The 288,358-nt window shown below is 38.1% G+C and overlaps 1 protein-coding gene across 1 annotated transcript; it reads left to right on the top strand.

Moving 5' to 3' along the window:
• The first annotated feature begins 19,210 nt into the window (after positions 1-19,210).
• On the top strand, positions 19,211-219,109 carry SPON1 (spondin 1). The gene is made up of 16 exons (XM_080405852.1): positions 19,211-19,635; positions 26,369-26,475; positions 58,375-58,508; positions 82,410-82,483; positions 83,158-83,280; positions 88,263-88,411; positions 184,048-184,112; positions 208,650-208,851; positions 209,920-210,060; positions 210,379-210,454; positions 210,896-211,078; positions 211,417-211,587; positions 211,700-211,867; positions 212,738-212,902; positions 214,197-214,460; positions 215,345-219,109. The coding sequence occupies exons 1-16, from the start codon at positions 19,413-19,415 to the stop codon at positions 215,506-215,508; spliced, it is 2,409 nt and encodes an 802-aa protein (XP_080261978.1). The 5' UTR covers positions 19,211-19,412; the 3' UTR covers positions 215,509-219,109.
• Positions 219,110-288,358: the final 69,249 nt, after the last annotated feature.

A 288,358-nucleotide genomic window follows, 5' to 3' on the forward strand; every position in this document is an offset into this window, starting at 1 on the left:
TCCCTTCTTAGCCTACCTATGTACACTGTTTCTAGTCTGTAGTTTAGTGTAAATATTTTTATTAGTCTCTTGCACATACTTTTTGGAACAAAAATATCTCATCCTTTCCAAAATCCTCTTGACTTACTGTTTCTGCAACATTCAATATTGAATATTTCACAGTCAGTATACATTAAACATTCAGTGTGCACTTCAAGTTCTCTTTGCAATAAGACTAGTCATTTTAAGAACTAATTTATGTAATGTAGCACTTGCCTACCATTATAATCCAAAATAAAGCTTCATCCACATTTGGCAGAACATGTTTTTTGTGGGAGGGACAATGGCAAAAACCTAAAGAAATCTAAACATCGAAACAAGAGGTAAAACAAAGAAATGCAATTCGTTAATAAGAAACCACTTGGGGCATCAGTTAGTCTAATTCCCTTCTGCTTTAGACAGTTGTAATCCCAGAGGAAGCTTTCCCTGGCTGCATTTTAGCGGAAGGCTCTTATTTTCACTATGAGGAAGTGGTCTTTAAAAATATCCTTAATTAGGTCAGGACTGACTGAGGTTTCTTTAACACAGACTACAAATGTCTGGTTTTTTTATACTTTTTTATTATTGTCAATCTGTTTATTGAAATCAGTTACATAAAACCTGGTGATTTGGAGATTGGTCTCTTACTCTACCAACTCTACTAAGTCATAGTTGTTTTGTCCCCTTTAGCTTTCACCTTTTCTGAAAGAAATTTTCCTTAGCTTTGGGAATTGTCAGTATATCAGTAACAATCAGCAGCATAAGGTATCTTTTGTAGCTCAGAAATATGCAATTCTGCAGCAGCCAAAACATCATGATCTTTTTAAAAGTGAAGATGGCATTTCTACTGGAGTTACTTTGATTCCCAGGACTTTTGTTTGCAGACTACTTAGATTCAAGTACAATTCTGTGTTTGCAAATACAAATGCTTATAATTTTGCAAGTAAAAGGTTTTAAGTCTTCTTCCAGAAAGTAAGGAGTAAACAACAACCAGGACATTTTTGAGCAAAAAGGGGGAGTGGTAGTGTGTAAATTCTCTTGCAAATCATTCCTTAGCTTCCACTTCTCCACAAACCCAAGCTCCTAAATACAGTTCCTTAAAATGTCCCCAAGTACATTTTGCTTGATGCAGATTTGCTGCCTTTTGTGGACATGAGGTAAACTGACAACAGGGGTGTCTTACTGTGTTTCCATTGCTAGACGAGCTTCCTGGTCAAACGAAACACTTACGAAAAAGCTTAAAATCAGTCTTTAATTTACAAGAATGGAATGAGTTATCCTGTATTCGTATGAAGACAGTTCGGCCATAATCTTTGGAATCATTTTTGGCTGCTTCACTTCCCACCTTGGGACATATCACAGCTGGAGTTCTGGCACTCCTAAAGGTACTCTTTCTCCATGCTTTTCAGACTATTTAATGCTTCTATTCTTTCTCTGCGGAGTGTAGCAGTTCTGATACCACAATGACCTAAACGTTATCATAAAGTAACTCCGATACCAGTGACAGCTCTGGCACACACTTTCCTGAGAGACTTTTATATCCATACCTCTGATAGCTAGATCTTGTATTTCTTTTGACTCTGGAGCAAGCTGGATTTTTGTTATGATAATGTCTTCCTTTATTTTGTATCTGAACAAAAAAACTATCAGAAACACACAGATACTGCAAATGAGTCCTAGAACTAAATAGTCAGGGCTACAATACTTTTTTGTGGTTGGTTTACCTTGTCATTGGCTCCTCTTCTGTTCAATCTGCACTTCATTTGGCTTTGGCAAAGACTTCATAAATCAGTTATAAATATGTTGCATCAAGCTCGACCTCTGTTTACCAGGTTTCTTCAGAAGTTGTATGAGACTTAAATAGAGAAACCATAGTGACAAGTCACTGCTTAGCGAACATATTTGCCCAACTCCTAAGGGTTTCTAGTTTTTTCTAGAGTATTTCCTGGTGTTTTTTTATTTTTTTAATTTTAAACTGTTTAATTTGCAGTGGCAGTAGTACCACCCTTTGTTAATTAACATGTTGTTTGTTGGTAAAATTATACAGTATGTGACATTTATTTCTGCCTCTAGGAAAAAACTGAAATGACAAAACAAGCATTCAGATTACTTCTAAATGCTAAATTGAGTCATTGGTAATTAAATAAATGCTTAGACATTAGCGATCAGCTAATCTGATGTCCTGCATTTGCTGTAGTAAATGCTGATGTCTTTCCAAAGGGAATGTAAAAATCTGCTGTGTACCTTCACAAAAGTGCTAAGATTTTGTGGGTATAAGAGTACATAATTTAGGATTTGTATCAAACTGCACAAAGAAAATGCTGAAGAATGGGATCAGGAAAAAACAAAAACAACCAAACGCCAAACTCACAGCTAGGTTCTTAATTCTTTCAGGAGATCCTGCTGATGTATTTGCAGCTTTAGGCACGCAAGTCTTACCCTGTTACCTTTCACAACTATGCTACTGTGGACAGTCTGTGTAAGAATCTGGTTTTCCATTAACTTTTTGGTTTTTTTAGGTTCTACCTCCTTAAGTATCATCTGTAATTGAGCTTGGAAAAGCTGTAACTCTTTTAAAATGGAATGTTAAAGTTATTTTTGAACCCTAGTTCACTTATGGCCACAAACTCCTGGTAGACAGATGTGAGTTAGTTATTCTTAGTTTTCAGTTACTTCTTTTTGATTGGCTGTTCCTCTAGAAACTGAAGTTCTGATTTTCTCTGATTCTGGAAAAATCTACTTGTATTTGACTTTTCCTCAGTATGTTTCAATAGTTGTAATTCATCAGCCAATTTTCTAAGTGTTTCCTATGTGCCCTCATACGTTGCATAAATTACCTAAATTGCAAGGACTTGTATGTGATCATAAATTCCTGCAATCAGTACAGCAAAGGAATATTTTAAGGAACTTCCACTCCAGGCTATAATTTTATGTCTGAATTTCTTACAGAAAAACATTTATAGCTGACCCGTTTAGTCTCCAGCTGTTGCCCATAATACAAGATACCTAGATTTACAAAATGCCTTGTAGATGATATCTTTGAAAGGTTTTTTAAATTATCCACAATCATTTTTCAAAAATGTCATCCCTCATCAAATATTACTCATTTCTCCTGTGCAAAATATATTTCTGCTTCAATAACATGTCACCTTTTTAAAGACAGCTTTCCTGTTAGTGGGAGAATACACAAGATGCAGGAGTGTCGTCATACTTTCATTTAGGATAGAACAGGCCCAATCAATCAGATCACAAGGTCTTTTTGTCAGTCTTTTTGCTTCCCAGTATGGATGAAGAAGCTCAAATTGAATTTGCATAGTACATGTGGCTCTGACCCCTCATCTGAAATATGAAGAACGTAGAACTGAGTGCTTGGAAAGCTAAGTCAGAAAGCATTTTGTCTCCCAGAAGGCTCTCCCATAGGACAGCCTTTGCAGCATGTAGTTTTTGCTTTGGAGTTTTTTCCGACTCTGAGTCTTTTTACTTTGCTGGGGGTTGGTTATGGATAGACTCCATGTATGGTAACACTTGCTCTTTGATGAAATGTCCAGGTACTAAAAAAAATAATAAATCTTCAAGCTAACAAGACAGTTTATTTCATTAGAGGATTATTTTCCCCTTAATTTCAATGAGATCAGGTTATGGCCTTTTTAAAAAGCATGCCATTTCCATAGTTGCAAGTTTAAATCACATTTGATGCCATTACCTTTGTGTATGCATCTACAAAAATATCTTGATTTTTTTTTTTAGACAGTTTCAAATAGTATCCGAGGGCAAGCTAAAAATATTTTATTTTCCAAAATAACAGTTCTCAAAAGCTGTCTTTCTTCTCTTGACTGTCTGTCTAGAATTTATATTCTTGAACCAGACTATTTTTTTTTTTCCCTTATCAAAGAGCAGAAGGCAATAATGTAGCACTAAACTGGTTGGGATTTAGTTAGTGACAAACCAACAGAGGTACTTCTGTCCTTGTCATTATATACCTGAACACTTTGGGGGGGAAAAAAATGTTGAAAGTTTTATGGGCTGCATAGTGCATTCTTTGCTATAAAGTTTCATAGGATTGTTGCAGTGATTAAATCACAGTCATAAAAAGCACGTTTGTCAATAGTTGTATTGTGACTAATTTTTCATAAATGGGGTCCACTGTGGAACTGTGAGCAGTAACATGCTGTATTTCACTAAGTGAAAGAACATAAAGACTTCCTTGTTACAAAATACTAAAAGCTTCGCTTTACAACTACCAGATTAAAGTTGCAAGTCATTCATAGTGTACGTAAGAAGCAGAGTATAATTAAGAGGTTTTTAATGGTGGATCTAACAAATTTAAGCAGACATGCAAATAGGCAGACATGTGTTTATGTACCTCTAGGTACTGTTAAAAGATAACAAACTAAACTCTTCAGTATTAATTTCTTCCCACACATTTTACTAATAAAATCTTTTACCTGTAGACTTACTCCCTACAATAATATCGTAGTTTGCTGAACCTTCAGGTTAAAAACGTCAGTTCAGGATTTTTCAAGGCCTTTATTCAAATAATTTGGACAAGTGTTATTTTATTAAGTTTATGTTAGTACAAATTAACTTGATTTGTAAGTTTGGATCAGATTCTTAACCATTTTAGACTATGAAGTGCAGTCTCTATAATTACTGTTTTGGGCCTGTTTCCATTAAGTTTCTTCTGATTAAAATTCTAAAATGAGTAAATTGATCAGAACCTGTTATTTTTAGCCTTACTGCAGTCGTGCTGAAAACACTCATGAGGATCTGTTTCTTGGTGGACAGAAGTCTGTTTTATAATGACATTTTTGAAGATATTGCAATGCACTAATAATGTCAAACCATTTCTTAATAAAAAAGTCTGTTCTGCAGGTCTCTACTAAAGTGAATAGGGTATAAATTAATAATTAGTATTTTCCACTGATGGTGCTTTTCAGAAGTTATTCCACAGTCCTCTCACAAAGAACACTTTCTTCATAATTGCCAAGTAGAGTTTTCAAGAAATAGTATTGTTTTGGTTTTGATCAACAGTGGTCCAAGAATAATGTATTCAATTGAAATGTTTGGCCTATTTGAATTGCTTTGAAAGTGATAGCACTAAATGAAAGACAAGTTGTAGGTGAAGGTGGATTTAAAACTGAATAGGAATTGAGACTCCTGTACAGGAAAACACAGTTCCAGTCTGATACGAATTTTATATGGAGATAAGTATGTCTCTGTGCATACATGCACACCTAGGTTTATATTATTTTCTGTTATTTATAGATAAAATATACAGAATGTAATTACAATAGACCAAGTTTATGTAAATATTATGTACTCTATTAGTATGATAACGCATGATCGATCTTTGGATATTTTTTTATTTTCATGCATAATGCTATTTCCATATATTACAAGTTTTTCACAGCCAGAATAGGACATTTGTCTTTTTCTTTTTTTAAGTTTGTGTTGAGTCAACTGAAATAGAAGTATTTTGGACTGCTGAGCTTGTTCTGATAAGCTTAGTTCCATGATTTAATTACCTAATAGGCATGAGAGTAATTGACTACTTATTTCTCATAGACCCTTTCATCATAACCTTCTCGTGGAATTCTTTTACTGTAAGAAACCCTTGACTTAAAATAAATAAATAAATAAATCTCATTTGTTCATAAGGAAGAATAAAATGCTTATGAGGTATATCCATTGACAACATGTATCAACAGTCCTGGCTAACCAGGGAGGTCCCAGCTGTCTGGAAGTCAGCAAATGTGACACCCATCTACAAGAAGGGCAGGAAGGAGGATGCAGGAAACTACAGGCCTGTCAGCCTGACTTTGGTGTTGGGGAAGGTTATGGATCACCCTGACTGCCATCATATGGCACATGCAGGACAACCAGGGAATCAGGCCATATCAGCATGGGTTTAGGAAAGTCAAGTCCTACTTGATGAACCTGATCTTCTATGACAAGATGACCTGCCTTGCAGAAAGAGGGCAAAAAAGAGGGAAAGGCTTGTGGGTCTTGTCTACCTGGACCTTAGTGAGGTCTTTTGACACCATCTCCCATAGCATCCTCCCAGAGAAACTGGCTGCTCATGGCTGGGACAGGTGTAGTCTACGCTGGGTTGAAAGCTGGCTGGACTGTCGAGCCAAAGAGTGGTGGTGGATGGAGTCACATCCGGCTGGTGACTGGTCAGTGGTGTTCCCCAGGGACCAGGCCTGGCGCCGCTTCTGTTCAATATCTTTATCGGTAATCTTGACGGGGGGATTGAGTGCAGCCTCGGTTTGCAGATGACACCCAGCTGGGAGGGAGTGTTGATGTGCTTGAGGGTAGGAAGGGCCCACAGAGGGTTCTGGATATGCTGGACTGATGGGCTGAGGCCAGTTGTACATTTTCTTTAGGAAACTTGTGTTGATGTGTGACAAAGCCAATACTGGGTAGAAACTCAAATGTCTCATGTTAAACTCCCAGGCTTGGTATAGAAATATAGTATGTCAGGAGAGCTAAATGCCTCAAAATAAATTTTGAATAAGATAACAGAAAACAAAATAAATGCCCTTTAATAAAATATGAATACAATCATAGAAGTACAGAAAAGAACCCAGGTTCTCAGCTAGGCTTATTGATCCCAGGATTTAGTTATTTCCAGACGAGAAGCAGGGTGGTGAGAGGAAGCGTGTTGAAGTCACCGTCTGTGAGGGCTAGATAGAAGAAGGCAGTAATTTTGCCAGCCATCCCAATGTAAACTGGTCTGCTGTTCAGGCCTAAATTCATTCTCTCTGTCAATGTTCATTCTGTTGCAGTTTGGGTAGTTCAGCTATTTTATGACGCTTCTATAGCAGTTCAAGCAATCTGATTAATCTCCTTGTGCTTCTTATACATACAGCTTTCATAATAATATGCAGTACTTTATAAACTGAACTTTTTGGACTCAAGTTTTTGGAAGATGTAAATGAAATTTTGATTTAAAGTTTTTTTTAGTGCATTTTGCCTACTTGGTCAATATATTAAACTCTTTAATACAAACTTACTCATTTTGGCCATTGATGTTTTTGACACAGACAATTTAGATTTTTATTTACTGTGGGGTTTTCTTTTATTTCTAGTCATCATGATTCCATGGTTCCTTAAAGACTCTGAAAGGACTGAACGTGTTCTGAGTGACTAGCTGCAGCAGTACTAGCTGCAGGTACTACAATGAGGTCATATGTTTATTTTTAATGTTAATATAAAGTCTGTTACCTCAGAAATTCTGTGTATGAACTTCTGTACTTTCTTTTCTTGTGTTATGGAGACATAAGATAACCTTGGCACAAACGTTTCTCAATTTTACAGTCCTTTACTCTGTTGTGGTTTTTATATTCCATTGCTTTCTATCCCAGTACAAGACTATCGACTGGAGTTCTTTTGAGTCAGCATTATGGTCTTCAAGAATAGCTATTAATTGCTTTTACAATAACATCTAAAATGACAATCTTACACTTTTTAGAGGTAAGTGTAAGAGAAGTGCAAAGTAAAACTTGTATCTATAAATTTATATTATTCAAATAAATTGGAGGAATAATATGAAGTAAGTAGAATGTAAGGCTGAATGGAGCATGCAACAGATGGGAAGAATCAACTGTATGAGTACAAGATGGGAAATGACTAGCAAGGCTGCGGTAGTGTTGAAGGAGGATAAAATGGGTACAATGAACATAAATACGAACGTAAGCCAAAAATTTAACTATTTCCAAAATAGCAGACACTCTCCTGTATATAAGGATATGAATTGGTCAGGAATAGTTTTGAAAATTATGATCCTGCTTTGGTACACCTCAAAGATCCTTTCAGGTTTATTTTCCATTTTTCAAAAGTTTTATTTTAAAAATGTCACAAAGCAACACAAACTCTTCTTTGCACTACAAACACACTTTCATAAAGTACCCGTTGCGTGAGTGCTACAGGTCAGCAAACCAAACTGTTCCTTCTTACCCCATAGCCTTGCTATTTGTGCTACAGTGATTTCAAATGGCATGTTCATCTTAAACTAAAGCTTCTCAAACTTATTATGGTTGTCTCTGTTATGAATTAAATTGATGAAAAATTTTTGATCAGGAAGAAATATGCTCCAGGTCAAATCAACAGGAACTGTAGGGTACAATACTTTTAAGGTTTCTCTAAAAATATTGGAGAATGTTGGTTTGGTGGTTGGTTTTTTTTTTTTACTTCTGATGTTATAGAATGTCTTTAGCTGTTTGGGACTAAAAGCATCTATTGCCTCTTTGCCTAAAACTAGAGGGGACTGAACTTAATGATCAAGTAATTCTCCTCTCTAGTTATATGTCCTTCTTCTGGCACAGCTCATCAAGTTTATGGCTTTGCATTATTCACAGTCTGTGTCATTAATTATTTTTTGTCAAAGAAATGAAGACTGATTTCCTCAAGTATTACTGAAGTTCTTGAGCGCATAGGCAATTTAAAAGCTTAATCAGTCATGTTTTGAGTTTTTTGTGGGGACTGGAACTTTTCCAAGAATACGCTACTGTCTCCAGATACCTTTGTGTTCCCATGGTTTCTCCAGCTTATGCATTGCAGTCATCAAGGCTGCTTCTTCTGAGTTTTTTCTATCCTGGATTTATGAAAATGATCACTAAACTCTTTCTATAGTATTAGTCTTTTGAGATCACTATGGCATATATAGCACATTCTGCTGTTCTTACTTGCAGAACCTAGAACTATCCTTTCTGGAGTTCTTCAAGTCTTTCTCTGCTTAATCTCATAGTCATATTCACATTCACCTACATCTTCGTTATAGCCATATTTTGGTTCCTTTCTTATGATTGTGGTTTCTAGTTATACAATTCTCAAGTTTTCTAGTGCTCTAAAAATACCTTAAAAGACAACTATCATCCCAAATGCATTGGGGAATATTGAGAACACATGTGTGAATGCCTTCTAGCTTAGATCCCAAAGGCAACTAGGCTGAAGAAATATCTCATTTCCACTAGCTGTGCTCAGGTCTAGGTGCAGAGCCCCATGATCTTTGTGAGGATCTGTTCAGTCTTGGCAAAACTGATGCAGTATCTGAGCCTGTCACGGGACTCAATTAAAGAACCTCTACAGGAGGCTTTAAAAAGCCCAGCCAAGCAGGCTATCTAGGAAGGCAATTGTGACTGTGGAAATATAAGCTTCCCGGAAGTTCTGTCAGAGATGAGTAAGACTTTCATTAAACTACACTACTATGAACATGCCTGTATCACTGATTTCATTATGATTACAAGAAATTCCCAGAATATCAGAACCATGTTTAGGAATTGTTAGGGGTGGATTTACATGACAGTCACATTAAAAAACAAATCAAACAAAAAAAAATTAAAAACCAACAACAACCAAACCCAACAAATCTACAAACCTCTGTACAGTGTTATCTTCCTGTCATGCTAAAATATGAGATATGTATCTTTCACGGTTTCTTAGAAATGCTCTATAATATATAGTTATTCTGGACTGAAAGAAATATATTCATGTTAGGAGGGTGAAAAACAGTTTAGCTCTATGTGTTATGGGCATACAAGCAATATAAGTTGAAAAAATAATGAATTTGTCAATGTTTGCCCCCAAAGAAATGAATCGAAACCCAGGAATGTTATTTATAGTTACATTTCTTTTTGTATTATGATTGCTAAGTATGTCTATATAAATATATATGTATATATTTTTATCGGGAGGTTTAGATTGAATATTAGGAAAAAATTCTTCACTGAAAGGGTGGTCAGGCATTGCAACAGGCTACCCAGGGAGCCGTGCTTAGTGACATGATGGACTTGGCAGTGCTGGGTTAATGGTTGGACTTAATGATCTTAAAGGTCTTTTCCAACCTAAATGATTCTATGATTCTGTGACTGTTGTTAGCATAAGAGTGACTGATATGGTACTTAATCAGTTGTCTAAGAATTACTGGATATAAATAATTATCATATCTAAGCTCCACCCACTTAACTTCTTCACTTTTTCTGTGCCTTCATACAGCCTGGGCTGTGATATATATCAGAAAGGATGATTTAATCAGCTAAAACCCACTAGTACTGCCTGCCTTTTGTTGTATTTGTCTCAAGAATTTTGGTACTTTTCCATGAGTGACTGTGGAAATGCTACACATAATCTAAAGGTCTTTGTTAACTTGAAGTCAGTATTGCAAGTAATTTTTAGCAACACTGAATAATGTTTTGTTGTTGTTTGTTTTTGTTTTTTTTTTTTTTTTTTAAAAAAGGATATTTTACTAACAGCAGAAACTTTGTTGTGTACATAGAGAAAAGGTATCAGTATAAAATCATTATTTTTGGTCAGTTGTGATCTACACTTGATTTTCATGTTGACGCATGAATGATGCAAAAATCATACTGACTTAAGGGGATTGATCAAATATGGTTATTACATGATTTTTTTGTTCTGGACAGGAGAAGGTGGGACACAGGGTAGTTCAGGAATTCCATTCCACTTCACTGTTCCTGTGATTTAATTAAAAAACACACAGGCATATATTTCATAAAGGTGCTGGATTCTAGGCTTTTCGAGGGTGGGGTTAGAGTAGCGTACATATTTCTGTGTCCAGAATTTCTTTTCATAATTCTTCTGATTCATCTAGAAACATTCCAAATGAATTTCTATCAGTTTATAGAACTGAGGTTTGGAGGCTGTCAGACTTCATTGTCTGCTCAGGCAAAAAATGTGACCTGAGAAACTGGTACTAAGCCCCCTGCCCCCAACAAACTAATTTGTTGGTAAATTGCCAGCCATTGTTGTGCGTGCAGTTACTAATGCATTAAATCTCAAAGGAAGTGACATTCTCTTCCAGTACACCAAGTGAACCTCTTCAGGAAGATCTATAAAGAACAAGGCACCCGCTTGCTGTTTCCAAACACTTCCCCTAAAACTGTCTCTGTCTCTAATATCTCTGTTCTTAAAATCAAGATAACCTTGCAAAATACTTTCCAAAGTTGAGTCTGCAAACTAAAATGCGAGCACAATAAGGAACACCAAAATCCAGGAGCTCAGTAGAGATGTTGGTTTATGGCACGCCCTGGTATTCCTCTCCCACACTAACTTCTGTTTATTCTGTAGGCTATAAAATAACTTTTTCACCTACTGATCACCCTCCTCCTCTCTTACTGGCACCACCTTTCTTCGTTCCCTTTAACATTCTCTTTACTTCATCAGTACCAATTACCTTTCTTCACAGAGATAGTCTAATGAACATGTAGCTAACTAAACTTGGAAGAATTGTTTTGAACATAGATTTAGTTCTTTCAGATGTACAGAAGTGCTGGTGTCTTTGAAAGTTGTCCATTATTTTTTCAGCTATATCAGCTGGTCTGGAAAAAGATATTTCCTCCTCCCGCAAACACTGTTATTGCATTACCAACTTGCAATTTTAATCTCATAAGCTGATGACATTTAAAATAAGATGACATGTCCACAGAACTCACAATGAGGTACATTGTTAGCATAGTACCCTTGCCTATTTGATCTTCCATCTGTTTGCCAAGCAAGAAACACTAACTTTTAACGTGTGATTTTTTTTTCCATGTGTTGAATATACAAATCTGAAAGTTTTTCATATATACATATTTTTTACTCATTTGCTGTCAGATAGTTTAGGTTCTTTTCTAAATTGCAGACACAGAACTTTCTTTGATATGAAAAAGAAATGGATCTGTAAATCTTTGAAAGATTTCCCAAAGCTCCTTTGATATTTGAACTGGAAATCTGAGATTTAAGAAACTTTGTTGGAACATTTGGGGGTTTTCCTGATATCCCCAACTGCAGAATCTCTCTGCAGAGATTCTGTGAATCGCAGTTGTCTGTTCTTCATCTGTGCTCCTAGTGACCCACATGTGTATCTAGCAATACTTGGCATAACTGAATTGCACAAATACACTGAAAGAGAACTTGATAAAAATCTTTGAGTGCCCAAAACCTGCTTTGGATCCATGTTGTAATGCTTGCAAAGCTTTAACCGTTGCATGCAGTAAGAATACATAGGTATTAGCTATTCTTAGGTTATGTTTTTTATCTGTAGATCTCAGTGCTTTACAAAGATATTCTGCTACCCTGTCTGATAAGGAACCGAGCTACAGAGAGATATCATGAGCTCAGATTCAGCCCAGCTGTGCAGTGGCAGAATGAATTCTGAAATGCAAGTCTCTTAGTCCTGTACTCTAAACTTGGCCGTGCTCTCTCCTTGGTAGCGTGTTGCCAATGTCCAATGAACACACACCCCCTTAGAATTCATTGTACTTCCAAATATTTAATTTGCATTGGGTTGAAGATATAAGTAGCTGATTTAGATTTCCAGAGACAATGGGTCTTGTAATGGAAGCGTCAACAGTCTGTAAACTAGAGAAGAGCTGCAGTTGATAGTCTGTGGTTCAAGTAAACCTGCCATATAATATATGTATTTTTTCATGAAATATATATTATATATGATATATGAAAATAAGATTAATAGGTCTAACATGTTATAGTAAATAGTTTTTTTTAAAGGAAGAAGGGCTACTGAATCCAACAGGAGAGCATAGACAAAAGAAATTCATAACACATAGCAGGAGGTGGTTGGAAAAAGCTTGCTTTGGGAGATGATTCTATTCTGTGAACATCAGTGTGTTTGAGTTATGCGTTGGGGAGTTCACTGGTGGCATCACCTTATATTTATGTTTTCCTCTGCCTTGATTTCATGGTCAGCACCAGAAATGCTAAAGAATTTTTCATCACCCACTCATCTGTTTGGTTCGGGCTTTTTGTTGTTGTTTTTGGGTTGGGGTGGTGGTGTGGGAATTCGTCTTTCAGGATGATGTAATTTCTGGCTTTGGATCTTTTGTGTCAATAGGATGTGTTACATCACAGGAGCATTTTCTTTCAATGTTTATGATTTTATTGCTACTGTTATCTGGGCAAGTATTTATGTAATTAAATCCTATTCTTACCAATGTTGATTGAAGTTTTAATTACTATATTGCTATTAAAATGCTTTTTTAAAAGAGGATGGAATGATTGAATAAATAATAGGTGTTTTTAAAGCTTGGTGAATGTTTTCATAAATGATTTGTCCAGATATAAACAATTTCTTTTACTTCAGAAGTTGCCTTTTGTGTTCTTCCTGGAAAAATGTCCAGCCTGGGAACCGGTAAAAAAAGGAGCTCTGCATGCAAAATTGATTTTCTATTAATGTTTGCCCTGAATTTTTATCCTGGCCATTCTTGAAAGCTCCTTACAACTTTCAGAGTTCAGCTACTGAAAACACAGGAGCTTTATCACATGTCTTAGAGGAATAAAAATGCAGGGTGAGCAAGTCAAAGCAACAGCCAATCTACAGGTGTTAAACAATTAAAGAACTAAGATATGCTCATAAGAAAATGCTGAATAGCTAACTAAATAGCGAAGATGCTGAAAAGATGAATTCAGTTTGATTATTGTTCATTAATATTTTAGCCATATTTGGTCAAGTTAGAGGCAGGTCAAGGCAGGTGCAAGAGAGTCAGCAAATGTAGAATCGGTGAGAGGTGACTGAATAAATTACCAAGATGCTGAAATGTGGGTTGGGATCAAGGTTTTAAATTAAGACAAACCCTTGAAAAGAGATTGTTTTGTGAGTTTGGAAGGAGCGTAGAAGAACCTGTGCAGTTTTTTTTGGGGGGGTTGGTGTTTGTGGTTTGGGGTTTTGTTTTTGTTTCTTTGGGGGGGGGGGGGGCAGTGTGTTGGGGGCATGCGGGCTTTTAGTTTTGGTTTGTTTTTGGTTTTTTTAGAGCTGAACTTTTACTCTGTGATAAAAGGTTACAGCCACGGTGACCATGGGCACAGTGGTGGTGGGACCACAGCAAGGCAAAGTGGTGGGTACTGGGGTAAGGTGCAACTAGTGGGGCTGGCACAAGCACTAGAGGGGAGCACCAGGGAACATGTCCCCTCCTCCCCTGCCATGGAAATTTGGAAGTTCTTGAAGGCAGGGGCTGGTGAGGGAGACAGTCAGGTGTAACTGCAGGAGATGTGACCTAGAAATTGCTGGTGCTCCCAGTTTGCAGCAGTGATTTTCCTTATGGGTAAATGAAGCCTCATGCTGGGCTTGATGAAACTGGTTCTCTTTAATCTACTCTTGGGAGTTTTCAGGGATTCCCAAGATAGCTCTTGAGTCATGTGGGATAAAGGGAGAGCTTTTTTAAGAACATATTTACTCTCCAGTATTGGAAGGAATCCTGAGTTTAAATATTTCAAGAAGCTTGGGTCTTTCCTTAGCAAACCTCCTCCCCAAAATAGACCGAGCGTGGAAGATGAGTTTCTGTCAACATTTGATCCTGAAAGATCCATTCAAGAGCAGCCTAAGTTTAAAACCTGTTCTGCCTGTGTTACCCAGGGTGCTGGCAATACTCTTCTAGATTTTTTTTCTTTTTGTAGCCTCTGTGCTGTTCTACACATACATCTTGTCCCATGATTTTCCAGCTTCAGTTTTTGCCTCAGTTAAGCCCCCAAGAAACCTTAACAGAGCTTCTCTCTCTCCCTCTGTTTCTCTCAGCATTGCAGTGTTTCTTTCATAGTATGTAAGATGATAGTCTCATCATGTCAAGAACCAAATATTTCTATGGTTCTTGAAATGTATTGGAAATGAAAACTTTCTGTACTGTCAGTGTAAAAATATGCTGAAGACAAGCATGACTGAACAGGCAAATGTAATTGAGCTACTTGGAAGTTTAATATTGGAGATGCATTGTATTGACTGACAGTAGTATGAATGGTGAACAGACCTCTGCAAACATCTACTGTCATTACTCTTCACTACTTCCTAAGAGAAAGGAAGTTGAGAACAGTGCTGCAGAACCATAAAAAATCATCTTAAAAGAGTCTCGCAAGCTCTTTCCTTTGTCTAATAGGACAACAATTATCTCCAGATCTTTTTCTAAACAGGCTTCAAAGACAGCATGGACCAATCTGTGTTTGAAAAGCCTTATTCTTACTGTAGGTAGAGTGGAATTATTGTTGCAATGGAATTATTCCATTCAAATAGATAGAGAAAGTTTCTATTTTGTTTAAGGAAAAACTGACTGTGACTATGGGAGGGTGGGTGGGAAAGGAGATAGATATGCAAAATTGACTAATAGCTGGATCTATAGTAAGACAAAGGTCTAAAAATGGGATAGATATATTTGAAAGTGCAACTCTCAAATTCTCTGTTTACCCTCCCAGCCACCAAAGGTTTTATTGCAGATTGTTTTGCAACGTTATTTGCTAGGCATCTGAGGCACTCTGCCTTTGCCTGAACAGCAGCGTCCTCTGTCTTGGCAGTGAAGAACAACTAAATATTTAGCTTATGAGGAAAAGATCTTTAGAGACTTTCGTCAATCTTTTAATTGGTAGTGGTATCCAGAAGGTATTTAATGCAAACTTCCAGTGTTAGGTGATCACCTGAACCTTGAAGAGCTATTGATCTCAATACAATTAATGTCTTCCTCAGAAGAAAGGGCACCCTAGATCTCTGTCTCCAGCAAATGCATCGTAATTGATAGATCACCCTCCCTTCCCTTTCTCTCTGCTTATTCTTTGTGCTTCAGCTCAACTTTAGAAGCCCAATGTTTCCAGGAGGGACTGAGGGTGCCTCCAGAAGACATAGAGCTTCCTGGTTAGAAGCTTCCTGAGAAGTGAGGGATGAGGATTTGAATACTTGCAAACCAAGCAAGGAATTGAAACCAACATCTCTCTGACATCCTAAACAAATACTTAAATTGCAAGCTCTTGTGTAAAAGGGTAGGCATCATTCTTGCCAGTCATCTTTTGAAAGAGATGTATTCCCCTGTTACTGCATTTATATAATACATTAAAAATGGATTTAAGCTTCCAGCTCCTGTGTTTGGGAAGGTGAATCCTATAGCCCAATAAAGTTATCAAGCGCCTGATGACCATGAGATTCTGGGCACGTCACCTTGATGTTTCTTATTGGCTAGTTTTGTTGGCCTCTGCTCTGTGAGCAGACTCTTCTAAGGGGTCTAATAATCTTGTAAATCAGATTAGACGCGTACTTGAGGCACTGACTTACTATGTGGGCTGGGACCTTAAAATCAGGTGTTGCATAGCCAAACATTGCATTGCACATGTCACCTTATAGATAATTCCCAAGACTTCAAATAGCTTCATAGAAGCAGAAGGAAAGAAAAATTTTAAAATGCCACCTACAATATCTTCCAGTGAGCATGAGGATATTCTGCAGTACTTAATGCAGTCTTCTAAACTGCCATTTTAAAATGAGCTCCTTATTGGAAAAGCGAAAAGAAAGAGTCTGCAGATCTTGTGAAATTCTTTTGTTTGTTAGGAAAGCCCACTCAGGGTGGGGGGTGGAGGGGAGTGGGAGGGAAGAGATTTTCCTCCAGCCATTACAGCTCCATCAAATGCAATATTACACCAGTAATGATTGTTATGCCTAATAGTCACGGACAGCAACTTTATTCATCCCAGAAAGTACACAAAGAAACGCAGCACTGCAGTCCTTAAGATACGAAGCTTTCTCTGTTAAATTTGCCATGGATGGTTGGATTCATCAGTTTGCATGAGTCTTTGACTGATAGATCATGCTTGATGCTTTAGGCAAACACACACTAATTAGTAGAACAAATAGAAAACCCTGAGGATGCCCATGCTTAATGACATTGTCCATATTCTAAACTGTCTCTACAACAAATTATTCATTTCACGGCTGTAGGCAGTGCAAGTTAATTTATCTGTATCAGTGCTAAGTTGAAGCATTCACTTTTAACAAGGCACACTGTATTATACCTTTTTAGGAAACTTTCCAACACTTCAGCTTTTAAACAAAAAAGAAACTGGAAGTAAGAGGCCAGGCTAATTCAAGGATAAAAAAGCAAGAGGTATAGAATCTATTATAAGTTTAAAGAGTCAATAGATGCTGATGAATTGGTTAACTTTTAATTAGTTTGGTACCAACCAAAAAATTGTGAAGATGACTTAAAATTAAATCCTTGGAGGAGCATTGAGTTAGAACCCAGAACTCTGGCTCAGAACAAAGACAGGTTGTGCAGAAGTGCATGTGTGATTCCTGCTATGAATGCTGCAGTCAGGTAATTGCTTTTCAATCAATCTCAGCAAAAGAAATGAGAAGTCAGATATGGAGAAAGAAGCAAACTCACAGGCACCTTATACCAGTATGGTTATAGTTGTCACTTTCAGCTGAGTATTGGTTTGCTTCACTCATATATTTGACTTCAGAACCTTGATAAAGTGAACCTTATTTTCATAAAATGAGTGAGGTGAACATAGTGAGTGGTCAAATGATACCCAAGAGTCTATGATGTAGCTGAACTTAGTTTTAAGAAAGCTGAACTTAGAATTAAGTAGTCATTTAATGAACATGGGTCTTCGGAAGCATGAAAGTAAATATCCAAGCCAATTCAAAGCTTCAGTAGCAAAAGCAGACAATATTATTGCCTGCATGCTGGCAGGTTGGAGGTGAGCGATGTGGATTGAGTGGAGGCAGATGACCTGGCAGATTACGCTGGAAAGCTAAGGATTGCTCTTTCTGCCACGTTCAGCAGGAGAGGAATAAAAAAAGCAACTTGTGTTGGAAAGACCATTTATACTTGCATAGTTGAACACTTTTCTCAGCAGTGGAAGTCTCTACAGTCAGGCAGGCTCTCCAGGTGGTCTGGCAGAAGCAGCATAGATGGTACCACGGCCACTGTTGCAGGTGCCTGAGCAGGCATGTACTTAAGGATTGGATGCTACTGTTCAGTGTGGTTATAAAAGCTTTGACTGCAACCTCTTCACAAGCATATGGATGGACACTGTCAATAACTCCATGTCTGCAAAAAACCTCATCCACCTGTTAATGCTATCTTTACTGAACGTATATTTTGACGATGTGATGGTTTACATTCTTTACAAACATGTAACAGACTAAAATATAGACAAGTTTACAGTAGCAAAGCTCTTGGCAAGGAACATTCCAGAAAGTAAAACGTTCAGCATCCTCACAGAGACCTTGAAGAAACACCTTTGTTTGGCACACAACACTGCTAAATGACTTCCAAAGCTAAGTTTGGAACCCAAAAATTTGCAAACCTGATACTAGCAAATGCCTAGGTAGGTACCAGAAGAGTTTCAAGGTACTGGTTGTTTCCCATATTTCCTTGGAAGCTGTGCTTAGATGCAGTTGTATTCATCAATCTACTATTCTTGCTCCAGAAAAAGTGGTTGGAAAGGATTTGTGCCGTCTTGCACATTTGGCATCTTGAAAGTGTTCAGGTCCTGATCGAGGACATACCTTTCCAACTTTTCCCTCCACTTACAAAGCAGTGGAGGGAGAGAGAGAAGAGCAGCATTTAGGGGTCAAAACTGGAGTTAGGGAGCTTGTGGGTCTGGGTTCACTTTTTTCCCCCACTGCTGTAAACTTCTTTTATGGATTTAGACAAGACATTTAGTGTTATTGTGCCTTAGCGTGCTTTATAGAACTGTGAAATAACTAGACCTGTGCTCTCCTTGCTTTCTCCTGTTTGTATCTGCTCGGAATTTTCCAAGTGTGGGAGCAGACCTCCTGTGTTCGCTCAGGTGAACTGTGCTCTCAGCTGTCGTGTGTGCAGGGTGTGCTCGCATGTGCGTGTACGTAGCCTCCATCGCTGAGACGCACAGTTGCAGGCTGATGTAGAAATGAATCTCGCGTTTCCAGCACATCCACCTCTCCGCATCTCTCTCTGTGGTACCCGAGAAGCTGCAGCCGATGCTCCTTGCTTGTCAAGTGTGCGGAGAGCAAGAGGTTGTCTTGGTCAGTTTGTGCTGATTTAGTTGATATTGTTTATTATGCGTGCTGGTTTGGAGAAAGACAGGGGGTGGGGTGGGGGTGGCGCGGCAAATTCTTTGCGCCCTGTTATCCCTACAGTAACTATAGACTTCGGCAGGAATGCGGGTGATTAATTTCAGGTCTGCGGGCTCAGCCCGAGCGGCAGCAGCCCTCCCCGCCGCTGCGCTGGATGGCTGGGAGACAGCCGCGTCCCCCCTGCTCCGCTCCGCCAAACCCCGCGAATTCAGCTCGGCTAAGTAAACACCGCCGAGCCGCTAATCACCCGCTCTGAAACAAAACAGCACTTCACTTCGGGAGCTGGGCAAGACCAGACTTCCCTCCCTCCCTCCTCCCCTCCCTCCTCTCCCGCCCTCTCCCTGCGTTTCCCCTCCCTCTCCCCGGCAGCCGCCGAGCCGGTCCCTCCGACCCGGCAGCCTCATGCTGGGGGCCGCCGCCGGCCGGGGCTGACCGAGGCCGCCCGCCCGCGCTGCCCGCCCCTGCCCGGCCCGGCCCCGCTCCGCTCGCCGCCGGGCACCGCCGCCGGGCTCCCGGGCACCGCCGCCGCCCCGACCATAAAAAGTTGTGCGGAGCGCCGAGGATGGGAGCGCATCTGCAGCCGCTGGCCCTGCGGCTTCTGGCGTTGACTTTCCCCTTGGTGGCGAAGGGTTTTTCTGACGAAACCTTGGAGAAAGCCGCGAAATCCGAGGGATATTGCAGCCGGATCCTGCGAGCCCAAGGCACCAGGAGGGAAGGGTACAATGAATTTAGTCTCAGGGTGGAGGGCGATCCAGAATTTTACAAGCCTGGAAACAGTTACCGGGGTAAGTTGGCCATCCTAACGCATCCCATGCTAACGATAATGGTCAGGACAAGTGTCTCTGAAACTGGAACGTGTCTCTGCCTGTCATCTCCTGTATCCCTTTTGGCGTGTGTGTGTGTGTGACTGCGTGGGTTAAGGCAGGGTAATATACTCCCACGCATTACTTTATTGGGGATGCTTTCATGACAAGTGAGAGGGAGTTGGATTTCACAGTATCACTTTACTCCCAAACACTAACTCGGTATTAAGAGGAATTTCCTTTCTTTTATGATGCCTCTCTACCAGCTCAGCGCTAGCACAAGATCACAAGTTGATGTGATACAAAACACACTCTACCCCCGTTCACCTACTTCTATAGGATTTCTTCCTATCCCTTTAAATATAACAGAGTGAATAGGAGATGCTTTAACATTCAGCAGGAAGGAGAGGAAACTCGGAGCTAATTGTTCTTGCCCTGAAATATGAATGCTAATATAATGAGTTAGCATATGGGCAAACAGTGATGCAGCACGCTGCCAACTTCCCACATTTTCCACTTATGTTTATCCCACCCCCCCTATTTTTTTCTGGGGAAATGAACAGATGGTTCAAGCAGGAAAGAGGCAGAGGTGGTGCTGGTGACCACTATAAATAAGAGATGGAGGCATTTGCTCTTTGCTGAGCATTTCACATACAATCCTTGAAATTAACTTCCAAAGCTCATTTCAGTGTATTTGTCTAATTAATAGACAAAGACAGTTTTTGGTCACTTTTCCTGCCTCACCTTATAATGCCTTTGAAAACAAATCTTCTTGGAGTATATTGTTGACTTTGTATTTTAAAAGCACTTGAAAACAATTTAGACCTTTTTGGGTACTGTAACTAATGTACTTTATAGACATCACTTTGGGAAACAAATTTTGAGTTCCTTCTGAGTGTTTCTTCTGACCTTCCTTAGATTCAGTGTAAAGAGCAATGTTTTCCCATTGTATGAACATAGGAATCTTAGTATAGATAGGGAGAAAAAAGTGTTCACATAGCATAGTCATGTTCTCTTAAAAGTTGAAAAAATACATCGACAGCAGTGATTAACCAGCTTTGAGCACCAGCCTGTAACTTTGCATGATTTTTGATTATTTTTTTTCCCCAAGAATTGATTTATTTCAATGTGATATGAGGAAAATGTTTCCCACAAATTGCTTAACTGTTCCAGACATTAGGATTAGTACCTTGAGTCTGAAAGCTTTCATGTTGCATGTCAGTTTGATGCATCTACTAAGCAGGATAAAGATAAGTGCTACGATCTTTGAGAGTGACAAATGTGAGTGTTCTTAAAGTGTTGGAATTTACTTCTGTTAAAGCATTATTGGATGTTTCAGTCACCTATCAAAGAAGTTTCTCTTGCATGGAAATGTAGAGGGAAAGAAACTCCCAGATGAATTAGCAGAACTAATTTTCTGCAGATATTAGGTCTCGGCATTAGGAATTCTATTAATAAAATCAAATTAGTATATTGTAACTTCTTGGAAGTGAGAAAATTACAGCTAATAGTGAAAAGTTAAAAGGTAGACCAAAATATGTGCCCAGGTTTTTGGTACTTAAGACTGAAGTATTCAGGTGGCATATAAGCTTGTCTAGATAGTCCCTTAAGGACGCGTCCTGAATGGTTGGAAGAACATTAGCAAATGTTGCTGTAGCATATACATTATCTATGGCAATAGTTAAAAATAACAGCATTACAGAAAGTTTCAAGAGCTCATTTTCAAGGGAATTTCTGCAGTACAACTGGAACTTTATTACTGTTTTATACAAAGGCTAGAAAATCCAACTAATGATAAAAAAATGCATGATTATGACAGGTCTGTAGGGGGTTTTGTCTGTAAGTTACTAGATGTAGAACACCACAGAAGATCTGCACAACCTTCATTGCATTGGAGCCAAATGTGCCTGTTTCCATGGCCCCTGCTTGATTTAATGCAATCTGGATCCTTGGCACATTCCCTGCTGGGCTCCTGGAATAAACTAGTATTTATGCAATGTGGATAACACAGGAATTAACTGTCCATACAAATGCTGTACTCTACCAAATCGATGGTATAGAGGCATCCGTTTATGTTTGTGACTCTTGATCATCGGTTGATGTGATGGCCACATAAGACCCTCAAGCTGCAATGCCTGGAGGAAACATTGCAGCACTCTAACCTTGTGGGAATTGGAAGACCACAGTTCACAGCTGCCCCTTGTGTTTGGGAAAATTTTTATGGCTTTCCTGAAGTTACCTTTGTATCAGACAGGGATCTGTTTGCCCTAAGGGCAAATCCTGGGTGAATTTGTGTGTATGGAAGCCTTGGTTTTCCACCTCTCTGGAGCTGTGAGAGAGGAGAATGGCCCTGAGCACCAAATAATGTGTTTGAATTGACCTCCTCCAGTCTGCAAACACTGTCAGCAGTAAGGAAGGATGCATTTTCCTGTCTTAGACAATTAAAAATGAGGTAGCAGCAGGGCTGAGGAGCCATCCTCCTTTCCTCCCTCATGTCTAACAAAGCAACTATGGTTATGGGCTTTGTGGTGCCCCAGGGGCAGGTGACATGACTGATTTCTAGTATCTTATTTGTGAGCTCCGATCCTGAAGCCTGCAAGTAGCCTTTATCTGCCTGGTCGTTCAGGCTGCAGTATTGTTGCCTCTCCTGTTACGGAGCAGGCAGCCAAATGCATGTGGGGCAGCTCTTCCCGTAGCACCAGGTCTGTAGGCACACCATCCTGGGGTTGAGGTCCTCTCCTACCTGCTGGTTAACTTAGACCTTGATGTAGTTGCTCTTGCTTCCACTGAAGGTCAAAGTTCCCATTGCATTCAAAGGGCACAAATGAGTCTTATGTTTAGGTGGTGTTCTGGGGTAATGATCCTTGAAAGTACTCAGCCTAGCTTTATTGATCTTTACAGTTAGATTAATGATTGCATTAACGAGGTAAGTTTCATCCTATTAAAAATATAAATGGAATTGCTTTAAAAAAGCAATAGTATGTCCATTTCACGTGCTAATGGACACAGTTGCCTCCATAACATCATGAAATTGTTATTCTCATGAAGAAAATGAAGATTTGATTAGTATAGTCCATAGATTAACCTTCTGTGTGGATGCTTTTTCCATTTTTAATGGAACTTCTACTTGTAGGTCTGTTTACATTCTCAGTTTTCAAGGAAAAGCTCATTTAATATTACACACTCCATTGCATTGGTTTGGGGACTTGTTCTCTAAGGAATGTTGAATCTTTTGCTTTCCATTTCTTTCTTTCCCCCAACATGCAAACACTCTTTTCTATACTTCAGAAACCAACCCTCATTCTGTAAGTATTTTAGCGATTCTTATGCTTCACACTTTATGGAAAAAAGTAGATATTAAAAGTGTATTTGTTGGTACTTGTGCAGTGTACAACACAGGATGTGCTGTAGTGTAGGATGAGGAAAGTCAGATTTCCTGCCTGAAACCAAAGAAGCAATTGCTTTGATCGCCCCACCTTTAGCTGGGTATACTGGGGAAGGAGGAGTGCGCTGGCGGTGTGTGCCAAAGTGCGACTTGTGAGGTAATCACAGAGTTGCTGGAGGGGATGGAAACAGGCAAAAGTGACTGTTGATATGTAATCTTCCTTTTAAAGTAAAATCCCTAACTTTGAGGCTTGCACTGAGACATAAGTGATCTTTACAAGAAATTCATATTGTTCAGTGAGCGTTAATTAATGCGAAGGCATTGTGCGCGGTACTCAGCTGTTCTTTAAAAAGGCAGAGTTTTAACACAAGGAAGAGAACTCTCAACTCTTATTATGCAATGAGGAGCTGCTCTCTTGTGAAAACCAGATGTAGTCCCACAGCTTCCCAGTGCTGCCCATGCAACACTGACACACATCAGCCCAGAGCCAGTGACTGCAGAACCATTGCCATCACAGGGCTGTGCATTTAGGAGTGCTTCAAATAAAATAAAGCCTGGCACTGCAGTGTTACTGTAGCACACTGGATGGTTCAGGGAACTGACAGACAGCTTTGCAGCTCAGGTATTTGTTCTGGCCTAGCTCAGGGGTGACCAAACACACATTCCTCTTGGTATCCTTGAGCTGAGGTTGCATGGGCACAGAAATCCCCCAAGCATGGTCTGCTCCTGTGGGTCATCACCCTCCCGGCCCCTCACTTGCATCGGGGTGTCCCCGCCACGGGCAGAAGTGCTCCTGGGGCTGCACAGTGCAGCTGCTCAGGGACTGGACCCAGCTGAACTATCCGGTTGGGTTTTTTTTGTTTGTTTTGTTTTACTTTTCAGCTGGATGTGTTCCCTTGTTCAATTGAGTGCACAGCTGTGTGGATACGGCTGCTCTAGGAGCAGTGCAGGGTGGGGGAGGCCAGGATCACTCCTGTTGGAGGAAGCATGGATTTATGCTGGGTTAAAATGACTCTGCAACCACAGCATGAGTATTGCTAACCCCAGGCATTCAAAAACTGTAAGTCAGGCTTTGGAATTACCATCCTCTTTATTTTTTCTTTTTCTCCCCGCCTTCTCTGATGACTTTTTTAGCATTTCAGATGTTCTCTATTTTATAGGTAGGTGTTTGTTTATAAGTTTGAAAACTGTTTTCATCTGTAAATTTGTAGGAAAACGATGAAAACTGTTGAGTCAATTCACAGCTGGATTCTCCATTTGCTTGTATATCTGGTGTAACCTTTTGCTCAGTGATTCAGAGTTTTGAATTAAGTACAATATATGGAAAAATTTGTTGCATGCAAAAACTTTATGGCAGTTAGTTTCTAAGAATCAGCGTTCATATAATGTGTTCACCCTGGTTGAGTCCAGCAGCATGCTGTTCTAAATTACTGCAACTGAGAGGTTGGCTATGGATTTTCATTTAGATAGAGCTGCAAGAGCTTGCAAAATTGGACTAATAATCCGAATTATTGGGCAGATAACGAGTTAATGAATGGGAACAATACTTAAAACTGTAACCAGAAATTTTAACCTTATTAAGCTACTCCTCAGTTCCTGTATATAAAATGTGAACATTTTTCTCCCTCAAAATTATAAGGTTTAGCTTCACAGTAGAGTTCCATGGAATGAAGAGCATGGGAAATCTTAAAACTTGGGGGACTTGCTATTATGCCAATCCCTGTTCTAGATTTGCACTGGTGTTTGCAGGTATCTAGGTCTAAACATGGAACTTCCAATTTTTAACTTTTTGTGTATCTCTCCTATTCTCCTTTTTCACGTACAGTCATAAAAGTTATGTATTTGCACAAACACCACAGGTTTTAGACCCAAATATGGCTGCATAATGCTAGAAGTCTTCAAATATCTTATTTTGTGGTTTTCCACTACTGAATTTCTAGATAAAAGGCCTCTCCCTATGTTCCAAATTAACTCTGGGCATATTTTGAAATCCATATCTTTTAAGGGCCATCTGTAATTTTTAGTAATGTTATGCAACCCCTCACGGCCTGTATGGGTAAGATGAAGTCTCTTGTGAACACTCTCCATGAAGCAGCATTGATAGGTGCAGTTTGCTCAGGAAAACTCTGCGTGGTCTTCAGTTTTTATTGTGCCCGTCAGGGTTTGAGAGTGTGACAATGGTGTATTACAAGCAGTGCTGACTGCATTATGCTTAAAGTAAAAGCTACTTAACAGTATTATGCTTAAAGTAAAAAACCCATTATGCTTAAAGTAAAAGCTACTTAACAGATTTCTGTCTCTTTTAATTAAAGGAAAAATATTTTTTATTGAAAATTTACCTCTATTACAGAAAAGGATTCTTATAAGGTGTTGAAAAGGGTTCAGCTATTTTAAACCTCCCTCAAAAGTCATGTCTCAAAGCTCTGCATCATTCCATCTTTCTGATAGTGTTCAAAAGAGCCATAGCTGGTGGAAATCAAGTGTTGCTGGGTGGTGCTTAGCTATGGATGATGGTAAATAGAAAAATCATACAAAAGTATTTTGCACTTGCAGAAAATGAGGGATGTGATCTTGATACTGAGCATGGTAAAATCAGGTTATTCTGCAATACGTTATTTGTTCTTTGCTGGTGGATCCAACGATGCCTTCCTGGTCAGGGCTGGTGGGTGATGAAGGGTGTTTTGCTGATGTCTAGGGTGCTTTGACGATCAGAGCTGGCAGCACGATCTTTAGAGGTCACCTTTAGCCATGAATTTAACTTTGTGTCCTGTTCTGCCTGAGGTTGAGGGAGAAGAAGGATAGTTTCAGAGTGATGGTCTCCACCAGCTGGAGTACTACATTGAGTGTAGGGGAGCTGAGGCGGGCAATATGGTCATCTTGCTTTATTGTTAAAGAAACCTTCCATGTACTAAAATGCCTAGATTTCTGTCTATGCTCAGAGCAGAACAAAAGCTGAACCCAAACACGTGTCCCCAACCCCAAAGCATCATCAAAATAATCCTGCTGTGGATCTGTGCAGATTAGCAATCTCCTTTAAAAACAAACAAAAGCAACCCAAAAGATATGCCAAAAAATTGTGTGTGTGTGTGTGGGAGCTGAGCTGAGCTATTTCACATCACATCATGCCAGTGTTTTCCAGTTTATGCAGAAACTTGGACTGAACAGTTCTGGTGTTCCGGCTGGCTCTGCTGTATGTTGTTAGTGCTCTGGTTTTTGTTAATACCAACTTAAAACACACACCTTTCAAGTTGAACTGTAAAATGATAAGCAAGTGGCTGATTTCACAATTAATATTATGTTTTCATTATTTCTCTTTTCATTATATCTTAGTGACGCTTTCTGCTGCCACTCCTGCTTACTTTCGAGGGTTCACATTGATTGCTCTCAAGGAAGGAAAAGAAGGTGACAAAGAAGAAGACCATGCAGGAACTTTTCAGGTGAGAGAGCCTTCCCTGACCTGTACCTCTAGGAGTCTTTCTTACTCTATGCTTGGCTCAATGGGACATTTTATATGCAGACTATGCTTAAGTGTAAGCATTGTGGATGCTGACATGAGAACAACATAGCATATTTTATATTCCCTGCAACCTCTTCAAGAGGTCGAGGCTTTTGTACCTTGACTTCAGCTTGTTTTCACGCGTTCATAAAGTTAAACATGAGCATCAATTACTTGGACTAGAGCCTAGGACACCTGAATTTGTTATTCAAAGTGAATATAAAAATAGTTTTTTGCACATTTTGCTGCTTTTATTTCTTTACCTAGATAGTTTTGTCCATTCAGATGTAGATTATGACTCTGGAAAGTGTTTGCCACAGCTGTAATGACTGTTTTATCAGTCACAAATTACATTCTGCTGTTTTATTGATGCTTAGTAGTACTTTGCTTAACAAACACATTCAGTGGGCTGAAATGTTTATCGTTGCTTAAAGGATCAGAATCCAGAATGGTGATTCACAAAATCATATTTCCAGCTATTTGAAGATCACATTGCAGAAAAGGAGTTCTGGAAGTTGAGAATACACATCAGATTTATGAAAGTAGGTAGAAATTACGTAGGTCTGTTGTTCGTTGATTCTCAAATGAGGTATTGTTTGCTCTTTGACTTTGCAAACAGAAATATTGTTGAATCATACTGATTATAATTTACAGGATGGGTAATAATATTGATGCTAATTTTAATAATGATTTAGAGATGATTTCACTTGCTTCAGAACAGCATTTATATTTTTTTTTTCAAGGGAAATACTCAAAAGTTCTTGTTTTGGTCATCTGCAAGGAGACAGAAACAAACGTAATCCTAGCACCTTTTCCTGAAGCATCTTCTGTTCTTTGTATATAGCAAGCATGATGCACAAACTCAATACCTATTTGCCCTGTTTTCCTACGTAGTTTGCCTAGTGGCCTCTTTCTGCATTTCACACATTTTGTAAGAAAACTTTTCACGTTATTTGTAAGAATAAGTGACTTATTTGATGTTGGAGTGACTCAGTCTTCCTTAAAATGAAATGATTTTCTAATGTTTTTTGAAAGAAATCTGTTTAATATGGACAGTTGTGGTGGTGTGGTGTTTTTTTTTTAAGAATAAGCTAGCATCAGCTACTGTTAAGAAGTAGAAACGATGGTGCTTCATCTATTTTAAAATAAACTTGTCAGCATTCATTTCTGTATCTCAGTAGTTAATGTCACTATAGCTGTGGGTAATGGGAAGGGAGTCTGAGTTTTGCCGTTATGGCCAGGTATATGTCTAACTGAGAATGCAGTGAGCTCACTAAGCTTTACTGAGGTAGAGAGGAAGTTTGAAGGCAGCAGAGTGGGGTGCAAATGGAAAGTATATAGATCAAAAAAACCACCCCAATGGATCTCAGTGGAAGGAAGATTGATTAATTAGCTTTATTGTATGGATTGCAGTCTGAAATCTGTACTCTAATTGTCAGATTAAAGTTTCAAATTTTATGCATAGCTAAATTTGTATTTCTGTGGCACAAACAGTACTCATTGTGCTCATCCCTCATTAGCACAATTAAAGTTCATTCAGATAGTGCTTGCCAGTTCTGCCTGTGTTGATATAGATTTAAGATTCTTATTTAAGTACCCAGCAAATGCTTACAATGAGAAATACTGATGTCTCTTGTATCATGGCTAGGCGCTAGTAACTAGAGAGGGGAAAAAGATGGTTAGTTCAAGGGTTTGCACTGTTTTATTATTATAATGTGAACATCCTAATGGTGTCTAAACAGCTGTGCAGAGTAAGAAAAAACTTGCATGTACAACAACTTGCATGCCACTCATAGTTATGTATTGCCTGTGCTCAGATGGAGTTTATGTTATTCAATGAATTACCTAGTGGAACAGAACTCAGTGACAATTCCTTAATAGTGGCAAGACACTAAAATGCTACTTCTGGACTACTAGCATAAGCCTTTGCTTCCATAAGGAGACATATATACTGTTAAATAACAGTGAAAACAAAGCACGTGGATGCAGTGCATGAAGCAAAGTGCTTCATGTAATGCAAGACTTTGCAGTACAGCCAGGATAGAAAGAAATGAAAGTTGATCAAATAAGACATATGCTTTCCCTCCATGCCTCAGAGATTGTAAAACATCGTATTTTCAAGCCTGTGAGTGCCACTTTCAAATCGTGTAGTATGGGTTGCAATGTCTTTCATGGGGAAAACCTGAATCCACACTGCAATCGGGTCAAGATCCAATTGGGGCTGTGGCTTCTGTTTTTCACAGCTATCAAGCCTGATCAACAGGTGTAATGCCTCAAAGTACTGTAGAGGGGCATGTGCTAGGGCAGCAAGGTGTTAAATGAGGACTAACATCTTGGTGACTGATACGAAATAGTACACTCAGGCTGGAAAAACATAGTTTTCAGCAGGTTGAGTGCTGCAGCCCATTGCAAGGGATGAATGTGCAGTAAGCAGCTGCTGTGAGTTTGCCCTGCAGGGGCTTTGCTCTGCCTTTTACAACCTCCTCATGGCTCATTTACTCTTGTCTGACTCTGCAAGTCAGCAGGTACGGTCAATCTTCATTAATCATTAAGTTTCAGGGTCTTGATCCTATAAATAGTACAGCTGTTAAAATTCTTGGTTGGACAGGTATTTTTTCTGTACTTTTTTTAGTTAACTTTATGCTGGCTATGGAGTAAGAGACCTTCAGAGAAGTGTCATTTGGACTCCACCATTCTAAACCATTTTTTTCAGAGGGAAACAGAGACCTTTAAATCTGATTTTACTGTTGTTTGTCTATTTAATGCAGCCAAACTTTTTTTCTTTGTCCTTGTAGCACACCCAGGGCACAATTTGGCTTTAAAATAAAGAAATCACACTGTCTCCCACAAACATGCAAGCATATGTTAAATAGCTAAATTAAATATGGTTGGGGAATTAAAGATGCCAAATTCAGTCATAGAAGTTTGGGGATATAATAATAGGTCTCTTACTTATGCCAGTGGTAATTGAACAACTCAGGGGTGCAGTGCAGCACTGAAAGCTTCAGATATCAGGTCCCACTGGCCTCTTTACACAAGCCATTCCCAGCCGCTGTGCAGACTGCTGATCCTTCTCTTTTGTAACGTTTAGTAAAAGTCTGCAAATTGTTTGAAGGCAAATCATACTCAAGGGCAACAATCAAGCACTGATTGACTATAGACCAGTGTCTGTACAGGCCATTTTAATCAACATAGGTATGCAATGTAATAGACTTAGTCTGGTAAATAATGTGGAATAATAGAAATTTGCTGAATGTGCTGAACCTCATCTATCTTCCTTGTTCTCTGAGGAAGAAAAAAATTTTCCAAGAAAATTTTTGGTGAATGTTTTCTGAATCTGTTCTGAAGATACATACAACAACAGCAAAAAAATAATCTAAGTGGCCTGTTGAAACACTTCAATAGATTATATTTTATAGAAAAATTAAGTAAAACTTCACAGATCTCTTTTGTCTAAACTGAGTCTTCATAAATAGTGGTTAAATTGTTCTCTTACCAGATTATATTCCAAAATTAGGAATTCTCATGATTTATTATGAGACATTTATTCTGAAGTTTCCCTTATTCTCTTTCCAATTCCACACACTCTCTGTTCCTTATTGAAATTTTCATATTTTCATTGTAGGCTGTATTATTTCAATTTTGCATTTCTGCAGTTAAATTGACTGTAGTCTTATTTACATTCCCCAGAATTGTATACAGTAGTCAGTCAGGACCCTCAGCATAAAATCATATAGAATTTGGATACAGTAATCCTTTGGAGTATCATAATTGCTTCCCTTGTCTTCATGCAGAAATCCTCTAAGTGTATGCAGCTTTTCTTTATTGTAGAAGCATCTTGGTATTTTACAAGAACTCTACAATAAACTCCTAAATCTTTTCCTGCAAATGTTGCTGCCTACATTGTGATTTCTCATTTTCTCTCTCTGCGTTTTATTCTAAGTGTAGAGCTTTGTTCAGTTCATCAAGAAAGTTCTGAACTACAATCCTATCCTTAAAAGTGCTCAGTACTCCTCCAAAAATAAGTGTTCTTTGTGGACTTTGTAAAATACGTGCTTGACAACTAAACAGTCAATATAAAATATTGTGTGCGAATGTGACCTGCTTTTCTAATCTTATACAGCGATAAACTGAGTCATAAAGTCTCAAAATTAGACTTTCTCTGTATTGTTTTGGTGTGATCAGCTGTCAGATTATGTCTGCTATCTTTGTGATAGTTTAGTGTTAAATGCATTCATTGTAGTAGTGATCTTGGAGGTGTACTTTTGACATTCTTTGCTCTAGTATGAATCAAAAAATCCTTAGTTTAGGTCACTGAATGTAACCCACCAGTGCAAAACCAAGGTAGGAACATAAGTAGGCAAGAATGAAGGTTTCATTAAAACTATGGCATTTACAAAAGCTAGGGATGTGTGCTGAATTTAAGGAAAATTGAAATAAGTAACTAGCTAAGTAAGGTAAGCGGTCCTTTTATTCTAAGTCCTCCTTCTCTAGGTTTACTCTGAAACAGTAGCCCCAAACACTGGCTTTGTTTTTGAAGACATGCTGACTGGTGACCAGTTCTTTTGATGTTTAGGTGACTGATGTGCTTAGCAAAGCTTTTAGATTAAAAGGTATTTTTACAAGCTCTTTGAAAAGCAGTTCCTTAGTTGTTGTATTCCAGCATTTTTTAAGAATCCTACATGTTCTTAAGCAGTTGATATACTGTATTTTGAAAGAAGCAGCCTCTGAAAGGCTATTAGCCATGTCTTGTGACTTATTAGTTCTTATATCTATAAGCAAAGTTCGTTTGTTTTTTTTTAAATTGACTGCAATTATTTATTAAGCTTTTTATATTAAAAAATTAAGCTATGCTTATGTAATCTTGATGTTGCACTCAACTTGTATGTTTTCTTTTAACCTTGTATCCCAATATAAGCACATCAAACTACTTAGTAAACAGCTTATTCTGAGATGTATGAAATGGTGTAGTTTTAACAAGTGTTCAGAACTATCAAGTATTTTGTGCATGCTTGCATGCTTTACATTCCCTTTCCCAGCATCTTATCACTGAAACTGGGTCTGTCATCTCACTACTTATAAGCATGTGGAAATAATGCATTTTTACTCTGATTTGATGTGAAATATTCAATTACCGATGGTCTGCGAGTCAGAGGGAATGAATGTCCAGATCATCATGAAACCACATAGTTTAGGTTTTTCAGTCAAGCTTCCTCACACTAGTGAATGAAAACAATGTTTCTATCTAATTAAACTTAGAAATTTTTAAAATTCTTCAGGGTTTTCATAAAGGAGGGCTGGGTCATTACAAAGTAGGAAACAATCTAGTGACATATGATGTGAGGGGAAAAAAATGAAGAATGGATACTAACTACTTGTGTCTTTAAACCTAGTAATTATGTGGCTATGACATTATATACCTACTTCACATTTATCAAAATGAAAAGAATTCAAATCTGTCTGTGTTGGTTTCAAAGAGAGACAGATGCTGTACCCCCCAAATTGGGGAAAATGCAGTTGCATCCAAACCCCAAAGTGAAAATTCTTTCTCTGTAGTATTGACCAGCAGTTGTATCATCAGGAGATAAATCAATGTTAAATAGCTGTACGCAGTCATTAACTTCATAATCCAAAGAAATAATTACAGAACTCTGTAAAATATGAAAGAACTGGAATATGCCAGCTATATGATTTGGAGACCAAGAGGGTAGAGATACTTCTCAGACTGTAAAATTTAAGTCTTCTGGTCTCTTGCATTTGCAAGAGTATGACTGAATTTTCTTTCTGTAAGAATCATTGCATATATTATTCTAGACAGCAAAAAGTAAAATTTTGTAATGGTTAAAACAAACTCTAGTTCACCTTTCCTGTAGGGTGGAATTGGTTGTCCTTGTTGAAAATGTTCACACGTTTTTCTAGAACTCTGTGACTTCCATTATTATGATGCTCTGGGATTAAATATGAGCTTTTAAAAAAGGGAAAAGATATCTGCCACAACCAGTTCTAGCATTGATTGCAAAATGTGACCAGATTGAACAAGATTAAATACAAAATCGCCAGTATAGTGCAGAAACCTTGACCTGAAGCACTTATTGGCAAGGTTTTGGTTAAAAATTGTCTCAGGAGGTAGTTATGTCTTGCTTCAGACAGTGAAAGATAGTAATGCAAAAGAAGAGTGATGAGCGCCAGGAACTCACAGATGAGAAACAGCTCTGTTATAGTGATTATTTACTTCTGGTGAGGCTATAAAAAAGGAAACAAACCCCTGACCATATAAGGTTTTTTGCATCCTTCCTTTATGTTTATTTTGTTTGTTCTGGTTTGGACTTTTGTTATGAATGAGGCAAAAAAAAAAAAAAAAAGAGTATTTTAATATTGCCCACTTTTTGCACATACTAAATGTTGGCTTGTTATAGCTTGGGAACTCTCTCAAGCCATTGTATGCATAGTTGCTCTGTCTTTTAGAATTGATTATTGAAATCATAAAATCACACAGCCAAACCCAGAAAATATGGGAAATTTCTGAATATTGCTTTGTTGTGTATTTTATTAAAGTGCATCTTTGAAGTACTAGCTAATACACATTTATGAAAAGGAAATAAATATGAAATTGTACTGGCTTGCAATGTAACAGTTAACTACTGAAGGAAAATGGGTTTCAGTTTCTTAGCCTAGGCTCTTGCTGCTTTTGACAACTTGCTTATCTCAACTCTGCAAGTTTTCATGTAGCTTCCTGGTTTATTGTGTAATAGGGAAAGAGCTATGAGGCTTTCTGTGAAAGCCCTCTGAGATTTATGTGGCCCTGAATCCTCCATCATGAACACTGGGAGGATGAGACTGAACAGGTACAAGCTGAAACAGAGCAGGGTAAGACTATATATAAGGAATTTTTTTCTATGAGGACAGTCTGGCAGTGGCAGAGATTGCCCAGAGAAGACTATGCAGTCTCCACTTTCAGAGGTTTTGAAGATGCCTGGATACAAATCTTTGTGTTTCTAGTAATGTGTTTTGATCATTAGTTATGAATAGATGCCAACACATACAATACTACCCAGTCTGTAGTACATACACAGTCCGCAACGGTTATGCTCAGTCTGTGGGGTGAGACATGTACAAACGTTCTTTTACATGGACATTTGAATCAATATGAACAAGTTTATAACCATTGATTTTATATTGATAAAACTTGCCTATATATACCTTCCTGATAAATATTCATATCCTGAGCACTCAGACCAGAGACCTCTTTCCCCCAGCCCCCCCTTTGATAGACCATAATCACGGTTATGGAAGATGAAGATTGATTGTGCAACCCTGACTCCCTCTCAGCCAGCTTAATTTGAAATATGCTGGAGCGTCTTTTGTAAGGATTTTCTTGCTACATCACTACTATCACTTCTAAAACTTTAAATTCTTATTTTATTTATTTGGCTTTAGTTTACCTTCTGCTTTTTTTTTCCCTTTGCTTTTTTCCTGTCTCTCTGCTTGGCTATGGGAAAGATTATCTAACCATGTTGTTTGTAGTCCTCTTTCTTTGTTTAATCTAATCTTGTTTTCTTCTGCTTGTTTTTTTTTCCTTCTTTTTTTTTTTCCTGAGGTCTTGGGGAAATGGGCTTTCTTGAGAATTACTTCAAATGATTATTGTATCACAGTAAGTGCTTATGCTTTCAGGAAAGTGTTAAGCCTAAACCTACATTTCATTTGTTGATGCTTCAAGTTCTTTTTTTGTTAAAAAAAACAAATGCAAAACAAACAAGCAAAAAACCCCCAAACAATCAATCAATCAAACAACCCCCCCTAAAAACCCCCAAACCAAAACCAGAAAGCATGCCTCTTGAGATATGTTAGCTAAAACTCCAGGCTCCTTTCCAGGTCCAAGGCTTATTAGAGTCAGATTATCTCAAGTTTAACTTCTGCCCTGCCTTGCAGTCTGCCAGTGCATGCAGCCTACCTATGCAGTGCCTGACTACATGGTTAAGATATCAAAACTGCTTAATTAAATCTGTTAAAAAAGAATATCTACTGGTTTATTCTGTTCCTTAGATTAGCACTAAACTGCAAGACACTCTGATTCTAAGAGGCTTCTGAAGAGGCTCATCAGAATTTTTTTTCCTAGAATTTGGCACTGACACTTAACACATCAGCTTTGCTCTGTGGGAAGAAGTAGAGAAATGAAGTGACGCTGGAAGCACTGTCCTTTTTTGCCTTGGAGATTCCAGTCTGCTCTTCAGACACATCAGTGCTGGGAGTCCCCTTCTGGGCTTTTTGGGACTTGGGACCATTTGACGCCTTACAGGGGTTCTCTGTTCAGGTCTTGCTTCCGGACTTGAGGCTGGTTTTGCATTTGCAATTATTTCATTCAGAGCTAAAGTCAGATTCTGGAAGTGCAGATCCCACAAACTCTCTTTTATCAATCAGGCGAAGCTGCATATTCTTCCCCTGGGCAGTATTTAAGAAGACACATGTATCTCAGTGACTCCAAAGGAATATGTTTCAAATATCCCTTTACTCCAGCCCAAGTAATGTACCCAACTCATTGTTATTCCAGTGTCACATAGTTTTTCTTCAGATGTCGACTCACCTGGGTGGTGTGAAATTTAGCAAAGACATTTAACCCTCGGGCAACAGCCAGCTGCTTTACAGTTACCATAGGGTAACTGTCATGGGTTATAACTCTAGATGTATGTAGGCCCCGGGTTCATTGAAATATCTGTTCAGCATCTCTTTCTTCATTCATAACGTTGCCATCGGCTTTCCTTTCTAGATTTCCCTTTTGGTCTCATTATTTACTAGCTTCGTCTAAGGCACAAGGCACTCAGCAATTTCTCTAGATTCTTTGTGTGTCTACTGAGAAAGATCAGCACTCTCACCTCATTAACTCCTATTATCCTTTAATACTGCAAGAATTACCTCTGATGTAACTATTTACCATCCTGCAGCATCAGAAAACCTTCAGTGTGTCAGTTCCAATCAATGGGACATTAGCAAGTGTCTGTACTTTGCACTTCCCCTTTATATCGGGTTACAAAGCTTTTACCAGCTATCACTGCCTGCGATCCTAACTACAACAGCCATGGGTCTGCACCACCACGCTACTCCCACAACAACACAGGGCTTTAAAAGGAAGGGTTGTCCTGGGGAAACAGGCTTATTCTGCCACTTCTCTCCAAATGAGCACTGCCAGCTGCTAGGCTGCAACGACTAGCCTGTAGAAGTGCAGAACTATGTTTGTACTTGAGTCTTTTCTCATAATGTGCTTTCTTTTCCCTTCATATTATTTGGGGAGGTGTGGGTGAAGGTGAGGATGAAGTCTGAGGCTCAACTTGACAGTTTCTCCAGCCTATATGAACTTTTCTACTACTTAAGAAAATCTTGCTGTCAGTCCTCTGGACTTTTGAGGAATGTACACATATGCCAGTATAAAGTGTCCCAATTAAATTTAAATAGTCGTCTTTGGTTCTTTTTTCCTCCTCCTCCAGTATCTTCAGAGAGGTTCTGTTGATTTCAAAATGGCATGGATCTTTTAAATTCAGGAGTTTACCTACTTGACTCATTCATGAATAGCTGTTGTAGGGAAAATCCTTCATCCAGGTTTTATAGTCAAGTAAGGCAAGTCCTCATCACAACTCATTGCTGAATTAATTGCTGCCAGGTTAAATGTACTGTTTGCTGTGCCAGTTGTCTTGAGAACTACTTTCTGAATTCAGAAGGCAATTCTGCATTACCAAAGTGACAATATATTTAGTTTTCATTATTCTAGACCTCATGCATACCCTTCTCAGACCAAAATGCAGTCCACCCTGACAGTACTCCTCCTTTACAACTGTTCCCTTTCTAGTGATGGTAGAGACCTCTCAGTGTTTGTAAAGGGATACTATTTCAACTTCCATTGCTGTCCTGAACAGTTGTAATTGATTATTCTCTTTGCTGTGATAGCTCTTTCTCATGACCTAACAACCCAGGATCATTAGTCATCTGATCACAGTGTATTTATTCTACACCAGAATGATGCAAGACGTGTTCAGGGAAATGATGATCTTTTTATTCTGGTGCGTTCAACATTTGCCTTTTGGTGCTTTATCCTAATACACCTTCTTAGGTGTTCTTAGTCATTTAACTTCATGCAGTCATGAATAAAAATCCATAGTGATGTCTTCAGAATGATACATAAGGACTCATATAACTGAAAAATACACTGTCTCATCTTAAACACATCAGATATTTTGCTCCAATGCTAGGTAGTGTTACTTAAGAGACTTCGTAGACATGTTTTGGATTAGGATGTTTGATTTTCTTTAGTCTGTTTTCTCTGAAAACTGCAAGGTAAGGCTAGGCTGTAGCTTTAAGAACTCTTCTTTCGCTTATCTGGTTGAGACTTTTTGGAGTCCCAGGCCAAAAAGCTATGTAATGTTGCTTTTCCTCTCACACCTGCTTTTGCAGAACTCCAAGAACTTGTTTCATTCAGCACAATGCTGGATTGTTTCAGTGTAAAGTGACCTTGTCCAACCCTGGTTTGTGAAGTCTGGGGTTATAAAATCACTAGCTGAAAGTACTTGTATAGAAGAATCTCTTCATACATAGGGACCAAGTTCAGTCATCAGAATTTCTCCTGGTGTGTCACCCCACATCCTGATTTTTCTCCAGTTGCTTGCTATCCACCTTAGCCTCTACTGAACGATCACCTGAATGCTATCGATTTCCATCAACATAAAGCCCTGACAGAGACTGCTCGTCTGCTACATAACTGTAATTTTTTACTGAGGCACTGCCCCAATGAAAAGTCTCACCAGTGAGACTTGCATTCAGTCCCCTGTTCTCCTGTGACCTTCCTGTTAACCACTTACACTGATCCCAGTCTGCCCCCTGCATCTCAGGCTGTGTGGATTTCCTGGCTGTGGTCATCACTGCTATGAGTAATGCTTCTATGGATGATTTCTCATCTGAGAAATTATTCTTTGACAGAATTGCTCTGGTACATGTGTGGGACTGTCATCTTAATTGGCAGACAAAGCCAGGTCAGGTTATCTCTGCCTTCCCCTTTCCCTGACTTGCTTCTTTAGTTCCGAGACCTTCCTTAAAATAAGGACAGCCCTTGCTTTCTATGTTGGCTGAGCCAGGTCCTTTCCTCAACCTCTCATTTTTATAGGGAGACACCAGGCGACAGCCATAAATAGGTATGGTGTCACCACAGCCCACTTCTGAGTCAGGTTACTTCTCAGTAATGGATGTTTCTATCCTAGATGGCATCAGGACAGTGACTGACTTATAGGAGCTTGAATTACTAATCGAGCACTACAGATTCAAGGATATATCTAGAAATAATACACCACTTGCCAGTATAGATATGCAGTTTTGTTTTCTGAAGTGATTCTTGACTCCTGCCTCAAGTAGTTGTGCATGTAGAAGGACTTATTGCTGGGAATCACCCACAGTGGAAATCTACATATCAACAATCACTGAAAGGGGTCAGAAAAGTTACTTGTCAGTAATGACATTTCTCAGAGGTGGGTTGCCTATTTTTTAAAACTATTTGTCTCCAACCATCCCCCCTTCTGCTCTGTCTCCCTTTTCAGTTGCTCTGAGAAAAACTGAAAATCATGTTACACTTCGCTTTTCTCATGGCTGTGTAAGGGGCAGGATACGAATGTACCCTACACATACTGTGAAAACAGAATTTTCTGGCTTAGCTACTTCTGATTTCGATTGATATAGGCAAGTGAGGATATAATGAATATCTATATAGGCATGACATTTCAAGAAGCTATTGTACTAGTAACCCCATGAACCTTTGACACAGAAGAGTTTTAGTTTACTACATAAATTCTCAAGCAATATTTGCTGGACAATATTTTGTATTTTTAATGCATAGTTACTTTTGATTATTAAAACAGTAGCATATTAAAATTAATTTTCACATGAAAATAAATCAAGAATAATAAATAAATTCCCGATCCAGTTGCACAAAAGCTAGCATTTGGCTCCTGCGAATGCTTTTCATGGTACTCTGTAATTAGAAAGGGAAATTCCCTGCTGGTATAGAGCTACCATTTTGTTTCCTGTTCCCTGCATTGTCACTGTGGGTAGGGTCATTATGCAATTGCTGGCAAGCTCATCCTACCAGACTGGTTACTAATTTGTAGGCTGTAGGTGTAAATTGAAAAGCCTTCATCCTGCTTCTGTTTACTTCACAAATTGAACTGGGCTCCAATTATTCTCATCTATGTGAATCGAGGCACTATTGTTGCTCTTGCCTCTTTTTTTTTTTTTTTTTTTTTTCCTTGCGGGTGGTCATAGCTCACTTGGACCTGCATTTCTTTTCAAAAGAAACATTTAAAAGAATGAGTATGTAAGAAGTAGTTTACTGTTCTGTAATGATTATATATCTCAATACAGTCAGTAGTGTAGTAGACATTCCTTAGGGCGTTACCAGTGTTTATTCATGATTTGCCAGACATGTATCTCCTAGAACTTATTTAATCTTTTTTTTTTTTTTTTTTTATTCCAACTGCATGAGTAAAGCTGACTCTGCTTTTATGGGATGCTTAATTATACCTGATGTTGCTCATTTTAGGCTGTTTGTCACAAACTTATTTTAGCTAACCTGCTTTTTAAAGAGGAGAAAAACGGAGGAGGAAGGGACGTAAAGTAGCTAACAAATGCTGAGAATGGAGAAGTACTTTATACTACAACTTCTCTTTAGCAATAGGTCATTTTGATAGGAAAATTAGCTACTTGTTTTATACTGTTAATAGAAGACTGCTTTCTGGGAGCTTCAGGGAGGTATTTCAAATGGTTCCTAAGGCAGTGGTTTGCCTCTTACTGGTGGCCCTTCTGCTCTTGTCTCTCTGCACATGATAGTGTGGGAATCACAGATGTAGGAATAAAGCAAGAACCTGCAACTAGTAAATTATTCTCTACACTAATCCTATCTGTTAAGAAAATGTGCCCACACATTGTGATAAGTCCCAGTATTATTAAGATAGTCATAAATGTTTTCTGTATTTGGTGCATGCATAGGAGCAGTGGATTTTTTGGCTATGTCAAGTTTCTTGGCTTTCTTTGAGATTCTTTCAGTAACCTAGTTTTATTATCCGTAACGGTTATACAGACTACTTATATGAATTAGAATTGGGTTATGATATATTTAGACAGTGGGCTTATATAATAGTCTTGGCTTCAGTGGGTTCCAAACAATAATTTGGAAGTTTTTCTTAAGAGGTTGTGTAAGATTTTTCTAAAGGATGAAAAAGACCTATATGCTCCCTAATCAGCACTCTGTATATCTTTGTATATCTGTATTTCTTTGAATTCATCTGGTCCTCATCAGCTCATCTGATTACAGTAGCTGCAAAATGTGTATAACCCACATAGTAAACAACCAGCTTTGCATGTGGTGCAGATGTTACGCAACTGCCGGCTTCCACAGAAAGAACATGGTGTACACCACAAAGTGTTCTTAGGTTACTGAACCCATTTGCCTCTAACTGCTGACTATGAAAGAGATTTGGCCTTTCTCTTTGGGAGTAACAAATCTGATACATTTTGGAAGGCTGGTCTTGGGATATGGCCATTTCTGTTTGTTTTTTTACATCCATACATTTCATAAGAAAAGTTTATGCCTGAGCCAAAGAAACCAGAATGACATAAATATGGGAAGGAGCGTTAAAAGATTAAAAATCTGGTAAGCATATAAAAGCAGGATAAAGTGTTGAATTCACTGCTGTTAAGATACTTGACTCTTGTATACATACCTCTTGTACGAATTCAGAGAAACCGTGACTAAATTATTTTTCCAATTAAATTTACTGAATCTTGTCCTAATAATTTTCTGTTGTCAGTGCTACCAGATATGCATTTACATTTATAGATAAAATAAAGGTTTCAAACGTGCTCTTATATTGCCTTTCTGCTGAAGATTCTGATGTTTTCACATAAATTAAATTCCATAAATTGTTTTGTAGAATGTGTGTTTAGTATATCCACTTTACAGAAGAGTAAATGTTGAAGCAACTTACTCGAGATTACATATCACACTAGAGCCATGATTAAACTTCAGGAGTTTTGCTCTTCACGTGCAATGTTTGCCTCCCAGGTCAGGAATGTTTAAATAGTCATCTGTCATCTTACGTGTAAATACTGTCCATGTGTAGAATAACAAATGTTCGTAAAATGTATAACATTCTAAATGTAAGTGTAAAATATAACATGGAGATTTTAAAATATGGGAACACAGTCTAATTCTGTCTGTATTGTGGGGTCCCTAAAAACAATTCCAGTAACGGTAGCTGTTGTGCTGGCATGTATCAGAAAGATAGCGAGGCCTTCCTAGTACAGGATTAAAATGACCAAACCCCCTCCAAATACTCTCTTAGCACTCTAGGCTTAATCACTTAAACCACTAAATGGGTTTGGATCCATACTATGCTTTAGTTCTTCCTGTTGCTGGCAGAAAATCAGAAACAGCAGCATTAACATGTATTTTGGATTAGTAAACTGGGTGGTGTAATGCCTACTGAGCTCTGTGTAATATTGGAAGTATTGTGTATTTTATAAAAAAGTTAAAATAATCCCAGAAATAATAAGCATCTCATCTATTAAATAAGATTCCTGGCCTTTAACTTTAATACTTCTCTAATTACATGGTTCATGTTCTGGAGATAAGTTGTCATTTATCAAGTGTTTGTATCTCCTGAAAATTAGTTTTTCCTTTATGTGGTTGAATTTCTGACCATCAGAAATTGTCTGTCTTTTGGGGGTTTTTTTGAGCCATTTTTTTTTTCATGCTTTGGTAAAGTTGTTTTACAGTTTCATACCTCATAGCATTGTTTTCTTAAGTACTTGTGCAAAATTTGTAAAATTAGTCTGCAAGAGATATAAAAGCACTGAAAAATAACTGGAGTGCTGAGTTTGAGCTTTATACAGCTTTTGATTGAAATTTATTGAGACTAATGCAGAATAGCATTGAAACTACCAAATGTAAGTCTCTGAATAAACACTGGTGTGACTGGTTGTCCATAACTACTGAGATAATTTCCTGTATCACCAAAATTCAGCTTTAGAAGTGAAAGACTGCATGAGACCTCTCACAAGTTAGAGGTGACCTGCTGGACAATATTTAGTTTCTGCAGTGGAAATCTATGTTATTTCTAGTGCTTCCATACTCATGTTCTGCAAATGGTTACATAGACAGGTTAGACTATTTGTGTCACTTCTGTTGAAATTACATGATTTTGGGTATATTGTGTTGTCAGATAAAAGCTTTCGAAGTGGTGTACTTCAGATTCTCACACAGGAGTCTAGAAGAAAGGGACAGCTGTTTATTCCTATATACCAACACCTCATCGTTTTGAGAAGAAGGTATTGTCTAGACTTGGATTTGGTGCTGCACTTAATTTTTTCATTATACTTAATTTTTATGGGACCCTCTCCCAAATATGTATGAAGTCACATGACTGAAAGAAGCTTTGTTCAAGGTTGGAAAAACTACCCATAACAGATTAAGTGTAGTAAACAAAGATGCAGAAGTGCAAAGAAACGTTGTGCAATATATATATATATAAAATGAGAAACAGAAGTTCATTGTCTGCATACTTTGTAAAATCTTGTAACAGCCTAGGTTGGAAGGGACCTTGAAAGATCATCTGGTCCAGTGTTTTGTGGGAATGGGAGCTTGGATAAGAACATCTAGCACCTTGTCCAACGCCATCTTCAAAACTTCCAGTGATGGGGACTCTACCATATCCTTGGGGAGGTTGTTCCACTGATGGGTTGTTCTCAGTGTAATTTTTTTTTTCTTTTATCAAGATGAAACCCTTCCCAGTACAATTTTGTAGCCATTGCCTCTAGTCTTCACCGTGAGGCTCCTTGTGAAGACAGAGCTTCTGTGCTATCTGTAGCTGCTCTTTAAGTAGTGGAATACTGTGGTGAGGTCTTCCCTGCACCTTCTCTTCTCCAGGGGGAGAGTTCTCCAGCCCTTTGATCATCTTTGTGGCCTTCCTTTGGACCTTCTCTCATCCGTCTGCTTTGTTCTTCAAGTAGGGAGCAAAATCAGATACATTATTCCAGGAGTGGCCTGAGAAACCCTGAGTGGAGTGGTGGGATCATGTCTCTGTCAATAATGCCCCTGCAGATGCAGTCCAGATCCAGTTAGTCTCTGCTGCTGCAGTGGTGCCCTGCTGCCTCATGTTCAGCTTGTCCACCAGGACCCCCAGGTCCCTTTCAGCAGGACTGCTCCCCAACCACACAGGTCTTAGGCTGTGCTGGGCTCTCTGGTTACATCATCCCTGGTGCAGGATGCACTTGGCTTTGTTAATCTTCATACAGTCCTTGCTTGTCCACTATTCCAGCCTGGCCAGGTCTCTAAGGCAGGGGTCCTCAAACTTTTTAAACAGGGGGCTGGCATGTGGATCAAGTGGTAGGCAGTCATCTGCGGCTGCTTGATTTACCCCCCAACCCCCGGCGGGGTGTGTGTGTGTAAATACTGGGGGCCGGACTGAGGACCCTGGGGGGCTGTATCTGGCCCGTGGGCCGTAGTTTGAGGACCCCTGCTCTAAGGTGTGTCTCCCCATGGATGGGTCCGCCTCACTGCCCAGTTTAACGTTACTAGCAAATTGGTGTGGGTGCTTTCAATCCCGTCATCCAGATAATTTATAAAGGTACTGAACAGTGCATAGCTCAGTATTGGTACTTGTCGCTGTGTATGTTTCATACGACGTGAGTCTCGTATAATTTTGTCTGCCACTAAGAAAAAAACTGTAGAAGTGTATATTATAAAACTTGTTGGAACATCATTTTGCAATTTAACAACTCCTAATGCAAAACCTGTGAAAGTGTCTTGTTTGTCTTCATTTTCTTGTTCAGAGTCTCCAGGGAAGTATCAAAGGACCTGAGCCTGATGTCTCCTCTTAGCTAGAAGCTCTCGTCATTGACATCTATTAAAATACAGCTAGGGTTGTAAAGTGAAAGTAAAGCAGGTGTAAGCCCATGTGCTATGTTCCCACCTCACGACTAGAATCACCCATGTAAATTAATCCCTTCAGCAGGGTCATAAATAGCATATGTCACACATAAGATGAGCATGAGAGCGCTGTGGTTCTCGTGTGCCCGTGCCTATCCGCTTCCAGTTGCAGTATGCTGCCGTTTAAACTCTCTCTAGTCCCTGTTCTTCCATGTCCATTTCCATGGAAGTATCCGAATCTCTCTTTGAAAAGCATGAAGGAGAGCACGTACAGGTGGGGTTTAGCTACTTGGGGCCTCCTTTTTGTCAGTATTTTCAGGTGGCTCTTGGAAGTGCAGTAGAAGGGCATCATCTCCTTTAGTCCGTGGAAAACCGATTGCCAAAGGGAAAGCGAACACTGCTTCATGCATAACACCTTTGCTGCTGCCTTTTGCCTCGTAATTATTGCATCTCTTCATATTTGAAAGACCAAGATAATGTGGGAGCTGAATGGAAACTAAGGTTTCAAGATTTCACAGACTCATGTGTAATACCTCCTATTTATAGTAATTGGTATTTATCTTGTGACTATCTGACTATCGGTAGCACACGAACAATAGTACAGTGAGCGTATTGAAGAGACATTTTGATCAGCAGCAGACAGTGTAGGGAGTTTTGTCTGCTTTGTAATTAATGTTACTGTTTTCTTCTGTTGCTACTATGTGAAAGGCATACCCAAACAATACAGGAATATTTATTGACCCCAATTAGGGCTAGTAGTAAAAAGGACTACACAGAAGGGTCTTTTAAACAATGCAAAAAAAAAAACCAAAAAAAAAACCTGGTTGAACTGAGAAATTTTCCCTGTCAAAATATGCTACAGTGCTAACTAGTTAAACAAATCACTTGGAAATTTTCGATAGAAAGGTCATCAGCACTTTATATGCAGATAAAACTGAAGTATACTGTTCTTTTTATTACACTATATATAACAGAAAATGTATTGAAGCAGCAGTTGAGATGGTGACAAATCAAAACATTTAATTTCAGAATGGATTGTTTTGAATACATTTAAAGTTCTCCAAATATTTTTAAATTATTATTTCAATAAAATGGCATATTTCCAGAGGAAAAAAATATTTTGACAAAATGGTATTTTGAAACTGGAAATAGTGTAAATAACATTTTTCCTACTACTTGTAGTTAGTGGTAGGAGTTCTAAAGTCTAAATTTCAGTGTAGCAAGAAATACTACCAAATCAATTAGAAACTTAGTTTATTTTAAGATGTACCTTTGGAACGATAGAACATCTAGGGTTGTTTTTTTGGGTTTGTTTTTCTTTTAATCTATTGCATTTGAAGTGGGTTTGCTAAGGCCATGAAGGAAAATGTTGGCAATAAAGCCAGCATAAATGTAGTTTTTGCTTGTTTAATTCACGTTATAATTTATTCCGTTCTTCACGTTCTTGCTTCCATAGATATTTGCCTGTTTTGCAGTGATAGAATATTACAAAAAGGTTGTTGATGCTACAGATCTGCAATTTTAAATTTTCCTTGCTTATGTGTCAAATTGATTTGGAAATGAATTTTCTGGTTTCTTAATGAATATCACAAAAAGCTGGGTTTTTTTCCTCAAAGAAAATTTACTTACCTCCCTCTTGGTCTATGACTACACATATTGAATTTCTATTTGCTATAATGAAATTTCAAATGAAACAGCTTTATAGTCTTGAAATACATATTCATTGGGGTTAAATCCCTTTGAGGTTGAGATAAATTTGTGTTGTTTCTAAAGGTATTGTGTTGTCACATGTATGTATGGTAAGATGGGAGTACAAATTTTTAATTGGCAAATCTATTTACACGCATAAAGTTGACACACATGAAGAAAGCTTATATTTCAAAACAAAACGTGCCAAACCATCAGGAGATTAAAACTTGATCTAGTGCGCATACATATATATGGTTTCTCACGCATGCCTTCTTCACCTTGGTCTTAATGTGGTTTTGTCCTTCAGAAATTGGATGTCCCCTATGCAATTTTTCTTGGAAATGTACTTAGAATGTACAAGTAATTTCAGAAGCAGATTTATCAAATTCAGTGCCTTTAATAATTTGGTTTGAAAAAATGTTGCATGCCAAGTACTCAACAAAATTCATGGTCTGTGCAGTAATACAGTACTAAGAGAACATTTTATTCAATACGTTGCTTGAAGCAAAACGTAATAACTTAATCAGTGTATCCACCAAAGATAATGAAGAACCACTTCATGTGGCTCATGTCATGGCTGGAGTAGTATTTTAGGCCCTAATGCAACAGCACAGTTAGAGCTTTTTATGTTTTACAAATGTTTTTGTAGCTTTTAAAAATTAAATAAATAGTGATGTTTGCCTTAGAAGATACCACTACTTTTGTTAGCTTTATTCCTCTAATCATAATAGCGTAAAACTTCTTCAATCTCATGCATAGAAGGAAGCCTTCTCATTGAGGCATACTTAAGACTGCCACACCAGGCTTGGTGAGGGAGAGCTGCATTGAACAAACCACATCTTTACCACTGTACCTGGCTTGGAGTTAATACAAAAGCAAGCTACTGCTATGTATGTGTATAATTTCGTTTTTTAAACCTGGCAAAGTTTGTTAGTCCTTATAGTTTAATCTGTGTGCAAGTATAAATTGATGCAGTTCCATCTCAGTTTACAGCTCATTTTTTTGAGTACTTCAATTGACGGAGCTATGAAGAATTTTTTCTTACAAGCTTTTACCAAAATTCATTGTTATTCTGTTTTTTCAGAATCCCTTTCTGTGTGTTTATTTCCTTTAAGAAGGTCAGACAACTCTCCAGCAAACATCTTCTACCATTATGAAATATATTGCTATGTTCGAGAGAATATAGAACTTCTCTGGAAAAAAGCAAAACAAAACACAAACAACCCTTGTACTTTTCTTTCCTGATACTCATGTCATTGTTTTGTTCCCAAAATAAACATTTTGTTCAAGGCAGTGTTCAGAAAAAGTGTCTGAACCATGCTTTAATATAGATGTAGTTTTAATAGTTGGCATGGTGAGGTTTTCGTTTAGTCACACCACTTAACCCACTTGGACTTCAGTCAGTGTTTGAAGAGAGCCTTCCAAAGTCTTGAAAAGAAATCTGAAGTTTGCCTACAAGACTCTTCTTTTTGACAGACTATGGCTTTGCTATTGACTGACTGACCACAGCGTGTCTTTCTGAAGCAGAATCCTCTCACACTGGAAGCAAGAAAGTGTAACACTTTTTGATTTCCTTGAAACTCTCAGCAAGCAGGTTTAATTTGCCAGAAGGGTACTCTAGGTAATATGAAATTAGGCTTTATAGAAAACCTGGGCACAGAGGCAGGCAGAGGAATTGCTCATGAATAGACTATATTATCTATGATGCCCTCTAAGTAAGGAAAGAATTTGAGAATCTGTGCATGAGTAGTTCATCAGCATATCAAAAGTAAGAGGAGCCGTAACCTGGATTATTATCTCTTGACTCTGCCTAACATGCAGGCACACACTCAGACACACACAAAGAACTTGGTGGCTTTATAATCACTTACAACTACTGTCAGTGCTGACAAAACCTTCCTGACTTTCTGCAGCTCTTCTGTACGAACAATATCCCCGATCCAACAGCTGATGCAAATTGTTAAGATTTGAGAGCTCTTTTAAGGAGGTAAATGCCACCTTAATTTTATCTGCATAAAGCCTGTAGTTCCAGATCACCAGTATTTTTGCTCTAAATGTGGTTTTAGCAGTGGATTAATTCTCTCTGAAATATATTATGTTCTGTTCACAGTCATCTGAAGACTACGGGAATTTGTGTGGAATCTGCTTGAACTAGGTTGGGTTGTATATTTTGGCACTGAGATACTCACGAGGAACGTGAATAGCACATGTGCCAGAGCTGTTGATGCTTCAAAGCTCCAACACCAAGCAAGACAATAATGCTATTAAAAAGATGTATTTTCTGTAATCCTTAAATCCCTTCTTAATTTAAATGAGGAGCTCCAAGTGAGGTAGCTATTCTTGGCAGTATATTCATAATGCTGAATAGTGTAATATTTTTTGAAACGAAGGATAAACGAAAAGCCTGAACAAACTAAGCAACTGAGAAATGCTGATCGAGTAAAATGTGCAGACTCACATTTTACTAAGTATTTCAAATTACTTTTGTCAGTTCTGGTGTACTTAATTGCAGAACAGGCATTTCCTTTGTACTTTACCTTCAAATGTTATGTTGTATTGTAGAAAAGTGTTGCATCTATATTATCATTGATTACATTAGTATGGAAGGCCCATCTAGGTTGAAGCCCATGTTGCACTTTGTACTCCACAAAGTCGTTGTCAGAAGAGGTGTCCCTATGGCTGACAGCGCTCTGACAAATTCAAGGGAAAGGCTGAGAAGGAAGGCAGGCTGGAACTGTCACTGCAGTGAGAACCTGGGACATGGAAAGCTGCCTTCAGTAGAAGAGCTATATACGTCATTTGACCAGTCGCTATAAAATTTCTTCCTTACCTGACGTTTTATGTGTGTCAACTCAAATTTAACGTTCCTTTTCCTTTGATCACCTGGTCTTGCAACTGCATTCTTATCCGGGATGTTGTTGTCGAAATAGAAATGGAAGATCCTGAGTTTTAAATTGAATTGACAGTGAGCCTGGAGTTCCTTGCCACAGAAATGTAAATGAGAAGTTCACCTGTGAGCAGAAGATAAGGTCTAGGTCTTCTGTGCTAGTCTACGGCGTATATTTCTCTGGCATTCACATTACTTGTGCATTGTTTATTACAGTGCTAAAGATATTGGCAATATATAGTTGTAGCAACTGTACGTGAAGGATCGTAATCTTATTGAAAGATAATCATGTAATCAATTTCAAAGGGAAGAGCTACACCTCAGTCACTTCACTGAAATGAAGTAATTAGTAGGTAACGACTCTCAGTCCACGTGGTCTGTTCTGATATGAAGATCAGATTTTCTTGACTGTTCTTAGTTAAGCTTTCTAGAACAGATGGTAAGAATGGTAGATTTGGGACCAGATCGTGCTTTCTCTCTCAAGTATTATTACATTATGAACAATAGTGAGAATGTCAGGGTTTTGTTTATTTACATATCTCAACTGTTTGAGTGCTTAAAGCTTATTTTTTTGGTGAACAGAAGTTCTGGACCACTGAATTTAAAATACATTATTGGCTGGACTTGAGTGGTGACTAGAGGTCCTTACTAATGAAATATCTATTAGCCACACTAAAGGTACAAGCTTTCAAGCATTTATAGATGGTATTTTTGTGCAAAAGCATCGGCAGGAGCTCAGGCAGGTGAACAGTTGCTTCAGAAACTAAGGAAGATCACAGTACTAAAATGAAAAGTTTCATACAGTTTTGAAAAATTATTAAGAATGTGCTGACAAGATATTAATTTGCATATAGCAAAAATGTAAATGTTGACTTTTAGCTGAAGAAATGTGCTCACAGCAATATATAGGCCTTCAGCTTTCCACAAGGATGTCCATAAACGTACATCTAATTTATCCTGGATTCAGTCCTGCAAGGTACTGAGCACTCTGCCTCTGACTTGTTAATGAGCTTAAGTTGCATGATTAGCATAAGACCTGGATGTTGTTTTACGTTCATATTTATAACTTTGTTTTGTGCTGAGACAGGATGAATTAGAATGAATTCTGTACCATATGGATTTGAATAATGTGAAGGGGGTGGGAAAAAAAATTATGCATTGTTAGTTTGGTGGTTTATGTGCATGTGCCTCTGCATGCGTGAGTGGCCCACCATGTCAACCAGGGATTAATCTTTTATTCACTAGAAATTGTCTGGATTTTCAGTGCTGCCAGATGCAGCACCATGTGCGTATATATATATGCATGTATATATATATATTTATCGGTGTATGTATATAGGTAAAAGCTGCAGTAACAGGGCCAAAGTGCCCATGCTGACTTAAACATCAATTCTGGATAGTGACATGCTATACAATATTATTGATCAGCCCGATTGAAGGTGACACACAAGGCCACGTTTGGGGAGGAAGCTGGGAAGTCTCTTTGTCCCCTTTCAAGTGAGTTCATTTGTTTGTGAGAGTCAGAAATAAATGTAGTAGGAGTTTTGTTATTTGTTTTTAACTGAACATTTAAAAAAGTTCAAAGTTAGCACTCGGAACGTATGATCTTAGCCATGGGCTAGCAAACCAATGCTAGATGGGGTTCTCAATATTTTGGGGAAACTTTTCAGTCTCATGTCTCTCCTAGAAAGAAACACCAGTATATTGATCCTTTTAATGGAATATATCAGTTTTCACTATATTTTATTTGGAAAACTTCCCATTCAGACATAATTTCCAGTTAGAAGAAGAGGTCCATCACAAGTGACAAAAGGCTTTCAGTCTGGGTGGAGGGAAGGTTCAAGTGTCTGAGTCATTAGAACAGAGATTGCACTAGGGAGTTCTGCAGCCCTAAAGAGTGCTTCTCCATGCAGCAACAGTCTATTTCAGGACAGAGTTCTCACAGTCTCTTCCTCTGGGATCCCTCTGCTTTGTAAAACTAGTAAAACACTTCACTAGGCCAGCAAGGAAGAGGCTGGCATTGCAACTTGGAAAGTCATCAAAATAAACAGAGCAGAGATCGGAACACGCATCAGTGCTTTCATTACCTGACTGTCAAACTAGTTTTTCCCCTTAATTCACCGAGCTGTGATGCAGAATGGATCAGAAAAGAGACTGGCTGAAGGTTACTTGTTTTGTAAAAGCTCACACTTGACAGTGAACTGCCTGATTCAGAATGGATACATGACTGTCTTCCATATCAGAAGTAGTCTTCAGTGGTGAACTCAGAGCATGCTCTACTAGGATCTCTCTCAGCTTTTGCAGGATAAATAACTAAATAAGGCTTGTCTTCTAATCTCAATGTGCAGCTAAATGAAAATACAAACATTTTTTGCTAAGCAAGGTTCTATTTTGTAGCAGTATTTAAATTTCCATTTTAAATTATCAGGGGACTGTAGCAAGATTAATGTTGAAAAGGCACTCCTGTGTAAAAGATGCAACTGTCAAGCTGGAGCTCTGCCAGGTTGGTTTTTGTTCTGCTTCCTGGATTCTGTGGGCAATGCACCCAGCTGGGAGATCTTTGACCGAATTTGGCTGTTCTTTTTTACAAAAGTGAGACAAAAGGTTGGTACACAGCGGGCCATCCCAACTTTATGGCTTCTATGGATTTCCTGAACTTGAATTTCTAATTGATTCTCTAAGCCACTTTTCCATCTAATTTGAGTTACTGGCATGTCACAGAGCAGGCTAAAGTTCTGTCATCTCATACTTAATCTCCTCCTAAGCAACTCTTGTTTATGAAGTTAAGAGACCAATTTAAGGTGTAACAAACTGCTAAGGATAGTAAGTACGTTTTTATAGAGGATTTAATATATTGTTTTGAAAAGGGAGCTGAGGAACAGATTATGCTATAGTGATTTGAGAGAGGTTGGTCAGCGTTAAGTCATGTCTTCCAGTCAAGCCTTGTATCCACGCTGCCTTATTTTCTTCCACTTTCTTTTATGACACTGTGAAAACATTTATTTGCCTTTCAATACCTTTTATCTATCTAGAAAATCAGATTAAAATGGGCTCTGAAATACCAGCTAATTGCATTATATATAACTAAATAAAATGATAGCAAATATATTTAGAAGATATGGCAACAGTGGTTTTTGTTTTTTTTTCTCTTTCCAAAGAAATTTATATACTATAATCTTAAATGAAGGGTACTAACTGTGGTGACTGCATAAGAAATATACAAAATCCTTCAGCTTTTACTGCTTTCAAGGACTGTTACCTAAAAATCCTTGATTGTGAGGTTGGTTTTTATATAACACTTCCTTTGGCAAGCAACATTTCTCCCAGGCTGAAAGTGCTTGAGACACCACTTATCAAAAGTTATTTTTTTCCTGTGAAAATTTCTTATCAGATTGAAATAGCAGTTATTTTTTGCCAAATAAATAATGTTCATACTGAAATAGTTTGACAACATAAAACTGAGTATAAAATAATGCCTCTGCAGAAGTATTACACAACAAATCCTGCACATATCTTTGTTGAAGTTGATTGTGGTTATAGTCTTACCTGGAAGGACTATGGTAGTTTTGTAATTTTGGAAGAACCATTTGCACTCTGATTTTGCATTTACAAGGAGGAGAGAAACAAGAAATCCATGAAAGCTCACTAAGAAGCCTAAGTGGTTGTGCTCCATTTTTTAAATTTTTTGTTGTTGTTGGATTTGATTTGCTACAGGTGCTATTTTGGGTTGGCCTTGGCTCAGGTGAAGGGAACTGCAGCTAGAGAACTGCTCTGATTTAATGCTGCCTATTCCTGGGGGGCCAGTAAAGCATCGCCACAGCATAGCCTTGCTGGGTGTCACCATCATCCTCACTGGTAATTATTCTGTTTTAGGGCTGCAGTAGGACAGTTTTGCTTCCTAATTCTTGGAACGGAGTTTTGAAAGTAATGTTTCTTCATTTTCATCTGACTAAGTGTTAATAAAATCTACCCCTTTTTTCACATTTTTTTTATGCTTCCAAATGTAAAGTATATTTAGACCGTAAGTGACTCCTGATTTCATTGAAAAGCAAGTTCAGTCTTTTAGGTACTGCCTGAATATAATGAAAAAAAACCCACCCCGAAACCACAAGTTAATGTGCTTGAACTGTTCAGCATAGAGTCTGCCCTCAGTAAATTTACTCTAGACTTAGGTCTAACTTGATTAAATTATATATCAAGGTGAGCTAAATGTCCTGTTTCTTTGAAACATAAGTTTTCGATTTTGTCCAGAATCCTCATACATCATTTCACATGTAAAAGGAGTTGTGTAGACGAAGCACAAGGTATGAAGAATAAAGCTATTTGTCATGCAAGGCACAGAGTGACTCATTGCTTTTGTACAAAAACGTCACAAGAAGTTCCTTTACACAATTTACTTGTGCTGATGTGCCTAATCCTGCGACTCATTTGTATGCTGTAATGCTTATGCCAGGGTGCGCTCTTGGGCAAGAGTCAGCTGGTGTATTTTGGATCACTGTGTGCCAAGGTGTGTAAAGCAACTTTGGTCTTCAGAATAATTTCTGATGAGGCTTGTTGGATAGTATTGGGTGTGTTAAGAAGCTAGAAACTTAGAAGAGATTTCATAAGGTGATGCTATTTCCCTGATGGAACTTAATATTTACTTAACAGCCTTTTAAACTTGAAATGAGGATTTTTCTTAGCCAAAATAGCTACTTTTTAAAGGAAGTTATAGATATAACCCAGTGAGATCTATAGTGATGAGAACAGTGAGCTTTCAGTGCCTAATATAGTTTATCTGTTTGAGATTGTAAAAGTGTTATTTTATCTGGGAAAAGCTGGATTATCTGGCAAAAATACTAGTTGTATAGTCTGGTAAAGTAGCTTGAATTAATTTACCCAACTGTTTTCATGGAAATATTAATGTTACAGTCCACAAGAAAAAATCATGGGAAACGAAGATTAAACTTTGGACCTCGTAGTCCACTCTTAGTGACTACTTAGATGAAAACTGTATCAATTCACAACAATCGATGTTCATTCATCTCTCGGACAGCTTTTACTTAATTGCACATTTTCACTTTACAAGCATAACCCTGCGTAAGCCTTATAATTCAACATTTTACAACATTGTTAACTATGGTTCAAACTCAAGAAAAATATACAATATAACATTTTAAATTTATAACAATAACTTAACAGCATTTAATCTGTATCTGTCAATATACAACTTTTCATATATACTGAATTAAGTATAGAAGAAATTGCAGTTTTAAGCTTTCCGTAGACAGTCTCCTAGGCAGGAAAGGCTGTTTAGTGTAAAATCTCCAAGTCTAGTGCTTTATCTTTAATGTCCTTCAGGTTCTCTTCACATTGAACTACTTTCTTTCTGCTTTTGTTTGAATTGCACCTTAGAATAGACCCTGCTGTCTGTCCTACAACAGGTGTAATGTAGCTCTTAGGTCTGTTTAGCATGAAGATCAATATGAAGTACAGTATGACTGTAAGATTCTTGCTAGCAAAAATTTGTGGGACACTGTAATGCATAAGATTCTCATACAAGACTCTCTCAGTAGCTTTTTTTCCTTTTGATCATCCAACACAGCCTTTTTTGCAAGGAACACACTTTTCAAATTGTTTGTTTTAAAGAAGGAAAAGATAGTTGGACAGAATTCAAATATATTTCTTAGAACATCTCATGCACAAATCAATTGTTTAGGGGTTTGGTGTCGTGTCCCGCACACCCCGCCCCCCCCCCCCCCCCCCCCCCCCCCCTTTTTGGAAGGTGATTTAGAAATCCTTCATTGTTTTCCTCTTCTTTTGCTGATATACATTGAAGACTTGATCTGACTGTCTGGTATTACACCATGTAGAATTGGAAGGGTCCTTTACCTGCCCCCACCCCATGATTCCAACTACCTTGTGCATGGGATGTAAAACAAGCAGGTAGATGGATGCACAGAGAGGCAGGTAGGTGGTGAGGCATGTAACTTGTGCTGGTACTGCTTTCACAGAATTTACCATCATGTTATCTGATGCATTTAATCTTTAATTCATAAAATCTGTGATCAGGTAATAATTCAAGAAGTAAACTTGTTTTCCAGTTGCAACATTGTAGGACATCTATGTAAAGTTTGTGCTAGAAGTTACCAGAACATAGTGATGATCTACAAGTGCATTTTAGCAATGCCTTTGTTGAATAGATATGCTCACTTTTCTCTAGTGCTCCAAGGTATGGCTCGTTATCAGACAACTCCAGTCTTCTGGTGTGGTGTTAAAGATGACAAATCTTACTGAGAGCCCAGCAGTGCTTGGTGGTACTACACAGCTTTGAATCATAGTCTGCATCAGATTGGTTACTGACACTGCAAAAAAAGTCGCAGTTTTGATTCTTCTGATTCTAAGCCCAGACTCTGAAGGAACTACTGTGTCCTTTAGTCAAACAAACCGGTTACATGAAGCATATCTTTGAGGTAGTTTTTGTTTTTAAACTGACTTTGTACATCATTAGTTTTTCATTCCATATAATAAATAATCTGTTCTAGAATAATTCCTAAAGGCCAAGTATTATTGCCATTATGCAGACCCAATTTTTATAATGGAAAGTTTCCTCAAGGAGAAGATAGTTTTGCAACATTCTGGAAGTCAGACTCCATATTACCTCTTCCAGAGAAGAAAACTGCACACAAAATTGCTTATCTTGTGAACTTTGTGTGGGGTTTTTGTTTCGTTGTTTTTTAAACTCAGTTGTTCCAGTAGAACACAGCTGTTTCAGTGGGTGGAAAGTGATAATGAGCCCGTGGAAGGGGAAGTGGTGCTGAAGAACCTAGCCAGTGGTTTAAACTAAGGAAGTAGACACCAGGCAGTAGAGGATTTATGTAACTTCATCTCCTTTTGTACTTGATCCTTTCTTTGTGTTGTGTAGCATTTTTACTTTTTTTTTTCCCTTAAATATGTATACGAAATTAACAACAGACAGGACAATTGCCTGGTTTCCTTTATTTGACTAAGTGTGTAGAAATCAAAAACAGACAGGAAGCTCTGTCACTCAGCATGAAATGTTCCAATTCTGAGAAAAGAAAACCACTTGTTCATGTGTTTAACAACTAAGCAGTTATCCAGTCCTACTTTTCAGGAACAGACAAAAATCGTCCTCAATCTCATCAGTGTCTGGAATATGCAAAGAATGCACAACTGAGCCTGGAGGTGGTAAATTCTCCCTTTTAATGTCCCTACTTTCATGTTTCTAGATTTACCCAAGTTCAGATGAGTTCTACTTTCTGTGATACTCATTCAAATCTGGGTTAACTCTGAGTCTTGTTCAGGATTTACACTAGTTCCCCTGAAGGAATAGATTAGTCCAATAATATTACAATCATAATGGGAAAAAAACCCTAAAATAACCACAAAACCCACACAGAAACTAAACAGAACGTTAAGAATTAATGCCATTGCATTTGTGAATTTGAAAGAATTAGCCACATAGAGATCCCCTCTCTGAGATCTCAGATTCTTTGGCCAAGTGCTTATTTTAATTTTTAGGATTTTTGTCCAACATGTTGTTAATTTACTGGCCTATTCCTGAAAGTGTAAGGCTTCCCATTACAGATAACCTGGGGTTTAGAAGCTATAATTTTACAAATGCTACATTTTAATCCGTGTTTCTTTTTCTTGCCAATTATTTCCTTCATGCCTATGTGGTCTGACTTGATTCCAGAAGAAAATTCAGGATTATATTATTTTTAGAGATTATGTATTTGCGTGCATGCGCAGCCCCCCCCCCCCCCCCCCCCCCCCCAAGTTGGCCAGAGTACAATTGCTTTCTCCTGTGTTATGTGTGAGTGCAATAATATCGTCCAGCACTCTAAAATACCATGGAATACTATTGTATATGTAGTGAATCCATTCTGCGTTGCCCATAAGAACTTTTTATAAAGACTCAAACCCCCATAGACATAGAAGAAAACCCATCTTTCCAACAAATATATTTGAGATGGGTTTATATTTATCTGAAGTCCTAGAATCTGGATAACTCCTCTGAATTTTATAAAATATCTTATAATAAGTTTTTATTTAATCCTCTCAGATCAGTGGGCATTTGAGTTTTTCCAAGTAGTTTAGATGTTCTTTATTCTGTCAGCATTGGGAGTCTTTATTAAGAAAGCTTCTGTCTAATTTTTCTTCAAAGGAACTCTCTTTGAAGGACCTTATTCTTTTATGGTCAGGTTTTCCCAGGAGATACTTACTGCGTAAGTCTTCTTGCTTTGATGGTTAGTGATGCAGGAAATCATGATGTAGCCTTGAGGTTCAACCACTTCCTGTTCTTCCAGGACTATGTTCTAAAACACAACCAGAACTTTAAAATTATTTCATTAGAGACATCTGCATATCTTGAGAACATTCATAACTTGCTAGGTTGCAGAAATTGTGTAGGCTATTTTGCAGTTTTCATCTGGGAAGAGAATATGGAACTAGTGAAACTTGTACAGTCATTTGCATTATTTCACTTTTTCTGGAAAAGCTGTCTTTTTTTAAGAACTTTCAGATGACATTTGAGGGCCCTTGTAATGGGAATTATCATGCTTTGATATAACATACAATAATATTTTATTTTGTATGAGATAGTATTTTTTTTCACTCAAAAACTTCCACCAGAATTAGGTTTTCATTGAAAATGAATTACTGTGAGATACAGATAAAAGGTCAATCAATATGGTCCTGAATATTGGGACAAGTAAACAGGTTTTTATCTTTACTTTACTGTTGCAGGAATAAGGCAGAAAGAATAAATACAGTTGATAGCCAAGATGGAATTGTAGACTAGGGATTCCTTGATTCAAATTAAATATATTATACTGCATCAAGTGAAAGGAGAAACTGTGGAGTGTGAGCTTAAGCCTACCAGTAGATCCCGTGCTTCCCATTAATAAAAATCTAGTGAAGTAGCAGCCGTACATATTGTGTTTAATTACACAGATTCTACAAAGCATTAAAAAAGTTGAAAAATATTAATGGGTTTAGATTAACCTTTACCCTATTGCCCTGCTAAATATAGTTTCCCAGCACTCCTCTGGGCCAGTGTCCCTTTATTTTGCCATGGAAAACCAGAAATGTTTGTTGGCTCATCTAAAAATATTTGGGAATGCTGGCAGTATCACTGGGTGAGACAACATGTATGTCTGCTCACTAAAGTAGATCTGGTCAAACTTTAGATATTGCCACTTTTTCAGAATGTAAAATAGGGTGGGGTTTTTGTCAAAGTACTTGTTTAAAGTTCCATTTACTGCCAGAAGATTATTTTCTTAAATTGTAATCTGGTAAAACTGTGTGAGTTATTAGTACCAGAATTCTGAAAAATCTCCTTCAGAGTTGGGTCTTGTTATAAATTGATAAATACAACTTCTTTCTCAGAATGGTAAGGTTTGTAATTCATTGGCTAAATCTGGACCCAATGTAGTGTGAATTGTGGCTTCATTGAATAAAAGCAGACCACTGAATAATTTTGAAGAGAAATGTAGCAATATCATAGCATTGCCTGTTTCCAAATAAAATTTGGCAGCTTCTCATGATTTTTTTTTTGAGATCTGATAAACAGAAGGCTTAAAGTATGATCCATGAAGTACATATGTAGTGAGAAAGCTATTTGGTCACAGACACTTGAGTAAAATCCTTAGAACGCCACAGGTACCAAAGCAGCCTATCTCATTTCGTATTGACATAAACCACTTAAACCCTTCTGTTAAATATCAATCAATCAGAAAAGCAAAAATGTGTGCAGATTGGACTAAATAATGGTCTCTGAATTATAGATTATTATGATTCACATACTACCTCTTTTGACCTGGACATTCTTTTGATACCCTAAGAATAATACTGTTTAAGAAAGGTTATCTTAAAAAGCTAACAAAAAAGTAAACAGACTGACTCCCCTTTTTCCTTTAACATGTTCCATCTTCCTAACCAGTTCAAATAATATATTAAAAAATAGAATTAAGCATCTTTTATTATTTTCAGTTCATTAATATTTATAGGAAGTTCCAGTAATCAGGATCTACCAAAAAGGTTGTTTGCAGACATGCTCAGAAAAGACAAACTTCTGTTCACCTAGAACTGAATTATTCTTCTGTCTTTGTTTTGTGGGCTTGATGTTTTCATTTCAGTGAGTGATCTGCATGTTATAAATACGTTTACAAAAGTAATGCTGAGCTAAGCAGAGAATATTCTAAGTAATCCCAGTGAAGGAAAACATGAGCTGACAAAACATATTTGAGAGGTGTTGGCTATGTCTGTCCTTATATTGTTACATTCTTCTTTTTATGCTTCCTTAGATCATAGATGAGGAAGAAACACAGTTCATGAGTAATTGTCCTGTTGCTGTTACCGAGAGCACGCCTAGAAGAAGGACGCGCATTCAAGTGTTTTGGACGGCTCCTCCTACTGGTACAGGCTGTGTAATTCTGAAGTAAGTATTTTAAGGCATATTAAACTAACCATTAAAGTTCAGTTACTAATAAATCTAGTATTTATTAGATTAGGAACTATTGGAGTTCTTAAATGCTTTTTTTCTCCTTTGACACGCTTGACCAAGGATAGTTCTACTTGAACAGTTACATGTTGGGGACTTGAAAGACCAGATTTTCAAAAGTTACCCCAAGCCTTCGGTAACTGTTGGCCTGGTAACCCTAATTGGACTTGGTAGGCTATCAGGCATTTATTTCACTTAACCATATAAAAATACTGAATCTTTAAGATTGAAATTGCATCCATCTGGTTGAGATTCAAGTAAAAAACATGCTCTTAGTTGAGGTGAATACTAAGATGTTCTGTAGAGTCAGGATTTTCTAAATGGAGCTTCATCAGTAAAACCAGATATATTTTTTTAGGGGTGAGTGTTTTCATTTTAGAGCTGGTGATCCTTTTCTGATGTTGTCCTATTATTTCTACAATCTATTTCTAAAGCGTGCGTATTCATGCTTTTTAAGCAATAGACAAAGGTACCATTATGTAGGTGCACTTCACTTTAGGGCTACTTATTTGACTGTAGAAACTTTAGGTCACTTCTTGCTATGAAGAGTATCAGAGGGAAATGCCAGAGAACCAGAAGAGTCCTGTCTCTTAAGATTTTGCTTGTCATATTTAATAGGACAGATTAGTGAAACATGCATGGACAAGTCTGATGTCTTTGCTTGCTTTGAATCTGTCTGGGATAAGCTTTTGCAATTGCTAAGATGTGCCCTGCAGTAGACCAAAGAATTTCAAAGAATCTTATCAGTACTGAGGATGCCTTTAGAGGCACAAACCACTTCTAGACTTTTAAGGAGATGCTCGTGTAAAGGTTGTGCTGAAGTTCAGACAAATGTGTTATTAAAATTGCAACTGATTTCTGAAATCAGTTAGGCTACAAATGTAGCCTATGTACTATGTAGAAATGTAGTTAGGCTACAAAATCGCTACCAGCAAAACTGGTCCATGGCTGCTCTCCTCTCACCCTGTGGTTCGCTTTCTTCTTTTGCCGATTGCCACAAAAGATAACGACCCTCTTCTTCCAGGTCTGTGAGGCTGACCTACCCCAGCCCTGACACTGGCTGAGGAGCAGTCTCAAGTCTTTGGCAGTGAGCTTCTGCTGCTGCCTCTCAGTATCAGCGAAATAATTTTGTTTAAATTATGTGTTTTAATATGTACGGAAGCAGTTCAACAATACACTTGCAGTCTTAAGCTCAGGAGAGACAAGCGTACATTGGACTGCAGGAAAACTGTGAAACCTGCTGCTTCCTGGATGGTCAGACACATTGTGTGTTGAAGTTTGAGAGTTCCTTGAGCAATCAAGATTTTTTCTGGTGTTGCTGGGCTCTGTTTATCAGTAAAGCCGTTTACTTTTCTCCTCTGGACTGCCTCCCTCTTAGCTGTGTTGCAAATACTACTTAAGGCACTTATTGTGTATATAGATATAGTATACAGTATAATAATAATAATGTGATGATGTTTTGCACACGCTTTTAAAGACACAAGGTTTTAACTTTAATCCAATAATGATATGCAACAATAGAAGTTGATGGATTTTTTTTCCTTATTACTGTCTTAAGCAGAATTGCCATCACCCCCAAAAATGAAACAATATTTTTCTCACTGCAACTTAAATATCTGTGGCTGAAGTTGATTCAGGGGCCTGCCTGGGTCTTGTCAGCAAAGGAATGTAGTAAAGTACCACCAAATGCAGGAACCTTGATAAATGTTTCTTCTCCCTCCTCTCAGCTGATCAAGTCACGCTGGATGTTCAGCACACTCTGATTTTTACACTGTGAATACTCACATTATTGCAGAAAACTCAAGAGAGTCTCTAAAAATTAAGACAGAACTGCAGTTCTTAAGTTAATATGGACAAAAGTATGGAATTGTTGCTGTCTTAAAGAATGTGAAGAATAAAGCATTGGCATAAAACCTTCTCGGACTGCCGGATGACAACAAAACAGTGAAGTGTCAATATAGAGTTTAGCTGACTGGCAGCAGTTCCCATAATCTGTTTGGGCAGCTAAAAGAACATCTTAGAAATTGAAGTTCATAGGGAAAAGAAAAAATTTTGGGGGTATGACCATCTATTTACACTGCATTGTGGGTATTCTACGTGTGTATGTGCTGGTGAAAGTGAAAGTTGTAAGGTACTTCCCAGTAAAAATTATGTGAAAAATACAAACTTGCCTCTCAATGGCTGCTTTATTGACCCCAGAGGGTAACTGGTCCGCTCCCCAGGACAGTTCAAAAAAAGAATGAAACAGTGACCCTCATTAGGAATTGCTGATGCCAGAAATTAACATCATAATGTGGTGTTTGTGCTGCAGTGCAGCCCTCCATGGCAGCATACGTGGCAATCACTGGTGTGGTTCTGGCAGGAACAACATTTACATTTTTTCTTTTGTATGTAAAGCTTTGACCACATCTGAATTAATAGTTTACAGTCAGCATCCTTTATAAACCTCCTTTATGGTCAGCTCCCATAGAATAGCATACAAATGTTGGATGCAATCTTTAAGTGTTATGTCATTTGTGAAAGCTGTAATGATATGATAAAAACAGAAGTCTAAAAGCAGTTATTATTTTAAATATTTAAGTCCAAAGTCATGGAAAAATTCTGAAACCTTGAACTTTGGAGGAAACAAAAGCCTTCTGTATTTTTCTTTTTTTCCTGTGTGTAATAGTGTGCAAATAGTTTTTTATTATCAGTATGTATCTATTTCAATCCTTGGAGACTGTCTGGTCATTTTCTTTCAGAATTTCCAAAACAGAATGGCAGTATTTTGGAGCTTGTTCTGAATCATAAGGATATACTTAATCCTTTTCATTATGTTCTTGTCTACTGACTTCAATATACAGAAAAGTTAAATGTAGTCGCAAGTTAAACATAGCTGATCTGTAAAATCTTATTATTGTTTTAGTGCCAAATGTTGGGGTTATTTTTTAACTTATAATTGTATAATTAAGTATAGAGGCTTCCAGGAAGTTTTTGCTGGACTAATGGTGAGGGGTTTTGGACATTTATTTTTTCCATGGTTTGTGAAGTCTGATACCTTTTGATATAAACACCTGATTGCACACATTTGGCTAGGAGTCTTCTCAGTGCTTTCTAGGAATAGTTCATGTGATCTATTTGGTTTTGATAAGCATAAACTGACACAGAAAAATGGTAATCTGTAGCTCTAGGGTTCAGTAAGGGATGCTAAGTAAGTCTTTTGGCATCAGCACACGTGTGTAATGCTGGCTTCTTCTGTGACCGCAAAATTCAAAGTTTAGGAGAACAAATGTGAATTCAACTTATCATTCCTACTTTGCTTTCTAAAACATCTTTCTGTGTGAAAGTTTAGAATTGGGGAAGGAAAAAAAAAAAAAAAGAGGGAAATGGATTAACATATGATGTTGCACTGTAATTGCTTAGTCGAGAATAATTCATCCATTCTCTTCGTTCCCACTAAGTGATGACAGTGAAATAGCCTAAAGGTTCAGATCCTTCCAGACTCTTTATTGAAACGGCCAGCGTACAGAATGCGCTTCAGGAATGCAAGCAATTGCTGAGGCTCTGTTTGTCCAAACATTTAAGCCTATGCCCCAGTCTCACTGAAGACATAGGACAGAATACTGCTTAGATGGTACACGCTGCTTGGGAGACCCTCAATCTTTACGCCCTCTTCCTATTTGCCTGATGTCTGCTAGGAACACTGTATAGCTAAATCCAATTATAGGAAGGTACACAGACTCCAGCATTACCAGCTGTTAAAATGATTTCTGCAGAGGGATTAAATGGAGAAACAGCGTATCACTTTGGGGATGGCCCCAGATACTGCAAGACAATTTTAAGCACCTTGATTTTTAGAATGACCTGATGGAAATAGAATGCATTGTCAGCTGTGAGATAGCCCAGTCAGCCTCACCACAGCGTTAGGTGCTTGACTAGAAAGTTTTGCTGTGTGGAACAAAGTTATTATAACAACATAAATCAACAGAATGCGCTCGGATCTTAGCAACCAGGATTCGCTTGGCTGCCTCAGCATCTGTGCTAGCTTCAGAAGCTCCCCAGATATCAGCATGAGCAGGGAAGTGCTTACAATAATATTTTTCCTGTTTGTATGGTTAGGAATACCTATTTAGACCATTCTGAGCTTTCATGCTGTGCACAGTCTACCTGTTTCTGTGTTCACAATGCAACATTTAGTCTTTCTATCCCTGTATATTTTCCCTTATTTCTTGTGATTGATTGGATGCCAAGGTGCTATGTGGAAATATGGGAGGAGCAGGTCATTTCCTTCATCTCCTGATAAAAGTTTCTGTTCTAAAACTTATTTACTAGATTTTTTGGGATTTTCAGAATGCATTGGCTCTCTAGTATCTCTAAAACCTACTGTTAAAACGTTCTTGAGATATTTATAATTATTTTTGCTATGTGCAATTTCTATAAAAATAATCATATAGACAATTGAGCAGTGGCAGAGCCTAGTGGCATTTATATAATCACATGGAAGTAAAGAAATTTTCTGTAAAAAAAAAAAAAAAAAAAAAGGCTAATAGAGATTTATCTAGTTCAACAAGGACAGTCTTAAATATGGATTTGAATTCCTGATTTGCACCATTGATAGAGAAAAGATAATAAAAGTTTATCAGAAGTTTCTTGGCAGTGATGGAGAATCACCTCTTTTAGGCTGCTTTTAGCCCCAGATTTCTAGGTTCAACTGGTTAGTTGTGTTCCTCAAGATAGTGTCTCTGTTCAGTGTGCTACTGAGCAGCTAGGTAAAGGTCTGATGTGTGATGGAAAATACAGGACAAATAGTTTTCTGCAAACACTTTTAGAATTCTGTAATATAAAACAAGAGTGAAGAAAATTTTGAAAATTGTCTTAGCTTGTCACATATTAAAATTTCATGGTAGGGAGAATCTTGTTAATATCCAAGTTGATTAAATCTGTCAGCTGGTGTAGATTTCATGAAGAAGCAAGTATTGCTAGATGGTAATTATCTTTTCCTCCTTTGGCATTTGGTGGTTTTTGCTGAGCCTGAGATTAGTTGTTACTGTAGTAAATGATGGCCACATGCAGATAAGTTATATTCAATTTACCATTTAGAAAAGAAGCCACAGTTCTCTGGTTGGCTCATGGAATAATCGGCTTCTCAGGCAATGGACGTGACTTGTATGGGAAATGTAACAAAAGTTCTTGCTGCCAAGTTATTTATTTCTGCTATACATCTAATCCTTAAACAACCACCAAATTAAAGTCTGGTATCTGTAAACAGTGTTTATTACTACTTGCAGAAATTCACTGTACTCGTCATGATGTCTCGGCTGATTGTTTCTGAAAATGTTTTCTGAGCCATCTCCAGGGAAATATTTTATAATTTGAGGAAAAGTGTGAAACTTACTGTTTCTCTTCATATTTAATTATCTTCATGATTGTAATTACAATGGACTTTGTTCGTATGTAGTCAGAAGGTAGAGGAATTTTAAAGATTTTGTGGTCTTCCAAATAAAAAACTATGATATATTTAGTATATCAGGTATCTATTGGCAAAATCTTTTAGGTAGTTGTATTATTAGCAAGGCTATCACGCCTATGAGGAAAACTTCATTTCTAGTACATGGGTCTACACCTTGGATATAGTTTCCAGCCTCCGTGCAGATACTGGAAGTACTCTTGCTCTTCAGCCTTCAGCGCTCTGAGAGCGACTGAACTCCAGCTAGAGCTTTTTGAACACGTGCTGTTTGATTCCATGTAACTTCAAGCATTATATTTATTCAAGTCACTTGGCATCTCACTCAGAGTAAACACTACACTGAAATGTGATGTTGGAAAAACTAAAAGAGGAACCAAATGTCACAAAAATCCATGAGTTCCTAACTACATTTACATACTGAAACTGTCTTGATACACAGCCAGATCTCTTCTCTACATTCAAACTCACGATGAGATCCAGCCAGGCAGTCCTTAGGCCAGAAACAGAGCACAAGGCGTTTGGAAAACAAAACCCCAAAACCCACAAAACACAAGGGCAGCTCCATGGTGTGTAAATTAATATATGACCAACTCAGTAACGCTGTCTCAAGAAAAGTGTTTATCAGAAATGCCAAATTTGAAATGGTCAGAATGAAATGTGTTTCAGAATTAATGTTTCTTACTAAAAGTGTTGATGTTATGATTCTCTATCACAAAGACAAGTTGCACAAATTTACTCCTACCAGAAAGAAGTTCCAGTTGTTAACGAGCTACAGAGTGGGCCTGGTTCAGTCAGACTCCTTTATGTGCGTGGAAGCTACAGTGCTGCTTCTGAAATTATTGCCGGTCATATAAAAGGAACATCTGATAGATGATCACAGAGTTGAACTTAAAAGAAAAAAAAGGTGTATCTTAGTTACCACTGAGGTATTTGTGTGTTACTTTTCAGGCTTGTCCCAGATTTCTCGTCAGTATCGATGAGGTGGCAGAAGGAGGAGTGGGGCAAGTTTGTACGTTATTCAGGTTGCTAGGCTAAGGTGATTAAGCAGTATAAGTACATTCTTTGCTTCTCTCTCATAGTCTCACTGCCAAAACATTTTCTTTTCTTTTTTAGGCTGTAATTACCCAATATGTGCATTTTTCCTTGATTTTCTGGGATAATTACCTGAGTAATATGTAGCTCAAGTCTTTTTCTATATGCTTAATTGGGTGTTTCTTTAAATGCTTTACATGGGATGTATTCTTTAAATGCATCCTATTTGTTACAAAACATGAAATATGATGATTTTACATGCTCCTTTAGGACTCCTGAATACTTATGCGTTCTTGAAAAAGAGATTTGTGGATTTGTGCTTATTGCAAAATACCGCTATTTTGAAGCAGATGAGCTACTAGTACATAGTGGAAGATCTATGAGGAGTTCACTGTAAAATTGTGCCTCTAAATATTCAAAGTTAAAAAACAAACACACACCCCACACACCCCACACCCCCTTGTTTGAATTGGATATAAGCTTGTTATTCAGTCTTTTCCATTTCTCCTTTCAGTCTTGTGCAATTGTCCAGCTACTTCCATCAACAACTTTACCTGGCTTTTATTAGAATACTAATACATGGTCAGAGCACAGTTATAAAGCATTTACTGAAAGATTTCCATTATGGCTAAATATAATGGCCAAGGAAAAATAGAGAACAATCTACCTTCCTTGCCTAGCAAGAGCTCTCAGTAACAGTATGCTGTTCATGGAACAATAGAACATAACTGTTCTCATATTATAAATAGCTATTTTCATTTTCTTAGTAGTATTAATGTCTTCTGCATGCAGAGAAATGATCAAAATTCCTATACAAATAACTTAAAAATAAAAAAATCCCTGTCTTCCAGTTAACTACCGCATGACAAGAGCAGTAGCTTCTGAACTTCATTTTTGATAGAGATAATAGCAGTATAGCTTAATATTTCTTTGTACGCAGCTTAAAATACTTTTTGTAGACACTTTATGCATTTCTACACAATTAAGATAGCAATCTAAGATATCTCTATAAATCCTAACATTCCTTAGAACAAATACAACCCTTCATGTATAGAAAATGTAGTAATTTTCCATATACAGTTCTTTCAACCTGCTTTAGTTTTCCCCCATTCTTCACTTTTAGGATTTGGTGTGACAGCATTGTGCAGAGCTTTAAATGGCTAGGGACGCAGACTGGAAGTGAGTAGATTTGGGTTCATTCTTGTCTTTCATACTGGGTTATCATATACAGCTCAACTCATTTCTCAATGCCTCTGTTCTCTCAAAAGCAACTAGAGGCCCGTGACTCTTCATAAAACACTGCAAGATAGAAAAGATTGTGTTAGCATTGCACTATTCTAATTCCTTAAAGACTATGTCAATGTTTTCTTTGTCCAGCTATTTTAAAATCATTTCTTACAAAAAAAAAAAAACAACAAAAAAATAAACTTTGCAATGTAACCAACAGTCCTATATTTAATTTTTAGGCTAAAAATCTACAGTTTACTTGTATTAAGAAGGAAAAACATCCTTCTGCATTTCTATACAGCTTCTATATTTATAGCAGTTCTAACATTAGATTGCAACAATTGACATTTGCATTTTAATATATATAGTAGTAGCCCCCTGGATCTACTGACGAAACACATCTACATCTAAACCAAAAATCCATTTCACTTTCTTTTTCTCACAGATTTAATATTGTTCCTTTAACTTCACAGTGGAAGCACATGAATTTGGAGTGTTGTAAATGGATTTTCTTGTAATTTTGTGTTCTTCTAAATAATCTTTTTTACAGCACAATTAATATAGTAATCCTATAAAATCTAGCTAGATTCATTCATATGCTGTTTTGTTTGCAAAGATGTCATGTTGCAAAGCAGCTTAATCATTTTGCTACTGAGAGATGGGTCTGTTCCTTAAGGAGTGCAAAGCAACGGAAACACAATGAAAAAAAGAAAAGAGTAAGGAGAGGATGATGGTCTTTCATCTAGTGATAGGGGGAATCTAGTTATGGCTTTATTATGAAGGATATTTTTCACTGTTTCACACTGTACCTTGAAAATGCCTACAATAATTTAATATTTGAAAAAATCAGTGTTATGGCACATTTTGTGATAAATGCAAGTAACGTGCAGTTACTTTCATTGGTCCATATGGTTATTTTTTTGCACAAATAGTTGCATTTTTGTAAAACAAGTTCTACAAAAGTAAAAATAAAAAAAAGGTATCTTTTTATGTGCAACGTGGTAGGAATGCAGGCATTAAAAAAGTGCAGCACACTCCTAAGACACTGATAGAAGTTCTTTTTTTGTTCATCATTGCATTTTCTCCACATTTTCTTGGGAAAAACTGCAACTAGGAATAATAATTAAAGTGAACAGCTGACAGAAGCTCAAACACAGAATTTACCAGAAGTCAACTGTATTCTCATTTGGTACTTAGCAAAAATATATGGAATATTTAAAGCTTTCAGATTTATTTCTTACCAATTATACATGCTTATTTTCTTTAGCATAGAGAAGCTATTGCAAATGATGTTAGAAGGGACTCTGGTGAAATACTGAAGTCTTTTACTGTCTGACAGCAGTATGACAATAGGATGAACTATGGTTGAGTTTCCCCTGTACGCCTCGATTCTTCTTAAAGGTGGAGCCTTGGCAGTCCCAGTAAGGAAGTGGTGCCGGTACTAACCTGTCGTTGCTACTGGTTAGCTAAAATGATTCCTCTGATGCCCTTTATTCTCAGGTGCTGCAACCCTCTTTTCAACCTGTGCCTTCCTCCAGTCTTCTTTTCTCTAGGCTATTCAACCCCAGCTTCTTCCATCTTTTTCTCCTTCTAGATACCTCATTGTTCTCATTTGGTCTTCTCTGAACTATATCCTTGAATTGTGGCACCCCAAACTGGGCATTGTAATCCTGCAGTAACACAACTCCCCACGGTCTTAGACAAAGCACTTCCACTGAAGTGTTTGCTGTTTTTCATAAAATAACATTTATTTGTGTCCAACTTCTGATCCACTAGACTTCCTTCATCCTGCCTATCAAAAACTTCTCTCCTTGGCTTTTCCCTTTCTGTCTTTGTGCAAGTAATTACTCTTATCTAAAACTAGAACTTTGTGTTTAACATTATTTATTTACAGCTTGATACTCTGCAGTCACTAACTTGTTCTCTATTACATCATTCAAGTTATTAATGAAAATATTGATGCATTCATAACCACACAGAACTTGAAACTCTTTAGTGAGTTCCAGCCGAGTTCTAAACATATAAAAAAGCAAATTGATTTAAATAGATGAACTTTGCTGTCTAAAAAATCCTGCCATCTAATCATGATGTAAGTAATATGTATGCATTTTAAGTAGAATTTAAACTAGTTTGAAAAACTATGCTAGTTTGATATATCTGTGTATTTAGAAATCTAAAAAATGTATGAAAAAGATCAAGAAATTTTTTTTGTTAGGTAGTATTTTATATTGACAAAATCTGTATTGGAGAAGGATAAATCCTCAAAGAGTGATTACATCTATTTACATATCCTGGAGAGAAAATGCAGAAGGATTTAAGATGTCTAAGGAGGAAAGTTCTCTGAAGTATCTTGCACTGAAATCTGATTTTGTCTGAATTTTGCTCCCAGTAAGTGGGGGAAATAAAACAGTAAAAATATGTATTTCTGACTAAGTCTCTGGTAGGGTCTGTATTTTCATAAATTTCAAGTAGTGTGATGAAAAAAAACCACCTCTATAATTTTCTTGTTGTTTGCTGTTTGTAAATGAAGATCATTGTTAATTTCGGAGCCCGACAGCTGTAGAACATTTGCCAATAGGCAGCAGCTGTCAGTAGCACTCCAGTTTATTTTGCAAACAGATGTTTAATTTGACTTCAATGCCATTGTCAATTTTTGAGGGGAAACAAAGAGAGGAAAGGAATAGAAATAATCATGATAGTCATAATTTGATTTCCTCTCAAAACATAAAGAGGAGTCACTATTAATGACATCAAAAGTGTTTTCATTTTTTATTACTGAATGTTTTAAATCAGGTTGTTTTTTTTTTTTATTATGGCATGTACTGAAATTAAGCTTTCTCAATGCATGGTAACTCATGTTAAGGAAGTGTCAGGAACTGAAGGCATTATTTTAATGTAGTATGCTACATTTTATAATACACATTTATTTATGAATCAAAATGTAATGCTCTTTGTACAGTTTACAGATAGAGTTTTTTGTCTCTATATTAAAGCCATTGTACCAGTGAGCCCACGGTCATAAAAAACCCATAATGTTGTTTACTGGAGTATAATAGTATTCTCATCTCACATCAACGGAAGTGAAGGGCAAATTTGGTCCAGTAATGATGAAATGAGATAATGAAAAAGCTAAGTAACATAATGTAGTTCACTTTTAATTTTAAAAATTTAATTTTAAAAACCAATGATTTTATCCGGTATGTGCCCAGTGACTGGAGGCTTTAATAAAATGTGCTGTTATAATATCTTGGCAAGATCCTCCGTTATTCAAAATGTCTAGAGAACCAGATGAGAGTTGAAGTTAGCAGTGTATCATCTCAGTCCTATAAAACTTTGGCAGTTCTTACATGTTACAAGGTCTAATTTAAATTAGTCATGAAGGTGGCACATCCTACTGGTCATTTACTCCTTTGCAGTACAATCTGTTCAGGTATTTCAAGATGGTGTTTCTATGAGGCTATATAATCAAACCTGCAGTTAAATTTAAGAAGCTATACTGGCTATGCCTTTTGTATGAAATTTTCTATGAAAGCAAAATTTTTCTAGTATGCTGAGTTTAGTATTTGCTGAAACGTCTGCATGTCCACAAAAAACCTAGAACAGCTCTACACAGCACAGTTTACAGTTAAAAGTTCAAGCGCAGCTATATTTCAATACGAAAGGCAAATGGCTGAATTAACAAAGTGTCTGATTCTGCCATCTTTACTTACATTGAACAGTATTTAAATTCTCATGTGGATTGAAATATATTAACTGGAGTCTGAATGATACATTATATCAATAAAGGTCTCAGAACCTGAACATGGTATTTATCTTGATTCTTTTTTTTTTTTTCAGTTGAAGTACCACAAAATCAATTCTGATCTGTTTCCTTAAAGGAGCAGCTCCATGTGTTGTTACAATTCTTTAGAAATTATGAAAGAAAAAACCCAAAAAACCTAGAAAAGGAATTGTTCTTTATGTAAACTGTTGAATTGATTCTTGTCTTTCTATTTACCTGGTTTGGCACTTGTTTGAAGGGATTTTTAAAAGGATTGAAATATTAGATTCAACCAATAATTGAGCAGGCCATTCCTTTCTTTTCCTTGCAGTAATTAGATACCCACTTTTCTATCTTTTCTATGTCATTAGACATGCATTAGGTATCTTTGCTATATGAACAGCAGTAGTCTGAATGCTTTTTGCTCCACTTTCCTGAAGAGATGGATTTGTTGCTCAGTCAGTTCACTGCTTCAGCAGAATGTGGTTTAAAGCCTTGCAATGCATCAGAAAGCACACTTGATTTCTTTAACGGTTTCTGAGTTTTCATTTGCTGCAGAAAGGAGAGGCTTGTAGGGGCCTGTGTCTAGAGAAGGAATCGGCTCTGTTCGTTAGGATAATGAGCTTGATGCTCGCTCACTGCACAGACTGTATGTAGCCTGGTGATACCCTTAATATGTACCAACTCATTTAAGTTCTACAGATTACCTATCATGTTTCTTCCCATAGATTTCTCTGGAAACGGCATATATGGTTGTTCTGTACGTAGAAAAAAGGGTGTGCTCTCTCGTGATACAATTACCTTGCAGTTGTTTGCTGAGGTAGATATGAGACAAGGAACTTGTATCCAGAATAGAAAAAAGTTCCACACTGCAGAGAGGATGCCATGTATTGAGGTACCACCATTTCATGAAGGTTCATAAAGAAATTGTCTTGTTCGCCAGAGTTAATTTAGATAACAAATACTAATGAACAAGCATTTATCTAATTTCTCTGAATAAATTGTGGACAAAACTTTGTTTTCAATTCAGTGAAGAATCACAAATAGCTTGCCAGTTTTATAGTAGTAGTAGTCTGTATTTCTGCCACACATAGTTCTGCTCACAAAGTACTAAATACGTTCTGGCAAGTAAATGAAATAAACTCATAAAGAGGCGGCAAATTTCAGAGATAATCAGATGAGTGTTTTCTTCATTTTCTTTATCAGTAAGCCACTTGGCTCAGCAAGAATTAAGTTTTAAGTGCTGTCCTTATAATTTTCTAGTGGATACTTGTGCATCAGAAGAAATTCAGGCTCTGATTCTTTTCTGATTACGTGAAACTGAAGTTGGTAATTGATTTCAGTAGGTCAGTCCTCAGTAGACTGTCATCTCATAGTCAACAGCAGCATAAGATTGCAAGGCACATCTAGATTTTCAAAATACCCTCAACATCATTGCATCTGATAATTGTATGTTTTTGATTTTCAAAGCATATATTTTTTGTCTCATTTTCTGTGTAAATGTTTGGTGGGGGCAAACGACTGCCTTCTATAAAAAGCAAAGTCAGGTAGGTATACCTTTATAATTTTGTCTTAAAATCAGGAGATTTTCCCTTGTTGCTTCAGTTTTGAAACTAAACCAACTATTGGAAAAGTTTAAATAGCGCTGCTTGGGTGCCAATCTCAAAATCATAATCGATTCACCTATTTCCTATACACATATCGGAAGGAGCACCCCTGCTTGTCTCTACAGTGTCTGATCCCTTGCTCTGTTTCCTCCTGTATCTCTAATCGCACTTGGTGTATGTCAGTTTACCTACTTTAAAACATCTTCCCCTCAAAGTTTCTAATGAAGTTAAGAATCTAATTAACTGCACTTTTTGTTCCAAATAAAACTGGTAGGGCTGGATTCCAGTTCCTAGTCTATGCCTGCTTCTCAAAGCTGCTAATAAGGAAGGGTAATTTATCATCTTAATCCTTTCCATTACTACTTACTACTGTTCACAATGTGCCTTTAATAGTTCTATTCATGTGCTCTCCTTGCCCTGATGAGTGAGCGAGATACAGACTGTGTAGCTTTTGCTTAATCCCTGGTCCTTTAAGCATAGTTGTAATCACATCCTCCGTGAAATGATGACCTTTGTCTGGGCCAACAAGACTGCAGGAGCCCCACAGAGACAAAAGGCTTTTTGTGATAAGACATGAGGAAACGGCCTCAAGTTATGCCAGGGGAGGTTTAGGTTGGATATTGGGGAAAATGCCTTCACCAAAAGGGTTGTCAAGCACTGGCACAGGCTGCTCAGGGAAGCACTTGAGTCACCATCCCTGGAGGTATTTAAAAGACATGTGGTTGTGGCGCTTTAGGGGCATGGTTTAGTGGTGGACTTGGCAGTGTTACATTAATTGTTGGACTCGGTGATCTTAAAGGTCTTCTCCAACCTAAATGATTCTATGATACTGATGGGTTTTTTTTCCCTCTCCTTGTTGCTGGATGTTGTTTTATAGAAAAGGCTTCAAACCACCTTGAGGAGGAATCGGTCACTTCCAAGTAGTTTCATTACCCCAGACTGTTCTGAGGAGCTAATGTATATAGTCTATATGAAATCACATCCACAGTCTGACAACTCACTGCTGCAGCACAGATATGACTAGACTTTTTCTTGCCCTTCCTATGCATTTCTTGGACAATTTTTTGTCCGTTTCCTAACACCTGTTTCTGTACCTTTCAACATGGCTATTTCCTTAACCCTAGGAGTATTTTTCTTTCTTGTAGCGAGTTTAGCGATTATTCTTTCTCCATTTACTTTCTTAACCCTTTTGTTTCTGCTGTGCCCTAGTAACAGCCATTACTGTTTACTTCATATGTCGCAGGGCTGCTGCTGCTTCTTTAGCTGCTGAATCTCCCTTACCATCCCTTTCAGCTTCCTAATCCTTATCCCTTTGAGCCTTTAGATGCCTAATTCACAACTGATCCCTATGGCCATTCCCATGCTTATAAATCTCTTCTGCACCAACCCTTATTCAAAAATATATGTCACCCAGTCTTCACCTTCTCCTAACCTAGTCAAACCTCCAATATTGTATTCCCTTCACAGAATAATCTGAATCAGGTAAAATCACAACCTACCTAGCCTTTTGTTGTCTTTAACCTTCAAGAATTACTGTAGTCTGTTTGCGGGGCTGAGCTGCTTAGAGCGCTCCTGGTACATTACCCTGTCCGGGGTCAAGGCATGCATGCCCTGGGCACCGTTTCCATCTGTACGCTTTGGAATTTCACCGGTGAGCCAAAGGTGATTTGTGCTGTAACTTTGTCCTGAAATCATTCAAAATCTTCCTCAATCCCATGTGTAGGTGTTATTTGCGAATGACCGGGCACTGACATTCTGCTCCCATATTGATTAGGGCACAATAATAGAGAACAGGTTACTGAAAGTTTCTGAGGCTTATCTGTGGTTCGTTAATATTAATGTCCAGAGAGCAATAGAAGTATTGGAACTAGTGCTTCCTATTAATGATGCTGGCAGAGTATACTTTAGGAGTCATCTTACTTGCATCACGATAGGGGCAGTACCTGTGAATATTTCACTTGTGTTGTCCGAGCAGCTGCTAAGCATTCCCAGACATAGACTGAAGGGCACAGCTCTGGTACTGGTATAGATGTTTTTATCTATTGGTAGGTTACTGGGGCTAGCTTGGTTTTTTATCTGTTGTAGCAAAACTTCTACCAGTGCTACTGGTGTGGCAACTAATGTGACACAAGAAGGTTGTACGAATTTGGCATTTCTAGGGATGAAGCAGGAAGAGCAAAACCCCTGCTGTACAGATTCCCTGCTACGGCATTCTTTAAAATATCTGTGTACCAAAGCTTTGCAACAATATTTGTACAAATTCTTACTGAAACTAATTTTTGCAACCAGAACAATTCTATGAACTGTAGGCACTACCATAACACTGTCTTCAGCCACAAACTTGTTGCCGCAGATATAGAATACAGAGTAATAGGAGAAGCTTGGTGAAAACCTCTCTAATGATGTAGATTTCATGGTTTAATTTGATCATTCTTTTATAATTATATGTTGCATGAGCAGAGTGGTGTTTCAGCTATTTCTCAAATACAATTTGAATGTACCTTCTTCCCATGATCTGTTCCTTCAGAATGAGGGAAGTAGAAAAGATACAATCCCAACGCTTTTATCTTTACTGGTCCTTTCTTTTCTTTCGTTTCTCTGCACGTGTGTCTTTCAGTGTAAACAACCAGTATCTCCTGGCATTAGCTGTCCGAATATTCAGTGGGCTGCCATCTCAGCTGCCAGCGAAAGCTCTTAGAAAAGCCCAAGTAGAATAGGTTCAGTTGTTACAGGTATTAATTCTTGAAAGCTGAAACGTGTGTCTTGGCTGCGCTACAGAAATGGCAAATCTCTTCTTCTGATGCTTCCAGTTCCAGTGGATTTGTGGTATCAGATTTAACCTCAAATACTAAAGGTTCTGCATCAAAATTAACCTTCCCTAAGCAGATACGTTCATAATATTAAGGTCTCTTTTAAGAAGTAGTATTAAGCATTTTAATATCAAGTTAGCTATGTTTCAGTGAATGTTAATTTGTTTTGTTAATTGTGGTGATTCAACCTTCAGGCTTCTGTCAACTCAAGTGAGGTGAAGATTTTTTTGGGTTTGAAAACATCAAATACATTATTCCAATTTGGTTTCCTGCTACTGAATACCCAGTAATTAGTATTTTACAAGTGGGTAGACCTGGTTAGGATGTTGCTCTTGACATACAATTTTTGTCTGTACAAGCAATAATTTACTCATTAAAACATGACATCAGTATATTGCTAGTTGACACCTCTTCCAAAACAGTAGTTGGAGAATGACAGCTCTGATATATTTTTTTTTTATCTATGAATTCTCTTCCTTCGTTCCCAAATCCTCTAAGACTATTAACAATTTAGAACAATTTTTCCAAAGTTTTGGGGAATATTTTCAAACTTCATTGACTGGACACTCTTGCTGATATTTAACTTTTACTTCTTTTCCTTTTTTAATATAATATACAAAAAATGTTTGTTGGTTGTGGTTGGTTTGTTGTTTTTTTTTTTTTTCCAATCCCCTCTAACCTGGAGTAGGGGAAGGTGGCTCAAGAGGGGAAGGTTATGTGCGTAGGATATAAAGATTAAATTAAGCGTTGTAAAAGGGCAAATATGTTGTGGGTTTTTTTTTTTACTGTGTCATGGATGTCTGCACTTTCTGTGTAATAATGGCAAAACCAAGAGAGTTCAAGTAGTGACAGCAAGGAGTTTGGGAACTAGTGAAGAGTAGCATGTGTGGAGGGTCTGAAACATGGCCTTTGCCTGTGTGTTTTGTTTTTTGCACATCCTGGCATAGCAGGTTATGCAGACTCAGAATGAAAATGGGGGCATGGTTGCGTCTTTCTTTTCTTGTTTCTCTTGAACACCTGGAGGAATCAAGTCTTTGAGTTCCCTGTGCCAGTGGGCGAGTGTAACGCAAGTTGCATAGGTCTTTTAAGCAGAAGTAAAGCAATGCTTGTTAGTTTTATTTTTTGTTTTCATTTTTTCATTTTTATTTTAGGATTTCTTAGTTAATACGCAAATGATTTGTATCAGTTCTTATTGCAAGTTAGCTCAGTGGATACAGCTATCGGGTAATATGACATTGGGCTCACTAGCTTGATAAAAACTGTACTTCCACCTTTGCTAGATTGTTTCCATCTACTGTACAAAACCAGTACTTAGAACAACAAAATAAATATGTCCTCCAATCATCTAGTCCTATACCATCTTTTTAGACTTTTTTTACAGTATAACTTATAATGTATAATTTTGAAACTCAAGGAGATGGTACTTACTACAAAAAATGGTGGCTAGCAAAATACTGGGTGAAGACACACCCCATGAATAGCAGTGGGCTTTCAGCAATGGGACATTTTCTCAGGAGTCCTAGAAAACGATTTCTTTCATCTTTTTATCTTTTGGTAGCTTTTTTTTTTTCGGGGGGTGGGGGTGGGGGTGGTGGTTTGCTTTTATTTTTGGGGGGTTGTAGTCTGTGGGTTTTTTTTTTTCTCCCCTGAATAATGGGTGTAGTGTACATGTCAGAAACTATTTTGTCAGTATGAGTTTTTATCCTGAAGATTTTAGATTTAATATTTATGTGTTGTGGTTATTCAAGCAAAGAACAGAGAGATTTTCTGAGGACAAACACAAGATAGCAGCATATATAATTGTGTTTTCCCTTAGAGCTTTTTGTTGTATTATATATGATGGCCAAATCAGTCCTGAAGTCAGTGAGCTTCCATGTATGCGTGTGATGGTAGACCTGAGTGTGATATGAAGGATAATCAAAAGGATTTTCCTGTGGGCTTTCTCTCGATTATATTTTCTGACAGTATGGATGAAATGTTGAAAAACTAAACTAAAGCAGGATATTCTGGTGTATATGTATGCACTGAATACTTTAGAAGTGTGCAGTTTTTATTGTTTTCCTTCTGACTAACCTGTTAGAGAAAAGGCACTTGTCCTGTGCAGAGATGTAAATGTTGAAGTATGGCAACGTTGATAAACTTCATATCAATATTACTGTGTTTTGTTCAATGTCAAATATAAAGTCTGGTTGGTTTGCTCAAACAGTGTTAACAACATACTTTAAAACAAATGAATGAACAAAACCAACCAAAAGGCAACAAAAAAATGCACCATCTGTGTTAGCTCCTAAGGCATCAAGAAATAAATAATTTCATGCAAGTTTTTAATAGTACTGACCGTTTTCAATGATGGCTGATGACAAAATTAGATTTTGGTGTAGACAGAGTTTGCTTTTTATTGAGACTGAGCATATTCTACTAGTTGAAAATTATTTTGAAGAAGGTAGTTGTCAAATACCCTACCAGTGTAAAAATTGCTGGGCATCGAATAGCTAAGGGGTTGTATATGCTTTCAGAAGAATTTTAATTGATTTTTAATAAGAGTCTCCTAAATATTAGAGAGAGAGGTAAATGTTGGTAAGCTTCTGGGAGTCTGTACGTTTCCTGACCTTGTAAGTACTTGACAGAAACATAGGGTTGTGTTTTTTTTAAGGCAACACAGAAAAAAAAAAAAAAAGAGAACATCCTAAATGATGTGTTAGAATTACAAAATCCACTAGCATCAACAAAACTACAGGAGATATAAATAAGTGGTTTTCACCTCACTTTCTAGTGCTAAGGTAAATGATATATTTAGAATTTTTTTCTCTCCAAAAGACAAAAAAAATTAAAGAAAGCAAAGAAACAACATCCTATTAAGTGTATTTGTTCTCAGTACCTTTCTGGGTGGGGCAGGGGGGAGCAACGTAAAATAATGGAGTTAATTCAGTAAGGCATGGAATAAGTACAGAAAATAATTTTGTTGGCTGGAAGGACAGGGCAAGTTTAACTCACAAATAATATAGAGCGGAAAAGGTTTCTTATCTGCAGTCCAGTAGTTTATGATTATTTCTCAATTTCCAGAGGAAACTTAGGGTATCCTCACTAGCTCTGGCAAGATCTGTTTTATTAAAATGTAACTAATATTGTACTTAATGGTTTTGATGTAAGCTTAAAAAATGTCATAGGAACAATTCTTATAGATCCTCTTCCTTACTACTTTTGTCACATCATTACACCCACAGAAGCAATTTAAAATAAGAGTATTTCTGTTGATGCTATGATTTGACAAAAAGAGTCAGGAAGATGAGCTAAAGCTGTTTCTATGGAAGAAAGAAAAAAACCCAACCAACCAACTCTGTTTCTGGTATGACTTGGAGCATTCCCAAGGCTGCTCTGGATTTTTATGTTTTATGACATTTCCTGTTTGTTAATTTCACAAATGCAATTTATGTGACTTTGGTAGAGCTCTTCACAGCAGGATGGTACAATCATTGTGCTGGAGAGGGACCCATTATGCTTAGATGTGGTCTGACCAAACCGAGACAGGACAGAGACTCTGAGCTGCTTGTATCTGACGTGCAACATTCTGAAGTAGCATTGCCCAAACAAATACTACAAGAACTACTAGATAGTCCTTGATTTTTTTGAGAACTACAAACAAAAATAATAAATAATGCTGTTAGGAGTTGTGTGTGTGTGGTTTGGTTTTTTGGTTTTTTTTTTTTTTTTTAGGTGTATATATGACTGTAACATACAGTTTTGCTCCTTAGTTTGGTGATGGAAAAGCTTTAACACAAACCCAGAAGCATTACTTTGAAGAAAATGGGAAACGAGGAGATTTTTTGAGTTGTATTAATTTCCTTTTTCTTTTTTATTCCATGGTATGCTAATAGTCAAAGAGAGAAACAAGTCAATTAAAGATCCACTGACGTGTTAATATGTAGGAGAAAGCAATCAGATCTCCCCTTCCCATTAAGTTTAGATAGCACTGGATGTTGAGAGTAGTGGGAAAGATTTATGCTGACTAAGAAAACGTAACCTTGTGTAAATTCTTAAAAGCTTTCTTATCTTTTTGTGAAAGTTAGCCATTCCATTTTTAAGCTGTTTGTATAAGCCTCAAAACCAAAGAAAAGAATCTTTAGTTCAAATCAGTACTTCTACAGAGGAATAAAAATTATGTCCAAAAAATAAATAATAAGGGAGCAAAAGTCAGTGGTAAAACCTTGGCAAATATATTGATCAGGTGCTTTGGTCTGTGTTCAATCTAGAAGCTGATTATTAATAAGATTAATTTCTTTAAATTAATTTAATACTTTGTCTGAATCTGTAAAGTTGTGTGCCTGCTTTCAGTATTTATGCAGCCATCTAATATATCAATCCTGTTCGACTTGGAATCAGTAACAAAACTCTCCTTTAGATTATTGGCTCCATATATAATTTCAAACACAGCTGAAGAGAGAATGACTCAGAGATCTGTGCAGCTTTTGTTGTTAGAAAAGGAACTATTCCCTTGGCATTTTACACTGATGAGCTAACTGCAGCAAAAAGAATAATATAAGTACACTTCAGGTTTCAGGCTTTCTACATTTTGTTTTTAAAATAACTGCTTCTTAAATAAATACTCACAATATCTTTGTTATCTGCAGATTTGGGAGCTCCTTTATAAACCAGCAGATTTCTTGTTTGTTTGGATTTTCTAAATTTTGTTTGGTTTTGAGTAAGCTTTGGAAAACCTATTCTTTAAAATTATATTGAAAGCACAGGATCATAGAATAATTTAGGTTGGAAGGGACCTCTGGAAGTAATTTTGTCCACCTGCGTGCTTGAAGGGGATGTTGTTACAACAGGTAGATTGAGTAGGTTGCTGAGGCATGGATTTGGTCAAGTTTTGGGTATCTCTGGGGCGGAGATTGCACAAACTGTCTAGGCAGCCTGTTCAAGTGTCTGATTACTTCAACCATCCTCATGGTGGGAAAGATTTTCCTTGTATCTGCACAGCATTTCTTGTGTCCCCACTTGGCTGTTGCCCTGCATCCTACCACCATGCACTTCTGAGAAATACGTGTCTCTATTTTTTCTGTATCTTTCTGATAGGTAGTTGAAAACAACAAGCAGTAAGATACTTCCTTTGCATTTTCTTCCTTAGACTGAGCAAACCCAGTTTTCTCAGCCTCTCCTCAGACATCAGGGGCTCCATTCCTCTGCTTATCTTGGTGGCCTTTCACTGGTCTCCCTCTAGTAATGCAATGTCTGTCTTTAACTGGGCAGCCCCAAACTGGCTGTAATACTCCAGATGTGGTCTCACAAGTACCAAATAGAGGAGAAGAAACCACGTTCCTTGATCAAGTCGCTACGCTTTTGCTGAAACCAGTGGCTGCCATGGTAGCAATGACATGCTGCTGGCTCATGGTCAGCTTGTCCACCAGGACCTTCAAGATGTCTTCTGCAGAGCTGCTCTCTGGCTAGCAGGTGCCCGTTATGGTACTGCTGTAACTGCATTATTCCATCCTATGTGTGCAAGATTTTGCCTTTGACTTCTCATGGGGTTTATGCCAACCCATTTCTCAAGTCTATCAGGAATCTCCCTGTGTAAATAGTAGCCTTACCCTCCAACATGTCAACTGTTTCTCCAGTTTAGTATCATCTGCAAACTTATTGAGGTTTCATTCCACCCCCTCATCCAGGACATCAATGAAGATGCTGTTAGCCTTAGCATGAATCCTGGAATACAGCTGCTGGTATCTGTCCAGCATATAAGAAATTAAAGCATCTTGATGATATGTGAGTTGTGACAATGCATATATATTTCAGCTCCGTTTGCTGTTATTTTGCATTTTATTAACCATACTACATGATTGTTTTCCAATTTTATGGTACAGTGTTTGAAAAAACGTGATTGATGGTGTATCAAGAATTGTACATATCTCATTGAGTCTGTGTGAAAGTATTGGTTCTCAGTTGCAGCATAGCATCCAAAAAGTCTTTAAATTTGTCTTTGGTTTTCAAAGCAAAGCTGGTAAAAACTATGGTAGCATACCGCTGTCACAGGGTGGGCACTGGGCTCTCATTCTTGCTAGTAATTGTTTTGTTTGTGTGGTTTGGTTTATCTTTCCTACTTGTTTCTTGTTAGAAACCCTGAAAAGGATTTCTCTGAAAGCTTCCATTCTGCTTCTCACATACTTGGTCAGTCTGTTCTGGCACCATTTAAATTGTCCCATGACAGTTCTCATATTAATAAAAGACAGATTTAACTAACTCTGGGTTTCATTCACTTTCTATTATTTGCTACAAGCTTTTATTTATCCCTAGTGTGAACACTCCCTTATTAAGATAAGGCCTGGGAGTTCCCCTTCCTCAAATACTGGCAGATAATGCCCTTGCTTTTTGTAAAAGTCAGTCTTGCTCTTCTCTGTTTCATGACTTTTTTTCCACAGCTTTGGTTGTATTGTCCTTTTCCACATTTTTCTTTAGAAGATGCCACCCCTATTATGAACGAGAGTGAGCTGTGGCTTCTGCAACCTTTTGAGTTTGATCTGGCTTTAAGAGGTTTACAAAACCCAGTTATTCTCCTGAGTGCTTTATAATGTGAAACGAAGGATTCCCTCCTCTCCTGCTCTGACCTTCTATCTTGGCAAAGAAAGTGCAGTAAAATTCTACCTTACTTTTGATAACTTTTGATGATTTTATGGGATGGGACATTGTCAAGGAAAGGTTTACATGACTACAACACCACTTCTAAGCATACAGTCATTTTTCTTCTCACTTCAACTGGGATGAGTGAGGAGTAATTCTAGAGACATCAAGTTATTTGACTGTAAAGTTAAGACAAGAATCCGGTCCTTGTTACTTAGAGTTTTAAATACAAGTAGTGGTACAAAATGTTGCTAGAATAATGTGCTCTCTTACTAGTAAACAAAGAAAAATGCCAACTCCCAAAGCATGTTCTCCTCAGAAAACTCTGTTCAAAGAATGTCTTTGGATTTAACAAAAATCTGTTTTCTTAAAGAAGATTAATGTTTACATGTGATTAAATTTTAATAGTTAAAAAACAGTCAAAGCAGCTAGTTAAATTTATTTAGGATTGGAAGGGGTCACCTGAGCCACTTGAACATATTTTCCATAGTAGTTGTTTTTGGTGGTTTTTTTTTTTTTTTACATTTACTACATGGTGGTTATGATAGTAATCTGCAAGAAGAAGTTGGGCTTGGTGTTTTGCTAACTTGAAGATTTTTGATGCAAAATTCAATTTATGATTTCTCAAGTGGGAGGCTAAAAATCAGCCAAATTTCAGGTGTACAATTCCAGCTGTAAAAAATGAAATTGCACAGTAACTGGTTTTTCCCAGATTGTTTCAGATTTGACCTCCCTGCCTCTGCCCAAACTGAGGCTTATAAACTTACATTTTGTTTGAACGATAAGCCTTAATAAAATATTCTAGATTTAATTAATTTAGGAGTGGCTTGTCTTTAGGAACCTTTAAATTTCTTTTGAAGGCTTTAGCTTATGCTAGTTCTTTTTCTAACTTCTGCTTTACCTGATGTTTTCACTGGATTGCTGTTGTATATTGGAAGTATTTACCTCTTCAGAATGCTAGGTAGTTTCCTACAAACCTTTGCTTGCTTTAGCTGTGCTGGTTTTCTGAAACTGGATAAAATTTCAGTATTTGAGTATAAGATTTGATTTGAATATTCAGTTGACTGTCGTGCATTTCAAGTGCATAGATCCTTACTATATAACTATGATCACTTCTTTTAAAGTAATAACTTTCCCAGTTTCTGTAAAACATGATTAAATTCAAATGCAAGTTGAAATAAAAATACCCTGTCTGTAGTCCTAGTTTGTATATACGTATTGTCAGAAGAGGGAAATATGCAGTCTTAGCAGTCCAGTTCTGTCCTTTTGCTACTTTATCAAGTACTTTCTTCTTCTTTTAAAGAATAATTATATTTAACTTTTTTTTTCTTCTCTCTGTAGAGCCAGTATTGTGCAGAAGCGCATAATTTATTTTCAAGATGAGGGTTCTCTCACCAAAAAAATCTGTGAACAAGGTAAGGTAAAGTAAAATGTCTTTCTGATCTCCTTGTCATGTTCTACACATTTAAATCATTACATCAAACTAAAATTTTGAGGCTTTGGAACAGTTTCATCCAGGTTCAAATTTGGTATCTTCCATTCAATTATGTTCTTTCTTACCATATATACTGTTCCTCATGCAATCTTCCTTGCCTTTCCTTGCAAGCGATACTTGCAAATTTTACCTGGTCTTTGTGGGAAACCCATTTGTCTCCAGGGCATTTGGTCTATTGAATCCCGGACTATTTCATCCCTTCCTAAACTGAAGCGTTGCAGGTGGTTACGTGCCCCACCAGAGAATTTGTAGGCTTTGGATGTCCAGAAATCTCAAGCCTATTGTGTTTTGAGATCAGCTGAGGTTTCATCCATAACAGATAACCAGAAAGAAACCCATTTTGAATCTGAAGATGACTGAAATAGTGCCTTCTTATTTTAAAATGTAGTTTTAAATCATTACATCGACTTACAAGTATGGTCCAGGTATTTCAGGGCTTTAGTTTAATCTAGTGTAGTCTAACTTAAAATTAAACAAAACAAGAAAGTTTAACTTAGATTTATTTACTGGAATATTATGGCAACTTTGCTGTCACCTGTTGATTTTCAGTAAATTGAGAAACTGTTTTCAATGGGTACTTTGCTGCTTTTTCAGACTCAGCCTCAGAAGGTGTGACTGACAAACCAATTTTAGATTGTTGTGCCTGTGGAACTGCCAAGTACAGGCTCACTTTTTATGGAAACTGGTCAGAAAAAACACATCCCAAAGATTTTCCACGTGAGTATCACTCTTTTACTATTGTTGTACCATATAGGGACTGAGTAGAGGGCTGGAGCTTGTTTTATGACACAACATTACTTAAAGCTCAGCAGTGTGAATTATGACGTATATGGAATACTGGTAATGTTCAGCATTGAAAATCCATGGATCTTTCTGTGAATGTTATGCATTACAAAGAAATTCTGTTGATTTGCCTGACATTTTGAACTGAGATGTGTATGAGATCACATTTTCAATTTCTTTGTGGTGAGAAAGGTTGCTTTTTTGTTGTTGTTGTTGAAAGAATGGTTTATAATTTACAGCTAGGAAACAAAACTTTAAGAAAAAGACCACAAAGGATGGGCAACACACTTTGTAATTGTTGTAAAATCAAAATCTATCTAGCCAGTATGTTTTCCTTCAAAGTCTTTTGAAAGACTCCAGTCAGTTGCAAAGCCTTGAATCTTGCTGCCTGAGAACATTAATTAGGTACATAGACCTTAGAATATTCTGTTGTCTTTGTTTGTTGAATACACTGATAAAATACATATTCTGAGCTTTGCCTGTCTGGTTTTTTTAAAGTTTCTGAACTACAACATCAGTATTGTTGCAATAACCCAAGTAACTGTAAAAACCTAGTTATAAAAACGCGTGTTATGCATTTGTTCTTTCCTTCTTTACTCCACAGTCTGTGGCAATAAAGTCCAGGAAGTGATTTCATAATGTGAGTCACATTTACTGGTCTTTAAACTTCGTTATGTGGCTGATGTTTATTATATAGACTTTATATGTTGGGGTTTTTTATTATTACTGTTGTCACAGTGTCAGCATATCATCTAACTCAAATGTAGTTTGTATGTCAATCAGCTCATAGTTTTAAGAGCATAAGAAATATTGCTTATGTTGAGTCTCTTATACATTTTAAGTTGAATGTGGCAATGTTCAAATATTATTTGTCAGCATAATACATGGGAGATAAAATAAACAAACCCAATTGCAGGAAGGCTCTTTTAGGCGATTGGATGATTTATATATCTGCTGAGGGTGACACTTTGTATGCATTATTTGTATGGATTCAGCTGATGGTTAGAAATAGGGCATGACAAAATAATTGAAAACTATGAAATTACTGTGACTTAATGATGTAGTATTGGGGATAAATGTCCTTTTCTTTCAAATCCATGTCAGTGAACATGAAGAGTATGTGTGCATGTTCTGTAGTTGCTGTAGTTCACCACAATAGTAGACTCTATAGACTGCTACCTCTCCCCAGTTACAAAGTGGTGAATTATATTGATTTTTTAATTAAAAAAAACTTGAAAAGTGAAAAGATAACCACATAATTACTACTAGCAGCAAGATTATGCCCAGTAATAACAGCTGATAAGATTTTACATTGAAATTTCTGAAAGTTGAGAAAAAGATCTCATCCAGGTATAGTGATGTTAAAAATGAAAACTAGTCATTAACATTACTCTTTAAAATGTTGCACTTGTGCAGTAATTATGTTAAAATAAAATGTTGTTCATGAGGGACTGTGGTAAATCACTAATTATTTGCCAAACCATCACATAAAAAATTCTTCTGTGTTCTTATACCATTAGCATGGGTGAAGTAGAAATATCATAGAACTTACATTTTACATCTTTTTTTCTCACTTATTTTTTGATTTGCTTTAAAAAATCTTAAATAATATGTACTCTTGCTTAGCTTTTACCCAAAAACTGCTTTTGCCAAAGTGTTTTCTTTTGCTATTACATACAAATGCTTCTGGAAGTTATAGTGCAAACCTTTTAATTCTGGGAAACTATTTTGAGCTTTTCACAGATTCTGTGAATTAGGAATAATTTTATATTTACTATACCAATGCAATTAAAATACCTCTGTTCTGTTAAATTTACGTGTATTGTCTGTTTAGGAGTTACCACACGTGCCTGCTCTCTGTAAAGCATTGCTTTACAGCAAAAACCCCGGAGCACAATCTTGTTCCGAGTGTGCCAGCCATAGAGTGAATGGAGACAGGTGTACCACAGCTGTAGAAAGGGTTCAAAAACTAATTATTAAAACAATTTTGCTTTCGTGGATCTCAGACTAACTTAAAAAAAAAATTAACTGACTTGCAAGCTAGGTTTAAAATAAGTATGTTTTTCAGGTAATTTTTGCAAGTTATCACAACTCCTGATTATAGGATTACTGAAAGTTGAGTATTTAATTTGTTACTAAATCTGGCTCAAGGGGAACTATTAAATTTCCTATCACATTTTGCCAGTCAGAAAGATTTGTATTGACCTGTGCCATGTGGCTTAAAAGCATTTTTTCTCTCTGGGTATCACCTTTATATGATAACAGAAATATATATGTCCTCCATCATGATTTGATATGGCACATCTATGAAACATGTCAGAAGATACAGTCTCGTGTTCTGATGACACCTTGGTCTTTATGCAAAAACATACATATGAGAAACTACTCGTACAAAAAGGAATAGAAATAACACCACTGGAAAGCTGTCAGTAGTCTGTTTGCTGTCTTAAGAAATGGATAGTGACATTGGACTGGTGATGCAAAATAGCCCTGGCCTTGTACTGCTCAGATTATTTCATGCAGGGAAGTTTCTTTGAGGTTTAGAGGAAAAGGCTTAAGAATTATTGAGTTGTCTCTTCATTCTCATAAGAAATGGGAGGTTCAAGGTGAGGAGTGAAACATGCAAGCGCTGCACAGTTTTTATAAAAAGTTTGGAGTAGATGTGGTGTACTTTGAACATCTCCTTTGGGCAAGTAGGTTGGCCAGATACTTTCTCCACAGAGCCAGTATCTTCAGGGAGAGCTGTTCGGTGGAAGGGACTGGGGTCTGGTTGGAAAGGCATCAGATGTTCTTGTGCTGTTCAGGACAGGGAGGGAGAGAAGCTCTGCAGCACAGGGAACAATTCATTATCATTTTACCAAAGGCAGTGTGGTTCTTGTCTGTAGTGATACGTTTTTCTTTTGTAGGGACTTTGTGGAATGTTCTCTTTCAGTAACTTTAAGTGTCACTGTGTTTTTAGGGAAAGCTGCTGCCTATGACTTGAGATAGTGAGACCCGTGTGCTAGGGAAAAAGAATGGGCAAAACTGGTGGTCTCATCACTGCAGCTGGATGACAGCATCTCTCTGTGGTTTGACAAGGTGCCAGTGTATATTTAAGGAACAATTACTAGATCTTAGATCAAGAAGCCATTTACTGACCCTGTAGTCTGTTCAGCTATTACCTAGTGGGGAGGGGAGGTTTAGTTTTGTTTTTTCTCCATTTGGGGCTCAATTACTCATTAGTTTTAATAGATTCTGAAAACATAAAGCCTACTACAATTCAGATCTCAGTAAGTGTATTTTGGTCCAAGTGTAGCACTAAGGAAACTATGGAGGCTCTGTTTGCTGTGTTGCTAGGTCACTTCCCTCATCTATTTATTCTGCTCACTACATTTTTCTAGCTTTTTTCCCCCACCATTGTGTTCATTTTCTTATTTCTAATCTATTTTCTATTCTCCTGTGCTTAGGTTTCTGCATCTGACTTTATCTATTCAGTCTCTACACTGTCTCTTTCAATTCCATTGTCCAGCCTTTCACTTCTTAAATTTGCATTCCTTTTATTTACTTCATTATTCATTTTTCATTCATTTATTCGTTTTCAGGTGTTTTTAATGCTACTCTCTACCTTTTGCATCGCAAAGACAAAGTTAAATATTGTCTCACTCCATCGTCTCCTTCATCTCCTATAGTCTTTGCACTGTTGCCAGACTTCTGCTTATGTGAGCAGTTAATTTTCTCGTCCTTTTTCTTTAAGCCCATATCTTTGCTGAGTGTCATTTGATACTTAAATGAATTCATTTTTATTTCCAGTACTGTGGGACTTGTGTGACTACTTATTTCTGCTTGATTCTCTTTTCAATTCCATCATTTTTTCTTCTTCTCTAACATTTTTTTCTTTAAACTTTTGCATATTTTTCTTTGTCTATACAACAAGAGGAGAAACCAGAACAGGAAATTTTGTGCCTAGCTCTACAACTTGTACCCTGTAAGAAATTTGAGCAAGCAAATTCAGTGAATATAGAAGTGCCAAAATTCACTTCTTCACTCCCTAAATTAAAGGGTACCTCTACTAATTTTTGGGGTGAGGATGGGGGAAGGAAACAATGTACATTTGTAATTTAAGTATGCAGAAGCAGAAAAAACAGCTATATCAGTGCGAATAAGAGCAGTTCTTTACTGTATTTCAAAAATGTCCTGGAGGAAGTGCTGGATGCCATTTGCCCACAGAAAGCAAATGCTTCAGCACTGTTTCAGCGGGAAGCTGCTGGAGGAGGTTTCTGTCCTTTATAGCCCTGTGTCTGATTATGTTTTTGAACAAAGCTATAAATGAAAATCTGTAACATTTGATGATAGTGTAATCACGCTTCTATCTACCTACCTTTTGCTGGTAATTTGTTGTCACCACTCAAACTAGTGGTGACAAAAACCAAAAAATCCTAGTGGTGTGTTAGAAGCCAGTGTCTCTCAGTAAGAAAACAACTTGCTGTTAAATCTTTGAGTGACTGCTGAAGTCTCCCCTTGCAGTTTTCAGCCTCAAAAATATTTTACATAGAAGTCTAAAATTAAGGAATTCTTGAACTTGCTGAAGAAGTGAAGTCTTCGGTGAAGAAAAGTGTACTAAGTCTATCTGTTTGGAGGGGCTGCTTGATTAGGTGGAGTACAGTCTTTTTCACCATTTCTGTCTGTGTTGTTATATCCAATAATTACTGACACTTTATGCTATATTTCCATAGTTCACTGGCTGGTTTATTACCCTAAAGATACAGTGTATTGATGTAGTGAGAACTGACAGTGTGCAACACATGCAAAAGCTTGGTACTGGTGAAGAACTGGGTGCTTCAAACCTCTCACTTCAATAAAAAAAAAACAGGAATTTTGCTTTAAGACTGTCTTGATGGTTGATTTTTTTTTTTTATTTTTTTCCCCTCCCCCGAAAGGACGCACGAACCACTGGTCTGCGATCATTGGTAGTTCTCACTCGAAGAACTACATCCTTTGGGAGTATGGAGGATATGCTAGTGAAGGTGTCAAACAAGTCGCAGAGTTGGGGTCCCCAGTAAAGATGGAAGAAGAAATTCGACAGCAAGTAGGTGTAATTTAGTGCATACTTTAAAAAATGAATACTACCTTGGCCTGTGAATGATTTGTCATTGACAATGTCTGTGAATGTCATTATGCTGGCTAAATTTCAGTTCAGCAGTTTAGGAGGTCTGTCTGTCTTTTTAGACTCATTCTTGCTGTGGCAAAAGTTTTTATCTGTGAAAGGACAAGTAAGTTGCAGTATTCTGAATTTAGAAAATCTGAGTCATGCAACACATAAATCAGAGGTAGAAAAGTAAAATTCATCTTTCTGGTTTAATCATGAAGATGTTTAGAGTTTGTTCAAGGAATACCTTGAAGACGGCAAGCGGTATGCATTATTCCTTTTTGAAGTGGTGATTTTTAGTTTATTGTAGTTTGTTTTGGGTTTTTTTCTGGTAAGCACCTTAATTGCAGTTTTCTGAAGATTCATTCAGGTCAGAAATGCTCTTACAGGAGAGTGAGGTGATTTTTGTTGCTTTATACAACTGGACTAATACAATTTGATGAATTAGAATTATGGTTTAAGGGTAAAATAGCCTTTACAGTATATCCTCTTAGAGGGGATTGATTCAGCCAAACAGAAATCGATCTTTCAAACAGTTTATAGATTATTTTCATTTTGTTACATCAAGTAACAAGCAACCAAATAAAATATACCAGTACACAGTGATGGTGATTATTATTAGGAGGACTACCTCCATGAAATTTAAGGACTTGGCTGGAAACTGAGCTCAGTTATAAAACTGAAAGAATGTAAATATTATTATATATAATATTTATACGTGGTTTTATGTAGACGTGTGTGGGTAAGTGCATATATGATATATAGTTAGGATTGTTCCACATGGGAGAGAAGGCAGAAATTGCCCCTAACAGCTTATCAGCTTGTGCAGGCGCGACAGCAGAAGGGGAACAGCATTCAGTAAGAACAGTTAAAGGCAGAAAAGTTAGATCTGGTTTACTGAAGCTTCTGGCTGCCTAAGCTTTCCTGGCTTTCCCCCCAAATTAACAAAGTGATACAAGTGAGCAGGATGCCTAGTTGGAGGCAGGATAATGAGGGACTCTTGCAGCACGGACATGCTGAAAGGGAGAGCAAAATGGGAGCCAAAGGGCTTGTTTGTGCATTTCATGTGTCTGCTTTGCCATTCCAACCTTTAGTGTGCTGTGAGAGGTGTGACTTGATGTTTTATTGATATGCAATATTTTTAATGTGTTCCTGGGACACTTTCTGCTTCTGCCGAATGTACTGAGAATTAAAGATTTCAAAACAGCTAGAATTTTATAGAGGTATTTGTATTTCAGTCATTCAATGCCCATTCTTTTTATAAGGTACAAATTTTAACCAAAAAATCAAATTAAATATTGTAAAAATGGAAAATAGTACTTTACACTTCAGTAATGAACAAAAATGTATATAGAAGTAATGAATATATATCATTAAGATGCATTTTGCAGAAAATCTAGCATGCATTGCCTCTTGATGAATCCGATCTTGCTTTGCATGTTATACTTACATATAAACTGTTGTCTTTCCTTATTAATCATTATTTATGTATCACAACCATGCTTTCCTTAATAATCTGTTTTTCAGATAAGATAATTTATTCCTTAATTTTGAACACATGTACGAAACCCTATGTACCTATAATAATTTTTGGTACATTTGTGTGTGTGGATCTTTCGTGCATTTGATATTTCTGAAGAAGTAGTCAGGAAAACTAAAAGAAGTATTTAAGATTATATTATTGAATAATAATTTTCACTTTCGGTAGCTGCTGTGTGTTAAAGAAACAGTATTTTGAGGTGTCTTATCTAAGTCAGATTATACACAGAGTTATAGACAGAGATACAAAAAAGATTCAATTATATTTATATAGACTATGCAGAACAGCCTCAGACTGTTTTGCCAGCAAGGAAACTTGTATAGCAAAAGGCTTTACATACTAAAATTAATTTGCTGTTTTGTGATGTTTAAGTGTATATAATCACAGTACAAGAACAGCTGGTGTGTTTGACAAGGGACTCCCAAACCCAAGAAAAATAAAATAAGAACAACTTTTTGTTGCGACGGAGGGAAGACACAGTCACTCAATATGAGTGATCAGCAGACTTCCCTACGTCACAACAACTCATAATTTAATATATGAAAGTGATATGCAAGAAATATGAAAGGGAAAACCAATTTGAATGTGAGGGGAGATGTGATGATGGGTACGTTACTCTCTTTATCCGATAATAAACTTTGGAGTACCCGGAAATAGAAACTAGGCCTTCATCCTAGTTAACTTGGCTTTGCGTCTTTACAGGGAAGTGGCTGGATTTTATCCTAGCAATACTATATAAACCCAGGTGGATTAAAATTATAGCAGAGTATTCCATATAACACATGTAATTTATCATTTTCATTACTTGGGAAGTCAAGATTTTCTTATGGTAGGTCCACATGAAGTAAAGATGATGAGCTTCATTGGTATCTTTGCATTAAAAGAGATAATTTTTTTTCAGTGTCTTCATAAATAGTTTACAAATAAGGGCTTTGTGCATCTGAATTGTGACTATACAAAGATTAGATCTGCTCCAGAAGCAGCAGGGGTATGGGGAGAGTATGGGATGAAGCACAAGCAGAACTGCAGTTGTGAAAGTTCGTACCAAGCCTTGGTGGAAGAGGCTGTGAATTTGACGGCAATATGGAAACGAATGAAAATCATGAGTCTTTCTGCTTTCCAAAGCCTGGGTTCTTTGTCATTGTGTGCCACGTATTTTCAAAAGGACATGTATTTATATGCTGGGTTCAGATCAGAAGTGATTGTGACTTTTGAAGTACATAAAATAGCTAACTGGCTACAATTTCAGGGGCTGCTGAAATCACACAAGATACCAATGAATGCAGCAGTTAATTTCAGCATCAGGCCTGTCTGATTGCGTCACGCCTGCAAACTCCCCTGATACTCCGCCTCCATCTAATCCAAGCAATGAGCTAGTGTTATAACTGTGTATTACCTAGGACAATGCAGCATAGCAGCAAACACTATAACTTATTTATCAAGTTTATTTGATTTATTTGATGTTTTTAAGATGCACTAATGTTTTTGAGAGATACTGAGGTAAAGTTCTACAACCAAGGCAGCAGAGCTAGTAATGCCAGGAGCTAATTTGCCAACGTTTCATTCAGGTACTTTTTTTTTTTTTTTTTAATTGCACTTTCTCCCTTGCAATATCCCTGCCTGCCTTGAAATTTGGTAGCATTGTTTCCTTCCCCACGCTTCCCAATCTGCCTCAGGTAGATCTGTGCCTTTTCCGTTTCTTACTCTACCTTTATTTCCCCTACCTGTTGTCCTCCCAGCCTTCTCTTGTGGGGTGGTGGGAGGATGCAGTTGATTAAAATCACTCTCCCTAGCTGCTTTTGAGGTTTTTGAAAACACAGGAAAGGTAATTCCTGTGCTTAATAGCTGGTGCGTGGACCCAGACCTCTGTGGCAGTGTGGGGCTGGGGCCGTGGCCCTTGCCAGCAGTGTGCTCACCGTGGGTAACGCACTTCTCACAGGGCCAGACTTGGATTCTGAAATCTGAGGCGTGTCCACTGTGATTTGTAGGCAGTTTCTTAGGTGGATACCTAGGCACACATTTGTGTGACCAGCATCTGTGTCATTGACGTTATCTAAAGTTCTATTAAGAAAAAAATCTATCTAATGATTTTTAGGAATTATTACTACAAATTTCTCATGCTTGTATGAAACAAAGAAAAGGAGGCTTTCCTTAAACAGAGCTTTTTTAGAAGTGCCCTAACAATTATGTATTAACTAAAGATTCTCAAGCATGAACATTTCTGCTGCCCATTTGACAGACTGCTGAATCATCATCAGCTTTTCTTCTTGACTGAGCACCTTCGAATGCTCTGATTTGTGTTGTTACTGTAAAGAGCCTCCGTGATATTTTTGCGTGGATGGTCCTGGGTACTGTAAATGTGCTTTGTAGTTTGTTTATTTGGAAGAACTTAAAGGAACTAATCAGCCTTTTTGTTAAACTTTTCCTGGCAGCCTGGAAAGAAAGCCACAGCACATAAGTGTTTTACTAAAACAATCTGTCAAGTGGCTGATGTGTACAATAGGATAATTCATGCGTTGCACATCAGGGGTTATAAATGAACGAACAAAGAATGGAAAAGGAATTATGTGAGCAAAAGAATGCTCACTGACCTCACATATCTCTGAATATATTCACACTCCCACTTTGTTTTAGGAAAGTCTGATTTCTGCAGAACCTGTTACTTGATAAACTGCTTGGACAGAAACAAATACAGAATTTGAAAGGGGGTTTCTGCATCCCTATTATGACTGCTCCATTTAAACGAACAAACAAACAAGATGGTTAAGACATGAATCAAAAAGGATGAAGTGTAATGTTAAATGTCATATTGATGTCATAATGTCATAAATTGTCAATATTTTTGTCTCGGCAGATGAAACAAGATTAAAATAAAGACATAGTCATTCTTCTTCAATTTAAATGTCTTGCACCTTAAGAGAACTCATTTTGGTTTACCTAATTATTTTAGGATAAATACTAAGTAATTTTGTCACTGTTTTTTTAAAACCAAGATAAGTAATATTCTTTGCCTTGCCACTGTCTCCAAGAAATTCAGTTTGTAGTCTGCTTGTTCCCTGTGGACATGTAGATGACGTTCTTAGAGGTTTGGTTTCATGCTCTCTGAAATGTCAGTAAGTGGGATGACTTTTTTCTGTTGTTTTCAGTGGCCTCAGATTAGAGCTGACTATCTAGACCTTTCAGAAGAGCAAGTTCTGCTTTCCAGTAAAACGCTTGTACATTTTTTGACACATGGTAATTAAGTTAGGTGTATTAATTAAAGGTGAAACCAGAAATATCTGATAGTTTCTACAGAGTGAAATATGTAATTGTTATGACTCTATCCAAACACATTCACATGTAAAAAAAAAAAGAAACAAAAAACAAAGGGGGGGGATTAAAAATTAAAGTAATTTCATTGTTGGATTGATCCTGATTTTTTTTTTTTTTCTGAGAAATGTAATTTCAGTTAAATAGTTACCATTTTATTACCTGTTTTGTAGTGCAGCACTATGTTCTTCTGTAGAAAAATAGGGTCATTAGATTTTTCTGACTGAAGCTGTAGACTGCATTACAAAGAGGAATCTGCAGTATATCGATTAGTTTTTGTTACAGTGCTAGGGAAATTATTATTGTGTTTGTGGAAACAGGCTCAAAATTTTGCTTTTTGAATTATCTGTTACTGTGTACTTATAGAAGTACAGAACTCTGAACACTTGCATTTCAGAGGCCGTGATACTCCTAACAATGTTTGAGAATAAGGCTACTTGGCACTTGAAAGCTGTGATTGCTCTGAAGTAGTTTGTGCTTATTTAAAGTAGCTAAGAAATTGGTGAAAACACGATGGCTTGGCCTTTGTTGCAGGGGGAGATTAAAACATATACAGGATCTTAGATTGTTTTGCCACGTATTACTATTGATATTTCTGCTAATGTTGCTCATGGGAACTAGGAGGAGTTGGCCAACCTTTGCTTAACCAAACCTTCAGTGACTGGCATCAGCGTTCCCACAGATCTCCTTCCTCCTCAGTCCCCAGGATCTGAGTTCCCATCCAGTTTTCAGAAGCAACAGCATCTCTCTTGGAAAAGACAGGAACGCTTCGGAAATATTAGTGTGGCTGTAAAGCGTAATATGGGCAGCACAGTCACTATTCTAACAAATAGTCTATTAGCTTTTTAGGTTTCTGTGCAAAGCCTATAGAAATTTTCAGTAGGTTTTGGATGCGGTCTAACAGTGAAACAGTAAACCACTGTCCCAGCATGCTTTCCACTTCAGTTACAGCAGTTACAGCCTGACTGCATGTTTTTAATGTGGTATTTAATCTAATTCTGGACAGACCAAGCTGCTTGTTTGTAAATTCATATTTAAACTTTTGTTGGCTGCTTAGACTCTGTTGTTCTGTGCCTACACCTCTACTGTGAATTATGGTACTTTTTATGCCTTTTGAAAATATTAAGTCGTAGATTTTCTGTCCTTTCCTTTTGGAAGGTATACCTTAGATAATAATTTAAACTCTCTAGCATTTTGGTAATTAGGAGGTTTGAAATGCCTGTTTACTGTACTAGATTTCATAAAGTATTTCTGGCAGCAAGAAGGTTTTGTTGATTTATGTCATAAAGGGGGGCTTTATCTACCAGTAAATAACTCGTACAACAGAGTTCAGGACAATTCTTCTAGGATGGCTTCCATCTTTTAATAAACTTCTGTTGTAAACTGTAATTAGGATGATTCACAGTTTGTGTTGCTTTCTTTAAAAACCTAACAAACCCTGTTAATCCCAATTACATTCTTTTTTAGTACTTGATGATAATAAAGATATGCTTCTTTAATAAGAAAAAAAGCTGATTGTGAATGCTATGCCAGTTTGCTCTTTGCAGCCATATGATTAATTGCTGTGAGCATGATACCAATGTAGGCCAAAATACAACAGTCATTTTGAAAAGACATGTTTAAAAGGTGACTTTTTTCCTGACAACAACTGAAAAAAAAATATATAAAAAAACATTTAATTTTCTTTTATATCTTACTAGTGACTTATAAGACAGATACTTAGAGGCCACTTCTTTTTAAAAGGAAAGCTAGAAAAAGAAAAACAACTTTTTTCTGACATAACAGTAAATAAATTGTGTTTCTATGACTCTTTATTCTTTTGAAGAAAGTGGGGAAGACCCCAGATTTGAATTTCTTCCCTCTTAAGTTTTATTCTGTAGGTTTATATAAACAAGACAGTCACTGTACATTCCCATCAGTAAGCTAGTAGTAACTAGTTTCAATAGTTACTGTAGTCTCTAACTGAAGTTACATTGCAAAAGTTTTAACTTATTGTGCAACTGTTAAGCAATCATGTTTTAGCTTTAAAAAAATTACTAAATTTTAAAAAAATTACTACATATTTTGAATATTCATTCTGAGATACCAAAAAGAAAAGAATCATTCAGCTATGGAGGTAAAAAAGATAAAATAATGATTTTTAGTAAAAGCTTCATTTCCATTTCAGTCATGAAAACTATTGTTTTGTTGGTTCTAACGGTCCCCATAAGTACTGGAAAATACATATAATTTGGGCTAATCCTGAACAGAACGAAGTACCTTCCATGAGTCTAAAGCCATTGAAGTTAATCACCCTTTTACAAGATTAATCTCTGACAATTAAATATTAAATGGTGTATTATTTCATGGGCCCAAACTTGAAAGTTTCAACACACTTTAATAGTTCATGCAGTCAGCCAATAAGCACAAATTTTCTGGTTCATTTTTATCTGAGTACTCTGAAAAACATCATTGTGCTGTGGATAAGCTCTTACTCAGAGCACAATGCTTACGCCAGAGTTACTCGAAGTGTGGAAGATTGTGGGAGCTGGCAGATACTGGACATATTTTGTGCAAAATGTCCATTTTATGACTGTGGTAATCTCCCTGGATTAGAACACCAGGCAAAATAGTGTTTTGAAATTTTATTTAGCCTTAGGTCAAAACTTCAGCAAGATAGTGGCTTGGTTAACAGGGTTTTGTCAAATGGCTTTTTACCAGGTTTCATAACAAGACCAGAAAATGCTGTAATATTACTGGAAACTCACTCTGATGGTAGGGCTGTAAATCTTAGGGAAACGTTCTGGTTACCATTGCTCATTTGTATTTCTGGTACATCTTTCATCCAGCAGTATTGGTGATGTGCAGCGCTAGGCCAGGTGCCTTATTGTCACAGAGAAATGAAGGTCCTTTCTGCTGTTAAAAGATCTGTGAAAATCAGAGCGAGAATTTTTGCACTCATGATCTACAAACTGTTAAACCACTGTAGTTTTGTTCCATGGTGAGTGGGTATTCCCCTTGCAAAAACAGCCTTTGTGACTTGACGTGACTGGTCGTGCCACCAGGAAGAGGGCAGGTGTGTGCACTGCTGCAGTTTCAAAAATTCTGTCTCAGTATGCAAGGGTGTGTGTTGCATTACAGGACATGTCTTCATCTACTTAGAATCAGAAAATGCTTTTGGCAATTGTTCTGCACTGAACAAACTCCTGTTAGGATATAATTTTCTTACGAACTAACCTCACATCGATTGGTGGCATGCTGCACATAGGTGTACCGTGCAAATGGAGCATCAAAAGGACTTCTCTCTCCCTCCCTGTGCTGACACCTGGCCTGTGCTCTGTCTGCGGACCCATTTCCTGCCTGCTCAGAAGTGTGGAATTTCCTTCCAGTTAAAGTGGCCTCCAGTCCAACATTTCCATTCTAAAAGACAAATAATTTTAATAAGCGATATTCTGTCAATGTCAGGGACACTGGTGCCCTCCTCAGCACTCCCAGAGGTCAGTGGAGGCAGAAGTTACTGATAATATCCTGTTTTCCCTCATTGCTTGTCAGCTGAGGACTGCTGATTGCTCTGGTAATAAACAAGTAGAGGTGATATTTAAAAATAAAAAATTATTTCTTTGCTTTTAACAGCAGTTACTATTTGATAATAAATAAGGCAGCTTAATTTTTAAAATCCAGGTTGTGAGCTGTCATCTTGCTTAATGAATTCCAGAGGTTTCACACCTCTAACTTGTATGGGAGTCTTTGAAATTTTTCCCGCTGAATAATTAGTTATTGATATGAAACAATTTGCATAACCAAACAGTGATTTTAGGATTTAACAGTTAGTTCAACAGTTTGTTTCCCTTTCATTTACCTCAATTTGCCTTGCTGCTTATTTTCTTGCAGTTATCAGAGAACTCTATTTCTAATATAAAACAGGATGAAATACAATCTTTCAGTAAAATCCAGTACTCTTAAGATGAATAAAAAAAATCTTCAAACAGGGTAGAATCCTTTTTGAAGCAGACCCATTCAAGAAAAACAATTAAGTTTAACTCGGACTGTTTTTTTCTTTTGAATTTTGATGCTAAACGTTGCAGAAATGGAGCCAACAAAAGTTCTTACCCTTTTTAAATGTCTGTAATAGCTGACAGGCCCATCAAAGCTTATAAAGATTTTCTCTGTCTCTGATAACTGCCTGGATTGCAGTAAACCGGTGCTAGAGGAGGGAGGTCGTTGCCTCTGCTTCTGGTAGCTTCATTTCATTTGGACAGTATGCAATAATTTTAGCTCTTCAGTACACAGACATAAAAGTCACTAGGAAATGGCATCTGTTCAAGACAGTATGATTGGATTCCTAGACATTATTTGCTAATTTTAAAGTCTTTTAAAATATCTTGCCTTTTCATTTCCTGCAGTTAGATTTTATCATGCTGTTCAGCTGTCACAAAAGTATTACTGTCCTGTAGCAGATTCATCCATTGGAAAGACGTGATGAAATTACTTTCAAATTATTTTCTTTCAGTCTACCACTGTAGTGTTTTTAAAACACGAGCGTTTCAGGCCCACTGATTCTTCTTGTGCTGCTAATGCTGAGGGACAAACTCCACCTGGTAGAATTTCAGCACTCCTGATGCCAGACGTGAGTTGGAGAAATCAGTCTTATTACTTGCAGCTACTCTGGCCTGGAATGGCAGCGCTAGATCCAAACAGGACACAACAAATGCATTTGAGGAGCGACTCTAAGGCACTCAGGAACTCTTACAGCAACCCAAGGAGAATGTTAAGTAAGACAAACTGTAGAAGAGCTAACACCAATTGTTTGATGGCATGTCGAGCAGATGCTTAGGCTCCTCCTTCTCTGGGAGTTGTTGCCTAAACTCCTGTTGACTTTAGCCAAGTCTGTTATTTAAGAGTCAGAGTATTTAAGGGTCTAAATACTTTCATCTGCAGTGGCTTAACTTGTGATTAAAATGCAGTGGCTGCGTAGCCACTGACATTCAGCTGCCTATTATGGAGGTGCTGCAAATGCTAAAGAAGTGCCTGAACCCTCATTAGCAGCATTTGTCAGGAACCACAGGATCTTCCCCTGTTTTCTCTCTTGTTGCATTGCAAATATCGTTCAAAGGAACAGCATGATATAACAGCTGAAGCTGAAGAGTCCTACTAACTCATTTGACTTGCAGATGCTTAATTATTCAGATAAATCTTCTACTTACACAAAAATTAAGGAAAAACCCACATTGCCATCGTTCTGTCATTAGCTTTTTAGGGTTTTATTTGTTTCTTTAGGAGTCTCAGTTCAGAACTGTTACTGGGATTATATCAAATGGTTATTTCCACCTAAATTCCAGTGGAACTCTGAAAAATACCAATTAGAAATATCACACATATTTCCAAAACCAAACATGGATGCAAATATATGAATGTTACTTGGCCTGTATCACTTCCTAAGGCAGCTCCTCTCAGTTATCTAGATCACAGATACTGATTTAAAAAGCTATTTATTGCATTTACTGTGCAATTAATAGGCATTTTCAGATTTTATGTTACATATGTATTAGTATGTAACGAATCAACTGGTCCATGACACTGAATAGGGAGGATGTTCATCAGCCTTTATTCCAACTTTTAGCTTTGTTTTCTTAGATTGCTTTTCCAGTCTGAATCTGAGTCTGATGTGTTGTGTTTATGTCAGTCAAAAACAGAAGCAGCACTATTTATGTTTAGCTCTGTGTGTGTGTGTGTGTGTATGAAGGTTAATGCTAGTCTTGACTAGTCTTTAGATTGGGAAAGAATGCCATGCTTGCAGATTGTACGTTTCTTTGAAGTTCATCAGTCAAACATTGGCATAAAATAACATATGAATTAATTTAGGAACTGTAATGTATGCTGTGATCTGGAACAGATTCAAGAGTTAACACAGGGCTTTGATGAAAATACCTGCGTGTGTGTGTTTGTTTTAAATGACAGAAAATACTGTCATTAATTGCTGGTTACAAACTTTCTAGACTCCTTTTTAAAAAGGAGTTGTTGGATTCTCTGTCAATCAGCTCTCTTCTTTAAACGTGGCTCAACTCATTATATTCTTGTTTCAGTCAGTGATTTCTTCAAATAAAACACTATTACTTATATTGTGAGCCTTACTCTGAGAATATTATGTGGAAAAAAGCTATACAGAAGTTACTGGAAAGGAGACAATCAAGAGTAGGGTGGAATATTTATTACCTGCTTTGATATGGACTAATACTTGTTTATAGTATTGTAGCAAATGATATAAAATGTATGGCTTAAAAGTAGGAATGTTGATAACTAAAAATATTTAATAGAAAATTTGTTTTCAAATAATAATCTGTAAATTTACAAATTCCTGTACCATTTTCTATATGAAAACATGTAAGTCAATGCTTTGCCAAGCTAAACATCAAGTACCTCAAATGATTATTTTCTACTTTATGAGTGAAGAGAATCCAGCGCTGCATCTGGAGTTGTTTGAGGTGCTTAAATACCACGTACCTTCCCTATGCAGCAAGTCATCTAATTTGAGCAAGTCAGTTAATTCCTCTTTATCATATTTTGTTTTATACAATACTAGTCAATCTTGGGAAAGGAAAGAAAAAAATAGCTAAATGACTGAATAAATTATAGTATTTACAGAAATGGAATGCTACTTAAAATTATTATCTATGCTATATTCTCTATAAACTGGTAATACTAATTTAGATGTTGAGGATACAATGATTTTTTGCTTTTCTCCCCTTCTTTTATAACTGGCTTTTTGAAAACTTCCTATATTTTTAATGCAGTCTATATTTTTAAACTATCTTATTTAAGAATAAATATCAACATAGAAAACAGAACTCTTTAAAATAGCTTCTGTTTTTAAATTCTATTGAAGTATGAAAAAGAGAGTTTATTAAGCATTTTTTATTATGAACTGAGTACGCTTGTATTACATAGTTCATGAAGTTATTTTGATATGCAAACCAGATAAAATATTGATATTAATTGCAGGTTTGGGGATTGGTTATTGAATATCTGACAGACAGATGTACTTATAACCAAGCAAGGATTAAATAAGCGTGAGTGCATTTGTGCCTCATGATATTTTAAATTGAATGGTGTGAGATGGAATTTATTGCTCCTATTTGGATACTGATTCCCAAATTAGTTGACGGTGGTGTGACAGTGGAAGAGGGTGGTGATCTCTTGAACACTATCATTTTCAGCATACATAAATTAGAAGTGCAACTCTTCCTTTCAAATACACACTTGTTAAGCTATTAAGTGTACCTAGGTTTTTTGCAGTTTGAGAGAGGAATCTTTGTGTGAGGGTAAGGGGAATGAAGAGAGGGGAAATGAACAGTCTTTGGGTTTGCCCACAGAGGAAGAAGTTATAACATTGTTAATTTCATCTCTAATGAATGTAATCTTCATTTGGCTTTATAGTCATGGAGGCCGGGGTCTACAAAATGATGGTTTATTATTTATGTTAAAGTTGCTAAGAGAAGCTGTAGTTTGGGGCTGTGCAGGAGGTAAAGGACAAACCCTTATAGTTCTAACATGAACAATGTACATTCTAGTAAAATTTTGTAAATCTATCTAATCACAAACAAACCTAACACAATACCGATTAATATCTAGGGACTGTTTTCAGGGGTTTTTTTCTTCTTCCTTACTTTCATACTCTAAAATATCAAAATGCAGCATTTGTTTTTAGTGTTCTTCCAAAACAATTAGGTCAGTTCAGATACTTGGCTGAATCATCACTGTTATTCCATCCTCACAGCCTCCGTTTCTCACAACAGTCATTCCTCTTGCAGCTCAGAATGGGCCTCTAAAAGCAGCTTTCCATAACTGCGTGTAGTGCGTTCTGCTGAAAACATCACTGTGACTCTTGTGCTTTTATCATAAAACCCAAAGGAATAAAAAGATCTTTGTCTTCATTAGTTTTAAAGCAATATATACGAAGGGGAATGTGTGTGTGTACAAAAATGTGTATAATACACAGACGTATATGGTCATATATATAGTTTAATGTTTAGACATGATAAGGCTGTTGATAATAATTTTCTTATCTATTGTAAACAACATCAAAAGTCTGTAGCTAGCCATACGTATGTAACAAGATCTATCCACTGTCTAAAATCTGTTTGAGCATCTCTGGCTTTTCATCTTGTGTCATTTTATCAAGGAGCTGAAGTTGTCATTGACTAATATACAGCCACAAATAGTAACGTTCTGCTTCCTTAAAACACAAGATGCATGCGTGTCCCTAATCTTTAGCTTAAGAAAGGCATCCAGAAGTTCTTAAAAATAATTTGCAACCAAGGTCTGTTGCTATGTTTTCATTTCTCCTTGACTTATAAAAGCTACAATACTGCAAATACTTTAAATCTCTTGCTTATTTAAACTATATGACAAGGCTTTGTGCTGTGATACTCATGAAACAGCTTGTGTTGATGGCAAATTGAAAATGCATCATTTCTTTTTAAGCATAGGATTTTGAATCCCACACAGAAACCTTCTTAGAAATGTATTAAAGAAGCTTTTGTTTTTATTTTGCAAATGAAAATGCATTTTTTCTACATCCCATATCAATTCACTTTAATAATCAACCCCTAAAATTAAGGTTTAAAGATCTGCTGTGTCATTAAGTCAAATAAAAAATGTTTTGCTTGAGTTATATAGGCAAAGAAATACCCACAGTAAACACCTATACATAACATGTAACAGCTATCAGTAAATTATCTGTCAACTGCCACTTTGGATATGTGCAATTCTGCTGTGCTTTTTATCCCTCCCCCTCTTCTGTGCTTTTCACGTGCATTTAAGAGGAAGGAGGAAGAGAGACTCTGGGAAGAGCAGACAGCCTTCATCACTCTTACTACACAATTGTTAAATGTTAGAATATCATCTAGTAGTATTTATTTAAGAATCTTTAATTGATTTAATTTACATCACTTGCAATGTGTGGACTCGATGGATGTAGGACTCTGTTTCACTGCATCAGTATCTAATGTGCATTTGCCAGTCTGTTGTCACTGCCAGCCCTGTATTCTTACCTGGGTTTTAGATACAGAGCTTCAGCAATGGGGTTACCCCAAAGCTGTGTATGATGTTCAGAATAGTTTTGAACAGACACAAGAAATGCAATGAGTTCAGAAAACCCCAAACCTGAGTTTTTTTAAGTGTCCTTTTGAACTGGGCATTTTACAGAACACTGTCTGGTTTTGTATGTGTGGACATGAGTGTCTGTAAGCAAATATACTCAGTTCGTGCTGAATCTTACGTCAGTTCAGCAATGTTAAGAATGTGAAAGGCAGGTTACTCCTTGATTATTCATATAATATCCATGATAGCCATGTTTGTTAATTCAGTCAGAAGCCTGCCTGTGTTGAAGTCACTGCATCTTTGCACACTGGGGACTCCTCTGCCTGGTGCAACTTTTGAATGTGAGGGATGGTTTGAGTTCAACAGACAAAAGTTATGCTGCATTAACTGCCCAGGTGGAAACTGTTGCTCTGGAGAGGTGGCTTTCTTGTATTTTAGCTTAGTAGTGTTTCAACACACTGAAAGACAGCAAACAAAGGAAGGGACCACAGTAAATATGATCCTAGTGCAGAGTAACAGTCCGCATAGTTGATCTGTTCTACAGTAGCTCATTGGGGCTTTTGTAGGCAAATCCAAAGTTACAAGGGCAGATCTATGAGAAGGTAAGAATAGAGTGCCCTGTTCTGAGAGTTACTGAGTGGAGATATCTTTCCTTGAAATCACTGTGTATCAATGTATCAATGCTCATTAGATTCAATTGAAAGGCTCTGCAGAACTGTTGTGGGAGCTGAGTCCATCCCTCACATCTTTACCCAAGCCAGGGTACTTGGTTGCAGTCCCAGTGATTTCACTAGAAAGATTCTGTAAACTTTCTTCTTGGAGTTAGTGGGTGGGTTTGGGGCATACAGATTTTTCGGGGCATGTCATCTTGTGTCACTTCACCAGCCAGAGATCTAAATCAAAATTATTTAAAAAATAAAAAACTTTCTTAAGTCTAATTCAGATCTGCATTTCAGAGTAAAATTCCAGGGGAAACAAGGGCCCACTTTTATATGGGATAGGTAGTGTGTTTGTAGTTAAGCCAGAGCAGAGTTTGTTTATATGTCTGTCTTTACTTCTATCGTTCCTTTGGCCAAGAATTACCATATATTTTATTTGTGGAATCGTGGTTATACTTTTGCAATACCTTCAGGAGAAATGCCACTCAGTCTTAGCACTTCTGCAACAATCTTATAGAAAGCAGATGGAAAAATTCATTTTCACTGAAAAAAACAAGGAGAAAGCCTACTGTGTTCCATAGATACACAGTTGTTTTAAATGTTCCCCTTTTCAAAAGTTAATTACGTGATTGCTGCATTACTTAAGAGCTGAGAAGAACATATCTATAATGAGCAGAATCTGCATAGATTTTTAATGCATCTTTTTTAGCTCTCCCTGTGGCTAGGAGTGCTTATTGAGATCTTCATTTACAATAGATTACTGCTATTTTTTCAAAGTACTTTCCCACTCTCCATAATTGATGTATTAGTATATCCCCTAAGCATATTTTCTTTTTCGTCTTTACTACATTAAGTTTAAACAGAATGGTCATTAGATCATAAAGAAATAAAATATTCACTTTGGTACTTACTGCAAAAAAGCTGCTATTATCTGTCAAACATAAAGATTAACTTTGCCTTCAGGTACATTTTTAATGGCCTTTTAAATATAGCCCTGAACCACTGTAAGACACTGTAATAGATGAAGAACTTTCTTCATCAGGGGGAAGTATATCTTAATTAGGTGTCAGCACCAGAATTTTTTGCTCAGCTCGTGCTCTTAGCTGTGAAAGATTTTTATCCATGGCTATCTGAATACATGATACAGTTGCAACACAGGTTAAAATGAGGCAGACAATTTGTACTTTATTACTTGCTATAGACTTTTAAATAGGTTTTAATTAAAATGTTAAAGATCATAGTCTACGTATATTTGTTGTTCAAATAACAGTGGGGAATATGAGTTGGTAAAGATAGGAAATAATCCAATTTTAAGTATGTAAGCAAAAATTGCATTTGTAAAGAGGTGTTCAGTCATGAAACAAACCCAACATTTTTTTCTTAGACATTTAGGCTTGCAGACTGGTGTGTGTTTCCTCTGTTGGCTATAGTCCCATGTTACTTTTCTTCACTGCTCTTTTCTTCTAAGGGAGAAAAAGAGAATGTTTCAATTGGTGACGGTAGTTTTCAATGGGCATCAGGGAACCCAGAGGACGCTTCTATTTTATGATTGAGTAGTAACAGATTTAAAGTACATAAAATATTTCCAGCTGCATAACTGCAGAGCTGTTCTTGCCAGTAATGGTCATGTTCACTATCCACCAAACTAGATAAACTTTGCAGAAGAAATACAGTATTAATGACTGATTAATTTTACCAGGAGCAATTGCAGTCAGGTTAGTCTCTTGGTTATTAATGCTGTCATGGCTCCACAGTCACAGTATTCCCAGACAGCCAGAGCAGTATCAATATTCAGTCATTTTGATTGTTACTGGCAGAGAGATCTCTCCATCAGTACTTTGTTCTGGGCCATTTTTCTGACTGCCCTAATATTACTGAAATCATGTAAGATTTGGCTGTCATTCAGAATTGTAATTAAAAGCTTTGTGATATTCTAGCTTATGTTTATTTTATTAGTTTTTTTAATTATGTTGTTAATTTCTGTGATGCTTAAGGGCTTCCAAGTGAAGAGCCCTTTTACCAAGAAGTCTGGTGTGCTATAATGGCATTCTATGCTTTTTTAATTTATTTTTGTTTGTTTGTGGGCCATATTGGGCATAGTGACCATGAAATGAGAGGTCTTGATTCTTGGAGAAGTAAGGAGGAGGGTTAGCAGACCTTGGACATCTGGAAGGCATACTTTAGCCTGTTTAGGAGACTGGTTGACAGAGTCCCTTGGGAGGCAGTCCTGAAGGGCTGGACATTCTTCAGGAAGGAAGTACTAAAGGCACAGAAGCAGGCTGTCCCCATGTGCTGAAAGCTAAACTGGTGGGGAAGAAGACTGGTCTGGCTGAACAGAGAGCTTTGACTGGAACTCAGGAAAAGAAGAAGAGTTTATGACCTTTGAAAGAAGGGGCAGGCAACTTGGAAAGACTGCAGGGATGTCGTGAGGTTATGCAGGGAGAAAATTAGAAAGGCCAAAGCCCAACTAGAACTTGTGGGTAATGCCGTAAAAGACTGGTGAGGCCACATCTCAAATTCTGTGTTCAGTTTTGGGCTCCTCACTCCAAGAGGGATGTAGAGGTGCTGGAGCGTGTCCAGAGAAGGGCAGTGAAACTGATGAAGGGTCTGGAGCACAAGTCTTACGAGGAGCAGCTGTGGGAACCGGGCTTGTTCAGCCTGGAGAAAAGTAGGCTTGGGGGGGACCTCATTGGCTCTCTACAACTTCCTGAAAGACAGCTGTAGCGAGGTGGAGGTCAGACTCTTCTCCCAAGTAACAAGCCGTAGGACAAGAGGAAATGGCCTCAAGTTGCACCAGGGGAGGTTTAGATTTGATACTAGGAAAAATATCTTCACTGAATGGATTGGCAAGCACTGGAACAGGCTGCCCAGGGAAGTGCTTGAGTCACCATCCCTGTAAGTATCTAAAAGACGTGTAGATGTGGCACTTTAGGGACATGGTTGATGGTGGACTTGGCAGTGCGAGGTCGAACTCACTGATCTCAAAGGTTATTTCCAACCTAAACAACTCTATGATTCTATTTACAGGAAGCAGCAAAATTATATGGCATTTCATCTATTTTAAAAGAACTAGTTTTTAGTAAAGAGGTTTTTGGAAAGAGTAAAGAAAAAAAGTAATTTTTGTTTTATAAACTGAAACGATAAATAGGATAGTTTATTTTAATACCAGCTATCTGTTTGGGTAGTTGGATTAAGGCTTTCAATTTTTAAGTCATAAAATTAGCTTTTAAGGTAACAGTCCCCTGGCATCAAAGCCACCACTTTCTTTTAGTAGTGCTTTAGTTCTGTCAGCTGCAGATACCTTCCTGTGTGCTCCTGAATGTCCAGGGCTGGGTCACCTGCCTGTACTAGCCCTTCAGTTCAGGTGCTCATCTGATTTCACTGCTGCTGCCTTCTCTCATTCTGGGAAGGAGGGTGCTCTTTCCGACTTCATGCAGTGTTTTGACTCATCTCTCTGAAGTTTGGTGTGCCTTGTCACTTGATTGGGAACACAGCTCCTGTGATGCTTATAGGAAATGTTATTTCTTTTTATCAGTTTTCCTTGGGTGAAAACATTCTTACTGACACGTCCCTCATTATGTAAAGCAGGTAATTAGCTGATTACTTGTGCTCCACTTAGCAGCATGATTGGATATGTGTCAGTCTCAGCAATGTTGTAGAATAATCTTCAGAAGAGGGCAGTTTACTCAGAAGATGCTCCTCCAGTGTCACCTTCAGTGTCCTGGAAGCCTGTCTTCCCACTCTCTGCTGGACTCCCTGAGTGGGTCCCACCATCAGTGACTGGCTCTTCTCGTTATGGCATTGGACAATAACATCTGCTGGAGCTAAGGCTCTTGTCGTGCCCCTGCCTCCCCTCTACCAAAGTGGAGCTCCACTGAAAGCAAGGGCTGGAATTAAGTTAACAATAAATAATGAAGATAATTTGATCCTTTGACACTTATCTGTAGATGTTTTCTGCCAGCCTGTAGGCAGCACAATAGGAGGGCCATTTCTTATGTATTCTGCAAAGTAGAGGAAATGACTTCCTTCCATGTTCAGTCTTGCTTTTACTTTTCATCTCATCTTTCCTGCTAATCTTCCTGTAATTGCACTGAAAAGCATTTTAGTAAACTTGTGTCAACTTTTCCTGAAATTGTTTTTAGGCTTTTCTTAAAAGAGCACCTCTGTTTAAACTTCTCCCAGATTCTATGCCATTATTTGCTCAATTCTTCAGGACTTTCCAGAGTTTATGGGGTATATATTATTTTCTTTAAATAGCTGTTTAAATTAAGTGAAGGAATTCAGTTGCAGGCCATTTATTCAACCACAATGTTACATGAGAAAATTTTTCTTCCCCCCCCCCCCCTTTTTTTTCCCTGTGTAAGGTATAATAAACTAGCTTGTAAGTCCCTTGTCAGTTTTATTTCTGCATTCATGTCTTTTTAACATCTGTTTCAGGAAGACCAGGCTTTGTTTCAATTCCAGTATTGTTTTGGCCTGTGTGTGCTGGAAAAGAAGTAATGTGAAGCATTGTTAAATTTACAAGTAAATTATAGAAATTCCTATATACTCCTAATATGTTTTGACTATCCAGATGTTAACTAAAACCCACAAGCTTTCCCATGTGCTGCTGACTTTAAAGAGAAACAAAAACAGCAATACAAAACCCCCAACAAATAGCAGTTAAATGAATTGCTTTTTATATCTCCGTGTGATATAACAGATAGTTCTGTTATCTGTTTGTAGATAGCAGGAAGAATATCTTGCTCTTTAGAGAAAACCTCAGAACTTTGTGACCCTCTAAAATTTTATTTCTCAGTAGCAGAAGAGATTGGGCCTTGGCCACCTAATACAGCGCTGCCTTTGTGCTTGAAGCACCCACAGTGAGATTTCGACCTCAGAGAAAACTCTCTGGAGTAAGGATGATTGAGAGGAGTGATACCCTTCTCATCTGAATGTTTATAGCCAAAGATCTTTTTGTTTTTTCTAACCTTTGGTTTCTGACATGTAATAACATAAATTCTTGTGAATATATTAGCTAGACAGCAGGCCTGATTGCTACCTTTTGTTTTTCTCTTAGATGAGCTTGCTACATTTCGATTAGTCCTGGTGTAGACCCAAGTTGTTTTAAAGGATTTAGAAGAAAGAGCTAAAACTATAGAACAATAAAGAGAGAAGAAAAATGGCCAGTTTGGGACAAGGCAGTAGCTTTGCACCTGACTGAGTCACCAATGCGCTTGACGTTGCTCTTTCCTTGGGGTAGTTGCTTATGTCTCCTGAATCTTGGATACCTCTTGGGAAAAATAAAAGCAAGCTTATTGATACTCTTCTTTTTTCTCGTTATGGTGTTAGGAGGATAAATTAAAATATATGTTTGTAAAACATAAAAGTGCAGAGGGGAGGGACTTTTGCTTAACTGATGATATAATTCCTCAATGTCATCATTAAGACAAGAATTCTTTTCCCACGGTGAAGGTCCAGTAATATTTTTTTATTCACAATAGGTTCATCTAATGGTTTCAAAGCAATTTTAAAAATATTTAATAAAAGAAACTTCTTAATACTCAGAAAAATTGGACAGAGTTTTTATCAGTGTAGAGTGGTTAAGTGCCTTGCATATGTTACAGATCAGTGACTAAACTGGGAATTAAGTTTTGGACCGATTTGAAGACAAATATATTTGTGAAGCTTCTCCCGGTTGCTATGTAGAAATTCTTCATGATCTCCCTCAATAAGTATTTTTATGTTGATGTCCTTCTGTTGTGTGTTATCACTAGACTGAATTGTGAAAGAGGAAGATTGTGTTCCTGTTTAAAACAAAAGCTAAGTCAAAGGATCTTTTCTTTGGCCAGTGCCTTTGAGTATTGATTTTGGCTGTACATGATTTTCAGGGTTGCTTGATGTTGACACTTGATGCTTAACAGTTAGTGAGAATATTAACTAGTAAAATAGAATGAGTAATGTAGAATATATTCTGTTATTTTTTTTATATTAAGACACAGAAGAGTGGCTTGATGACTCTCTAAGGCAGAAGTCCAGTGGTCAGGATTCATTGGTTCTGGTAGTGCTATTGCATCCCGCGATACTGGGCACGTCAGTCTGTCTTTTGGCAGCTGTGACAGGCACTCAGTATGTGAATTGGCTGTAACGTTAGGCAGAATATGTGTATGTTCTGACAGTACATGCTTTTGTAAAGCACTTGTAAAATGTCGTAAAGTGCTTTTGATTTTCAAGAGAGGGAATGTTTGTGCTGTTACCCTTAATACCTCAACCCCATGCGGGAGGAGGCTGACACTGGAGGAGAGATGGGGAGTAGATCATTTGGATGTTTCTAAGACAAAAAGCAAATAATTTTATCATCATTTGAAGAGAAATAAGAGATTCTGTAGGAATTAATTAGAATCCTTTTAACAGTTTTGCCTTTCTGTGAGTGTGGATGGAAGGAATTTAACCTGTTCTTTATATAATAACTAAGACTTGATGATACTGCCTTCATTTCTTCCAGCTTGTGAGGCATGAGCAAATAAGAGGGGTTCCAAGCAGCAGGATAATTATGTTTTCTTCACAGTGTATGAGAAGAAAAAGGCTGCCACGTGTTGATGAGACCATCACTTTAATAGCAGCCAATTTATCTCAGAATGCTCTCTGGAGGTAAACACAATGATCACTTTTAAAATTAAAAGCATAATTCAGCTTGGCTATTCTCTTAATCCTGTTCTTATTGAGATGGCTTGGTTCAACTATCTATTTAAATAGTGAACAATGCAGAAAAGTATTTTTTTCAAGAATGCCTTTTATACTTGTTTTAGCTTGATTTAGGATTCAATAGCAAATGCAAAAAAAAATACCTCTTTTTTAAGAAAGAGGGCTGATCGGGCTGGGTAGAAATCAACAGGAAAAAAGCATTCTCCTTTATACTGCACTTGGGAAATGCAAAGCTGGCAAAAAGTTATTTTGAAAATGACAAAAAAAATAAATAATTATAAGTTCTCATCAGGAACAACACAGATCACTGCAATCAGTTTTGATGCTAGAAATAGTGCTGCTTTGTACACGGAATAAACTGGTTGCTAAGGAATAGGTGGGTTGAGCCTTTTGACATTAGAGCATAGACCTGTGGGAGACTCTTATTAGAAGCTTAGTTATAGATGAATTAAACTGAATTTAGTGATAAATGTATTATAGAGGCAATATCCCCAAACTCAAGAATGCAGTGGGCTTACAAGAGCTTAATCCAATAGTCTGTCTAATAAAAGCACTGATCATAAACTTTTCTACAGCTGTTTTGGTTGCTGGTAGAAGGGAACCTTCTGCTTTTGCATCCGTACTTTGTTTTATACTTCTGAGGGTGGATGTTTCATGCTCCAGCTTTTGTTTCCCTTTCCAATGAGATTTTATACTTTCCCCTTGCATAGCAGCAAGGAGCCCATCTTGCTTCATTTTCTGCCAAGCAAAGAATAGGGCTGTTGTTCCCTTTCTTTTCCCTTTTCTGGGGACTCAGCTTATGCAAACCAAGATCTTAGAATGAGAAACGTGGTGCATTGCTGTGAATTTTGCGGATGTGGGTATTTGGGTGTTGACTCGTAAGTGTGCTTTCATTGAGTCCACAAAACCAAGAAAGAGTACACTAGTCCTCTCAGTACTAAATGAAGGAGTTTCTTTCTTTGGTTGTATTTGTCAAAAAATAATTGCTTTAAGAGACATTTTCTCATAAAGAAAAAACATTCACAGTGGTGTAAGATTATAATTGCTTGTCCAGAATTCAAAGAAAGTTTCTAATATGTCCATCAAAACATTCACCAGGTAGCAGTTCAGGTCTTCTTATACACATTTTCAGAAATTGTACCTGTAAATTTGGCAAACAAGACAAAGTACTTCTCAGAAAACTTTCATTGAATTAGTCATCTATTTGTAGATTATTTCCATGATTATTTATTCCCTAATACCCTTCTTAACGTATAGGTCAGAAAGTTGGCACTGTTAAAAGTTTTCTCCTCTGAAATAAAATTACTAGTTAAAAAAATAAAAATAAAAATCACTTGTACGTAATTGGCGACTTACCATAGGCATTTACTTTAAGTTTTCACATTTACTTGACTTGAGTTACTGAGTTTAATAATGGTCAGGAAGCAAGTATAGACATGGAGAAAGAAAGGAATAGTTAACATTGAGGAGAAATGTATTGATTTAATTAAATTTCTGTCATATGCCCTAGAAAGAAATGTCAAATTAAAGCCAGTTATATTGGTTAGATATTTCAGATCTGACACAAATGAAGTCTTTATTAATGCCTTGATTCCTAATTGTTTTATTTGCATCACAGCACACCATAGCTCTTCGATATGGTTCTGCTCTTGCTCCCATTGTAATTACTTAGTACTTGGGCACAGGAGAGAGGAATTCAAGCCTGTCTCCCTAATTGCTTAGATTCTTTTAATATCCATACATTACCTGCAGGATTTATTTGATGCTCACTGCTGCTGCTGTTATTGGAAGACTCGGCTCACAATCTCTTTTATCTTACAGCACATCTTGAAGGCTAGGACATGCTCTTATCCTCAGTATGTATATGAAGAATCGGGCACAGTTAGAAGTGGTTTGTCAAAAGGGTGTGTGGGAAGTCTCTGGTGGAACAGAAAATTACTCCGTTCCTTGCTATCTAAGACTGCCTCTGAGAATTTGAATGTGCTGAGGAAAAGCCAGTAAAAGCCCAGACTTCTTGGCCGGAGGCCTTAGTTTCTGCCCTGTGCAGTTGTAACTCCACTTCTGCCTTATTTATCTCTTTTCTTTCTCTTTCTTAACTCTTTTTAAAGGAGTTAATTTTCCTTTGGTTTTTATACCTTGTTGATTTGTTGGTTATTTTTTTGGTTTTATTTTCCTGTCTTCCTGGTATGCTCATGTCAATCATTTTTCTCCTTGACTTAGAATGTAATTATTGTCTGGAAAGAAAAGATTTAAAAGAATATAGTTGAATTGAGCTATTCCTGGCCTACTAGAGTTATCCAAATATGGTGCTGCTTAATTTGAAGAAATTAGAAAAGCATGCATCCTGCAGTATTGTTTTTTCACCTCTTAACTTCAGATCCACAAAGACAACATTGTTTCATAACTTCTCTCCAGTACTTTCTGTGGAGACTAGCAGTGCAAAGTGAGCAGTTTTGTTATAAGAAAAAACCCTACATCTGTATTTTTTCATGAATTTGAGGAAAATCTTAAAATTCTGCAATTTTATGTGCAGAAGAATTCTTAAACTAATTTGTGTTGGCTTATTCAGAAGATTTCATTTTGGTAAAATAGTTTGGGGGATTTTGTGGGTTTTTAAAAATAGTTTTGCTGTTACATTGTATGTTATATGGTTATCAAAGGAGCATCTGAAAATGTAGCGTCACTACTATATGATGGAGTAATATATACAGTGATTTCAAACAAACAAAACCCCCCACTTCAAATCAAGAACATAAATGTTTTATTTTTAAAATTTGAATTATGATGATTTAAAAAGGTTCTTATTTTTTTCCTAATTAAATTTGTGGCTAAACCGACATTTTTATTGCAATGGGACTAGAAATTTTATTATGTACATTGAAATGACCAACAGAACGAATATGAATAAAAAATGTCATGCCTACCCTAGATGACCACCGCTGGGAATCCAAACAGTTAATATGAGATAAGAGGAATCAAAAGAGTTTAGCTACTATAACAAAACTTATGTTGAGGAAGATGAACTCCCTCTGACATGATGGAGGACACTTAAGGACGAGCCTGTTTCTGCTGAAGGAGCATACTACTGGAATCATGTCACATTAATGAAAAACAAAATTTTGCTGGCAAACTGCATACTTCCCATCTCTGCAGAGGGAACTCATTTTGAGTATTGATAGGCAGGATTCCCCCAAGCAAATATCCTGAATCGGGGAAGATCAGCCTTTGCCAACAGCATTGATGTTCTCAAATCAAAGCTAATAGAAGATCATTTTTCTCTTACTTTGGAAGCCATTCTTCCTTTCTTTTTCTAATGCACACATTCTTTCCAAATCACAGTTTGAAACCCTGGAGAAAACAGAGTGAAAAGAGTCTCATAAACACAGGAGAAACTTGTTAGTCAAATGCTTTGAGCTTCAGAAAAGAAACAACTTCTACAGTGCCAGACACAATTTTAGATTAAGATCTTTGAAAATGTCAGTAGTTTTTTCTCTTAATCCCATGAGAGTGTTGCAGACCTCATGATCCCTGCCAGTTTTGAGCCAACAAAATTTTGAAAAACTTCTTCCAACATTTATATAGTTTTGGTTGTGGTGGTGCTGTTTTTTGTTTTGTTGGTTTTTTGGTTTTTTTTTAATTTCTTGGATTGAAAGGATGTTACTGTGCTTAGCTGCAATTGTTGCACAGCGAAATTTTCTGTACATGTTTTCTTCCCCATCACTGGTGGTTTTTTTTCTGGCTTTTGTGTTGACCCTGTAGTTCAGCCGCTCTTGCTGCCCATTGTCAACCAAACAGGGGAGGCCAGTGCTGAGCCCTGCTTTTTTTCAGTGTCAGAGGAAAATGTGTATAGTGGTTATGCAGATATATCCTTGGCTGGCTGCTGCCTCACAGTATGTACAGCTCTGATCACTACAGGGATCTAAGCGTATGGAGCTGTAAGCACAACACGTCAGCCTGGTTTTGGACCTATATCATCTCAAGTTGCAGCCAGAAGTGTGTTTTATTTGTAGTTGGAAGAGTTTTTAGTGCATATACAGCTTCATAGTAACACTGATTTTGACCCTCAGAACCTTTGTCTTCCTGTGAAATTAGACTTTTGTATAAATGTTAATACCATTTGAGTGGCTTAATGCCGTTGGTACCTGCTTTCAAATGCAAAATTGTGTCAATAGAGTAGAAATAAATTTAATAGGCTTAACGTCACCTTTAGAGTTAAAGTAGCTTGTCTGTGACCTTCTGGATCATTAAGGTGTTTGCTGACAATGCAGACTAACAGCAGTATGACGTTTATACTACTGCGTGAGGAATTACTTCATTTTAAAAGGCTTCAGCAAATTTTCATGCCTTTATTTGTCCCCATTCTGTCTGGCTGCTAGAACCTGTCTGTGCTCCAAATACCTTATCTTCCTCCTTGTCAGGGAATTTCTAAACATACATAAATCTGTGGACCTAATTGCTGTTGAATATTTTTCCAAGTGTGTTTCCCAGGAAACAGTCTGAACCATAAAAAGTCTGAATCGTAAAAATACCATAATGTGAAGTTAAGGTGTTTATGCTCTCTATACTGCCAGTCTTTTCTTTAGCTTTTGCTTTAGGAAAATTATTTTTGAAACAAATACTATTTTGAAAGTAAAAATAATGAGCAATTAGACTTAAGTTTAATCACCCATTCCCTCTTATCAACTCTTGCGTTATCTCAAAGCAAAGCACAATGGAAGGTACGTTGTTTATGCTGAAATGCAGTGCTTTGCATTATTCATATCCAGCATAACCTTTATTTCATGGTTAAAATAACTAAGTACAATAGGTAGGTCTCACAGAGCCTGGGTGTGTCATGAGCATGTATGGATGAATTTGAAATACATGATACCGACAAGGCTTTTCACACGTAAGGGCCACACTGGTTTTCCAAATGGGACTTACTGGTGTATATCAGCTTTTACACTGATTTAATGTATGAATGGTGGGAAATGCAGTAAATGCAATAATTTGCAAGAGAGAATTGTAAAATTGAATACAGTGAGAGTCAATAACTAGCAGGGAATTATATTCTTCTCATGTCACACTTCTAACTGTATTAACATATGATAGCATAATTGTAGCAAGATTGAAATAATTTCTTGGGTAAACCTTAATATTTATTAATTTTATGAAAAAGTGAAAAAAGTGGCAAACACAAAAAAACCCTAGGACAGTATAATAAACGTTTCAGTTATAAGTAGTTCTTACCAATTTAGGGGGGGAAAAAAAAAGTAGCTATAGGAATTTGCTGCTTGATAGTTCTGGAAATTCACATGTTGTAGCTTGAATAGGAGTATTATCAGTACTATTCACAGAAATGCCTGTTGCCTTATATTTTCCTCAAGAGCTGCATCTTGTATTTCAGAAGTAGTTCTCAGGGCTTTTTTTACATTACCATTTTTTTTTCTTCTTTTATAGCTAGAATTGATATTTTTCTCTGTTTTTCTATCCCTGACCCTATGTTTCAGGAAATCACAACATAGCCAGTAACACTGACTATGAGTGCTCGACACCGGAGTATATCTCATAAAAACCCCTCACTTTTATTTTAAAAGTGTTTTTTACAAACAACTGTAAAATAATGGTTTATTGTGAAAAGTAGAAGTAAAAAATGTCTATTTCAGTTAAATAATTTATAATCAGGTGTTTCTTATATCTGTTATCTTGGTTTTCTAATGGGAGTATAAAATTCATACCCAGATACTTAGCAGGCAAGTCTTAGCATTCCATGTAAAACACAAATATTTGAATGAAGGTGAGGTAGCTTCTTACATGTAGAAATTGTTTGCCACCTAATGTGCATATATAAAAAGTGTGCAGTTTCCACAAAATTTGAAAAATATATATGCGTGTCTAATCATGTTGCTTTTTCTTCAGAAAGCTTTGCACTTTTTAAATTCTAAATTTAAAATATTTCTTCGGAATAATTAACACAGAAAACAACAAAAAGTCACCAGTCATGGAATTTCAGTGCACCATGCAATTTAGAAATATGGCACCTTTATTGTAACTCCTTTATTATCTTTAATCTTTGTAGATTTTTGTATCTGTTTTTATCCAAATACATATATTACAGGGGTAACGTTAATGGATTGGAATAGAATTGCTTGGAATAAATAGATTTTTCATTATGGTTGTCAAATTATGGTTGCCTTAATTCTATTTTCATTATTTAACTAACCTTCAAACCTATGTATTGCTTTGTATACATCCATACAAATTAGCACTGTCCCTAAAGTATACAGTTTTAATAGGATATTATATTTTTAGCCAGAAGAAAAAAAGGGGAGAAAAAACCTCAAAGCAATGAGATTTTCAACTTAAAAATTTTAGGGTAACTTCTCTGTGATGATTAGTAAATACATTTCCCTGGCCAGGTGCTATGTTACAGAAAGTGCTGAGCATGTGTTTTGGTGAGAAAAGTGCTATTTATTGTTGTTGACATTTAGTATTTACAGAGCTTTGCTGTGCTTTGAACGTAGCTAAAGACTGCAGCCACTGCCCACTTGTGCTTCTGCGAAACCAGCCTCTTGTTACTGAATTAGCATCTGACACTGATAGTTGGTGTTTAAATTCCTGATGTGGGATCAGGTAGGGTGCTAGCTAGATCACCTTTCTGCCTTGAGCAGTTCAGACTGGGAACTCCCCAGTGGGCATTACCTGGGCATTAAAGCAGAGTTTCTGTTGTGCCTGGCTTCTGGAGGGGCATGGAGCTGAAAGAGTCATCATGAAGCTGATTCTGCATTTTTGATAGCTCTCCCTCTAAGAGAGTCCATGAGTACCATCATAAAACAGAAAATCCAAATGATGTGCAGTGCCAGGCACTGTGAATCCAGCTCCCATCCTGCTGAAATGTTGCTTCCCCATGTGGTCTTCCTCTAGAGTGCTCCCTGCTTAGGTCAGATTTGTCCTTCCAATTTTACGAACATAGGCATGAGATGACAAGATCATTTTGAATATGATTTTACTTCTCTGTATTACCAAGTTAAGATTTTCCAATACCATGATTAAAACAGTCAGTTTTGCAAAAGTAGTTTTAAAATCCATTTAGAAGAACTAGGAAAAACAAGATTTAGAAGAATTGGAATCTTCTTTCTGTAAGTGGTTTATATGCTATTTTTTGTCTGTATGGTTATATTTCCAATTATTGTGCTATGACTACCAGAACTGGAATTGTTTTAAAAAAGAAAATTTTAAGTCACCAGACTTCTTGAAGTTTTAAGCGAAACCTTGAATGTTGTAATAGTTTTGATAGAACTGCAAGATTTTCAACTGCATATAACCTTCCATCTGTCCATACTTTACACCCTTCTTCATTCTCTAAACTAGTCACTAAACCCAAAACTAGTCCGTGTGTTCATCACAAAGTATTTTAGGGTAAAATATGAACAGAAAGCAGCTTACCTCCTGCTGGCTCTAATATTGCATACATCTTCAGTGCACTGTGGTCGCTTCCTTTGTTGACACTTGTATTCCCTGCAACATGTATACTACTATGTTTTGCATGTATAAATTATAGAAGCTAGGTCATGTGAAGATAAATAAAATCTCAGCTTCTCAAAGGATTGAAATACTTGCTTTTTTTATAGACGTATATATTGGTGCTTCTTTAACATGGATCTTGAACTTAACATTGTGGTTACAATACAGGAAAAGTGTAAACATTCATTTTTAGGTTAGTTTCCTAAGAAACAATTTTACGTGATTGTGGTGTTTGGCTGTCAGCTGTAGAGCTGAAAACTACTGAGCAAACCTGAATAGAAGGTAGAAACTGAAAATGAATTTTTGTCAGAAGATGACAATTAGGGAAAACTGTCAGGAGGTTATAGGGGAAAGATGCAGATGAGTACCTTCCTCTGAGAGAAGGGCAGGCAGGCATGGCACTGATGCTCCCCATCGGGCTCTCTGTGCTTACTGCAAAGCAACTAAGCAAACTTGCCTTCTTGCTGTAGTCATGTTCAGACACTTACTGTGTTAATATTTCCTATCAGAACAACGTAAAAAAGAAACTTTCCTGAAGCGCCAATGAAAGATTTCTGCTTTTTCACCACACATTTCTATGTGGAGCTTAGGCAATGTGAGCATTTTCCACTGCTTTCAGGTTTTCCTAAAAACAAAGGTAGAAGAAGCTCATTTTGATCTTTGCTGAAATGCAGAAATGGCATTCCTGCTGTCCTTCCCGAGCAGCTTTTTTTTTGCCCTGAGCTGTCAACGTTGTGGGAATACCACAGTTTAAGAGTACCTAATATTGCAAGACTGTCTCTGACGGTAGGTTTCACCAACATAACGGATGCAGTGCTGCCCGCACAGCATGTCCTTGGTGTGCTCAGCTGTCGGAAGACAGCAGAGGTCTGTCGGCTCAGGGTGGGTCCCCAGCAATGAATTGCTGGTTTTGGTACATGTGACTGAGCGCAGTCATCTCCCAGCTTAACTGAAGGGATCCTAGACTTTTACTTAGGTAAGAAAACTTGAAAAGTTTTAACAGAAAATACTGAAACTTCATTGAAGGGCAGACCTGGTTCAGATTATTGCCTGCTTCAGATTGTTACCATCTCACTAAACAAGTATTGTCAGGTGTATGGCAGATAGGCCGTTAGATTGACGTAAGGATTTCTCAATTGCCCCAAACCCAATAAAGCAGATTAATGAGCATCTGATCTCATTAATTGTCCACACATCAGCTTGGACACCAACAAAAGTTTTCCTATTTTCCTTGCACCTTCTGAAGAGCTATGGAACATTGCTATTTGTCTACAGCAATGCAGAATGGCAAAGCTAGAGACACTGAACTTTAATGTCATAGCTCAGCATTTTAGTATGTTTCTTGGGCTTCAGGAAAGAGCTTTCAATTTCTTTAGTCAGCATGTTCAGGTCATCTGATAATTCTTAGATATATCAGTAGTATTTGTCAAGATTTAAGTTCCTCCAGTGGCCCTATTGTGGCTGTCCTCTAGGTGTTTGAGTTTAGAGACAAATTTTCAGCCAGTGAATTACTGAAGTAGTGCTGATTTAAACAAGACCAGGATTTGCTTCCGTGGTGTTGATGGCAACTAAAATTATACCTGTTAATTTCTGTATGTATTATAATCTCATTTTCAGCTTTCTTAATTTTCCTTTCTTTGTCATTAAAGTTGATGTAGATCCGTAAGTTCACTACCACCTTCTATTCCATATGCTAAGTATGCCTAAAGTTGTGTCACTTCTGGTATTAGGTCTTTTGCTCTTCATTTATGCTCAAAAAACCAAACAAAAATCTTGTCCTGCTATCCTTATTGCCAACATTTGAATCAGAGATTCTTTGAGAATGTGTATAAAAAAATCTGTTTTCCTAGCATCATCACCTTGTACAGGCTTTAAAACTTTTAAAGTCATTTCATAGCTTAATCATGCCCTAGAGAGTCCACGACACAGTCAGGTTTCCCAGTGCAGGATTTAATATCCATAAGGGCTGTATCAACCCTATTTATTTTCACTTTCTGTCCTTTAACAAATATTTTCTTCTTCATTCTTTTACCTACTCAGTATTAATAAGAATAACTATCTTGTTCCTGGTTTTATCTATTGTGTTTTATATTAATTGTTCTATTTTCTTTGATATCACACTGAATATTATTCTTTATGAAATAGTTGTCAAAATCTCTATTACGTAGTGCTCTTCATAACTCTTCTTTTGGTGTACATCCCATTATATATATATCTCTATATATACTCATATGGCAATAATACTATGCTTAATTTTACCTAAGACTATAAATACACTATTACATACTAGAATAAATGTGTTTTTTCTATGACTGTTTTACTGAAGGTGGGAGTCACCATGTTTCTCTAGAAGAGAGAGCACAGTCTTCATGTAATAAGATTATCAACTACTTTTAAATGCTTCTCTGCCTTGCACCTTAAACGTGTATTTATACCTTTCCAAAACACTTATATAGTATCGGTACTTTTTGTATTCTGTTCTTTTTTTAATCCTGTTAGGGCCATTCAAATAAAATAACCTGAGTGCCAAAAATTACTTGTCTTTCTGTTGAGTGCTGTCGACTAAAAGACTGATATTCCATGTGTTGAGCATACTACACAGTTTTATTCATATTTCCTGCAAAACCACTTACGGAAATAAATATTTCTAGCCTGCTTTTCTTAGATTCTTTCAAACAGGTCTGAACAGCAGATCTAAAAAGGCCAGAAGAATCTGGCACACTAGAGGTGTGGAAGAGCACGTGGGGAGCAGTACTAAGTTAGAAACACAAGTTTGCTTTCTCTGCGTTGTATTGTGGCCAAAAAATTTAGTTCCCTGGTTTTATTTTGCTTCTGTAAGGTGGTGACCATAGAAATCATGCAGATTAATTCATTGAAGATCTTGGTACAGTTATATATGGTATTATTGCAGCAATATGAGTTCTTATTTTCATGGCAAGAAATAGTTAAACCAGTGCAGAAGTCACAAGGTCATAAATTAGGCATAGTAGGAATCCATGGAGGGTTTCTTCTTGCTTTTGGAAATGTAGTGTGAGTTGTTCTTTCTGTCCTGGTTTCTTGATACGTGTAGAATAATATCATCATTTAGGTTGGAAAAGAGCTTTAAAACCAAGTCCAGCTGTGTAGTCTCGTGTTTCTTCATTTGCCATTAATCAATCTAGTTAATTAAATAATTGTAAAAACCCCTCAAAACTCTATTAAGGCTTAACCAAATTATATTTCTAAAAACATTAGTCCATAGAACTCACCAGCTGAATAAAATGTAACACTTTAATTGCAGTAAGCTGGGAGGAAAAAGCTGCTAATGATTCTTTTTTGGGGATACTTATTACGGACTGAAGAATCCACTGATCAGAAAAAACACTGTGTAAAATAGCCTTAAGCAAATATTAGGAAAATTATATAGTTGGATGCTACAGATAGATCAGGCTTTCTAATAAAAGAATTAATATATTTAGGTAGAAAAAAAAATAAGATGTCATATATTTGGTGTATTAATTCATAAGAATTTAAAACCATTGCATTAACTAGAATTATGTTTTTACAATGCAGTGACTTAACTGTGCTGTTATTACCAAAAAATAAACATGGAATCAATGAAATTTTATAGCATCTCTCAGGGGATATACTAGGTAACCTAGGAATTGATTTTCTTGTAAAGAAGGAAATACTGATAAAATTTCACAAGCATAAGGCAAACCCTATGTCTAATATAATGAGCTACTGAATTTCTAATAGCAAAGCTGCTTAGTTCTGTATGTGCAATATGTTGTAAAGCTGGTGTTTTATTGCATTAGTATTAGTAAAAAATTATTTTAGGGCTGAAGCAAAAATAACTGAGGAACATACTTTCATTATTCTTCCAATTGAATATAATATTTTTAAATATCATGAATGTTTTTAATAAAAAGGGTAAATGAAAATCTGAAGAGAGGAGAATCTTGCAGTGGTATATCTGACATTCTAGTCCATTTCATCTTGCTATGCAATTGCAATTTTAAAATTAGGTAAAACACATCAAAGCAAATTTACTTACTATAATGTATCAGGGACATGCTCATAAAGACAAAAACTTTTAATTTTACTGGTTTATTCAAAGAGTTACAAGTCTTTGAATATTAATAGATAGAGTTTCCTATTTTTAAAAAACAGCCCAGTGACCAATAGGTCTGTTCATAACTAGGTGAGAAGTACATTTTCGGTTGTAACAGGGAGAGTTTTATGAATTGTTCAACAACGTCTGATTCTTCATCAGCTTCCTTTCAGTCAATCATAGCTCTGATCCTTGAGGTAAAGAAGATTTTTTTTTAGCCTGAGTGCAGGAAGCTTAGTTGAAGAGCTTTATTCCATCAGAGGTATCGTAACTGAACAGTTATTTTTCTACTGCATCCTTTTGTTTTGTATTAGCACAAAGGAAGCTTCTCTGAATTTCCATGAAGAAAAATGGCACAGAGCAGCTCAAATGTGCCTAACACATTTTGACAGAACAAAGAAATATTAAACCTTGCATAATAATGAAAATATGGTATCCCTATATAGCGTTCTGGGGGCTTCTGCACTGCCTGGAGTCTGATAGCTCATTCAGCGAGATTCCCATACCTCTTCCCTAGTCCGTTCTCATCTCAGTCAATTCTGCATCCCAAAATCTCAGCAATTAATTTTCATTCCCAGTAATCCTCCTATCTACTCCTGAGCACACCACCGGTCCTCCTACAGCAGCTCAGCAAGGAGATTGCTAATGCTCTACTCAGGGTTAGGAGGGAAGCAGGTACAGCATGACTGCCTGATGAGGATTACCTTAGAGGGGATGTAAGGAAAGAGGAGAAATGGGACCAAAATGGTATAAACTAGCAATTGCTTGGGTAGACGTAACCCCCAGGTCCCTGGTGTGCACCCCCCAGGAGTAGGGGAAAATCAGTAGAGTTGAATAGGAAAGCTAATTCACCATTTACAAAAGGAGAAGGTTGTTTCACAGGGACTCTGAGCAGAGGTACGAGTGCTGGGTCACCCTGCCCACGTGTGGTTTGCCCTGCCCTGCAGGTTCATGTACCCTAAAGTTACAGTCCGCTCTTCTTCACCTTTCCCTCAACAAGTAATTTTTCCTAGTGCTTGGTCTCTAAAATCAGATGATAGCCATCATTCAAATTTCCCTCTCCCTACCCAAAATAATAATAAAAAAAAAACCAACCAACGCTTGTGATTTGTTTTAGGAGATTTTAGGAGAGCTCTGTATGTGGCATGCAGCAGCTCTCAGAAGGAATGCCAGGGGGCTGTGGATGCACGAGTAGGTGGAGTTTCATCCATACCTAGAGGTGCTGAAAGCCATGGAGGAGAATGGGTAGATATACAGTAAAACATGCCACCTTGAAGTCCTGTGTAGAATGGAACCAGGGAGCATTTTCTATTGCTGCCTATATTCCTCTGCTTCTCTTGTATCAAAAAAATATAGTGTAAAGCAAAATCTTGTGGGTGGAAAAAAATATTGTGGTTTTATTCTGCTGTAACGAACAAAGTTTCCCAACTGGGCACAAAACCCCAGATCTGAAACTCTTTGAAAGTGCTAAGTGGTGCTATATTTTTTTCCAGATTCTTTTCTTTTCTTTTTTTTTTTTTTTTTTTTTTAATGCTTTGTGGATTTTACCTCCAGCTGCAGAGTATTTTATGGTCACAGAGGTTAATGCAGATTTTTGTGACCCTTTACGATTCGTTGCATGTTGTGCCATTCTTGAGATGGCAGCACATCTTCATTCCTGCGACAGCCAGCAGTGTTACAGAACAAGTGCCAGCTGAATGGGAATAGAGCTTGTGCTTATCTGGTGATACCTCGGGGGGAATGCAGCATTTGTGAAATTCTTCTTGGCTGTCAGAGGAGTCGAAGCATTTTCCTCCTCTCTTCTCAATTCACTTTTCAATCTCGATAGCTTATTGGAATGACAGGGTATCAAAACGTCTGGAAAGCTAATACCATACATCAAGCACCTGTGTATTGCAGAGGTCTGACAGTGCTAACAGAATAGATGGATTTTATATAATCTCTGTCTCCTGAAAAGAATAAAAGAAAAATATTATAGACTTGACCTGTGATCTCAGAGAAATAGTCTTGAGTTTTGTCTGGGTGGCTTGGCAGAATTGGATGCACTGAATACTGTTCCACTTGGCGGTTAATAAGCAAAAACACCCCGTGTAGAATAGTAGCTGCGGCCATCCTGTTAAACGTGGAGGAAATCCTCAGAGCATTGGTCCTGTGGCTTAGAGCTGGTGTTCATTCCAGTTGCTGATCTTGTTTCAGGAATTTGAGTTTCATTACCACATTGCCTCTGACATGCAGATAAGCTGGACATCTGAGAGAATCAAGATAACATCCCTCACCACCCAGTTTCCACTGAGACTCAGAAGCTTCCCTTGTTCCCTGTTTTCTCTTTTCAACTGAAGAGAATTATCTGCTCTATCTCCATCCACTGACTCAACACCATCAGTCAATGTGACCAAGTGTAATACACGTGCTACCTGCCAAATGCTGGGATGCTGCCCAGAAGCTCCCAGGGAGGACAAGGAGCAGCCTGGTGCTCTGTCCCACGGACAGTGGGCTTCTGGTGAGCCAGTGGCTGCAACAGGGACAGCCAGGGCGCTGAGTGTGACACAAACTTGGGAAAAGACCAGGACTATAGAAACTAGAAGCAGAGATGGTGTTGAGACTTGGAACAGACACTAATGCCTTTCAGAGTGAGTCATAGGGTATTAGTCTGTCTTGTTCCTCCACTACATACTTTGTTTGGGGTGGGAATAAAGGGTCCCAGCAGCCACTGTCTCTGCTGCCTGCCTCTCCTCTTTTACCTCTCTGCACTGACCAGTTTCATCCAGGTGCATAGGTAATGGCAGGTTGAATTTGGTGCTTCCCCTCCAGGGACAGACATAAGGGTGATTTTTTAGGAGAACCAAGTTGCTCAACCAGCTCTTTCTTTCACATAACACAGCTTCTAGTACTGGGGGAAGGCCAGCTTGGTGCGAAGATTGTTTCAATATTGATTCAGTGTAAGGGTAGCTGGGAATTCAGAACTGTAAGCGGTAAGAACAGATCACCTAAATACCAACATCCTAAGAAAAGTGAGTGCTGAAAATGTCTGAAAGATCTGTATGTATGTGTAAGTTTGCAGGAGTAACACACTTGTCTATCAAAGATCCTCATGGTGTTGAATTGAAGCAGAAACATATGTAATGTGGCTGTGAATGAGGAAGTTTGGGGAGCTGTTGAATTATGCATTTTCTGGTTAAATTGCTACTTAGTGCTAGTTGGTTTGTGAAAGATGCAAATGTGTAGATATCTATGTAAACTTTACTACGGAGGAAGCATGATGCAACGTGCATGGTGTGTGTTGGAAATGAATGTTGCTCATGCAGTGTAAAAATTAAACTGATGCATAACACTCAGTTTATCAAAATAGATTTTCTGCTTACTGCTAAGAAAGCTTGTAGCCAACTTGATTGTAGAGCCATGTTTAGCAAATACGACCATGAGAGATTTGAGGGAATTTATGTTCTTAGGAGTTTGCTCTCCAGAGTACTAGTTGCAAAGAGATGGAAGAAGTTATTAGTATAAAATGTTTCTTAATTACTTCAGCACAGAGAATAAAAGCATTATTTTTAAAGGAAGGAGCCTAGGAGAATTTTTCTGTCTGATCTTTTGCCCTTGGGATGCTTTGTGCAGCCTGGCTGTTTCATATCTGACTGCTGTTCCTCACCTACTCTGGCTGGTAGAGCACTCAGTTCTGGTAAGCTAGTGTTAGTAGTGGTGTTTTTCTCAAGGTTGGACCGTTACCAGCATTGCTGTTGAAATGATATTTGGAAAGGCATGGATGAATTAGGGGTGTGTAGTAATATCAAAAGTAGTGATTTCTCCTCACAGACAATTAAAGCATCATAAATAATCATGTGGAGGTTTACTTAGGCTGAGAAACATTGGCACCTCTGAATAATCTGTTCCTTTGTTTCTGTTACCACCAGCATTCAAGGACTGGCATTAGTTAAAGTACTTCTAAATGGGATATTACTGCAGCGTACAGTACTAATAGGCTTATTTTTCTGCATTGCTGTTCCATTTATCCTATATGTGCTTTGCCTTTTACAAGCTAATTTTATATGTATTACGCATTTACTACATAAATTCCTTGAATGATTTGCAGAACAGCATAAACAGTTTATGCGTGTTGGGTGCATGTTGCCTAAAGTATTGTACATAAACTTATACAGAAGAAGAAAATACTGTATCTTTTATAGGAATGTATCAAGTCATAATGGGATTCCTTGAAATCTCAGAATTCATTTTGCAAGGTTGTTTACATTTATTGCTTATTAAAAAAAATAATAAAATTGTTTTCTCCAGAAGGTGCCAGGCTGATAAATACAGGTTTTACTTACGTTCCACCAAATTAATGAGTGACCTGTCCTGTGCTTGAGACTCCCCCAAGCTCTTGGTTAAACTGAGGCCTTTCCTAATACCAAACAAATGCTGTGATTCATTCCTCTGGAAGAGCAATAAAAAACAAGGAAGGGAGGGGGAGAGTATTTAGATGTCTTCTTTTGTCAGGGCCACATGCTGATTTGCTAATATTTTAAATAGTTGCTCGCTTAACTAGCTATTATTTTCAAGTACATCGCATTCTTGCTGTGCACTTGCAGTTATTTAGGTTTTGTTTCTGTCTTGGGTGGGGGTCAGGAGAGGTTCTGCATGTAAAGCCTGGAGCTGTTTCAATAAACGCATTTAACAATGCCAATATAAAATGAGCTTACTGCAACCAGACAGTACTCCTGGAGCCAGAGAATTTCTGTGGTCCCTAAATAAACAAAGTTTGTTACAACAAATAGACCATGGTAACTCCCCCACGGAGGCAGATTTCAGTATGCTGCAGGGTTTTCTTACAGCACAATAGAAACATATCTGTGTGTATAGGAACACACACATACATATATGAGAAGCAACTAACCTCTCCTTTGTTGGAATTTATAGCTTCCTAATTACAAATGCGGAGACACTGTGATTTACTGCTCTCTTTCTTTGTAGCTAAGTTGTATTTATGTAATGTTTGGATGGAGAATTCCTAGCTCTTAGCAACAAGTTTGATGGAGCAGCTGAACCGATTTACACTGTAAAGAATTAAAACACAGTGCTTTACTGATAACTTTTCCAATATTGGAAAGATTTAAACAAGCAGGAGAAAATGAGTAATTTATTTATTTTAATTCAGAAGTATCCTCCGTTAAATTAGGCTTTTCCTACAGGTATATTTTTAGGATTAGATCTTCTAAACCAAAGTATTTTGATCTTATAAAGCAAAGTATTTTTTTTAACTTGAATAATTTTATTTAGGTGATAAATTTGTTATCTGTAGGGGGAAAAAGAAAGTAATACAATATTTACAAAGAAGTTATGCTCATGAATTGAAAGTCGGAATCTGCTTGTGGATCAGTTTCATTGTTTTAAGGCACAGTATCTCGTTTCTGAGCAGTGTCATGTGTCTGGCAGACTTTCTGATCCACATTTTCAGTGCAACATGTTGCAGCTGATTGAGGAAATACCAGTCTCTAGTGAGCAAACTAATAGAAATTTAGTACAGTTTTGAAAGTACTGTGGAATAAAAGAAGAAATTCCTGTGCTAGACAACAGACTGAGTTAAAGGAGTACTATTTAAGTCCTTTACAACAAGGTTTAGAGGGAAAAAAAGTATGGTGGGTTTTTTCTCAATGATTTATGATTGTGACTATTGTTTTGGATGCAAGATTATTTTTTCAGATATTTATGCAATACAATGTGTAGAAACATAATGGAAAAATATCAAAATAGATTTCTGAAATTTCATCTTTACCTTTGAAAAAATTAAATACTTGATAATGAAACTGGATGAAGTACTAAGCAGGCTGTATGGCAGACACTCTTCTTTTATCATCAAATACATACACTTCCACTTTATAGCTGCACACACACAGTTTTCTAAACTTCTTACTTTGAAAACTTGAATGAAGACCCCAAAAAATCATTTGGGGCTTATTCAGACTGTTAGTATCATCATTTGGTGTCACCATGTGCAAAATGGCAGCAGTAGTGGACTTTACTAAGAGTTGTATTCATATGTGAGGTAAAGTAAAATCTTTCTCATTTTCTGGAGTAGCTTTGCAGTGCTAAGAGTAAGGAGAAGCAATAAAAAGTAGTTTATTGTGTAAATGCCTCTCCAAACACACCCAGTAGAACTGCAAATGAAAAATGGACCTATTTTGTATACATATAAAACATTTCTTATCATAGGTACAGATAAAAAAAGTTATATTGGCTCATGTAGCCCTTAGTGCTTCCTAGTAAAACCATAACTTTTTGATCATTCTTGATTCAATATGTACTGTCTTAACTGCTCTTCTTTTTCTTGACATAAAAGCTTCAAAAGAGGAAAATCAACTGCAGCAATTCCCCCCCCCCCCCCCCCCCAGATTGTTTAAATCTTTACAGTGTTCTTTGAGCCCTACCTTACTGATTCACTATTAGTGACAAAGATTCAAATTAAGGAGTGAAGAAAAAAACCACTGGAATATCCCATGTCTTCACAATGTTAGGGATGTTTCCTTTAACATTTATTAAGATTGGCATAATCATGCATTATTATGAATCTGTGTTACTCATCCTTTTCTTAAAATAAGCAATGAGATAATTGGTCTATATACCTATAGACCTAAACTACATACCTAATTCTATTTTGATTCCCAAAACTGAAAATACACTTACGCTGTTTAGTTCAAAATCCTGGTTGTAGCTTTCAATTTGCATAAAAATGTTTTCAGAATTGGCATAGTTTGCTTCTGCTATATATCTTTCTTGTACTCTCAGTTTTATACGCCTACTGAGATCCTGTACTGCAATTATTGCCATATGGGAAAGCAAGTTCAGTTTTACAGTGGAAATCCAGTGTTGGGTAATTGTATTGCCTGTCTAGAAACAGATACACATTAAGAGTGAAAATCATTCTATTAGATCTGTCAAGCAAATCTCAGATAAGTAGCAGAGACTATGAAGTGTCTGAGATTATCTGTAGAAATACTAATGTTATCCCCTAGATTCTTTCATGCTAGATATGTCTTTTGAAGTAACCATCCTTTCTGGCTCGGGACCAAGGGATTAAAAGTGAAAGGGGAGTGGGGGAATAGGGTGGGCATTTTAGACTTTTTTGCATCTATCCAGTTTCAACTGTTCTGAAACTGAGGGAAACTAGGGTCAGGTCTGGTGCAAACAGGAGGTGGCTGGTTTTAAGCCCAGCTTTTGGTGTAGATAGGGAATAACGTCGGTGCTGGCCATGCTGGACGGGCAGCGGCCAGGGCCTGGGAGAGCAGGAACGGCTCTACCTCCATGGAGTGCGGTGAGCAGCAGCTGGTTCTCAGCAGCTGGAGCCAGGAGTGGGTCTTCTGGGAGGTGGATGGACAGCAGTCTGTTAATGTGATCTGACACACTGTGCACACGTCCTCAGTACCGTGGCAGTCACAAAATAAGCACGAGTGCTGCAGGAGAGCCTGTGAATGCTCCCTGCAGAATTCATCTGGGATCTTCTCAAAATCAACACGGCAACTTGTGACAGGTACAGTCAATCAGGCATATGTTTCTTGCCTAATTACAGGAAAAGTTGCCTGTGTGCCTAAAATTAGTCAGAGAAATAAACTCTCAACATGGGGATGCTCAGCAGCACAGAAGCACAATACTGGTGAACCAGAGCAAGCAGTTCTTTAATTAGTGTTGCGTGAAACGTGCTCGTGCCTGCAGTACCCGTCAGTGAGGCGGGACTACAAAATCGCTCTTTTGCAGAACTAAGGAATTGTCGGTATGAGTTAGTGTTCCGCAGCTCTGCTTGGGTGCAGGTTTCCTCCCCCAGGTGCCCTCGTGCCAGCTGCACATACTCTTCCCACGTACCTGGGGTGGAAGTCAGCTTCCACTTCTGAAAGCAGCGTGAGGATCTCCAGTGGCGCATCAGCCCTTGGTACTGGCTCAAAAACACGTGCAGCAGTTCTGAGGAGATAAGCTATCGATCAAATACGAACAGCTTAAAGTAATTTTTCATAGCCAAACTGCTACAGTGGAGGCAGTCACTCATATTCTTTAAAATAGTATTTTGTCTTTTTGTTTCTCTTCTTATACATACAAGTAGCATTGTGTATCTTCCCTTTTCCTGGAATTGTATACATTCAGGCAAGCAGCAAGGTCTCGCGTATGTAAATATGCTTATGTGGGAATAACTTAAACTTTTTTTTCCTTTTAAAGTGTTTTAATTAATTGTCTTTAAATGTTGACAGTATACGGGAGTCCAAAAGAGACCTAAAGGTCCTCTGCAGACATATGCCTTGCTTTACCATGCTAAAAAATGGAGAACTGAGCATCTTTACATGTGAATAGCCCCAATTGTGGTAGCTATTTGCGCAGTAAAGTATTCCTTGAACTTTTCTCTCCAAAACCACAAGCCCAGAATCTTGGTCAAACCAGAAGTGGTCTTATCCTTGAGTAGTTTTCAAAGCAACTGCCTTTGACCAGATGGGCAGCCCCTGTTGGAGCTGATTGTGCAAACAGCTGCAGCGGTGTGGAGCTATCCTGCATAGCAGCTAACCAGACTGTGCTCGCTTAGCATTAACCTCTGGTTTTAAGGACATTCATTGTGGTTTAAAAAAACCAAACCATATTGTAGACTACATGAAAGAGGACATTTCATGTAACTTGAAAAATAAGCTTTAAGTACTCTCAGTGCAGCTCAGGAAAGTGGCTTCGTTTCTGTTTAATGTGTTTCTTCAGACTGTAGAGGGGAAATGTTATGGGTGAGAGGGGTTTTTTTTAGGGCTCTCAGACTTCTGAAGGACATAATCAAAGCTAGATGATGTTTTCTGCATTACTGAAGAACAGAGATAAATTTTTCCTAATTGGGCCCATATTCCTTCTTCCTATTTTTAAGCACATCGCTAAGACACCTACCTCTGGAGAGACATTTTCAATGTCCTGGACAATACCATTAGATCACAGGCATATCCACAGGTTTAATTCATATTTTAAAGGGGAAAGGACAGACTGAGGAAAGTTACAGTTAGAATGTTTTTCTTTCTTTATAAGAAAGTACAGACAGATCATGAAAAATGGAGCACTGTGGCTTCTCTGTGAGGAAAGCTCTTAAGGTATTAAATTATCTTCTGTCATCTGAAAGAAAAATGTTGTAATTTGTTTCTTAGAGCTTTTAAAGTTCTTTCTTTACTTTTGTGCGTAGTGTAGGTATATAGCTGCCCAACACACATGCAAACATCTATATAAACATTTAATACTGCAGTCTGAATGAATTTTATTACTTTACTGGACAGATACCAAAGAAGCTCACCAACTAGTTTTTACTTGGTTTTAAAACAATTCTGAAATTTCCAGTGGCCAAAGATGGTGCAGTAAAGGCTTTTATTACCTGAAAATAAAAGAACAATCTAAAATCTGCTACTGTTGGGCAAACATAATTTATTTTAACAAAAATTATCTTACTAGCCAGCTCCAAGTTACCTACTAGCTATTAATTTCCACACAAAAGAAAATCAGTTCTCTTCATTCCTGTTCTGTCACCTGTTCATGATTTAAACTTTTGGATCAATGTTAACACATACTGCCCCATTTTTTATGAAAACCATTAAAAACTATTTTAAAACTGTAAATATATCGCACTGTAGGCACAGGAAGTTGAGTAGGAGAGCTGCAAAGTACTTGCCGAGTAAAGACAATATTCCAGCAACGTCACTGAAAATTAAACAGTTTTCTGCCATTTCTCACTATGATGTCTCCTGTTTCTAAAATATTCTGGCTTTAGGTGTGTGTGGTTTCTAATTAAAATTTGTTAGGTTGTTTTTGTTTTGTGACTTTTGTTTAAGATTACATACAAAGAGGAATTGAGATTGCAAATTTTATTTTCCGTTCAGTTCGAGCACTCATCCTTTTGCTAGATTGGAACCTATGGCAGTTTCTGATCAGGAACGTAACCTCAAAGTGTTCTGCAGCCCTCAGCATCCTCAGACAATCTGTTTCCACCTCTTGGGCTGTGGCAGCAATGCTGCCTGTGGGGCTGTGTCAATCTGCTCAGCAAGAGTGGGGCAGACAAAGGCTGTGAATGGCACAGAGGCTGTTAGGGTCTAGGATTTGGGACAAGGCATTCCAGGTTGGAGCGCCTTCTGCATTGAGCTGGCCTTTCCTCATCTGTTGTGGATAAGGATCCCTTGGTCCAATGCAGGAATGCCCAGATGAAGTCTGCTTGATGCATGAACTGGACTGGCAGCATTGCAGTCAAAATTGTAAGTTTAAGAGTTGAGCTGGGTGACCCCTGTGAAGTTGAAGGGCCATTTTCTTACAAGCCCAACTATATTCAGTTCTTCTACATAAAGAATTGTAACAAATGGGAAATCAAAAGCTTCAGTGTCAAAGTTGTAATACTGCCAGGCACCATACATTTTTAAAAATACTTGTATTCATATAGTGCTCAAGTTTTCCCTGTTGCTTATTTTGGAAGTAGCTGGGTGTTACTCACATTGAAGGCAGCAGGTTAGGTACTGCTCTGTGTGATGAACAAGGGTGAAGTATGGTCTTTGAAGTTGTAGGACTCATTTTCCTGCACTGTTTTTCCTCTCTATTGCATTTTGGCTATAGAGACTTATGCTATAGACTAAAAAGCCCTGCAGGAGACTGAATCATGCATGAACTTTTATACAACTGTATGTTTGAACCTGATGGGTTTTTTTCACCTTTCTCGTCAGAATGGTCGATGTTTTACTGACATTGGCAGATGGTGAGCAGGAAGGGGTGCCAACTGATGCTAACCTTTCAACAACAGGAGGAGGAGGGAAAAAAAAAAAAAAAAAAGAAAAGGAAGGAAGACTAGCTGGAGAGTGTACTGTTTTCTGGAGTAATGGTCTTTCGCAAAGCACTCAGTTCTCCTTGAGCTCTGGCTGCTTCCAGCCATTCCTTAGTATGTAAGCACCACCAGGCTTGAAACTTTTAGGCTCTAGGATCCAACTGTTCCATTTATCTCCAGCTTGACAAGGTAGCGTGGTAACCATTATATTAAGTCACAAAAGGAAAAGTCATGAGGTAAATTGTGGCTTTTCAGCCGGTTCTTGTTTTTCTGTAACCATGTAGAGCAGACATTGTACAAAGTTTGATGGAGGCAGTAATTCTTAGCATACAAAGATGAAGAAGTGATGACAGTTACAGGTTGTTGTTACAAATATTTTATATTAGTACAGTTTTATTATTTTTCCCAGAAGCTCATAAAAAGTAATAATACAAATATTAAGATAATGTTAATGACTTGCATTATGTTAATGGTTCAGGCCCATGCAGGACTATGTAGAGGCTGAGAAATCTGCTAGCGATGCTGTTTCACTTACCAGACCTATTTGAAGATTATACTCTCTGTATGGCTTCCCCCTTAATAAAACCTCGCTACATTTGTTCCCTTTGTTTGTCATGAAGTCTGTTACCTCCTGAGCATATTCAGAGTTACATATGTTGAATTAAGGTCTCTGCAAACAAACCCAACCTGCTGAAAAGAAGTGTAATGTGCAGGTATGTGCAAAGATAATTCCTGCCATGTTTATTGCAATAACATATCTTTAAAACGATCCTGAGTCATAGCACAGCATTTCTCCATCATTGACTTTCTGGTCTCCAGTAAGTTTTTTTGGTTTGAGCTTGTTTGGCTTTTTTTTCTTAACTTATGTGCAATTCTGTGATATACCAAGTAAATCTTACCCATTCATATTTAACTGTTGCAGACTAAAGCCTGAATTTGATATGGATATTGGGCTGAGTTTTATGATGGACTTTTTTTTTTTTTTTCTTTTACATTGAGTGATGTGTAATGATGCGCGAATGTGTGCATAAACATTACAGTTAGGAAATCAGGCTATAAACAATGCCTGCTTTATCTGCCTGACTCCAAATAGGGTTTGACAAAATTTGCTTCCTCTTATGTGTAAATTTGTTCAAATTTTCTGCACTATGTTGCTCCAGTGGGGATATTTTTAATTTGTTCTTGGCTTACGTTGCTCCTTTCAAAATTAAAAATGTTAAAACTCCATCAGTTTAAATTTTGCAATCAAAATCTGGGAGACTTCCAGCAGCATTGTAATCAAAAACTAACCAGGTACTTATGTAGCAAGCAACTAGCATCTGTTAAAGTATATGTTGTGTTGTTTTGTTTTTAAAAAAGGTAGGGTATTCTTTATTCCTTATTGGTTTACTCCAAGGGAGGTATATTTAAAGATTTGGTCATTTTTAGGAAGATTCAGGAAACTTACATCTTCTGTAGCAGCTGCGTACTAACAAAGAAAATATGCAAATCTTACATGAGCAGACTTCCATGTTCCATGGCAATTTTGAGGGATAAACAGAATGAGAGTGTGTCCACCTGTAAAGAACTGACCAATAAAAAGGGGAAAATGCCTATCCACGTTCCGTAACGGATTCATGGTAGAGCTGAGTCTTGTGGGATCAGTAGATCCTTCTACTGCACTCACTACATTCACCGACTTTTACCCAGAGATCAGTAACTTCTTGACTAAAACATAAACTTTCTTTGACTGAGTCCGATATTCTGGAAGGAATTCCAGGCTTAACTGTGAGGCAAAGCACTGGGAACCCACTGTGTTTCTTAGTAGGTTACTTCAGTGATTAATCACTTGGACAAACCTGCTCACATTTCTAAAAAAAAGTCTAAGTCTCCTGAAAGAATTACACCTAAAAAGGCTGCAATGCTTGACACTATTAATAAATTAGATCTCATAGGTTATGAACATGTCCAGTTATTCTTTCAAGATCAGGCATAAATGATACTTTAACTTAGTGTCAGATTTTATTTAAAGCTATTTATATTATTCTCCGCTAAATTCTGCTAATGTTTCAACAGATTAAATTTGGGAAATTGGATTGTAACATCTAATGTTTTCATTTTCTATCTGAAAAGTTTTCTTCCAAAGTAATTTTGAAAACTTATATTTGAACTCTAATGCTTGTTTTCAGCAAGAAGTAAGTTTATCCTGGATAGAAAGAAAGAAAAAGGTCAGGAAGACAAGTTTGTTTAAATAATGATACGCAGTTCTTAAAAGAGTTTAAGTGAACCAAAACGAAATCTTAAAAAAAAATAAAAATAATTGTTGTCCATGGAAACATTAACTCGGGCAAATTTGCAACAAATTAGGGGGACTAAGAAGGGAATTTTACAAATAAGTAAAGCACATTGGGAAAAAAAGGTAAATATATGTTTCCGTAAAATAAACCTCTGGATATTACTAGACAGCTGAAGAGTGAGGGAACCAGATTTCTTCATTGCTTTTCACTACAGGCAAGATAGCTATCTGGCATGTATTCTTTGCAAGTATTTCAAGTGAAACCTTAATATATCAAGTATTATTGTCCTGGAGAGATTAGACTGATTGATATGCTTAAATTATAATAAGTCATCATACCTGAGTATAGTCATTTATAACTGAGGAATGTTGCAAATGAAGTCACAAGGATGCTAATTAAGTGGTAATGATAATCAGTTATCTTTCTGGAAGATAAACATGAAATTTGGGTATAAACACACCTTTGTTAATTGACTAGTTAATCTGTTAATATGTAATATCTGCCCCCAAATAATGTTAAAATAAATCATGGGGCTTACAAAAACATGGTATTTGTGTAGTGAAAACCCAGCTGAGATGATTGCAACATGGAAGCATTCACAATTTCAGATATACAGACAGACCGACCACTGGCAGGGGTGTTCTGTTTGAGGCAAAATGTCACAATACATACCATATAAAAATTCAAGAGGTAACTGCAAGAGAAGAAATTTGATCTACAGATTAACATTCTATTTCTCACAAGTCACAGGACACACATTAAGAAAACATTTGACTTGTATACAGCTCCATGAAATTACAGATAGTCAGAAGAGAGGGCGAAGATGTTAAGGTACACTATTTTGTAGGGTGGCTAATAGTACAATATCAGATTGTCATGTAAAACAAAACTCACTTTCTTAATTTGGGTGGCTCTTCAAAAAAATATCTAAGGCAGTTATATGTCCACATAGTGTGGAAAAAAATAATCGGTAAAGTACAATTTTTGCAAGTCTTTCAGGAGTGAATGTGTGAGTTTGCTTTCTGTACAAACTGTAGGCAACAAGTAAAACATCTTGGTGCTTTGGTCTGAAAAAGGTAAAAAAAAAAGTCAGCTTTACTATATTGCATCTCGATGTGGCTAAAAGGAAAACCATAACTCAAGCAAAACTTCCATTTTTTGTTTTAAATTTAAATGTAGCACTGAGCACTGAAGGTCTTAATTATTTTTTCACAATCTATTTTGGCAGCAGTTAGTTTCTTATAGTACTTTTTTATCCTTCAGCTACTATTAGGGTCTCTGTCTTAACTGCCTCTGGAATGTTTTTTTCTGTGGTGAAATGAAATGAGGAAGAGTATATAAATATTATTCAAGAGTTCCTACTTACGTTTTTCTCAGAACATATGAATAAGGGATTAAATTAAAAGGTTTAAAATACAAAATGGATAAGAAGTAATGTTTATTCATTGTAGTTTTGTCTGTGGAATTCATTGTTATGATTCTAAGTCCTATTCTAAACAAGTATTTCAAAAGCTGTGATTAATATTTACTTTTATATACGTTTGGCACAACTAAACTGTATAGAATAAAATAAAAATACTGATTTTTGAACCCTAATTGCCTGGGTTTATGAGGAAAAATTGTCTCATAGAGACTACATAATTATCCTTCAATATTTTTGTGAAGGAACAGGATTTCAGCACACAGGTCGGGATATATTGGAACCTATATTTCAGTGCTCTTGGCAGTAATTACTTAGAAACACTGAAAGACGTCATAGTTTCATAAAGTAAGGGACCATTTTGGCATTAGCACTAGTGGTAATTGGTGACAAGTCAAATGGCCCAAATTTGCTTTTTTTTCTTTGTGATTCTGAAACGTAAGCAGTTTTTTCTTTTTCTGATGCTATATCTAACACACAAGAACTGCTTATCTGTGCACCCTATCTTTTTCCTTCTGCTACAATTCAGTTTTCTGGTTTATGTCCATCTTTTCCATAAGACTGACAATTTTCAACTTCATTTTGAATGTCTGTATTCAAATGCAGATTTTGTCTTTGTAGCTGGGACCAGGTAGAAGGCATCTTTGAAGAAATGCTAATAAGAGTTCTGTGATAAGGCACTGTTCCTTAGACATACCTACCTTCCAAAGAATATTTCTTTGAAATTTAGACTAAAAAAATAAACCATTTTGCTCTTATCAACATGGCTTTTAATGTGCTTAGAATAGTGCATCTACATAAAACCAGAGCAAATGATGGGTGATAGTGAGCTGTTCATTTACTGTACTGAATGTGGGAGGGTCTGCTTTATTCCAATCCATAAAGGGATTTTGAAAGAAACAGTTATTTATGTTCCTTTCCTTCTTCTTTATGATTTAGCTGATTACTATCTTGCATATACTGAAATGACACAGCAGCCCTGGGCACATGATAAACAATGGTGAAACCTGTTTTATCATCTGCAGCAAAAAGATGCAGAATACTGCAGCAAAGAAATGACATGGATGGGAAATGCTGTAAGGGTAGCTTGAAATCTAATGTATAGAAAATTCTTTAAAAAAGAAAAAAAAAAGGATAAAAGAACGAAAGCCTGTAAATTACACTTTTGTGTGAAATTCGAGAGAACCTGAAAAACTGCAGATCCTGAAAGATTCGGTCTCTGTAAGAGAGAAAACTTTCTTCCTTGAGATAAGATCACAGAAGAGGAAAATGTCACGCAGAAGTCTACTCACAAGATACTGTGTGATTTTCTGCAGTTATCAAGTTACACAACCATGCTCAACAATTGCAAGAAAGCTTTAAGGTTAAGGAAAATTCCTGATAACTTTATTATTCTCTCTTGAAAGCAGGTAAAGTTCTTTTAACTGCATTCAGTATCGTTTTTCATATGGACCCATTAGAGTTAAAGTATTTGTAGAGATGGCTCACTCATCCCAAATTACTTTTCTGTCTGATGTACAAGCCTTTGATAGCATACTTTGTGCTTGAATTGAATTTTGGAGAGACACTAAGCATGTTAATTAGATTCTCTTTGTGTTCTAAGAGGGAGGAAAAGCAGAAGGCATAATTTTTAACATTTCAGTTGAGCACTGTTTGCAGTGCACATACCTCTTTCCTACAATGTTACTTGCAATTAAAGTAGACATTTCTAGCATTGACATGTTCACTACCTAATCTGAATTTGCTAAAGGTATACGTGACCTTTGGATAAAATGCATCTAATATAGAGTAATTCTGTAAAAATTAATATATTTTTAAAATATTATCCTGAGTGTCTTATTTAAAAGTTAATATATCCTGTCAAAACATCAGTGTTCGTAACACTGAAACTGCAGATACTTGACTGGAACAAAAGTATAGCATACATTAGCTAAACAGGGAAAATATTTATATTAGCTGATCCTTGTTTGCATAACCATGACACTTTTTAAAAAAAATATCTTTTTTTACAAATGGAGGAACAGCATTAGGGGTCTCAGTAATGACAAGGAGAGGAGGCAAAAAATTTTTTCTGCTGTACTCATAGTCACTGGAGAGTGCTGGTAGGGCCAAGTGCCAGCAGACATCGTTGCCTGTCAGCATCCACCAATGTTTATGTTGGCACTGCTGTGATTTAGATCAGCATTAGATGCATTAGTAGATGCACCTGTGGAGGTAAGGATGAACATTTTCTTCTACAAACGTGTTTCTGTGGCCTAGAATAAAGCAGTAAAGACCTTCCTCCATCTCCTTGTTCATGCTCCTAATTCATGCTGCCAGGAGGTGTTTGGATGTGGAGTCTGACCCAGGCACTGGCTGGAGCATCCCCATCCTCAGTGCCAGCTAAGCAGCCAGCCACTGCACAGATCCAGAGCCCACCCTGTAAGCAACAGCTGTTTAATGCTCCCCATTTAATCTGATGTGGCGACTCTCAGCCTGAATTTTCCAAAGAAAATGGTGCAAGGAAGTTGTGGGATAGCAAAAATGTTAACTGTGTGCACAGACAAAAATAAGGAAACTGAAAAGGGAGAAAAGGAAAACCTAATGAAAGAGAGAGTGGAGTAATAAAAATAATGAAAACGGTAACTCTACCAGTGAATGAACACATGAGAAGAGAGAAGAAATGAGGTAGAACAAAACCGTTTTCATCATTACCAATGTAAAGAAAATCAAAATACAGTCTATGAAATGAACAAAAGTGGCATTTATTGTCATGCTTGTAAAGGCTGACAACTTTAATTGCAGTTCTTGGGAAAATTTTAGGGTGTTAGAAAAATATAAAAAGTGCAGGGAGAAAACAGAGAGCAAGTTAAAGCCTTTGTAACTCTCGTGGAAGTGAGGAGTTAGGTGAAGGAGGTGGCACAGCTGGGCAGGGGCTTGCTTCCTGGAGAGCTGCCTTCACCTAGCAGGCAGCACATCGAGGGAGGGAGTCTAGGCATTGCCCACCAACAGAAAGATTATGCATCTGCTAGAAGGAAGGGATCTGACAGCTGTGAGAAGCTCTGGCAGTAGGGAGACATAGAAAAATTAAGGCCCAGATGAGAGCGAATTGAGGTCAAAACAGGAACAGATGTGCACTAAAAATAGGCAAGAAAAAGATAGATGCAAAGGTCCTTGCAAGTAGACAGATCCCAGGGAGGAGGGAGAGACATCTTATTAAAGGAGAGATGGAAAAGCAATGATAACACAAAGGAAGAAAAAAATTACGGTCCAAATTAAGAAGCCTCTTCCCTCTCTTTTAATTCAAGTCATTCTTATTTAGCTCTAACTAAATCACCCCTTGAATCCTCAGCCTGTGTTATTACTTAGAAATGAACCTTATGTAAAGGGCACCAGGGTAGACATTACTGAATACCTCTGCAAACTCCAGATAATGACATTAAGGGAATTAGTAGAGTTAAAGTACATTCTACATTTAGTTCTAATCAGACAAAAGATAGCAGCCAAATTACTACATAAAATTTAGATAGGGATTTCCAACAAGTTGCAGAAATTGTGGAAATATATAACTTCTGAATCTAGCCTATTCCTGGACTTCTTCCTAATGTTTCTGCTCCAATCTCCTGTTTGCTCCCAATAATTTCATACGGTCTGGGCAACCAGCCCCTTTCCTGGCGGCAGGCTGGATCCCCACCTCAGCCATGCCTGCATCTGAGCCCCCAGCAAGTACTTGGCTGACGGTTTTCGTGTGGCAATCCTGGTAGTAGGAGGTTGTTTCTGGCAGAGGGTCAGGGAATGAGAGTGAAGTTTCCTTCCAGTAGCAAAGGAAATAAAAAGAGCTATAACCAACTCTTCTCAAACTTCTCCAACCTTTCTCTCCCACAAACTTAAAAGTGTGTAGGAGGAAGAGTACCAATTGAAATACCCATCCTCTTTTCCCCATTTTCCGCAGCATCTGTAACGAAAATACTCCTGAGCTGTAGTAACTCCTCAGATCTGTCTTTGAAACAGAAAGGACAGTGTGAGAAAAAGATTGGAGTCAGAAATCTGATTTGCCCAAGACTGGATCCTGGGAGACTGTCAGAGCCAAACTGACAAAGTGGATGGAGAATATGGACATTTCAGTTTTGTGTTACGGAGTAGCTGTACTCAACAACCTGGTTGTTTAACTCACAAGTATTGGTATGTCGTAACTAGTGAATATCACAAAATGCTTATCTTGGTATTTCTAATGAATTCCTCAAAAATAGTCTTGTGATTCCCAAATATCTGATTTTCTTGTTTCACTTAGGTTGGTATTTAAAACAGACCAGCTTGCCCCCGAGTTTCCATGCCAAGAGCATTCCTACAGAGCTAACACAGAATGGCAGCAGGCTGACCCTGTGAACAGATTTTGGTTGCTTGTTGAAGTGCAGCAGTTTGAAATGATGCTTTGCATATGCATAGCTAAGCCTTCTGTAATAACAGGAGGAACAAATGTGGGTTTTTTCTGTCTTGATGAAAGATCGTAAAGGTTTCATTTTTTTTGTTTCTGTTGCTACTATGCTTTGTGATGTGCATGATTTTCAAAGAACCATGTGAAAGTAGCATTACATGATTTCTTTTGCTCTTTTTCCATTATATTCCCATGTTTACAGCAGATTTTCTCCTGTTCTTCTCTCTAACAGTTTTATTATTATTCTGCTTTTAAACTCCTTCAAGTGATTTTCAGTAAGCTGTATTTATATCCTTTCATCAGGTAGAAAGAGGACAGTTGGCAGATTATGTATGTACATTCTCTCAAATCTCTACACGTTCTCTCAAAATGTAAAAGTAACACATTTTTTTTTTTTCTTTTACGGCAGTGCTATAAAATAAGTGTTACATTGGTACCAGTTAACAAAATTACATTGGTAATTGATTCACCCAATGGTTGGTCTACATATATGGTTTTCATTTTACCTGGGAAGGTTTTTCCTTATGAATTTCTCTATAGATTTGTAGCAATCCATAAGCAGTCATCCATTTCATGGAGCTCATCTTAAGGGGAGGGGTGGACCACAAAAAAAGGCCATTTTGTGGCTTCTCTGCCCTTCTGCCTGAGTTTATAACCCCCTTTCCACTTGTCCCTGAGCCCATGTGTCTTTCCCCCTATATTTATGATTGCATAACTTCTTGTAGCAGCTACAGTACTATTTCTATGGAAAAATATGTGTGGCTATAATTATAGGCAGCCCTCAAAACAGACTAGTGCAAAAATTTGGGATTTTTTTTTTTTTAATCTTCTGTACTTTCTCTAAGAGGCTACACCTGTCCATAAACGATGCACTGATGATAGAGAGGGAAGGCAGGAGGTAACACTTCAGCTTTGAGTCTCTGGCAGAGGGAGGATGAAGACCGTTCTCTGCCAGAAAGATGCACCGTGTTTGCAGCACAGCCTTGGTGCTTCCCACTTCTACTTCATAAGGCAGCGTAATAGATGACAAACAAATATGATTTCTCTGTTGTGGCAGAGGAGGATGTAACGGAGCTAGTAAGGAGAGTCAGAGGGAAGAGCCCAGCTTCCCTCCAGCAGGTTGCATGTACAGGAAGGGTAAAAATAGTACCAAGGAGGAGGAAAAATGAAACTTTGACAGTTCTCCTCTCCAAGATTTTGGTAGCAACAGAACAGATGCCTTTGCTAAGGAGTGGTCCAAAATGAAGTAAAACAGGGGTGAAAGAATTTCAGACCCAAGAAACAATGGTAGAGCATTTGTGTGAAGTGGAGGGAGGGGACCAGAAAAATGGTTCATAGGTGTCAAGAGGATGCTGCTGTGCTTAGGGCCATTACAGAGCTTGGCAGTATTTTGCGTGTAGACTAAAAATGCCTGTATTTGCACATTGATCAAATATGCATCGGTAGCAAGACAAAACATACACCAACGTAATATCCCTGAGCAGAAGACTGCATTATGGTCCCATTCACAGAATTGACTGTTCATTTGCAAATATTCCATTAGGGCCTGCTGACAAAACTTCCCATAACCATTTTTGTGATTTATTAATCTAGGACTTGTTATTTCTTGACAAACATGTGAGAACTACTAGAGCCACATGAGTTGCTCCCTGTCACTGTGAATTGAGAGCATGGTCTGATGATAGTGGCTCTGTAAAACAAGCTTTTCTTTGGATAGTCTGTATCATCACACCTCCCGTGCCACACGATCAGATCCACATAAGCACATAGTCCACACTGCCATTTGCAGGCATTTCTAGAGAGTCTGCAACTTGGCATACCTGATGCTTGAAGATGCCAATACTAAAGGCACTTTCTCTTTGCTTTCTGTATCACCTATTACATGTAAAAATAAGCTAGAACCATGTAATCTAAAAGCAGCTTTCCTCCAGGCATTTCCTGAGCTGTCCATCCTGCAGTGCTACCAAATTTTCATAGCTGTTGCAGACAAAAAAGTTATGTTTCCAATAAAGCTAGCAAGAAAAATACTTAGGAGGAAGGGCGTTGACCTAGGACTCTTTCTGCCTCTGTTTCCTCACCCATCCTATCCTAATTAAGCAAACTTCTGGAAGATTTGCTGGACTAAAGAGTCATTTGAAAACCAAGTAAACATGTCAGGAGTTGTTCTTTTAAGCTTTTAAAATCACGGTTAGGTATGTTTATATGATGCATAAATCCTGAGGTGGACTATGGTTTTGAGCTTTAATTTGCTTCCAGTTCAAATGGTTGAAACACTAAGGTCTCCAGGCACTCAAAGACCTCCTGATCCAGAGGAACTAATTCTCCCCCTAAGTAGAGTTTATTTACCACATATACAAGCTGAGAGGAGGCAGAGGATAGCCGAGGGCCATCTGAAGGGGCCCTGCTCAGCACTGAAGGGGGGCATGGGGAAAAGCAGAATGCTTAACCCAAGGGATCCTGCAGCCTGCAAACCCATGGGGAGCCAAATGCAGTGACTGCCCTTGTGTCCCTGTTCCCCGAGCTGGGCAAAAAGCCACCGGCGCAGCACAAGCCAGTTGTGGGCACCACCTCTTCATGCACGATGTGCGCAGCACAGCCAGTTCTGGGCACCACCTCTTATGATGCCTCCAATCCTCCAATCCTGTTTAGGCCACTGAGCTGTGGTAGTTTTCTGCCTGATGCCTATGCTTCACTGCAGGGGCGATGGCAATCTTACATTTATTGTACATTTTGAATGTAGCTCTGGGTGGGCTGAAGGGGAAGCATGGCCCCAAGTCCAGAAATGCAGAGCATTGAATTGCGTTTTGAAGTAAGCACCGCTGAGCAACTGGTTCACTGCTGAGCAAACAGCTAGGACTCAACCAACCTCTTCTTGAAGACAGGGACAAAAGCTACTTATCAGGAAGCATCTGCCAAATTGACTTCGCTTCTTTCCCACCCCCTCCCAGTTTTTTAGGTCCTAAACTCTATGATATAAATGACCTAATGCTGAGCTGGTGTCAGTGCGCAGCCAAAACTGCCTCAGGGAAGGATTGATTCTCATATTATTTATATTCATTTTCCAGGTAATTGTGCTATAATGAATATTTTCAGTAGACCTAGTCAGCGGAGTTCCTCATCTGAAGAGTGCTTGTGCTAACCTATACCTTAAAGAAGCTGTACCAGCCTTTGGAGAAGGATTTCCATTTTCCTTGATCACATCTCTCTGTAGTGAATTCATTCTGCATGTATTTTGAAAACAGCCTTTGTGAAGCTCTGTATACTTCATTTGCAGGGTACGTTGTGAGAAAATTTCCATGGATTTCAGTGGAAAATGTCAATGGATTTCAGAAAACAGTCGAAAGTGTGAGGAAAGGGAGTTTAGAAATAGCATGCCATACTTAGGAACCAAAGTTTCTATGAGAGCTGTAAATATAGGGAACATATCTAGATGAGAAATCTTGTCTTAAAAGATAGAAAAGCATCAGAAATTCTTAGTTTGCATAAGATACCGCTATAGCAAGTAGTTTTCACAGGTATATTGATAGTTTTCAGTCTTCCGAGTTTGCCACCCATCCGCTATGCAAGGTTTAACAAAAGAAATTTCCTTTAAAATGCAGTTGCATTCTGAAATGTGGGCTTGTGGAGTTCTGGGCTCATTCTCATTCAGTGCTTTCTGTATTTAGTATGTGTTAACTGTAAACAAAAGGCTTCCCCCCCCCCCCCCCCTTTTGCTCTACCTGCAGTTTGCATGCAGTCTCGCGTATCTTTACCTGCAGTTTGCATGCGGTCTCGCGTATCTTTAACACCTGTATTCTTCTGTACTAAATAAGACATTCCCTGACTGAGCAATCGGGTTTTTTTTTCTAATTATGGCCCTGATTTCATTGATCTAAACCCCTTGCTGGTTTGGCTGCACTCAGTACCTAACAAGAAATCTGTAACCATTCCTCTTAATAAGAAATAGATATACAGCAGTCGTCTCAGATCACTTTAACTGAAATAACAGAAATGATGAGAAAAATGCATTCTTAATTCTTCAACCAGAAAATTGGACTATATGCACCACAGGGAACCAGACCCACTGAGTGAAGCTGTCTGATGTTTACAGTGTAGTTTGTGAGAGCAGAGGCATATATAATTGAAATTATGTTTCAAGGGGACCCATCATAGTGGTTTTGGCATATGTAATAACATTCACTTAGTGAACAATTTGAAACCACTGTCTCTTTCATCCCGTTAAACATCCAGATGCTCTACATGTTGGTGTTCTTGTTTGTGAAGTAAAGAAACACCATTGCCATGGCGGCATAAGGTATAGAAATGGAAATGAGGTGGATATTTGCTGTCTGCGTGGTGAGTATTTGCTGCCTATTTGTGGTGAGGTGGCAATACAAATATTTGTGAGGTATCATGCAGGGAGATTTACTTTCTATAACATTTTTAGATCTGTCTGTATTAAATTGTCATAATGATCTGTTTTGCCATAAAGTGTTATTTCCATACACGGTATATAAATAATGGCTGTAAAGCATACAGAAGCTACACAAAATACTACATGTGACTGCTAATTAAATTACAAATCTGTTATTAGGGTGATGGATATATCAGGAGACTGGAATAAAACAGAAAATGCCACTGATAGGCATCGTTCCAGCTGGAATTCAGCCAAGGCAGCAGTGCTGGGAAATGGTGCATCATCAAATGGGAGATGATGACTATTTGAAAAACATGGTTTGTATCCTCAAATTCCCAAGTCATCTCCCCAGCTTTACCACTAATGCCTGTGGTAGCATCTCAGGGAAGATGCCAATGTTTGTAAAGATGCTGGTGACACACTATTCTTTCCTTACAAAAAGCAATCCTGCTACTTAAAATTTAAGATGGAAAAGCTGGATTGTGTAAGAGAAACATAAAATGCCCAGCTCAGCCGGCCATCCTCTGAGAATGAATTTAGTGGCAGAGGAACAGTCAGAATCAAATTTTAGAACTGAAAAGTCCCCATCTTTCACATGCAAAAAACTAATATAATATAATAGCTGTTGAATTTGGTTTATATTTAGGTCTAGAGATGTCAGTAAATGGGATCTATGTAGTGAACAGTTTCTGGAGTCAAAATTCTGCCTCTGTGTCTTCCAGGCTCAGTAGAGCAAAAGGCTTAGAGCTTTTTGGCACATGGATGACAACAGAAGGTTTGATGCAAGGGAGTTCTAAATACATGGAATAAATACAGCTGAAATAATCTAACAGTGGAGTAGGAGGCTCTAGTTCCACATCTGTTATTATCTCACCAGAAGATGCCCTTCATGGCACAGTTTCTACCATATCAAATAACTTGGCTAAAAAATGTAACATTTTATACTCATTCAGAGGCTGTGACCAGAAAGGAGCAAACTATTTTTCCAGTTTGATATCTGTCTGCACAGCCCATAGAATTTTACCAAACTCTTAATTTTAGAGTATACATTTTTGAGCTATATATAATCATACCCTACATACTTTGAGTGCCAATAAAACTGCCACATAAGAGCTATTCTCATGTTAAATAGCCTTCCTGGGAGAAATTTGCATCTTAATTCAGAGTTGGATTTCTCCCACAACAGCTTTCAGACATTGGATATTCTTAGGGCTTTCTTTGCCAGATTGGATAAGCAACATTTTTGGACTTTTTTGCATGTCCACAAACCCACTATCTGTGCGATTCAGAAACATTGAACTGATTCATTCCACTTCTGAGGAAACAGTTCCATTTGTCAGGATCTATAAAGTATTCTTGCGTGAAGAAGAGGACTCCTGCCAATCCTGTCTGTTGGCGGCAAGGGCTTCTAGTTCCCAGTTCCTTCTCAGATATCATTTTTCAAATATCTTGCTTGGCAAAGAGGTAATATGTCTTGGTGGGGCCAGAGGTACAGAGGACAACACCACGCAGGTGTATGAGTCTGTTGCAGGAGGGTAGCGACTTGTTCAGGACTTGGCAGAAAACCCTGCCGGAGGGGAAAGCAGGTCTTTGCTTCTGGTGGATCCCAGCCATTCCTGAGATGCTCCAGGAGGGTCAAGGGAAGAGCTGGGATGTCTCTGGGACTGCAGCTGGCTGTAGTCATGACACTCTGCTCTGGGAAACAGCTGAGAGTGGGACCTTCTGCTCTTCCATCATGTTTTCTGGCCAAAACTATTTAGCATGCTTGTATTTGATCTCAATTTCTTAGAGGATTAGGGCAATCAAACCATTATATCCAGCCTTATCAAGTTCGGAAGGTGATTTTTAGTTCAAGACATAGATTAATGACTTTTCTGTGTCAGGCTATCTTTCTTGAAGAATAAGGTCAATTTGAATTTTTGTAGACCTCATGTATTTAGAAAACAATGCTAATAAAAAAAAATAATGTTTTCTAATTGGTGCTACTGAGCAGATGTAATATAGAAATCTGACTAATATTCAGCTTGTATTAGTTGTATAAAACCAAGCATTAAGACAAAAAGTACACTTTGTAGTCCCTGCTAACTGAATCTCTTCAGTTAGAAGAGCACAGTGCATTCTTGCTGCCTGGTAAATAGGGGTGATATATAAACTGTCAGAACTGAGTTTCAAAGAGGTATCAACTTAAGTTAGTCTAGCAAGGAGAAGTATGTTAGGTGCTTCTTTTCTTTCTTGCCAATGATTAAATAGGGCAGCAGTCTTGATTTATACTTTGAAATATCTAAGTGAAAGTGGAGGATTCTTAGAAAAATGTATATAGGACTTGTGTGTATTTAGAAAACATAAAATTATGTTAAAAATAATTTTTAGATTTCTGAGAGATACTGATGGGCACATTTAAGCTACATTAGATGTAGCACAAAAGGAAAACTACTCATTTTGCGCAGTTCTTCCGTGCTAGAATAATCTTTACCAAGTTTCTGCAGAAGTGTTTTACTGTAGTGTCAGTTACGCCAGAAATTCTAACTTATTGGGACTCAGCTATTTAATGCTCAAGTGATTCCTGGAACAGCAGGGAGATTTTCATAAATACATGATGAGGCAGATGTACAGATATCTGCTCAGTGAAAACAGATTCCAAGTTTGGCTCCCCATGTCTGCCCGTTTGAGATAATCGCAGTGAAAGTGAGTGGTTGTGACGTGCCATTAAGTCTGGTACTGCCACATGCTGGGGATCTTTATCTCCTGCTACATTTTTTTAATACTATAAACTCAGAATAAAATCAGGGGCGCGCTGTCTGCAACAGTTTGAAAACAGTCTATATTTCTCAGTTGCTATGGTGTACCGTAAAGAAATATGGCAGTGGTCCATGGCAAATCCTATTATCAGAATAATGATGTGATACAGTCCATTTGGTTGTGCTTAAGTACTGATAAATAAACATATACTTTTTATTCCTTCTACTTTCCCACCCCTGCTATAAGGTTTAGTATTCAGGGCGCTCAGATGTCCAGCTTTATATATTATGAGTCAAAACGGGTTTACATAAAGTTAAACCAAAGCGAATGTAGAAAACCAGCAAAGGAGTAAGCTTATCAGAAAAAAGCACCTGAAAATAAGAAATCTGTTACTAGAAAGAAATACTTCTACAGAGAACATAACAGGATTCATAACCATTTTGGCTTTGTTGAACAAGTTCATCTATGTAACTTAGAGCAAGTTCACGTCTGACGTGTACAGTGAAGTCCAGATCTGCTGTGTAAAGGCCACTCACAACATCCACGTTAGGTTGTTTTGCAGAGGCAATCTCCTCTAGAATGGTGCCTTCTGCTCCCCAGGGACATGCCTGAGAAGCAGAGGAGCCAGGGAAGTCCTGCCACACATGCATGCCTGCAGCTCTGTGCTTAGATCAAACCATGTGGTTCTGGATCTCTGGACCTTTGAAGGCAGCAGCTGATGTTTTACTTCCACCTATGTTAAGGCAGAAGCTTTGGATTTTTGTTCTTCCTTTGCTTCTGTTAGACAAGGAAAAAAAATGTTAACCAAGTCATGTGAGTGCAAGTGTTCATTTGGGTCTTAATCTTATTTTTTTCACTGCTCTGGGGACCTAGAAATGAAGAACACCTTTCTCGGTGAGACACTTTCTGCAAGGCAGCTTACCTTTCCTCCTCTCCTTCCATTCCTTCCTTTTCTCTCTTCAGCTCTCTCTTTCTTTTGAAGAGATAGAAAAAGCAAAAGCCCCTTTGGAGACTTAAAAATACTTGGGGTGATAAAACAGGGCTTGGAAGGAAAATTTGGAGCAGAAAAATTTTCTTTCTTAGCCCTTTAATAACTGGAAAAAGAAACAAACTTATGTGCCAGCATCTTACCCTGTTACTGGCTGGGCATCTGTCTGTAAAACTCAAATACAGGTCTTCATGTCAGACAACGTTCTGGGGATTTGAAAGATGATATGCATAAAGGCATATTTGCCCATCCTCAGATTCTTAATGTGCAAATAATAAGCTTGCTTAAAAGGCACATGAAGATGGGCTTGTGATAAGGTTTCAAATTAAGAATTGAGGAGATGAGAAGAAGGGATGTATCGCAACCAGCACACTGGGCCACTGTCTTTAAAAGCTGATTAAAACTTTCAGGTCAAACTTAGATCCAAAGATGATTTTGAAATTTAGGAATTTGTATTCTGGTGACTTAGATTTGCATAGTCCAGAATTATTTCTCTAAAGATTTGATTCTATGAGAAATGCAGGACTAGATCACAAGTTGAAAAGTACAGTGATAATGACAAAAAAAATAAATCTTATTTTTTGTTGATATCAGTGGCAACCAGAGAATGTGCCTGGCTTTTTATGTAGACTTAAGCTTCTTGAATCACAGAAATAATGTTTGGTGAGACAAGGGCAGAAATAAGGAACATGAGGTCAAAAAGATTATATTTCGGTCTTTCAGAAGGCTAAAATGAAGTAATTTAATTGTTATAATTTATAAACCCTGTAAACAATAGTTTGTTCATTTAGATCATGAACTTAAAGGAAAACTGCTGATGAAAACCCTGAAAACATGGCTGCTGAACATGATTAATATTTTCCTGGTACTAGCAGAAAAGATGGGAAGTTCCAAATGTTGCTTTGAACGTAGTTTCTGATCAGTCTGTTTTCCCCAGTTGATGTAGTATTTATTGTTAGCTCTTCTTTTTCTTTTGTGTAATTCTTTAAATGGTGGGTGCACAGACAGGCTGAATAAATTAGTATACCCGTCCACATGGGAACTTAATGAAAGAAAAACTATCTTGCTCTTTTTGCAAACTTTCAAAATACTCTCTTAAAAGAAAGTTGAGTTTTTAGGGCCCTTGACTATGAACTTACGACTCTCAGAAAGTATTTCTTTCTTTACAAATGCACCAGAAAAAGTCAAGCATTAAAAACCGCTTTATGAGCTTTTATCAAGCTTTTGTTATCAACTCTTACCCGTTTCATAATTTCTTAGCTGGTATATTTAGTCCTGAATACTGACTAGTATTGGCCTAAACCTGTTGATTTTCCTCTTGTAAATCACACTGTTATTAAATAACAAAACTTGATACTAATAAAACTGAGTCTTCACTTTTAAAACAACAAAGCAAAATATTAGACAGTATCAAGGAGCCCAGAAAGAGATGACAACAATCAAGATTTGTCTTCATTAATAACTCATGCTATAAAAATGGTTCCTGGAAAAACAGCAAAGAAGTTGCAAAAATGGGGAATTACGAGGCCAATGAAAAAAATATATTTTCTTCATATCTTTTTGGGCTCATTTTCAGGCAGTTAGGCTGCAGGTACATTTATTTGGTTGGTGAACATTTTAATTTAAGATTCTGAAATTGATGGGCTATTTTTTGAAGTCATTTTTTCTAACTGGCAGTATAATTATGCAAGGGATTATTGTCTCTTCATTTATTTTTCTGGAGTGATTGGCTTAGATGCTATAGAACTCATTTATGAGACTGACTTATATTTATAATGTTTTAATTAAAATTGGATTGGGAAGTAAATGGGAAAATTTACATTCAACATATATGATTGTGTCAAACATATTTGATGGCAGTTACCTTTTTATTAGCTTAGGATAATTAATTGGGGTATTTATGTACTAATATTACCTAATTAACTCAGAAGCGAGGTAATAAATTCAGTTAATGGCTGTCCAAGAAAAAAAATAGTGTAGTGGTATAGCCAGCTGTTTTCATTTCACTGTATTCTTCTTGCTTAAATGATTTTTTCCAAATAGATATTGTCTTTTTGAAAGGATTCAGAAAATACAACTATATTATTGGAGAGAGAAATGTTTGAATTTCACCCATGGAAAAACAAGGTACAGTATAGAGCAGGGAGAGCGCAGAGCAGTTGGGTGGTCTTCACTTTCAAAGATGCTGTTGGATAAGGTACTGCATCAACAGCAACTGCAATTATTCCTCTGCTTTTAAATTCAAAATGTGTATTTCTTTTAAAACATGCCTTATTGTAACATTGCTGAATATCTGATGTATGTAAGAGTCAGACATAAATGTTGGAGACTGAGCAGAAATATAACTAAAACAAAAAAAAGACACAAGTTCTCCTCTTATTCATGGGTATGCAAGTCCTTGGGTGAAAGAAAAGTTTAGTTCAACCTTTCCAAGAGATAGTTTTAGGATGAGGCATGGAGAATTATGTGCAAAATATTCTGTCTTGCTTTCCACATGCAGAGTAGAGTTTGCTGACATTTCAATGATGCACAAGGTATCTGGGAAGTTTCTGTATTTGTATTTTGGCCCATGTAGTGTGTGTGCCTTAAAGTTTGTGCTAAAGCTGCCCCAGAAAAAACAAACCAACCAACCAGAACCAAAAAACCTGTATTTTTTTTGCAAAATATGCATGCTTCATCACATTATTTCTACTGAAAAGAGTGAGTTTAACAATTCTTGGTGAAGGACTATTCTTGGAGTCTCATCATCCAGAAGACTTACTAGTGGAAAAGTCATGCTGAGTAGTGACAGTGACACACCACAGCTGGGAGGGTTCAGAGCACAGCAAGGCAGCTGCAGTGGGTGAAACCAAAGCTCTGCCTGTGGCAGTGGCCCCGTCACCCCTCTCCAGCACAAGGCTTGGCCTTGTGGCCAGGAACAGTCACTGATAGCTCCCAGTGCTGTGGGAGGACTGGGCACGGTTGTGATTCCTCCCTCGGATACTCTCTCAGCTCCCAAGTATTTTCAGCTTGAGGACTTCCCAAGCTCTGTATTGTTTCTCATTAGGCATCCCCTATTAATTCCTTTGTAAACTTGTCCTGTCTTCCCTCGAATGATTTAGCAAGGCCAGTGATGTCCTGTGACACTAGCCATGCATTTAAAGTCCTTCAGGTGTCATATCATGTCTTTGTCAGGTTTGAACTTTAATTCCATGAGCTTTGTTTTATCCCCTTTAATTCTTAGAGAAGGTGATTGCCATCCACTGACCAGACTTAAAGGGTTTAATATATGGTTGCTGCGCTGATCTGCTCCTGCAAAACTGTATCTCTGTGTTTCCTGCAAGCCTTGCGGGATGGTGGAGTGGGGTTCTCCTAGTTTCCTTGCTTCTATTTAAAGAGTATTAGATTATTTTCCTTTGCTAACAAGCTTGCCTAAATTCATGTCACATCAGTTCTTAACAATTCTGTTCTTTAAGCTTTCCTCACATTAATCAAGTGAGTAGACCCAGTGGGACATAAAAATGGAGTGAATTGGAAAAGCACAATACTCAAATGCCTAAGGTGCTTAAAGTAACAAGTCATTGAACTCTGAGAAGTGGTTCTGTGAAAAGGATACAGGCATCTCTCCCTCAGAAGGACATCTGGTGAGTTTTGGGGAAAGAATAAATATCCAGTCAAATGGTTTATTGACTGTACAGACCAAACGGTCAGGTCAGAAACCCGCAGACTGCCCACTTAGACTGAAGCAGCTCCTTTACAGAACACTGCAGAAGCTTTAAAAGACTATTTTCCTATGTCCTTTCTACCTTCTACCATTCAGTTCCTGTACATGTGTGTTTCATTGCTCCTGTTCTTGAAAAATTTGCTTTACCGTTGAGTATAATATAAATCCTGTTGATCGAATGACCCTACTTTTCTGTCAAAAGGCAGTGCCACAAGCTGAACCGGTGTCAGCTTTAGTAGCCAGTTCTTTGGAAAAGTTACTGTCTTGGAGCTCTCAACGTCCATGCTTTTAAGCATTTACATGACCTCTCTCACACCTTTCCTCACAGATTTTTTTTTTTTATTTATTCTGCTGAGTGATACACAGCAGAGACCATCTCAGTCTTTGCAGCTGTTTTAAATATCATCCTGTAAGCAAACCATGCGCTAATATTTATCTTTCATGGTTTATAATCAAAAAACATTTCATCATGCTTTTTTATTTGTAGATAGCTAGCTCCAAATGAGATGTATGTCATAATAACTTATATGCCATCATATTGCAGTACCTAATTAAAAAAATGATGACTTAAATTCATCAATGTTTTGGCATTCCCTGAAATATCCTCTTACTTTTTGTCATAACTTAACTGAGAAGTGCCTTGGTTTATTCATAAGCCGACTCGTAATCTAAAGGAGTGCAAGTGAGAAAGTTATATTTCTAATTTATTTACAAAGGGTAGAGGTGGGGAGATAGTTTCAGAATGGCAAGGATAATGCTTCAGTCTTCTAACTTGACCCATTTGGATGTTGGGGGTTTTTGCCTACCAGATTTGAGAACTAGCTACTATCTCAAGTATTTTTACAGTTAAGGTGTAAAAGACAGGAATCAAGACATTCCTTAACATTCCTGTAAAGAAGCTTAATAAATCACATGTCCTGCGTCGCTCATTTAAAGTCTAGTTTTCCATATCTGGCTATTTTTGCATTTTTAGAAAACCTTTTCTCCCTCTCCCGCCTGTATTTTTTGGGGTTTTAGTTCTTTTTTCTGTGTGTGTAAGCCAGTACTAGTGTTCGTCCACATAATACGGTGAAAAATGCTGTAATTTTCCTTTTCCTACTTGCTATTTACCTGATTATACACAAAAATCGGAATTAGTATTCTTCATGGTTCATCTTAACTTGATTAGCCACAGTTTCCTAAGCCATTTCCAGAATTAGTTTTCTAGGATCCTGTTCCTTTGATTATATATTCTGTATGCTTTGTTCCTAAACTTCAGGTATTATAATTAAATGTTTTTATAAACCTCTGCAGTGAATGGGCCCAGCTTGCAAAGTGATCTGTGCAGTACAATTGATCTGTTCTTTACTTTCTGCAACATGTTGCCAGATTTTGCATTATATGAAAATTTATTAGCAAGGGTTCTATATATTTCTTCCCAAATTACTGCTAGGGTTATACATAGCTGTGTGCTGAGGACACATTCTTATGGTACCCTCTAAATATGACTCCATGATTGATGATTTTGTGTTATGTTTAAAAATTTCTGGGAGAAGGAGAAAATCTGCAGAACAGAGTATGCTGTCTGGGTCAGCAGACAACATTCTTTTGTAGTATTGAGTTTGAGAAGACATCATTTATATTTATTAATTTTAATAAGTGTGATCAAAGACACTATGTATTATTTATAACCATCTAAAGTGATTATCATTATAGTATTCAAGTATCCCTCATACCAAATTTTTAACAAATTGCCATATTCTCTTGTTATTAGGAAAGTACCATTATTCCTACTTTATTAGCTAGATAAACATTTCAGTGATGACAGACAGCATATGTTTTGTACTGCCAGTGAAGCAGAGGTTGTAGGATGTGATCCTCAAGAAGTGGTAGCATCAGGCGTGAGTGGTATCTCAAAACTTTTTTTATTTTTCCATACATTTTTCAGAAGTGTCATCATCACTGAGATCACGGGGTGTTTAAAGAGGAATGCTATACCTTACAAATAAATTATCCAGTATCAGAAAGGCTAGAAAATAAGAATTATCTGAAAAATATTTTAGATAACCTCCTACAAAATAAGGCATATATTCCTGTGTAGCCTTTAAATGATGCTTTTATTCCGTATCCCCATCTCCAATGTGTATCTAATCATGCCAGAGGAGCATCTTTCTGCATGTCTGTCACAAAAGAGAACTTGAGCAGTCTCCTTCCTAACCCTGCTTGACAGCCACAGGACAAAAGTTCAAATAGATTTAAAGTCATGTTGTGGTTGGGGTGGGCTGGGAGTGGGTAGAGCACGGGTTTTATTTTTAAATAGCAGTGGTTGACACCTCCTTTAAATGCTTCCAGTAGCACTAGCATATGAACACAGTGACTAACAGTGCCTGACAATTTCAGTTTTACTGCAGTTATTGCTTTGACAGGTCTTGACTTTCTGCCAATTCAGTTGGAACGAGGCTTTATATCCCTTTTGCCCCACTGGCTTTCCAGATTCTCTCTCTCTCTTTTTTTTCTAAGCACACATTTCTTTCTCTTACAACTGATTTCTCTGGAGTAATGGCCACAGTCACCTCTCTCCCCACCCCGTGGCCACCTGTGGTGTCCCTGCTGTTAAATCATTAAGACACACACATTCTGAGAAAACAGGAGAGAGATAATTACAACATTAATTGATCTTTTGCCTCATTAATTTTTTAATAAAAATGTCTGTCTTTGACTTGATCGGGAGCTGCAACTGCTTGGTACTTCTCAACATGAAGTGTAGAGTCAACGTGTCCATTAAGAGCCTTCACCCTGTCCGTGACCTGCTGACCTGTCCCACCAATGTGGGACAGTATATTTCTGTAGTATGTCGGTCTCTTTAGACTACATACGAGCGCACAGCGAACAGCTGGAGATGCTGGGTGATGAACAGTTGAGATCTACCTTTTTACCAGTTCTGGCATGGTGTCAATATAAAGCAGATAAACCTGTGTTGAACTTATACTTATTGAAAGAACACGGTTTATCAAGAAAATAAAGGGAAAGTCAAGGACCAAGACTAGTTTCATACTAGTTCATTGTATCTTTTTTTTTTTTTTTTTAAAAAAAAAGTTTAAGCTTATTACTCTCTATAAATCTTTATAATTAGTTACTGGGAGGAAGTAAGGTTACTGAATTATCCTCAGAGTACTTAAGCTGATGGCTCCCAATTCAACCTAACCCAAATGGGTAAATATCAGGAATTGTAACTATTCACAGGTTGGACTAAAATGAGCTGCTGATGTCAATTTTAAAATAGTCAAGTATGCGCAACGTGAAATCTCATTGTCTTTTCTATTTGGCTTTATGGGACTACAAAGACTACCTTGGCACTGGGGAATGAAGTGTTTCTTTGCTCTGAATAGTGCTGCCAGGTGCAGGCTGATGACGTACTGGGCATTAGAAAAATGATGCCACCTTTTTGTGTTCTCCAGCTTGTTGATGGCTTAGAAAAATTCAGTGTCTGCCACAATGAATATACAGTGGAGATAAAGTTCCCTACCAAAACAAAAGCTTAAAAAAAGATCTGTCTTTCTTCTGTTATCTCCTTACTGTCGTCTTATAGTCACCTGCTGGCAGAACATTTGTGAGAAATATATTTTGTCTGCAGGTGGATTGATAGCCAGGATTTATTATTATTTTTTTTTGACCACATGCATCAATACTTCATTATTACAGAGTAGCTAGTTTGAACATAGAATACTAGGATAAAACAAAGAAACCAACACAAAAAACCCTACAGATGGTACTGATTTCTGAGCTTTCATAGTTTAAGTCAACAGAATGATTTTTAATTATGTCAGAGGTATAGTTGTCAATATGAATATTTTCTAGAGGAAGTTTTTATACCGTGGGCAGAATCCACAACAGCTAATCATAGCATGAGTGGTCAGTTGTAAAAATTTCTCATTTTCCTTTGACAACCAAATATCTGCTGTAGAGTTCTCAGATCTTCTGTAATGCAAGAATGGATAATGAGTATGTACCTTATATGAGGAAACATTGTAAAGCCTGTAGAGAAAATGACTGCGTATTGGGGAAAAAAGAAGTTTTAGAGTAAAAAACTATATTAAATATTGATACTCTATAATCATTATGCTGTGCAATAACCTAAAAACTACCATCTGGCACAAAGAGTAATGAATACAAATGGTATGCTCATACTTAGGAAGTTTATTAGTATCATTCTGGTGAAATGGCTGGAAGTGGCTTCTCATTTGCTATATTTTTTTAAATTACCTACTTTCTAGTAGCAATGATAAAAGTACACGAAAACAAACAAATAGGAATTTTAACAAGATATTTATCTTTTCTCAGAAGAAATCTGCTAGGTGTGCCAAGATATTTTGGGCAACATACTCAAAACAACTGTCAATTTTCTTTTAGGATTTCCCATCGCTGAGGGACACTTAAATCATGTCTTTACTCAGTGCCTCACTACTGTCAGTAGATTTTGCATCCATACAGGACAGTCTCCAAAGGATGGATGCAATACCAAAGTTTATTTGGATTCAAGTAAGATTCAAATAACGTTCTGTTATCTGGAGATTCACAATCTGAGCTAATCTTAATAGAGTGGAGGTGGTCAAGGCAACACATGCTTAAACAGATACTAAAATTTACAGGACATTCTGATGGTGGCCTTTAAACACACCTGGCTACATGAAATGTACCTGTATGTCTCATTCGCAGAGCTACAAAATGACAGATTTCTACATAATTTACTTTAGTTGGCTAGAAATATTTTGTCTTTTATTTTTCCCGATGTAAATAAGATCAGATAAAAGCCAGCTGACAGTAGTCATTCATGGATCTTCTGGAATTCATTCCAGTAAGGGCCACTGTGGGTTTGAAGTATTCCATGTTAAAAAGGCGTAGATTTTTCTGTGCAAACCTCTACCTGTAGTTAGAACAACACTTAATTCTGGTTAAAGATATTCAAGAAAAGAGTTACACTTGACTGATTTTTCCAGGCAGTTGTTATATTTGGGTAATCTGAAGAACCAGGGGACAACGTTCATTCACAGATCTTCAGTATATTGAAAAGATTCTGAACTTGTAAACTGAGTTAAAATAGATTGTTGTGTGCAAGTTCCTCAATGCATAGTTACTGAGATCAAATGAAGATCTCTGTGTACAGTCACAGAAACATAAAGATGCTTTGTTGTAACTGTACTGTAAATAATGATACTCAGGCTACTTGTGCCTCATTCCATGTGGTGTGGGGAAAAAACCAGAAACATTATCATGAAAAAATAGCAGGACAATTATTTTCAGTCATATATGAAGCAAAATATTATCTTAATAGAATGACGATAGATTTTTTCAATGAAATTTTTTTCATACTAAATGGAATCGTACAGAGGGCTGACAGACACATACTCTAGTTGACATTTGATAGTAACTGTATATAAAATATTTAATTATGACAACAACTCTGTCTATAACCTTTTTTCAGCTGGGTTGATATCACTATTTCTGTCTTTGATAAGAAAATTGTGTTGCTGAAGTGTGAATTTAAAGCCTTTGAAAGTGTCCTCTAGTTTTCATCTGCACAAGTTTATAGTCAACTCTTGAATATAACTGTGTGAGATTTGCTAGGCTTCTGAGGAACGTATTCCATTATTTCTTTCTGTGTCCGTATACAGGAACAGGTCACCTGCGGGATGTGAAGAACAGAGAGGGCTCCGCAGTGAGAGCCATGGGCCCAGTCCCCGGCTGAAAGCAGGGTCAATCAAAAAAAGTTCAGGGATGTCAACAGTCAGGGTTTGAGAGTCTCCGAAGAGAGAGAACCCACAGCCTTTCTGGGCAAGTGGTGACAGTGTTTGACCATCCTTGTAGGGAACCAAAACAAACAAGCAACCCTCCCCACACCGATAAAAAAACCACACACACACACACAGTCTTTCATATTTTTAAATTAAATTCCGTTTGTGTCCATTATCTCTTCTTCTGTCACTGGGCGACACTGAGAAGAGCCTGACTCCATCTTTGACCCCCTTGAGCCTTCTTTTCTCCAGGCTGAACAGTCCCAGCTCTCTCAGCCTCTCCCCACTTGACAAATGCTTCAGTTCCTTAGTCACCTTGGTGCCTTTCACTGGACCCACCCAAGAGTGTCCATATCTGTCTTGTACTGGGGAGTCCAGAACTGGACCCCCAACCCCAGAAGTGTCTCACCAGTGCTGAGGAGAGGGGAAGGATCATCTCCCTTGACCTGCTGGCAATGCTGTGCCTAATGCAGCCCAGGAGGCTGTTGGCTGTCTTTGCCGCAAGGGCATGTTTCCACACCATGGTGATCTTGGTGCCCACTAGCACCCCCAGGGCCCTTTCTGCAAGACAGCGTTACACCAGTCTGCCCGCCCAGTCTGTACTGGTGCATGGCGTTGCTAGTCCCCATGTGCAGGACTTTGCATTTCCTTTTGTCTTGTTCATTTCCCTTCATAAGGTTCTCGTTGGCTCAGCCTGTCAAGGTCATTCTGAACAGCAGCACAGCCGCGGTGCTGCCCAGCCCCGCCAGCTGTGTGAGCAGGCATGTGCCACTCACTCACTTGCCTCTCAGGACTATATTTTCGAAGCATGTAATATCCTTAGAGTATTTGCATAGAAAAGATTTATATGAGATAGAAAAGGTTTATGCTTACTTTTTAGAAACTAATTGCGATGGGAGTAAAGCATAAATACCTTTATGAATACTGCTGTACTTCGAGCAAGGTAATGTTCTGATGTGGAACTGAGTTCTATAACTTGGTTTCAGACTTAACTCTCAGATACATCTTCCTTCACTAAAATGCCATAGTTTTGGTCTTGAGTGCCCTAATTTTCATAATATCTTAGGTTGCTAGTACATCAGAACTCAAAAGCTGTGAAAAATAGGAGTATTTACACACGTGAAAGCAGTTAACAGACTGAAAGCATATCAGGTGAGAGACTGATTTCCTTGTAGAAGACTTTTGGAGGGATTTTTTTGATTGTTTCTATTCTTTCACTTTAATCTCACACTGTCCAGAGTATCTGCAAGAGAATATTCTGGTTTATGGCTCATTCCAAGGAAAAGAGACGTTTAACGTGAACATGGTTGCAGTTTATAGAGGAAAGTACTCCTTAGTTCCCAGAAAGAGAGAGGGTGGTCGTACATGAGAACGGTTTACATTTAAAAGAGAGCTATTTCAACTATTTCAAAGTGGCTCCTGTCCTTCTCTGGCTTAAAGAACCAGAGAGGTCACTTTCAAAAGTATACTGTAGAGAAGATACGTATTTTTCTTTGAATGTACTTTATAGATATATACAGTAGATGATTTTAGAAAAGATCCATTTAAAAATTCCTCCACCTGCAAATACCTATGTTACATCCAAAAGCACAAAAAAAGCTTTGTGCTCTACTGGTATGTCATCATACGAGATAAAAACAAGCCTTAACCCATCTGCTCCTTGAAAATATTGTGCTCGTCTCATTGTAGCTAGAAGATACTGTGTAGGGCAGAAAATAAATAAATAGCAGCCATCAAAATCCCCAAAGCCCTATTCCCATCTATTCAGTATCTCTGAGGTGAATTAATGGAAGTGTTTGTTACTGACAACGACCTGAGAGATAAGCAATAACTTCAGGCAAAAACTGTTGAACTTGTTCCCTTCTTAAAGATGCTTAAAGAGCTCTGGCATCTTTAGAATGGAAAGAACCATGTGAGGGCTTATAAGAATATAACAGCCCCTAGATTTCAACAAATAACTTGGTGACACCTGCAGAACAGAATAAAGGAGAAACTTCTCACACCAGTCAGCTTTTCTGCAAAGACTACAAAAATTTTGCCATTACTTTGATTTATGTGTTTTTCACAAAGTGTTGTCTCTAATTGGTATCTCATATAGTATAGCCTCATATTAACGCACAGCATCTTCCTTCAGTGCTTTTATGGTTGAAAAGGAACCTTAGCTCATTGTGGTGTTTTGTACATGCTGTAACAAACAATAAGGGACTGTAATATAACAACCTACATAACATAATCTTAACAATATAAGAAACCCTATAACAATCATCATTATGGCTAAGTGGCTAATGCACTGAAACCTAGCAATAACCAAATTTTGGGGTCACTGGTAATTATGAAGAAAAATATTCAGAAATGAAGACATTACTAAAACAATTAATAAAAATCTCAAAACCTGTTGCAGGTTGAATAAAATTCAAATCAACCTCAAAACCTTCGTGCTCTTTCAGTGTTTTGTGTTAGGGCTTGTTCTGAATGTGCAGGCAAAGCACACTCAACACAAAAATGAGAATAAAAGTGGGAAAGTGGACTTCGGGGGATATGCACTCTCGCAGTCTCAGATCTGCCAGGGCTCAGGCTGGTGGCCGAAATGCCCCTCTACTGGGTCAGATGACTTATGTGAAGTCACAGAAGCTACCAATGAATCTGATACATTCTAAGTCAGCATATGGTTTATTTTCCCCCTCCATTGTTTTTGTTATGTTTGTTTGTCTACTCTTTTTTTTTTTTTAATTGTGGGTTTTATTTTGTTTATATGTATGGCTCATCACTAATGTATTTTAATGTTGGCTGCATCATCAGGGAAAAATAGAATTTTAAAAGCTGTTTATAAGCATGTTACTGAGTATAGCTCTTTGCCAAGGGAAAAGCATCCAAGATGCTTCAATTGACAGTTCGGTTCAAGCGCATGCATCTCATTTGTGAATATCTCCACGTATGAACAGCACTCACATTTACTCATTTACAGTCACATCTTCACTGAATCCATTTGCAGCATTATAAATTAGTATACACATGGACGATAGGTATAGTAAGCTTAGCGGTGAAAGCATGCCTAATAAGCAAAGTGCACAGCAATAATCAATGTTCATTTTCATGAGCGGTGCACAATCTAATAAGTCACAGTGCAGAACAAAGAAGAGGTTGTCTTATGTTACTCAGTGAATGACCAGCTATGAAAAATGTAATTTTCAGTGGTTTTACAGAAGTTCAAAGTAGGGGAGTATTGAGTTGGAGTGTTCAATTTTTTTTCCTTAGACTCAAAGAGTTGCAAGCCAAGATTTTTCATTTTCTTCAGAAAGCAGAATGATTTTGACTCGAATGAGGGAATTAAATATTTAAAGACTGTCAACAAAACACATCTGTAAGCATGCACACATTTGTTAGAATTTGTAAATGTAACTCATTCTCTATTCAGCATTAACCCTGACTTTTACTCTTGAGAGAGCTTTGCATCCAGATGTGATAAGCCAGTATTTGGGCCGACAGGGTATAAATGCCTTTTTATTTCATAGCAGAATGATGCATTACAATCTTTACCAAAACTAATATTGTGAAATATTGTTTTTGTTAGGATTTTAACTCATAAGAAATCTATGTTCCCAAGTGCAGCACACACATCTTTTTGTTTAACTAGTACATACTTTTAGGGCCAGATTTTCAGCTAAACCTCCATATGCATACATATAAGCTGACCGTACAAATAATTTTATTTAGATGTACATACTCCCCATTACTGCAAACTTATATTAAGAAAACTAAATATGTGGGTTTAAGTACTGAAAGTCTTATTTTACACCAGCCAAAGACAAGAACAATTGAACTTCTTTCTGCCTCCCATATCTCTTTTGCATCCTCTTTAAATGAGACTATTGCCTACTTTTTTGACATTTTAAACCAAATTATCTAGTGGCTTAATAACAGCTGCTGTTCGTTAAAACATACTTAGAAATCTGTTTTAGGATACTAATTTGCCTAAGGGTGGAACAGAACTACTTTTTCTTCATGATAAAAGCTCTTTCTGCATTAATCAACAGTAATAGGCTATGGAAATATAGAGGCATGGTAGTGTTTTTTAAGAGGGACGTTCCTAAGCATTTGTCATGATTTTATAAAATGCTTTAAGCATTTTAAGATGCTTTTCCAGCATCTCAAGTATTTTGGTCATTTGGTTTAAAAGTCCAACTCACTCTGACATCTGTGGACAATGGGAATGGTGGCTGAACTCGGAGACTGGCCTAAAATAAACATGCAGGTCTGTAACTGTTCATAGCTGTTCAGTAGCACAATATTTGCTTTTTCAGTGAACTGGGATATTTTTTCTAGTTCTGTTCAGCTGTTTTGTATTGGGGGGTTTTGTTTGTATGTTTGTTTTCCAGAAGTGAGACAGTACTGTCTGTCTTCAACTCCCAGAAAATTGGCCAGGGTAATGGAAGAGCCTTAAATTCAGGCAAGGCTCCCAGTGTTGCAAGAACCTTATGATTCCCCTTGCAAGAAGCCTACGATTCCCCAGCTTGCTCATCTGGGCAGCTGCTGCAGCCAACAGGCAGCACACATTGCAGGCAGCTTGGAAACGCTGAGCTGCAGCGGGGACTATCAGCCTCATTTCAGCTCTGTGGCAGGGAGCAAAAAAAATCCTAAAAGTCATGGCTGGAGCAAAAATCTGAGTCTTCTTTAGAAACATCTGCAGTGCGCCTCTGGAGTTGTCAGACCCTGAAGTACCAGTCATGAGCCAATTAAATGAGATCCCAGGCTCCTAAACAGTTTGCTAGATGGGAAACCAAGTGCGTTTCCAGCAGAAAGCTGCCCAGACTTTGATGGAATTCATCAAAACAAATATGTATTTCTACAGTCTTTTTCTACCTCAGCAAATTAGTATTGTTTCACTGAAAAATTGTCATCCAGCTGTAAGGTGATTAACCCTTCTTTTACAGTGTCTGGCACATTTCAGAACAGACTTCCTGTTCTGCAGTTAATACCACTGACGAAGGTATGACAGGTTGCCCTAAGAAAAGGATAACATGTAACATATTGCCTTAACATTGTGCTTTAACATATTGTGTTAATCAAAATACCGTCTCTTCTTCCCTCTCCTCCCTTTCTCCTTGTGTTTCTCTCCACGTTCATCATTCTGGGGTAAGAACTTGTTACCTCCTGACAAGCAGCATGTGGTTGGTGTTTTAGATGAAATGGAAAAATCTTGTGTCTGTCATGCAGATGACTGTCTCTGGTATTTAACAGCACGATAGCTGCTTTGATATATTAGATAGACTTTCCGTCCTAACCATTTACCATACCGCTGACCGGTAACTGAAAGGAACGTGTGGGAACAGGGCACATAGCAGTGCTCCCTCTGAAACACCAGTGGCTCTGGGCACAGTGTGCAACATGCAATGGCCCAAGATGACTCCAGACCCCCGGGAGTTTAACCAGGTAGGTGGGGACCAGGTACCCCCCAAAGTCAAGTACTGTGAAGTGACACTGACCCCTGTGTGTCTACCCCACGGTTCGGTGATTGTGGTGTAGCACAGAAATACCCAAACTAGCTTTAAACTAGCTAGCTATGGCAACAAGGGGATCTGCACGAACTAATTTATCCTAGAGGGAGAAACCATCACCTGTCCCTCCATGTGAATCCTTTTGGACAATCAGAAAGGACAAGGGAAGGGAATTGGGAAGGAACTTTGTTGCCATACCTACCAAGCTATTAATTCCTAAATGGTTTCACATATAACAACCTTCTTTCATTTCCGCTATACCAAGTGTTATTGATTTTTGCTGCTGCAGCAGTGCCTTAAAAGACCTGACCGGTGCCTCTAGGCATAGATGTGTTATATTTTTATAGGCATGTAAGGCAGAGATAATCCATGCCCTAGGGAGCTATCAAGTCGGAAGACAACAGGATGTTAAAAATATATGGGGAGAAAAGGGGAGCAGCAAAACAGTAAAAATTGCATGTGAACCAGTAGGCAAGAAGAAGTAATACTGAAACAGGAAGATGAAGTTGCATTATTATCTCTCCCATACCGTGTGTGAAAATTAATTAATGTTAATTACTGCAGCACTTACAGGATAAAGCAGTGATTTTACTTCTTGCGATGTGAATGTGTTCATTAACAAAAGACTTGCTTGTTCTTGCAACAGGCATACAGCAGGTCACTACAGACCCACCCAAAACCATCTTGTTAGTGAATCAACACTGGTGTGCTTTCGTGTTTTGTGGTATTAATTAGCTGAGACAAGGTAGCAGACATAGCATTTTTAATGCTATTGAAAGTATCTAAAACAAAAAGCAAGAAGTCACATTTTATTCTGCACCACAGCACATATTCAAAGCTGAAAGGGTTTCTACTATGACTGCTTGAAATGAGGCTCCACAGATCAAGGTAGTGTAATTTAGCAGGTTAATTGCAGCTAGTGATCATTGTTTTGATAACCGCTGCATGTCTCATGCTTATACAAGCCTCCGAGGTCAAATCCACTTCTAGAAATCCATGTTTCAGTTGTCTTTGCTCAGTAATAGAGAGAAATCTGCACCCTGTAAACTTCTCACTGTGCCTTAGAGCACTGGAATATTGATTTTAATCTTTGCTTTTCATTTATTCAATTAGAGTAATTTCATATGAATTTTCTTCTTTGTCTTCCTTTTTCTTCTTGTAACATTCTCACAGCTCAGTCAATAACATTGGCCTTCACTGGGAGTACTGGGGAGGTATCTGAGCCTGAACATCATGACAGTACAATCACAGATGGGTCAAGACAGTCAGTGAGTGAATCACTGGTGGCATGTTCCCCCTGAAGCAGGCATTCCCTGGTCTTAGACTGTCATCCCTGGAAAATGCTATCTGGAGAGATAAAAGTCTATTTTTAAGCATCAGTTATCAGTCCTGTGCCTAGTTTGAATATATCTTTGCACTTCTATTTCCTGCACAGATTATCTGTGGATTACAGGATATGTTAGAAACTAGATTAGGACTTGTAGATTTTAAGTGTATATACACAAGCTGCAGCTTTAGTTTATAGTAGCAAATAATTTTGATGTTCGCTTATTTAATGTGTTCATTGAATTAATATATTCGTTTTATTTCTGTAAAAATCGTACCTATTATGGTCTAACAGTTTTCATGCCTGCTGTGTCCAAACCTTTATTTTCTGTGTTCCCATGGCAAAAGGAAGAATCGTTTACTGAAGTTCAACTTGTACCAAAAGCTTACTACATTAAATAAGAAAGGCAAATACTTGAATGAAGACATTTATGCTCCTCTTCTGTGAGGTACAGTAGAAAAGGAACCAGTCGTTTTCTATTATTATTTAAAATACCACCATTTATGTGTAATCAGAAGGTTTTAGAATCCTATTTGTACAAACAAAATAACAAAAGCATGCACACATGCTATAATTGCTGTGTGATAAAATTATGTATTTAAGCTACATAGTATATTGGCTGAATGCATGTGAGAAACTACAACACTTCAACTGCAGGTTGAAGTGTATTATTGAAAAAGCTGATGTATTTCATGTATAAAGTAGCAGAATTAAAATAGTAATGCTAGCTTTTAAATATTATTAACAGCTAACACTATTATTTCAATAAATAGATGTCTGGTTCTTCTAAAATAATTTCTTAAGCTATTGGCATGATTATTTTCAAGGCAATGTGTTACAAGTAGTATGTTCTACATTAGTCTGTACAAGTTTAGCCGTAACTCAAGTGTCAGTTCTCCATTCATCAGACAATAAGAACTTTATATATGCAGATGTGTGTGTAAAATTAATTAATGAATAATTTTTGCCAGATAACAACATTATATTCTTTATTGTGCTAGGACCCTCACATACAAAACAGCCTAGAAATGTCAAACATTTTGATACGTAAGTTCTTACTGAATTTTAGTTCTCTCAAATCCTACATACATTTAGAGATACATACATGAGATAAAATATGGAGCACCGCTCAGGCAAGTGTTAAAGAAAAATTGCGTGGGTAAGAAGATAGGACTGGAAAAGGTGTTAACCACTTTCATGCTAATTGATGAGTTGACAGTGTTGAGAAGAGATTGTTCTCCAGACACCAAGACATCAGCTGCCTGCTGATCTAGATGGAAATCAGTATAATGAATGTGGTAGGGGAATTGTTTCAGGCATTTTGTTTAACAATAAGTCCTTAAGTTATAATGTGTTCCAGAAGAAATAATGCTTCAAAGAGGAATAAGCAACTGATTATTTTCACTTCAGTTATTCTAAGAAAAGCTATCTCCTACTAAAATGGAAAATCCCATCTTCTAGCATTACAAGCTAATAACTTTCTTGGACTTTCTTCAATCACACCTTATTAATAACAACAGCTTGTGGTGATTTTGAAAACTAGATTTTCCAAGGCCAAATTCCTTGTAAAGCATTTCAATTTCACAGCTTGGGACAAAAGCCCAAAAAAATTTTTGGAAAGACACACTAAGTACTAGGGCCTCCACAAGTAAGATAGGCCTCTTGCTTCTCAAGAGTGCCGATTCATCTAAGGGGCTTTACATTAAAATACGAACATAAATTTCTAAATATATACAGCAGTGTGCTCCAAGTGATTCCTATCAGACACCTCTTCTAGGAATTTACTTTTCTTCTGTGAGATCTGGAAGGTAGACTAATGGATTTCTCCATCTCTGGTAGAAACCAACAGCATGTCCTACTGCCACCGGCTCGCCAGTGGTGAGGCTGAACGTTATTATGGCTTTTTCCCAGTTGCTTTCTAGAATGGTCCTTTTTGACTCAAGGAAATCCTTAGCAATGTATTTCACGGGTTTCACTTTGAGATAAATGGATCGACTGTTTCCCTCCCTTTAGAATTTTCTGAAACAGATGTCAGCAATAACCTTAATGCTTCTCTGAATCTTTTTTCCTTTTTCTTCTTTTTCTCGCAAAACGAATCAAGGTCAAATAGTTTTAGAAGCTGTTCAGAACATCCAGATGTAGCATAATAAAAGGGAGAAGAGGGTACAAGCTTGAGGAATCTGTTGTAGTTCTTTTAACCATGATGATTGCAGATAGAACTAAATTTTATGCATGTAGCCAGGTGGTTTGTTGCACTTGCAGTACCTGAGTGACTATCATGTAGTATCTGACCATCTAAAGACCTGAAAGCTGCAACATCCTGAGCTGCTGAATACCCCTGTTTTATTAGGCTTGAAGCCCCAGATACTCCAGGTACTTTTCAAACACAGAGACAGTTCCTGTCTTTGACTTTGTGTCATTACTAACAAAAAATCCATGACATTTTGTCAGTTTTTCTCACTTTGTAGAACCAAGTATTATGGTGCTAAACATAAATCAATGTGACTGAAATTCTACATTCACTGAAGTCTGCACAGAGCTCTTTTTTTCACCTTCGATGCGTTGTTCTGGCATAAATTTTTGCACTTGCTGAATGTCCTTTTTTCCCTAGCATGTTAATGAAGTAGAATGTGAAATTGTGATATTTAAATTTATTTTCTTAATGATGATGCTTCAGGTAATTAATTCATAAGCCATTTCTAGGCCCTAGAGATTTCTGTGACCCATCAGAGCTAATGTTGTTGTAAAGATAATGGAGTTAAATGGTACATAGATGGTATAGATTCTGAAATGCTGGCACTGCACATTCATGAAGCCTTCTGTGGGCTGCAGAGTGATGGAACTTCTAAATATATCTTCCTTTCTTTGCCTAGGTAAGCAAACAGATGAAAAACCAAAACATGCAGAGCTAATGAGTACTGTGGGAGCTCCTTGCTCTAATGCTAGCAAAAGACCGCAGCAGCAATGAATGCTTAACCTCTTCTTTTTAATAACAAAAGTTAGATTCTATCCTCAGAAATGCATGTATATCTTTCAGTTTCAGCAGATAAATATTTACATCTGAAAGGGAGAGTTTAGACCCAAAATTGGACTGACTACGTGTTTAGCATTTATCTGTGGCCACTTTCTACTTTCAGTCCATAGCTGAAGAGTGTAAGTGTGCCCTTTGAAAGAGGTCAGAAAACATGTAAAACCAGATCATCGCTGTTCTGAACGTGGCTGCAGGGAGAGTGGGAGGGTGCCTACAGTTTGAACATCTCCAGAAGAGTAAGGAGATGACTGTCACAACTTGGTTCCCACTGGAGTTGTGTCTGGTTAATGGGTAAATGGAAGAACTGGTTGTTAATGCTTTCTCAGGGTAGTCTGGCAGGGCTTCCCACTTTGGTTTCTTCCTGGACCTGCTCCTTTGGAGTTCAGTGGCTTAGGGGGACGAGGGTTGCAAACTGCTCCTTGAAAAATTATCTCAACCCATTGATAGATATTTTTTGGCAAGCTCACACATTTCTGTTATTGAATAAACAAGGCCCAGATTCAAATTAAGACCCCCACAGCAACTACTTTGCTGTTATTTGGTCATTAGCCTAGAATATCTGCTCCTTCCCTTTCTCCCCTCCTATCTGTTGTTTTGAAGATTATTGCTGCAAGGAACAGAAACTTCAGAAAGATAAAGGTAACTGGGAAAAAAATAGAAAAAAATCACACCCCACTATGAAGTTTTGCACTGCACTGAGTTTTTTTGGCAGATACATAGAATCAGAAGGAATCGTGGGTCACAGATGTAATTGTGGCTACTTTTCAGTTCTGCATATCATGTACAAAAATAATGATACAAAAATTTGCAATCCCCTGTCCTTCGTTCAGCCAGACTAATGGTGGCAAGTAGTATAGAAATTGAAAGCAATTGCCTGCTCTGAAACCAGTGGACATGTTTATCATTCGTGGTTATAATGTTTCAGTGTAAGGAAAGAGCATCAACTATTTGATAAGATTACATAAATATTTTTAATACCTCATACTTCATGCTTGTGTCAAAGAAACAATATACAGTGCATTCCCAGGACATTTTTTCAAGAAATATTGGTTAAAATCAACCCAACAGAACATGGATAAACTTGTATCTTCTGCATTCACAAATGTTTTCTTGTTTCACATTTCCATTGCAGAGAGTACATTTTTGCAATGGATTGTGATGGTTTTGTTTTTACCGATTATAATCTGTCTCTGGAGAAATACCAGTTTACCAATGCGCTCATTTTTGCCCCAGATACCACATAAATCTGCTCCTGCAGACAAGAGAAATTACATACACATAGCAAAGGACAAAGTGGACCCTCAGCTAGATCAAATCCCTAGTCTTTAATTTTGGTGAGCATTGGATTCAGAACTTGTCTTTGCAGCTGAAATAGAAAACCGGTAAAACAGTCTCTCAGGCTTTTGGAAGAGAGACAGAAATAATCTTATTTTTGTGCTGTCCCTGATGGTCTTTTTAGCAAGAATCTCCCAAGAATGCTCAGCTAGAACATACTTCAAGGAAATATTCACACTGAAATGTAAAAGATTTGGGAAGTGTGGCAATGTTTTAATCAAGAATGTTATTGTAGGAAATTCTTTTGTTAAGGAGTTGTGAATTAACTTGTTGCTCAGATGCTGAGGTTTCATTTATTTGAGCACTGGCTTTAAAGAAGCTGTTAAGAAAAACAATAGGACCACTCTTCTAAAATAAAATAATGTAATTAAAAAGTAAATCACTGCTGACACCAAAGTGTATTTAAAAGCAGCTGCAGTCAAGAAGATGGTTAGATTTTAGTTCACAAAAATGAAAGGCATGCAGCCACATGGGACCAATAATGCTGGATGATTTATTGTAGAAAAAATGTGCAGAACAAATCAGTAGAAATGTGGACCTGAAAGCAGAAAAAAGCAGCTGTGAATGTTTAAAGCTTTTTGTAAATTCTTGAGGAGCCCTAGGAAGTAGTGATTAAAAGAACAGTCTTTGAGAAGGGCTGGTATAATCAGGACTGTATTCCTGATCAAGAGGAGGGAGGTATTCAGAGCAGTTTAAAAGTCCCTGTATCTGGGAAAAGTACAAAGAACTATATATAAAACAGGTGGAAAGAAAACCCCAATAATCCTAATTACTCAGTAGTCTTATCATCTCATATGAAATAAATTCAGATTGATCTGGCCATACTTATAGTAAGTAGTACCTTCCTTCAGAAAGAGTTGTAACTTTTGTATAATTCAGTTATTTGAGAGGTAAACTAACTAAGAGGTTATATATGAATAGTATTTGTACTTGCAAATGTTCTTGCCTGTTGTATAGAGCAACTCTGACTCAGAAAATGAATAATTGGTGAGGTGCAAGCCTATGAGCAAATCTGGGATCTTTTCAGTTCTTTGTGTGAGGAAGAGGTTTGCTTTCATCTATAAAATGATCAGAACATTTTGGAGAAATTGAAACTGGGTGGTCAAAAGCATTAAACCTTGGCTCAGTACTACTGGGTTTTGTTCCCAGAGTTTTCACAAATGTTCATCTGACAGGAGGAAAGTTTACAGGAAGAGGTAATGCTCAAAATTTAAAGTAATTCTAAAGTCTTATCATTGCCTGTGTTGAATTAATTAGACAGCTGGGTGGTGGGGAGGAGAAAGACCATGTAAGACAGCGGGAACTGTTCATAAGCAGAGAGTACTGGATGTTCATTCCTAGGCTTTGAAAAATGTTGTAGTTTTCCTGACCATTAGAATGTGTCTTACTGGAGACTGGATTTCCCTCTTTCTTGACTGTGTGATTTCTTTCTAGGCCATAATGCATTTTCTTTTTTATTTCATTTGCATAGTTCCTGCAAAATGTTATGACTTCTCTTTGGCTTGTGGCATGGTACGAAGTCTGTTGGTGCACAGAAAACTTAGTTTTGACGTTACAGTTAAGACTGGATGGTGTGGCAAAAAACTTGTTTGCATTCTGATGGGGTAGAAACAGATGAAACTGAATTAGTAGTTTGAGATACATTTTTTTTGAGAGTTCATTTGGTTTTTTTCAAGCATAGATTATAATGCAACGATTCCAGAACAGGATGAGAGATAAAAAACTTCCAGCTTTGTAGATGGTATTGGGGGAAAATTCTCACCTATCATCCTTAGACAAGTCCTCATTTATAAGCCTGTTATAATCAGGTGCATATTGGGAAGACATACATTTGTTCTTCAAAGCCAGCTGCATGCCTGCTTGGGTTGGACCATGCCTTTTAGGTTGCTTTCACATAGGTTTTGGTATTGTGAAAGATGTGGTTTGAGCCATAGATTATCTGTTTGTTAGTCAATACAAAGTTAATATAGTTAATGTATTTCACAGACAGCTTGATCGTGTTTGCTGGATTAATCAATGTTTTAACCATGAATTCAGACTGACAGTCCAGATTGTAGATGGTGCCATGTCTGTAGGTAATTACTCAGATTATCAGCAGGTGGACCATCAAGTCATTCAGTACTGTAGGGAAAGCTTGGGTAGCCCCACCTTTGCTTGTGGATTAGCAGGTGTCACTTCAGAGTTACAGATAAGACCAGTGGCAGTACAATTGTCAGTCTTCATTCTTGCAGGCATCTTGTGCTGGAAGTCAGTGAACATACTTGGAAAAAAACTTTCTGAACTGTAAGTGGTTTATTTGGTCTGCTAACCTTGCCATAGTGTTTGTGTCTGTACGTTGGTGCGAATGATTTACAGGAGAGCTCTAGAACTTAATTATTGTTTAAAAGCATTTTTAAATTCCTTGAGGCAAAGTGCCATGAAAATACAAAGTGCTATCTATTAATTGCCTCATCAGACTTTAGAGAATGCCACAGTAATTGCATATTTAATAGTCTTTCAGTAGTTACTGTGGTGCAACAGCTCAGCAATTCCATTGTAAGTGAACACTTCCACCAGTTTCTTTCAGTGTACAGTTGCAGCATCAGGAGAAGACAAGGTGGAACAACCCTGTGAATTTTGCATGCTTTTGTATTAGAAACATGAACGCTAAACATTCATCCTGATGAGCCAAAGGATGACGTATCTTTAAAGTTATTCCAGGAACAGAGTCCAAGCACTGGCTTTGTAATGAAACGTGGCATTTACCATGCTTTGCTGCTCTGATTATCAGCCACTTTGGAAATCTGCCCTGCAATGATGGAGCAGTTCTAATCTCTTTAGAAATCAGGAAAAAGAAAACAACCTAATTTTATTTTAAGGGATAGTAAATTATTTTAATAAAGCAGCTTAACACCTGGAATTAGGATTTCAGTGGGGATTGGTCTGGCCTGCTCCTTTTGTGCAAATAAAGAAGGGAGTGATGTTTGTGTTCAGTATTCTTCTAGAAATCCCCCAGCAGAAGTCTGGTATGAGAGGGGACTCGAGAGAAAAAAAGGATGAAAGAAAATAAATGTCTGTAAACACTATCCCTGATTTAAAAGGACTGATCACGATTCTAATGCTGTACAATTCTGACTGCAGAGTTACTAGAAAAGAAAGAGTTTATTAGATGCCTAGAGGAGTACAGACAAGATGATCACAACAGGAATATGTGCTTTACTACTGGAATGAGAAGGGTGCTTTTTTTGGCTCTGAACATGTCATGGAATATTCAAAACACCTGTTTCATGCATAATAATGCATTGTGTCATTTCATGATAACATGACTAACAGCTAAACTCAAATATTTAAAACTAACTTCAGCACATAAGCTTAAGAGATAAGCATATAAATAGGTCAGTGTACACATAATTTCAGAACATCCATGGGAAATAGCAAGGGACGTACATCACAATAAGAATTTTTAGAAGTACACTTAGGTACACAGCTTTAAGGTGTGTCCCTACTAGTTAGCGGTATTTTACAGCTAAACTGAAAATACTTACATTTACCCCAACCTCACTGCAGTGATTGTTTCTCACTGTTTTTTTACTTTTAGAATTAATATTGCAGCATGTGAGTACATTGCAATATGATCAATACCTTCTTTTAGAGTGCAAGCCTTTGTTTATGTTCCTTGATTTAGATCTATTCTGATCCTAAAATAACTACGAGTGCTACACTCAGCAATTTGATGCCCTAGGGATTTTCCAGAGTACTTTAGAGACATTTCCTAAGACAAACACATTTCTTCATTTCTGGCTTACAGAGACAACATCACCTGTTTATCTCTGAATATTGTAGGATGACATACAGCATTGTGGCTACAGGGTTTAATTCTTATTTCTGTGTTCTGTGTTTGCTGTTCTAAGTAAGCAACTAAAAACTAAAATGGTACTTTGTACGGTGGAATTAATAGCTCTTCCATGGTATGTTAATTACACCAATTGCAGATGTCACTCTAATAGCAGCTCCTACTGGTTTTAAAGCTGTAAGTCTTATATAATTCCTCTTCTAATATTAATTCTGCTCAATGGCACATGTAAAGTATAGACATATTAACTGGTCTAAAGATCAGTTTAATCTCTTTAAGCAACAAGTAGTGTGGACACCAAGTAGAGATAACCTTCATCTGACCTTCCACACCATTCTCAGGGAACAGGTAGTGCTAAATAGCTTACAAAAAAAGAAAAAAATAAATCATGCCATTTCCCAGCTTTCAAACTGCTGGAGAGCCAGAGCAAACCACCAGAGATGGGACATGATGTTACCTAGCTCAGGCCCTGAAGTTTCTGAGAAGTAGCAAGAAAACTTTTCTAGGTCAGTCTCAGTTTCTGGATTTACTGCTGTTGTCACGGATGGAGTGATGAACTTCACTCGCAAGAGAGAAGCGACAGTATGTTTTATTGATAGAAGAGTGTGAGTTAACAAAGTTCAATGGTAAATGTGCCAGTGGTGTAACAAGATTCGACGGCAAGGTACACTTGAGTATTTACTGCAGAGTAAATTGGCAGACAGAACGGTCAGGGAGACCCTCCCGCTGAGGCACGAGGTTCAGAAAGGGACTCACTTGTGTTCTAAACTCCTCAGAGGGGTTTTTATGTGCCGCTGGATCTAGACTGAGTCCTGGACTTGGTCAGCAGTTTATGTCTAGAGGATTATATATGCGCAACCAATCCTTTATGTCACTTAGCTAAGGTTTCAAAATTCCAGCGCTCTTATTCCCAAATCACTTACTGAATATCTGACATGATAAGGATCCTCTCAGCCTCAAGGAGTAACCTTGAGAGGCATCCCTGCTCCAGGGGAGATCCTGGTGTGCAGCCTGCTGCCGTGCAGGAGAGCTCAGCGGGCTCTGGGCTGTCCACGGTTTATGGAGCGAGATGACTGACTTGTATTTGCACACTAGCTGTGTTTCAGCTGGCACACGCTCAGCTAGCACTCAGGGGTTGAGCAAGATTCTCAGCCCTTAGCTGTTGTGTTGTTACCCGTCTCCCCAGAGCCCAGCTGAAGCGGGGTCAGCAGTCAGGACTGCCCTCGGGGTGGGTGGTGCAGTCAGATCCCTGCTCTGTCCCTACAGGGCTGCAGAGGCAAAGATGAGGCAAAAAAGTACGGAAGCAGAACCAGGGGTATCAGACTGGAGCCACTGTCCGTGCAGGACTATGTAGTTACAGAGTGAAGGCTGAGTTATTTTCTCCAAGGGAAGGGATTTGCAAGGAAAGGAGGTGGTAAAGGCAGCCCCTGATGAGAAAAATAGCAATGTCTGCACTCCTTGGAGAAATCTCTGACATTCCTTTTAAAACCCTGCTCTCCTAAATCCTGTCAGAGATTGGGATGACTTTATTCAGAATCTGAGACAAGTGTGTTTTGGTCATTAAATTCAGAGACAGGTTAATGTCAAAGCATAAACCGTGAGACTGCACAGTGCCGGGGCAGCAACCTGTTTGTCATGGCCATGGCTGAAAGTGTAGGTGGGAGGAAGAGATGTGAAATTGGTTTCTCTAAAAGAATACTCCTTTCCAGACTACAGAAAATATAATTCATGATAGGAACCTCAGTGCCTTAACTTGTTTAAAGGCTACATTTTTGGTTGGGTTTTTGGGTGGATTTTGGGTTGGGGTTTTTTGGGGGAAGGAAAGGTAAAGGGTGGCTTAGATATGACATCTTTTCTGCAGGGGAATTGAGCTGTTGTGATTGCCTCTGTACAGCAGCTAAAGCACTTTCAGTATATTTGTGTTGTGCATTCTGAATGGGAAAAAACCCCAACATTGATTTGTCAAAACACTATCAAGGGTCAGGAAAGTTCATGTCCTGAGCTATTTTACTGGTCTTATTTAAAATCACTTGCTATTATCCAAATAAGTATTTCTCCTCTGTTCAAGCTACTACATTTACCTAATGTCTGAGAGAAGCAGCGTGATGAATAATTGTGATACCTGGAGTCTCACTGCCAGCACTTACCAGAAGACAGAATTGTTCTCTGTCCCTGCTCTCTGTGCTGTTTCCCAGAGCAGACCCAGCCTTCTCCTGAGGTTTCCTGCTGATACTGAAGCAGTGGAAACTCACTTATTCATAAAATGCCCCAAACCTGTCTCAGTGCTTTCATCCCTGGCTGTTTTGAAACTATCTGAAGGAGTCTGAGCAAAAAATGCTGTAGTTAGCTGAATATGAATCTGCTGAGTGAACCTAGTGCTTAAACACTTTTATCATTTTCTCCAGTGAATGCAGTCTTTGTATCGGTGCTTGCAGGTTGCCATTCTGTTGCATACATCTGCTTTATCGTACACAGAATCAGAATGCCTTGTTATGTTGGATTGGGGGTTTTAGTGTGTGTTGTCCATCCCATCCCTTCCCATCCCTGTTTCTTTCCTGGTATGCTCACTGTTTCTAAATGATTTGCAAGTTTAAAATAGCAGTAGCTTTACAACACTTAGATAGAGGTTTAGAGGCTAGTTTAGTCTAAAGGATTGATGAAATTGGGAAAATTAAGACAGAAGGAGAGCAAAGAGATATGTATTGGTTAAAGCTATTAAGCAGAGGGTGGGTGGAAGTTACACCACTTAGGGTCAGCTTCAAAATCTAGTTTCATCCCCTACTTTAAATAGTAGCCATTCCTTTGTGTAGTAAAAAGATCTTCCCTTGGTTTTGGCAAAGTAATTCAGGATCCCAAGATGTTTCTGTAGTCCTACAGCAAAGCATTTTATGTAGAATGTAGAATGAAAAATGTGCAGTAGAAAAATCAACATGCAATCAAGATGTAGATTCACAAGGGAGACCCTTTTCCTACAGATTCTTCTCAGCCACAGAAAATGAGAGCTCCAATACTCAGAAAGTACCTAGGGCTCATTAACACACACTGCTAAGCTTTATACTATGCAAAAATAAATTATTGCTTTATTGACACACCCTAGATTATGCAACTGCACCTTAATGGAAATAAAATAGAGCATATGATTTTCAGTGTTGCCATTAGCAACAGTTCTGTTATTAATTTCAGCCTACATTCACCTCCTGGAACAACTGCTTCATTGGAAGAAAACCCTATGGGACAGGTAATGCGCAAGGTTGTTAATGCAAAGTGGATCGGTGCTTTTGGCATACAAAACTTCTTTTTGCATCCCATCCTAGTAATTTTTAACAGAATCAGGAATTATAATTCCTGTAATTCCCTTAACATGCTTTTCAGCTAGCATCTGTGCAGTCACCAACCTGAAATTGTAGCTTTAACATGTATTTCCATATTATCTGGGAAATACGAACAATATCCACATTTTGGGAAAATTCTCAGCCTGATTATCTAACAGACAGTTTTTTCTTTGCAAAAATGAATACAAAATTGCTAAGTATCCAATTCTCAAAAACTTCCCTGTGCAGCACAGCAGTTAATCCAGGACTGTCTGAAGTGCTGGGTTACTTGCTGTCCTGAAATGGGACCTGTTCAGACAGTAACAGTTCAGGATTCGATATAAATACTCATCTTCCCTTCCATTTTTTTCAATTGCACCCCAACAGTATTTTTCTATCTATCTTAGCCCTGAAACTGTGCTTTTGTAATTGAGTGGATATTAAAAGCCTGGAAAATTCCACAAGACTTTCATATTTGGTCACCTGAGAAACACAGATTTTATATTCCCTGAAATGTCATTAATGATTTTTTTTTTTGAAGAAAAGAAATAAGGCTTTTTATTTAAAGGCATGGCTATTTGTACAGGGAAATGGTGAATTTGTATGTACTGTGATTAAATAATGAATTCTATTCAGGCATGTTTTGTATAGTTTACAATATGTGTGGTTTTCTCAGCTGTCATAAACATAGAGAAGTCAAAGTAAAATGGGCAAACACAATCCTGGTATAATTCCACTGAGATGTTTTTTTGCTATTGCTTAAAGTAACCCCAAATCTGTGCTACTGGCTTTTAGTGTGATCTGCCTGAATCTAAGTCAGTCATGGAATTAAACAGAATTTAGTTGTCAAATGGTAGAAATAAGTCTTTGTCTTTAATTATGGGCTTTTTTTTCTTCCAAAGTAATTTATGACTGAAAGCTTAACTGTTTCAAGAATACCCTTTTAAGTGGAAAAAACAGCTTCTACATGTTCTTTCATAAAAAAAAATAAAAAATCTCTGCGTGTTAAAAAGAACTGCATCTCAGCACTGAGGCTTAGGGCGACTTCAACTCCTTTAGCTGCACTCACAGGAAAGTAGATGTGTTGCATGATGTATTACCAGCTCACGACAGCAGCCTAGCAAGGAAGGTTTTGTAATGGCCATGTTAATAGCTATGGGAAAATTCTGACATGCTCCACACAAACAAGAAATCCTCAGAATTAAAGCAGGCTGATTCTCACGGAGTTACTAAAATATACCCATTTAGTATGCATTGCAGGGGATCGCATTCAGTTACTATAAAACAAATGTGTATATTTATGTGAAGATGAACTCCAGAGCAAATAAAGCTGTATGTAGCTGCTCTTATCCCGGAAATATCACCACAGAGCAGACAACACCTTCCCTTTTCTTTTAAAGTTTTTTACAAACTTCAGTAATGTGCCTATGTCAGTGTCCCGTTGTTACTCAGATAGATACATCTGTAAAACTGAGGTAGGCAAGATAGCTACAAATTCTATTAACTTGGAGAAAACATGCCATATTTCAACTAATACCCATGGAAGTCTGTAATGTGTTAAGCATTAATTAACTAGGTATTTTGTGTTAGTTAATACTTTAAAGACAAGATCGGTCTTTATTTATCTCTCAACCTGGACAGAAAGTGTGCATTTGTATTGGGGTAAAATTCTACTTTTTTCTTTTTCTCTGGTTTTGTAATGTACCCTCTGGCATATCTATTGCTGCAGTGGAATTCTTCATAAATTAGTATCATGCAATTCAGCTTCTATTGAAAGCTATGCTATTGAGTCATAAAAATCCTAGAACATCAAAGGAGGTACATTCACTCATAACTTAAGTAGAATTTTACATACACTTAAAATTACAGTCACTTCCCCTTTACATGATAACATCTTTCTAGCATGAAGTGCTTGTTAGATAAAAAAATCATAGTCCAGAGCTCAGAACTCCTCCAGCAAGTAGCCTAATCATGAGTCTTGCATTCTGGCCACAGGATTGAGGCCTTTTTCCAGGCTGTGGTAGTTTCATCAGTAGACTAGATCGCAGTGTCACCTAGCTAGTCTTTTGCTCATCAGCAAAGACAGTTGCAAGATAGTTGTAAACATTAACCCCTTGATAGAAAATTGTATCTATATAAATATATAAATACTAGTAGAGCGTTATAGTGAATGCTGCCACCGTCCCTAGTTTACAAGGAAGATGTCTGCTTTCAGAAGGGATCCTCATGCTGTCAGTCCCAAGTAAACGTGTCCTTTTAGCAGTGAGAGAGGTACCTAAGCCCACGAGAGGAATAGCTATAGCATCTTCTTGACTTTGGTGCCAAGTCCTCAGTCTTCCCTGTAGACTACCTGGCTGCTACAAGCGTGCAAGCAGGTGTTTATATCTTCTCTTAAATGCTTCCTCCTAATACTGCTCTGTAACAAGACATCTAACTATACAGCATATGTAGCAACAAGGAGCCAAAATTTGAGGGTTTGACAACTTCTGTTAGCCTGAAACTATTTTCAAGAACGGAAGAAGTGTTAGGGATACTGAACACATGCTTTTCACATCCTGAATTGATCTTTGTGTGTCTGCATAGGGTGGAAGTGGAGTACGGTCTATTTATACTAATCATAGAAGACACATTGTCTTTTAAGAGCACCCAACGATCCCTCCAAAGCACTACGTCGTTCTCACCTTCATAGCATTTGATTCCCCACAGAAGACATACTGTATAACATTCTTACCTTACCTCGTTTTCCTTTAATAACAAATTATTTTTTGAGGGAAAGCATGGCCCTGCAGCGGAGGTGATGTCCTAAAACTCAGATATGTAGGTTTGTTTCCAGAAGACATTGGATTCATCATCTGTGAATTGAGGATAATGTTGCTTTTTCTGCTTTCTAAGAATCTTGTGAAAATGAGTCCACTGTGGATAGAAAAGCATTCAGATACTATGGGGATGAGTGTTGTGGAAGGAATTAAATGTTCTCTGTTCTAAAACAATTGAGTGAATGCCAAGCAGCGGTAGTGTGAAATGAGTGAAATTAAGCTCTGGCTCAAAACAGGTGTTTTCCATTCCCACAGTTCATTGAATCTGACTCTGATTTTGATGTCAGTTAATACACTGTCAATTGTTTAGCTGAACCGAATCAAATCATTATTTCGAAGTGCTAAGTGATCTGCACAGTAACATTTTCTAATGTTATTTGGCACATGTGAGGTAAAAATAGTAATAAAAATTACTCATAAAAATAACTTCCAGTACAGAAAAGATACTAATCACATTGGTTACCAGAAAGCAGCAGGAGCACGTGAAGTAGTTTGCATGGCTTTCCAGATCCTACTAATTTCTCTTTTATTCATAAGTATTCAGATGATACTTAAACTTTTTGCTGAAAGCTTTCATTTCTTTTTAATGGATGTTACCGTTTAAACAAGTGGTTTTAAATCCCCTTGGCTGAGAGAGACGTTGAATCAAATTCTATCTTTGGTGCTGCTTTTCTGAGCTGTGTCCCACTTTCTGTTCCTGAAGATGAGGAAATGTTTTAAATCTTTTGTAAAGTGCACAGCTGTACGATCTAATTTAGCAGTGGTTTCATACCACGAGGTTCTATTTGTTGCCATTTAATGACTTTATTCTGCATGCACATTCATTTGTACATTGCAGGAACATATGGATGTAAAGTAAATCTTTAATTGTTACCAACTTCAGAATGTCAGTGAGGCTGTCTGTATCAGAATGATATTATCAACTGCTTAAAATCATACTATTAGGAATTTTTGGAGAACAGTACTTTCACTGCTCTTGATTCAACCACCCCACCCCACCCCAGCTTGAAAAACAAATGTAGAAGTGGTTCTGGAGAGAAGGATAATTGTTTGCTATTTTTGCATGTTTTAATTTAGGCTGCGATCCAAGAATTACTGAAGTCAATCTAGAGATTGCCTATCTGTACTGCATTGCCATGGTAGTGATGTGCCCGAAAGAAGCTGAGCAAAAACTCAATTGCAAATTCCCCAAGTATCAGTTCTGAGGTTTGTACTCAAGAAGGAAACTCCCTTAAATGCAAAAAGGAAAGAGGGTAGCAACTTCTGTAGAACTGTAGAACGGTTTGGGTTGGAACGGACCTTAAAGACCATGTTTCTCCAATCCCCCTGCCATGGGCAGGGACACCTTTCCTCCTGTATATCTCTGCCTCTCTAACAACTGACAGGTAGTACCAAATTCTCTCCTTCACAACTTCCACATCATAACATGGGCTTGATAATTTTCTTCCCTTATATTATTATTTTTTTCCTCTGGTTGTTGGAAGAGGTGCATTTCGGACATTACCTAAAGGATTTTCAGCATCTTCAAGCAAGAGCATTGGTGCCCTTCCCTTCAACTTGCTTGACATTGTTAATGTTTTGGCACTCCACCATTCTGCAAACGATCTAGTTTTGTTTTTCAAACTCTTAACAGTTTCATTACTTGGGAATGATTTTTTCCCAGCCAAATACATACATGATGACAAGGCAACTTGAAACATACACCAGTGAAACATCCTAGCTCTTTTTTGCCATAGTTTGATGTTTGTTTACTTGAAAAATCAAAGCAAAACTCTGGCAATATAAGAGGAGAGGAAGATGGGTACAAATGTAATACAGCAAGCCCTAAGAAAATGTTAACTAAAATTCATAAAAATTATATGATGTTTTATGCCTCTACTGTAAAGTCTGTGCAATTGGGTTATTCAAGGCAGTTGGGTTATATCAACTAGTTACATATTATTAATTTGTGGGTTTCTCTTCAGGCATTTCATATCCTCTCAGTTTCCTCCATCTGCCAATAAATTATTGCTAAAGAGATTGCCCAGCAAATCCAAGCACTGTATCTTTTCTGCAGATTGCTTTCTACCTACAAATTGTTCACAAGGCTGTGGAACTTGTGTGGTGGACAACTACTGTTTGCCTGCCTGTTTGAGTTTATCAGGTTCCCCTAGAAATGGGAAGGTCGGCTGGAGAGGCTGGAGGCAGGGGAAGGTCACGGCTTTCCTGGAGGAGCGCCCTGAGCCTGCTCCCGGCTGGAGAGCTGCAGGCTGGTGGCACCAGGAGTGGAGCTGGGTTCCCTGGGCTGGTGCAAAGCCTAGCAGCCAGACCTCACGTGGCAACAGCCTCACAGCCCCGGGAGGCGGCAGGCAGGATGTCCTCTGTTGTTTTCCAGGAGTTCATCTTCTTGGCATAAGCACATGTCCAAGGAATACTCTTTAGTGTACAAAACACCTGCTCAGGTATCTGTCTATCAGTGCGTATAGAAGTAAATATGCACTGGCATTAATAACAGTGTAGGTGTTACATTTTTTTATATTTTTTTTAAATCAGAAATATTACAAATCTGCATGATAGAGATGACTGCATAATTACAATATCAGTCTGGAATAACAATGATTTAATTCAATTTGCAATGTAATTTTCAAGGAGATCGTGGTACCAAAAATGTGTATTTTCATTCCAGGCCCAACAGAACGCTGAATTCTGAATATTTTGATTTTTTTTTTTTTACTGTTTAGGAAGTGGCTGTGAATTCTGCTCTTGCATCTGAATTTTCATCTCCCTTAAAAATTCAGGGATTTCTGAATGCACCATGCTGTGTTCCTCATTTCCTTCCCTCTGCACCTACTACTAAGCTATTAATCATAGTTCATCCACTGTTAGTATGCATTTTTAATTTGAATAGCATGTTAAAATGCTTTCAGACATGAGTGATTTGGGTGTTACTGACATAATTACTGTCTTGTATTAGATAAGCAGTGTATTGTTTTAATAAATGTAATGATCTATGCTTATAACAGACTTTCCTTGGGATGTACAATACACAGTTAATTTTGAATGCAAATGTGTTCTCAAGGCAAGTAAATGAAGATATGCCTGGCTGGAAAGTCTTAAGATTTTGAAACAAGGAAAATTAAAAAAATAAGGCAAATTTCACTGATAGAGAAAGACAAGTAATGTCTTTTAGCTTCAGACTTTTTAACTTCATTCATTTAGTCTGTTTCCTTTTAAATCACTTTGAGGGGAAAGCTGTCTCTTCCTCTTTAGAAGGCATGGAGGTAAGAAGGTGGTTGCTGTAGGTGACCCTGGGTGTGATGCATCGCTCCTGCATGGAGTGTCTCTCCGCTGGGTTCCCCAGCCCAGCAGGGAGGCTGGGAGAGGGTTGTGCCGGTGGCTGCGCTCCCAAGGCCTGCCCCGGTGCACCCACCTGCTGGCATAGCTCTGCTGCGTGCTGTTTGATTGCTCCCTTTCATCATCACATTCTCTTTATTCCAACTATATTAGTAGTATGGGATTTTGATTAAATCCTTTCATACTTACTTGCCTTTATAGAGTCAGACTTTCAGCTATCTTAGCTCAGGGCATTTAATGTATTACAGGCTTCGGGCAAGTATCTGTATTTATAAAAAGGATTTTCAAGAAATGGCTTATCCATCCACTCAGGTTGAGGGAGAGGTCATGTCACATACGTATTCCTCCTGTGTTACAGAGAGGGCCCATCAGCTCTGTAATGACCTTGCTTTGGTAAAAAGAGGGAGTCAGAAAATATTAAGAGTGGTAGGAAAAAAAAAAAACCACCAGTGAAAGTTGTTTTCTTTAAACTGGGCTCTGTATGGTCTAGAGCTAGTCTGGGGTATCAGAGCTGTTGCCATCAAGCAGGAAATGGCACTATTATCACTAAACTGAAAGGTCAGCTCTGTTGGAAGTGCCAATTACTGGTAATGTATGAGGTGGGTTTCTTAGTCTAATTGGGAAATATTTTAAAAGACTGTAGAAATCATGTGAGTTGTGGACTTTGTGTTCCTCTAGGTGAATTACTGGGGTGGATTCCTAAGGGAGATGGGGAAAATGCTTCTAAAAAACCCTGTGATAGATGTCTTTTGGGCTTCAGAGCCTTGTTAACAATCTCCTGCCTTTGTCCTGGGTTTATTGTACCAACATAAAGTTCAAAAGTGCTGATGCAGGAATTCCTACAGACTTTAGGAAATAATCATTGTACAATGCTTTGCCACACTGTGGGCTTCCACAGGTGACTGCTACGTTTCACCCTATCATTTTCAGGTGTGTAAAAGGAGAGCAAAGAGAAAGTGCTATCAATGGCTCTACCTGGAGGAGATTGCAGTGCATCCACCATGGACTCTTTGCATCCTTACATATATAAGGATAATAAATAATATATTATACATGCTCTCAGGGTGTGTTAGATTGCATAGAGCAGCAGCCTCTAGTTTCGGTCTGCCTCTTGACCCATAGATCTGTAGCATATTTAAGAGCAATTTTTCTGTCCTTGCATTTTTTAACCTGGTATATTCCTCTGACCACAAGGATTGTCAGAAAGTCACAAAATTGACAGCCCAAGATACACTTTTTGCCAATAAACTACTATGTATGGACTAACAGCCCAGGATAAAGCACAGTTATCTTTCTGTGATAGTGTTACCAGAACAAACTCAGTTTGTTCATGTTGTTTTGGGATATTTCCCCGATGCAAAAGTCCTCCTTATTTATACAGGTCATCACTGCACCACTCTGAAAGCTTTCCTTTCAGCTCATGATGCAAAAACACCATGGTCTGCGAACTGCTGTTGGTGTTTTAAGCTCACTTCAGTTCCTGCAGAAGACAAAGCAACAGTGCCCAAGGTCTGGCTGCTTTTGCCTCCTGCATTCATAGAGGCTTCTTGATGAACCCTGTGCAGCTGAGGACACAAGGTGCCCAGATAAAAGGGACAAAGCATATTTCTCGTAGTCAGAATTTTGAGGCATAGTTTGGTCTAGTGCCTCTTACTTTTTTGCTATAAATCATATCAGTCTCACTGTAAAATTGTCCCAATCACTTTCTTGTTTTGTCTCTTTCCACAGAGCGATGAGGTTTTAACAGTCATCAAGGCAAAAGCACAGTGGCCTGCCTGGCAACCTCTGAATGTGTAAGTAAGTAGGGAACAGTATGTCTTAGTAGCCTTGTGTGGAGGGTTGGCTAATAGACCGCTCTAAACTAGTCTCATATAAACATTCACTCTTGTAAAGATATAATCTAAAAATATTTCAGTAGATGACTTTTTCATCTTCTTTTTTGTGGTTCCCCACCCAACAACAACTGGTTCTCTCTTTCTTTCCACTTTAGCACCTCTTCATTTTTTACCTGCTTTGGTTCACTAACTGTTACAAGGGAAGGATTATCCCATGGAGTTTGTGCCTTCATTGAACAGTGATGCTTATTCAATGCTTGCTCAAATACGTGTTGTACTATTCTATATGTAGTATTTTTTATATCCTGTGTCACACACCATAACAACACACTGTATCAATACAGCAAATCCTCAATCCACCAACAAAAAACTCTTAAAAGACTAATTCTTTAAAATGTTTGTTTGAAACACTCTGTGATAGCATCATGATCCTGATGGTAGTATAACCACGGTTGTTTTACCAAGTGAGACATCAAACTAGCATCCCAGGGCCCTAACTCTGGGTTCTCTGGCATTCAGCAGAAAGAGGACAAAACTTTCTTTCAGGATACTCTTAAATATACTGGTTGCCTTTTGAAGGGGGTGGGAGGGTGTTGGGGTGTGGTTCCTGCATAACTTAGCTTGGCCCAAAGTTCATACTGAGTGTCCAAGCCCAAATGACAGACTTACAAGAAGTGAGCAGAGATGAGAACCTAGTATAAGGGGTCATCCCATTAACTGGCAATTAGTTTCCTGCAAGATTTTAGGCACCAGGTAGTTGCTTCCTCTGTAAAACTATCAGGGAAGCAGCTAGGGGAACATGGTGTCTGGTTTTGTCATCTGTATGTCAGAAAGTATGTGAAAATTTGGAGGTTTAGTCAGAAAAAAGCTGCAAAAGAGTTCAGTTTTCAGAAAACATCCCCTACTGTAAGAGGCTTAGAAACTCTTAAGCAGCTTAGGACTTAAGCTATTCAGTTTATCCCCTCCCCCCTGGAAAAAAAAAAATAAAAAGGTTAGGAGGTGAGCACAGCTTAAATAGTGAAAAGATTTCTGATAGCTGATCCCTCTTTAATCTAGAAAAAAAAACCCACCTATGAAATCCTTCGTGGCATGGAAGCTAAGGAAATTAGTGACAAGGAAATTCTCACTAAAGGTATGGGAAAGGGCTTTTAACAGTGTGACTAACCTTCAGAGCAGCTTATCTGAACATAAGATGGATTTTCCATCACTTCAATATATTTTAACCCCAAGGCAGAGATGTAGGCTGTGCACAGGAACTGTGGCTTAGGCTTTTTTTGGCTGGTGTTATGCAAGTGGTCAGTCAAGGTGACAGTAATGGCATTCTTTATTTATGGCCTTATTCCCCTGAAGTTTTCAGTATTTGGATTTGGTAATGTTTGGCATGTAGTGGCTGTGGAGAGCATTTTTTCCTTGCTGCCTTCTTACATTCACTGCAAATTAACACTTTAAAATGGAAACGTTTGTCCACTTCTTTGTTCTATTAATGGGGAGGTCTCTGACTGAAACAAACCATTTATTTTTTCATTCCAACTTTGGTTACTTTCCTAAAACAACATTTATGTATGATGTTTCTATAGCAAAGAGAACAAAACTACTAGGAATTGACTGCTCTGGGTACTTGGAACGTTTAGGTATTGACAGGAGAGAAGGTTTGTACTTTGTTCACAGAAAGATGGAGAGAGGATCTCCTGCTCCAGAGTCTTAATCAGTCATCTTTCAAATAAACTGAATGTATTATATAACAAAAATCAAAGCTAATTAAAGTATGTTGCCCCTGGTCATACTAGCTAGTTTTAACATAGCACTGAGAAACTCCACAAAAAAAGTTGAGTGAACAATTTCAGATATTTTTTAGGCATAATCCTTCACAGATGTGCCAGCAAATACTTCTGCAATATCCTTCAGGTGTTCTTCCAGTCAGTTCTTACCTTTCCTATATGGCAATTCTCACCTTTCAGCAACATCAAAAGGATTAAATCTTAGGATTTGTGTTTTCAAATGTTGTGCAAGAGTTCCCTAAAAAATGTTACTTCACTTTACAAGTAGCATTAGCATTTTGGCTTTTTAAATGATTTTTTATCATATTTTGCCATGATGCTCTTCCTTTTGATTCCATTTAAAAATATGATCTAAGCTTCCAAAGGAGACACAGTTTTCAATAGCCATTAACTTCTGGTGTTAATTTCCCATTTGCTGCTATGGATGGTCCTTCCTGGAATTTAGATGAGGGTTGTGCAAGTATTGTATGACTCCTTCAGGATAAACATTTGGTCTCTTATTATGCATAACACAGCAATCAAGAATTGACTAGAAGTCATGAATAACCTTCTTTTGCGTAACTTAGATATCTGACGTATAATACGGTGTGATAGTGGTGCCAAAATGGCATTACAATGTGTTGTGATAAGCACAGCTAAAAAAACCTTCCTGAATGTGTTTTACAGCAATGGCATAATACTAGTCAAGCAATTTACAGAGACCTAAAGCGTCACAAGTCGGCAAATGCAGCCTGCTCGCACTTCAGAGATTACCTCCCAACTCCATACAGTGATTTTTACTGCTAACCCTATCCAAGTTACAGCAACTGCACTTAAAATCAGCAGGAGGAGAAGAACAGCTACCTCCAAAACTTGTGAGGGGGCTGTAAGGGTATTGATCTGTGTACCTGCTGGTGTGGAGAATGCAGGATGAGACCCCACGGACACCAGGCTGCCAGCCCAGGGGAACGAGGTACCTGAGAGTAGTGACCCATGGCTCGTGGGGCTGGAGTGCAGGGACGTTCACAGAGGTGGTGGCAGACACCACCATGGAGGGGAGACTTACGGGTTTGCATCTTGCTCATTGCAGGCATCAGCTTCTTTTTAGGGGAAACCTGGGAGAAAAGAAACCAGATGGGAGCAGCTGCTGAGGCTCAGCACAGCGCTGGGCATCAGCCCCGCTGCCCACTCCAGGTAATCACCAGCCAGCCAGGATGGGCACCGTGCCCACCCTGGGGCTGCTGGGTCGTCTCCCGTCTTTCCAAAACAGCAAGGGAGACTGCGGCATCTCCTCTCCTTACAGAGGCTGTAGCGAGGCAAGCCGCTCATTCTTACCCACATCTTGAGCAGCTGGGGAGTCCTTGCATTGCCACTCTGCTCACCTGTCATAACACGTGGGAGGGTGGTCTTGGCTGGGCACCTCTCACAGATTCATCACGGAGTTAAATGGCTTTTCTTCTACTCTGTCGATGCTGGTCAATGAGGCTGTGACTCCTGAGGCCAGTCGTACCTCATTAAGTAATGTCTCAAGCACTGTATAGGCTGAGGGCACGAAGTGTCTAAATCTGGCGGTGATGCCGAAAGCCTTTGGTTCGTGACACCAGAGGTAAGAAGGGAGATATAACCGGGAGCTTCTCTTCTGCTCAGGGAGAAGAAAATAGAGACTTCTCAGTGCAGATCCAGTGGGTACAAAGTGCCTCCCCAGGGAAAGTTCTTTGGCTTCAGACATGAGTTCAGACACAAGAAGTTACAGTAGGGACTGAGACAAATTGCCAGCCCTAAGCGTGGAAGGGTGCAATGACACTGAGTAATTTTCTGAAATGCTTCCTGTTAATTACAATGAAGGCTAATAAACTTGTCATCTCCCAGTACAATATAATGCTGTGGAAGGTATATCCTGCCACACTTCACTGTCTGCTTTTCATCATTCTCATCATTCCTCTCCTCAGTTCCTATATGTACCTGCTCTTTGTCAACTTTTTTTTGGGGGGTTGTGCTGTTGGGGTTTTGGGTTGGTTTTTTTTTTCTTCCTTTTAGTCATCTTCATTATCCTCCATTCAGTTTCTTATCCAGGGCATCAGCACACAAAAAAACTCTCCTGAGTTGTTGCATGCAGGAGACAGTTTTGGGTGATCTTTGTGAACTAGTTTTATGGTTGGCCAACTGAGAAAGCAATATTGGTAGCTTGAGAAGGAGTGCCTGCAAAGGAGTGCCAGACCAGGTAATAAAACGTTTTGCTGTTGCTTTGTCTTACCAAGTTGTGTGTCTGCAGTTCTGACTTTAAAGTACTCGCAGGGAATGCATTCTTCCTTGAACGTAATGGTATCAGTATACAGCATTCTGTCAAATGAAAGTAGTTTTTCTTATCTTACTTGTATAAACAAGAGCACAGCTCATTGCTCCCTTCCTCTCAGCTGTGTTTCAGGCAGAATCAAATTTTACTTTCATACTCGGCTGCAAATCATTGGCCTTTGGCAGTATGGACGATAAAATACAGCACATACAGATAGTACAGCTGGTATCCAAATCTGCATATCCAGCACCTGTAAAATAGTCAAGCCATGACAGAAAAATCTGAGGATAAAGAAGGCAAGACTTTTAAAGATAGTATGCATCAAATTCCACATGAGCTAATACCTTTAAAACTCTTGCCTTGAATTCCCTTCCCCCAAATATACATTTTTTGTTTGGCTTTTGTTTTTTCCTTTCTTTTTTTTTCTGTATGCATTATGCCTTTGTTTCAAATCCATACATCTCTATTGTGACACCCACCTTTTTCATTCAGCAAGTACTTTTATCTAAACCGGAGCTTCTCAGGATAATCCACCAAAAGAAAATAAGCACAAATCCTGACCAATTATTCCCACTCTATATTGCGAGTTACAGAGCCAGTTACAAGAAGAAAAATGTGACCCTTTGGGGAGGCGTGGGGGAGAGCCAGCTGTCAGGAACAGAAAAAACTGTCAATTCCACATCTTGGCATGAGCTGGATTCTCGTTAACACGGTGAAATCCAAGCCTCGTAGTGTTGTCAGGGCACTTGGTGTTTATACAGCTGCCTGGTTTTTCATGGTCACGATGTCCGCTGTGATCCCTCACCATCAGGGAAAGGCATTATCATATGTGCATCTTTCTTCTATATAACAGCATATTTGTCATGATGGTTGGGGAGTAGGATAAAGCAGTCTCTTCAGGTTTATGTCTGATTTTCCCAAACAGCAGGACCTCCAAACCAAGATTCCATATCAGAACAAGGAATATTGTTTCACCATATAGTTCTCAGCTCTCAAAAAAGAGTGGAATTGAAAATGGATAGTTAGGCAGGAGTCACATGTTAATAGACATTTCTCTGGGTAGTTTCTGATATTTCAAAAATATGTCCAGTATAAATATATGGGCCTTTCTTAATACAGGCAAAGGAGAAGTATATGAATTCTTGTGTCTGATCACTTTTTTGTAGTTCCTGTAAACCCAGAAAGCATTTAGTCCTAGGCAACACTGTCTAATAGGAACTTACATGTCCATATAGCCTAAGACTGATGAATACAAACACAGATCAGACAGAGGATGGAAATTATTCTCCAGTGTGTCATGTATTCCGTTATTAAACATTCAGACCTTATAAATTATTAAATATGTACATAAAATGTATAAATAAGTACAGATAGCATGTCTTTCCAAGTATTGCCATGTATTCATTCTGGATTTTCCCAATACATAAAAAGGCAATATTGATATGAAAAAAAATAATAAATTAATTGAAAAAGTAGCTTTAGCTTTCCATCCTAAAAACTTTCAGATTCTAAAAAACTGGCAAGAAGAACTCACTTCCCTGCATAAAATAACTGTCTATTCCTATTCCTTTCCTGCCAGAGTTTCAGTCTACAGCCCTAGCTAGGGGAAAGAATGGATAAGGGTCTCCAGCAGTATGATTACAATTATTACTAAAGCACATCATATGCTTTCTAATTATTAAATTTTTCAGTTTGCTTCATTATTTTAGATTTAGTAAATCAACAATATATTTCAATGCAAAAATTCAAGATTATTTTATCCAGGAAAATAACAGGGAGAGTACCTGACACAAGCATTACTTTTCATACTTCTCTCTCATTTATGTTTACTTTTATGCAAAACCACCACTGCTTTCCAACCTTTTAACCTCGTCAGTCCATTCTTAGTTGCAACCAACGCACATCAAAATGAGAGGCATTTTTCTTTATTAGAATTCTGTACTATCTGAAGTTTGGAAAATGAACCACTCCTTCCTTATGTCTCTCCTGTTTCCATTTCATCTCTCTGTGTTGTTTGTGTGCGTAGTCATGGTCCTGTGGTTTTTCTGTGCCTCCTGCCTGTGTGCAGAGCTTACTCTTTTTCTTGTCCATTTAAGCAGCTCTTCCCCATTTATTTGGAGATTACCTGAAAACACTCCAGTAAGCACTCCAAAGTGAAGCTTAGCAGAAGAGGAGGCCTATTCCTTTACACTTCAGATGGGTAGAACTGTTTATTCCTAACAGTTTGTCAGTTAGTATGGTTGCCTCATCATCCCCTACAAATTTTCCCATCAACCCTCTTCCATTTCAAGTTTTACATATCTTTGATACGCTTTCTGACTACAAAGATATTAGGGCTGTTTTTCCTGGCTTGCAAGGTGGGCATGGGAAAATGCGACAGGAATTCCCAGGTAGGGTTTTCAGCATTGATATAGACAGTATGACTAATCTAGACAACAACGTAAACTGTTCCAGAAATCAAAGAGTATTCTATAGCAAGGTGATGGGAAGCGCAAAAATGCTCTGATCCAAAATATGTTTAAGTTGATGGATCATACTAACTGGAGAAAAAAATGCTGACCACCTTCTGCATTTTCCTTCCTTTATTCTTCAGTGAAAGCTCCTTCAATCTTTGCTTTCTTCCAGAATTATTTTACCACAATTTGAGCAAAAAAATGGTTTTTGTATGTTTTTATCCTGCAGTGAATTTGCTGTGATCAATGAGTCTTCATTACAGCATTTGGAAATTGAAAGCCAAGCCACAAATGAGTAGAGAATTTCATCTGTTTGGGGTTTCAATGTTTGTTTCCTGGTTTTACATCTATTTTACTTAAATTTTTTACTGTTTGCCTTTTTTACTTTACTGTAATCTTCTGCTATTCTTGTGCCCACAACACTTCTCTTCCTTAAAGTAGCCTCCATATTTAGGTCATTGAACGATTACTTTTTAGATGGAGAACCACTTAAGTCAGAAATTGAACTCCTTAGTGTCTTCTGAAATGTAATAAAATAACTCCTGCTCCTCATCTTATGCTTTATTATTAAAGATGTCTATTGAGTTTGATATTCTACTCTCTACAATTCACACAGCCTTAATGTGATGGTGTCTCACTGATAAATATCCTTCTGTAAAACTACCCAAAGTTATGTATACAGTTGCATACTTAAAAGAAGTCCTCAGCAGGGAAAACAGCTTTAATAACAATTTGTGACTACATTAATGTTACCGATATTATCTAATTGGTTCCATCAGATGGCAGAAAGCTGAAACATAAACATTACCCACGTAAACATGATGTCTTGCTGAACCTCTCTGTTGATCTTCTCACATGTTGCAACTTTTGTGAGCTTCACAAAGAGAGGCTAATTTACAAAAAGACACTGGAAGACATTTAGACAATCATTTGCTGTAAACACCTAATTCTCGAACTTCCAGTTCCTGAACTGTTTGCATACTGAAATAGCTATTAATATATTATTAAATGCATAAAAATACAATCAGCTTTGAGTATTCCCAAAGCTCACTACATTTTCACAAGGTAACAGATCACAACCAAACCATATTAACTTCCGTAATGTAGTTTTTGCCCTGCTGTTTGATCAGTGAGGGTCTGACCTTCAAGCAACTTTTCACTCAAATGCACACCCGTATGGTCAGCCAAATAAAGGGAATCCCCCAATGTGGAGATGACTGTCCTGGTATTTGGAAGGTCTGGGTTTAGTTCTCTTTTCTTCCTGATGAGATTTGAATGGTAACACATACCTCTGTAAAATTCAAACCAGCCACCTACGCAGTGGGAGCTTTTACTATCACATATCCTGTTCTTCTAGCTCAAGCCTTGCTATTTTGCATGGAATAATTAAATATTTATTAGCCAGAGAAAGCAAGCAATGGCTTTAGAAAAGTGGTGAGAGACAGAAGAGTTCTCCGAAGGACATTAATCTCTAAAATGTTTGGTAAACAATGAGTTAGCCGGCTTTCTAAGATGGGGAAGGGGTAATGTTGGTATGTTCAGTTTTATGTTCTCATTAATTAGAAATCACTGTATCTTTATTTTTGTGGCACTTATGCAATGATGATAGCTTTTCAGTTCCCTGGCTGCCCTGAAAGAGAGATTGTTCTTGGCTAACAATAATATTTTGTTCTATTTCCATGTTTTTAGCCTTTTTTAAAAAAAACATCTTCACATTATAATCGAATGCATGAATTAAGTAATTTTTGAATACACTTAGCTTTCTTTTTTTTATGGATATTTACTGAATTCAATTTAAGAAACAATGTTTCTGTTCATCCAAAAATGCACTTTTAACATAAATTATGATTTCCTTAGATTTAGTTGAAATTGATTTTCCATTACTTGCTTAATTTTTATGTGCTGGAAATAGGACAGAATTACATAGATTCTCATTACATTAATGATAAATGGAGTAGTTTTTTAGAATGAAGATTTCAAATAGACATTTCCTTTTGTATTGTCTTATAAAATAATTATATTATTTGAGGAATCTTTTTAAGCTTTTCTGAAAATCTTTCAGAAGTAATCTTTTTCAGGATTTATGTAATTGATCTTTATACGTACCTATTTGGAGAACTGAGAAATTAATTTACCTATTCATCTGTGTGAATTAGCTAGTTCTTTCTAAACTGCCTATGTGGATGAAACGTACGTTCGCATGTGCCACAACTAAAGCTGGCATTTTTCCTTTAATAAAACCTATATTAAAAATATTTATAGGCTGTATTCAAAATCGGTACCTTGTTGTGCTTACCTACATTTGGAGCAACTTGTTTTGGAGAGCTTAAGGCGGAGACTGTTGGAGGAAAAAGAAGCAGATGTACAGAGTAGTTCCATAGCCTTGATTTGTGATCTTACTGGAGAAAAAAGAACCAAAAAAATATTTTTGTTTCTCCCTGTTTACTTGTTGCCTCTGATTTTGGTAAACCCAAGCTAGTGTCAACAACTTGTTTATTCCCTTGTAATCATGTTTTAATTTTGAGAGGGTTCACTGTTGTTAATTGTTATAAATAATGATAAAATAACGAAGCAGTTTATGCCAGTTACATTTTTTTAAAGACATTTCAGATAGCGTTGGTATGTGCTAAAAAGACGTGTGACAGCAGCACAGGGCTGAGCCAGCTGGCACACGAAGAGCAGAGAAGGTGCAGTTGTGCACCCTCAGACAAGGTTAGCCCCCAACAGTGCTCAGGGTCCCTGGCACAGACTCAACCAACACCTTAGCTGCCAAGCCTTGCATCAGCTGCTGCTTGGATGCACCAAAATAAAATCACCTTAGCTGCCTATATGCTATAATTGCACCTTAAATGACCTTCCTACAGAAATGCTGTCACTTTCTGTAGGGAGTGCTTCCCTTTCCGTAGGGCCAGGAAGTACATGACTTGTTTGGAGCCGATGGTGTTTAACTGGTTAGGAAGTCCACAGAACTCAAATGTGGTCCTTTTAGCCATGTGGTTAGGAAGTTAACCCACCTGTTTGCGCAGCCGTTACCCCAGGGGTGCTGGGTGCCAGCGGGAGAAGGTGAGCACGTCTCGTTAACTTGCTGCCACCCCCTGGGTCCGCACGGACACATGGATGCACCCAGCCCTACGGAAATCCTCTTTCTGTCTTCCTCTGGAGCCAGACGCTTGCTACATCTAACTCAGAATCCCCATGGCAGTGCCAAATGCTGTTCCCCACTAATTCTATATTAATCAGCATTGAGAGGGGAAGATGCAAATCAATGCACCTTTCAGCTTTGATAACAGACAGGCTTTAGATGAAAAATAATGAAATGCCCAGAGCCCTAGGGACTAGAGATCTGACAATGCCCGTAAGTTAATTCTGTGAATTAGTCTTCCTAAAGCATCTTATTAAGGGTTCATAGAATTATTCTCAAGTACCACACCAAACCCCTCATAGCATACAAACTAAAATTAATTGAAAAGTACCTACTAATCTTCTTCAATCAGCTTCAGCAGGGAAGATGGGGTGCTGAATTTTGCAGTCATTCCAGTTTCTATCCATCCACTTAAAATATTTCATAGGATATGAAATTGTACCTTTAGCTCTTTTAAAATATTATATAGTCTCCAAAGTTTTGGTTTGTGTGTTGTCTAGGTGAGTAAATTCTGAGGTTAGTTGCTCATTTTCAGTTGATGTAACACTTCTGCTGTCCCACTAAGAATGCTGAAGTTATTTCCTGTCCTGCCATGCAATACACTGCCCATAAATAGTTGATACTGGTATTGGAATGTAATTTATAACAAATATACATTAGAAATGAGTAAATTATTCCATTGCTTAATTAGCCAAGTCCTCATACTAGCCAGCTGAGATTTGAAAAAAAAAGACGTTTGAAGATGCATGCTTGTATTTGGGTTTAACTGTCATTCTGAATGGCTAAATACAGACTGAATTGCAATTAACCAGCTGTAATGGGTATAGTTTAAATTTTATTTGTTGTTTTCTCCAAAGTGATAAGAAAATCTCATATCATAGTTCTTTAATCATCTATCCGCTGTATGTCATTAACATTTGATTATACAAATTGCTTATAAACAACGTTCCATCTAATGGTTTGAAAAATAAATTGTGCATGTATAATTTAACCTAGCGTGACTAAGAGTCAGCAGAGGGTTATATAGAAATAAGGAAGCCTATTATTTATTGCTACTTCTTGTATTCCTTATAGTGCTCATTCTTCTTGCACACTTGTTAGATATTTTTTCCTAACTGAATGCTGCACTTACCTTCCCTTTCCTCCATGCTGTTAAGAAAGTAAGGTTCAGGTATTTTCTTGCTTTACAAGTTTATATACCCTTCCCTAGCTGCATATAAACCCATTGAACACCTTATGGTGTAACCTTTAAGTTTCTTTTAATAGAGAAAAGTGAGTGTAGTTAACTCCCGTGTTATAAGACAAAAGTGTACTATAAAGCCAAGCAGCTGTTAAAACTTGGTGAAGGAAGGGTGAAGACATATGACGCACTGGGACATTATTTTAATTAAAAGAAAATTATGTAGGTCATGTAGGCAGCTATTTGTTATACCGTGGGTGCAACCCAGTGACTTCAGAGTGTTTGTGACACAGTGGAACTTTTGGTGGCTCTGCGTTTAGGGAGCTAGGGTGTGAAAGGTGCAGGCAGAGGTACCTAGTCGTCTTCTAAAAAACACATTCCAAGTTGGATGACCAATAATGTTTTCATGTCACAGTAGATTTGTGAAAGACATTTTCTTTCCTTTAATACGGTAGCAGAACTGTGAATAGTATGGTCCTTTGCAGAATATGTTACTGGTTGTATCATTATATAGAATGCATTATAAAATTAAGAGCAGTACTACTGTAGAAGCAGCAAAACAGTACTGTAAGGTTCCACGGAGACAGTATCTTTATTCACAACCTTCAGTATTCCTTCCATTTTAGATCATTTTCTTTAAAAAGATCACTTAACATCTATACTACAGATAAATTCTTCTGTCAGTGCGCGTTGCCACTAATGCATGCCATCGATGTTAGTTGATTTACTCCAGAGCTACAGTGCAAATAATTTCAACGGCGTGTAAGTATTCATTTAGCCTATGGGAGAACTTCCTACATTTGACTTTCATGTAAATGTGATTTGTGAGAGTACTGTCTCTCTCCACACAGTAAAGTGGAGAGAACAAACAGTTCAAAAAGAATAACTGATTAAAAACAAAAATTAAATAACTATAATGCTAAGATAGTGTCAAATTGTTGCCTGAAGCAAACCTTAATGACCATTTTAGAGATTCTTAGGGAGAAAAATAGCTTATGTTATTAACTGCAGATGTAAGCTAATAGCTTACAGTATCATCAGATCTTTGACCATGGTAGTGTGAGTGTTACTTGGCTAACACATGGTTGGGGAGTCAGCCATAAAACCCGAACTAGTCATTGCCATTAGAACAGCAACATTACCGTAACTGAAGTATACTGAATTCACAACAACAGGATTTCAATCAGTAACAGCTGCATCCAGGGAAATAAAACGTCCAGCAAAGAAATAACTAAATTTGTAAAAGGCTGTCTCATTGATAACAAGTCATCATGAACTGAAGATAAAAGGATATAAAATTGCTAAAAGCTAAAGCATGAGGAATTGAAACAGGGAATATACTGATGAACGGTTAGAGTTACAAATCCATTCTCAGTGACTTGCCATTGTAATCATAGAATCATGGAATGGTTTGGGTTGGAAGGGACCTTAAAGACCATCTCATTCCAACCCCGTGCCATAGGCAGGGACACCTTCCACCAGCCCAGGCTGCTCCCAGCCCCATCCCAGCCTGGCCTTGAGCACTGCCAGGGATGGGGCAGCCACAGCTGCTCTGGGCAGCCTGTGCCGGCGCCTCACCGCCCTCACAGGGAAGGGTTTCTTATATCTAACCTAAACCTGCCCTCTTTCAGCTTAAATCCATTCCCCCTTGTCCTATCACTACATGCCCTTGTAGAAAGTCCACCAAGCTGTCCACCCATCAAATCTGCACCTCTCCCATTTAGAGACAAGGATGTTGTGTGAGACAGCATCACGTGCTCTGCGCAAGTCCAGGTAGATGACATCAGTTGCTTAATGAAGTGGGATGAGTGAAATGTGGTTATATTTGGCATCTCGCTGGATCTGCGTTACCTTAAAAGAAGATGTATGAGTTGTTTGCTGAGGAATTAATGATGTGCTTTTCTCTTGGCAGATGAGTTGATTTAAGTTTTGAGATGCTTGAAAGTATTTTTTAAATCCCTAAGTGTCTCTCTCCAAGTATAGATATGCTTTTATAAGAATGAAAGTTGTAATATTGTATGGCCCATATTTTGTTTTAAATAGGTGCTCTGGGAATATTTTAAAAAGGTTTTGTGTGAGGTATGTCTTGTCTAAACTTAAACCACTACTTTAATTCTATGGTGAAAGCATTACGGTCTCTATAGTGTATGTATTTATAACCATGAACAGCCTTCATAATTAATAGCTATACCTAAGCTATCTACATCTGTGAGAAATATGCTGCAACAGGAGCATAGAGTGAGACAGTGCTGAGGAAGTGACAAATTTTGGGGATGGGCGATTGCTCTGGGTGGCCACCACGCTGGCTGCATAGAGCGTGGCTGCCCACTGCCAGTGGGAGCACAGGGGAAAAGCTCCAGGCTAGATCGATTGGAAAGAAATCAGGTCTGCACTCCGGGAATATGAACAAAGCACAATGGGAAATTCGCCTCAGAAGTGCACCTCCGATCTCAGCACCCATATATACGTGTCCCTCTGTGCTCCTATGGGATGCTGCGCAGTATCATTATACATGTTACAATTCATTGCTGGCACAGAATAGTAGAAAGTGATTTCAGGATTTGCCCAAACAGAGCTAAGTAGCATGCTCAATCATTGTCTTGCCTGAATGAATTTGACCAGTGGATTCATTTCTTTAACACGTGCAAAATGTGGGAAATGTTATATATCAATTATAGTTCACCTTGTAGGATGCTGATTACAATAACTTGTTTTCACTTGATTTCATTTCACTGCATGTTACAAGTATTCGGATTGAAATTTTCATGCCAAGTTAGAGGAAAACACAATATTTTACTTATCTTTAGAATAATAGCTGTTTAACTATGAAGGTCCTGTATTGCCGTCTTTTGGAAAAATGACTTTATAATCAGCGAGTTGAAAAACTCGTCCACATCTGACCAAGTTTAATGAATGTGGAGGGATCTCAGTATTCCTGTGATCACTTGTTCTGGTAGCTCATTATTTCTTCAAAAACTGACCTTATTTGCAATGCCACGTAAAGGGTAAACAGATGAACAAAAATTTTGAAAAAGCCATAGTGGAAGCCAGTGAAATGCAGCGAGAACAAAATCAGAATGCAGAGTTCAGACTGATGGGGGAAACATTTTTGGACTGAAGTCTTTTGGAATGCAAAACAATTTGTAATACTTAAAAGTGACATATTTTGGTGAAACTGCAGGAAGAAGTGGAATAATGCAGCACATACAAATTGGCATTTGCACACTATATCATGGCCAATAATATTACTCTTGCAAGAAGTAATGAGGACTTGAATTTATATCACACAGAAGTAAATGTGAAACGCTCATTCTTTAGTGATTCCACAGTAAGTGATATTTTCCTTACATTAATTACAAGTAAAAAAAATTATCTTGAAGACCTAAAATGAAGAAATGGTCAAATTCCAACCTATTTACTTAGAAACTAACTTCTTTGAAGTAAAATATTTCATGGAAAATACAACAAAAGCAAAAAGAAGCCAGTTATCTGGAAAAATGTATTATCTGTAGGAGACATGCAAGCATGTCAATTAAATATCTTGTTCAGATTTGCTCACTCAATTTTTTGGGTGAGCTCACTTGTCATAGTCCTATACAGAAAAAAATGCTTTCTCAGAGAGTATTTCTTATGTGGTGATGATGAAAATGAGTTGCCTTTAAAAAACCTCAGTTTTCTTGGCCAAATGCTTACAAGGCAGCAGGAGTGTAATTTTAATAATTATTTCTGGGTTTAGAGTTTTAAAAAATCTAGTTGGTCATAAGCATATTATGGTAGTAACGATAATTCTTGCAGAACCTTCTAGCCATTCTACAGTATCTGCTACTGCAAAGAGATATAGCCATTAAAAAAAAAAAAAAAAAAAAAAGCAACAACAACCCAAAACCAAACACAAAACCAACCCAAAACACCATGTTCTGGTAGCTCTGTGCTTTTTAAGTGTACTTTTATATTAGTGTGCAGGTACTATTTGAGCCTTATAGTTAAAAGTCCTATTAACTTAAGTAGTTTGATGACATGCATTCCAAAAATAGAATATGATGAGGCATGCAAAGATTTCCATTGCTTCTCCCCACTCCCGAAGACAGTGTTCTATAAAGTATACATTTTTATTCTTGTATGGCAACATTTTATTTCAGTAGTGCCACTCTAGCATGTGTGTGTCTTTCTTTACTTTTTATTTCTGTAAATCACTAGAGGGTGTTTTCCCCCCACAGATTGTTATCTCCCACTGCCGCATTGTGCTGTTTATCCTAAAAAGGGGGTAAAAGCCAGTATCTGTCAGTCCAGATGTAAATGAGGTTTCCTTCCACAAAATGACAGTATAGTACTAGGAAACATTTTCAAAGTTTGGAGATTTTCTGTACAAAATGAGCGGAATGAGAAGGCCAGACAGAGTCACTTGTTTCTATGGCAACATGATGGTGTGTCTAACTCAGCTATTTTCTCCTTTCATGATTTTACAGATAGCTGGGATTAATCCAGTGAAGTTTAATATTGTCAAAAATAAAAGCTTTCTAACCTCTGGTCTAATCAGAAATAGTAATGCATAAAGAACAATCTGATATACAAAAAAAATATGTAGGGAAAAAGTCAGTTGTGACTTTTGATAACATGAAGACAAATATATAAATCTCTCTGGAGCTGCAAAACAATTCTGAGTGCTCCAGCTTTGCATTTGGCTAATAGTTAAACTATATTTTAGGTCGGAAAACTTCCTGTGGTATATCCTTCCTTCCCGTGGTTTATCACTCCTCCATGCTGTTGATGTGCTGTCTTAAGAAACACCATTTTCCCTAAACCTCGAGGTGATACCCACTTGTATGACTTGAAATATTTTGGGCTTTCATGGAAGTGTCAGTAAACACCTGACAGCTGTACGCAGGAGTAATTTACATTGAACGAGTAGTTTATGTGTCAGCAGAGATAATCAAAACACTTTTGTTAAAGGCTTTGACTTCAAAATGAAAGTTTTCACATATGAATTGGATCTAAATGGTAACTCCGTGGTTTCACATTGAAAACAGAATATCTTCCTACTCTGTTTAGATTTTTTTAAATATTAATTCTAAATTTTATGCAAACAGCAGAAGTATTTGTTTCACTAAACCCAAAAAAACCTACTTGAAGTAAACCTCAGACAAAACACATTTTAAAAATCCATACAAAATAATTGGCATTTTTACCAGTTTTTGTAATACATCTAAGTTTCAGGTTGGGTGTGATTGAGCTCAAAATTCATGTATATATTTGGATAATTAATATAAGCTAAAAGCTTTAGTCATATGAGTTACCATTCTATTAATATTTTAGGAACTTAATGAGAATGAGTAAACCCAACAACATACGCTGCCTTTGCAACTTGGTTACTCTATGTTAATGGCTCTACAGAGCTCCATTTAAATAAGAAAAGAACATAGCCTCTTATTTGTCACAGAAAACAGGCTAAATAATGCTGGGTTGTATACTAGCAGCACAAGGCTGCAAATTTCTACTTCTGCTAGCATGAAGTCACATGTTATTTTAAAGTACAGTTTACGTGATTCTTTGCATTTGTAGTTATATACATTTATTAAGTGTTGATGATAAAAAACCTGATCAGAAAACTACATCATGCTTATAAAAAGAATTAATATCTTAAGTGTTATGTGCATTATTGAGACTTAGGAAAACTTCATTGTTTGACAGATGGTCTGACACCCACATTAAGAAATTCATAATTCAATTTCAAAAAAAAAAAAAGTAAGGAAGAACATATGTGTTTGTTGGAAGAGAAAAAAAATTGTATCGATCTTTTTTGTCAGAGCAAGCACATATGGCAGTTCCATTTTCTATCACTTACCATTTACTTTCTATTTAAAATCCAAATGTCACTAGACAAGATAAGAAGTTGGGTTTTAAAATATAGAAAAGATCTAACTAAGAACAATCACTGCAAGAACTTAATACTAATTGTTCATGGAAATTAACAGCCCTCCAGTTAAATCAAACTTAGTCATCCCATTCTACTCTTGCTTTTGTTTTCTTTACATCTTCCTCCCATTGGCAGTTACTGTTTTATGATTATTTCCCAACCATCTGTTGTCTTTCCTGGAGCCAAAATAATTTCCCTTTATAATTTCATGAGTAATCATGTATGCATTATTTTCATGCAATTATATGTCTACTTCCTAATTCTAACTCCTCATTCTTGTGTAAATACTCACCGAGTAACTGAAACGATTTGCCATTGAAATGTCTAGTGAGCAGAAGTCTATATGCAAAATTTCAAACTTCCAATTGTTATCTCTTTGCATTGCTATGAATGTAATGATAAGTAAACTTCTACTCTTATTCACATCTCCAGACACCAAAAGGCATACGAAGGTTAGATGGATATAGGTGCTGAATGAAATGGAAGGTGTATCTTATTAATAAAGGTGGTGAGATGTGGGACATCTTCAGGGATTACGCTGGGACTGGGGAAATGTAAAACACGATTCCAAGCTTTTGACACTTGCAGAATAAATAGTTTTGAAATGCTTTGCAATATTTTTTTTAAATCCTAGAAAGGAATTTGAAGGAATATCTACATTTTGTAGATTGTCCAAAAAATAGCCTCATAGTAATTTTTGTTTAAAAGGATATATTTGCTGTAATCTAATATTCAGAATAAATTAAACTGATAGCAAACCAGAGTTTGTTGCTAATACAGTTTCATGAATAACTCTCTACTGTTTATTTGATATTGTTAATGAGAGGAAAGGGTCAGAAGTCTGGCTGTGATGGTTCTTATGCCGGGTTGAAGAACTGATCTCACATCACTGTTTGTCAGGACAAACAGGGCAGGGTCAGGGTTTTGTAGATTAGCCAGGTGAAAAGTACATACAAAGCAACAGTGCTCTTACAGCATCCTATATGGTTTCCTTTGTAAATACAGCTGTGATTACTCTGGGCAGACAACTTGTAGCCCCAAAGCTCCTGAATTTGTACAGTTGTACAAAAAGTCCTTTGGCTTTGTAGCCAGCCTGGCCTGGGTAAAGTGCAGTAATGCCATATATTGCAAAAGGATACCTGAACCATGGTTTGATTGAATGCACAGTAAGTGATCTAAGCAATGACGTGAAGTTATTCTGAACAGGAGCAAATGTTGCCAGCACCATGGGGGATAGCCACACCTAACTGGTTTGTGACAACCTGCAAAGAACACACACAAAAAGCAGCAGTTTTCAAAAACTGCAATCCTAACTTGGAATATCTGAAATTTTTTTTCAGGAAGGACAGCTTGTTCACATTTGTGAATCATATCATTAAGGTATACCCATTCTGAAGGTATTAAATCAAATAGCTGGTATATTAATGAACAACACATCATTATCTACAGTAGCAATCCAGATATGTTTAGATGACAATATGCAAATGCCTGAAAGATGCCCTGCACAAAGTCCCTTCCTTTTGTACTGCTTTTTAAAAATACTGAGATTAATATTTCAGAACGGCATTTGTTCTGATTAGTGGTTTTAATGTCAGTGGTAATGACATTGGCCATTAGTTCTGTATGAAATTACATATCCATCTCTTTTAGCTGGTTATAGGCAACATTCTGATTTTAAGAGCCTACGTACAGCAAAGTAAGAGGTTATGCAGGCCGTTTTGTAGTCAAAACAGTAAGTATATAAGAATTTTTTGTGGCTTGCTTTATTTTTTCATTATGAAATAAAGTAGCCAAACCCTTACTGTCACCTCCTCTGATCTGGTGCTCAGAGACCAAAACATCTTGGCATTACAGTGCTTATCAGCTTTTTATATGGATGTCAATCAAATTTCATTGACTCAGTGTTCGTTTTATTGTAGTTTTCTTTTCCCTGGCTCTTCTGGGACATGCACACATTTAAATTACTCATTGGGTTAAACGTCCTGCATTTGAGCAGAGCTTCAGAAGGATTCTCCCCCTCCTCCTGTGGAAATCTGAAACTCTGTTTTTATGTTCAGCTGTTGATACCTGCATATAAAACTTTGTTGTCCATGTAATGGTCCTAAATTCTTTTGCATCATTTCATAAATGGTTTTCTTAATATGTCATCTAAATATGCTATCTAATTTGTTCTGTTAGTTGTGGAGTTCTAGGTGAGTATTATTTTCCACTCAGTTTTAGATCTTTATTTTCTTAATATCTTTCCTTCGAAGCACTTTTCAGGATGTTATGGTCTCAACATGTATTCAATAGAACAGATGTTGTGTAGGTGCCGCTGGTAGGCAGGAGGTGCAGAGTTGGAAGTTCAAGGATGTGAAATGTGTTTCCATGTTCATAGTGTTATTTGTATCAATAGCAAAAAGTTCTAAAGATGAATAAATAAGTTTTCTTCCCAGAAAGTATATGTGATGCAGTGTAAGCCTATAAAAGAAGAAGGATGTAACTTTTGCTGACTAGAGGTATAATGGGCAGTAAATTAATTATTTGTCTAAAATACGCAGTTTTCACGGTCTATGTAATCAGCTAAACTCTCAACTTCAAAAAAAATAGTGTTTTCACATCATCAGCACACCCAGGACTGACACTAAATCAGTGGGAATGTAGTCCACAAACTCTCAACTACCTACCACTTCTGACGGTCATCAGACCCCTGGTTTCTCTTGGTTTTACACTTCTTTCTTCCTATCTGAAAATGCTACTACTGTATCCTTAGCACAAGCAAGATAAGATAGATTCATAGAATCATTTAGGTTGGAAAAGACCGTTGAGATCATTGAGTTCAACCGTTAACCCAGCACTGCCAAGTCCACCACTAAACCACGTCCCTAAGCACTGCATCTACAAGTTTTTTAAACACCTCCAGGGATGGTGATTCCACGACCTCCCTGGGCAGCCTGTTCTAGTGCTTGACCATCCTTTCAGCGAAGACACTTTTCCCAATACACAATCTAAACCTCCCCTGGTGCGACTTGAGGCCTTTTCCCTCTGTCACTTGTTATCTGGGAGAAGAGACCAACCCCCACCTCACTACAACTTCCTTCCAGGTAGTTGTAGAGAGCAGTAAGGTCCCCCTGGGTCTCCTCCAAACTGAACAACCTCAGTTCCATCAGCTGCTCCTCATAAGACATATTATATACTCAAATGAATCTACTGTCCAGGCTTAGCTCTGCTAAGGAACTTGGGGAAGTATAAGCCATTTCAAACTACCATATGCTCCATAGAGTTACTAAATCCATGGAATCAATCAGATTTCCTAGCATAAAACATATGTGACTATCTTAATCAAAATTCTATTTCAAACAGCTATCATAACACTACTTTCTGCTCTCCTTTTCTCTCTAATATGCCCACTTAATCACAACATTAATTTTTACCCACAAGCAAAGTCAGAGCTTGGCTGACTGTGAAGCACCACACAAACTCAGTATTTCTGAAGCTGTTTCAGGCTGTTGGCTTTTCCTCCACTACTGCACAACAAGCATCTAATACATTGCTTTAGTTTATCTGAAAAAATATTTGCATTTGTGCTGCCACAGCTAGAATAGCTTCCAGTAGCCAGACTGGTGAGTTTAACAACTAGCAAGAGATTCTCTGCACTCCACTCTGCAGTAGAAATCCCGATGTTCTTCCTGTTCAGATCTGTCCTTACATAATAACAAAGTATTGCTGGAAAATTCTTTATGCATGGGTGAGGCAAATGGCTTTCTTCTACAAATATAGTACACATAGCATCCAGTAATAAAATTCACATTGATTCCAATGGTACAAGCTCAACCCTATAAACGGTGTTACTGCTTGAACTAGCTAGTATCACAGAGACAGAATATATGCTCAGACTGCCTTTTTCTACTTCTTTTACTTGTATGCTAATCAAATGTTCAACCAAAAGTAACCTCAAAGTTTTATTCTGCAAAATACTATTTTCACCATTTCTATCCAGTTCATCTCCACAACCACCTTCCTTTTATATATATTTATATTTATACTTTTCAGGGATATCAGTAGAACACAACAGTGTTGATTCAACACTCAAAAATATATCTTGCAGCAAGTTGAGTTGTCTGTTGGTTTGCCAAAGGCCTTCTTAACCCCTGCCCACAGCAGTGATAGCAACTAGATTGTCACTTAGGAAAAAAACTTGTAAAGCAAAATCATGTTTGTGCTCTTTTAGCCTTAAAAAAAAACAACCCCAAACAACAAACCACACACACACCCCAAACAAGGGAAAAAAAGAGCATTTTCTTATGCTGCTAAGTATATGGCATCTCTATAGCTGGAGATCCAAATCATGCTGACAAAAAGAAAATAGAATAAAAATAAAGAAAATGGAAAACATTAGGATGCAGGAGACTATTTAGTACTTTGCTTCACTCTATGCTATGTGACAGGAATTGCCAGCAAGCTGATCAGGCACACAGTGGAAAAGTACTGCCCGCTTCAGCCAGCGAAAGCAGGATTCCCCAGCCCTGTGGGGCTCTCAGGATTGTCACCTAGAACTTAATGTTCCGGATTTACTTTGCAACTGGTATTTGCCACTGGTTTTATGCATATGCACGCATAGGGGAAGGAAAAGGGACAGGAAAAGGGACATACTGGTCTCTTACAGCAAATTCACATCATTTACAAACTTCAGGCTTTTCCTGTGGGCACTGTCAAACTTATTCAACCTGTCACAGAACACCGTCTTAAAATTTTAAAGCCTTTAAATGGTAACGTATACTTGTATTGGAAGCAGAAGTAAAGATGATGATATATATTCCTATTTTACCGGGTGTGTTGACAACACAGAAATGAAAAAGGTCAGTTTTAGGATGCACCTGGGTACATTTTTACACTAGCTTCCTTCAGGGAAATCCATAGGCCATTCTTAGGACACTTGAGCCAGATGTGTTGAGGTATGCATGGAAAGGTTTAGGTTCCTGCCAGTTTCATAAATCTGTCATTCATGTGGATACTGGAAACATTTGAAATTTGTCATTTTACTAAAAAATGAACTAACAAGCAAGCAAAAAACCAAAACCCACCAAAGATCTGTAATGTATAAAGCCAGCCAGTGCCTATCCTTATGCCCAGGCAGCAGTTACTGACTGTGCCTTAGATCAGCCTGTTTCTCCTCTGAACGTTGGGCAACATTACACAACCGTGGTTCAAATTTGTGTTCATACTGCTTACAAGTATCCATACAGAAATTAACAGAATGAAGTAGGAAGTGCAAAAATTGATTTTATGATACTTATATTATTATTATAATTTATTATTATTGTATTTTTAAATATTTGTTTTAAATACTGTATTCCTAAACACTGCATATAATTTTTTTTAAGATGTTCAGCCTTGCATGTTGTGCTGCACGCAAAGCGTGTGAGCATTGTGTACCTGTCTGCAGAAGACTGGAGGAAGGAAGAGGAGAAAACATGCCTCCATTTGTCCTCTAATAATCTTTGCATTTATGTGTTGAACAGTTACACGATAAAATACAGTAAAATGGCCATAAAACTATTTGTCTTAAAGAAGGGGCAGAAGATAGGTAATTTTTTGCCAAGTGCTCTGATATTGTAAAATTACAGGAGGGTCAGGTTTACCGCTATAATTTAACACATACAAAGACTTGTAGGCAAAGAGTCTTTGTAGGCAAATATCTCCTACTGAAGTGTTCCATTACAGTTTCAATATTAATATAATGTAAACACACAATTTTTTTTATATTAATAACATCATTGATACTTCCTTTCCTAACAAAGCATTCAAAGCCTTAACTGGGCATGCCTCTCACCAGAATCACTTGTGACAGAAGTTTTCCATTCCTATGTGTCTAAAGTAGTCAAGTCATTTCCAACCCTCTGCCTTTAAATGGTGCGATCATTGCTGCCTCTCTTGTGGTTTCTGAGAGCAGGTGGGCACAGGGCACTGAAATGTCATGTCACACAACACGTACCAACGCACTCAGCATCAGCTCAGGTGCCGGACACAGCAGTGAGCAGCTTCGCACCGCCCTTGCCCTTCCCTGCAAGAGCTGACCTCTGTCTATCCTGCAATGTCCATATTAGACATACTCTTAATCTAAAGATCAGGTATACAAACACATGTGTCTGACATTTTTACTATGTACTGTTTAGACTTCTGCTATGTACTGTTTAAAATATTAAATTCCTATAGGGAATTCTTAGAAACCTTTATAATGCAGTAAATCCTTTAGTTAATTGAAGTCAGTTAGCACGCTTTTTGAGCCTAATCACTGCTACGTACTTGACAAATATATCAGGATATTGTATTCGCAGAGTGAAGTTGATGCCATCATTCATTATTTTATTACTTTACATTAGACAAATTGTTCTATTGAAACCAGAGTTTTATCTGTCATAAAAAAAAAAAAGGCATTTGCATCTTTTTTCTGGGAAAGGCAGGATTATTGTCATCAAACACTTAGAAACTCTTCCACTCAGAGTCTAATTCAATGTAACTTAATTTACACAGTAAGAAACAGCTTGTAAAGACTCTGAAACAAAAGTCGCCAGAACATTTTGCCCATGAACAAATGCCTACTTCTGCAACTTGGCTCTTGAAAGGAAAATAGATATGGTAACTTTCAGATATCTTACATTTAAAACTGTGTGATAACTACTCAAAAATCATTGTCTTTGGCCTGTTCTGTTTTTTCTAATGTGCCAAGAGTGCTATGAGCCAGAAAAAATACACAAATTAAAGACCACATTTTTTACAGAGACGCAAGCATTTATAGGAAGAATAAACTAGAAGAATGACTAGAGAAGTATAGTATATGTGCATTATATATACATACAGCTGCCTAACTCGAAAATGGAAGATAAATAACACTAAAAAAACCTTACATTAAAAATAAACATAGTTTTTAGATGCTCATAAAGCAGTGTGTTTTGGCATAAAATTGAAAAAAGTCCCAAGTCCTGTAATTGAAGAAAACTTGGGTTTACATCAGATCAGTACTTGGTAGAGCAGAATTGCCAAAATTGTATTTGTTGTTTCTCATGAGAAAGATCCCATGAAGAGGTCCAGCTTTTCATCTGTGAACAGAAACTCCAATTCAGGCCTGATTTTCTTTTCCATTTGCATAGGAATGTGATAGTTGCTCATCAGAATCACAGAGCACTGCATGATTCAGCACGATTTCTTCCTAAGGGAATGGCTGACAAAGGCTGGATGAATAGAGGCATTTTCACATACACTGGCAGAAACCTGCAAAAGTCTTGGCTGAACTCTCTAGTGCTGGCAACAGCCATTAATCTCTTACTTAAACGAGCACTAAAACTCTATTAATGAGTGCTTTTTCGCACACATACACACAGTAGCACTTCCAAGCACTTTAGGCATTGAAATTTGTATTATCTTTTAGGGCGTAAAAAGTACCCAGCAATCAAAATCTCAGGGTATTTCTCTGCTATTTCATTTGCAATTTTTGTCTCATGAAAGATTTTTTGATTATTATCATACGACTAAGACATAAGCGTGCTGTTGCGGCTCACATATTAAACTGTAAATCTCCTTGAATGATGTCCAAGCTGTTTCTCACATGGTAGATGGAGACTGAAACGGGACAGCCCTCTCCCTGTCCTACAGAATTCCCCATCTCTGCATACAGCCACAGTGGCATGCCAGTGTTGGGCATTTCCCAGTTTGAAGCACCAGTTCCATTGCTCTCTAGCAGCAAACTCGAGTCCGTGATTTCATGTCCAATTTGCAGGAGAGCTGCTCCCTCTGCTGAGTTTTCTGTCGATCGCCACCGGCACCTGATGTCCTTCCTGACCATGCTGGGCCCCAGTCCGGACTGGAACGTGGGGCTCTCTGCCGAAGACCTCTGTACCAAGGACTGCGGCTGGGTTCAGAAAGTCGTTCAGGATTTAATACCCTGGGATGCTGGCACAGACAGCGGCGTTACCTATGAGGTATGTAGACTATTTGGAATATATTCCAAAGATAAAGTTTACCTTAAAGCAGTGAGGAATGAAAGCTATTTGATCCACAGTAATACCATATATGCCTTTATATGAGTAAAAATTTTGCTTGTAATGAATTAAAAGTCATTTAGGTAGATGCTGGCTACAGTTGCTGTTGGTCGTTGTGTCTGAATTCCCTCAGCATTATTATTAATCGGATAATACTACGTTCACCTGAGATATTATAAACCTATTGAATAAATGGAGGACTTGGTATGCTCAAAACTAAGCATTAAGGTCTCCAGCCCCTTTGATACAGATGCGAGTGCCATTAGCAGCCACATCAACTTGAATTCTTCTACTGTTTCAACCCAATACCAACTATTCTGTTTGGCACAGAAAATGTAACTATTCCTTACAGGACAGACTGAAACTCTAGACTTCTCATCACTGAGACTAAAACCATCCATTTTCTCTGTCTCCATCACACTCCCAGTCTAGGAAAAGATTCACATCATCCTCAGGTAAAGTCCTGGTTTTGACCGAATGTGTTGGGTCAAGTTAATGAACTGATTAGGTCTCCATAGGTGACAAGCATACCTACGCCGTGTGTCTCTACAAACAGCACAGTACAGACCGCTGAAGTTAGACAAGATTAGTCACATCCTCAAGGACCACAGATACTCCCTTTTCAGATGACAGAATATGTTTGGCTTTTTCTTTCAGACCTGGTCTCTTTAGAACCTAAGGAATTTCTCCAGTTATAACGCACCTCTGGAGGCATACTGAATATATTTTTTTTTAAAATGTATGTAGTTAGCTAACCACACAACAAGGCATACATCTTATTGTGAACCCAGCTTCAGGGTTTAATCCCGAAGTGTTAGAGAAGTGGTGGCTCCTGACAAAAAAAACCCACACACCACCTTACCATTAAGTATGAACGTACTGAGTTCATCTTCTATTGGAATTTCCCAATTTAGCATTTTGGAGAAGTTTTAATTTATGCAGATGAATTGTATTATTAATAATAATAATGAGGTTCTTTTAAAACTTTTTTTCCCATTTTGATTGCAGTCTCCTAACAAACCTACAGTGCCTCAAGAGAAGATCAGACCCCTTACAAGCTTAGATCATCCTCAAAGTCCATTTTATGACCCAGAAGGAGGATCTATCAAGCTTGTAGCCAGAGTTGTCATTGAAAGAATTGCACGCAAGGTATAGTATATATACAAAAAATTCTGAAGCAACCAAAAAACCCACTTCATAAACCAAAAAAAACAATTTTTCCTCTCCCTTCCCTCCAAATCTACACTCCTTAACCTACCCACAACAAAGATAATGGTAGAAAAGAACTAGAACTGTTTTAGGGTGTTACTTCTCCAGGATTTTTTTTAAGTAGGAATAAAATAGGAATTAGAAGAGAAAAAAGCACTGCAGATGCAGTAGTGCCCCACAGTACCCTTTTTTAGCCTCTCTCACTGTGTACAACTATGAGTTTCCTATACCCAATCTCCACAATACTTTTTTTTGCAGGGGGAGCAATGCAATATCGTGCCTGATAACATAGATGATATTGTGGCAGATCTAGCACCAGAGGAAAAAGAAGAAGGTACATTTTACATTCGTTTGTGCTGTACTAATTTATGTGTTGTTCCACTCTCCACTGTCATTTCTAGATAAAGTACAAAACTGTCTTAGGAGCAAAAGTCCCACACAATGCCAAACAGTGATTTAGGTTTTCATCTTTTCTGGTATCTACTATTAGCCTTCCCTTATACAGCAAAGAAATTGCATGTATACCTGGAAGATGGCAATAACAAGAAAAGCGATAAAGGAGAGAAGTCTTTTGGGGTTTTTTTTGTTTTGGTTTTTTTTTTTTTTTTTGTTAATTAAAGTTGGCAATTGTTCTCTTGGGCTAAAATGGAGAAGACAGAATGCAGGAGGAAAGAATGCATCTATCCCATTAGCATCTAAAGTAATCACTAGCCAAGCAAAGAGAAGCAAATGGAAGACCACATTTTAACATTCACTGCCTTTTCTTACTTTTTAGATGATACCCCTGAGACCTGCATATATTCAAACTGGTCCCCATGGTCAGCGTGCAGCTCTTCTACCTGTGAAAAGGGCAAGAGGATGAGGCAGAGAATGCTTAAAGCCCAGCTGGACCTGAGTGTGCCCTGCCCCGATACCCAAGATTTTCAGCCATGCATGGGTCCGGGCTGCAGTGATGAAGGTAATCAAGAGGAAAGAGGAGAGGAGAAAAACACCTTGTAGGGTTTACACTTGCTTTAAAGTTTTTAAAGCTGTTGGATGCCGTAGTATGACTTGGGTTATGCCAAACAGAGGACTAACTGCTGAAGAATAAAAACTGAAACTGTCTCTGGTTAATTCTGTAGTTCATCTGAGTCAGTGCATGAAGCACACAGAAGCATAAAGGAGTAAATTAAGCAATAGAGGAGAGGACAGAATGCGAAGGGCAGCGTAAAAGTGAATCTGCACACGAATGGGCAGCTACAGATTTATGAGCAATTCTGCTAATATTAGCAATTAAAATGGTTCTTTGTATTTTAGATGGTTCCACTTGCATGATGTCTGACTGGATTACATGGTCCCCCTGTAGTGTTTCCTGCGGGATGGGAACGCGATCTAGAGAGAGATATGTAAAACAATTCCCTGAAGATGGCTCTATGTGCAAAGTGCCTACTGAAGAGACTGAGAAATGTATTGTAAATGAGGAATGTTGTAAGTATTTTACGCAGCTTTGTAAAATCCAGCCAATAGCAGGAGCACTGCCCAAACCATTTTTTCATATGAGCTCTGCTAGTGAATGATTTTCTCTGTCCATTTTGAACAGCCCCTAGCAGCTGCCTTGTCACTGAATGGGGAGAGTGGGACGAATGCAGTGCTAGCTGTGGCATGGGGATGAAGAGACGACACAGAATGATCAAGATGACTCCTGCTGATGGATCTATGTGCAAGGCAGAAACTATGGAAGCAGAGAAATGCATGATGCCTGAATGCCGTAAGTGTCCATGATTTTATCTCCACTGTTACAAGAGAGGCATCATTTCTGACACATTGCTCCATCACACAAAGAATATAGCTAAATCCAAGCGATGTTGCTTTTTCTTGTTCTTAAAATCAGATCCCCTAGGGAACATGCATTAAGTATTATATATCAGGATGACAGTATCAGTAAAAAAAGTAAAAATTGGTATCCTATCACTGTATCACCCATACAGTGATGTATATATTAGCAAGCCATAACTAAGCAACTCTGATTTAAGGAATATGAGGTATTTTAATCATAAGGCTAGAATAAAACAGTGCCTTCTCCTTTTAGTCCATGAACAGTTCAGAGATTGAGGTGCTCCTTTTACACAGACATCTCGCCCTTAATGTGACTATTAATATTGTTTTTAATTTCCTAAGAAATGTAAAGATTTTCATCAAAGACAGAAAGAACAAAGTTTTAGAAGATTTTTGGTAGATAAAAAGAGGAATTTTCACATTTTAGACTATATCAATTTGACTTCCAGTTCTGTTCACTACAACAATCCAGGGTTTTTTGCAGGAGTTATGATTGAAATATACCTTAAACAATATATTCCCTGGAAACACCGGGACTGTGCAGATATGAATAAGCTATAGAAAAAGACAGCAAAGAAAAGGTATTAAAACCAAGAAAATCTTTCAGTGTAACGTAGTGTTTTTTGAGCTTCTCCAGCAAAATCATTCAACTTGTGATTCATTTTGTCCAAAGTAACAACAAAATATAATTGATTGATGACAGATAAAACATAGTACATTTCCCACCTGTATTATTTTCAAAATGTATGCCTTCATGATTTATGTATAGCAAGAACTCATTACCTTTTTATTTTCATATTAGATACCATCCCCTGCCTACTCTCTCCTTGGTCTGAATGGAGTGACTGCAGTGTAACATGTGGGAAGGGGATGCGAACCCGGCAAAGGATGCTGAAATCTGCTGCTGAGCTTGGAGACTGCAATGAGGAGCTGGAACAAGCAGAAAAATGCATGCTGCCGGAATGCCGTAAGCATGGGAACCTCACTGCAAAGAGGGAAAAGGGGGTGAATTCTGAGTGTCACAGTCTATGGGTCAAAACTCTCTCAGCATCACTTCTAAGACAGGAGTGATATCAAATGTGGACTTTTCAGGTTTTGTTGGTTGTTTTTTTTATTATTTTTGTATTATTATCATGCACTTTCAGCTATTGAGAGCTGGAATATGACCACATCCTAATTTCAGCTTGCCTTACTTAACCCTACACTGGTTACCAATATTGCTTTGGTTATATGGTTTCTGCATATTTCACACACTACAACTTCAGGCAGCAGTTTGTGCACTTCCTGACTCTAAATTAGTCAAAATTATAAAGCCTATTTTTTACTCATATGCAGAGTATGTGCTAGGAAGGAAGGAAGGAAGGAAGGATTAAAATCACCTGTGATTCTTTTAGCTTACAGAAAGAGCACAGAAGAGGCTTACTCTTTGATATGTCTGAACTGTATCATAGCCTTTTCACTGACCTACAGCTCTTTGCAATCTGGACTGTCATATGAGCCAGTGGCTAGCATGGTCACCAGCGCATCGATTTTTTACCTTATTCCACTAAAATCCCCCACTTATTGGGTGGTGCTAATATCTAGTTGCTTTGCAGTCTTTGTGAAGCAGGATAGCCTGAGGCACTGCTGAATGAATAAGATATGATTGCTTTTAGCATCCTGTTGCCAGCTGGTTTATGAGGCTGTATAAATTACATTATTTTTCACAGAAAGTAAGGCTTTTACATTGTAATTTGCTAATTCAGCTTTTCTTAAATAATGTGAAATATCATTTTGATTATTACTCATTGTGGCTGTACATTTTAAGCAGAGGTGAAAGATGAAAACTTTTAAGACATAATGGTATTAGTGAATCTTTCTCATTGCACAATGCTACCAGTAAAGCAGGGCTTAGATCTGAGAGGTATCAGATTCTTTATAAATATAATCCAATTTCTAACAGCATTTCATTATAAAACAGACATATGGGTGAGAAAATTCAGGGCGGCACAAGAGAATTATTTATATGTTCTTAGTAATTTTAGCGATCTGCCAGCACCACTCTTGAAAAAGCAATTGAGGAAGATGTAAAACAATCGTTCTGCTAGAAATGGACTCAGAAAATTTTGGCCTGTAGCCTCACAACACTGGCTGAAAAGACTGGAGCCCTAAATTGCATTCACGTATTCAGCATGTAGAAACTCATTAGGCACATCTGTGTTTCTTCTTCACCGTATGTTTAGGTCTCACAGCTTTCATGCAATATTTTTTATTCTTTGCAGCCATCGACTGTGAACTAACAGAGTGGTCCCAGTGGTCTGAATGCAATACCTCATGTGGAAAGGGCCATATGATTAGGACAAGAATGATCAAAATAGAACCACAGTTTGGAGGAACAGCATGCCCAGAAACTGTTCAACGTACAAAATGTCGTGTAAGGAAATGCCTGAGAGGCCCAGGTATGGAGAAAAGGCGCTGGAAAGAGGCCCGAGAAAAAAGGAGAAGTGAACAAGCAAAAAAAAATATTGATAGTGAGCAATATCCAGGTGAGTGTGAAACCATTTTTCATTATGCTCGTGTCTGTTTGTCTTTTCTGCATCACAGGAGTTTGTGAGCAGCTCTACTTCATGCTTTGAGAACATTTTCAGCATTTCAGTCTAGGGAGAGTTTTAGCAATAAAGCATAGCCACTCCTGGTGTTTTCCCATCACGAAACATATGCGAAGAAGTTTAGAGCACAATGGAGAAGGACACACCTGTCCATGTGCTATCACAGAAAATATTTTAGCTTCTTCACTACAAAGTATGGAGTGTGAAAAAATCTAGAATTTAGACCTGGCAAAGGACAGATTGCAATTTCTGCAGACCTGGGTGATAGCCTTTGCATCCAGTTACATTTGAACTTTGAAAGTATTTGTTCCCAGATCCAATGCTGAGTTTCAAAACTGAAGTGATTTCCATCGGGGTACTCTGATTCAGACTCAGACTGCTCCGAGAGATCTGCTTGGACTGCTTTTTCAATAAGGGACAGTATTATCAAGCATTGATGACTCAAACCAATAAACATAACATCTTGTGATACAGTTTACGTTATTTAGATATTAATTACTACTAAGTTTTGGTTCATACTTGCCCAACATTTAACAGGTTTTTTTAATTTGTCTGTCTTTGATAATGTAGGCAATAAATTTCTTTTTAAATACATTTTTTTCAGTGCTTGACAAATGCACCTTTGTTATACTTAACTGGGGTTTTGTAATTCCTGCTGTAATGAACTAAGCAATATCTGTTTAGATTCAAAAGATGTAAGTGTGCACACATGCATAGTGGAACACATACTGAGATATGTAGGTTAGACTGCAATATTTAATTACTTGATTACTTTAATTAGTACTTAATTAAAAACTTATTCAAATTTCTTATTTTTCCAGTTTGTAGGCTGAAACCATGGACTGCTTGGACAGAATGTTCTACACTCTGTGGAGGTGGAATTCAGGAACGCTACATGATGGTAAAGAAGAGGTCCAAAAGTACTCAGTTTACTAGTTGCAAAGACAAAAAGGAGCTAAGAGCATGTAATGTTCATCCTTGTTAACAAAACACAAGGCTTCCAAGTGATGCACTCTGAGCTAAATGGAAAGTCAACCTTGGTTTGGTTTTTAAAACAAAAAATATAAAGTGTATATTAGTTTTCATTTTTGCAGTGTGGTTTGCTTTTTAGTCTTGCTGGTGCAAGAAACATATTTTATATTTCCTCACAGATTATGCTGAGAGTAAAACTTTGATACTCCAGCCAGCCCTTAATGCATAAAAATACTAAGTCATTTAACTAAAATACAGACATATCTGTGGACATGGAATAGCCATATAGAAATACGACTTGTAAAGACATGGGATGCATGCATATTAACATAACTAAGTTAAAGTGACATGTTTCATATGTGGGAGGATTTCTCTCTCGATTTGATTTTGAAAATCCAAAGCAGTGCCTATGTGATTACACAACTATGCCAAGGAGTAGTTTCAGTAATGCTGGTTCAATAATATTAACAGTGCATGTTTATCTTTTTACACTACCGGGTTAAGCTGATAGTTATGATAGTTATCCTATATACTTTTCTTCACATGGATGCTATGGTCCATGCAAAATGGTCTTTGTTTCTTTAAAACTTAAAAAGGAAATAATTTGTGCAGCTCAATAGTGTTGTCTGCCCACTACACAGTCACAGTCAAAACTACACACAAAGAAAACACGAGTGTCATAATATATTTAGATGCTGTATTCTTATATGGGTCTGTCCTCTGCCTCTCAAGGTAGTTATGGAACTAATAGAAATTGGTCTAAACAGAGAGCTGCAACAGCTGTCGTGGAAAGACTTCCACATGAGAAAGAGTAAAAAAAATTAGATTCAGTTTTGAAAGGATATTAATCACAGGCAAAGAGAGAAAGAGGTTTATAATATAATAAAAATGGTAGAGAAAAGGTGAGCCAGGTTCTTATGCATCCCTTGTAACAAACAAAGGGAAGGGAGCCTCTGAAATGAAATGATGACAGCGTCTTAACATATTAATTAGAGCTTGACATAGGAATATATTTATAGCAGTGCCATTTATGGTTTTTTACTCAGAGTATAGAAGGATCTAAAAATTACTAAATTTGTGAGAAATTCTCATTGGTAGATATAGTAGACTGGATAAAAGTCTTTCCTGACCACTTGAGCGATCAACAAACTGCCTGAGATTAGAAAACAGCTCCTTACCATTCTACTTGCTATTTCACACCATCTCCTGTAGAGTTTAGCTCTCATCCCTACACGCAATCAGGTGTAGGACCAGTGAGACCTTGGGCTTCACTTGCTATTGGAATATAATACTGTCCTGTAAGTTTAACAATATAACATTAAAGATGAGAGGTGAAGGTGATGGGTTACCTTTTGATCCAGGAAAGGCAGCATACACCTGTGTCTCTACATAAGTAACAGCAATGCACTGAAAATAAAGACTGTTGATGCTGAGTCTTAAAACAAGCTTGAGAGAAATGAATGGAGAAAAATTGATTTTATAGTCTCTTTAAACCAGCCTTAAGTAATTTACTCCCTTCCTTAACAACTGGTCAGAATCCTGAGAACCTGGCACCCAGGTTTTAAGTGTCTGCATTTGATGTGAACCACAATCCACCGAGACTGTTCAACTTCACCATCACCACCCTGGGAATCCTCTCATTGCCTCTCTGTGCCTGCACGGGCTAGGCGGGCTGGCTGCATTACACTGTGGGGCTTTTCATCATCAGTTCTCCACTGAACACTGCAAGGGCTGCTCAGAACTTCCACAGCTGTCACATCCCATCCCCTCAAGGTATTTTACTGCTTCTTTTAAGATCTGGAATGAAGGGAGGGCCAGGGAAATAATGGAATCAACTACAGTGTTAAGCCTCTCCCACCGCTGCTAAATGAAATGGGTGCAAGCCCACAGAGAACCAAACCACAAGAAAAAAAAAAAAAAAAAGAATACAACAAGGTTTAATGCTAAAACCAAACATTCTATGTTTTGCACAGCTTGGCTCATTTAATAATATTAATTCAGATAGTTTTCCTCCTTGTGCCTGGTGAAAAGTTCTGCAGTTTATGCCTCTCTCTGTCCCTAATTAACGTATGTATGACATTACCTTGCACATTACCCTTTTATGACCAAAAACAATCTAAAAGCCAACAAAAAAACCCAGTGGAATGATACTGATACTGGAGGAGTGACCAGCTGAGCATATTTCAGGTGAGGAAACTGATGGCTGCAGAGAAGGGCTACAGCAATTATTGCCAGGTGCTCAGCCAGGGCAAAGCTACACGTGCAGTCAGGACCCACAGAGCACCCACCTCTGTGAGATGCTGTTGCTGAGTCTGACAGAGGCTATCCCAGCTGAGGCTAACAATTCATAAAAATAATCTAGAACTATGAAATGTGTGACAGTGGTTTTTGTAGGTTTGGATATGTGAAATTGGATATTGGGGCAGAAGGAGCAGAATAAGAAAGTTTCTCCTGAATGGAAAATTAAAAAAAAAAAATGCTGTGAGTTTATGGACTATATGTCATCAACTCTTACCACTTGTTCAAGCTAATCTTGCAAAGCTGTGCCTGTTTCTGCAAATAATCAGTTGAAACCAATGTTGTATTTCCATTTTCATGTTTGTTCCAGTTCATCAAGCTGTTTTGTCTTTTAATTACTCCCTTTGCCAAAGGCTACGTAGTCCAAATACACCTTTAGGTATGCAGGAAATATACAACATCTTTCTGAACATGCCCACAAAACTGTCCATTAAAGCAATCTTGGCATTCCTTTCACTGTGGTTCTTACTAATTTGATCCTCCATATACTCTTTCTTTTTTTTTTTTTTTTTTTTTTTTAACCTTAGGAGGCTGTTCAGTGTAATTTCCAGTCATTTCTCTTAGGCTCATTAAAGTTATGATTGTTGGAAAATTATTTTTTCCCCACCTTGTTAATACATGCAATGACAACGTAGATTGCACTGGATCAGAAATCATTCCTGCTTAGGTTCAGCCTTTCACACTGTTCTTCTGTTGACACATTTTACAAATCACTGGTCTTTCTTCTAATTTGATACAAAATGAATATTTAAGCTTGTTACATTTTGTAAAAAAAGACACAAACAAAAACAACTGAAGAAAAAATAAGAGGTTGATTTTCTATTCAGAAAAAATAAAAAAGCTCTGATATACAATATGTAGAAGTATTGCATTGTTACTGTAAACTTTCTAGTAGTGTAATAGCCACTGATTATCAATCAATAAAGATGAGAACTGTTCTTTCTCTTATCTCCTGAATAATATTGCTGAACTGAAAGCACAGATGTCACTCCAGTTTTGTAGACCTCAACTATCAGATCTTAGCATTGTGTGTATGGGTTTTTTTCTAACATACAAACTGTAGAAGCTTTACATGTAACAAAAAAAGAAAAGTTAGGGGCTTAACAAATGTACAGTAGGACTCTGTGTGTGCAGCATACAATTTAAACAAATTTTTGTTTGATTGCATTTTTAGATTTCCTTCATTGTTTTTGTTTGCTGTGGAATTACGAAAAAGCTACCATGAACATTTCTTACCAAAGTCTTGTGTAGATGTTTTGTAGCTGTCTGGCTAACACATTATTATTATTTTGGAATAAAGACATCTTTACTATGAATTTTGCACTTGTATGAAGTTCTGTTCAACTGATATGATTATGTACACCAAAATCCCCATGCATTTACTAATGTACGGAGTCAAGTCATGATCCTAGTTAAATTTTACTCCTGTTCAAGCTAATGGGATATCTGGATTGGGCTGGATTTTGTTATAGCCAGTCATTCTTTTTACTTGGAAGTTATTTTTTTTTGTCAAAGAAACCTCCTCAGGAGGATGGGGCAAGGCTTTTCTCAGCAGTGACAGGACAAGGGGCAATGGGCACAAACTGCAACAGAGGAAGTTCCAGCTGAATATGAGGGAAAATATCTGTACCCTGAGGGTGACAGAGCCCTGGCACAGGCTGTCCCAGGAGGCTGTGCACTCTCCTTCTCTGGAGATGTTCAAAACCCACCTGGACATGGCTCTGTGCAGCCTGCTCTAGGTGACCCTGCTTTAGCAGGGGGTTGGACTAGATGATGCCCAGAGGTCCCTTTCAACTCTGACCATTCTGTGAAATAGTCTGTTGTTCTTTAGAAATCACAGGATAGCTTCGGACCATTATTCAAATTACTTTATATTACTCTTGTGTGGGTTTTGCTGTGCTGCTGTTGGTTTTTAGTAAGAGCACCCATCTAAAAACACATTTTGAAGCCTGGTGATACATGAATGGAAAACATTTAAAATGAGCTTTCAAAAAGTCTGAGACTTTTGTGAAGCTTTCAACTGATATTTTGTGCTACTAGAAGGCTATTTATGTATGTTGTGAGTGTGAGTACATTACTGATAATTACACAGAAAAGTACAGCAGTTGGGTGGTTATTTTGGGGGAGCCACTGAGCAAAGCTGCTGCTGTAGAAACGCAACTATAAGTAACATCTTGCAGCCAGACAGAGGTGACCAGCCCATTCGCAAAGTACCTCTATTCTACAACTAAAGCATAACAAAGCTAGGTGGACCTGGAGATTGTTGCCTGGAAATGCCGAGCTAGGAGCTGCTTGCCGATAATTGAAGGTGGACTCTCTGGTCCAATGAAACTCCATTGGCATTTAGCTGTTTGTTCTCACTAGAAAAATGCTGGGCATTTCCAAGCAGCTGTTTCGAGGAAGGTTTGTCAGCGTGCACAATGGCAGCATGAAGTACCCTGGCAGCGCTGCTCACTTGCAAGGAGCTGCCTACTGACTGAGCATCCCTGCTGTGGTGGCACTGGGTGACTCGGGAGGGGACAGTGCCTACTGCTGGGGCCCTGCACCCTGCAGATCCTCCACCATAGCATTGTTCAATCTACATAGCCACTTTGGGAAGCACAAAGACACCTTTCTGTAACCCCTGCTTTAGTTTATCGGTGAATAGTGGAATTTCAGCAAAAAATTCTAATCATTTTGTCTTCAGGTAAGACCAAGAGCCCTGAACATGCCTAGCTGGAGCACAACAGTCACTGCAATGCCAGTAACAGTGGTCTGGCTTAGCAGGACAATTTGGCTGGGCACCTTCATGCCATGTATAATCTATGGACAGAGACAGGCTTTTCAGAAGGACAATATACGGTATCCAAGCGAACCAACTAACTCTTTCTCCACTAAAAATGCGAAGCTAAGTCAGTTTATGGAGCAATTTAGTGTTCTGGCATACCAAATGGCAAGACATCTGGAAAAGCAATCATGACCTTACGGCCCATCAAATTGTATCAGACCAGTTTTTCCTCAGAAGGGGTCACAGAATGCCTAAGTCAGCACAGTGAACAAATGGCCTCTTCAGATGCTGATTATCCAAGTGACTGCTAGGGACCTGCTTGACAGCATGCCTGCCCTAACTTTAAGATGCGCTTTGCATGGCCAGCCCCTCTAAACCCTATCCAGCATGGCAGAAAGGTGATGGGTAAAGCAGGTCCTCAACTCCGATTTGTAATATGGGTAAACCAATTAACTCTCCTTCTAGAGGTATCACCTGTCATTCTCATGGCCACAGATACTGAGTTTCTGGGGTAGAAGAATGGAAGAAAAAAACCAACCAAACTCCTGAAATTACGCACAGCTCTTTGCTAAACTCTGAAGCCTATCACTCCAGACTATTTGACAACTATCATTTCCATTTCTTATATAGTTAATGCCACAACATACTGTCACGTGTCCATGTTCTTTAACTGCAAAGAAAACTATAGTGTGTGTGTGTGTATATAAATGCATATATATGGTATACAGTGCATACATACATAATTTTTTCATGTCCTTCCCACTTAGAAAGCAGCATACTAACCACTAGGGGGGAAAAACCTTTACCAGTAAATTGAAATGTGCTTAAAAATCTCTTGTTACCAAGCTTCAGGCACTTGGCGTTCTTTGCTCCACATGATAACCCATTTAGGATCTGTACTGCAATGCTTTCAACTTTGGGACTCACTCACTTCATGCAGTGTTGTGCAAAACAAAGCAATTACAGGCCACCTGAATTATATTGAGTTCTGTCTCCTCTGGTTTCCAAAAGACACAACAGTTTGTGCCATAACTGATGGGCACATTAACTGCTCAGTAGGCAATGACATTTTTCACATGTGGTCTAGATAGCTTAATGCATCTAAAATGCTAACACTTGGAGATCTGTTTTCTTCTTCTTTATAAAAGGCTTAGGGAACATGGTTTACTCTGCCATCAGTAATAAACCTACAAACACTGAGACAGGGAAGTCCTCCCTTTCTACTTACTTATCACATTTGCACAAATGGAGAAACTGAAGCCCCATAACTCCCAATTTGCTTCCTTTTCATTAGTAAATGGCAGGGTATTTAAAGTAGGTCTTTTAAAATACACATTTGATTTAAGTTTCAAAGAAAGATCAAAGGTTGTTTCCAAACACAATAAGCATCCCTCAGCACCCCTCTCACTGCACCCTTTGAACCAGCGGCAGCACCGCAGGCACAGCCAAAGAGCAGCTCAGACAGATGTCCCTTAGGGACCCTATTAGGAGTGCATGGCAGCGTTTGGAAAAGCACCCACTGCCTTTGAAAGGCCCAAACCCCCTGCATGTCCCCTCCGTTGTGCCAGCTATCGCCTTAGCGCAGTTCACAGGCTCAGCCCCAAGGCCATTCCAATCACCACAGTCATGACAGTGCCAACTCAACAGCCTCCCCGTGGAGCCTGGACATGCCATGAGATGATGCTCTAGAGGGAAAGGCCAAGGGCGCAGTGCAACACCTGCCTCTTAGGGCATATCAGAAGTTCTGGGTTAGACACAATGGGTGGGACTGTGAATCCCCAGACAAGGTGAGCAATCCCACTGTTGGTGCCCACCCATTTGCACTGGAAGTAACCAAGGACCGTCAATACTCCACCCACCCAAGGCCCAAATGCAGAATGGACTCCAAAGCAGCATGGTGTGTACCAAACCAGCTTTACCTAAGCTGCCTTTTGTCTGAAAAAAGAGAGCAAGCACACTTGTATAAAGAAAAAGAGAGCAAACAGGACATGTAACTAAATCACAGAATCTTTCCAAGCAGTGTTTTCTCTGCCAGCTTTTAGCTGGATGCTGCTGCAAGAAAGCCATCCTCTCCCTGTACCTGTAGTGTCTGGGGCTAGCACAGAGAAGGTGCTACGATTGAGACTATACAGAAAGCACCAGTACCCTCAACAAATGTTGCTCTGCCAATACTGCCTGCAAAACCAGACTGTACAGGAGTAGTGCCAGGGTTAGGTTTAGCAAAAAAACAAGTCCCAGAGCTGACTGTCCTGCGGCACAGTCCAGCCTTGGGGAGGCGGTGAGCATCACCTGTGGAAAGCCAGTGGCTCATCCCTGCATCTGAGCAGCTTAGGGCTCAGGTCAGCAGAATGAGGGGTCACAAAAGCATCAAATAGCTCCTGGGAAGACAGAGTGAGGACAACATATAGAAGTAGCAGTGGTACATCCACAAAACCTCCTTAAGTAACTCCTCCGGATAGTACTAATGAGGTTAGAATTTATATTTTTATTGTATCAATATAAGCACTAAGCCAAGGGAGCTGGGCCAACAGCTGAAAAAATGTAAATAACAGATCCCACACTTAACCTATAAACCTTGAGGTATTACATATTATATTCCCACAATACTTTTTCAATGTAAGTCAGAAGTTAAACCCAAAAGTTTTTTACTTATAGAATCCTTAAGCCCACTTGACTAGTGAGGGAACCAAACCAGAGTCTAGAAAATAAAAGGGGTGTAGATTACAGTTCAAAAATGTGAAAATGAGTTCAAAATGCACAAAATATGAATAGCATAATAAAATTTGTATACCACTTACATAAAAAGATATATGGAGAACAAGATGCACAAGTATAAGAACAGTACTTCCAACTGCAAACAAGCATCTATACTATTTCAAAAGGTTAAAACATTTACACTCTCTGTCAGAAGTCTCCATTAAAGGAAAAGATGAATATTCATCATAACGATCTACTTGCAAACATATAGTTCTGTTTACTTTTCTGTTACGTTTCAATTTTTAGTGTAGATGTACCTTAAATGTTGGAAATGAGAAAAAATATCTATAAGTGGATCACTCCTGAAGGACACAGCAGTGTACAGAAAGGAATATCGATATTGATATATGCATATATACAGAGTTGAAACCCCTTTGCTGGACCCCTACCCACTCAACTAAAAGCAGAGCCCACTAGATGGCACTGGAAGCCCACAGACAGCGGCGCGTTTAACACCCGCGGTACCCCCCGCCGAGCGGGCGGTCCGTATGCGGGTATCACCGGTGGCGCAGGGTGTAAATCAGCGTTTTCCTCTCTGCCAGCTCACTGCTGCTGGCACCGAGAGCCTTACCCTCGCAGACATGCCAGATACCTCCCAGGGAGGCATGAATCTTGTCCCAGCTTTCCTTAATTAGCTGCAGAAATGCTAGAGGATGCAAATTGGTTGGAAACAAGGGTGGGGAGAGGGAGGTGGTGCAATGAGCTAACAATCTGTTTTCTGCCCATGAAGCCACAAGCCCCTGTGAACTGCTTTTCCAGAGAGGCATCCTCACCTTCCCCAAGAGAAAAAGCGTTTTTATGAATCTTCAGAAGCTGCTACACTGCAGAAATCCTACAGCCCAGGCAAAAAAAAAAACCTGGCCAGGCAGCAGGAGGCCTGGGGCATCAAACACCCCTGCAGGGCAGGGCAAAGGAGCTGAGGTTCAAAGCCAGCCTCCCCAGGGACGGTGCTGGGGCTGGTGACCGGGCTGAGCCCGGGACTGCAGGCGGCTTCCGCAGCCACCCACAGGGCTGGCACCGAAGGAACACATCTGGCCAAAGCCAGGGTGAGACCCACACGTGGGGTTTGAGGCTGCTTTGACTCAAAAGTCATTTAGGTGCCTAGTTTCTCCTGGGGTAAGGTTTTCTGTACTCAACTCAAGCGCCAGTAAAGCACCTATTATAATTGGGGTGGCATTATTTTATTCACCGCTATTACATAAAGATAAGCACTTTTTGGGTGAAAATGGTTTAGAACTGTTAAGAGATTTGAAATACTACAGCCCATGCACAGAAAAGCAGCCTCAGCCTTCACCTAGTTGATTTGAGGGCAGCTACACCACACAATAGTCCTGCCTACATAAAATCTCTCCTGTGCTCATAGCTTGCAGGACTGGAAAGCTTTTATCTTCTCGAAAGGTTTGTCTTTGTGAAAAGCCATCCAAGAATAACTGCGTCATATGAAATGATCCACACACCATTAACAAACAGCAAAGTACTCTCTACCATTTAACATAAATAATGAAAAAAGATAAATCAGTAATACTTATTTCGTACAAGTTTAGTCATGTCCAAAGCCACGTCCAGCTTGATGCTGCCAAGTAGCATCACTTCCCTGTCCTCCTGTAAACAGGATCTGCAGCGTGCGCCATGCTACACATTTCATCAGACACATTCCAGCCACTAACAACCTGTACTAGACCAAATCCAGCACCGTACCCCAGCAGGAATTTCAAGCTTAGGACAGATGCTCCTGCAGTGAAGCTCATTCAGTGCCCCCTGAATACCACTGCTGCACAGACAGCAAAACCAGCGGTCAGGAGAGTGAAGGGCACAGCGCACACTCACCAGGATGCTGAGAAACTGCTTTGCTCTGGGAACCGTTGGTCCGCAGTTGGACAGCTTGCTTAATAACATGTTTGTATTGCCCAGTACACAACCCCCAGACCTTTACGGTACCACACTGCTCTCCCTGTGGGAAACTGAACTCGTGAAGGGCAGGGACCAGAAAAGGCATTTTGCGTGCTGGCCACGACATCAGCTGCAGCAGAGCACCAAAGGCAGAGGGCTGGACAGCTCGGGCAGGAACAAGCACCAATGTAGGGACAGCTGTAGGTTTGCCCTTCTTTCAGATTCAGATCACGTAAAGCCATTTGCTGTGTAATCTAAAAGAGATCGATGACAGAAATACACCTTTAAGGTTTTGGGTTTGATGGATTTCAAGAACAGGGAGGGCCCATGTTCAAAATGCTTATGTCTGTCTTAGAAAAACAAACAAAAACATCAACTTACGCCACCAGTCGGGTACAATACATAGATTTTTCACTCAGATTCAGAAAAGGGAAAACAATTCTGAAAAATGAACCTTTTGAGGGTTAAACAGAACTTCAAAAACTTCATATGCAAGTACTATTTAGTAACATTATCACTGCAGTTGAAATTAGATATTTTAAACGTGTTTAATTTCACATGAGCTAACCAATTCAAAACAGCTTTTTCTCCTTTTTTACATTAAAGTACATTCTAAAATTGAGTCTTACAAGTTAAGAAAACAGTGGCCTTGTCTATTTCGATATATTTTGGAAAATGTTTTTAGTGTGAGTCAGCTAACAAAGCAGAACATTCCAAATTCTTTATCAAAAAAGATAAATCGTTAACTATTATTGTTTTCTAATTTTGCCAATTAGAGGGAAAAATACTCAAAAATTCAATTATCAATAAGAACAACAGGTATGTATGTGATACCAAATAACAGTTGCCGAACTAGTTCTCATTTACAGTAGGCACTGCTCTGCTGATCGAGGTACAAAAATTTTACACCGGTGATTAGAATACACAATACACAAAGAATACTCCTAACAAAATTTTATTTTATGAATTGTAAAAAAAGCTCATTTATTCAGATTATAATTTAAAATGTAAAATATAACTGCCAGACAACTTAGTAATCCTTTAAAATATTAGATATCTTGCCAAGGTTTCTCTTTTCAGTTTATACTCTGACCATTAGATGAAAATTTGTGGTGTGCACTGACTTACAGAGCATCCTGTCTGCATCCTTTCAAGAAGGGAAAACTTGCTGAAGGAGTAATTTGTGAGCAGAACTGTACTTCCAGACAGCCTCCTCTAACCACAGGGCTAACAGGACACGTGGGGAAAAGGTTTACCCTTTTCTGTACTGCTAGAAGAAGCTGAACTGCAGCATTTATTCTAAAGTATAAAAAAAACACGTCTGGAGCTTGGTACGTCTAACTTCTATATGTCTGTTTAATATGTCTAAATACAGTCGCAATTGATAGTTTGCCTTCCTGGAATAATTTGCTCTCAGATGCAGTTTTAAAGCTTTTCATTTCTATGGTGACCAAACCCAGATTGGCCTCTCTGAATGGGGACAGCTTTGTTATTTCTGTCCTGCTGCAGTGATCAATTTTGGTTTCTATTTACAATTAAAAAGAAAAATTACAGGAAAAAAAATGGAGCTGATCACACAGAACACACCTCTAACAGACACAGTGTTGATTCTTGTGTTTCACTAATTCCATTAAAATTAACTGCAGTTAGTTTCTTGTGTTCTTTCATTTAATTGCTTGAAGCTATTTTCAAAAGAAGGAAACATGGAGAAAGAAACCTGTAACCTCTGCATCCAGACCAGGCTGGAATCCCTGTCCCAGCCTCCGCCGGGTCTGCAGGCGGCAGCATGAGAGCAGGTTTCAGACACAGGAGCTGTGCTCTGCCAAGCCACCCGAGCTCCAGCGAGCTGCTCAGCCACAGAGCTGGTGAGGAACAGGAACAAGCAGAGCTCCTCCTGAATCAGCAGACTGCCTTTGGCTTTAAGAGAGGTATGAAGCTAGACCGGCTGTGAGATGCTATCAGGCTCACCCGCACGAATCCAGACCTGCCAAGCACCAACAGACAACAGCAAGCGTGTCGGATGGTGCCGGTGGAAGACGATGGGCAGCTGCAGCCCGACGGGGCTCTGGGAAGTCAGATCAGTTCTTCAGGCACCTACTGAACATAGCCCCACTCAGAACAGACTCCTTACGCTCTCTGAAGTATCACCATCTCCATAGAATGCGATTTCTCTTTTAATTAAGACAGTACTTCGGAGCAAAATCACTTTGGTATAGATCCTGAAAAGAACCGCTAAGATCATCAGCATCTCCATGCTTAAGCTTTTGGTACGTGACTCACAGAACATACCTGCAACAACAATTCAGGCACCTGAAATCTCTCGTTGAATGTTTTGGAAAAGCCAGACCCCTCAGAACTGATCCCATCAATAACAGCAGGGAACCGACTGCTCAGCCCCCGGTTTTCAAGCTGCTCCTTTAGGCCTGTTGCCTTCCCGAGCTGCTCTGGGTGGCAGGAAGCACTTCTGTTAAACTGCGTGAAACGGCTACAGAAAAGCCAGAACAAAGCACATTCTGGGCAGAGCAAACTTTGCTTGTGATACAACAAAAACCTGTTCCCTCTTCCCTCCCCTCAAATCCCAAAAGACCAGAATGTTACAAAAGCGAGAACTAGGTTGCTATGACTACTACAAATTAACATCAACAACTTATTCTTAACGCTTTCCTTAAAAATCTAGGTTTTAATCACATTTTTGAGTCTTAATCTAAAATTTTCCATATCATGTTTCTGATTTAACATATGCTAATACTGTTCAGAAATTTTAATAATTCATTTAAGAGAACATGTACTGCTTTGCCCATGGTTAATTTTTACAACCCACCGTGCATTGTAGCAGGGGCTTACGTTTTGGCAGGGAGGATGTCCTCTTACTGATAGTGAGAGGAGACTCATCTTTCTGTCTTCACAAAGAACCACATATGGATAAATAAGACAGCTTTATAATGAATCAGTATACACCAACAGGCCCTAATTATCGTGCTGATGAAGCTCCCCTGGGGCTCCCGGGTGTACCCCCACCCACAGGTAGCAGAGGGTTTGCTGGCCAGGGAGCTGCACGCAGGCTCAGCCCTTGCTCTGGTCCTTGCCCGAGCTTTGCTGGGGCAGCCCTTGCACCACGCTGGCCTTGAGTTCCTTGTGGTGACGGGCTTGTCTAGTGATCTGGGCTCACAGCTGACCCTGGCTACTGTCACCGGACCTGTTCTGCCCTTCTTGTTTGGGCAGCTCCGTTGTAACTCAGAAAACATTATGCCCTGAGCACAGGACAGCTACAAAGCAGCACAGCCGTGAAAAGCCGTGCAGCTGCAGGTGGGCTGGGGTGATTCACAGCGGGCAGCACAGCAGAGCAGCACAATGCCACCGCACAGCTACTGCTGGCATGGTGGGTCCCATAGGGTGGGTCACTTCCAGCTACAGTGCTTTGATGCCCAGCTCTCCCTACACGTTCTGGGAGGACAGACGAGAAAGTTGGGCTGCAGAGCCAAAATTACTTTGTGGGACCGGCTCTATATACCTCCATGCTTCATTTGTAAAGAAGGATCAATAACAATTTCTCCTCCCAACTTTTTAACTGTTTAGACTGGGGACTGGGTTGGATCAGGCATTGTTCTATCGTAAGTTGTTTAGCGTAATTGGTCTTTACACCTTTCTTGTTCACTGTGTATTTCCTCAGCGTAGTAATAATAATGTCTGAAAATCTGATCTCTGCAAAAATGCCACTTTCCTGTAGAAAAGAGGGCTGACAAAGCAAATTGATCATACTTTCTTCCTAAAATAGGTTTAAGGTCGTGCATGTTTTGAATCTTATTAGTAAATTACATTACACAAGCCAACATCTCTATTTGCCACAGTGAAATTACAAATTAACCCCCCTTAAAAGTAGGTCAGCACTGTGTGATCAATCTTAATATTGTTATCAAGTAATCAGTAGAAAACTGTTTGGCAGACAATGCACTTTGACTCCATGCCCAGGGCTTCTGCTTTGTGATTAATGATTGTGCTATTCCCCATTTGTTCCCTGATAAGTTACACCTGTCCACCACTTATGCAGACTTCATCTAAAATTCATGGAAGCATAAAAAAATCACCAAAGAGGACAGAAGAACAAAAGAAGGAAAATGTTCTGTAATTCACTCTTTGACAAACATCTACCTTCAGAGTGCTTCTGATTTAATGCTTTCCAGATATATACAATACTTTATATATATATGACTCTGAATGCATGCTTGCCATCAAAGGAGATTTTCCCCATTATTATCCAACCCACTACAAGAAGAAAACCTGTGGTCTGCAGGTAGGACTAAATTAGGCTACACTCCTCCAAGTACTAGATGATAAACCTGTGTTACGTATGGATAGTGGATATTTGTGTGATGCCATTTACTGAAGGTATGTATTTTCATCCCATAATATTTTCTCAAAAGGTTATTGACTGAATCGTTGTTGATTAACTGCTGTATGTGAACCATGTCTTTTGGCTGCTGCCAGTGCTGCAGATCCTCTAGACACAGGAGGCCAGCAGAAGTCTCTTGGCTGCTCAAGATCTGTGTCTGCCCTTCAAGTGGGGTTTATACATGACGTGGACTCCACTTTGGACTAAATGCAACTGTGAATATCATTAATGACTAATGTAATTATGAGATAGTTCACTCACATTGCTGTTTCATACAACGAAACGCCAGGTAGCTTGAAAGGCCTAATGGCCTAAAAAAAATGTGCTTCTTTTCGACTAACTACGGGTCCACACCACCAGTTGAGCTGGTGCAACCATTTGTGGGATCAAACTGTGCTCAGGGTACCACTGGCTTAAAATAAAAGCAAAAACTGAGGGGCTTCAAGCTACTGCATGAGGACAGAGACAAATAGTTTTAAACTGAGGTTGTCTCAAAACTCTTTGTTATGGCTTCAACAGACATGTGGTAGAGAACACCCAACATGCAGAAGAAGAGTTATATAAATTACAAATATAATTTAACAATTAATGAACACCCGTAGCTGTTTGCTTCATCTACTCCAGCATCTGTAATAACAATAGCATTTGAACAATGTAAGGACAGGAACAGAGAGGATTTTTATCTCATACTTGAGTTCTGAGACATCGTAATGTTATACACAGCTGGATTTTGCTTCGTTTGTTTTTCCTGACAGAGAATATTTCCTATTAATTTTTTCCAAACAGTTTACTGGCAAAAGATGGTGCCACGTATTGGCATTGTAACTGTGGCCAAGTCAGCCACGCAGTGAACAGAAGAGCCTACACCTATGCTGCCCTCCAAAAGTCCTTTTTAAAATTAAGAACTTGACTGTTCAGAACTGGAAAAATGTTTCTTCCAAAATCCTCCCAAGAAAAATAATGAGTGGGTGCTTTTAAGGTAATTTGGTGTTTTCTCAGGCAAAAGCTGGGAATAGGCTCATCACCTAATTCAGCACATTTCCTGCATGAGTCTAGGGAAGTCAAACCGCCCTGTAGCTGGTGCAGTGCTGTGTTTTGGATTTAGTGTGAGAATAATGTGGATGACACACTGATGTTTTCAGTTGTTGCTAAGTGATGCTTGTACTAAGCAGAGGCACTTTTCAGTGTCTCAGGCCCTGCCAGCGAGGAAGCTGGAGGGACACAAGACATGGGGAGGGGACACAGCCAGGGCAGCTGACCTGAACTGGCCAAAGGGATATTCCACACCGCCAAGGGGCATGCTCAGTACATAAACTGGGGGGATTTGGCTGATCGCTGCTCGTGGACTGGCTGGGTGTCAGCCAGTGGGTGGTGAGCAATTGTATCATGCATCACTTGGGGTTTTTCCCTTCCATTTGGATTTTATTCCTCTCCCCTTCCCTCTCTTTTTCATTATTATTGTTATTGTTATTATTAAATTTCAATTATTAAACTATTCTTATCTCAACCCTCAAGTTTTACCTGTTTTTCCCAATTCTTCCCCATCCCACTGGGCATGTGAGGTAAATGAACAGCTGCATGGTGCTTCGCTGCCAGCTGGGGTTAAACCATGACACCCAGTGGTTTCAACAAGATTTCAGTGTGTCAAAGAGAAAATAAATTTGAAGGGAATTTCTTGGAGCTTCTTTGCTCTTTTACAAACTCCTCAGTACCCTCTTGCATTCTTTGTTTTTAATATTTAAAAGAAATTTTAATCTATATCTCTGGAAGCCCTATAAAACTGAATGCATCTCTGGCTGCAATGTAGTCAGTAGAAATTGTATAAACATAGCATTCACATGGCTGATACTTAATTCTTCAACAAATTCATAACTCTTTATCTCCTAGTTACACATTCCTGCAGCCAAGAGGTGACTAAAATGATTTAGCTGAATTTCACAACTTTGCAGATAATAACTGAGAACAGCAGGCAAAATTGCAGCAGAAAAGCAAACATCTTTCCTCCCCTTCTCAACAGGACTCTATTTCAGAGGCTTGCTTCACAAAATAAACAACCTTCACAGTACAAAAAGCAGTATGAATCTTGTGATTTTACATTCAAGTATGTGAGGGTTTTGTTTTGGTTATTTTAAATCCACATCATAAAACATAATATTTTTAAATAAAACAAGTGTCCCATGTAAAGTTCTCTCTGCAGCCTTGACTGACCTTGCCTTGTACGTGCTAGAAAAGGGGGTATCTAAATGCACAGGTACCTTCCTCTGCCAGAGGGAAGGAGGGCTGCAAGTTTTATTTACAAGCTAGTGATATATGATATATATGATAGTAACACATAGAGAAATACAGACCCCATTCCCTTCACCCCACATTAAAAGGCTGGCATCTGAACCAAGCAAGCTCTCTTGCAGAAGGATGGGAAAGACTCTGTACATTGTCCTGGCATAAGCAAACAGGCGGCATATCCAAAAAGGGAAAAAAACAGCTGAGGAGGTTCGGCTTCCCATCTTGCTCTCCCCAGGACTGAGGAAAAGGGCTGGGACTACATACAGCCAGATGGAGAAAGAAGCTTCCATGGAGCAGCTTAGCAAATGGCTCTGTCACCCAAGAGCGAGACTTCCTCAGCTCAGCCCTCTCTACATGCCTTCCAGCCATGTGCTGAGCCCAGGATTTGAACCATCTGTGCTACATCTTTGCAGTAATAATCTAATGTTTTAGTTGGCCATGAAGTTGAAAAGAAACAACAAAACAGATAAAATTTAACAAAAGCTAAAGTAGTGACAAAACAAATTAAACGTCTGGAGAAAACAGAGCAAATGCATAATAATCGTTAACATCTCCATGTGCTTGTAATTTGACAGGCAAAACCAAGGATGACTCAGATATTTTCAACAGTTTTAAAAACTGAGCTGTTGTTCACAAATCTGACCTGATTTTATTTTTCTAGAGATCCTTTGCTTTGTTATGTTGGGTACACACTTCATACAGTGATGGTTTTATTTTACACACAAACAGAAAACCAAAGGTGCCAAGCCCTGCTGATCCCACAGCAGACTAACAGTTTTAAAGGCAACAATATGAGTTCCCATAATCTGCTGCTATACCATGAGAAGTTTTAGTGACTACAAAAAAGAAACAGGGAAAAACTGAGATCCCATTCAAGTTTTAGTTTAAAAGCCACTTCTTAGTTACTGTCAAAATACCGTCAATATGCATTTGGAAACCCCTTCAACAAACAGCAGCTGGAGGACATGAACACCAGTAACATTCCATGCAAATACAAAAAGGAGTAGTCTATTCCTCTTTCTGCGCCAAGGGGTTGTTATTATTTTTGAATGTATTATTAATGCTACCTGTCTTTCCTAGGCCCATTATTTTACGTAACAACTGAAAAATGAACAGCCTTGTATGAAGCTTATTAGCACCAGCTCTGTGTTTCTGCAGTAGGCAGGTTCACAGGAGCACCCTCCAATCAATAAGCATGATACTAGTAAATATTAGTTAAATCAGGCTCTCTTCTTTTTTCTGTATGAGATACAGACCCAGCTGCCTCTATACAGTATTTTACTATTACACTGTCAGTGCCCTCAGGAACAATGAATACCTTGAAATGCTACTCTTCCATGGCTTTTCACCTCAGAAGTGTCTACTTTTAGGATGCATTGAGCAATGCCTTTTGTATGTATTTAACTTCGTGTAGGCCACCCACTTTAAGAAGTCACAGTCCACGTCCACCACCCATGAAGAGCAGACCCGTATCCTCCTGTAGCTACCAGTGGTAGATTGCTTTGTTGACATCAATCACCTGCTTTTCCAAACCAGATTCACGAGCCTCCGCTGCTATTCATGCAAGTATGTCATGCCAAAAATCCCAGCCTATTGCTCTTCTCCCCCTTCCACCTGTTTGCCCCTGGATACAGAAGAAGATTCCAGAATTAAACCTGGCCCTAGAAGGGTTGCCGATAAAGTTTAAGAGGTTTGCAATTAAGTCTTTAAACTGATATTCAGATTCTAATCCAGTTAATTGAATAAACAGCTAATAGTAAGACGAACATTCATAATATACTGTTTAATTTGTAGATACTGGTTTGGTTGTTTGGGTTTTTGTTGGTTTGGGTTTTTTTTTGTAATTTTTTTTTTTTTTTTTTGGGGGGGGGGGGCGGCGGCAAAGGGTTTATTTCTTTGGATGTTTTTTCCAGAGAGAAGGTAGGCGATGAGGGCATATTGCTCTTCTCTCACATTTTTTTTCTCCCCACAGGACATTTTATTGTTGATGTTGCACACTGGATGTTTTTGTTTGATACATTAAAGGCTCCCAACCTTCAACATCCCAACGAGTTAAAATAAAGTTTTGGCCTCACTTTATTCATAGCATAACTCCACTGACTCCAGTGGAAAACCAGCAAGGATCAATTTGTTCTACAGCATTCTTTAAAAAAAATATTAAAATATCACATACCTTTTTCATGAGTTGTAAATCCAAACATGTAACCAGATTGTAAAAGGAGAAATCATGTAAAACCTTATAAATCCTGATATAGACTCTAATTCGTAGGTGGATCAAGTACAGCTTTTTTGCCAGCAATTTCAGAAATCCCATTTCCATTCAGATCACTCTGAGGCAACAGAAATACTTTTTTTCTTCTATGGTTAAACTGTTTATCCTTGTCTCGCTTCCCAGAGCCACAAAGCGCAGGGCAAAAACTGCATCCCCTTCATTAAAAATAAACAGAAAATCTCTGCAACAATATTCTGCTTTTCCCTCAGAATAAAAAAGGGTTGCTACTAAGGCCTGATACTAAGAATTGTATAACTGATGCACCCCATCCATCTTTGCCTTTTGCCAGCTCTGTTCAATCTACGTTTTGGCCCTGCATGTGTTACAATCCTGTTAAACTGTGAGGAAACATGAATACTGGTAAAATGCTACAAAATCAGTCATTCCAAAGAAAATGGGAGGTGGAAAGAAGAAATTAATCCCTTGCAGGAAGCACCCGAGAGGCGAGAGTCTGTGGAAGGAGGTGGTGGAGATGTTTACTTCCAGTCAACAGAAGCACAACAAACAGGCAGCGTCTCAGACATGTCGCCCACTCCGCGGACCTGGCTCCCATGTCTAACAACAACCTAATTCTACATCAGGATAAACTTTTCAGAGTAATGTCATGCAATAGTCAGACCACTGTAAATATGGTGCTTATTGTCAATGAAACAAAAACGGGTTTTATACAAGACAAGAGCTTGAGCTTTCCCCCCACTCAGTGATGTGATCAGAGGGGAAAGGGCTTCAAATGAGGAGAGAATAATTTTGTATTCTTCAAATGCAACACAAGTCTGAGTGCAAAACTTAAGTGTCTTAAAAACAGAACCATAACTTATGCTTCTCTAGAAAAAGAGTTGGCAGAAGAGAGAATTGTTTTCACAGAACAGTATCAGCATGGAGACGTATAATCCTAAAAAAGAGGGTGGGAAAGAACTGAAGAAAAATCTCATAGTTCTCACTAATAAAAGGCCACAAGCAGGTGTGGCAAGTTAGATATTCTTTTCATGCCTTTAAATCCTAGCTAAAACCTGGTTCTATACATATGATTCTGGCATATTCAGGTAGAAGTGAGTCTGTCTACTTTACCTTCCACTGCTTACAGCAAAATTGTTTACTATTGCAAAGAAATCAGATGCTGCAAAGGCAGGAGAAGAAAAGGGAAGGATTATGCTAAAAGGAATATATGAACCTATAAAGATTTTATTTTCATATCAATATAAGAACGTACCAAAAAGGTTTGAAAATAACAGAAACTAATTTATATAAATTTTGGTGATGTTTCTCCTATAAGAGTGGTCCTGATGTATTCCTTATCCTGCTCTACAGATATCTTTAATCTATCAAAGCATTAATAGATTTCAGACTGTCAAAGCCATAGTACCCATATAAAGCTTCTGTCAAAGTACATATCTTCACATACATTCCCATAGTTTTTGTCCAGTCTTTATTAAATTAATCAAACATAGTAGCTAGTACTAATGGTTTGCTTTAATAAACTGCATCCATCAGCAAGCAGGCAGGGTTTGTGTACGCTGCCACAGTTACATATGCTGAGTTCAGCTGTGGGCATGTTCATACTGCCCTCCTATACAGCTCACATTTATTCTCTGTTGCCACTAGTCAACATCTCGTATTTATCACTGACAGGAGATACAGATGGAGGCAGTGCTAGACTGAGGCACTGACTTGCCAGATTTGGTGCAAAAATAATGGCAGAAATTTCACATTTGGTAAACTGAAAAAATGGATTTTGTAGCTTTCAGAAACGCCCAAGAAACGCCATCATACTTTCCCAACTGTTTGAAGTTAGGTTTTCCAACACTGAAATGGTTCTTACAGTGCTATAGAAAAGCATGCTTATAAGATTATTTTTGTGTTTTCAAGCACACAGTAATTCTCACATTCTACACATTCCCCCTGTTTCTAGTGCAATTTGATTTTGGTAGGTAATTCCTGTAGCTGTGGCTTCAGCTTAACCCTTTTGAACGCATCCATCATTCTGGTCAGGATGACAAGTAACAGTACCCTCTCAAAAACTAAATAACACACTTGATCGAAATATTAATCTGTTATGTATATATTTTCCACTCAAATGGCTTCAGCTAATAACTCATAAAAGCCTTCAGTACATGAAAATGATGAGATTAAACAAGATGCCTTTCGATATACTTGTTCCCTTCCATTTCAGAACAGTATTAGCTAAAGCCATTCATTTTATCTAAAAGGGATCTCTCCAATGCTTCATCTGCTAAACAATTTCATTAAATTCTCCCTAGTAGAAATAAGGTGTGATTGCAAAGAGCCAGGGATTTTTAGCTGCTTTTATCACTACTGAGATGCAGTAAATCCATATTTACTCAGTCTAATATAAATCAGATTATCTATACATTAAAAGACCTCCCAGGATGTGACTAGCTTCTCAGGAGGTTGGATTCATGAAGAACTAAATGGCCTTCCCTCATCATTGCCATTTCTCACAACATTTGTGAAACACTGGGTACCAGAGAAATACCGACCAGTATAACAATAGATGTAGTTGCATAAATGGAAAATAATTTTCAAAAACAGACCCATATCATCATCAAAACCCAAGACCCATAACATACTTACTTTGCTCTTTCACAGACATTGGTTTCAGACGACTGAAGAAGAGATGAGGCAGCTTTCATCGCACCAAGCAAATTAGGGAATACTTCTCCTGCCAAACTAAGAAAACAGGGGGTAGAAAACTCTCTGCTGAGGTACAAACATCCATAATTCTGGCATTACCTAAATTTTCAGAGATTGATTTGCTTTAAAAATGTATGCTGTAATGTTGTGTAAGGAAGGCTCAAGGGGAACTAGCTGATGGTTTTGAAGAAAGACAGTGTTAACAGAGAGAAAACACAGGAGGCAGAAACAACTATCTGCTCTCCAACATTTTAAAATCATGATATGCTGTGCATTCACGAGAAGTAAATTTTTACTTGACTATGAAGATACTGCATCCTTCAGCTCACAACCAGCAGGAAATAATATGTTCTGGCAAAAATATTTGTTAGAAATCCAACTGTCTGTTTTTCATAAAATGGGTTCAGCATACATACATACATATTGGCCTTATGAGTACCACAGGCAAGATTACATATAACAGAGGCATTTTTGGAATCAAGATAGACAGTCCACACTCTATGGCCCCTGTACCACACAGCGACTCATCCAGCCCTTTTATTCAGGTTATTCTCGTGGTGCTTTGCATGCATGACCTTGGGAGGCAGAGTGGGGCTGAAAAGTGAGCTCCGGCTTTCCACAGAGGATGTTATACGACAAGGAGACCCAATGCATGCAGAGCAGCTATTGATCAGAGGAGGAAAAAAAAAAGGACTATGCCCCCTACTTATAATCCCCTGTGGGGTTCTAAGGCTGTTAAAATATTCTCATCTCATTGACACAGGGCCTGTTTGGTGGTTTGTTGTTTTTTTTTAACTTTTCTTGGGTTTTGTTCTTTCTTTCTGTAAATCAAACACTTGACTTTGTTTCTGTTTACCAGTCTGATGTACACAGAAAGTTTTCAAGATGCCCACACAAATATTTTCATATTGAATATTTAAATGCAGTAACAGTATTCACATCAGTTATTCCAGCAAAACATGTCCTCATAAGAGCACACAACACTTTCTTGGGATCTAGCAAACAGTTTCAGTCAAGTGAAGTTTTACAAAGAATGTAAATACCACCCTTAGAATGAGTTGCAGTTTTAGTCTAACAAGTGCTCTTAGCAGTAGGATTTAAGAAACTTCTGTATCAGTCAGACTGTCTTCAAGGAAAGCCCCCACATCTTCAGCAGCACGCTGGCTGAAACAATTTTCCATCCACCCATAGAAAAAAACCCACAATGATGTGAAATGCAATGTGGCTACACCATTGAGCATTAATGACCCCTGGAAAGCTTTTGAAGGGGCTTCAAATAAATGATGTTAAACAGAGATTAGCAATGGAAGCTTCTATACTCCACTGAGGAGCTGAGTACAGCTGACAAAAAATAGGGTTTTTTTCCTGAAATGAGAGAAAGAGAGTCTTTAGAAAAGCTAGTTAGCTGGAGATACAAAGACTGAAAAATACTTACAATAACTGGGTTCAAGGAAATAAGAACTGCAAGAAAAGTTCTATTCATTTGCACGCACACACTTGTTTTTTGAAACATTTAATCTGGAGAAAAAAAACCTGCTTACAAAGAATAGTGTCCTCCTGGGCCAATTTTTAAGATGCTGGCTGAAGGTCAACATGATGCATGGCACCCTAGCAACCCAAGCTCCAGCCAAAAGACATTCCCACTACAACATGGAGGAATCAAAGTTTCTAGTCTTATGCAACTTGTGTAATATGCTATCATTTAGTTTTCCATCTAAAATGATATATTATTTGACATAACACTCCTGTATTTATTATGTGTCTAGGATCACTTTTTGCTCATAAATATAATTTTGCATAATGAGTTTAAGAATCAAATTGTGACCTCAGTATGGGTATATTATTACTTTGCGTAGAACAGAGATGTCTGAGAATAGAAAAGATAGGCTTATACAGTAGTCGTACAAGGTCTTTCATATCTGTGCCTTTCAGTCAGAAAAAAACCTTTTTTTTTCCCCCAGATGCTTTTCAGCTGCTGATATCCTGACAAGCATGGGAACAGGACATTTATTGCTCTCAGAGCCCATATGCTGGAAGCGAGCCTATATCTGAGGTGATACACTGGAAACGCAGACCTTTGACACAGAGACTGACCCACCACCCACACGGCACCTCAAGCCCAGCGTAACCATTCCTGATTCTGCGCTAGGGAACAAGGGCCACACAAAGCTCTTCCACTCAGCAGTGTTTTATCTCTTGGTGCTGAAAGTACCAAGTTTTCAGACTCACATGCAGCCCACCTAGCCCCAGGCACCAAAAGTTACCTACTTGGGAAGTCATAGGCTGTATGAACAGTCAACTGGGAACGACAGGACCCTCCAGGGCATGAGTCATATCTGCCTATTCACTGTGCAGAGCTCTGTAAAAGGCATCTAAGTCAGCTCTTCTTAATTGGGTATGTTAAGCTTGCTGGGATAAATCCAGGCCTCGGTCCTAAGATAACAGGAGAGGAACAGACTTGCACCACACCGGTTAAATCAGGTTCTGAAATCCTCAGCTGTAGGTGAAGCTGCTCAAGAATAAGAAATCATCTGCCGAAGGTCACAGAGCCACTGGGGATGCCTTTTTGCACCAGCCTGTTGCCCTGTCTGCATCCCTCTACCCAGCTCCTCACTCAGTCTCGTCTTCTGCTCTTCTTACATTTAACCCGTCCTTGCCTTCCACCATTTTCTACTTGATTCTATTAGCCATCCTTTTGCATTCCCCGTGTTTTTTGAAGCTAACCAGTCTCAGTTGAAGGGTAAAAGCACCTCAAACAGATCAGGATCTTACACTGTAAATCAGGACACCCCTTGTGTTCTTCTGCCTTCCAACCTGTCTGGTATATTTTTCTGTGCCAGGTTTAGTTACATATACAATAATGTATCATTACATATGTTTAATGTAATGCAGTAATAAAACTCCTGCCTCCTACATCAGTGTCCCTTTCACTCATTCCTTCTGCTTTGCTTCCTACTCTGCATTCCCTCTAGGTGGGGGAAGGAAACTATTTTAGTTTTTTCCCCCCTACCTTAAGAAACACTGATTCCACCTGTAAAATGATGTTAACCTGCCATGTTTTGACAGATATTTAAGATAGCAGAATTTAGCTCAGTCAAAATTCCATTGTAATTCAAACTTTTGTATGTGAAAGCATGCCGTATAAACAGAAACCTAGCATGTAAGTCTTTGGTGCAGCAGGATTTCCACATTTTAAAGTCTAAATACTTTCTGAAGGGGAAAAAAGCTTTCCTCTTCATGATCAGAACTCAAGAGTAGCTGTTGAACCTACACCAATGAAACACAGAGCCATTAAAACACTTAATTATGCCTTCTGAGCACTGCTCAAATACCAGTATTTACCTCTGAGGCTGCAGCAAAATTGCATTTCTGATCTGGCAGAAAGAGCTTTCCAGAGTCAATATTCATATTGCTGTGTGGAAACACATCTAATCTCTACATAATCTCTGCAAAATTTTTGTTATTATTATTTATAAGACAATAGAGTGGGTAAATAACAGCAGCTCCATCTGCATGTGGCATGAATGAGAAGCTGATATCAGAGAGCAGCAATTCATAAATCAGCCTCCTTAAAACAAAAGAATGAACACAACAGCCTCCCACCGCACTAAGCAGACCAAGATCCGTGGAGCCTGTGAAAAGTGTTCTTTAAACATCTTCCCCAGGTTAAACACATGCCTGTGGGCATAGCACCAAGTAGTTCCCTCTCTTCAGTTCATATACATAATTTTTACCCAATAAAATACTATCCCCAAGCAAGATCAGGAAGTTTTTTACTTTAAGCACTGGACAAACACAGCTGGAAGGAAATTGCACTCCTGCAAATCCTCTGTGTAGACCAACAAGCTAGGGAAAGAATTGTAGGGAAAAGCAGTGCAATGCAATACCTTTGCACAAATGTACAAATGTAAAGTATGTTAAAAACTTTAGACTTCTTAACAGAAAACAAAAATTAATCTTTCTGTAGCTGTAGTAACGTTAAAATATTATGGTGAGTTTTCATTAAAGAAAAATTTGAACCTGAATGAACACACTGATCAAAAATATTTAATGAAGAATATTAAGATGACAAAGTGTCTACAGAAGTATTTATAATTTCAATCCAAACAGTTTTAACAAAATTTGGAACGTTTTCTAGCAATCATTCTGAAAAAAAACCACCTTAAGCAGTTGCGTCAATTCCAGTGAGATCAGTCTCATCGTTAAAAGTACACACTGACATGGAGATGGCTTTGGCAACCATGCATGCCCTGAACAAAGAAAATAATGCCATTTAAGCTACGCGCTCACACGTGTGTGTGTGTGGTGGTGTTTTGTTTTTGTGGCATTTATTTTTTAATGAATTAACCTATCTCTGAGGAGTCTGATCGCTCTGAGACCATTAGCAAAATAAAGCTCACACCCCAGCTAATGAAGATAAACACTAAAGCAGACCTTTCCTGCTTTGCTGATGGGGGACCCGAGAGAAAGAAATATGAAGGTTATAACCCCACAAAAAATTAAATTCCTGTGCAATGACCTAGAAACTGCCCTTTGACTATTATCAGAACAGCCAGATGAATGACGTGCATACGTGTCTGTCTTTATAAGGGCAGGACCTCCATATAACGCTAGCAAGGGGTCATGCAGTTTGTGCAATGGAGAACCTGCTTTCAGTGATGTTTTTAAAACACCACTAGGTTCCTTTTAATAAAAGCATGATTACACCTCAGATATGCCTCCTAGCCCTGATTTGATGAATAGTCCTGATGGCAATATTATACTAATAATATTCTTTTTCTCCAATTAAACATTTCATATTTCATTAACATTATAATCATAATAATTTAAAAAAAGATGGATAGAAAATTCAGGCCAGCCAGCCTGGAATGTAAAGGAAGGTAAACAGTCATTATAATAATTCCCATTATATAAAATTGCTAATTTGGCAATACAATTGCTCAGTGGCAGTGTCATTAATAATCAGGTGATTACAATAAATCATATACTCCCATTGCAATTGAGAAGAGTGAGAATGAAAGAGCCCTACAGTGAAAAAAACAGAAATATGGTGTTTGTACATTCCTCAAATTTCTGTTACAAAGTCAGTTTATAGCCTAAATTTTGGTAGTAATTTCTTTTATATCTGTATCATATGTGCCTGTGTTCTCTTTTTATTATTACTCTTAAAAGTACATTATAAAAAGGACAGAGGAGATTTGAAGCTGGAAAATTTGATGCAAATGCAAATTACATATCGAAAACAATGATATCTTATCTTTAAAATTATAACTTCCACATTAAACTAGTGGTGGTGTGTCACTGCTTTGCCTTAGAATAATAAAACCATGGAACAAACACGCATCTGTTTAATCATCACAGTTTCTAAAAACATACACGCACTTAATTGAAAGACTAGTAAAACTTCAGCAGCGTTATCCTTCATACTTAGAGGTACACCAGGGATTTTTTTCAGGTGCAGGGTCTCACACCGTTGTTCTTCTGTTGTAAGGTTGTTATTTTGCTTACACATAAGCACGCACACATGCGTGCACAGAGACTGTATAGTGCACAGGCTGAATGTGTGCACCTGCAATAGCTAAAGCCTCCTACTCCTTTACAGGTATTAGCCTATTTGTTTGAGAAACTGTTCTTTCTTAGATACGACAAAGATGGAAAACCCCACAGCTTCAATACATCTTCCAGCTATACCAGATGGTATAATAAAACAAACTACCTATCCCTACAGCGCTCCCTGTTCCTGGATCCTTATATGATGCTGCAACAGAAAATTACTCATTTCAGATATTCCAGAGCTTTATTCTCTACAGATATACTGAAGGAACAGGAAATACACTTTTAAATTGCAGTTAACGTACCAGGCACAGTGGGTTCTTTTGGGATGACTGCTTACAGAACACTAAGGCACCCCATTAAAGTTAAAATGAAAGAAATCCGAAACCAACAGCTGTTTTTCTCATATATGCAATGAGTTTCAAGGTGCTCTGAGCAAAAGGCAATGACTGGATGTGGAAGATTGACAGAGAAAGACATAGCTTGCCGGGCATGGGTATTGATTGTTTCATGGTCCTCTCCTTTCCACCTCAGCCACATTAAATTGTTACAGGGACTTTAAGAAGTTGTCTGCTGGATACAAAAATTCATTTTTCTATCAATAGACCAGCAGATCATTATTTAGATTCACTATGTCATTCTGCTCCCATATGCCAGGCAACAGAGAATATGCTGTAATTACAAAAAAAAAAAAAAGAAGCTTCCTATGGAAATGTGAAGTGTTGTCTCATTAGGCTATGAAAACAACAGAACATATAATGAATGAATGTCACAAATTATTTTATTAACATTATCTATATTGTTATAAAAACTACATCCTTAGCCTAGCTAAGATTTGGAACAAAACTAGGTATAAAAGAAAATACACTTATGATCATTTAAGATCACTACTGTCTGCTTCTTTTCTTATCAAATAGGAAAATATTAATCCAATTTTACAAAGCCAGACTTCAAGGAAAAGTCCTGCATGACCAAAGAGTAGAAGTCCTGAGTTCTTGACTCTTAATTGAGCCCACATCTACTGGGGTAGGGGAGAACGAGGAAGTCCCTTTGGTAAAATGGCAATTCTACTGTAAAGCAGCAGCCATCTCTTTTGGGTTGATACTTTTCCTTATGAATAAATTCAGTATAAATGGTCTTGCAATTGAATAGCTCAGCAGAAATAAAAATTTTGTATGAATAAAAAGGATTTGGATCATACCTCCAGACATTTGCTGAATGATAAATGAACCAGTTTCTGTCTGCTGGAACGAGCTGAGAGCATATATGCTGAGAAGCATATATTCCTCATCACTGACGAAATGGAAGCTAAACTCGGATTGTGTCAAACAATTTTCTGAAAGGTTTCAGCAAAGGTTACACAAGATTTCAAACACAGAAAGTAAACAGGACAAGGACTGGCATTATTGCTGGCATTTCCAGCGTTTACTAATTTGAGTGCCTAAATACTGAGAAATGTCTGCATAATTTCACTATTTTAAGTCCATTGATGGAAAGTGCCTTGACATTTTAGGTCAGTCAATATGCTTCAGAAATAATTTTTCTTCAAATTCTGCTAAGAGAACTGCGAGAAAAAAAAATAATCAGGAAGAACAGATGATTTGTGATTTTGCCTTCTGTTCAAACAGTTTTGTTTGGGTTTTTTTTCTCTTTTAATAGTCAAGGAAAGAGAAGATTATAATGATTAGGACACACAGCAATGACATGGTGCCTAGGTGGTGGGTTTCTGGTTGGTTGTGGGGGGGTGGCTGACCTCAAGCAGGTCACCATTTCAGTATAGCTCAGATACTCTTCCCATTTCAGGATTGTGATGACTTAAGTAGGGCACCCAAGTATAAGAGAACCCTTGAGAATGAAAGCTCCAAAACCCAGAATTCTCTCCATTATCTGTAAAGGCTCACAATAAATGAAAACAAAGCTCATCTAAAATCTCCTGGACGGTAAGGAAAAAAGGCAACATTCTACTCATTTATTAAAAAAAAAAACAAAACAAACAATAAACAAAACCCACAAAACCAAAAAACTAAAACAAACCCACAAATAAAAAACCTAACAAACCCACAAAAAACTATTACTCTTACAGCATGAGGCAAATTTTGTAAAACTTGGAGATCAGCTCTGTCAGTAACGCAGAGCTTATACTTTTTTCAGCGAATAGTTTTTAAAGGCCATTTATATGATTTTCTTTGATCTATGTAGATTGCCAGTCTTTCATCAAAGCCTATTGGAAATTTTTCTGATGAGATAATTGTAAAATTAATAGATTCAACATGAAACTTGATTAAGAACATCCCATTTGATTTCAAGAACAGAGACACAATAAATACTTAATTGCCTTGCTGGAATTCATGCAATTTGGGGGGGAATACTTTGTATAAACACAGTATTAACTGGACCCAAAAAATTCTGTTAGGTTTACACAGTGAAATTTCCTTGTAACGAACCCATGAGGGACTGGACTGGGGGAAAAGCACCAAAGAGACAGGGCATCTGAGAAAACACCATTTGCAGCCTCTTTGTTACCACCCAGACCACCCTGTACATGTGCATTTACAAAGCACAGAGCAGACAAGATGTATTTTTGTTTCTGAGAGGGAAAAGAAAAAAATAATCAGAGAATTGAAGTAATCTCCAACACTTTCAGTTCTAATTTGTAAGATTATCTTGGCTCAAAGTAGATAATAAGTCATGGCCCAAAAATTCTTTTTGTCTTAAGAACCCTCTTTCGAAAGTTCTTTCTTTCTGATTAAAGATTTGAATCTTTAAATCGCCCCGATTACAAACTGCCACTCAACTTACAGAACCTAACCAAAGCATTTTCAAGAACTTCATTAGCACAGCATCCAGCATGAATACAAACCCTGCAGTAGACTGAAAGACTTGACAAACGCAGCAGGGCAGGGGAGGCTGCCAGTAAAACAGGTATTTGGGCTGAGACAGTGCCCGTTTATCCTGCCAACGGCAACAACTTCAGCTAAGAGAGGATTTGTAGCTGTGGAGTGAGCTCACTTTTAGCTTTAAATCATACGACCTTTTCTTTTACGAGGTGAACTCATCCCTATGCCATCGCTCATGTGCGTTGTGCAGGCTGTATTTTGCAAGACATGTGTCTGACACCGATGCCAGCAAAGACAATAAATCCATCTTTCTTCAAACAGCATTTTTTAAAATAAATTAAGAGAGGCTGTTTCTTCTGGCTGAAGACTCCTGTCCTAATGCACCACCTAAGCTTTTCACTTCAACTGGCTGTTTAGCAGTAGGAGCCTTAATTCAAGTGGGAATCATGTCGTGAACAGTCTGGCTGCTGTAAATCTACTGTACATGTTTATATTAAAAATACAAATGTGATTCTTCTATATATAATAGAAGCCAATTGCCTGGAAGAAATCCTGCAGTTACCCACTTTACAATTTACTTAAGCATTTATTTCCAGTGAGAAACAACACAGTAATTTTATGACAAAGGTGACTGTGGAAGTGCTTAAGTCTGTATGAGGAAAGGTTATTCTGCTGGGTACCAATGAAAATAAACAAGAGTTTACAGAAGGGAGTCTGGTGCATGAGGTGCATTTTACTGTTATATAAATTACTGAGTCTCAGTATCTGAGGTTTAGCTATTATAATGCTTTTGACATTCACCACTGTAACACTTGAAAACAACCTCTTTTAATAAAAGCTAAAGTATTTCTTAGTCTTGGAAACAAAAAAAAAATTAAATTCTGATCCCAAGCAAAGCTTACTTTGAACAAGAAGGAGAACAAAAGATTCCACAACCTCCCTCAAAGATTCTGCCTTTGCCAGTCCGATTTATATGAAAAGCCCTCAGACGCACACAGGGTGCAAGCAGAACAAAGGCTAAGATGACACTGGTGAGCGTGCTTCCAGACCTGCAGCAGGAAAACCACAACATGGGACATTGCATATGTGCACACATGCAACACTCACCCTTGCGCATCATTTTGATCAACTAAATTTACTCTGAGTCTAAACCATTTGAGCCACGCATATAAAAATAAGCAGAAAATAAGAAAAATAAAAAATAAGTAAAATAAAAATAGGCTGAAAAAGTCTATTCCATACCTTGAAATAGGACAATCTTACCAATAAATAAATTTTTAATGGGACAATTGAAGTAAATACTACCAACCTTCAGCTCTCTATATAGCGATTTATACACCCATTTTTTGCAGTTATTTTCAGTGTAGAGTTATAAGGGAAAATTAGCAGTAACTGTGATTTATTATACAGAAATGACGAGGGAAAAAGGACTATAGTTTACTGTCACATTGGCAATCACGCGAGCACAAGCACGTTAGAATAACTATACTCTGTTAGATCCTAAATCCATCTACTCCTACCTTCTGCCTCCAGCAATGGCCAGCAGTGGGTAACAGGAGTAGGAATAATGTTCAAGCAAGCAGGCAGCACTGCTTTCTCCAGCATACTCTGCCAGCCTCGCCTATGTAATGAATAAAATCATGAGATAACTGGGTTTTCTCCACACTGTAAAGTGGCATCTTTGGTTTTAAGATGCTGCAGAATATTATCCCCAAGCTATGACACTCAATGATTTTTGCATTTCACACATCTAACTTCCCATACATGTGCTTAGAGCAGGAACCCAAAGAGATGTGAACTGTGTGTTGTTAAAACAGAATCCAAACAGCATCGAAACTAGAATCAAATTTTTGGATGAGGTTCAACATCTACTTACAGGTTGTGTCTTAGCTAAAGATACAAAGACACTTAAAATAATGAGCTGATCAGCATATCAGGCTAGGCTTGTATGCATCTCAGGGCTGATCTACATAAAGTTTGGTATGTTAACAGGGGCCAACGATATCACAGTAAAGCTGAAATCCGTGCACTGCCATGGCTTTGAACAGAACTGAGACCTTTGCACAGACCTTGAAAGGGTTTATAACATTTCTGCCTGCTGAATGAACCAGCTGAATGAATCCAGGGTTGCTGCTGACAATTCTCAGCAGTAAAAGTAGCTGTTAAAACTTGAATTAATTTGAAGCCAGGCTCATTGAATTTGGAAATGAGCTACAAAGATGTTTTTGAAAAGTATGAATGAGTCCGTTTTTAATTACTCATCAAGGAGGGGTTTTCAGGAGATGTCTTCATAGCTATGCAAAACAATAAATATAACACATTTACATCTGTTTTCATTTTCATGAGAATTTGAAGAGAGTACAGAGATCAAAAAAGGCTCGCTCTGACCAATATTTATGTAATAGTCTGTCTTCCAGCATAGAGATTGAAAAAACCCACAGACATAACATTCTGTTCTTCTTAGAGGAAATTCATGTATTTACATTCAAGCAAAAATAACAAGACCTTCTGTTCAAGTCATCTTAAAACTTCCTTACATTCCAATCATACAAAGACAGGCTTTGGTCAAATTCTGGCACTTGTACAGCAAGTTCAGCTGCTGGAAGATTCTGCAGGTCATATTACTTGTAATTCGTTGTTCATTCTCACATTAAGTCTGGCTGCATTGATCCAATGAAAGTAAATCAATAGCAACAAATCAATAGTGATCTACTGAAATTATCATTCATGCCAGTACGTTTTAGGGTACGAGTGCATTAGGTTTTGGCTTGCTTCAGATCTGGAATTTTCCCTGGGTGGCTGCTGACACCCTGCAGCAACTGCTCTTGCTGACCTGCTGCAGTTTCCAACCACAGGGCATTGCTGCCTGACGAGGCCGTAGGAGCAGCGGCAACAGACAGAGCAGATGCCTACGCCTCCGTCACCGAATTTTGGGAGATGACTTCCTTCCCCCCACACCTTTCAGCAATCCCTCCTTTTCTGCCATTGGTAACCCCGAAATCCTTTACCCAGTGCCCAGCACCAATTTTAACATCAGCAGAAGCTGCAGCCTTTTTTTTGTTTGTTTTTGTTTGTTTGTTTGTTTTTTAAGTAAACATCTGTCAAAATATTGTGCCATAAGCAAAGTACTGCCTTATGCCCCATCTCATCATGGGGGCATGCTCCCCCATCCCACCTGCCCCTGTGATCAGGAAACCTTAATACATGCTGAAATGTAAATAAGCCACATCACACAAACCCTTCAATATCCAAAACTTGGGGTTTTGGCTTTATCAAGGGTTCCCCCTACACTATGGATTGCTTACTGCATTTTAGTCTGACCAAAGGACATCCTTGAACTCACTAAAATCCTTTACAGTCATAATCACAGTACCGGGTGGCTCTCGAGCTCCATCCCACCACCACCAACACCACACCTATAGTACCACAAGCCACTAGCACCAGAGTGCCCTGTGCAAGGCAGCAGAATAATCACGCCCACCATGGAGTAGCACTGAATTGTTGTTTTCAACAGAAGTCAGGGGATTTTTATTTCCAGAGCAACAGAAAGTGGAGATTTCAAGCCTCAGCAAAAGCATGTTAAAATGAGAACCTTTTGTTTCAGTATAATTATTTTGTCTAAAGTTAGATTAGCTTCAAAAACAAATTACTGGGGACAAAAAGACTTCCAATAAACCTAGGAAAGATGTGACATGACACTTTAGCACAGAGAAAGAAGTAATCTGTGAGAGAATGGAGAAGGGAACATTAAACATTATTACATGTTATTACACATTCTATTATATATTATTATACTGACATAGCTGAGCTCCCCAATTACACCTAACTCTGCAGTCTAACCCTGACTTTCACAGGACAGATACTGTCCTTCACTTGCCTTCTCTCTTTTGAACACACAAACAATTGGTGTCCTTCTAGATCAGGAAATCTGGATGTATGTGCTAGCACTCAGCAAAGACATTACAGAGCCTGCTGGTGCCTACAGTGCTGTACACCATATTTGTGAAACCCCTACGTATTCTGAAATGCATTTCAATGACAGGCTGGCTTAGCAAGGTCAAAACCAGTTTAGTTGATTATTTTCAGTACATATTCCCCCAGTACTTGAAAGATTTCAAATTCTGACAACCTATTACTGAGAATGAGATTCTTTCAGATAAGAAGATTTAGGACTTTGAATCTGGAGCATTTTTCATATTACTAAGTTTCCATATTACTAAAACTAAAAGAATTGAGAAGTTCCATTAATTCAGTCCCCAGTTTAAGGTTTCACATTTTTTTAAAATTTTTTTTAACCCTATCAGTAACGCAGCAAAATCAGTTTAAAGAAAATGAGAAATAGTTAAATAGCAGAACTTCAGCTTTAGACATAGTGCCAGATTTCACAATCTGCAACACTACTGTGGTTTGGTACGTGGGAATCTATCGATAAAGTTCTCTCTTATGAAGTTGCCTGTCTGGAAAAAAATATATCATAGAATGATTCATTAAAAACATATCAATAAATAATTCAAAAGGTAGTCCAATGTCAAAACTAAGTACTGACCATATTGCTGCCTCCTACTAGAAATTCTGAAGAAGCTGTCAGAAATCAAATAACTCTTAAGGATGAGCTCCGCTACAAAGAAAAGTCATCAGGAGCAATAATTTTGAGTTTTGCTTTAGTTAAGTATCAAGGCATTTTTATTATAAAGCCTTAAACTTGAAGACTTTAACATTTCATTCTAAAGGCTTACCAGGAGTTTGAGATTTTTAGGTTCAACTTCAAAGACCAACATCAGGTCTTATGAAGAAGAGTGCACTCTGGCCACTTCTTTAAAAGACAGACCAAAGGTACCCACCTTCGGCAGACAGCACAGAAATATGCCCTCCAGGTGCACAGAGGCGAGCTCCTGTGGGTCTGATTTAAGGATAGGAGTTAATTTTCATTCCTGCCCTCTCTCAGCTCGTTCAAAGTAGGTGCTCATAGACCAGTCTGTACTCTTGCTATCTCAAAATGCTCTTCAGATGTGACCAACCTTATTCTGCAGTGTCTTTTCCACTTTTTTAAGTTCATGCAGTAACTGTCTCTGTCCTAAATCTGAGTTCTGGATTCTGTGCTTGTACAACTAATGTTGAAAAGGTGAGTGTCATAACACTTACATCCAAGGTAACCTGGATTTTCATTTTACCTCATTTTGCAACCATTTACTAATCTATGTCATTCTTTACATTTTAATATAAAATTCTTAATTCAAATTACAAAAAAAACCCAAACCACCATAGTTTAAAAGATAATATCTATAATATTTACCATATATATTTAGACCTAATGTTGATGTATTCTTTCAAAACATATCCAGGAATCTGGCAATTCTATTTCTAATCCCAAATCCACCAAGATATTTAGGTCCCTAACTCTTTAGACACCTCATTTAAACCCAGATCAGTGGCACTCAATGGTATCTGTATGTTCACCAAACAGACCCTTATTATGATTAAGTTCCTTCACTTCACATGAATATTCAGTACCTGTCACACGCAGAGATTGCTGCATATCTCATTATAGCAGGGAGTTGCATATATGGAATATTTCTGACCTTTGAACACTTAAAATTCATTCAGAGCAACTGGTTACATTCACTAAATTCTTAACGTGCCTATACACAGCTTATGTGTACTCCTTAAGTATGTAGGTCTGCACACATTGCACGCACTTTACAACCAGTGTATTCCAGTGAAAGAGAGCACTTTGGATATAATAGCATCTGTGCAGAATCTATTTATTAAGTTTTGGCTCGGAAGCCTTACTACAGGGAAAAGCAAAGTCATGCCAGGATGTGGTTGGTTTGATAAATAATGGAAGGAGATTTCACAACACAGAACCCTATTATCCCTTCAGCATAAAATGCAAGAGAGGAGAAAAGCTATGGACAAAGCAGAGTAAATGTCTCCTAATGGAGAGAGAGGTGAATCCTTCCCTCAAGGAAGCAGGATTAGGGTTTGTACAAAATGAGGCAGGAGTAACAGCTATTAGTTACTCCAAGTTTATCAGTTGGTGGAAAACTGAGCACAGCCTGCCTTCACTTCTCACTCAGCGTGATGGTGGAAGTAGCAGGCAGAAGGGGTAGCACAGGGACCATGCAGCCGGCCAAGCTCCCAGTCACCAGAAATTCTCTAGCCAAGCTGCCTGACAATCCCCTGGGGCAGCTACACACCGCTAACAAGGGATGACATAGTGCACAAATTGTCATGATTTCATTTAAAAACCAAATCAATACACGGAATTACATTATTCTTTTTGAGCACTGAGACCCCCCCAAGTTTTTGCTGTTTCCAGAACACCACGCTGCTAGGCAAAGAGCTGTAACAAATACAGGAATCTGCGATGAGAATTAAACTCATGTAAGATTTTTAAGAACCCTACTTCATTCAGCCTGTACTTCTGTTTTCTTAACACCCCCGTTAAGCCACTGTATGTTTTGTCAGTTCTACCTCTTCAATCATATATCCACTGCCATCAACTTCATTTCTGACCGGGGCACATGGGGGTGTGATGCAATTGTGTGGCATAGTTGTTTGAACAATTCAGTGTTACCTGGGTATCCCTTTGCCATCTATCATCTAGAATTTTATACTGCTTTCCAGAACACCCAAGGAGTTAAAGCTCCTCAGGACATAATTTCTTTCCCTGGCAAAACCAGAAAGAGAAGTTCAATCTGTTTTCATTGAAAATCCAAAAAGTATTAGACTACACAATCACGCTCAGACAGCTATACATATGGGTGTCTGACTCCATATATCTTAATTTTCTTTTCCTGAAATCAAAAGCAATCATTGCGTGGGTGCTGTATATAAGCACATTGAAACAACCTCACTCAACTGAAGCAGAGATCATTTCCTTTTGATGCAATACAATACAATCAACATCTGTGGGAAACAAAAGCTTCACAGCAAGGCTTACACAGCACACACAAAAGAGTGACCCGAGGGGCAAATAATCAGTTTATGCAGAACTTACTGTACCCGTGTTATCAAGATGGAAAACAGCAGCAGAAATTAGTCTGAAATGAAATTCCATTTTAGTATTGCTCAGTATGTGACCAAGGAGACCACACTGCATTGCGAATCACTACTCTTAGAAGGCTGCTGGTGAACACCGTTGATGCTTCTCATCTCAGAACGTAAAGGGAGGTTAATAAACTGAGAAGGTATTTTCAGGTCCAGTTTTACAGTTCTTCCTGTCACTGGAGGCAAACAAAGCCCTTGAACTGCTACTGCTCTTACAAAATCCCCCAGGAGAATCTAGTAGCAAATAAAAGGACCTAGAGGATTAGGCACGTTGGAAATAATCTACGTACTGTAATTTGAAACGCTGACTGCCATCACCTCTGGGGCAGCGGCCGCTCACACTGCTGCCACCGCTGAGCCTGCATTCGTCACCATCCTGCCCCCATGACACGGTGGCAGCAGTGGCAGCAGCAGTGGAAAGCCCAGTGGTCCGCGAGCAGAGCAGCAGCAGGGAAGGTGTTGGGAGCACGAGGCAGCGGTGGGCTGGGGGTGAGGGGCAGTCGGGTCAGCCGTTCATAGCAAGGGCTCCTCAGCCCGCACCAGCTGAACGGCCAGGGGTGGGGAGGCTGGCCCAGTGCTTCGATTTTACAGAAATGCTGCTTTGCAGTTCTTTGGCCACAGACAAAATGTGGAAAAATGGCAGCCTAGAACAAAAAGTAACCCTGTTTTCTCCAAAGAGAAAACACTTTTCCATCTGAAATTTAGTATTTGACTCCAAAATTACATTCCATTAAATTAATCCTTCTTCTCACATTTAAAACTTAATTTTGGCAGTTTAAAAATGAAGCAGATCTCAAAAGTGAAGGACTTTGTCTATTTGACCCACATCAGTGAATCATTTTGGTTCAATAAAAAAGGCCTTTGGTTAGTGACCTAAGCATCCTTCGGTTAATTAAATATTTGTCCCAAATAACTTCCCTGGGTCTAACCACGGTTCCAGGGGATGACCGCTTCCATGCTATGAAAAGCTCTAAAGTACTGTTCTCTGCCTGTCCCAGTAGCATCACATTATAAAATAAAAAACTTTCTACTAAGCTTTCAGGACTGTCTAAAGTAGCCAATTTTTTTTTTTTAATATAACTGTATGATGACATGAAGCATCTATTGTTGCATTAATCGTAAAAATGCTCAAACATTTGTAATAGATCAAATGTTACTAATCTAGTCTGACATCAGAAGACTGAGGTCTAAATGTTTTCCCAGAGGAATAAATGCCTGTAATTAACTGTATTGTGTTAAAAGATCTAAGAGTAGCCATTTTATCTCTATGACCTGTCCAGTGCCTGCCTTGAAAGTGCTCCCCTGTAAAGAGGCTTCAACAGCATTTTCTTTATTCAGCAGCTAGCATGGAAAGAGATTTTTTTATCCCACATTAACTACCGTCTGGAGACATTTGCTTGGAATAAATACATCTAATTTTAAAAAAGAAAAGCCTTAAAAGAAGTAACACTGTCATATTTAAAAAACAATTAATTCAGGAATAATTCTGCTGATATCTTATGGGTATTCTGTTACTCTTTGCTTAATACAGAAATTGGACTTCCATTGCATTCAGGAGGTGTCATGGGCCAGCAGGTGTTATTCTCAGCAAGGACTGACAAAACACAGGTTGCCATTTCACCATTACAGCATCCTCACTGCCCTTGCTCTATATTCTCTATTGCTATCACCAAAGTAATAAAGAATCTGAGATGAAAGGTGGTAAAAAATTCAGTATCGTTGCTATGAAATCTTCTGTTCCAGCTGCTTGCTCCTCACTTTAAATTACAATCCTCTACATAGCCACAATATCATAAGTGTTTGCATCAGAGGTGATTAAGATGATACACGAAAATGAAGGATTATCAAACTGCGGGAATCCTGGCTGGAGTACAGAGATGAACAGATGAGTAACTCTGATCCTGTATGTAAAATAAAGAATTAAAATACATGTTCAACAAAATAAACCACCAGCTGTAACACAAAATTAGTATTCTTCCCTTGACTTTCCTGAAGCTATGCTGATTTACATCAGGTGAGGATCTGTTCCACAGTTTAGCCTTGTCATGTATCATCAGTAATTTCTTTGCAAATTAGTCATTACAACGGTCTCTTCACTGTAGCAGCAGCACTCTTCAACATATATGCAGCCTCCTCCCTGATGCTTTCAATTTCAGCCTCATACTGTAGTGACTCTCACATAAGAGAGTCCTTCCTGAAAAATGAAATACTTCTAAAACAGAAGTTATTTAGATCTCCACCAGTTATTCATGAAGGATCTGACATGTTTGCTTTAAATAACTGTTCTTCCTCTTCTAAACGGTTTTCTTGTTTTTCCACGCTTACCAAGCAACTCATTTTCCAGATTCTTAGATGCCAGTTGCAGCTCTTTTACTTTCCTGTGTCTACTGTTTAATGCTTCCATATAATGAGTGTTTTCTCACAGGCAATGCTCTGAACAGCAAACAAGGCCTTTTCAGCTCTTTCATATGGCTAGCAGTCTTCAGTTTGCTAGCAAAAAAATGACTGCACATCTCATTTACCACTAGTGTTGAGCCTACATCTTAGTATTTTTCTCTACAGGTTGACTGGAGAAACAGTGAGCCAGGCAAAGACAGAGGACACAAGCAACTGCATGTACTCACATACACCGCAGTGCAACAGCAACTACACTGCAAACTAGTGTCCCTCAAGTTTAATTCCCCACGACCCAGCAAACATGAAGACTTCTACTCTAAAGTTTTAGGCAAATTTCTTATATCAAAGTCCAATCTCTCAGTACTAAGTCAATACCCTCCAGGAAGTGTCCATCCTTTTATTTTAAAACAGAGCTGTTCAAACAATGCAATCCCTGAAAAAGAAAACCGCTAGGCAAAAAGGAAATGACTGAAGTCAAAATGTGTAGCACCTAACATGGTCCTTTTTGCCAACAGAAAGTGACAGTAAGAGGGTATTTCTTACATGCTTTCAGCATCATGACTAGTAACATTACTCGAACACAGACATCAACTGGGTCAAGTCCAAATCTCTGCTATTCTCAGACAATCACATTGTATAAACCAGTTCATACAGCCTCCTTATATGCTTCCCCACCCCAACTAATAACCCCTAGATAATATTTAGCTTTATATAATGCATAAAACTGAGTATAAAAAAATATCAGTTGTGACAGTTGGTGCTTTAATAAGTTGCCTACTGACATTTGTGAAACTGCTGTACATGTATAGCACTACATCACACCAGTAGAGATACTACAAGGTAATAAACCAGAAGGATTTAGTTAAATCTTTGAGACCAACACTACCCTGTTTAATTCATGCTCAATATTCTAATTTGCTAAAGTAGCTGCTTGTGTACATGGTCTTCTCAGATCACATTGCTGAACGTTAGCTTAACTGCACATGCTAGCAATACGCACATCTACCTTCCCAGTTGTATACACAATTGCCATGAATGGCACTAAAAATATTTGACACCTGCCAGCCAGAATTATTCCACGTAAGTTCCTGAAAACATTCTTTTTCCTGCACATCTTAGGCCAAATTGGTGCCAGAATCATACAAATGAAAGAAACTCTCCTCCCCCCTCTTATGGATCTCTATTTGAAAGGTATGTAACAGGATGAGAAGGCATACAAAAGTGTCACTATAGTTACACTGGACTCCGTTCCAATAGATGCAATGAAAAAAGTATGAGACAGGGCTTGGATCGGTTTTCACACTGACATACACTTAAATTTATTGCTTCTGAAAGCATCCTTCCAGCCATTCAATAAGATTCAGAAATCTTCCAGTGATGCAATCCTTATTGCACATTAGATGTTATTGCAGTCTGTTACGCATACTTGAGCCTAGCTTGTGCAATGTTAAATATATCTCAAAAACGCTACTATGCTGATGGCAATATTATTCACATTACAACTGTACCAAAAGACCCTCCCTCAGGGCTAAAGCCACACTGACTAGATGCTGTATATCCCGATAGCAAGGAGTTAGGCCTGGCCCTAGGAGCATACCGTACCAACCGACTGTGCGGAAGAAACAGAAGGGGAAAATGAAGTTACAAAGACTCACTTGATGTTCATAGCCAAGCCAGGATTAGAAACCACATCTTTGGAGTCACGAGCTGGTACCCTTTGACAAAACCTGGTCCTTCACCCCTGCACATGCACCTAGCAATGAGACACAACACAGACTGCAAAGCTTCATAAATCACATCTCAAAGATTTCTCCAGTGTCTGATGACTCTCAGAGCACAGACTTTGTGGTGCATCTGCTACTTTCAGCCCTCACTAGTGACAGGTTCTTCAGATGGGAAAAACCTAAGGTGCAATTCATCTCATAGTCCCTCTGCAAACAGAAGTATGGAGCCTGCCAAATTCTCCCTGCTCTCCCCTGCTGCCAGTGATGTTTCAGACACAAAATGTAAAGTGGGAGAAACTGAAAGTCCACTCTTGCTCTCTTTCTCAAAAAACTAGGACCTGAAGAAGTTAAACCATTTCCAATAGGGTGAAGCCAGTCACTCAGTTGTATCATATGACATTTCATCCACATTTCTAAGGGCAACAAAATCCCATGATGGAAAAAAATGAATGGGTACCCCCATCCTGTCTATCCCACTGGACACAGGGATTGACTGAAACAAATGCAAAGCATGTTGCCTATATAACATCGGAGAAAGCTGAATCCCACAACAAACTAGCATTTAAAGTCTGCTTACTCACTACCTAAACCCCAGAACCTCCTAGAAAAAAACAAAAACATTTAAAGGCATGCTGAATTACAGCGTATTAATAGCCTACTGTGCAAGGGACTACCACACCAAGAAATAGGATGAACCCTACCCTGGAAATACTTTTTTTCCTCTTTTCCAAATGGATTGAGGTAAATGAGGCTATTTTAAGTCATTCAGAGCTAAAGGGGCCTGTCTCAACGTTCCTTCAGAAATACCTTTCTTCTCTCTATTAATTTCACCTGTAAGCATAGCTGTCCTTCTACTCATGTAGGTTTGCAACGGAGACTAGGCATGTTACTGTGGTTCACAAATGTCAATTCTACAGCAATCCCATCACCCCTACTTCCACCCAGGCTCTGAAGAATTGCTAGTTTCCTCACCACTGAGCACACCGCTCATATCGTGTATGCCATGTGCATTTCAATGCTACCTCCTCAAACAGAGTATTCATTTTGCTTTTATTTCCCATTTCAAATGTGTCTTCAACCCGCTACTCATTCATTTCTCAGCATCTGAATAAGCAAACACATCACAGTACAACTGGATCGTCACTTAAGTCTTCAATTCACAAACCAGCTCCTCCTGCTGATTCACAGGCTTAAAGCTCAATAACAACCACTGGTTTTATAGTCTCTAAAACAATCTAATGGGAAAGGGAGTCATTACATGAAAAAAAAATTGTACTTCCTACAAATAATAAACAAGGTTATTCCAAGGCACATACATACAAACTCACACCTGGAAGAGGAAAAAAATTAATTTCTGATATATGCATAGTTGATCTAAACTGCAGGGTGACAATTTCCACTCGTACAAGTTTGGACATTAACTCATTATTTCTGTTGCATCCACTGTCTGACAATTTGCTCTGCAGCCTGTGTTGCTGGTATCCATGGCAGCCGTGCATCCTGCCAGGGGCCTGCTGGAAACATCCTCTAAGTGGGCACACAAAGAAAGAAAGTACAGTGGGTACAGGGGGAAAAAAACCCCACAGTTACAGGGTTTTGAAGTCAAAAGGGTTGCACATCGATATTTAATTAGAAAAAGCAGGATAATTAGTGATTATCAAAAGTGAAATAGGTCAGAAGATTAAGTGATAATTAACGTACCACTAAAATAAATGCTAAAAGCCAAAACCAAAACAACCTCCCAAACAGTAATTCTCTCACTAATGAGTAAGTAGTGAATCATGTGCACTTTTTATGCCTTTTCCCTATTTTCTCCTCACGTACAGGCAATTGCATTTTGAAGAGCCAGTAGTAGTTCAGCACAGTAGTAGTATTTCAACACAGGTACCCAGAGGGCAGGGGAGAAGGGAGGGTCTCCAGGGGGCTTTTTTTCCAGGGACTCCTTCCTTAATTCCAGCCACTATCAGCTTCCCCTGAATATAATCCAGTCAGTCATACAGAGGGAACAACATAATTTGTAAAATGTCACATTAAGAATTCTGCCAGTAAAGAAAATGATTTAAAATTCAATGTTTCAGCTAGCAGCATCGAAGTGATGGAGGGGTCAGAGGTGGCTGGTGGCACAGGAGCGAAACCCAGGCTGCCTCCGCAGAAAGCTGCCAGACTGAACATCAAAAGTCTGAGGATTTGTTTGGGCTGGGAGACTGCTAGTATGTGCAACCAAAGCATTTACAAATCGCATCTTTCCTCCCTGAACAGGGAATACTGCAGTACATGCCGAGCCTGTAAATATCTCAGTGGCATTTCCAGTACAAATCAGAGCAAGGCAACCCATCCCTCATTACAGCACCACCTGAATGCTCACACTCTTTATGCTCAGTAATAATAATGATCTTTCCCCAAGGCTTGGTCACTAAACCAAAATATGTTCTCCTGAGCCTCCTGTTGCAGTAAAATCTAGTGGAAGATGTGAAAACAAATGTCTGAAAATATAGACATATAATAAATGGCCATTTTAAACCCTGACTAGTTAATAGAAAGACATATTGATTTCAATATATGATGGATCAAGGCCTAAAACAATCCCTTATAGGGCTATTTCTATCAGACATTTTTATTTTTAAAAACTTCTGCTAAACTACAACAGGAAAATTCAAGTTCTGTATTTCATATATGAAGTAATTGAAGAGTATCATATTCAATTAACAAAATCCTTGAGGATCGCCAAAAACTTGTCACTAACCACAGACTTTTGAGATAATAAAACTGGGTAGAGCAATTACTGTTAGCACTACCAAGAGATAAAGCAGGAATTTCACCGAGAGGATTAATAACAAAACTAAAACATAAGCATGTTATCAGAACATTTGAGGAGGTGAATTTCTCTCCGCTATCTATTATTTCTATTAATACACAAAACCAGAGAGAAAAATACAGTGTTAGAAATTATCTTGATGTGCTAGCTACTTTCAAAATACGAAGAAAAATACCACTGCAGCGCTTCACACGAACACCAATTAATTTTCTGCAGCAAATCTCGAAGGATCCAGGAGCAATTTGAACCTTGTGACCCGAGGCAGACTGTAAACCCTTGTCAAATCCCTTCCTTCCTTCCTTCCATGGAAAGGACGCTGGCACCTGTACATCCTACAGGCTCACACAGCACCGCACCTACCCAGAGAGGAGATCCAGTGCAGTCCCAAGGACCGTGAGCCCCTGAGTCACGATCTTCCCTCCAAGGTGCTCATTAGAAAATGCTAATCGTTTTTACAGGTAGGTGACAAAGTAAAAGTGGAGCCATTACTTAGCTGCTTTCATCAGCTTTACTAGTAATATTTGCATTCCTTTTTCTCCTGTTATTTTTATCTGTTTTGAATTGTCCATGATTAAATCAGGAAAAATAATAATAAAAAAAATACCCAACTTAGGCGAGTTAGACTACAAAAAAATGACAGAACCTTCTCCAGGGATGAAACTGCACAGAACATTTTACTACCACTGGTAACTCATGAGGCACAGTAGTGATCAACTGTTAATTACCCATTAGCAACAGAACTTTTTTTATCATCTTAAATGGGCTGGGTGCTCAAACTTGGGAAAAAATCTTTTGGGGACAGCACTTTATTGACAGGAAGTTCGGGTTTGGTTTTCTTTGAGGACTCGCTTTGTAATTGGTAATCCATTACATTAAGGTCAGTATTTTCTGCTCACAAAGTATGAGAAAAATATTTTTTTTCATTATTTCTGAATCTGAAATTGTCTAACACCTCTTTTATCTAAAGCTCCCCCTTCAAGATTTGATGGGTAGGGCTTTGGCCTGGCTGGAGTGTAAACCATTCAAGAGCAGGGTTTCTGCACCTTAGCCAGAAAAGAAGAAATTCCACAGTACTAAGTCTCTAACGTAAATGTCACTGTAAAGCAAGTTCAAAAATCACCACCATCAGATCTGAACGTACAAGCTAAAAAAATATTTTTTATGAGCTTTCAGTGTCACTGAAATATTCAATAAACCTGGAACACCAACAGATAAGAAAACTGGGGCTTGAACTCAAATCTCTCCTTCATTCAAATGGAAAAAATGATAAAAGCCCAAGCCTCACGTTTTACATCTCCTAGCCTTCCTCTCGAAACTGGAGGGCAGCTAATATCACCTTCTAAGCCTTAAAAGGAGGAAAACCACTTCAGTCTGAGAGGGCGTTTGGGAAGCTGTTCCTAACTCCTCCTCATGCTGTTCCCCACTCCTTTCTGTCACGTGCTTGTGGTGCGTGAGCTCTCTGCTAACCCTTCTTCAACTGCATCACTAGTCTAATAAAAGATACTGCCCAACAGCCTCCCTTTCCCTCATTATAACAAAACACAAGGTCCTTGTGACATTCTCCATGGTCTTGCTCGTCTCCTGGAAAATTTTGAAAATTCATGATCTATGGTTGTAACATACCCTGAATGCTGTGGTTGAATTTGAGGATCTTTCCCATTTCATTTCCTAAGCCTGAACTTCCATTGTGCTTTTTCTTGCTTGCAGGAAAAGTACAATACTTCCTACTTCTGTAGGAAGCTTAATCAATTAAGCTTGAGTAATTCATGTCTTTAAACCATCTCAAGATTATTATACAACAAGCAGCATAGAGCTGCACTGGTAGGTTAAGTTACTTGAATTAAATTTGCCTGAGACTAACTAAAAGGACATCAAGAATCTGAACACAAAATGGATGAAAGCATTAAATAAACAAGCCTGCATTTAAATACTAAAAGGCAGGGCAGTTACAGCCTGAGGTTACTGATAAACAATTGGTACTTCACCTGAACATATATTCTCTGATAGAATTATCAACATTACAATACCCAATATTATACTTTAGAGAGAAGTTAAATGCTAGGGAAAGATCTCTTTCATAAGCACTGTTCTGCCTATAAAGTTAGCACAAACACCCTACTCAAATACATAACCAATTATTTTAATGAGATGCTCATGCAAAGCCCCCACAGCCACGTACACTGTATCTAGTGACGGCACTGATAAATGCTCATCACAAAACGTTAATTGCATTCCATTTAAAAATACTCAGACAGCCTGTATGATTCAAAATATTGTGTGCCATTTCTCTCTAATTGCTCCAAAGAAATATTTTCCTTTACCTTTCATTTCTATGTGAAGTTTAAAATTGTTCTGGAACTCGATGAAGACAAACACTTTGATGTTTCTTTGCGTAAGGAAAATCTTTACCCAATAAATTACAATTATGTAAATATTAGCCCCCCTGGGGTATAAGTGCCTCTTTGAGGCATAAGATGATTAGAGCAGAAAAATTATTAGATTTGCCCATGACCATGCTATACTTTCCTTCCTCAGGAAATTCTGTTATCAAAGAGTTTAATCCTATTCCCACTGAAGCAAGTAAATTTGGCCACTGAGTTAAATGGAAAGAGAATTCATTTCATCCATTCAGGCAGTACCCCTAAAAGCCCCAATAATAGTAACATCCCTGGCATGAATATTTAGTTACAGTTTTTAACACTGTCTTTTCACAATTGTGAACGTTTTTACTACTAACATTCCCTTTCTAATGACATGAAATCTCAAGCATTTCTGAAAACCTGCAAAATGTTACTAAACGCAGATAACAGCTGGGCAGCAAGCACGCATGCCCGTAATCCCATATTGTGGTTAGTGTGGTGGGAATGCCTGGTGACGGGGCAGCACACAATTACATTGCTTTTGACATTAATCCTTAGTGGATGATGCCTTGATCTGATGCTTGCAAGGCTATGACAATGATTACAGGGTTTGCGGGAGATGAGCAACTGCAGCTGTGTAAGAAGAAGAATGCATATGAAGAAAAGCATGTTGGTTTTTGTAACCCTGATTACATCACCGAGCCCTTTCTGTCCCTCCCGCAGAAGGCACAGTTTGTACTCTGCTTGTGCAGGCTTTATATTAGGCTTCGAAATCTGTTTGAGGTAGTAAGTAGCAAGTAGTTTGCTCTGCTCTATCCTTTGCTTGTATGATTATAAAAAGGCTCCAACAGAGCTTAACCTGCTTTCCCTAGGAGCAGAGCAGCTGGCTGGAGATTTTCTATATCCGTTTCCTTACAGGTTTTCTCACTACTGAAGACCATGAGACAGACTGAATTTCCAAGGAATGCAAAGGAAGACAGCAATGGCACAGTACTCAGATTTGAGCCTGTTTGTAGACATACAAGGTTTTGATGACGAGAGGATGAAGCAAACATTATCTGAAGATGAAGGCTTTATCTTTAAAGACCGAGGCCAAAGAAAGTATAGTCTCCTGAATAATTTACACATGCACGTTCTATAACACATGTAGATGAGTGTAGAATTTTTAAGAAAGTTTTTTCTTTCATGCATAGAAATGCAAAGTGAATGGTATTACATGCTCATATTATAATACACAGCATATTCCTGCGTTGCCAAAGGGTTATGGTAACTTAGGCATCTAGAAGTATGACAATGTGCCAGATTCCAAATATGTTGTCAAGCTTAGCAAGCTTGAGCCATTTTCCAGAAGGGAGATTACAATTCCACAGGTTTGAAGTTTTGTCACATGTTATCAGTCCATGACACCTGCTCACAACATTTGTTATACATGCAAGCCTCCATGAAACTCACATCTTCTTTGGAAGCACAACAATAATTACCAAGGACATTGGGCAGCGTCCGTGTATTCTTAAAGACCTGACCCTGCAGGTGGTTCAGGGGTTGAAAATTAATATGTAGTAGCAGATTCTGAACTTCAGGAAACTTCTGGGCAGGGCTCATGGAAGCACTCAGCAGATGCTTTAGTAGCTTTATTGTCCTAAGATTAAATTGTGCCAGATGGGCTTGATGACTCATATGCTGAATCCTCAAGGTAGTGCATCTACATTGAAGGTGTAGAGGGGCAAAACCTAGACCCTGCAGTGAGGACTTTGCTCCAGGTTCTGATATGACACTGGCTCCCCCTTGCTGAAGGGTCTATAAATTGATAACAAGAAGTTATTTTTTAAGCAGCAGTGAATCAGGTACTGTGGCTCAGCAGCTTCTTGCTGAGATACTTTATCACTGTAATTCAGGTTAGGGCCCAAGATCACGCACACTCCTCTGTTGGAGCATCAATGTCAGCAATGCCCCTGATACTCCTGGACTGATGCCAACCTGAATGGACTAGAAAAAATATGGAGTGTTATGGGGTATTTGAGGTTTGTACCATCAGGTAGGGACTCTTGCCAGCTTATCCGAGGAGCACAAGTTTCACTTATTTCTATTACGCTTGTATTACGTTACACATGCACACTTACATGTATACACTTGTCCTTATTGTATTATACACAGATGAATCTTGTTGTTCATCCCCCACCCCGATATTCTTATTTTATAGAGGATTGGTACTTATGAAAGTAACTTTCTAAAGTTCACCAGTACTCAGATGAAGACATTAAACCAGTGGTGTCTGCTGATTTTAAGCACAACTCCTAGTCACCTGAACCTAGAATTTACTATTTCTGGAAGTATTACCTAAGTATCTGCAGAAAGATACAGATTTTCCCCATTTTTCTGGGGGGGAAATCACTTGCAGCAGAGAGAGATACTTGAACTCCTGAATGCTGCAGAAGAAGAAAAACACTGATGACAACTCTGGGAACGAGGCTATTCCCCTGCTGCCAGTGACCAGTGGGTATGGCTTTACCCCAGCCCCCAAGCCTACTGAAGTACCTATTGTAACAGATCCATGTGTTTGAGTGCAAAGGAGATTATCTTTCCAGTACACTGAATGCGACTCAGTCACTCAGCTTTTATTTTTTTTTTTTAAAAAAGGGTTTTGTAGAGAAAGAGCACAAAAGCTCTGCCGATCATGTTTGCTTTATCTTCTCCCATAGCCTCCCCCATACAAGAGAAGCTGCAAAATACTCTTTTCAGTTTGTTTACCTCAAGTTCCATAAACTCCATGCTGTTTTGAAAGTCTAAAAGTATTTAATGAGAATGTCTTTGGAAAGCATCATTAAAGAATGAAAATACATTTTTGCAGTGGCCTGCAAGCACCTTCATTTAATAGGTAATTTTAAGATGACAAATGTTTAAATAAAATGTCTTGACAGTCTTCCTCGGGTAGCTCACCTCTACACTGCTGACAGCCCTGCGACTGCAAAGTAAAGCACTATCCAACGTAACATTTCTAACTGGACCTTGAAAACATGGCTGTACATTCTTAGGAAAGGAATTACCCTCCTTTATAGAGATGACTGCAGGTAAAGTCACATAGCTGTACACCATTTAAATAGAGAATCTGTTCAATATTTAGTTATTATTTAGTGATAATAGTTGACTAAGATTAAAGCTATAGACTTTGGCCCAATCAGTCTACCATAGCAGATGTTTCAGAGATGTACATTACATGCAGTAAAATAAACTCCACACTGCTATTACGTCTGCTAATAAGCTGCTTCTTAACCCCATTCTTACAATGCTTCCTGAGAGTACTGTACTATTCTGTAAGTGATTTCACATAATTTCAATGTGACCATTGTAGGGTAAGGCATGATTCAACAGGGGTAGGGAAAGGAAAATCAGGATCTGCTACTTATTTCATGTTCTTTGTTAGTATCTCAAAGAGCAACAAAACAACACAAAAAAACAGCTTTAGCAAAATAAGATATTTGAAAGTATGCTTTCATTTTTCCCAAACCTTCAGCTTGATGTGGATCTGCCAGCACTTTACACGATAACTACTTGCACATGGCCTTTATTAACAAACTGCTATTAATTTAAACTTTCTCAGCAATAGGATTACATATTTTAATTGCTTTGGAGATGCTCTAACCAGTCTGAACACTATCTGTTCTTAATCAAGATTTCACAGACTTTTTCAAAGAGTTGATATCACGCACCAACATCCAAGTCTGCAAATTTTGTGGCAGCTGTTTGGATCATTACAAAAAAGGAAGGAAAAAAACAAAAAAACATTTTTCCAGTACATATTTTTAATTTGTGGTCTTCATCAAAGCAGCATCAAAAGAAATGTTAGTACAAAAATAATAATAAAAAAAAAATAAAGATCTCCTTTATAGCTATTCATCACTCCTGAGATGTTACCTCCACAGTTACCACTCATAAGGTTTGGAACCTATTCTCCAAATGTCAAGGCAGTTTCTCTGTACCTTTCCTTTCAGCACTGCAGTGTTTTGTCCACTGGTAATTTTCAGGTAAAGCAAAATTTCAGAATTACAAAAATGAGAAGAGGTGGCTTGGACTCCATTCTCCCTTTTTCTCCTTACGGTCAGGAGGAGAAGTTAGACTTACAGACAATTTTATCTATGCTCATATACCTGGTAGGTTTCTTCAAATAAACAGATATTATGCAATATTTGTTACTTTAATTACCACACATAGAAAACTGAAAAGACAACAGATCAGTGTAGGGTGATGGAGGAAATAATACAAGGTCCTGCTGCGAGCAGACTAAAACTAGATTCCCCAGTGTAGGCAGGTAGATAAAAACAGAAATTACTACTGTGTGATGTATATTTCTTAAAATTGGAAGAGAAGGGACCAAACCCAACACTAAGAGGGCTGTTGTGATGCATGAGTTGGAAGGAGAAATAACTACATTAGAAATGTTCCAGATCTCTTTCAGCAGTGGAAATTAATGGAACATTGTCAATTAGCCTGAAACACTTAGCATAATGTATTTGGAATTTGCATGATGGATGATTTATGTAACTCCATAACAAAGGTCAGCACAAGAAAATTCATTTCAATTTCTGTAACTACATTCCTCAGAAAGGTAAAACAAAGGAAAAATTAAATCCACAACACATTTTTCAGGGATGAAGTTGGGCATTTCCTCCTGCACTTAGGCTTTCAAACACTGCGCAGAAATAAAGCCCTTGCTAAAAAGCCAAAACCACCAACTGAGCTTAGGCACAGTTCACATGTCTAGAAGTTTCACAGCGGTCCGTGACACTCCTCACAACCTTAACTTAAATCTGGGTGAAAAACGGGTTTCTAGATTTTGGATCTCTGTAAGCACGTACCCTGCTATCACACCTGTGCTGATCCCTTAAGTTCTGTCAGCCTTTGGACTCCGCACTGCAAAGCACTCCAAACACACAGCTAATTTCTATAAGGCTTTTCATACATGAGATGGACACACACCAGAGTGCCTGAATGAACTGGAGCCAGGCAGCAGGAGTGTTCTCCGTTCATTACCATACAGTCCTCTCCAGGTAACGCCACCAGATCAGGAACAGATCAGTGATAAAGCAACACAGAAAGCTGCACTGAGATTGTAGCTGCTCAGCAAAGTCTGAATATCTGTCTCAAGAACTGGTCCTTGGTAGACAAGTAAAGAATAAAACTCCCCTTGCAAAAAACCACTTCTTCCTACAACACCGCAATAAGAGCATACATGGTAGTGCTTCTCCAGGGCTACAGAGTGGTTTATGCAATCAGAAAAATTACTTGCAACTTTATGAATAACATCTTGTGACCCAAACACAAACGTCTCAAATAGCAGAATGTTTTTCTTGAACTTAAGATACAGGCAAATTTAAAGAAATCCCAAGTCATTGTACTGTATTTAGACTAATTTAATACCAGCGTATTCCCCCGATGCAAACGCAGCCATCTGTCAGACTCCTTATGGAGCAAGAAGTCAAATACATAATACATTTTAAAAGTATAAAATATTCAGCAACAGGCAAGACCTCCCTCTGGTTGCTTGTTAATAAGCTACAGTTATATAGTTGTAACTGCACGTCTTGCCTTCACTTTTTCATGATTAACTTTAGCAAAAGAAGGAATTAAAACAAAATTTTAAGTTCTTCCACTTACACCTTCTTTCAATTAAAAAAAAAAAAAAAGGAGTATTCTTCTCTGGCCTAAACTTTACAAAAGCCTTTGTCAGATAAAACTTCTCATTGAACATGAGCTGTTTGGTATTTGTTACCAGTATAGCTCCTCCTTACTTCATGAAATCAGTGTTAAGTGTAAAATGAATTCTGTGCAGTTTCTTCAGTACAGACCTCCTCCAACAAAAATGATCTGTAGTCTGGAAAGTATTGGAAAACCTAGAGGGAGTCACAGATGGTTCTTCTGTGGCAGTCCAAGATGTTTAAGATTACCCTTCTCCCATTAGAAAAGCCAAACAAAAAAAAAGTATCAGGTGCCATTGCACATATCAGAACTGTATGATTAGAAGTTTGTCACTTCTAATCATACGATTAAATTACAATCAGGTTACATGGAGCAAGACACGCCATCTTCCAGGGTTCCAACTGTTCCATCGGAGATGAAGTTGCAGCTAGGGGTTGTACAGTCATCCTGGAGTTTACAGGAGGCTTGTCAGCACTAACTTCTCCCCGCTTTCCCCACAACAAGGAGATTCCTGCAGAACCTTCCCAGAAACTTCTCTCACACCTGCCCAGCACTGAAGCAGACCTCTGCAAAGAGAGGCAAGAGGAAGGGTGGGTGGAAGCAACCCAACTAATATGCAAAGGCAAGGGATAAAACCAAGCTGAGGCTGGGACTGAGAGAGCATGGGGGATAAATCACCAAGGGAAGCGAGGAGACAGGTAGAGAGAAGACAGGGTGGTCCAAGGAGAAGGCAGGTCACCCGAGGTAGCACACGTTGACAAGGTGTGCTTGTCCTTGACAAGGACTCTGCAGTGGTGTGGAAGGAGCAGCTGGAGGAGAGAAGGCAAACACAGACTGGATTTGAAGCTAGAGAGATTTGAAACAGATAAAATAAGTAGAGGATTATTTGGTTATCTGTATATAATTATAAACAGAAATAATCTCACTTCCAGGCAGGGAACTTCAAAATGATAAATTACTCCGGACAGGGGGCCTGCTTAAGGTACACAGACCTACATACATTCAGTATCAAGGCTATGGGTGGTGAAAAAATTATTTTGTTAAGAAATTCCATTCCGTAGCAAACATTCATAAAGTACTCCCTTCAAAGAGACATTAAGATGATGAAATGACTTTTTTCTTAGCTATGGTTTTGACTTTCAGAATTAATAGTGGCATTTATTAAACATTAATTTGAAAATACATAATTTATGCCCATGGTTAGCATAGGTGAACAGTTCTGTCACTCATGACCTCCATCTTGAGCATTTATCACCACGCATTCCAACATAGCCAAGTGAAGGTTTAATCTTGTAAGTCTTCTTTATGCCCAAGTTTGCCAACCAGTTTGGTATCCATCCACATTAGTAATCGATAGGGTGCCCCTCTGACCATGCCTGGAAGCCACCAAGTGCCTTCAGCAGTGCAAAGCCAGCCTCCTGATGCTCAGGCTCCCTCCTGTTCACATCTTTGGAGACTGAATAGTACAGTAGAAAGACCTGCAGAAATTCATGCCTGAGAGGCAAAAAGAACAATTCCTATAACTGCATTAACCAGACCTGATTTCATGAATGCCCCTTTCTGTGCTGAGACAGGCTCGGCTGAACCACCTTTGGCAGTGATTCATATTAATCCTTTTGATACTGTATGAAACAAACCATCAATGATCACTCAGACAGTAACCAGAGCTCAAATAAGATAGTAAATAACAGCTGAGTTAAAAGAATAGTCTTAGTCAAGACAACTTTTTCTTATCAGTTTGCAGTTACTGAGGTGTAGAAGACAGTATGAGAAAAGGATTTTTATAAAGAAATTACCAGTAGGTGAATACATAAGAATTGACTGGTGTCAAGGCACTTCTAGACCTGCAGACATGCATCAGTGAACCTCCAGTATTAACTGGAACAAAACAAGAAGAACATCTACAGGCTCCCTGGTCGGTGGCTCTAACTCAAACCTACCTGGCCAACATGACCTGTACAATGCAGGAAATTTCCTGCCCCACACAGATATCTAGAATAACTTTGAATGTTTGTGCCTCAGGTACTTCTGCACTTCAATACGCTATTTGTGACATGGACATAATACTATTTCCTTGCATTGCCAGGGGATGCAGGACACTCATATTGGATTAAGTATTGCAGTCACTCAGAATTGAGTATTTCCACTACACATTTCATACAGTTAGGTACCCTGAACAAATTAAATAGGTATTCAAACCTCATCTTTAGTCTTGGGAACGTACAAACATAACTAGAAAACCATTCCAAGTAATTTCCTTAAAACTGTCGTCTCCTGCTTACGCAGCATAAATATCAAAGGGCAACTATCAAACAAATAGATTTAAATTGTATGATTTCCTCATTTAGTCCCTTTCCTACAACAATCAAGGAAAAAGCCCAACAGCAGTTTCACTTACAGTTCCCAGCCTTCTACCTGTGATAGTATAGACACAAAACAAACTTCAGAAAAGGCCTGCCTAATAAAAAATTGATTAGTATTAACATTTCAAGTATTGCCATCTCCCAATTGCAAGGCAATTATAAAAAGACAATTGAGAATATCTTTGAAAATGTGTTTTAGAATTTGTAAGTAGTTAACATTGACAGAAGATTGATGCAGTGCTGCTGAAATCATTTTAGTTGGATCGGCACAAAGTTGGGGAAGAATCACAATCTCATCAGCCAAAAGGTAGCAAGAGGGTACGTTTCATTCAACAAATATCATGTGTTACCTTAAACCTTTTTCATTCCCATTTTTCAAAATGTTAAAAATATTCTGTGATGAGTGGTCAGCTACAAATGCATCATGCCCAAGAAGCCACAGAGTTCTATTCCATAACCTGCTTGCTTCAAAATTAATAATCAAACAAAATTAATCACCGGTTTTTAGTTTAAACCTTCAAAGAAAAATCCCTGTAACACCCACATCAAATCAAGGGCCTGGGGTTGGCAAGATTTGCTGGTGATTTAAGAGTCACTTTCTGCATGTTGAAATTGGACAACCACCAAGAGTACCAATCTTTCTTCTTTTATTTCTGCCTAGAAGAGATTTTCATCAGTACTAGATCAAGACAACAACTTAAGCATATCCATAATTAACTGTAAACTAGCTGAAAAATGCAAAGGAATACACAAGATAACAAAAAATAGTTCTTTTAAAACACTTTATATTTTTCTTGCCCTAGAGGAAATTTTTAAAGTATCCAAGTGTATTCATTTAGTTTCTATTCAGCCCTCTAAAACGTCACAAACCCCACCTGTCCCATAGATTTTGATCTGAATGTTGTACATCTCTTCCAGGCCAACCCTTGCATCCTATCCATCTTCCAGGGACATAACACCCAACACAAAGTTTCTATTCCTGAAACTAAAATCCAGGTTAAGTCGGCCCCAGTCCCATGACTGCTGGCCATACAGTGCTCTTGGATCCCTGACATGAGAGGTTTCCCTGCCTAAAAGACAAGGAAATATGCTCTCCAAACCCTGGCCCAGTTATTTCTGTTATTCATCTCTTCCTTCTTGTAAGAGAGTGCTACCAGCCCACTGGTGAAAAGCACCTCTGCTGCCCAGGCACAGTCTCTCTCTCTCTACACTGGTGTTTTCTACGCCTGTAATCATGAAGCTGAAGTCTCCTGGTCCCAAGGAAAGTGCTCACAGTATCTCACCCGCTGATAAGCAAATTAGGTCACAGAGCAGCCCGAGTGATGCTACAGGGCCACAAAATGAGACAAGCAACCACCTGGAGTGTTTAGAACTGAAAGCAGAAAGCGATAGTAAGAGTTCAATAGCCTCTCCACTTCTGCACTGTACGTTACCAAGATACAAATAGGAAAACTAAATGTTTTGCTGTATAATATGTAAAAAGCAGAAAAGGGTCCACCATCTCTGACATGCTCTGGTCCCTACCTTCTACAAACCTTGTAATCTAAGACACAAGATATGTAATAAGCAAATGTAATGAGTAACAAGGAGTAAGGGGATAGGTATCACATTTTAAGTTTAGATTATCTATATACAAAATTCCCAAGAAGAATAACCCTAGCATTGAGCAGTACAACATTTATTTGGAAATAAAGGCAGTATTATTTCAGTCATATATAGAAGCAGTTTACTCAGTCTTTGTAACGTCTTCTACAGTAGCCTAAGATGACTAACGCATAGGTAAATTCTGGGAAACAGCAATCAGATAGCTGTTATGCAGTCTGTCCTGAAAAGAGTGAAGCACGCAAACTTCTTTGCAGTCTGATAGACAAAGTAACAGGAAATACTGTGGGAAAAGGTGAATAAAGTTTTATACCAGATTTTTTGACTAATTTATCAATAAGCTAGACCAATGTCACTTTTCTAGCTCCATTAGGCCATATACAGCACTGCCATAACCCAATTTGCAGCAGAGATGATTGCAGGAGAAACTGCAGCTTTTCCATACACGGCTGGTGACCTGTGACCCAGCCCGTGGCAGCCAGCAAGCCCTCTCTTCCCACTGGTAACGAGCAGAAGCTACCTGTGAAAGGTTGGTAGGAAAGGCACAACATTTACAAGTACAGAAGATAAGCATGGGCAGACCAGCCTGGAGTCTACACCCAACCCAATGGGTTTTTTTCAGGTTTTTTAGAAAACTGACTGAGAACTGAACATCGTACGTTTGCTTTGGGGGCTGACAGAGAGTCTGAAAACAACCCCCCTTTTCTGAACTGCTGCATTTCCAGTGTTGCTACTACCTTTCTGTTGCACCCCTCTGTCCCACAGCGCTGGCTGCCACGTTGGCAGTACTGTAGCAGCTGCGTAAGACATGCTTGTGAGAAGAGTACGCAGTATCCTGTTTCATGCTATCACTGACACTTCAAATCCTGACCCTGTTCCAGTATTCTGAGATGTTGCTGTAGCAAAGTCACTTAGTATAGCTTTGCAGCACTCAGGAAAGGGAGAGGAGAGCAAGGCAGCAAGAGGATGCTTAGGGAAATATGTAAGAAATGTACATAATATACTGTGATGCACTCCCAGCATCTCGTGATGTGTAGCTCAGGTAACTTTTGAAACAGAGGACAGCTTTGTATTTAGCCCTCAGTAAGTTCCTTTTCCATTAATTTCTTTGATCTTCTTGAGAGCTGTGTAAGCTTTCAGAATTTATATCATCTTACTGCAAAGGCTTCCACAGCCTGATTGCACTGGGTAAAAAGCACAGAAGTAAAAACGAAGATTAAGTTTCTGCTGTGGGCTTATTTTCTCTGAGTGCTCCTTCTACATCTGATCATCTATCAGCCTTACTCTCTAGCTTCCTGATTCTGAGGTATATGAAAAAAAAAAAAAAAAAGAAAAAAAGCAGCTTTATTATTCATCTTCATTCTGTCTGCAAGATGTTCCTCTTTTTAACCCACCATCCCCCTCCACTTCTTGTGCTTTTACACTTAACCTGCCACAGTCTATCAGTCATTGTGTATTTCCCACCTGAACACAGAATCACCTCTTGGGGGGATGTTTTCCTGCTTCTTACAGTTGTCTTATTCTGCTCTGTAACAATGCCACTTTCTTTCTGGTTTTGTTTCCCAAAACATTTTTATCAGTACATTAGTTCTGTTTTTCTGGTACAGTGTCCTTGAACAGTCCCCATTCTGCCAGTAAGAAATTTGCTTTGGTTTAAAACCAATTCTATACCCTTTTAAATGTTAAGTGCCAGCATTTTAATTATTTTTTTGTTCAAATAAGCCTATCCCTCATGTGTAGGCATCCACTCCACCACTCCAGATATTTTCCTAACCCTGAAAAAGTTGTTCCCCTTGTTCTTGTGGGCTTTCCCCCCCATACTCTGTGCTGCACATGGAGCCTCTCCATCTCCTGACCTGTGCTAACCTGCAAGTGGAACCAGTGGCTGGAGATTGCAGAAAAGAGCCAAGTACAGTATGAACCTCTTATTTCAACTCTCAAGTGGCCTGTGATTGTACTGAATATTGCCATCATTATCACAGGTTAAACTACCAGTGTGCAGAATCAGCATAACTTCATGAATAATGATTGTGAATAACATACATTTTTACCTGCTTTACACTGTTCCAGTGGAGCACTTGTTCTAAGTGAAATGCTCAATAGGCTGATCTAGGAAGTGCAGCAGGTTGTATTTCTTGTTCTCAGTAGTCAAGCTGGCAATGTTTTTGCACTTGCTGACTTCAATTCAGAGAGCACAATTGCTGTCACTGTTACTTTGGGAGGCAGAACCAAACAGTCCAGGGAAATATCGTAAGAGCTGACAACTGCAGAAGTAGGACCCTTCCCACAATGTGAAGAAGCATCCAAGCCATAACACCAAGAAACATATAGCCCTGTTTGTGCTATTTTTTTGTATGCCATCTGATTTTGGAAGCAAACAATCTTTTCTCCAACCATCAAGCCACAATAGCCTTTGAAGATTTATACGGAACGACGGCTAGTAAGTTGTAGTCAGTTAACTACAACACTACTGACATCTCGACCCACCAGCCATGTGGGGAAAAAAGGAGATAAAACAGGTGTGCAAAAGCAAAGAGTAGTTTGACCCTTATTAGAAACAAAACACAGACCGATTAAAGCCCATGCAACAGCTTAATCAGCAGGGAACACAATGGCAAATGAGGGTAAAATTTGTCCCCAGCGTTAAATCATCCTAAAATAAACATTCAGAAATCTTTCATTTGTTTCAAAACAGTGGTTTTCCCATCACCTTCATGGACCCAACTTATTAGTAAAAATATTGCTAAGTATTTGTTAAAAGCTGCAAGTAGTATATAGTACTACAGGAAAGATGTAAAGAATGCAGGCACTTTCCCACCATCACACGTATGAATTTGAGACAATTTTATCCCTGTGTGCTGATTCAACTGCTCCTAAACAAGCTAACCCAAATTCACTTTGCTGCTTTAAACTGAGCTATTTTTCACACTTGTTTCAAACGTGCTTTCCCTAAACAGTCATTACAACTTCAAGTTGAGCAAAGGAAAGAATATAAGTTCAGACTCCCATCCATTTTGATTTAATACAGTAGAAAAATCTCTCATGATACTTGGAATGCAAGAGCAGTGACTGGATTAGAAGATAGTAAATTATCCCAACTAAAATGTGGCATTTGATAGACACTGAAGTGGCATTCATTAGGTCACAAAACACACAAAGGAAAAAATTAGGGAAACTACATTAGTCTGTACAAAGTAATTCACTATTTTCTCCTCCTCATCTGCTTTATTGTGGCAAGGAGTAGCAAATAGACAGAACTGTGCTTTGTTACTTTTACCCTATTGTATCCTTCATTTATTTTACTGTTTTAAAGTTCGGAGCTTGTGAATACCAGTAACAGCCATGCCAGTAACACTTACTATGTAAGTTTTAGTCCTGTCAAACACGAACAAATGATTATAGTTGGTGGCCCAGACTTCTAAAGCATTATTAAATTACACCGAGTCCATGCATAATAGTGCCTTTCCTTCCATCCTCTTACTAGTTTCACAACACAGCTTTTTTTTCTACTATTAATTGACATTATTTTCTCAAATGCACGTGCTGCAGCCACCCTTACTCCCACCGTAGGTACCTCAGTGGCCTACAAGGTATGACTGGGGATCTGTGGGGTCCTCTCCCACCCGGGCTGGCAGCCGGGCACCTGGCAGTCAGCTAAAACTGCCTCCTCTTTGTCAGATGAATTTCTCCCCTTCCTGACTTTGTTTTACAGATAATGTCCAGAACGGTGCCAATAATGTAGAAATAATTTCAAGCATTTATAACTTAAAAGAACACTTCCAGTGTTCAAAATAATTTCACTTTCTAAAATTCACTTAGTTCTCCAAGTTAAAATTATATTAATGGAAACAAATGTAGATCTTTCGATAGAGCCAAAGGGCTCCTCCCAAGCTTACACTGCATTGTTTCCTGGGATTCTTCACCAAATACAAATTAAAATACTGGAAAAGCAAAGATTAGGGGATCCTTCCTTTACAGCAAAGTATACTAGAGAGATGGAAATAATGAAATTGGTATCACATACCAGATTAGAACAAAATACTAATCTTTGTTCTATTGACCCAGTTGCCTTGATGACAAGACTTGAGGAAAAAAAAACAAACCAAGAAAGTAAAAAAGTCCTAACCCTCCAATAAATAAGTCAAAGACTTTTGAGTCTGCTTTAATTCAGCACAGGCTTGTTTTCATGATGTGTGCTAACAGCAGTGTCCATTAACATAGTCTTTTACAAGCAAAATACAACTATCTGCTCTCATTCAGTATTACTTATTCATTTTACCTCTATGAATAATGAATATACCTTACCAAATGTTGAAGAACTTTAAAAAACTTTATTATTCTTAAGAATTTTGCAATCCACTTAAGAAAAATCAGAGCTTTTTTAAAATATAAAAATATAATTATCCTTTATATTTAACAATGTTACTATTTGTCCTTAATTCATTCTTCTAGCAACAGAAGTCCATGAGTATTTAATTACTGATAACTCACAAAAGCAAAGCATGGTTATATGACAATATATACCTATGTTACGCTAAGAAGATGGTGAAGAAACGGTGCCTCTTACTCACCATAATGGTTTCCATTGGCTGTTCAGTCATATCAGTAAGTATTTTTTATTTATTTTTAGAAAATGCCCAGTGGCATTTCCAATCAAACATAGGTACAGGAGGGTGAGATTAGATAGATTTTTAAAAAGTAGTTCTAAGGATGATGCAAAGGAAAGAACAGCCTTTTATACATATGCCAAGCTAAGCGAAGGCAACTGGTTTAGTGCAGGGCTACTTGACAGCTTGTTTTCATTTACAGGTGGGCCTCCAGTGGAAAAATCCCAATTTCATGTTTGGAGCCTAAAGTCAAGTTTGCAAGGATCGGCAGACAAGAGATCTGGCATGCATTCACGCTCTTTAATTTTGGTAGTTAATCCTTTCACACAGAACACACATTCAGCTGGCCTGACCTTTCCCCAGGCTTGAAACGGTCATGCAAGGTGGTGCTTCATTCAAGGAGATAACTATAAGCAATCACGGGGTTAAAACATTCCCAACCTGAAAGACTCATGAAAGCACAAACCCTTTAGAAATCCTTAAAATTATAATAGAAGCCATAATGAAAAGACTATTTGGGTTTCACACAGTATTCAAATAGTTTTGCAACATTCTTTTTGCCATGTTCAAAGCAACTCTGGAGTCCAGCTATTTCTCCCAGAAGAAACTGATGAGGTTTCTCTCTTTCTACCTTACAAAAAGACCAATAATAAGATTCCTCCTGGATCTCTACCTTCTGCCACTTTAGCTCTCCAACTCAGTGTTATTTTAATATCAGGTTATTTTCACAGTTTATACCAGAAACACAGGTTTAAATGTTTTTTTTTCCCCAAACATTAAGAAAGCTAAGCAGCATGCAAACAGAAAGTTTAACCATTCCTATAGGACATAACTAATACTTTTGAAGATTGAAAATATATGAGACATAGCTATGCTAAAATATATTGGCTTCAAGTTAATAAACTGAAGGAATCACATGCCTTTCAGGTTATTACAGATATTCACTGCCAGTAACAAGCCACAACGGGGAACATATGGGGAAGGAGAAACTGAATTTAAATTTCAAGTGCATACAAACTAGTCATACATGTAAAGTATATTCTACCAATATAATTACAAATAGTAATTGTTCTGCCATATAAATATATTTTTTAAGGAGGTACACATATCTGATGAAGAGATTTTCAATTTAAAAATCTTGGTAAGACACCAGTGCTTAGTCTTTCAAAAGAGTATTCTTTAAAAGCTCAATCCCAGGCCAAAAATGTCACTGCAGAAGCAAAAGAGACAAGCATGCAAAGCTCTATAAACATTTTAGGGAGATTCAGATAACATATGGGCAAAACTAAGGGGATTTTTTAAAAGCCCAAAGAAAAGATATAGTGCTTACAAAAGAGAAGCAGTCAGCAGTTTTCAGGTTCAGAGCCCATTCAACTATTCTAAGTTTAGAGATTGGTCCTCACTTTGAAAAATCAATGCAAATGGACAGAGATTCAGTAATCTAATAACAAAGCACACAGCCACTGTCTAGCAAAATCACACAGGCACTTTCCGCCTGGCATGTGTCCTGCTCTGCATTCACAGCCAGAGATGTGGAGTTAAAAGCAGCACCATTAGTGGCTCTTTACTAACATTTCCCAACTGCTCTAGATCCCTGTTCCCAGCTATCAAAGTTAACTGGACTTCCATATGTGACTCAATAGAAACATGTTGTCCTTAGATAGTTTCATCTCTTTTGTCAGAGACTGGGACTGTTGTTAAAGACAGTTTTCTTCTATTATAATGGTCTTTCATCAACAGAATTATGCTGCTTGTTACCATTCAAGGGGGGAAAAAAAAAAAAAAAAAAGTCATATTGATGGCCACAACAGTCTTCTAGAAACCCAGTATTTTAAGGATCAGCACTTCCATCAGAAATCTGCAGAAATTCTTAGAAAAGGGATAATTTGGCTACAGTCTTTATGGGTACAGGAATTGGAATAATCATATTTCACTTTAACTTTCCATTTTGGGTGTCATTATCAGGGGGGAAATTTTCTTAGAAGTAATCCTTAATCATATTTAAAATAAAAATTCACCAAATGAACCTTACTGATATTCCTAAAATAATTTCTGGACTGCCTAAAAGAAATCTCCCAATGACTACTATCATCCAATATACAAAGCCCAATGAATGAGGTGTCCTTTCTTGGATTAAAGTCCAGTACCCCAATACAGAACAATACAGCTCTTTCCAATTGTTCTTTGGCTTATTCCCCTGTGTACCTGCACAATACGTTGAATAATATGGTGGATGTTTTTATATTTCTGAATAAAGCAATTTGTGCTTCTGAATTTGTACAAACCTTTGGATAGCTTTAAACAAATGAGGCTCTACATGAGAAACAGTATTTGTTGCAGCAACCGTAATTTCTACTGTCATTTAAATTAATCAGGCTTGCTTGGTACTTTCTATTAAACTGTTACAAAAGGGAATCTTTTTCTCATTTAACTTTTTCCTCTTAAGGTATAAGCAAATTTATTTCTTAGCTAGATCTCCTAAGGAAATGAGATTTGTGCATTGAAACTGCATAACTTCAATGAGTTGTAAATCCATTTGCAAATTTCAGTTAAATGCAATGGGGAAGTAAAAATCCTGAGGTATTGAAAATGCTTATAAGCTTCACAACATGTTCAGGGAGGGAGATAGGCCCTTGCAGACTTCTGGTCCTAATTGAATGTGAAATCTCAAAAATTTCCTTATAAACACTACCCGCTGACTGAGCACAAAGGTGAATCCAAATGAACTATCACTTTTACTGAGCTCTCCAGATCAAAATTTTATATGGACAATCAGATGCTTAGACTGCTTCCACTGTGAGCTCTCTGGATAAGCAGAGGATTTCTGCCTCCAAAGCTCCTTATCCAACCCCATCCACGAGAACCAAATGTGTTTCAATGCTATTTCAGAGGAAGGTTCACCCCCTGCATCTTTGCCAATAGCCCTAGCTAATACTTGAACAGAAGAATAGCACTGACATTTGATGTAATTTCATCACAAAGAAGAATATACATGATTAGTTGAATGAGGCATCTAGGGACCTACCCAATTCCAGAGTCATTCACGGGGAAAAAATGCCAGCATATTTCACAAACATCTGGATATCCGGTTAAAAGTATTTCTTTGCTATTTTTTAAAAAAGAACATAACTGAAATAATGTGTTTTCTTCAAATTTCTCTTTGAGAAGATTGAATAAATTCTGTCTCAGACTTTCATGAACAAAAATCCCTCCAATTTATCCTCAAACTCTCAAAAGTCAGAAATACACCCTCACATACAGGCACACACTAACACAATCACAAATTGGGAAAATGAAGCCAAAACTTCATCAGAACTGATGGAAGCAGCTTCTTAAATTTACTTCAATTAGAGAGCATGCTGATTCATGGATGGTTACTAGAGGAGATACACAGTTCACATGAGCCTCTCAGGCTCTAGATATCCAAATGTAAATGTGATGCTTCTAATTCTGATGGCTGTTATCAAACCTTCTCTACTGTACACAGCAGCCCTAATTTAAAGAAGGCAGCAAAGTGACATTTGGCATGATTCTTTTTCACAAAAGGTTGTCCCAAGCTGAAATGTCTTTGTAAACTTAATTTATTAACATCCTTCTTGAGATTTTTCAAAGTGTTGTTTCCATTTCAACCAGTAAAGAACTGACTTCAGAGAAAACAGTTCTACCTGCGAGCATAATTAGACCTCTGAGAATCACACTTTTTATAACATTCCCATAGAACGTCTTACATTCCGATATGGAATAAAACTATATTACCACTTAGTTTCAGGAGACCTCTATCTCACTTCAAAGCTGCCTTCTAGACCTATCAGTATCAACATTCAAATGATTAACAATGTTCAGAAACATCTGCTGACATTATTAATTGTCAAAAAGCATTCATGGTGTCAGGTCTTCATCTGCAGTTTTTAGTTAAGGTATATTCAGCCTTACACTGAGCAGATACACCTCTAGTGCAAACCGCATCCTGGGGTGAAGTTGTCCAGACTACTCTGTGTACTTAAGTAGTCTAGCATAGCAATAGAGAAAGACTGAGGCATTGACTTCAAACACTTAACAGGTTTGCCTGTGCAAGCAGTTGTTCTAATAGCTAACAAATAATCCATTAATAAAGTTTAGGTATCATCTCTAAAACAGGGCTACAAATGAGAAAGTGAAAATATATTTGATTGGTGAACTTTTAATATGGATTGATTAAATTCAAAGAAATCACATTAGTTGTGCAAAGAAGGCTTATTAAATAACACAAGAATGCTCACCAGCAGCAAAAAATCAATGGCTTAATACAGAAAAATAAAAGGACGCTGTACCTGAAGCCAAGAACATTTACTGCAGGGTTATTCAGAATACAAAGAAAAAATGGATTCCTAAAAATATTCCTTTAGACTAGCTACTATATTTTGCTCACGCTCTCTCACACACAATTAACCTGGGAAACATTAGTGGTTTTCTAAGTCTTGATGTTTTCTTTATGTACCAATATATTTCTTACTATTGACAGTATGTCAGGCCAGTAACGTATGTTCAAGGGAATAAAAGCTATATTTAGAAGACAAAAAGAACAAACTGACAAGGGGAAAAAAACTGCAGCTACACAGAACTTAGAAGAATGTATGCAATATGTAACAAAAGAGGTCATCCTTCTTGGAATGAATTGTAAACATGATAGCATTAAGCAAAGAGCTTACAGGAAATCATAAGCCATGAGGTCACTGGTTCAAGAAAACATGATTATGTTTTATAACTAGTTCAAGAAAACAAGCAAACTGAACTGTGTGCTATTTTTCATTTTTCAGAGTGTTATGTGCAGTACATTCAGGTTTTTCAGTAGTTTTAATTCTGTTATTTTAAAGGATAAATTTATGTACCTAGGTTTCTACAGCTCATTTTGATGCCTAACATGGTACCACCTTCCTTTAGCTTCCTTCTCCCAGTTTTCAGGTGATTTCTTTAAACACCCTTAATTTGATTTAATTTGGTCTAATTTAATTTCTGTTTTATATTGTCATCATTTTCACCCTAATGTCACATCTCTGTATTTACTCTTCTCCCAGATGCCTCCATTATCTCCTTTATCATGGAATTTAGCTTTTCATCCTTAAATCTACTGATTTGCTCTCTATTCTAATTCTGTTTTTGCTTTCTGTGATGCAGCCTGACCCTTTTATCAGCTATCCCATCACTTTTCAGTCTGTCTTCTTTCTCTAAAATGACTCCTGAGAGACTCCACAGACCTGCAGAGCTGAAGCAGAGATCCCCTGAAGATCATCAGTGTCTGGAAGAGAGCAATTTCACTTCCTGACATCTGAAAAGATGCCTGTTTCAAGGCTTTTCACTTGTACAGAACCAAAATTTTTACAGTACCAGAGTACTCTGTAGTAGTTGTTGCATTTGACATTCTTTTGGGGAGTCTCAGAAATTTAAAAATCCTTTGTGACTTGAAAAAATCTAAGTGATGAAAGGTGAGTTATTAACGTCTCACAGCACAAAAGAGAATCACAGGAGGCTGGAAGAATGAGGAATATCTAAAAGAAACAACACTTGTCTACCAGTCCTTAAAAACCAGACTATATGCACCTATGTGAAAGCCTGCCAGTCAACTAGGTGTGAAGATTTTTGATAAATTAACCGAAGGATAGAATTTCAATGTACAGTCACGTGAAAAGCGTTCCCAGCTATAATAAAGCCAAAGTTCAATAATAAGCCTCAGAAGTATCTTTAAATATAATATATATTTGAGATTGCACTGACTTATGGCTATATTCAAAGTACAAAGAGAATCTCCTCTGATGACATAAGATACACATTAAATTATAAATTTACAGATGTCAATGAATATTTTCAGAAAATACATTTAATATCCATCAAATCAGTGCTGCAATTCTGAAGAAACACAATTTTTCACTACTAAGAACAAAATCACCCTTAATCCTTGCTATAGCTTAAATAACTCAGCTGTTAATCACAGTGCTGTGACATATATTTCTCTATATAAAAGGCTGAAGAAAGAAAGGGAAACAAAAAAATAAAATTCATAATCAAACACAAACAAAGCAGATCAGAGGTCCAATGGTTTTAAATATCCCCACTTAAGGTCTAAATATGACTTCACTAGTCAGTTAATTTTCTTCACACGACTTCATGGCATGTAACAGCTAAGAATCAAATCCTTTCATTTTGTCATCTGGCCATTCACTCTATAATCTATACACAACAGTAATCTTTTTAGAAGACATACATAATAAACTGAAGGTACCAAGATAACATTTATTACAGGACCCAAAATACCATTTGACTATCTTCTATTCCAACAAGAAAAAAGCAGACCCATCTTGGACACCATGAACTCTTGCCAAAAAAATTACATACCATCGTTACCTTTTATAAAACCAAGTAACCTAAACCTACTAAAAATGTTCACCCTGCCAATACCAGCTGACGTGTTGGGAGGGAACAGGGCTCTTTCATCGTGCCCCAAAGCCACAGCTTACTAAGCAGACTGTTTACCTCCCATCAAAGCAAAATGATGTAATAGAAGATCTCACCAGTACAATCTTGCCCTTGGTTTTACATCACGCACTCCGATACATCAAAAAGAAAAAAGTCAGTTCCTCAGAGTCACTCAATGCCACTTACAGTTCCACAGCCAAACACATTAAGTCTACCCCAAAAACGATAGCAAGAGCATGAATTTTAATAATGCTCACACACTCACCTTTTATTCACCATATTAAACAGCCTTAAAATAAAGCACCATTAAAACTGCTTTCTGCAATCCACTTGTAAAGATAAACAATTACTAATACTTGCTTTAGCTTTTAAACATCATCCTTAGTCTCTTCATCCTTCAAAGGCTGACACAGCCTTTGTATCCCTTTCAGCTTGTATCCCAATGGAGTAAGGAAAACCATATATACCATATTATGTTAAAATAATAAAGTTGTCAATGTTAAATACTGACTACTGACATCATGCTGCTGATCATAAAAATGTAATTATTAAATTAGAGGACACATGGATTTAATAATGTATAGTAAATCTTTACTTTGAATAAACATATTAGAATTAAGTGATTCAGAAAATGAAAACATGTAATACCAAGCTGACATAATGAGGAGTATTTTAGGATATTGGATCAACAACTTACCAAGAAAAAACACAAGGCTTATTTCAGGACTTGTTGCAGTAACTTCTGTTCCTGGGATCCACAACATGATTCCGATTTTGCCTCTCCTTTCAGGCTGCAGTACATTTTTAAATATTCTGTGAATTGAGAGAAATGTTATTCTTTGAATGTGTTCGCAAAAAGATAAAAATAGTTCATGCTATAAGATCATTTTGATCCATGAAAAATTATCCACAATATTTGCAAGGGGTGAAGTCTTGTATACTAACAACAACAACAAAAAAATATCTGCTTACTAACATTGATTAAGAACATATGTTGATTTTCCTCTTGATTAACCAAAATTATATAGTAAAGTGTTGGGTTATAGAAATAAATAGAATAATGTAGAGAAAAACATACCATCTCCACAGTATTAACTACTCCATCTTCTTTATTTTAATGCTATTATTTACTTGTAAGAATATTCTACATACTGTAGCTATTTTTCTACAAAAATTTCTTCCAGATGAGCAATTACAATCCCTTAACTTTCATATTTAAGTTTTTTAGGTATTAAGACAAATTATCTTGTGACATCTTGACACAATTTCCCCATCGTGCAAACAAACTTAGCATGCTTTCAGCTAAGCATCACTTCCAAAGTGGACTTCCACTTTACCACCTGTATTACAACTAAACGAGGAAAGTCATTATTGATGTAATAATTTTCCTTGAAGCTTAATGATTAGTAAAAGGAAAAATCATACTTTTTTTTTGTTTACATTCAAACTCCACTAAGTATTATGTTTTCAAGAAGCTTTTAACCTTCAGCTGGAGTTCATTTGTTACTGCTGTCAGCTGGATTTTTCAATTCTTTAGCTACAATTCTTTCAGCTTTTTCAACACTAATTCTTTGATTTTTTCAACTACAATCATTGCATTATCGTCTATAACACTGCCGAACCTCTGTGCACACAAGATTTGTGAAGTATTTCCAGTTATAAGTGGCTTAGGGTGCCAATTGTTCCACTGTCAGCACTTTGCTCCCTACCAGGTAACTGTGGGCTCCTGCACTGACAGTAAGCACCCCAGTCGTGTGCATGCAGCACCCCTAAATGACAGGCCTCCCCCCTGCAGGGACACGTCCAAATATGACATTGTGTTGACTATTATAAACTGTTAATGATAGAAGTCATTCAGGGTGCAGGATTTTTAAAACGTCATTAAAAACCCAAACATCTTTCTACCACAACAAATATGAAACTGAAAAAAAATAAAGGTAGAAAGTATTAATCAATACAGAAATGATCAACAGTTTGTTAATTCATACTACGTTGCCTCCTTGAGTGAGGGGAGTTCGCAGTGAGGAGCCCTGAGACCAAATGACTCAGCAAGGTAAGTGGGACTTTTTTCCAAGTGCCAGAAGGAGAAAAAAAAGTTTCCTACTCGTTTACTATTTGCTGCTCCTTGTCACCATTAATCTTTTTAGTCTCTCTTAGTTTGGGTTTTTTTTATTTTTCATGTAAAGTAAATATGAACTGTAACTGATCACCAACTATAACTTCCAGGACATGTCTGTAGCAGAACTACTGGGGCCTTCAAAACCAGCAGATCCTGAGCAATCTTAAGGGAAGTCACAGAGGAGATATTCCTCCAAGGAAAAATTTAGGATTAAGCTCAGCTGTTTTACTGAATGTGTTTAGTTACATAGTGTAGCCACAAGAGGGAATCTCAACCCACTTGTTAACTCTTTTTTAACTAGTTTATCAAAGTCCAAGCCACTCACAAGCTAGGTTCTTCAATTTACAACAAAATCTCAGATTCACGACTTAAAATTCAAAATGTTAGTCTAAACTGGTGGTGAAACTTACAGTATAAAGACACTGGAAGAAAGGGAAAATATGCAAGACTAAATGTAAGCTGCTTAACAGACGTGCTTGACCCTAGCCTACTTTGGTTTGGGCTGGCTGTGGAGCAACAGGTCTTGCCCCACAGTGAACCTGTGAGCTGGAAAGCTCCTGGCTGACGTACAAGGAGGTGAAAGTGCCTCAAAGATATTTTGAAAGGTGGTTTCAAAGCACCAAAAAATGCAAGATAACCAGAGTACAGAACAGGATATCAGAGCTAAACCCAAGATGTTTATCTCATCTATACTATTAACTAGCAGCCAGCTACTTCGGTCTATCAATGTTACTGTCAGGATGAGCCCAGTTTGATCCCTCCCTGGACTGCAGCTGGGCGGCACACCAGGTCACTCCCCCCTTGAGCAGGGGTGCCTCTCAAGGTTTAAAAGTTTTCTTGCCCAAGACTGAGATCCTTCCTTGCCCAAGGCAGAGAGATCCCTTTACCTATGACACCTCTTCAGCAAGTGATTGATAGCATGCTGAATTACTACTAATGAAACATTATTAATCCATGTAGCTACTCAATATATTATAAACACTGTATAGATAATTTCATTAGGCATAAACCATTGTCCAAGTCTGAGAAGAAGATTGGACCTAGCTGCACCTAGGCTGCATAAGGAGTTTGGAAAGCAAGGGGGTTTGCTCTGAACCTCATGACTCAAGGGGAGGGTCTTCCTATCCTTTGCATCTCTGGTCTCTGTGTGAAGCATTCTAACTCAATTCTAACTTAATTTTCCTTTGTATGTTTTTTTCCATGCAGTAATTAATAAGGTGGCTCTTGCTGTCAAACTTATTGAACCTTGGTAAACCACTATTAAACTTTGTTAAATCCCATCAAAATTATTTGACAGAGTTCAATAAATCTTTTACCTCATTAAAATATATTGCTGCTTCTCTCTTTTGAGTGAGGTGCATTCCACTCATCTGTGACAGCTGCACAACCATAAAAATGAAGATACCAAACAAAACAAAGAGTCCTTTTGTAAAGAACTCAAATCACATCCAACCAATCTGCAAAGCAGACAGTTTCTGGGATTTAAGGCAAGCAATGCAGCCAGGGAAGGACCTGGCTGAGGCAGAGGAGAAGCCACAGTTATTTAGCTAAGAACACAGCAATTGCCTTTTTCTTGAGCAAGAGGAACCATGGCAGGTGTGGGACAGAGCCAGCCGCTCTCATGCCTGCATCAACAGCTAGTTCAACAACCAGCTGCAATACAAGATATACAAGCTATGGTGTGAACATATGGTTCCCACAGACCAAGCTCCACCTCCTGAGATGGGTGAAGTGGAGGGATTACAAGTTCATTGTTGGTCGTTTCCACCTCTAAAATACCAGCAACAGTCCTGCAGAGAAATAGGTATGTTCAACAATCCCATACAGCAAATCCATTTTGCTCCCCTCCCATGGGATGAGGGCTCAATGCTGCTTTGGGAAATTACACTTGTGGTAGGTACTGCCCACTGGAAAACAAGCCGCTGTCCTCCTGCGCCAGAAATATACCCCTGAAAACAGGGATGCTTGCCAAAAGAAAAAAAAAAAGTGAGTTTGACTGACTGTATCAGACAAGAAGATAACTAAGTTTATGCATCTGGAAAGGACTGTGTATCTGGTTGATTTTGATACACTCTTTTCCATATTATAATGCTTCTCAAATATGGAGATGAACGCAAGTAAACTGAATTTATTGATGCTAAAATAAATGTAATTTTCCTTGAAAGATGATGAAAAAATAAAAAAGTATTTGTCATTTACAGTCAAAACATTTTTTATTTCTCTGCAACTGGCCACTTTTTTATAAAGTAAGGCACAGGGATTTCACAACCAGAAACACGTCATCAGGTAATGTTAAACTTCATTCACAAATTATTTCTTTTTCCAGAATAAGTACACACATTCAGAAGTGAACCACAGCTTTATATAAATTTGATCACATATCTGGATAACCTTTATGAAAACCTGCACACCTCAAACTGCTATGTGGTAAGGACATACACAGTCACCATTTCACCACTGATAATTTCTTTCTTCCTTTTGGAAGAAGGCCAGGTACCAGTTAGATCTCTTTCTTTGAGACAGGAGCTGCTTCCCATAGTTCATACCTGAAAGGTTTTCCTTGAATCTCAGGGCAGCCTGGCAGAAGTGACAGAAAATAAGTAACCATGAAAACATAAGTTCTTTACCTGCATTCTTTCTTGCCCATAGCACTAAACTGCTTATCTAGTACAAAACCATGATGCAGCTTAAAATATTTTTCTGTCTGTGTATATCAATCTCCAAAAAAGAGAAGCATAACTTAAAAAAAAAAACATAAACCACAAAAGTACAGTCTATGTACTATTATAAATACAGAAAGGAGCACTTGCTACCCCTGGGAAAGCCAAGAGATTTCAAACGTGGTATTACTTTCACTCCACCTAACCCAAGTATTCTATAGCATTATTTGTTTTTACAGTGTATCCTAAATATTTTTAAGTTTGAGTATGCTTTACAACTGCCAAATGATAGCTTAGCAGATGATTACCTGTTCTCTCTGTTGGTTATTTCTTGCTCTTAGACGAAGAAATACCACTTTCAGAGTGCTGATAACATTGTGTAAACATTATGATTACTTCATACCAATGCAGCATCATATAGGAGCTCCAGCTCTGGGAATCGCGACCATACGCTCCTACTGAAGGATTCCCCAAGGGCTGGCCACAGCAGCCTCACTCAGACAGTCATTAGGATGAGGCATTAGACAAAACGCACACTCTTCTGCACAGCATGGAAAGGGAGCTAGCTTCACAGTACATTTCTTACCAGGGAATCTCAGTACGCAGTGTCTTTGCATCATGGAGCAGCTTAATTAAAAAAGGACTATCTTCCACAACGCAACTGCTGACAACCCTCCCGGACTGAACCAACAGAGAAATTAAAACAGTGCAGTGGAGACTAACGCAAAAAGCTGCATGCCTGTTTCTATCCCTAAACAAAAGACAATAATTTCTAAAAGGCCCTTTTCCAAACCCATCTGGCTGCTGGATGGATGATCATTCACGAGTAGCTTCATCTGGACACTCACAGGTAATGCAAATGTATTTGAGATGGAGCTGCAGAATTCTGTGGAGAAGCCTATGATTTGATAAGCTAATGATCTGAGAAGCTGATCGCTGGCAGAACTGGTTTGATTTTATTTTAAACTGGCTTTGGAATTCTCAAATAAGTGTTTTGCATTAGTGGGTAAAAGGCCCCAGTGAGTAATTTTTACTTGCTGATAAATGTTAGATGCCTCTCAAAGCATGTAAGAAATCCCTGAAATGCTACAGAAAGCCTGTGGACACACCGCACACATGACTACAGCCAGCATTTCTTTCAGTTAATGTATCCAACCAAAAGCAAAAATCACAGAACAATTTTAAGGTTGAAAGGGACCTTTGGAGTTCCTGTGATATAATCCCTTACTTTAAACAAAATTAACTTACACACATTTTCTGCCTTTTTTTACTCAGCATATAACAAGAAAATATTCAGTATATTGAATGGTACTGGTACAAGTG

This window comes from Falco punctatus (assembly GCF_963210335.1).
Source record: "Falco punctatus genome assembly, chromosome: 10".
Lineage (NCBI taxonomy): Eukaryota > Metazoa > Chordata > Aves > Falconiformes > Falconidae > Falco > Falco punctatus.

Bases quoted from the DNA above. Each gene is read 5' to 3' on its own strand.
- SPON1 (XM_080405852.1), top strand. From the start codon at position 19,413: ATGGGAGCGCATCTGCAGCCGCTGGCCCTGCGGCTTCTGGCGTTGACT. The intron at 184,113-208,649 runs GTAAGTAAGTAG...TCCAATTTGCAG, and splicing joins GCCTGGCAACCTCTGAATGT to GAGAGCTGCTCCCTCTGCTG. The intron at 211,868-212,737 runs GTAAGTGTCCAT...TTTTCATATTAG, and splicing joins ATGCATGATGCCTGAATGCC to ATACCATCCCCTGCCTACTC.